This window comes from Strigops habroptila, chromosome 10 (genome assembly GCF_004027225.2).
Source record: "Strigops habroptila isolate Jane chromosome 10, bStrHab1.2.pri, whole genome shotgun sequence".
Taxonomy (NCBI): domain Eukaryota; kingdom Metazoa; phylum Chordata; class Aves; order Psittaciformes; family Psittacidae; genus Strigops; species Strigops habroptila.
Genome location: NC_046359.1, coordinates 29,952,032 through 30,194,017, shown reverse-complemented (window position 1 = coordinate 30,194,017; position 241,986 = coordinate 29,952,032). Strand labels below are relative to the sequence as shown.

At 54.9% G+C, this 241,986-nt stretch overlaps 16 protein-coding genes across 38 annotated transcripts in view; 12 read left to right on the top strand and 4 right to left on the bottom strand.

Annotated features, from left to right (window-relative positions):
• Positions 1–2,431: 2,431 nt before the first annotated feature.
• PPP2R5D (protein phosphatase 2 regulatory subunit B'delta) lies at positions 2,432–27,832 on the top strand. Of its 4 annotated transcripts, none has more exons than XM_030499272.1 (16): positions 2,432–2,595; positions 3,311–3,394; positions 9,974–10,172; positions 11,305–11,504; positions 11,895–12,005; positions 12,873–12,965; positions 13,356–13,486; positions 13,896–13,955; positions 14,838–14,946; positions 16,368–16,421; positions 18,623–18,793; positions 20,594–20,721; positions 22,526–22,627; positions 24,003–24,075; positions 24,531–24,647; positions 25,004–27,832. In XM_030499272.1, the coding sequence occupies exons 1-16, from the start codon at positions 2,569–2,571 to the stop codon at positions 25,139–25,141; spliced, it is 1,797 nt and encodes a 598-aa protein (XP_030355132.1). In that variant the 5' UTR covers positions 2,432–2,568; the 3' UTR covers positions 25,142–27,832. The 4 variants fall into 4 exon arrangements, with proteins under 4 accessions (XP_030355132.1, XP_030355133.1, XP_030355135.1 ...); XM_030499273.1 differs by having other exon boundaries at positions 2,447–2,595; positions 9,980–10,172; XM_030499275.1 differs by having other exon boundaries at positions 2,502–2,595; positions 9,983–10,172.
• MEA1 (male-enhanced antigen 1) lies at positions 27,704–29,038 on the bottom strand. The gene is made up of 3 exons (XM_030499284.1): positions 28,660–29,038; positions 28,455–28,575; positions 27,704–28,388 (listed from the first exon to the last, which is right to left on the bottom strand). Exons 1-3 carry the CDS (start codon positions 28,888–28,890, stop codon positions 28,225–28,227), a joined length of 516 nt encoding a protein of 171 aa, XP_030355144.1. The 5' UTR covers positions 28,891–29,038; the 3' UTR covers positions 27,704–28,224.
• Positions 28,971–48,676, top strand: KLHDC3 (kelch domain containing 3). 2 transcript variants are annotated; one of them, XM_030499279.1, is made up of 11 exons: positions 28,971–29,150; positions 34,471–34,706; positions 36,085–36,261; positions 38,440–38,555; positions 39,902–39,973; positions 40,189–40,402; positions 40,681–40,767; positions 43,583–43,691; positions 47,341–47,414; positions 47,786–47,864; positions 48,039–48,676. In XM_030499279.1, exons 2-11 carry the CDS (start codon positions 34,553–34,555, stop codon positions 48,103–48,105), a joined length of 1,149 nt encoding a protein of 382 aa, XP_030355139.1. In that variant the 5' UTR covers positions 28,971–29,150; positions 34,471–34,552; the 3' UTR covers positions 48,106–48,676. The 2 variants fall into 2 exon arrangements, with proteins under 2 accessions (XP_030355139.1, XP_030355141.1); XM_030499281.1 differs by lacking the exon at positions 28,971–29,150 and adding an exon at positions 29,606–29,979.
• Positions 48,677–49,880: 1,204 nt separating this feature from the next.
• Positions 49,881–51,948, top strand: LOC115613902 (neuronal PAS domain-containing protein 4-like). Its single transcript, XM_030499958.1, has 5 exons — positions 49,881–50,115; positions 50,237–50,456; positions 50,971–51,376; positions 51,492–51,597; positions 51,704–51,948. Exons 2-5 carry the CDS (start codon positions 50,356–50,358, stop codon positions 51,946–51,948), a joined length of 858 nt encoding a protein of 285 aa, XP_030355818.1. The 5' UTR covers positions 49,881–50,115; positions 50,237–50,355.
• A 65-nt stretch (positions 51,949–52,013) lies between these two features.
• Positions 52,014–53,221, top strand: LOC115613610 (neuronal PAS domain-containing protein 4-like). Its single transcript, XM_030499285.1, has 3 exons — positions 52,014–52,290; positions 52,713–52,848; positions 52,924–53,221. The coding sequence occupies exons 1-3, from the start codon at positions 52,218–52,220 to the stop codon at positions 53,204–53,206; spliced, it is 492 nt and encodes a 163-aa protein (XP_030355145.1). The 5' UTR covers positions 52,014–52,217; the 3' UTR covers positions 53,207–53,221.
• A 1,758-nt stretch (positions 53,222–54,979) lies between these two features.
• Positions 54,980–60,143, top strand: RRP36 (ribosomal RNA processing 36). Its single transcript, XM_030499283.1, has 6 exons — positions 54,980–56,076; positions 57,492–57,558; positions 58,392–58,496; positions 58,613–58,687; positions 58,795–58,912; positions 59,144–60,143. Exons 1-6 carry the CDS (start codon positions 55,946–55,948, stop codon positions 59,281–59,283), a joined length of 636 nt encoding a protein of 211 aa, XP_030355143.1. The 5' UTR covers positions 54,980–55,945; the 3' UTR covers positions 59,284–60,143.
• A 1,963-nt stretch (positions 60,144–62,106) lies between these two features.
• On the bottom strand, positions 62,107–65,400 carry LOC115613607 (transmembrane protein 121-like). The gene is made up of 2 exons (XM_030499282.1): positions 65,012–65,400; positions 62,107–63,905 (listed from the first exon to the last, which is right to left on the bottom strand). Exon 2 carries the CDS (start codon positions 63,640–63,642, stop codon positions 62,653–62,655), a length of 990 nt encoding a protein of 329 aa, XP_030355142.1. The 5' UTR covers positions 63,643–63,905; positions 65,012–65,400; the 3' UTR covers positions 62,107–62,652.
• Positions 65,401–66,600: 1,200 nt separating this feature from the next.
• Positions 66,601–109,780, top strand: LOC115613600 (phosphofurin acidic cluster sorting protein 1-like). Of its 3 annotated transcripts, XM_030499268.1 has the most exons (25): positions 66,601–66,934; positions 91,031–91,118; positions 96,834–96,923; positions 97,285–97,410; positions 97,597–97,759; positions 97,864–97,955; positions 98,953–99,033; positions 99,817–99,876; positions 100,269–100,420; positions 104,328–104,421; positions 104,724–104,795; positions 105,091–105,221; positions 105,335–105,467; positions 105,587–105,691; positions 106,165–106,271; positions 106,560–106,714; positions 106,808–106,918; positions 106,997–107,099; positions 107,790–107,832; positions 107,925–107,967; positions 108,067–108,208; positions 108,379–108,602; positions 108,784–108,897; positions 108,981–109,099; positions 109,202–109,769. In XM_030499268.1, the coding sequence occupies exons 1-24, from the start codon at positions 66,714–66,716 to the stop codon at positions 109,094–109,096; spliced, it is 2,766 nt and encodes a 921-aa protein (XP_030355128.1). In that variant the 5' UTR covers positions 66,601–66,713; the 3' UTR covers positions 109,097–109,099; positions 109,202–109,769. The 3 variants fall into 3 exon arrangements, with proteins under 3 accessions (XP_030355128.1, XP_030355126.1, XP_030355129.1); XM_030499266.1 differs by having other exon boundaries at positions 108,981–109,780; XM_030499269.1 differs by lacking the exons at positions 107,790–107,832; positions 107,925–107,967; positions 108,067–108,208; ... (2 more) ...; positions 108,981–109,099; positions 109,202–109,769 and adding an exon at positions 107,426–107,779.
• Positions 109,781–109,980: 200 nt separating this feature from the next.
• LOC115613598 (cullin-9-like) lies at positions 109,981–122,093 on the bottom strand. 4 transcript variants are annotated; one of them, XM_030499263.1, is made up of 30 exons: positions 122,010–122,093; positions 121,019–121,627; positions 120,748–120,902; positions 120,016–120,534; positions 119,742–119,877; positions 119,115–119,305; positions 118,596–118,974; positions 118,198–118,393; positions 117,703–117,910; positions 117,402–117,595; positions 117,084–117,301; positions 116,702–116,933; positions 116,246–116,351; positions 115,749–115,976; positions 115,494–115,584; positions 115,238–115,409; positions 114,920–115,025; positions 114,427–114,522; positions 114,178–114,353; positions 113,876–114,060; positions 113,630–113,806; positions 113,261–113,376; positions 112,601–112,783; positions 112,320–112,468; positions 111,778–111,988; positions 111,529–111,694; positions 111,265–111,410; positions 110,994–111,111; positions 110,439–110,641; positions 109,981–110,358 (listed from the first exon to the last, which is right to left on the bottom strand). In XM_030499263.1, exons 2-30 carry the CDS (start codon positions 121,611–121,613, stop codon positions 110,074–110,076), a joined length of 5,937 nt encoding a protein of 1,978 aa, XP_030355123.1. In that variant the 5' UTR covers positions 121,614–121,627; positions 122,010–122,093; the 3' UTR covers positions 109,981–110,073. The 4 variants fall into 4 exon arrangements, 3 of the variants coding, with proteins under 3 accessions (XP_030355123.1, XP_030355125.1, XP_030355124.1); XM_030499265.1 differs by lacking the exon at positions 122,010–122,093 and having other exon boundaries at positions 121,019–121,297; positions 121,389–121,465; XR_003993449.1 differs by lacking the exon at positions 122,010–122,093 and having other exon boundaries at positions 110,439–110,564; positions 121,019–121,984.
• Positions 122,094–122,477: 384 nt separating this feature from the next.
• Positions 122,478–124,120, bottom strand: MRPL2 (mitochondrial ribosomal protein L2). Its single transcript, XM_030499262.1, has 6 exons — positions 123,848–124,120; positions 123,623–123,764; positions 123,419–123,534; positions 123,219–123,329; positions 122,812–122,885; positions 122,478–122,722 (listed from the first exon to the last, which is right to left on the bottom strand). The coding sequence occupies exons 1-6, from the start codon at positions 124,077–124,079 to the stop codon at positions 122,510–122,512; spliced, it is 888 nt and encodes a 295-aa protein (XP_030355122.1). The 5' UTR covers positions 124,080–124,120; the 3' UTR covers positions 122,478–122,509.
• On the top strand, positions 124,016–149,603 carry KLC4 (kinesin light chain 4). Of its 8 annotated transcripts, none has more exons than XM_030499257.2 (17): positions 124,016–124,298; positions 126,205–126,426; positions 134,942–135,208; positions 135,376–135,606; positions 135,989–136,067; positions 136,156–136,381; positions 136,690–136,777; positions 137,169–137,270; positions 137,591–137,764; positions 137,916–138,015; positions 138,395–138,447; positions 141,015–141,082; positions 141,155–141,263; positions 142,036–142,158; positions 148,520–148,644; positions 148,768–148,825; positions 149,251–149,603. In XM_030499257.2, the coding sequence occupies exons 3-17, from the start codon at positions 134,960–134,962 to the stop codon at positions 149,338–149,340; spliced, it is 1,875 nt and encodes a 624-aa protein (XP_030355117.1). In that variant the 5' UTR covers positions 124,016–124,298; positions 126,205–126,426; positions 134,942–134,959; the 3' UTR covers positions 149,341–149,603. The 8 variants fall into 8 exon arrangements, with proteins under 8 accessions (XP_030355117.1, XP_030355115.1, XP_030355119.1 ...); XM_030499255.2 differs by having other exon boundaries at positions 142,036–142,185; XM_030499256.1 differs by lacking the exon at positions 126,205–126,426 and having other exon boundaries at positions 124,163–124,298.
• Positions 149,604–149,756: 153 nt separating this feature from the next.
• LOC115613595 (heme-binding protein 1-like) lies at positions 149,757–154,353 on the top strand. The gene is made up of 5 exons (XM_030499252.1): positions 149,757–149,913; positions 150,064–150,149; positions 152,726–152,867; positions 152,975–153,158; positions 153,314–154,353. The coding sequence occupies exons 1-5, from the start codon at positions 149,766–149,768 to the stop codon at positions 153,486–153,488; spliced, it is 735 nt and encodes a 244-aa protein (XP_030355112.1). The 5' UTR covers positions 149,757–149,765; the 3' UTR covers positions 153,489–154,353.
• Positions 154,354–155,938: 1,585 nt separating this feature from the next.
• On the top strand, positions 155,939–192,623 carry PTK7 (protein tyrosine kinase 7 (inactive)). Its single transcript, XM_030499251.2, has 20 exons — positions 155,939–156,065; positions 178,924–179,217; positions 179,762–179,864; positions 180,326–180,516; positions 181,170–181,317; positions 182,559–182,689; positions 182,913–183,179; positions 183,401–183,534; positions 183,930–184,065; positions 184,195–184,314; positions 184,466–184,615; positions 184,893–185,043; positions 185,396–185,523; positions 186,162–186,365; positions 190,346–190,501; positions 190,672–190,904; positions 191,029–191,109; positions 191,190–191,341; positions 191,419–191,597; positions 191,777–192,623. Exons 1-20 carry the CDS (start codon positions 156,035–156,037, stop codon positions 191,935–191,937), a joined length of 3,150 nt encoding a protein of 1,049 aa, XP_030355111.1. The 5' UTR covers positions 155,939–156,034; the 3' UTR covers positions 191,938–192,623.
• A 5,027-nt stretch (positions 192,624–197,650) lies between these two features.
• Positions 197,651–214,612, top strand: SRF (serum response factor). Of its 4 annotated transcripts, XM_030499247.1 has the most exons (9): positions 197,651–198,193; positions 199,576–199,842; positions 205,540–205,801; positions 206,135–206,314; positions 207,936–208,055; positions 208,780–208,971; positions 209,487–209,563; positions 212,637–212,798; positions 214,251–214,612. In XM_030499247.1, the coding sequence occupies exons 1-8, from the start codon at positions 197,756–197,758 to the stop codon at positions 212,769–212,771; spliced, it is 1,671 nt and encodes a 556-aa protein (XP_030355107.1). In that variant the 5' UTR covers positions 197,651–197,755; the 3' UTR covers positions 212,772–212,798; positions 214,251–214,612. The 4 variants fall into 4 exon arrangements, with proteins under 4 accessions (XP_030355107.1, XP_030355109.1, XP_030355110.1 ...); XM_030499249.1 differs by lacking the exons at positions 212,637–212,798; positions 214,251–214,612 and adding an exon at positions 209,833–212,635; XM_030499250.1 differs by lacking the exons at positions 206,135–206,314; positions 212,637–212,798; positions 214,251–214,612 and adding an exon at positions 209,833–212,635.
• Positions 214,613–215,535: 923 nt separating this feature from the next.
• LOC115613592 (cullin-9-like) lies at positions 215,536–239,633 on the top strand. 2 transcript variants are annotated; one of them, XM_030499245.1, is made up of 43 exons: positions 215,536–215,622; positions 216,502–216,566; positions 217,202–217,276; positions 217,687–218,295; positions 218,409–218,563; positions 218,777–219,295; positions 219,434–219,569; positions 220,006–220,196; positions 220,337–220,715; positions 220,918–221,113; positions 221,401–221,608; positions 221,716–221,909; positions 222,010–222,227; positions 222,378–222,609; positions 222,960–223,065; positions 223,335–223,562; positions 223,727–223,817; positions 223,902–224,073; positions 224,286–224,391; positions 224,788–224,883; positions 224,957–225,132; positions 225,301–225,434; positions 225,504–225,680; positions 225,934–226,049; positions 226,527–226,709; positions 226,842–226,990; positions 227,326–227,536; positions 227,630–227,795; positions 227,932–228,077; positions 228,230–228,347; positions 228,700–228,902; positions 228,983–229,242; positions 229,320–229,683; positions 229,998–230,138; positions 233,638–233,802; positions 233,892–234,055; positions 235,006–235,099; positions 235,319–235,393; positions 235,890–236,000; positions 237,293–237,410; positions 237,616–237,749; positions 237,934–238,025; positions 238,781–239,633. In XM_030499245.1, the coding sequence occupies exons 4-43, from the start codon at positions 217,701–217,703 to the stop codon at positions 238,968–238,970; spliced, it is 7,509 nt and encodes a 2,502-aa protein (XP_030355105.1). In that variant the 5' UTR covers positions 215,536–215,622; positions 216,502–216,566; positions 217,202–217,276; positions 217,687–217,700; the 3' UTR covers positions 238,971–239,633. The 2 variants fall into 2 exon arrangements, with proteins under 2 accessions (XP_030355105.1, XP_030355106.1); XM_030499246.1 differs by lacking the exon at positions 215,536–215,622 and adding an exon at positions 215,643–215,746.
• Positions 239,634–241,168: 1,535 nt separating this feature from the next.
• The window catches only part of LOC115613588, a 6,825-nt gene continuing 6,007 nt past the window's right edge, over positions 241,169–241,986 (top strand). For all 3 annotated transcript variants that reach the window (XM_030499238.1, XM_030499239.1, XM_030499240.1), the window contains exon 1: positions 241,169–241,986. This exon is cut by the window's right edge. In XM_030499238.1, coding sequence (XP_030355098.1) covers positions 241,807–241,986 — 180 coding nt within the window. In that variant the 5' untranslated portion in view covers positions 241,169–241,806.

Below are 241,986 nucleotides of genomic sequence, written 5' to 3'. Positions count from 1 at the left end.
GCTTTGCCACATCTCTGGAAGCTTCTAATGTTGGAGACCTTTTAGAGCTTTTTCTCTTGAACAGGTTGTAATTGCTAAAATTTTCAGCCAGGCTTTTGGAAAGACTGGTTGTTCTCTTCTGGGTTTTGAACAGCAAAGGAGAGTGTTCTCATCCCTCTGAGTTTGTTTCATTTCCTGCACCTCGTTGGGAAGACTGAATGCTGCAACTGGAGATTGTCAGCCACGTGTGTCAGCTTTGCCTGGTGACATTTCATGAGTGGTGGTCATGCCGAAAGCAGGCTCTGCAAAGGCCGTATGGGGCTCCTTGGGAGTCACAGTGCAGCTCTGTGAAGAGGGAATGGCAAGCAGCCCAACAGCCTTGGATACAAGGAGAATGGACTCGGATGTCATAAATCCTCCGAGATGCCCCTGAAGAATACAGGCTGGGGAGGAGATTGGCAGTGGTGCAGTCCAGCAGGCTGTGTCTTTGCCCCATGGCCTGTCTCCTGGCCTCTTCCAGATCTTTCCAGACATACAGAAACACTATAGATCAGGGCCTTGCCCACAGGGATAGTTTCTACTGTTGCTCTACCATAATCTTTGTTCATGCCTTAAGCTAAACAATCTCAAATTCTTTCCCAACCTTTACTCTGACTGGATTTTCCTGCTTTTCTTGTACATGCTCTCTCCCTAGAAACACATGGAATTCCTGGCTGTGTGTGCTTGCAGCCCAGAAAGGCAGCGCTAGCACACACTGAAACTGTCAGCTCTGTGTCTGCTGTCGGCTAGGGAAACTAGCAGATAGCAGGCAGGGGTTGTGCTGACTAGGGAACATCAGGATCTCCAGCCAGGCGTAAGCACAGGACCCAAGGTCAGGCTCAGCACCGCCTTGCTGGGCAGCCCCGCATGTGGGGACACCCCGAGGTGTCCAGGACGCTCCCCGAGGGGGCAGCTCCGTGAGGAGGTAGGTCTTCATGCCTTGGTGCAGCCTGATGGGGTGCTTGTGGCACAAGTCCTTCCAGACCTGTGGGCAGCAGGGGCTTGATGTGGGACAGGCCTGCCCCCCACTGGCCCCCCTTTGCCTTGCACCCACTGCACCACCATCCCTTTTGCCCATCAATGCTCCCCTAACCTCTGGCAGCTCCCCACAAAGCGCCCAGCACGGCTGCCATCCTACTGGAGCTCCCCCTGTCCCTCTGAATTCCTGCCTATTGACTCCCAGTGACCCTAACCCAAGGCATACCTCAACTATTTCCTGCCCCTTTGACCCCTCCAATGCTCCTGACCTACTGAGCCTTCCAGCAGCACTGCTGCCCATGATGCTCCCCAAAGAGTGCTCCCCCTGCCCCCCATAGCTCCTGATGCCCCAGGTACCCTCCGATGCCCCCCCCTTGCCCCACAGCATTTTATGATGCTCAGGGCCCCTGCTCGCCCTGCCTGCATCCGATAGAGCAGGAGCTTCCCGAGGTCCTTTTCCAGCACCTCCCTCTGTCAGGTTAAAGCCATTCCCCCTTGTCCTGTCCCTACAGGCCCTTGTCAAAAGCCCCTCTCCAGATTTCTTGTCAGCCCCTTTAGGCACTGGAAGCTGCTCTAAGGTCTCCCCTTAAGGAGCCTTCTCTTCTCCAGGCTGAACCAGCCCAGCTCTCTCAGCCTGTCTCCAGAGCAGAGCTGCTCCAGCCCTCGGAGCATCTCTGTGGCCTCCTCTGGGCTCACTCCAACAGCCCCACGTCCCTCTTGTGTTGTTGCCCCAGAGCTGGACACAGGACTGCAGGGGGGGTCTCCCCAGAGCGGAGCAGAGGGGGAGAATCCCCTCCCTCGACCTGCTGGTCACGCTGCTGGGGATGCAGCCCAGCATACGGCCGCTTTCTGGGCACAGGCACACACTGAAGCTGGGTCATGGGAAGTCTCTCGTCACCCAACACCGCCAAGTCCTTCTCAGGGCTGCTCCATCCAGTCTCCCCCAGCCTGTGTCTGTGCTGGGATTGCCCCAACCCAGGGGCAGGACCTTGCACTTGGCTTTGTTGAACTCCGTGATATTCACACGGTCCCACCTCTCCAGCCTGTCCAGGTCCCACTGGATCCCATCCCTTCCCTCCAGCGTGCCGACTTGCTGAGGGTGCCCTCGACCCCACCAAGGTGGGGCACAGCTCCTGCAGCCACCTCACAGGGTCCATGTTCTTCTTTCCAGGGCGCAGGCCGCCACCGCGCAAGGCCTCCAGCCAGGGACCAGGGAGCCCCGGGCAGCTGCCCGGCGCCTCGCCCCGGGGCTCACCGCAGAACTCGGTCCCCGCTCGGCACGGCCCTAAACCCGCTTCCCGGTGAGGGACCCCAAGGCGCCACCGGGGCCGCGCTGCCCCGGAAGAGCGGCTCTCCCGCAGCCCCGCCTCGCACCGCCCCCCGGGGGGCGTTCCGTGCGCGGCTCGGCCAATGAGAAAAATCCGCTGCGCTGCGTCAGCGCCGCACGGCGGCAGCGGCGGCTGTTGATAGGCAGAGCGGCGCGGCTGGCCCAATGGGAGCGGGGCGCTGTGGCCGGGCCCGGGCGCAGGCGGCGGCGGCGGGGCGCGGAGCGGCCGGGGCCCAGCGCTCATCATGCCCTGCAAGCTGAAGAAGGAGAAGGTGCGGCGGGGCGGGATGGGCAGGGCAGGGCAGGGCTGGGCTGGGCTGGGCTGGGCGGCGGGGGTGTCCCCCCCCCGGCTCTCCCGTCGGGCGTTGACCCGGTGCCCGCTCGCCCGCGCCCGCTGCCCTCGCTGCCCGCGGCCTGTATCCCTCAGCGCGGACCCTCGGGCGGGGGCGCGCGCGCGCGCGGGGCTGCGGCCGGCAGGGGGCGGGGGCGCGCGGGGCGGGCGGGGCGGGTGGTGCAGGAGGGCGGCGGGGGCGCGCGTCGGTACCGGTGGCACCCGGGCCACCATCACCCCCCCCTCCGCTTTCCGTGCTCCCGGCGGGCGCGGCGCGGCTCGGCGCGGCGCGGCGATGCCCCCTGTGCGGGAGGTACGGCCACACCCGCGCCCCGGCCCCGCGCATCTACCTCAGCCGCCGCTCCGCGCGGGCCGGGCCACGCTCACCCGCTGCGGCCCTGGGGGTGTCCGCGCACCTTGTAGCTGCGGTGGGCAGCCCCGGGGAAGGGCTGGGCGGGCGCGGCGCCCTGCCGCCCGGAGGGGATCGGGACGGGCAGGGGTTCGGTCATCACCGTTCTGAGGGGAGAAGGGCCGGGAGCGAGGGCCCGGAGCTGCGGTGGGGTGGGCCTGTGGCAGCGCGCCGCTGAACTCCGCAAAGAGATGCCGTGATTCTGCACAAGGTGAAATGTTCTCTGAACGTCTTCTCATCGTTTCAGGAGTCCCCGAAGTCCACCAAAAGCACCACAAAGGCTGGCAGCAGCGGTGGCGGGAAGGATGGCGGGGCAGAGAATTCAGAAGAGGTAAGGCTTTCTCCTCGGATGCAGCAGTGTGCGTGAGGAGGAATAACGTCTTTAGTTCTAGCTGCTCCACGCTGCTCTGCCAGATAACGTGTGTCACTGGGATTGTAAGGAAGCAGAGAAAACGGTAGCCAAGACTAAAGTTAAGATGAAGTTAGTTCCCCTGGGAACTTGTCCCAGAGGGAATGATGGCTATGGAAGACGAGTCTCATGCCCTACAGCCTTGCACAAAGAAGTTCGGCATGGAGCTGATGGTGAGCGCTGCTCACAGAGGTGTGCACAGGGTGACAGAGGTGGCTGCAGAGAGGAAAGAGCCACAGTTATCAAGAAGGAAGAAGCCTGACAGACGGGAGCATCTTCCTTGCTCCTGTCAGAGCAAAGCACAATAAACTCTGTTGACACCTTGTGTCAGAGTGGGAGTTTGTGAGGAGCAATAGGAAAGGAACATGTTCTTCTGAGGTGTTTTCTGGGGGAGTGATACTAGGAAGGAATGGGTAGGACACGTGAAAGTATAGAGGTAAACTGCTGGAGATGAAATGGCTCTTCGATAGAACAGCCTTGTTGCTGAGCACATTACTCACAAGAAGGCACAGTCGGTATTCCCAGCTGTGCAGAGTCTTTTTCACTCCCGGTTTGATGTTGCCCAGCTGGATGTGTTAGAATGGCCTCAGCAGAACGTGGTAACATGATAAGCTGTGCTTATCAAAATTTTGCTTAGCAAAATTCAGGTAAACTAGAACTTTTCTGGTAGATGTGAGTATGTCCAGTGCTCAAAACCAGCATGGCTGTGGATTTTGAGACTGGGCTCTGAAGAGTGTTGTATGTGTGTCCAAGGGAGCATGCATGTGGGGGGTGGGTCATTTATTTATTAATACTACAATTTGGCAAGCGAGCTGTGCCACTTCTGTGCCCATAGAAGTCTCTGTGCTCCAGTCTTGTCTGGAACACATTGCACTTGTAGTGTGGAAGACTGGGGATAGGAGACATGGAAGGCTAATGAAGAAGAAGATATCTGTAGTTCAGTGGGGTGGTTGTTGTCAAGAAAAGGTCATTTTAGAGTCTCCTTCAAAGCACAGACCTGTGTTGCAGAGCCTCAGAAAACATCTCTGTTACCAGCCACTGGGTTTCAGGGTCCAAGCTGTGCTTGTGCCCAACCTGCCACATGGCCAGCAAGAAATGAGAAGCTGAGTTTGCTCGCCTTGGAGCAGGTAGCAGTTTTGCAGATGATCCTGGTTTTACATTCCACCCTGATATTGGCCTCTGCCCATCTCATTTCGTGTGTACAGCTGAAAACCGCTTGCTGGGTGAGCTGTCTGCCAGCTCTGAGGAAGTGCGAGGACTCCTGCACTGGCATCATGGGGTCAGGCTTACCTTTTATTTATTTGGCACTCTCTGGCTGCTGAGCTCACAGCTCTGGGGAGAGGAAGGGAAGCCTAGGGCTTGCAATGCAAGGGTGACGGATGGATAGCCACCAGAGCAGAGCACTGATGTCCCCATCCACATCAGCACTGTGCTGCTGCTCTCCTGGTTACAAATGGTGCAGTAAGAAAGGAAGAGTAGTGCAAGCTACGAGCTTCCTTCTGCGACCTGAGATGGCACGTAACGTCTGGTCATGCCTGGGCGCAGGAGAGACTTAGAAGTGATGCGTCTAACCTTCCCTCCCACAAAACATATGCAGCCACTTCCTCATACTCCAAAGAAAATCCAGCCCTTCTTGAAGATGGACAGCTGGGTCTCCTTTGATCATAGGAACAGAGAGCAGAGCAGAAAGGAGCCACCTCTGCAGTGCACACTGCCACTGGTCTCCCTTTCCCTGTTGAGCTTGCAGTGAAGTTTGTTTCCTCTGGGTGCTTTCCTGTCTCTGGACTACTCTGTGCAGAATGGAAGAGAGCTCTTTGCTTGATAAGAAGAAATGTATGCCAGTTTGAATGCGATTTTCCTGCTCTTCAGGAAGAACAGAAAGGTATTTTGACTTTCACATTGGGGGACTGTGAAGAATTAGGTAATGTGTGCTGAGAGAGAGACTCCTTGTGTCAGAAGCAGGAGGTGGTTTGACTCATGAAGCACCGGGAGTGGTGTTGCCTGGTGGGGTTGATGGGCTGAGCCTGGGTGCCTCTAATGCCATTGTGAGACTTTTGTGCCCTGTAAATTCCTCCATGGAGTTACGGTTGCTTGGTTGCCTTTTTTAGGGTGAAAGTTGCGTGCACCAAAGAGAATTGTCTTTTTTCTTCAGATCACAATAGGTACTTAATGGGCTTGCAGCAGGAGAACAGCATTTGGGTAGCCCTTTTCCAGTATGCACTTTCCTCTCTGCTCCTTGGAGCCCTAATTTATCCTGGTCCAGAAAGCTGTGACTTGTTTTGCAGGCAAGTCGTCTGGCTGGTGGAATGAGTAGTTTGTTGAAGAGCAGCTCTGGTTTGACACACCTGAGCAAGTGCAGCAGACAAGGACCTCCTATGGGGATCTCCCTATGGCTGAGGGAGATGAAGAGGCTCGGAGCCAGTCCAGAAACCCTTAAGCAGAGTGCTTTGTTCTCTGCACTGAAGGAGCTTTTAGTGGAGCTGATCTGGAAGGACAGATATGTTCAAAAGCAGACGCATCCCCACGAGGGAAGACAAGTGTTTGAGTTCCCTCCTAAGTACAGGGGTAGTGCATTGCTCTTTTAGATGCCCATCTTAGAGTGAAGCCGTCTGAGGTGAAGAGCCAGCAGAGCTAGGCCACCCCTGGCTTTGGAGGGGAAGGTGGGGGGGCAGTATACTCAGGAAGAGACAGGAGCAGAGGAGGAAATCATGAGAGCAGGGAATGGGAGATAAAAAGGTTTGTTTAGTTCATTCCCTCTGGAAAATGATGAAAATATGAATGGAGAGAATTTCTGAGTGGCTGTTTATGGCAAAAAAAGAAAGAAATAATATCAGAGACCAGGGCAGATTGAATGAGAGGATGAGAAAGAGTTACTCCTCCTGACCAAAAAGCTTGGGAGAGGCAGCTGGGTGGGGAGGAGAGTTAATGACCTGGAAGTGGGAGCAGGGATTAGCAGCAGCAGTAAAGAGGAGTTGCTCTGCAGCCTGGAGGGCAGCTTGGAGCCTCGCTGATGAGATCTGCAGCTCTGGGAGAGGGTGCTCCTTTTCGCTGAGCCGCTGTATTACGTGTTTTGCAGATATCTCCATGGGGCTTGTTACTGCGGTACCTGAAATTCATTATTCAGAGACAGGCGTTACAGTGTGTTGATGTTACTTGTGAGGCGGAGAGCTGGCTTTTAATAGGGAGCTGTGTAACAGCAGACAAAGAGAGCAGGTACTGACTTGAGGGATGGGAAGGGAAGAGTCATCTGAGGAGGAGGAGGAGCTGAGAGCAGATCTGGGCTGAGGAGCTTAGCAAGCGGGGGATGCTCAAGGGACCAGTGAGGCAGAAGGGCTTTCCCAGTGGCGATGCACCCAGCTGTGGGAGGAGAGCCTGCAGAGGTGAGGTCATACGCGGGCAGGAGAGCAGAGGAGAGGCTGGCACAGCTCCGGGTGGCTGGGGGGGAAGAGGGTCTCTGTCCTTGGGAGCCCAGGGTGAAGAGAAATGGCACAGAGCAAGCCCAGGGCCTGGGGCTCATTGACATGTGCCAGCAAGTTCCTAGCAAGGGGAGGAGAGATGGTGGGAACCGGTGGGGAGGAAGCACTGTGGAGCCAGGGAGCCGGTGCTTGGGGGTGTTTGAACGTGGTTGCAACTGGGGCTGTTGGCAGGAGTAGCTGCTCCACTGCAGCAGGTGAGGTGGGGCTGCTGCTCTGTTCTCTGGGCAGCTCCACACAGGCAAACCGTGTTCTCCCAAGCCTTGCTGTGGTGGGGTGAGCCTGAGCCCTGCCTGTCAAGGGCACTGAGCCTCGTCAAGTAGGTATGCTGCAGCCGTGGAGTGGTCACCTGGTGCTGGTGTCAGGGATGCAGTCTGTGAGGTTGATAGCTGTGCATTAAGAGAAAAGCTTTCCACTTTAGAAGTCTGCTGTGTTTTCAGGGGTGGAAACTTCAGAGAAGAAAGTGTTGGGAAACTTAAACCTCTTTGGATTCCTGAGGCCAAGGTAGGAGGTGTTGAAGGCAGAAGGAGAGCAGGCCTGCCACAGGAAGCACTTCCTGAAAGCAAGTATTAAGCTTGATGCTGGAAAGTCCATATAGAAGCAACCTATCCTGAAACCTATTCTAAATGCCTCTGAGCACTGCAGCTCTTCTCCCATCATTGGATTTTCTCTACCAAACTCAGTTGTGTGATTTTTGCATGTGTATTTCTGTTTCTTAAATAGTTCTGTAGCAGCTAAACCTGAAGCTGTGCTTTGTCTCTCTTCATGCCTTCAGCTGTTGAAGGCTGTGGAAGCTGGTGGCAAGGACTTTTCTAGAGCCCTGATGAAGGCAGTGTGGCCACAGCCTGTTAGCCCGGGGTACACACACCATGCTCAGAACTCTACCTGTGGCGCTTCTGGGCAGGTGGGGAGTGCACAGGCGTGTCCTGGCAGCTCAGAGCACCCAGGTGTCCTGGTTCCATCAGTGTTCCCCATGAGGAGGCTGCTGCTGCTTTTGTTTCCCTCTGTACCACCTTTTCTCATCATTCAGATTTTGCCTTTATTCCCTGTGGAAGCAGACTGATCTGGAGGACTAGCTTTCCAAAAAGCATCTGGGCAATATTTGAGTGTCTAATGCAGCCCTGGTTCCCAAATATTCAGGGCGAGGAATGAACAAGTCACTCTTGTAAGGTTGTCAACAAGGATTCAGCCTGACTTAACTGAGTTGAGACCACTGTTCAGGATATGTTGCCTCCAGTTTGTAGTCTGGGCCTGCTTTGTCTGACAGACACAGCTGTTTTCATCACAACCTCATCTTGCTCCCTCCTCATTGTGGAACAGTGCTGCTCCATGAAAAGAATCAGATCAAACCTAAACTGAAGAGAGTTCAAATCTTCTTGTCTTTCCCAGTGTTGGCTTGGAGTTGAGCATGAATCAGAACCCCTTAAGATTTCCTCCAAGCAGAGCCAGACCAGAACAAAATATTTCTAATTTGTGGTTCAAAGTAAGGGCTTGACAAAACACTTGGTGTTTTGTGGTAGGCACTGTTTTGCACAGGGAGTCTTTGCACTCTACGGATCAGGATCTGTAGAGCAGTGTCTCCTTGTAGGCAGCTTTCCCTATTCCCACCTTGCTGTCTCCCTGTGTGCTGTGGGTACAGTAACTCTTGCACTGTGGTGCTGTGCTTCACCTCTTTGGAAACCATCAGGCCTCAGCTCAGGGTAAGGACTGTGCAGGGTAAGCTGCAGCTCAGCTGCTGCTCACGGGAGGAGACTGGCCATATCTCATTTGGAGGAGAGCTCTAATGAGCTTCTGCACTGCTGGTGCTCTCCCTCAGAATTGGTGTTCTCGAGGGGTGTGTTTGTCTTGCTGTGCTGTATGTGGCAGCTGGGAGTTCATGGGGGAAGAGGGAGGTGATGTCCAAGGATTTCACCCACTTCTGCTCCCCATCCATTGCACTATCCCTGTTGTGTTCTAAACAGGTTCACTCTGCAACTCCTTGGCTTTGTGCACCAGTGGGAAGGATGGGGCAGAGCTGAGGAAGGGAACACTGCTGGGCTCACACAGCAGGGCCAGGGTACGCTGTGTGCTGTCTGCAGCTGAGCCCTCTGCTATAGGCTTCCTGCTGGGTCATTGCCCTCTTCCACGTTAAGTTTTCCATGAGTTGGGTCGGTGTTGTGTTAAAGGGTCAGTTACTGAGCCCTTATGGCCCAAGTGGGACTGGAACCAACAGAGCTTCAGCGAGGTAAGAACAGAGCTGAGCTGAGCCAACATTAGCTTGAGTTTCTTGTCACCTGCTGGAAATAATAAAATGTCTCTGTAAGTGAGAGAGGAGAAAGCAGGTAAGAAGTTTGTGTGGCTAAAAGGCCTGATGTGGAAAAGGCAGATGAAGCCCAGACAGCAGCAGGGCTGAGACAAGGTGGAGATGGAGGGAGCAGCCAGGGCGGGTTGGGAAAGCCTAAGGTTTGGGTATGGCCTGTGTGGCTCGTAGGCTCCTCGTCTGTGAGTGCAGCAGTGATCTTAGTGGCATTCACTGTTGCCTTCCCAGGGCCATCATGTCTGCTCTCTACTACCTGCTGCTTTGCTTTACCCAGGTGGTTCCCTGCACAAGGATAAGGAGCAACTTGCTAGTTTTCAGAACTTGTTTGCTGTGTGCTGTACAGTGCTGTGATCGGGGGCAATGACACACTCAGATTTCTGTTTGGGCCACAGAAAGTTCTTATTTCTGCTTTTTTTTGTGACAACAAGCTCCTCTAACTTGTTGCAAGGCATGGATTTGCTGTCCATATCCCTAGCAGCCACTGTGCCATGAAGCTCTGGTGCCTTTGTGGTGCCTCACAGCCATGAGTAAAACTGATGCTCACTTTGCAGGTACGGTACAAATGCAACCAGCGGGGCTGGAGCCCTGCAGGAGCAGGTGAGATGCACCAAACTGCAAGTGCATCAGTGAAAAACATGCCTGGTTTCTTCAGTGCAAGATGCTGACGGTGTCTGATGGCTCATGAGGCTCGTAGCTGAAAGCTTACGGGTTGTTTTATTCTCTTCTCAGGAACAGCAGCAGCAGCAGCAGCAGCAGCAGCCGCCAACTTCGAATAAGCGGCCCAGTAACAGTGCTCCCCCCCCCACCCAGCTGAATAAGATCAAGTACTCAGGGGGACCCCAGATTGTGAAGAAGGAGCGCAGGCACAGCTCTTCCCGCTTCAATCTGAGCAAAAACCGGGAACTCCAAAAGCTCCCAGCCCTTAAAGGTAAGGAAACTGCCCAGTGGGGTTGACCTGCATGACAAGCAATGCCTGCTGCAGGCAGACTTTGGTGGTGTAACAGCTCTTCCCAAAGTGACCCTGGCAGCATCCTGCCAGCAGTGCAGCCACGATGGTTCTGGGAAAGGTGCTTGGCTTGGTGGTGGGTTGAGGATCAATGATGGATAGCCTCAAAGGAAAAGAGCATGCTCAATGTGAATTCACTACTTCCCACTTGAACTGATTTAAACCCTTGTGTTTATATGTGCTTAGGATTGCCTCAGATTCTTCAGCAGGTTGTGCAGGAAGGTGGTGAAGTGCAGAGACCCTTGCACAGTCTCTTGTTTCTACATCCACCCATTCCCTGGAGAGGACCAGACCTCCTCCTCCTCCTCCTCCTCCTTGTGTTTCCATTGCAGATTGTGGTAGTGCTATTGAACTTGTCCACCTTCGGGCAATTACTCAGCATTAGCAGTTAGTCTACATAATGGTGCAATTAAACATGACTTAAGTGTGAACAAGGAGAAAGCATTTTCAGCAGTCACTCAGACAGACCCTTTGCTGACATTGCCCACAGAAACAGGCAGTTTCTGTGGGCAGTGGTAAGCAACTGCCTTGCAGCTCAGCAGCCACTCTGCAAGCAAGAGGTTAAGTTTGCCTGATTGGCCTTTGCAGTCCATAGTTGCATAGTGGCAACATATAAAAAAGAGAATGCTGTTAATGCAGGGCCTCTGCCAGCTTGACCCCTCTCTTCTGGGCTGCTCTCTGGGAAGAGGGTTAGCCTGCTCCCTTTGTGACTGTGGGGTGCAGGGCATGGCTGTCACTGGTCTGTGGTGGGAGTTAGTTCTTTCTCTAGTGTACCTTGTACTGGGAAGGGATCAATGCTTGTCAGATCAGAAACAGTTACCATGTTTGATATTGCCTTACAGGGTAGTTGCTCCAGAGGCCTTGCAATCCCCCTGCCTCCACTGTCCCATCTCCATAGCAGGGTTAACGCTGCCTCTCCCTCTTCCTCCACCAGCTCAAGGGGGACTGTGGCAGGGGAGGGGAAATGCAGGACAGGGAGCAAACCACACCGATTCCTGGGCAAGCCAGGAAGATGTTCTTCCTATCTCCAAGGCGTTCCTGCTCTCTCTGACAGATGCTCCTCCACATGAACGAGAAGAGCTTTTCATCCAGAAGCTGCGGCAGTGCTGCGTGCTTTTTGACTTCATTTCTGACCCCCTCAGTGACCTGAAGTTCAAGGAGGTGAAGCGAGCAGGTCTCAACGAGATGGTGGAATACATCACACACAACCGTGATGTTGTCACTGAGGCCATCTATCCTGAAGCTGTTATCATGGTAGGGCATAGGGCTACTACGTGTGTGTGTCTAAGAAATAGGGACTGTTCAGAAACTGAGGGGGGAGGAATGGATAGGGATTTGTCAGAGAGGAGTGTGATCCCAGTCCTACCCATTCTTTATTATCTGCCCAGCCACAGAAGGAGAAGAAGCAGAGGGAGAAGGTGACACTGCCTGGTGTTAGGGGAGGTGGAAGCTCTTGTCTCTGGCACAGACTACACTTGCAGAGTTCATATGCAGACTGTAACTCTACAGCCTCTAGAGAGGGATCTGTTTGTGGGCACAGCTATGGCAGATCACAGTCTGTTGCTCTGCAGTGAGGGGTTAGCTATGGGGAACACCATCATGAGGTGCAGGGCTGTTACTCACACACCTTTTCACTCACCTCAGTTTTCAGTGAACCTCTTCCGGACGCTCCCGCCATCATCCAATCCCACAGGCGCGGAGTTTGACCCTGAGGAAGATGAGCCTACACTAGAGGCTGCCTGGCCACACCTGCAGGTGAGGAGGAGGGGGGATACAGATCTGGTGAAGGCATCTTCAGGGAGTCAGGAGTCCATGTAGTGCTGCTGCCTGCAAGGGGTCCTGGTGTGGGGACCAGGAGAGGCCAGGCCTGACACCCGTGGGTCAGAGGTGGCTTGTAGGCAATGCAGGCAGCAGGGGTGTCCTGGAAACAGGCTCATGGCTGTGTGCCACGTTCACCTGCAGATGGCTGTAGTTCCACATGGCCCTGAGGTAGGCTGGGAGTGAACACTTGACCGAGAGGGAGGGAGTTGTGCTGTATTGCCTGTGTAAGAAGCAATCCCAGCAGCGGTAATGTCCCTCCCGAAGGCTCAAGAGTCTTCCTCTGGACTTCAGTAGCTTTGGAGACAGCACCCCTGTCTGCTTCAGTGGTCCTCTCCTTGCCCAACTCCATGGGAGGTACATGGAGGAAGAGGACTGCTTGGTGCCAAAGCAAAGCCTGTGCTTGCACCTGCTGACATCTCCTGTATGTGTGTATAATTCAGTTGCATTAACTGGGGGCAAACATTTGACCAGAAAGACACGGAATCATAGAATCCTGGAATGGTTTGGGTTGGAAGGGACCTTAAAGCTCATCCAGTTCCAACCCCCTGCCATGGGCAGGGACACCTTCCACTAGAGCAGGTTGCTCCAAGCCTCTGGAGCAGTTATGAGCCACCATCAGAGCAAGGGCAGCCGAGCTGATCCTACTGAGTGGGGAAATGGGTTCCTGTGTTTTCTGTGCTCCCATTCAGGCTTCCCAGCCCTTTCCCACATCCTAAAGGAGAAGGAAAATATTTAAAACCTGAAGTAAACACTGGTGAGAGGACAGGGGGATTTCTGAGTGATCTTTCCTTCTCCCCATAGCTGGTGTATGAGTTCTTCCTCCGGTTCCTGGAATCGCCTGATTTTCAACCAAACGTAGCCAAGAAATACATCGACCAGAAGTTTGTACTGTCTGTAAGTAGTCCTTGCCCCGGCCACTGTGCACCACCTTTATGAAGGACATGCAGCAGCTTTTGGTCAAGGTGTTGTTCATGAACAACAGTCCAGCTTCAGCAGCAGGTGCTTGGTGATGTGGGTTTTCTTTTTCCCTTTGCTAGTCTTAAAGGAGCAGCCAGAATTCTCTGTGCAGGGCAAGAGTATGGGTGAGCTGTAGTCCCTGGAGCTCATCACTGATAGTCCAGGTGGAGAGGGGCACTGAGGCCTTGCAGGGGAAAGCTGGTGGGGAACACGGGTTTGTAGAGCGTGCAGGCCATCACGGTGCTTCTGCTGGTTCCAGCTTGTGTTGCTGTTAGCTTTGTCCCGGCAGGCAGCATGCAGACACTGACTGAATTTCTCTCCCCACAGCTGCTGGATCTCTTTGACAGTGAAGACCCCAGAGAACGAGACTTCCTAAAGACTATTCTGCACAGGATCTATGGGAAGTTCTTGGGTCTGCGAGCGTATGTGAGGCGGCAGATCAACAATATATTTTACAGGTGAGATGTTTCTTGGTGTCACTGGCCTAGTGAGTGAGTGGGACAGTCAGTGAGAGAAATTTGGGGCACTAGGCTGTGTGTCACTCTGATCCATGCTGTGATTAGCCAAGTGACTCAGTTATGTCACACTACTCTGGTAGGGACAGCATTCACCGGTGTTTGAGAGCAGCAAGGATGTGATATCACTGTCTTCAGCACATCATAACACATGTTGGGACCTGTGAACTTTAGCTGGTCTGGGGGCCATGAATTTATTTGCTTCTGTCTCCTACATCTTGCCCTGTTGTCTTGGAGTTCTCTTAATTTGCTAGGAAACTCCCCATCTCCAGTGTGTTTTCCTTCCTTTTGCTTATCAAACTGTATGCGGCATTCGGTAATGACCTCTCATTCTCTCTTCTCCTCTCTTTAGGTTCATCTATGAAACAGAGCACCACAATGGGATTGCAGAGCTGCTGGAGATCCTGGGAAGGTAAGGGCACTTCTGGAAGTCCCAGAGGGCCCATGAGTGTGCTGCATGAGCTGGCAGTGCCTTCCTTCAGCAGCCCTCGCAGGAGCCGCCTCTTCCAGGGGATGTCAGTCTGACAAAGCACAGAGTGAAAACACTCTCCAGCCTGTTAGTAAATGTGGTAGCCTCTCCTCAGACGCAGTACTGGGAGCATGGGGGACTGCTCTGCCTCTCACGCACACCAGGAAGAGACAGTTTACAGCTTATATACCTTAATTATAGACATATTCATCATAATTCCATGAAATGCCCACCCATTTTCCTCATTGCATATGTGATTTGGGTAGATAAGGCTGCAGCGCAGGTGCTGGGGATTTGAGGAGTGATCTCTGGGGTTTGTGGTGGTCATTTGGGGAGAAATACCCCCACTCGTTTTATACTTTTATGGAATTCTGTTAGGTAAGGACACTGGAATGTGTGTTCAGTCTTTCCAATTAACTACATGTTCTTGTTTGGGCTAATTTATGACCCTGAGAGGCTTCTCTAGCAGTTTTCTTTCACAGTTATTTATCTATTTCTCAGGTAATAAACCTTATTGACAGGAGGAAGGCCTACATTGGTTTGTGAGAGAAATCTGGTCCTCTTGTTGCGTGCCTTTGAATCCTTGTAGCTTTGTCCAAGTCTCTGTACACAATGAAATACTTGTTTAATTTGGTATCACTGTTCTATAAAGTAGACACTCCTGCTGAGCATGGTGTTCAGGTTGGGCCCCAATGACCATACTTCTGGTGGGTGCTTTCTCCAAGTGACTAGTGAGAGCTAGGGCAAGCCACTGATTCTTTTGAGGTTAAAGATACTGTGTTCTGCTGGGTAAAGATTGTTAATGAGACTCTTGTTTCTTCTCAGTATAATCAATGGGTTTGCTTTGCCTCTGAAGGAAGAGCACAAGATGTTCCTCATCAGAGTCTTGTTACCGCTGCACAAGGTGAAGTCTCTCAGTGTCTACCACCCACAGGTGAGAAGTGCTTCAAGTTCTGTCTTTCAGAAGCTGTTGTTCAGGTTTGCTTATAGCTATTCTCTAACCTTCTACAATAAGGTGACCTGCCTGGTTATGAGGGAGCAGCTGTGGACATTGTGTATTTGGACTTAAGTAAAGCATTCTCCTGGAGAAATTGGCAGCTCACAGCCTGGATAGGTGGATTCTTCAGTTGGCTGGAAACTGGCTGTATGGCCAAGCCCAAAGAGTGGTGGTAAATGGCATCACGTCTAGTAGGCGACCGGTCACTAGTGGTATCCCTCAGGGCTCGGGAAGGCTCAGGGGGGGACCTTGTTGTTCTCTACATCTACCTGAAAGGAGGTTGTAGTGAGGTGGTGGTCAGTCTATTCTCCCAGGGAACAAGGGATAGTATGAGAGGAAGCAGCCTCAAGCTGAGCCAGGGGAGGTTTACACTGGATATTGGGAACAATTCCTTCCCCAAAGGGTGCTCAGGCATTGGAACAGGCTGCCCAGGGCAGTGCTGGAGTCACCGTCCCTGGAAGTGTTCACACACCGTGTAGACGAGGCCCTCAGTGCCATGGGTTAGTGGTGGCCTTGGCAGTACTGGGGAACAGTTGGATCAGGTGAGCTTAAAGGTCTTTTCCAACCTCATTGATTCTAGAATTGTGGATTCACTGGGCTACATGACCATGGTGTACAAAGTGCTTGCTCTGAGATGTTTTGGGCTCTGCACTAGTCCCTGTCTGTGATGGTTGGTCCCAGCCTTCTGGTGCCTGGGCCACACGTGTGCTTTTTGCCACTGGCTGATATGAGGGTATCCTGCCATTTCCTGCTAACAATGCTGTGGCTTGCTTTGCCTTTCTGTGCTGGAATTTTGTGAAATACTGGGGCCCTGCTGAAACGAGAGGTGAAATTCTGAGCTGCAGTCATCAGTGTGTGTGTCAGCTCTTAGTCACCACCGAGATACGAACAAAAATCCGTGTGCTGGGCTGCGAGACTGGTACAGAGATTAATTTATTGCAATCTGGAATACATAATAGAAGAGAAGATCAGGACCCGGGCTAGGAAGTGAAAAGTGTGGGTACTGAGCAGTGATGTCTGTTCTCCCAGCCTTGCTTTATGCAGCAGGTCTTGTGATAGTCAGGTTTGTCCCTTCCTTTGTGTGCAGCTGTGCTGGCATTTGAATGTATTAGCTGGGGGCTGCTCTACGTGGCTTAAGTTTTATTCTTTATGCTGCACAAATGTCCTGAGCTCAGGCCCTGCCTGCTTGGGCTTAGAGCCCTCACTTGCCATCAGAACTGGATTCATTTGGAGCTGCAACTGCACTCATCACGCACACTGCGGAGGGCATAATGTGACTTCCAGCCTAAGGTGGTGGTGGCACTTTAGAGCTTCCCAAGTGTACCTGAGATTAATCTTGCCCTATTTTCTTCCTACAGTTGGCATACTGTGTTGTACAGTTCTTGGAGAAAGACAGCAGCCTGACAGAGCCAGTGAGTAACCTCGCTCAACCTTTGTGTGTCAGTCAAGCCCCAAAAAGCTTCTCTGCTTCTTTAGACTACAGCAAAGGTGAAAAAAGGCTGAAGAAACAGAGAGTCAACTGGGTTGTTTACTGGGTTTGCCTGGTACCCTGTGGGCAGAAGGGGCCATGCTGCTCATGTGCAAGCCTGAAAGCTTCAGGAAGGTGGGCTATAGCCTTCCTTTGTGCTTCAGATCTTGGCGTAGCAGAAGGAACACTCTGCCAAGCTGTCCTTTCAGGGCAGAGCTTTCAGCTAGTGACAAATGCTGCAGAGACAAAACACATGGCCACGTGATGCCTGACGGAACCAGCATGAGCTTGTGTGGACCCTGAAATAGTGATAGTTCACTCCAGACTGCCAGAGTTGGCTGAAGAACTGTGCGGATGAGGTTAGGAACCTGGGACACAAAGGTCTGCTTAGACAAGCCACTGTTCCTTGATGAAAGCATTCTCCTCCCTACTCTGGCATCAGTTTGTTACCTCCACAGTATTAAGTCTCCTTATAGATGCATTGGCCTTCAGGATGCAGTGCTGGGAAACAGACGGTTCCAAAATGTGTGAGTAGTGTCGATGGGGAGCTCACATATTGCAGTTAGCACAGACCTGCAGCCTTAACCAGGCTATGTGGCAGCTTGGCAGAGGGTGCAAGCAGGAGACAAGTGTTCCTCCACCCACTGCAGGCCAGGAAATGTCTTCTACAGCGCTGAGCTTCACAGCCTCAAAACAGCAGATGGCCAAAGAACACATGCTTGTGTCACTGTAGCAGGGAGCACCAGAAAGTGTAAGCGTTCTCATGAGTAACAGTAGCTGAGGTCGTTCTGTTCCCTGGCTGAAATATGCCTGCTGGTGGTGGGCCTGGCTGTGCTGGGTGGAAGCTGGTCAACTGTTGCCAGCTTTCTGGCTCCTCAGCTCTGAGCAGTGCTGAAGCAGAGCTCCCAGCTTTTCCTTTAAATGTGGGTCCTCCATTTCCTGTGTTCCCAGAAGCCTGCTCTGAAATAAACTGCGTACAGTAGCTTCCTGATCATGCTGAGTACTTCCTATGGCTGACATCCAGCCCAAAGCCTCCTGCCAAAGCACTTACTGTAGGGTGAGGGAGAAGAGAGAGAAATCAGTCAATATTTCCAGGATTCATTTTTCATCTTATTCAAACAGTAAAACCCCATAGCTTGTCACTGCTTTCTGGGTAATGGGTTAGTGGCCCCTAAATTGGAGACCCAGATCTGGTTTGGTGCTTGGAAAGCAGTGGGATGACCCAGTTTCAGTGGGTGTTGTGTTGGGTCCCAACCAGACGTGTCAAGGCTGTATTGCCACAGGTCCTGTCCTGTTGAAGCATCCTGTTTGTGAAGGTTTTGAATAGATGGAAGGAGGCCAGATCAACTCACTGGGTCCACACTCGCTTCGAGTGGGCCTCCCAGAAGCTTGCTCAGCAAGGCTTGACGTGGTAGCTCTTGGTTAACAGCAGTCTGAGTGACTGCCAGGTGAGCAAGGCCTCAGATGTGCTCAGTAGTGGCAAAGGCAGACTCGACACACCTCGCACCGCCTTAGCTGTAGGAGAAATTACGTCTGAGTCACTGAAGCTGACTGACTGGCAGACCTGAGTAATGACAAACACTGGGGGTACCGAACTGTTGGCTGAGAAGCCTGGAGTTGATGGAAATGTAAAGCTCAAGATGTGTCTAATCTTGCTGTTGCATTGCCCGTTATTGTCCCTCTACTGCTGTAATCTTCCTCTTGAGTGCTGGCTTCAGGATCAGGTTGCTGAAGTACACAGAGTTTGAAAGAGCAGCTCCTACTCCCCTCTGCAGTGTGTTGAATAAGAATTCTTCAGAGACCTTCTCCATAGTGTTACCAATTTTATTAGTTGCTTTCCACCATCAGCCAGCCCACCCTGGTTTGAGCCTTCCATGTTAAGCTGTGTTTGGGGAAAAAAGTGGTTCTAAGCTTTGTGCTTGCAGTACAGAATCATAGCTGCCTGGGCAGTGCTGCTGTCTTGGTGTAACTTGGCAGAGTTTGGGCTTCTCTCCTTTCTTCCCTGGTAACCCACCCTGACTTCCTGAGAAAGTCTCTTCTGTAATTTGCTCCCCTCTGATGTTGTGACCAGACCCTTAAAAATGTATTTCACAGCTGGTGTGAACTGTCAGCCTCCAACACTGTCTCTATATCCTTCCCGCTCAGGTGATTGTGGGCTTGCTGAAGTTCTGGCCGAAAACTCACAGTCCCAAGGAGGTGATGTTCCTGAATGAGCTGGAGGAGATCCTGGATGTGATTGAGCCATCTGAGTTTGTGAAAGTCATGGAGCCCTTGTTCAGGCAGTTGGCCAAGTGTGTCTCCAGCCCACACTTCCAGGTGAGTCTCAGCTCAGGGAGGGGACAGGCCACTGGCTTGTAACCCACTTGGCATGCGAGGGTGACACCACAGCTTTTGGGCTTGTCTTTGTGGATCAGTGACACATGGAGGTGTGAGCAGGGTGAGTACTGTGGTGACAAGTGGTGGGAAGCAGTGAGAATCCTCACCGCAACCACACAGCAAGCTCCTCCAAAGAGAAAACGAAGTGGATCAGTGGCGCCCCCCCGCTGCTCTCTGCTGTTCAGCACCATGTATTGCAGCAGGCTGGAGGTGGAGTAGAGGTGGTCTGCCTCCTGTTTTGGCTAGCAAAAGATGGAGGAGATCCACCCAGTGTCACCCTGTTGCAGTAAAACCAAACTGGCTGCAATTTTGGAAGGAGGCCAACCAAAGAGCCCGTGTAGAGACGGTATTTTGTGTTATTCTGGTGCTGGTTGTAAGGGGTGAGGTGGATTGAAGAAGTGCTGGAGTCTGCTTCTTCCTTGTTCGCACTGAAGGGGACTGGCTGCAGTACCAGGCTAAAACAATCTCTGTGGCTGGTAGTCATAAGGTTTAAAATGTCAAGGGTGGTAGGACCAGCAGTAGCTCCTAGCAGGTGTTCTTGGCTCACTGTTTTAGGTTGCCATGAAGAGTGTCCAGGAAGAAGATAGCTTGCTGGTGAAACACAGGGCTGGCCCAGGTATGGCTGGGGTGTTAAATAGTGACATAGCCCTCTCCTGGAGTGCGTGTGACTGCACAGTGAGGCAGACTGGCTTCAGCCTGTCTTTTGGTACAGAGAGAGGTACAGAATCATGTGTTTACAAGCCAAAAATGAGGTCAGTCTAGTGTATGTAAAAGATCACTGTTTCCTGGAAAGGACTGGGGGAGCCTGACGGAAACCAGCTGGACATGGATTACTGGTGTGATGATGGGAACCAAAGGACTAATGTGACCTTTGGGTGTGGAAGGATTTACAGTGGGGAACTAAGGAGCTTGAATAATGCAGGGTAAAGGCTGGAGGAGAGGCATCCTGTACTTGATAGCAGCCCTCAGCTGCTGCCAACTCTTTAAAAAACATGACTGAAAAACCCAGAGAAGGTGCAAACACTTCACAGCCTAAGAAAATTAACCCCAAAGATGCCCCATATGGTCAGGCTGAACTGTCTCTGTGTCTGCAGCTTCTCTGAGAACAGAAATAGGAATTGGCTTCTTGGGAAGCCTGAACATCTTGGTGGGGAGAGTTTTCTCTGACCTGATTGTGTGTTAATCTAGCAGACAAAGGCTTAACAAGATCTAAAAGCTGAAGCCTCTTTCTAGGTTTTTAAGCCATTCTCAAGCTAGTGCTAAATGCAGGAAATTAGCCTGGTGATCTGCGTTGCCCAGATTTGTGGTTAAATATGAAGGATTGTGGTTGAATCTATCACTATGTGGAAACTTGTTAGGCTTGTTTGTCTTGTAAGAGCAGGGTGGCTGCCCCAAGATTTTCCATGGTTTCACCCTTACAATCAGGGAGATGAATTGTGGGCCTGGTGACTGAAGCATGCTCCAGAGGCTAGAGAGACTGTTATGGGGAAGGGCAGAGAGGAATAGAAGGAATGGAGCTTTACAGAGGACAGCCCAAGGAAACGAAGGAGAGCTAATCTGAGCTGGAACATGGGGTGGGTGATGTTACTGTCCTCAAGTGTTGTGTAAAGGGTGTTGGGAGTCATTGGTGCTCCTCAGCTGGGTGGTGGCAAGCTCTGGTCTCAGCACTGCAGTCTCCCTGTGCACCATGGGTGTTACTAGAAGGAGCCTCTCCAAGTTTGGCTTTCTCTCCCACTGCAGGTGGCAGAGCGAGCACTGTACTACTGGAACAACGAATATATCATGAGCCTAATCAGCGATAACGCAGCCAAAATCCTCCCGATCATGTTTCCAGCACTCTACAAGAACTCCAAGAGTCATTGGAACAAGTAGGTCTTTCCACATCCCCTGGCACTTGCTGCCATGCATACAGGATCTCTTGACCTACTACCAAGGGGTCAGTAGTATCAGCATGGAAAAGTGCCACCGCAGACCTCAGTGACCTGTTTCTGCAAGGAGTCGGGACCTGCAGTGATCCACCTCGGGGCCGTTAAGTCTAACCAGAGTTTGATGCCTGCATGTTACTAACGCTGCCAGTCTCTTGGAGGTGTGCAGTAGGTTTTCCAGCTGGCTTCTGGCTGCTTGTTAACTAAGGATCACCCATATGTTCTCCATGACCAGTGACCTTGGCTAATGTAGTGTCTGACTTCTTGAGTACAGGAGGAATGGAGAAAGCAGAACTAACCAGGCACATGTCCCGTGTCAAATTATTGCCCTCTGTGTCTGATTCCTCAACACGGGTCTGTTTTGTGGTTCTCCCATCAACTACTTGTCTTCTAGCTGCTTCTTCAGTTGATTCCTTACCTGGCTAATTCAAGTTGTAAAACTCACTTCCTTTTAGTGAATTAACTAAGAATACTCAATCCACAGCTGAGATCCTAAAATCTTCCAGCAAAAACTACAACAAGAAAAAAACAAAGTCATCCTCCCCTATTCTAGAGGATGGAAAAAATAAACAACAGTAAATTCTAGGGAGACTGGGTGACTCCAGAGCTTAGGAGGATAGTGTGGTAGCAAAGACAGGGTTGCAGACAGGCACATGCATGCAGACTCACGTGGTGTGTGCACACATACACACGTGTGCGTGCACAGAGACACACTCTCACTCAGTGTTATGTCCCTTCTGATCAGAGTTCAGAAAAGGACTTTTATGTTCTTGTCTGAAACCCTTCTCCAGTTCTGTTTCCTTCTTGCCCCAGTCAAGATTCATGATTCTGCTGTTTCTGTCTTTCCTTCGTGTCTCATTCCCGGTGATATGGCAGAAGTCCTGAAGGTGTTTTCCTCTTATTTCTGCTTGTTTTAGCCCTAGTCACATCTTTTGGGGCAGATTGAGTACTTCAGATTGTCCTCTTCTTTCTCATGGCTCCTCTACTCCAACACTTGGTCAGACAGCCTGCATAAATCCAGCAGGGCTGTAGCTCTCTTTCTTATTCCATCTGTAGAGCTGGCGAGGCACAGAGCTCCATCCACTGAGTCTCTAAATCTGTTGCCTCTGGGTCAGGTGTTTCAGAGACAGCTTCGATACTTGTCTTTATTCCCCATGAGACTCCTTGTCCCTGAGAGCTCACGCACAGTGGGACCTATCTATAAATTGCTGACAAAAGTCAGCTTTTCTTCTCTGGTATTCTTTGTGCTGGTTCCCACCTCTACAGGGGCTGCTGAATGTTTGTGTTTTGGGCAGCTCAGTGACAAAGCTCATGACTGAATACTGGGCACCCCAAAAAAGTCATTGTGTATATGCAAAGTAAACTGTGGGAGGCACTAAAACTAGGTTGGGGTAAAGCCTGTTGGAGAACAGCCCTGAGCAGGTCTCTAGCATCTTTTCCAGTTTCTAAAGACAAGAAATAAATGTGTATTTTTGCGCTCATTAGTTTGACCACAGTAGAGCAGACCTGCCCCAGTGGTATTCTCTTTATTCTGTGTCTCTTTCCCGTTGCCATAATCTCTTCCGTGTTTGTGGAGGGGGTTTTCCCATGCTAAGAGCTGGGAATGTGTGAAAACCTTTTGTCACATTGCTGTAGTATATGACTTGCTGCTGCCGTTAGCTCTTGTCTGCACTACTGCTGCTATCTCAGGGCTGAGAACCTGGAGGATCCCACCGTGACTTGTTCTGCTTTCCTCATTTCTTTGCAGGACAATCCATGGGCTGATATACAATGCACTGAAGCTGTTCATGGAGATGAACCAAAAGCTTTTTGATGATTGCACACAGCAATACAAGGCAGAGAAGCAAAAGTGAGTAAGAGGTTCTTGCCAAGTAACTTGAGCTCGTGCGGGAGTCTCCTTGGTGTACAGTAACAGATGGTAGATGCCAGTAGGCAGAGGGGAAAGGGAAGGGTGGTGCAAATCATGCTGTCAAAAAGTAGGATTCCTCAGCAATAACTGTGTGGAAGGATGAGAAAAGTAAAATGTGGGCCCTGATAACAGCTCCCTCAGTTCTGCCAGAGCAGGTAGTTTGGAAAAGAGTGACAGAGTTTGCTGGGTCATGAGGAAATAAATTGCAGTGTAGAGGATACTCAGCTTTGAAGAGATGTTTATGCTCTTGCCAGTGGAATCCTGCTGCTTTAGAAGCACTTTTCTGAAGAGCTTTGCTGCAGTGGGCATATTGCATCTTTCAATTTTCCAGTCATAAAGGTGAGAAAATACCTGGAATTTCAAAGAGCAGATGATGGGGATAAAAATCTGAGCTCAGCAAGTACCTGTACCATGATGCTGCAAAGAGGGAAAAAACTCCACTTTTTCTTCTTCCTTGTGCTGGCTTTGGTGCCTTGCTGAGCTGAGGCAGTTCAGTAAGCAAGAAGGAAACTTTTTTCTTTCCCTGGGTCTGTTTTCTGCTGACTTAGTGACATAAAGCAGTGCTGCTCATTCCTGGATGAGCCAAGGCTGTCACAGGGCTGGCACTGGGCAGGGCTAACCCTTCCTGGCAGTGGGGAGCTCTGGGATATGATCAGTTGTTCTGTGAAATACTAATAAATAAGAAAGGTGGGATATGAATCAGAGCTTGGGAATGGGTAGCCTGCATATGGAGAAATTCAGGTTTTGTTAACATCTGAATTGAGAGTAAGCAAGATTTCTATTTTTTTCCTCTTATTCCAGGGCATTTGGGAAGCCCAGAAATGTCTGCACATCTATTTTAAGCTGCAGTGACAGCACATTTACTGTGAAATCTACCTGGTGTTTCCACTGGGAGTTTTTTCTACCTGTTTAGCTTCTACCCATGCTGACCTGCTGTGGGTGACTGTTCCCAGCACTGGTGTGTGTCTCGTGGAGAATTGTTCTGGAAAAGGTCAACAAAGCAGCTCAGAGCTGTCTAAGAAATAGATGGGTAGAGCTGCACTATTTTCTGCTCGTGTTATGATTTTTTTTCTCTCTAGTGCCTTTCTGCCTAATTATGCTTCAGAAAACCTTGTTTTTATCAAGGATATACATTGTGCTCTCCTAGATAACCAAATTTGGTGAGATGTCAATTGTAGACAGAATTAGGAGTCTCCGAAGGACAGAGCAGCTCTTCCCCTTGCCTGCACTTTCCTGCTGTCTCTTGCTTTTCCTGTGAGTGAAAGCTGCACTTTCCCCAGGAGTTCACACTTGTGCTTTCTCTCTCTCTCTGCAGGGGAAGGTTCAGGATGAAGGAACGAGAAGAAATGTGGCAGAAAATAGAGGAGCTGGCCCGGCTGAACCCCCAGGTGGGTAACAGCAGGGCCTAAGATGAATGAGACAAGAATGGGGGGGGGGTCTTGACCTACTTCCTCACCTCCTGAAAGCAGGCTCTAGCAGCTGATCTCAGTCCTGTGCACACAACTGCAATGGTGGTCCCTCCCTCCCTCCCAAAGCCCAGGGTTTTGGGCGTGCTGGTTGTGTTTTACCAGCCTGGCCCTCTGCAGCACTGACCTCTAAGTAATGCCTTATAGGGAGCAGGTACCTGCTTAGATGTTGATGGAGTCCTCTCTCAGCTGTGGCTGTACACACATTGTGCCATGGCTCCTGCACTGGGTAGGAGAAGATGCTCCTTTCCTGTCTGTGTACCTACTGCTACCTTTGTGAGTGCCAAAGCAGTGTGCTGTGCTGTGTTAAGATGCTGAGGGAGAAGGCTCAGTGTTGGGTGGTGTGCTGATTCTCCAGCTGTCTGTGTTGTCTGCAGTACCCCATGTATTACGCACCTCCCCCATTGCCTCCTGTCTGCTGTATGGAAACGGAGACCCCGACTGCAGAGGACATACAGCTACTGAAGAAAACGGTGGAGACAGAAGCTGTGCAGGTGTGTAGGTGACATGGGGCCTTCTACAGCTACTCTCAGACCAGCCAATGCACCAGCGTAGTCAATCCAGGGTCCAGTTTCCAAGTGTTCTGAGGGGAAATGCCCCAACTCTCATCCCTGATCTTTAGAGATCAACCTGTAGTCTGAAGAGTGGGGTTTATCCAACCTTCCAACTCTGGAAGAAGTGCAAGTGGGATGTTTCCATGTCCTTTTGGTCTGTGTTTGGCTCTGAGCGTGTTCCACAGCATGCTGTGGTGGCACCCAGCATATGCCAGACAGCTGGGGGTGGAGAATGGGGAGGCTGGCGGTGTGGAGGAGTTTGCTGCTGATCCCTGACTCCTTTGGTTTGTCTGCAGATGCTGAAAGACATTAAGAAGGATAAAGTTTTGCTGCGCCGGAAATCTGAGCTTCCTCAGGACGTCTACACTATAAAAGCCCTGGAGGCCCACAAGAGAGCAGAAGAGTTCCTCACCTCAAGCCAGGAGGCAATCTGACAGGCTCAGGAGCTGGCTCGGGAAGCTCTGCCCCATCCCTTTCCCCCAGGGGTCACGGAAACACACTCAGTTCTCATGTATAACTAAGGAATGAACATGGTGAGCTGTGCCTGTCCTCCACTCCATCCGCATCCCTCCAGGGTAGAGCTGGGTTTACGTTATAACTTGTATCTTCCCACTGTCATGTCCTTCTGCTTTTCCTCCTTCCTTCTGCTTTTCCACCTTGGGTGTGTGTGCGTGAAGGGAGCCTGCCTGCCCTGCCGGTGTGCCAGCCTGGGTAGGAGCTGCTTCATTCCCAGCTGCCACCTGATCCTTACTCTGCCTGGGAGCCAGACGCTGCTGCCCTGGCTCTGCGTTGGCCAGAGGTGACCGCGTGCGGCTCAGCGCGCTGCTGCGATCCCCACATGCCAAGGCTCTGCCGTGCCTGCCCCATGCTGCCCGTGCAGCCAAGCCCTGCCGTGCTCAGGGGTCGAGCTGAGCATGGGGCGGAGTTTGGGGGGGCTCTGCTGCCTCTCTGCCCTGCCTTGGGGTGCAGCCCTGCAGCTGGAGGGTCTTACATACATCAGAGATGTTTGCTTCCACCTTTCTTTTGCTTCAAGTCCCTTGTTCTGTTCCCCTGTCAGTGGAGTGGGGGTTCAGTGCTTCGCCACCCCCAGTAAAGCTGGGTGCAAGCACTACGCACTATTGCAGCCCTCCCTTTAGAGCATCCTTAGAAGCTCTCCTGTGGGAAAGTGAATTCCTTCAGCTGTTTGTGTTGGTCCGTACTGACTTGTCTCCATCACGGTGTCTTGGGTTAATTGTGGGCCCAGAATTAGCTTCCTGCTTTGTAGCAGATGTCAGCCACTGACTTTGCTTTCTTCCTCTACCTGCTCAATTAAAATACTCCTGTAGCTCTCCCTTTATTGCTATAACCCATCCTTTGCTCTGCAGTGGCCAGGGTTTCTAGGAAGCTTGTGCTGCTAAAATAATGTTCTGCAAACTAGTGGAAGCAATGGATACACATCATGGGGCCAGGCTGAGTTTCTGAGTGTTCAGTTGTCTCCTCTTTGTGATCAATGGCTTGGTGCTACTGCTGAACTGCTTCCATGGGTGCTCTGAGAGAAGTCCACCTTGCTCTGTCACTCTGGCACCTGCTGTGGCAAGAGGCCCTTGTTAGTTATCATATGGTGCATCAGGGACTTGTGCTAAGTTAGCCTTTAGAGCACACTTGGGTGCTACTGTGATCCAGCTTTCTCCCTACCTTTTTTGGTGCAGATTCAGTGCCAGGCCAAGGTGCCACCTCAAAGGGGCCAGCTTGTGATAGCAAAGGGAGTCTTCCTCGCTTCTAACCTGCTGCGCCTGCTTTCTTGACACATCAGCTTAAGTGGGCTTGCAGTAGCTTACGGGGTCAGTGCTGGTCTGATGCTGCTCTGAAGCATCATGGGATGTTGCAGAAGGTCCTGGTGTATCTTCTTGTCCTCACCAGTAAACCATTCCCAGGTCAGAGGTTCATCCCCTCTAATCTCACTGCTGGTGTGCAGCACATCTTTCCTCCAGCCCAACCAAAGCTGGTTTTCCCGCGTGCATCCTGCACCCCCTGCCCTGTTTGGCTCTCAGTTCCCCACAGTAAACATGCCACCACCTCTTGGGAGCAGCTGGCGAGCACAAGGACATGCGAGATCACCCTCAGCCACGCAGGGCCCCACCTCCCCTCCGCTTTGTGCAACGGGCCAGTTCATCAGGAGACTTACCAAACACCTCAGGGAGGTTATTACTTATTTTGAACATTAGTTCAAGCTCATGGTCAGCTGCCAATCAATTACCTCATGCCTGGCACAGCATGTAGACGTGCTCTGGGTGATGCTGGACGGCGCACAGGAGCGGCAGGCATCGCGGGGCGCAGCAGGGACGGGGACTGCTGGGAGTCCCCTGCAGCAGGGCTCGGGCTGGGCAGGTTTCCTCCCGGTGCAGTACAGGCTTTCCAAATCTGTGCTTTGCCTTGCGTTACAAGCCACCACCTCCTTTCCTGTGGAGCCTGCGCGCTACTAGGCAGCAGCTGCTCTTCCCTGCCTGCAGAAGGAGCAGAGTTGTGGTGCACAGAGGCTGTCGCTGTCCTACTGATGCTCTGTCTCTGCTGGCAGCCCTTGAGTGTGGCCAGAGGAATGGGCCGTGGCAGGAGTGGAACGTGTCCCGGCTACATGCTGTACAGCTTCGATGTTCTCATAGCTTTGTGTCTTGTTCTGGGTCAGGGAACTTCTGCTTATCACCATTAGTTTCCTGCCTATTCATTCCAGTGTCCTGGACACCTAAGAAGGGGACCATGTGAGAAGGGGTGGAGCGTGTTCGCCCTCCCCACCACGTGTACTGCTCTGCGCAGACCTGTGTCTGCCACGCTGCGGCTGCCCCGTGCTCAACCGTTGGGTTCTAGCATTAGTGCTGCTCATCTCTGCCTCTGCCTCTCCCCACGTCAGTCAAATGGACAGAACTGGAGCTGCCTCTTCCACTTCACCTGGCTCCCTCCTCCCAAGGGAACAAGCAAAACTAACTACTGCATCCACCCCCTGGACACAAGTATTAAGCTGCTTACAGTTCATATGTACATATGGTGTACTTTATTTTCAGTAGAGCATTACATAGTATGAAAGTGTTGGATTTTGTACAGATGTCCCTGTATGTACAGAACTAAATAAAACTGATCTCTTGGAAAGACAACATTGGACTCCACCTCCGGTATTCCAACACACAGCCCCCGGCCTGGGGGGAGAGGCCCTAAGTGTGGAGAGGGACTTCCAAATCCAGTGTTTGTCCCGAGGAACTCTCGGCAAAGCCAGCCAAGCCCCCTCCCTCCTCACACACACACAAAGGTACAGAAACCTATGGCCAGGCTCCTCCGAGGCAAAGGAAGCCAACACAAGGACATCACAGCAACTTACGTGCCAGCCAGAACCAGGAAAGAGGAGCAGGAAGGGAAGTTGGACGTTGTCAGTGGGACAACCTGGGAGGTGGATGCTGGCCAGTCCTGTTGCCACCCAGCTCCAGGGCAGCGGGTGCTGTGTGGCAGAGGGAGGGCCGGGGCTGGCAGCCCCTGCGCCGCAGCTTGCCCATCACTTCCACTCGGGCCTGGGTGCGCCGAGGCCGTGCCGGGCCTGCAGCGTGCGCCGCACCACGTCCTTCCACTGGTCCTCCGAGATCTGGCTGGCCCAGGGCGGGATGCCCAGGCTCGGGAGCTTCACGCCGGCCATCGTCCTCTTCACCAGCTCCACGTGCTCTGGGAACAGAGAGGGCGTGAGGCCGCGGCACGGCGCCGGGCGGGCGCGGCCGGAGCCGCCGTTACCTGCGTCCATGGGGATGGAGCTGCGGCTGCTCTGAGCCGCGCCGCCTGCCGCCGCCGCCGCCTCCTCTTCCTCCTCCTCCTCGCTGTCCGCCGGCGGGTCGGGCAGGTGCAGCCTCAGCATCTGCAGCGGGAGGCGGGCAGCGGGGGTCAGGCGCGCTCCCCCGCCGCCGGCTCCCCTCAGCCCCGGCCCGGCGCTGCTCGGTACCTGCAGCCGCTCCTGCAGGCCGGGGCCCGCCTCAGCAGCGGGGGGAGGCCCGTCGGCGGGGCCCTGCTCCGGCTCCTGGCTCAGCGGCTGGTACAAGTACCCGCCGCCTCCTTCCTCTTCCTCCTCCTCCTCCTCGTCTCCGCTCCATCCCGCCGCGCCGTCAGGGGCCTCCGGCGGCCCCGGCTCCTCGGGACACACCCGCTCCGGTCCCATACTCCGCGGCCCCGCCATGCACCGGGGGAGGCCCCGGCCCCTCCCGCCGCCGCCGCCGCCGCCGCCGCCCGGAAGCGTCGCCGCGGGGCACTGTGGGTGCCGTAGTCCCGGGCCGGGAGGCCCCTCCGCCGCCGCGCCGGGCTCCGCGGGCTCCGAGGGGCTGGGCCGAGCCGAGCCGGGCGGGGCGGCGCCGCCGGACTACGAGTCCCAGGGAGCGGCGGGCAGCGGCTGTCGGAGCGGGGCTGCCCGGCCGGACCGGGCCGCCTTCCCGCCGCCAGGTACGGGGCTGAGGAGAGCGGGAGCCGCCGGGGCTGCGCTGGGGCTGGGGGGGGTTGGAGCTACCGCTGCGCCCCGCTGTGAGGCCCTGGGGCGGCGGCTGGAGGCGCGGGGCGGCCCCGAGGGGTGCGGGGTCGGGCTCGGCCTCCCGCCGCCGGGCCTTCGCTCTCCATCCCCGCCGGCTTGGTCAGCTTCAGCGCGGGTCGGGCTGGGGCCATGTTGCCTGGTCCTGCCCGGCCCTGTGTGCCCCGCAGCGGTGAGCGCTGTGCCCGGCGGACACTGCGTGGAGGGTCCCGGTGTGACACAGAAAGGAAACACACGGCTGCATGTAAAGCACAAACGGCCACATCAGCGGCTGCCCTTGGCATGGCACAGGCACTCGGGAGCGGCCAGAGGAGGGGAGGGGGTCAAGGAATGTCTCCGAAGCTCAGCTGCGCTCCGTAGGGAAGCAGCAGTGGGGCTGGGGAGGAAGGGGAGAAGCCAGCTCAGTAGGTGCGGGGTCTGAGCTGGGCTTTGGGCAAAAGGAAGTCAGCGGTGAGCAAAATATTTGGGCAAAAATGAGGAGGTGGAGCTGCGGTCTGCACGGAGGGACACGGGAATGAATGTGTGGTCCGTGATTCCCATGTCTGACGTGAGCTTCCAGATCGGTCCGAGTTAAGCTCAGGGGCTGTTCTAGCACCGTCTAGTTCACTGGTGCTGGAATTGCAAGCATCCGAGCTGCTGAATGTGCAAGCTTGCAGTTTCACACTGCCTTAGCATAAATAGTCAAAGCATCAGATAAATGTCAAGCACGAGTGAAGAAAGCGGCTTGTTCTTGTGCTATCTCTGACAGTAAGTTGGATGTGCTTGAAATAGAACTGTCTGCATGGGCTGCTGCGAGCTGGCTGGGCTATTTTAAGTGGTACTAACCCTTGTGGCTGGCATCTTTGGGGAGACGGGACCGAGGCAGCCACACGGTAGGATTTGCTCTTGCAGGGGCAGGAGGCTGCTCTGCTTGGGGGGTGGGTGGGGGGGGGCTGTAATTTTGGGGTGACAGAGTGAAAATCCAGGCCACTTTCTGCTGGGTTTCTCTCCCTTGCTGTGGGAATGGGCTGCAGCAAAGCTGATCTGAGCAGCTTTCAGGAATGGCTCTAGGTTTCTGTGTGGTGTGCAGAGGAACACACTCTTTGTGCAAAGGAGTGGATCCAAGGATATATGTTTTTGCTCTAAGATTGTAATCTGGCTGCTGTAGTTGGAGGCGGTCAGTAGCTTTGTATCTCAAATGAAATGTTTTCATAATTGGAGACGAGAAGGCTCTGGGGAGACCTGATAAGTCTTCCAATATCTAAAAGGGCCAACAAGAGATCTGGAGAGGGGCTTTTGACAAGGGCCTGTAGGGACAGGACAAGGGGGAATGGCTTTAAACTGACAGAGGGGAGATTTAAATGAGACATTAGGAAGAGGTTCTTCCCTGGGAGGGTGCTGAGGCGCTGGCACAGGTTGCCCAGAGAAGCTGTGGCTGCCCCATCCCTGGCAGTGTTCAAGGCCGGGTTGGACACAGGGGCTTGGAGCAACCTGCTCTAGTGGAAGGTGTCCCTGCCTGTGGCAGGCGGTTGGAACTGGATGAGCTTTAAGGTCCCTTCCAACCCAAATCAGTCTGGGATTCTATGATCTTGAGTGCTGCAGAGGAGGGGAAGAGCAGAGGGTGTCACTGTAACAGTTTTGGAAGGTTTGCTAGTGAGAAATTGAGTGATTTTTCTGGTGATCTCAGATGTAAGATGGGGAATATGGATGATGATTGTTTCATGCATTATGTGCATTTTCAGACTGCAGCACAGCCAGAGATTTGGACCTGTTGTCTGTAGGTGCTGTATTTGAAGACCACGGAGCTGAAAAGCCCCAGGTCCCTGGTTGCCGCTGCTGGCAAAGAACAAGGGTGCTGTTGAAGGGTGTCCAGAGCTAATTCTCTGCCCTGTGAGCTTCCTCTCGTGACTGCACGCCTGACACCAGTGACAGAGCTGCTCTGCAGTCACCCCATGGCAGCTGTTGCACCACTTACTCTGAAGCGTGTACCTTGTGTTGCTGTGCCCAGCCATTGAGGGCTTCAGGTGGTGACCACAGCAGGTTATTTTGAGCACTTCTTAATTTTAGCTTCCCTGTGCTTGGTGGCACAGGAACAACTCGTTGCTTTGGTCACTTAATTGCCAGCATCATCAGCATCAGGTACTTCAGCATTAGGTGAAGTGTCACCTGGCTTTGAGATATGTTCTTGTTCCTGGCAGTTAATGACAGGACCTACCCAGGGTTTCAACCCAAGTTTCTCTGCATTCTCTGTGCTTGACTGTAACTCTAAATGGATAATGCCAGCAATGGGCTGAATGAGGAGCTGGTGCTTGTTTTGGTGGAGCAGCTCTGGGGAGGAGAAGGGTGGTTCAGCAGGGTCCAGCAAGGGGCACACACTGAGCTCCGTGTCTGCACAGATCCATATAGAAGACAATAGCTCCTAGTGGCAATAGCCTCTGTGATCTGAACAGTTCCAGCTTAATTTTGCAGTGCAGAGTGAAAAAGCACCTGGTTTGCCTGAACTGGGAAGTGCACCACCTCCTGCAGCCAGTGCCCTCCTGATTCTCTGGCACGATTTACCTCCATGTAATCAGTATTTCTGTGTTTTGTAGCCTACATCCCTGCTGCTGGTGTCCTAAATGAGAAATCACAGAGTGTATTTTGCATAACAGTTGGGGGAGATTGTTAGTAAACTGTTTCGTATTGATTTGGTTGCTCCCCTTCCCCCCCAGCTGTGCCCTGTGTAATCTTTAAAGAAACCTAAGGCATCCTGCCTAATGTCAAGTGTATTAATGCCTCATAGGAATGAGGTTGGAAGGTGGTGTATTTATGTCCTCATCTATATCATATGAATTATCATTGGCTGTCAAAACCTGAAATGGAATATAACAGTGTGCATAGGCTGTAGGACAGAAAATAATGTTTTTTTTCCTCAAAAGATGTGTTTAACTCATGTTTGTAGATAGTGCAGAGAGAGGAATTACAGGAGGAAAAATAGCTTTGGGACAGAAGAGTGGTCCGATGAAAGGATTTCAAAAGAAGGCAGGAGAAGAGACAGGCTGGAGCTGGATGGGGGGAATGGGGAGTCCTCAGGAGATGGGGCTTATCCTGTGTGTGGCTGAAAAGGGGAGAACAAGCGCTTGGCAAAGGCGGGAAGACGTTGGGATGGTTTCGGAGTTGTGGGCAGTGGCAGAAGCAGAAGATGGAGCCTGGCTGGATGTTTTTACTACAGTGTAGAGAAAAGCATTTGGGTTTGGAAAAACCTTGGCAGCTTGTTAAATCCTGTGTTTTCCTTTACCTTTTAATACATGATCCTGTAAGGATCACTTCACGCTTCTGATTCATTAATTTTATGAAGAGAAAACAGCATTCCTGCATGCCCTGGGTCCGAGGAATGGCAGCGAGAGGCTGTGCTGGTAAAGCTTCGTGTTGTGTTTGCTCTGAAGGGGTATCCCCATCCCAAGCTAAGGCAAAGCGTGGCCAACTTCAACCCCATCACCCCCACCACTGCCCCGGGGAATGGTTATCTCTGGGAAAATCTTTCCCTGTAACCCTGGTTGTAGAAACGACAGCACAAAACTGTTGCTACAACATCAACATCGTTTCCTACAGTGTTGTAACCAGCTGGCCCTTGGGCTGCTGCCTCTCAGTTGACTGGATTAACTTCTTAGGATGTGTAGTCTTTGTTTCCTATGTTCCTGTGACTCACTTTAATTGTGAAACTGTTCGGGCTCCTGTTGGGTGGAAGGGCCGGTGTCCTGCTCTGGCAGCAGCGTGCTCCCCGGCACATGGATCAAGTGAACTCCCAAGTGCGAAGGAGAGTTTTCCCAGCCTTTCTGGCCAAAAAGGCTTGGCAGGAAGCCTGCCTGCCATGCCAGGCTGCTGTGCTCCTCTACCCCAGAAGGAACCGAGTGGAGAACTTGGAAGCAAGATTAATCCTCTTAATCTTCCAGGATCAGGTTCAGCCTGAAGGGTGTTGAAAATGTTGACACTGGTGGTAAAGTCCAGCTGAGCTCCTTGGAGCTTTCACAGAATCACTTAACCAAGAAGTGATTTAGAGGAAAATATTGGTTAGATTTTCAGTGGTAACTCATGACTAGGCAGGAAACAGATTTAGATATGTGAAGTCTTCAACAGAGTCCGAGAGGTGACTTTGGTGGTCTCCATGGAAACTCATCTCTTCTGTAGCTTTGCGGAGGACTTGTACAGGAGCTGCTGCCTGGCTTTAAGAATGTTATAGTAATTTAAGAAACAGAATCCAAAGCTGCTAGATCTGAATTTGGGATAGTCCCAGACACACAGTGAAACATGGCCTGTAGCGGGGGCGCCTGCTCCTGCGCCCTTCTGGAGCCACTCTGCTGGAGAAAAGCTTGATGTGACTTTCTGGGTTGCTGGCTGCACTTCAGGTTACAGGGGTTGCCGCAGGGAGAAGCAGCTTTGCAGGAGGGACTCCTTAGTCTGCGCTCATCTGTTACAAGTGAGGCTGCAGGATGGAAAATGTCTTCCTCAAAGGGCAGTCAGGCATTGGAACAGGCTGCCCAGGGCAGTGCTGGAGTCACCGTCCCTGGAAGTGTTCACAAACCGTGTAGGCGAGTCCCTCAGTCATGGGTTAGTGGTGGCCTTGGCAGTGCTGGGGAGCAGTTGGACTGGATGATCTTGAAGGTCTTTTCCAACCTGGCTGATTCTGTGATCCTGAGAAAATTTTCATAGGTATGTCTGGAGAAAGAGGCCTTATTCTGATCATTAGCACAGATCAGTGAGTCCAAATGCTAGTGCTGTAGCCCACCCCTGTATCAGGGAGGCAGTTGCTTTATGTGGGAGTCGTTCTTTGGGTTTCTTTTGGTTTTGGGATTTTAATGTTTTCCTCTGCTGTTCCTCACCACTGATCCCAAGGGCATGCTGTCTTCCCTCTGGCTCTGTTCTTTTCACCTTCAGAATTGGCTCTCACGGTGTGTTTTCATTCATGTGGACAAATTGTTCTGGCATGCCCATGGTGTGTACATGAGCAAGGCACAGCTGGGCACACAGCACTGCTGCCGTCACCAAAGGTGCTTGCCTTGGGCCTCTTGTACAGCACCCTGAGGGAGTTTTGTATGTGAGGGCATCTCTGCTTGCTCAGTTACAGTACCTGCCTCGTGCCTCCTTCCCAAGGGGACAGTAAAACCGTCTCCAGTCAGGAGGCAGATGAGTGAGGGTACAGCGCTGTGACCTTTGTAGTTGTCATTCAAGGGAGACCTGCAAGATGGGTCGGGTTATTTTAGCGTTCTGTCTGTGTTACAGAGCCAGGTGGCAGCGCGGTGGCCGAGGAAGCATGTGGCTGTGGCACTGGGGGCCCTGAAGACCGCCTGGCTCGCGGGGAGGAATGCTACGGTGGGCAGTGCACTTGGAAGGTGGGCCGCGGAGGGTGAACCACGCTGCCGTGGCCGTCGGGCACAAGGTCTACTCCTTTGGTGGATATTGTTCTGGAGAAGACTATGAGACGCTGCGGCAGATTGACGTCCATGTCTTTAACGCAGGTAAGCACGTCCCTGTGGTACATGGAGGAGAAGTGTCTTGCTGGATTCGGTTATTAGTTGTCTTACCCACTGCTCCTTGACATGTTCCACTCTGTAACAGGCTGCCTGACTGATTGCCACAAAAGTTAGTAGCATACATGGGAGCCTCTTCCCTCGTGCAGTCCTGTATTTGCAGCCTCAGGGGCAGGGCACAGAGGGCTGTAGTTCAGCAGACTGCTAGGACCAGGACTCACTGGTAGGATAAGGACTTGCTAGAGTAACCACATAGCCCATGGCTTGTTTTGTCCTTGTTCTCTGTGAATGTTAACCCAACTAGGTGCAAAGAGGTGATGTTTAGCTGGCTCAGGTCCCCATGCAGTTTGCAGCATGACCCTGGTGTGGAAGGGGTAGGGTAGGAGCCAAACACTCAGTTAAGTCTCCAGGTTTAGACTCATTTTAAGATGCCTGACCCTTTCTCCCTCCCTATGATAGCATTTCAGGTGAACTGCAGACTGTTTTCTGCTATGTTTTGTGTTATCTCAGTGTTGAAAACAAAACTGGAGGCTGTATGTGTAGTAAAGGCAGGGTGTATTTGCCATGTAATACTTACTGTGACTCTTGCCCAGTCATTAAACCCTCTAATACCTGTTAATTGCTCTGGCTAATGCTGAACGTGACATACAGGCTGCCAGGAAGGAGAACCTGTAATCACAAGGTTAGCAGGGAGAACTCCAGTACAGAGGGGGATAAAGGAGACAGGCAGCTGTCTCATTTAGAGCTTAAAAAACAAAGCAAAAACAAATAAACCCTCTTCCTACAAGGCTGCTGAGTTGTTTTACTGAAACTGCACCACTTCAAGTCCAAATGATGCCTTCAGGCGTTCCCTCACACAGTGAATTATTCCTGTGCTGCCCATTCTTCCAGCTTTGAGTCTCTTCACAAATGTCACGAGCCTGAAGTCATGTCTGCATTCATTGTCACCTCTGCACTTCTTCTTTTTCCTTTTCCTGGTTATTGTGTTTGGGGTTGGGGTTTTTTTTTGGGGGGGTGGATTTGTGTTTTTCTCTGTGTGTGGGTGTGTGTTGTACCTTCACTTACAGTCTAGAATGAGCCAGACTGGAAACCTCCTCAGTGTAATTGATGCAGAATGAAGCCTGATTCTGTCCTTGGGTCCTCCAGTGCTTCCTCTAGTCTCGTGTGTGACAGGGGCCTGTGGAAAACTGTGCTTCCATATTCCTGAACTAGCTACTACTCATCGTCAGACACAGCTTTGTCTTGGTTACTAGACTGTTTCTACACCTTGCCATAGGGGACAAAAGCGCCATGCAGGGTGGGCTGTGATCTGTGAGCACCTGTAGTGGGCTCAGCATTTGACGTGGGCTCAAACTTGTGCTTTCAGTGTCTCTGCGTTGGATCAAGCTGCCTCCAGTGTGGACAAACAGCCGAGATCAAGTGAGAGAGGTGCCCTACATGAGGTATGGGCACTCAGCAGTGCTCATAGACGACACCGTCTACATATGGGGTGGTCGCAACGACACTGAGGGAGCCTGCAACGTGCTCTATGCCTTTGATGTCAGTAAGTTCCAGCTTCTCACTCTTCCTTGCTGCAACTGCTCTTGATGATACCCCCTCTCTGCCCCACCACACTGCTTCCAGACTTGTTCTCCCATCCCTCAGTCTCTCTACAAGTGACAGTCGGAGGAGATGGTGCACATGGGGAATTGGTGTGGCTGGCTGTTTCAGCAGGTTTAGAAGGGGAGCAGGGTGGCTGGTGTGTCTGCACAGTTGACTTGCTGTAAAAGCCTTTGAACAGAGACTGCTGAGCTTGTCCAATAGTCAAACTGGTTTGAATTTTTCTATCAGCTTTGTGTGCTCTCTCTGATAGTAACTACTGCTGAATTGTTTGCTCTGTGTCGTGTGTTATTCCTTAACCATGGTTGAAGGTTGCAGCGGGAAGGGGCTAGAGCTCTCAAGGATTGTGGTTCCTCTCAAGGGTGGTCCTTCTTTCTGATAGCATGAAGGAGAGTGAGGAATAAAACAGAGAAGTAGTCAGGGCCAGGATGGCAAAGTGAGGGAAGGCATGAGTCAAGAAAGTAAGCTCCTTGAGCCTTTTGGTTGGCTTCTCCATAGTGCTGCTGGAGCAGCTGGGGAGAACAGGCACCATCAGGAACTGGGTGCACATGAGTGTCAGGAAAGGAAGGGAGTACATCTGGATTCTGGAGGCAAGTCCATCTAAATACCGACCACTAACTGCCTTGCTGGACTTGCAAAGGAACTGCTTACTCTGGTGCTTGGTCATGGGTTCCCGTCATTGCCAGCAGATGTCTCGCAGCTTGGAGCTGCTCCCTGGGCACAGGGTTTCCCCCTTCCCCTGACACAAGCAGCTGGGAAGCCACCAGTGAGCTTCTGTCTACACAGAGGCCTTGTACTGGGAGCTGTCTGCCCTCCCTGCCAGCTCCAGTGCTTTAGCGTTAAGTGACGATTAACAACAGGCCAGACTCGAGTCCTGTCCGAACCCTCTGCAGCTGCCTGTACACGCTGTGCCTGTCCCTTGCCAGTCCTGGAAAGTGAGGCTGGCAGCTGCAGCCCCATATCTGTGGGGCAAGTTCCACTGCAAGAGTGGCATCAGGCTGGTTAAAGTCCTGGTTAAGCGCAGCATTGTCCCCTGGGGCACTGAGCAGATCACAAGTCAAGGTCCTTACCATCTCTAATTTGACATGTTGTGCTTGGGTGAGCTCTTGTTGATACCGTGTGACTGGGCTTGGAAGCAGCCCATGAAGGTAAGGAACTTGATAGCCACTGCAGCTTTCTCACTAGAGGCTGCCCAGGGATTCTTTTGACCTTGCAAGACCCTTTGTGTGGTTCCAGCTGGAGCCTAGTTGCATAGCTGTAGCCATGGGCCAAGTTCAGAGAAGTTATCCTTGTGAAGAATGTTGCTTTGGCTCCAGTATTACCACATCTTGAAATAAGCGCTGCTCTTGGCAGCTCGCAGCAGTTAGCTGCCTCGGGGCTTATCTGTGCCTCTCTGGGCTCTGGGGACAGGTGCCTGTGCTTGGCAGGGAGTGAGGCTTGGCTCCCTGCTGCCCTGGCATGGAGAACAGCTCTGGCTAAAGTCCTCCCCTAAATCAAGCCAAACCCTGGAGCTGAATGTGGCTGTTGCAGGCTCCCAGGAAGCTGTGTGAAGGGTGGAGAGTGAGGAAGGCTCCCCCCTGAAGAGGGGATGAGAATGTAACAAGGGGAGCAGATAAGATAGGGAGAGCTGCACTGCAGAGGTGGGGATGTGCACAGTAGCTCTGTTGACATGGCAAGCTGGTGGTTAAGTGGCTTCTGCCTGGCTTTGAGAGCTGGTTTTCCTCAGCCAGTCAGCATCTCCATGCCGTGAGGTCAGCTTTGCCACATCATTGCTCATTGTAATTGAAACTGCAAATGCAGAGTTGGTAAGTGACTCACAAGTAGGCTTTGCAAGAGATTCAACAAGACTAAAATTGCTCAAGCAGTGCTGTACTACTCACACTTCAGATGTGAGCTGTTTGTCAGGTCAGGCAGAGCCAGAAGCTGAAACCTCTGCCACCATGTCCTTCTGCAGAGGCTCAGGCAGGCAGCTTGGCCTGAAAGAGCCTGCAGCCTCTCCGGAGAAGCAAATGCTGTGTGTGAGAGAAGGATTTCTGCCTAAGACACGAAGAACAGCAGTAAAGAGCTGTCCCATCCCAGCACCTACCCTATTTGCTCAGCGTTCCTGCCTGTTGTGTTTCAGACACGCACAAGTGGTTCACGCCAAAGGTGTCTGGAATGGTCCCGGGAGCGAGGGACGGGCACTCGGCTTGTGTCCTGGCAAAGAGCATGTTCATCTTCGGAGGTTACGAGCAGCTGGTGAGTCCTCTCTGAAACTGTTATTTGGCAATCCCTTGGGTGTTCCTACCCAGGACAGTGGTAGAAGCAGGGTACGGGGGCATATTTGTATCCATAGTTGCTTTCCTTTTATAGCTCAGCCAAGTTATGGCATTAATTACCCAGCTGATGCTCGTTGTTTTGTGGAGCAGATGCTTGGGAAAGTAGGTGTAAAAAAAATGGTGGATTTTTTTTTCTTCCCCGAAACATACAGATAGGTAAAAATCTTTATGTTTTTATATATAATTTTTTTCTGGCTCACTTCTCAGCCAAATTTAGGTAGAGAAATACGTAGCATTTTTAATAGATACATATTGATCCATATTTATTTTAATTTGGCTCAGAAATAACCCAGAAAAATCACTTTCCAATCTCTGCAGTGTTGCAGTGAGGTTTTGTCCTAACCTGGTACATGTTCCTTGTGTTCTGTACCTGCTGTCCCATCTTGCTCATTCCCTCCAGCAAACACTTGCCTTCCCATTAAGAATGTCTTGAGCTGGAGGTCATCCTGCACTATCTGTCAGTGTACCTCCTTTGAGCAAATCCTTTTGCTCCGATCTTAAGAAGTGAGTAAATATCATTTCAGCCTACCGCCAGGCTCCAGAAAAGGTGGCCAAAGTCACATCTGTTTATTATGGAAGAAAGCTGAGGCTCTGTTATGACAGTCCCAGCATGATTCCCTCTCTTCTGAGGGCAACAGCGTGCCAAATCCGTGATCTTGATTACAGCAGCAGGAGCACTTCAAATGTGGCTTGCTTTAACCAGTACCAAACAAGGCTGTTGCTGTCTCCCTGGCATCTCTCCTGCCTGGAGTCTGCACTTTGTCTAAATGCAGGCTTTTCCAGGCAGCTAGCTGTTTGGATCCCAAGTTTTGTGGGATCCTTAGAACCGCTGGTGTATTTGCTGCTGGATGTTTGGCTTCCTAGAAGTGATCTTAGCTTCTACCTCTCATCAGGTGGCCTTAGCAAAGCCAGTTTGACTGCCCCATTAGTGCCCCTTTCTGCTTCCCGTTTCTGCTGCAAGGGGTGGAGGCAGGTTTCTGCTGTTAATGTATGTGTTGTGTCTTTGGGGGAAGGAACTGAGCACCAAATAAATGGGAAAGCTGCAGGGAGAGACAGGATACCTTTGAGGATAAATAGGCTTTGCCTCCCTCTTGCTAAGTGATATGTGTGCTGCCTACCCTGACATTTTGGAGCAAGCACGATGTCTTCTAGGAAGTACTGACTCCAAAGGGATGCTCCAGGTCTGTAGGACAGCCTCCTTCCTGGGGCCAGATGTGACCAGGCTTCTCAGTCCCTTTGTGACCAAGCTGTCCTGCTGTCTTCCAGGCCGACTGCTTTTCAAATGATATCCATAAGTTGGACACCACAAACATGATGTGGACCTTAATCTCTGCCAAGGTCAGTGTCTGCTTTTCATTCTGGTTTGCAGAAGAGATCTCATATCTGCTGTTCCCTGGGGTAGCTGCCCACAGTTCTCTCACAGCTTCTGTCTGGTGTTGCTGGGATCTACAGGAGGGAACATTCTCCAGGAGAAGGCAGCCACCTCAGCTCCTCATCAGCATGGGTCATCTGCATCCTTCCTGTTGTTCTGTCCCTTTATGCTGTCCCTGCAGGGCACGCCAGCTCGCTGGAGAGACTTTCATTCAGCTACCATCATTGGAACAAAGATGTACGTGTTTGGTGGCAGAGCTGATCGTTTTGGGCCATTTCACTCCAACAATGAGATCTACTGTAACCGCATTCAAGTATTTGATACAGAAACAAACTCCTGGCTGGACTCCCCTCCAACTCCAGTGCTCCCTGAGGGCCGGCGGAGCCATTCAGCATGTGAGTGTGGGTCTGCTGAGAGACAAGGACAGTGGAAGGAGATTCCTGCCTGCCTCAGAAGGGGAGTCTGGTCTGCTGCGTGGAGATGGGGGTTAGCAAGGGGTCTGCAGGGCCTGGCTTCAGTGGAAAGCTGCTGCTCTCCAAAAAGCCTTGCACATAAAGGTGATGTAGTGAGGGTGGATAGCCAGGGCCACTTCGCTTTGTGTTTAGTGTTGGGACAGGGACCTGCTGGGCTCTACCTTGGGTGTCACACTGATGTCTGTGCTTACTCCTTGCAGTCAGCTACAATGGGGAGCTATATGTATTTGGTGGCTACAACGCACGCCTGAACAGACACTTCCACGACCTTTGGAAATTCAATCCAGGTATTTATACTTTGAACTTGTTGCAGGGGTAGTGCTCAAGGCCCTTCAGTGTGTGAGTGCTCAGATGAGCATACTCTCCAAGGGCTAGGAGCATGCTTGAGGGGAAGTATCTCTAGGGAGATATTGCTTGAACTCTGGAAAAAAAAGAGAATTTATCACCTGTGGAAGAAGGGACAGTCACCCCATGAGAAGTACAAGGATGTTGTTAGGTTATAAAGAGAGAAAGTTAGAAAGGTGAAGGCACAGATGGAACTAAATCAGGCCACTGCCATGAAAGAGAATAAAAAGTACTTTTACAAATATATTAGCAATAAAAGGAGGGCCAAGGAGAACCTCCACCCTCTACTGCATGCTAGGGGAAATCTAGTGACTGAGGATGAGGAAAAGGCTGAGGTACTTAATGCTGCCTTTGCATGCCCAGTCAGCATGTCTTCATGAAGGGCAGGTCCTGCTTGACCAACCTGATCTCCTTCTACAATAAGGTGACCCACCGAGTTGATGAGGGAAAGGCTGTGGACATTGTCTATTTGGACTTAAGTGAAGCATTTGACACTGTCTCCCAGTGTTCTCCTGGAGAAACTGGCTGCTCATGGCCTGGATAGCTGTGTTCTTCACTGGGTGGAAACTGGCTGGATGGCCAAGCCCAGAGAGTGGTGGTGAATGGTGTCACATCTAGTTGGGGACTGGTCACTAGTGGTGTCCCTCAGGGCTTGGTTAGGGCCAGTGTTGTTTAACATCTTCACTGATGATCTGGGTGAGGGGATTGAGTGCACCCTCAGTAAATTTGCAGATGACACCAAGTTGGGCGGGAGTGTTGGGGGTACCCTGCTGGCGGGTAGGAAGGATCCACAGAGGAATCTGCACAGGCTGGATCGATGGGCTGTGGCCAATGGTGTGAGGTTCAACAAGGCAAAGGTCTGGGTCCTGCCCTTGGGCCACAACAACCCCCTGCAACGCTCCAGGCTTGGGGCAGAGTGGCTGGAAAGCTGCTTGGTGGAAAAGGGCCTGGGGTTGCTGATTGATGGAGCTGAACATGAGCAGCTTGTGTCCAGGCAGCCAAGAAGGCCAACAGCATCCTGGCCTGTATGAGCAATTGTGTGGCCAGCAGGGCCAGGGCAGTGATCATCCCCCTGTGCTTGGACCTGATGATCTGAAGGGTCGTTTCCAACCCAGTTGATTCTATGATTCTGTTCTATGAAATGGCTCTTCTTCAACAGCATTGACAGGAACTTGCTGCCATGTCTTCCTCACACTGTCTCCAAATCCTAGTTAGAAAGTGCAAAAGGAAGTATTGCTGAAAGACACAAACCAAAGGGTAGTTGGCAAAAACCTGTTCTTAAATATGCAGAAGCGTTGGCAGAAAATAACATAAGGGGAAGAGGTGGGGTTAGGGGAGCAACAGACTGTAGCTGGGGGCACCACTCAACTTGAGCTGCAGGATCACAATACCACATTCCTTTGGTACCAGATCAAACTGTGCAGCAGAAGGGGTGGCTCTTCAGCTGGTACCCTGAGTATCAGTCAACTGTGAGTTGTTTTGGTGCCCTTGGACACTTTTCACAGTCCAATAGACTGATTTTGTTTGCTAATTGCTTTGCACAGTGAAGTCACCTCAGAGCAGCCAACTTGCTGCTCCCCAAGCTGATCTATGAGCTAGTGTGAGAGCTCCTGAAGGTTTCAGGGCTCTGCATTAGCGATTAATCACCCCCCTGCATCCTTGTACAGAGAGCAGCAAGGACAAAGGCTGCTGTCGTCTTTTCCACCTGGTTCAATTCCCCCTGCTCCCCTCCCACAACCAAGCTGTCCCAGCAATCTCCACTCTGCGGTGATGCTCTGCACGCAGTGCCTGCCGCCAGATGGAGCTGGTTCGTGGGTCTCCCTCCAGATCTGGACCGCAGCAGGGTGCTGGGGATGGAGGCTGCCTGCCTGCTCCTGGAGCTCTGCCCTGTCCAGCTCCCTGTGGTGGCCAACCTGCTGCTGGGGCAGCCTGTAGGTCCCGGCACTCAGTGATCATCCTCTGTACGGGGCACTGGTGAGGCCACACCTTGAACCCTGTGTTCAGTTCTGGGCCTCTCACTGCAAGAGAGACATTGAGGGGCTGGAGTGGGGCCAGAGAAGGGCAATGGAGCTGGTGCAGGGCCTGGAGCACAAGTGTGATGAGGAGCGGCTGAGGGACCTGGGGGGGTTTAGTCTGGAGAAGAGAAGGCTCAGGGGGGACCTTATCACTCTCTACAGCTGCCTGAAAGGAGGATGGAGCCAGGAGGTGGCTGGTCTCTGCTCCCAAGGAACAAGGGACAGGACAAGAGGGAACGGCCTCAAGCTGCACCAGGGGAGGTTTAGACTGGATATTGGGAACAATTTCTTCCCCAAAGGGCAGTCAGGCATTGGAACAGGCTGCCCAGGGCAGTGGTGGAGTCACCGTCCCTGGAAGTGTTCACACACCGTGTAGACGAGTCCCTCAGTGCCATGGGTTAGTGGTGGCCTTGGCAGTGCTGGGGAACGGTTGGACTGGATGATCTTGAAGGTCTTTTCCAACCTAGATGGTTCTATCATTCTATGACCTCCAACTCCCACTTCAGCAGGCAGAGCTCCAGGGCTGTGCCTGGTCCCGAAGTGACACTTCAGTAAGAACTTCATAGAAGTTCATCATTTTGCCAGTAGTGAGAAGAGGAGGTCAACAGGGCGGGTAGATGTTGGGTAGTTGGTGTCTGTGGGCCTCCAGTTTTGCCGTGATCTGTTTAAATCCATAACCTGCTTATACCCAGTTTTGGCCAGGCTCCTGTGACAAGCTGGTGCATTCTTTTCTGCCCCTTAGTTTCTCTTTCTTGGAGGAAGATTGAGCCCAAGGGGAAAGGCCCATGTCCTCGGCGCCGGCAGTGCTGCTGCAGAGTGGGGGACAAAATCATTCTCTTTGGAGGCACCAGGTGAGTTGTGTGGGTTTGCCATCCCCTGCAGCACAATGTGCCTCCACGCTCTGCCCCGTGCTGTAGGCAGATAGATTCCAGAGGCAACTGTCCATCTACCCTACAAGTGTGAGAAATCGTGTAGGTCAGAGCTCCTCTGGGAAAAGGCCAGTAGAGTGATTGAAGGAAGCTTGTGAATCTCCTGGTGACAAGCCTTCTTGTACAAGTAGAGGCCAGAGTATGTAACATCCTGTTCAGGAGGGGTTGTGCAGTGGTCAAGCTTCCTGTGAAAGAGGCGATGGGGAGGAGGAAGAAGATCCTGCCATCAGAAGGACCAGTATCTTAACCTGCTGTGCTATAGCAGACCTCAGGGTGACTTATCCTCCCCTATATGCTGCCCTGCTTCTCCCACCAGAGTTTTTCTTTCACTGGGAAGTGTGGTGTCTGCCAAGCTGCAGTGGGATGTCAGCTCAGCTTTGTTGTGTGTTTGAGGAGCCCATACACACAACAGGGCAACATTCTCTTCTGGACCAGGGTTTCTTAGCAAAGTTTCCATTCACAAAAGGGACCTGATGTTGGGGATTTAGCTGTCAAGCACTGAAAGTGATACTGTCAGGGTGCAGGACAGCTGAATTTGGCCAAGAGCCTTAACAGCTGCTAAAAGAAAGGAAGTGGCCCATCACCAGGACACACTCTATGCTATCTGTAATGACAAACTGCAGCTCTGGAGCACAGGCCTGTTGCCCAGCATCCACCTTGCAGAGACATCTGAAATGCTTTCAGCCTCCACATGGTTTGAAAAGCTTTGGGGCATTCTTTGGGACCCTGGAAGTGGCTTTTGAGGGGTACTTCTGAAGACAGGTTTGGGCAGAGAACAAGGGAGGGCAGGTTCTGCTGATGGGCTGAGCAGTATATGACAGTGAGGGGCCTTCAGGCTCCAGGGGATCTGGGGGGGTGCTTGGTTGTAGGATGTCCATGTGTGTGTGAGGCAGTGGCTAGTGCAGGAGAGATATGCAGAGGTGCTGAGTTTGTCCAGTCTGCTCAACGGATCCTGGGTGCTGCTAGAAGGCTTGGTAGCGCTTGATGGCAGTCCTGGACGCTCTCAGGTCCTGCAGTGTGGATTTGTTACAACCTCTGATGTTAAACCTAGACACAAACCACAACAAATTTCACATCAGCTTTTTGGACTTCGGTCCACCTCTGCCAGGCAACGCAGCAGCACCTTGTTTTCTCCACTGAACAACTTCAGGATTCAACTTGTTCCTTAATCCACGCTCAACCCAAATGCAGGTCAGTTCATCACTGGGTCCAGAGCAGGGCAATGGAGCTGGTGAAGGGCCTGGAGCACAAGTGTGATGAGGAACGGCTGAGGGACCTGGGGGAGTTTAGTCTGGAGAAGAGAAGGCTCAGGGGGGACCTTATCGCTCTCTACAGCTGTCTGACAGGAGGATGGAGCCAGGAGGTGGCTGGTCTCTGCTCCCAAGGAACAAGGGACAGGACAAGAGGGAACAGCCTCAAGCTGCACCAGGGGAGGTTTACACTGGATATTAGGAACAATTCCTTCCCCAGAGGGCAGTCAGGCATTGGAACAGGCTGCCCAGGGCAGTGCTGGAGTCACTGTACCTAGAAGTGTTCACACACCGTGTAGACGAGCCCCTCAGTGACATGGGTTAGTGGTGGCCTTGGCAGTGCTGGGGAACGGTTGGACTTGATGATCTTGAAGGTCTTTTCCGACCTGGCTGATTCTGTGACTCTGTGATCACTAGTTTGGGATAGGAAGAGCTGCTGGTAGCCAGGAATGCAGCCTGCTTGGACTGGGGGAAGGCTGTGGGGAAGGGGGAATGGCGCTGGGGCCTGCGCTGGCTTCCTGTGGCAGTTATCAGGTGTGTTCTGGAGCTGCCTAGAGAGATAAGTTTTCCAGGAAGTGGGTGTAATGGAGAATTCCCCGTGGTCTGCTCCTGACCTGAGCTCCGGGGAGGGGGAGGGGGATTGGGAGGGCTCCTGGAGGATGAGCCAGGGTCAGCTTTCCAGGCAGCAGCCGCGCTGGAGGATGGGCCGGCACAATCCCTTTGTGTCCTGCCTTCCCCTGCTGGATTCACATACGCTGATCAAGAGGCACTTCCACAGCGTGCCGGCTCCTGTGGCATCCCAATGCTTTGTTCCCTTCGATAGTCCTGCCCAGACCCTGCTCTTTTCCCCAGCTGGGGTCTGTCACTGTGCCCAGCAGCAATCCTGTCCCTCGCATCCCATCTAAGTGACCAGGAAGTCTTGTAGCACTGAGCTCAGTGTTCCTGTTCGCTGTGTCACAAACCCTGGCCTGGTTTCCTCCCAAACCCACCAGCACTTCAGCACACAGAGACTATCCACAGGGAAGAACAAGACAGAGAGGGAATGCTATGAAACAGAGCTTAGCTGCACAGTTGCTGATCCAGGTTTGGCTTGAGGCTGTGTTTTCCCTGACAAGGCTTAGAAATGCCTGGCTCTGGTGAGGGAGTTTGGGTTCTCACTGGGGGCTTCATGCAGAGCTCTAACATGCTGAGCTGCTGTGCAGCTGGAAAGAGCAGTTTTGCCAGGCTTTGGCTGTCTCCTGGTCTTGAACTCCAGGCTTTCCCTAGCTGCTTGCAGTTTGGTGATTAAAACCACAAACGAGGTGCCTGCTGGCTTTCCTTTGAAAGATAAGGGATGGTCTAGGGTTTCCTGTGACGTGGATGCGAGATTAGATTGTGGCCTGGTGAGCACACAGGGGTGGAATTAAAGGGGCTCTTGCCTGTATCCGGGCAGATGGGATCCATCAGCAACAGGTCTTCTGTGTGGGCAGCGAGCTGTGCCCTGCAGCTTGTGCTGGGGTTATAGGAACTGGGGGGGCAGGTTCTGTCTCGTGTCCCGTGAGATGTGAAGCTTAGCGGGTCATAGGTGGGGAAGCAAGTGACGCTGGGGTGAGAAGTCACTGCCTGAGGTCTCAGTAAGCGGTGAGGACACAATAAATTGCCTTGTCACAAACCAAAGCAGGACTTAAACCCCCCTTCCTTTGTTTCAAATTCTCCAAACAACCACCAGCCATGGGAGTGCTTCCCTTGGTCCAAGCAGCTCTGCTCCAGCACAGGCTGGTCTCTGTGCTAAAGGGATGCAGTGCCCGGTCTCTCAGGTGCTTTGGCTGTTCAATTAAGACTGCAAAGGCAGGAAAAAATAGGTGAGGCTGTCTGTTCCCTAGGAATGCCTGGAGTCATAGCTCCTCACTGGCATTCTAGGACCAACATGGCAAATTGGGATTGGTTTTAAATGAATACTGCCCTGATTAGTGCCTGACATGTGCTCAGTTACACTCTGAAATGCTGTCCCCATTTTGGCACAACCAGGGAGCAATGGCTGGAGCCCACAGTGATTCCTGGGGGGCACCAGCGGAAGGAGCAGTGTGGAACCAGCCAGAGGCTGGTTGATGTACCTGTGGGTGAGATGTGCAGCAAAGCAACAGAGACGGGGCAGGCTCGAAGCTGGAGTCGTTGTGCTTGCTGACGAGAAGGAGGCAGCTCCCCCGTTCCCTGCCATGGCTTAGAGGAGATGGTGTGTGTCTCTGCACCCGGCTCTGTGAGGACCTGGGGGAGCCCAAGGGACTGTAAATGATGGACAAGTATTTTGGCATTAACTGACACACTTTTCTTGGCTTCTGCAGCCCGTCTCCAGAGGAGGGAATGGGTGATGAATTCGACCTGATGGATCACTCAGATCTCTACATCCTCGACTTTAGTACGTGAGCACTCCCTGCCCAATTTGTGCCTCTCACCACAAGGTGCCCTGTGAGCAGGCCCTGCTGTGAAGCACCATCCCATGTCCTACATGGCTCCAAGTCCCTGTCTTTTGTTGCCAGGCAGTTGTCTCTGGCTGGTCTACATGGCTTAAGGCAGGCCTGAGCTGGGCTCATGGCTCTTGCTACACACAGACTTCTTGTGGGAGCACAGGAGACTGCTCCAGCCTGTCCCTGGTGTGCATCCTGCCTTGTCCTTCAGGGTGCTCTGCCCTGTTCCTTATGGCCCTGGCTTATTCAATTCCTGGACAATTCCTGCCCCCACCAGAGTGTCCACCAAGGCCCACTGTGCCTAACTGCCTTCTCCTTGCAGGCCCCAGCCTGAAGACGCTGTGTAAGCTAGCAGTGATTCAGTATAGCCTGGACCAGTCCTGCCTTCCCCACGACATCAGGTACTGCATGCCTTGCTCCCTGTCCTTGGGGTGCTCCAGGGCTGCCTGGGGCCCTCCTCAGCACTGTACATCCTCAGGGCAGGCTGGCCTGGAGACCACAGCTGAGGCTGACATGCAGTGCACAGGGCACTGTGCTCGTGCTTTCTCTCACTGTACGCCATCGGTGTGTTACAGATGGGAGCTCTCGGCCATGACGACAAACAGCACCATCAGCCGTCCCATCGTCTCTTCCCAGGGCTGATGTCAGCTCGTCCCTCCACCACCCTGCCCTCGCCCCTCCACACACTGACCTCTTGCTCTACTGCCTGCATGAGTTTTTAGCCCTTTCGATCAAGGAGCCTGTGAGCTCAGTTCGTCCTGCCCCAGCCAGGCCTCCCTCTGCCCTCGTCTTCCTTTGGGCAGCAGAAGTGTGCAGGCAGAGCTGGCCACTGGGGAAGAAATGGGCTTGCCCCAGCAGCACAACTGTGAACTCCCCTCCTTGCTGATGGATCCAGCATCTCCTGCCTTCCTTCACCTTGCCTATGGAGCTGCAGCTGCGCTGGCCTGGTCCCTGGCCACTTTCCAAGGGTCTGAATCAACTCCTACCACCAGCCATGGCCCTGGGGTTGGCTGGGGGCTATGAACTGTTCCTGTGCTGCCTCCAGAGAGCAGGGATCTCCACGCCTGCACCCGCCAGCTTCCTGGCACCAGACGGCAAGGTCCCAGCCCCACGCTGAGCCTGACGTGGGGGCCTGGGCCCAGCTGGACTCTCTGCCCAGCTCCCCTGTGAAACAGCAACCGGGGGGGTTTTATAAATGCTGAGGCAGACTTGGTTTCTGCTGCTCTGTGTGTCCTGGCAGGCAAAGCGGGAGAGAAGGTCTGGGAGGGGAGAGACTGATCCGGATGCTTTCCCCACAGCTGCAGAGGCTGGGGCGGATGTGAGCTGCAGCCCTGCTTTGGGGGGGAGAAAGGGAGCTGGGTCCCACCCAGCATCCTGCCCGGGGCTGTGCTGCCCTGCAAGAGGGCAGCGAGGAAGATGGTGCATGTCTCCTGGGCTGCGCTGCCTGGGAAGGAGGTGGAGGGGTGTCTGGGGCACAGAGGGCTGTGCCTGAGCCCCTTCCCATGACAGTGTCCGGTGTCATGAGGAGCTGTGGCTAAAGCCAGGGAAGTGCTCGGGGTGTTCCCTGCGCTGTCAGGTCATGGTGCAGCTGAGAGGTGGTGGTGGCTGTGCGCCAGGAACCCGTGGCAGAGGGCCCGGGCCATGTCTCCTGCACTGAGGGGTGGCAGGTAGCCACGGCCAGGAGCTGCTCCTCCAGCAGCACAGAGTGGCAGAGGTGCCTGTGCTCCTCAGCCCGTGGCAGGGGGCCAGCGCAGGTGCAATGCAGCAGCCTGGGGTGGCGTGAGAGCAGTGGAAACCCCATGGCAAGAGAACAGATGCACCACAAGTGTGACAAGAGCTTGTTCTTCATGTACTGGCACCACTTTCCTGCAGTGGGTGATGAACAGCAATGGCAGGGCTGGGGCCCTGAGTGGAGCCAGGGTGTGCTGACAGCACACAGGTCACCTGGGGGAGCATCTCCCATGTGTTGTACAGCAGCTCCTGCTCAACTAGCTGCCTCAGCCACAGGCTTGCTCTCAAGCTGTGCATGAAATGGTGCAGGGTTTTTGCCCTTCTCCAGCACTGAAGCACCAAGCTTGCTCTCCTTGTAGGGTGTCAGGCACCAGGAACACTCAGGGACCAGGCAGGCTCGCTGTGCTGGGCAGCATGGTACTGAGGTGGTGCTCCTAGCTCTGTCCATGAATGGCTGTCACTGGGGAAAATCAATCTCTGGGGTGCTGAGTGAAGACAACAGGCTCAGCACCCCATGGCAGCTGTCTCTCGGGAGACTTTTGGTGGGGAGAAGGCTTCTCTGGGAAGAATAGAAGGGGCTCACCAGGGAAAGGGTCCCAGGCACCACTCCGAGGGTTCTCTCAGGTTCAGGAGTGCTGTGGCCCTGACCTCCCTCTGCCAGGACCCTGCTGCAGACCTGGGGATGGGCACTGCTCACTGCTCCAGGTGTCTCTGGTGCGTTTCCTTGTTGTATCAGCTCCCTTTCGCAGCACCAGCTCAGTCATGAGTGATGCTGGAGAGCTGCTGCTGGGCGGCCATGGGCCCTCAGCTTCTCATGGACATTCTGCTGGGCTGGCAACAACTGGGGCAGGAGCTGGGCGGATGTGTGCCCCGCAGGGAGATCCCTGCTACCTTCATCAGCACCCCCTCCTGAGAGGCCAGGTTTGCTTAAAGACCCTGGCTTCCTTTTATTGCTTCCCCTCTCAGATTGCAGTGCCTGCCAGGGCTATTTTTAGCAGGCTGCCTTCTAAAAATAGCCCCGGGCTGTTTGGGGTTGCGTCAGGAGAGGTAACACTGCACACCCCAGGAGGGTACAAAAGGAGGCTGGGAGGGAGCAGCAGGGTCAGCAGGTTCGGAGGCAGCCAGAGGCGAAGGAGAGAGCAGCATCCCAGTGCCAGCAGCATGACCATCTTCTGCAGCCACTGCCACAGGCCGCTGCAGGCAGAGACGAGCTGCCTGCCCAGGAGGGGCAAGCAGGTGCCCAGCGCCTCCAAGCCATTCAGGTGAGCTTCCTCCCTCCCACAGGGCTTCTAGCTGGGACAGCCCCGACCTGCTTGCACAGTGTCCCATGGCCTTTGCAAGGGGCTGGCACCAGCCTGGGAGAGCAGGGTTGCATAGAGAGGCAGCGCAGGAGCTTGGAGTGGCAGGGGGATTCCAGGTGGTTGAGAGTGAAGGCAGATGTGATGGGCTCACATTCTGGCCCTGGATGCAGTTTCCATCTTTGCAGGGATTTGTGGGGAGGTCGCACCACTTGGGCTCTCCCCAAAGCACAGGCCATTGTCCAACCTGGTCCCTAGCAAGAGGGGCACCAGCCAGACCTGCAGCATGTCCCACTGGGTAGCTGTGAGCACCTCTGCCTGCTCCCCTTGGACTGAAACACTCCCAAGAGTTTGCTGTCCCAGAGGCAGCTGCCATGGGCACCAAGCAGCTCCATTCACGTTCCCAAGCTCACAGTTCTCCCCATGCAGCCTGTCAGGGAATGCTGTCCCTCTCCCTTCCCAACGGCTGGCTTTGCAGGTCAACCAAGAGCGCCTCCAAGGCCCGCCGGGACCAGATCAACATGGAGCTGCAGGCGCTGCGCTCCCTGCTGCCCATCTCCGCACGGGAGAAGGAGCGGCTCTCCTACCTCCACACAATGGCCCTGGTGTGCCTCCAGCTGCGGGGGGCTCAGCTCTTCCCTCCAGGTACCCACAGCACCGCTGCACCCCACATAAGCTTGGCTCTGCGTGAGGCACTGCTCCTGCTCCACTGCAACAGCGCTTCACGCTGTGATCCATTCCCTGCAGACCCCCCTCCTCCTGCAGGACCAGCCCTCGGCACAGAGCTGCTCTCCCTGCTCCCAGGGTTCCTGCTGGTGCTCTCAGCCGATGGCAAGCTGGTCTATGTCTCAGAGAACGTGGCTCAGGTCCTGGGCCTCTCCATGGTAAGGCCTGCCCACTGTGGTCACTGTCCCCATGTACCTGTCCTGGTGCCTTTACTGTGTGCCTGTGGCTCCACAGAGCACACACAGACCACAACAGCAGCCCCTCTTTTGTCAGGTGGAGCTGCTTGCCCAGGGGGACACGGTCTTTGACATCCTAGACCAGCAAGCCCATGAGGATGTGCGCAAGAAGCTCCTCCTCGCCCAGGAGGAGCCGGGCAGGGGTAAGGGAGGCCTCAGCTGGCACCTCACAGATGCTGTTGCCCTGCTCCGGCCCTTCAGCACTGCCAGGGCCAGCGAGGGAGCCCTGCCCGGTTTGTTTCCCTGCAGAAGTCACGTTTGTGTGTGAGATGCGCACGTCCAAGGCCTTTCAGCTGCAACACGGGGGGAACCGGGCCGTGGCGGTGCACGGGCGCTTCACAGCCTTGCGCTGGCCGCCCTCCCGCTCCACTGCAGCCTTCCTGGCCCTCTGCACCCCGGTGAGGCGGCTGCCTGCGGACGCTGGCTCCCAGGATGAGCTGTTCCAGAGCACACACAGCCTAGACATGACGTTCATTGATGCCACAGAGAGGTGAGGCTGCTCACGCCACAGCCCCAGCTGCACATCCCAGGCAGCAAGGACCGTCTCCCTTCAGCAGCCCTCTGTGTGTGAGGCTTTCCCAGATACTGCCCAAGCCTCTTCCCTCCCTCGTTTGCACCTCATTCCTGTAGCCCTGTTGTTTTGCTCTCTCCTCCATCTTGCAAGCTGCTCCTTGCTGACATGGTGCAGACCCTGCACTGAGTCCCCCTTCCCCTTGTCTTCCCCAGTGTCACCTACCACCTGGGCTACGACAGGGAGGAGCTGATGGGTCAGTCGTGGTACAGCCTCCTGCACCCCGAGGATGCTGACCTGGCAGCCTCCCAGCACAGGGCTGTGGGTGAGTGTCAGCCTGGGAACACGTGTATTTTCCTGTGGCTACCCCGAAACCTGGCTGTCCAGGACAGCAGAAACAGAGGGACCTTAGTCCTGCCTGCTGTGGCTTCCTGCTCCGAAAAGGATGAAGCAGGGAATCAGTAACACACCCCATACACTGTATAAGGTCACAGGTAGCTTTCATGCTTGGGGACGTGGGCACCCTGCTTTGTGCCTCAGTGCAGAGAGGAGGGACAAGCCTGCCCGAGCCCTAGCTTTTGGGAGGGCAGGGCTGTTACAGACCTGACTCCACCGCCTGTGGCTTCCGTCCCGCTGGGGCCGCAGCAGCGGCTGCCTGCAGCCCCCCCGCGCACCGCGGGGGCCACAGGCAGCACTGCCGCGAGGCCGCCGTGCCCGGCGCAGGCTAACGCAGCCGCTCGCCCGCAGCACTCGGGGCCGGCGCCGCAGCAGACACCGCGGTGCTGCGCGTCCTGCGCAGGGACCGCACCTGGGCCTGGCTCCACGTGTCAGCGCGGCGGGACGGCGGGGGCCGCGCCATCGCTTGCACCGGCCGCTGCCTCAGGTGAGGGCTGGGGCGGGAGGAGGGCAGCGCGGGGCCGCGCCCCCCGGGCCGCCCCTCACCGCGTGTCCGCCGCAGGGAGGAGGAGGCGGCCTATCTGCGCGCCCGGCAGCACCGCCGCACGCCCCGCACCGCGGCCCCGCCGCCTGCCGCCGCCCCGCCGTGCCGGGAGCTCAGCCTGCTGGCCGCTCAGCTCCGCGCCCTGGCTGACAGCCTCTCGCCGCCCGCCGCCGCTGCGGCCTGGCCCGAACCCGAGGCCTACCCGCCGGCCGCGGCGCCGGCCTGTCTCCTAGGCAACGGGCTGGAGGGGGCGTGGCCTGAAGCCGCGCACGCGCGCTACGCGCCCTGCCTCCACCAATAAACGCCTTTCCCCACCTGCGCGGCGCTGAGTTACTCGTGCAGCGCCACTTCCGGTTCCGCGTGTGGTTGCCGCCCGCAGTGGGGATGCGCCGGCGGGGCGCGGTGGGGCGCGGTGGGAGCGGGGCCGGGGCCGGGGCCGGGGCCGGGGCGGAGCAGGAGCAGGAGCTCCTCGCGGGGCTGGAGGCGGCGGACAGCGACAGCGATGGCGGCAGCGACAGCAGCGATGACGGCGGGAGCCCGCCGGGGGAGGAGGCGGCGGGGGCCGGCGGCACAGGTGAGGGCTGCCCAGCTCCGGCAGTGCCCAGCCCCGGGCGTGCTGACCCCCGTTGGGGGCGCTGGGCTCAACGGGGCGGCTGCGGTCCCTAGCGCGACCCGCGTGCAGCGCATCTCCCAGCGCGGTCGGGCTGTCACCACCTCCCGTGCGGTGGGAAGCGGCTTGGTGCCTTCCCTCGTTCCGGCGCTTTCATCCCGGTGGTGGTTAGCGTCTTTTGGCGGATGTTTGGCCTGGGTGGGTGAGGGCACCGATGACACCAAGGTGGCTGGGAGTGGGGGTCTGCTGGAGGGGTCTGCACAGGCTGGATCGATGGGCTGCGGCCAGTGGTGTGAGGTTCAACAAGGCAAAGTGCCGGGTCCTGCCCTTGGGCTACACCAACCCCCTGCAACGCTCCAGGCTTGGGGCAGAGTGGCTGGAAAACTGCTCGGTGGAAAAGGACGCAGGGGTGATGACTGATGGCCGTTTCGTCTTGTCCCATCCTTTGTTCCTTTGGAGAAGAGACCAGCCACCTTCTGGCTCCTTTTCAGGCATTTGTAGAGAGCGATAAGGTCCCCCCTGAGCCTTCTCCAGACTAAACCCCTCCAGGTCCCTCAGCCGTTCCTCATCACACTTGTGCTCCAGGCCCTGCACCAGGTTAGATGTAAGGAAGAAGTTCTTTACAGTGAGGGTGGTGAAGCACTGGAATGGGTTGCCCAAGGAAGTTGTGGATGCTCCATCCCTGGCAGTGTTCAAGACCAGGTTGGACAGAGCCTTGGGCGACATGGTTTAGTGTGAGGTGTCCCTGCCCATGGCAGGGGGGTTGGAACAAAATGATCTTAAGGTCCTTTCCAGCCCAAACCAGCCTGTGATTGCCCTTCTCCAGCCCCGCTCCAGCTCCTCAATGTTTCTGTTGCATGCAGGGCCCAGAACTGAACACAGGGTTCAAGGTGCAGCCTCACCAGTGCCCAGTGCAGGGGGATGATCACTGCCCTGGCCCTGCTGCCATACTGGTGCTGATACAGGCCAGGATGCTGTTGGCTTCTTGGCTGCTGCTTGGCTCATGTTCAGATCCGTCAATCAGCACCCCCAGGTCCTTTTCCAGTGGGCAGCTTTCCAGTCACCCTTCTCCAAGCCTGGAGCATTTCTCTGACATCTTGTAAGCCTTTGCTATTTTAAGGATATTGTTTTGGAACTGCAGCCAATTGGAGTATTGTGGTGAAAGTGACCGTATCTTATCTGTCTCCATGAAATGCCAGAGTAACTTCCACATCATTCTTCCTTCCCTTTAATGCTTTCTTTGCCCCTTTTGACTGTCCTTGCTCAGAGTCTTTCATTTGTCTGTGTGGTGATGCTTTGAGCATCCAGTGATAATTGAATATTGCCCTCTCCAGTGATTAATTGCTCTGTACCCCATCATCTTGTATAATTAGTGTGGATTTTTCTTGTAGTGCAGCAGCCTAAAGCTGTCTGCACTGAATTTGAACAGCACAGTGGCAGATGCTTTTGTTTATGTCCTAGAATTTGTTTGCCAGATACACAGTGTTCCCTTAAGCCTCCCCAGAGGATTAACGGGCTTTGACAGAGCAGGGTTCCTGGGTGCTCAGAGAAAGGAAAAAGAAAACATTTCTTGAGGCAGCACTTGGATATCCTCATTACATTTACTGGGTGATTCGGGTAGATTCTGAAGCAGAAAGTCTTGGTGGTTGCCAGGTTGAGAGTGACTGGGAGGATGAGTCCGTGCTCGGAGCCAGTGCGACTGACCTCGCGTTGCTTCCTGTATTTGGCAGCAGATGTGGGCAGAGCACACAGAAAGCTGTGTCGTAGGGCAGTGCACTGGGTTTGCATGGCAAGGGTTTGGTAGCAGGGGGGCTACAGGGGGGGCTTCTATAAGAAGATGCCAGAAGCTTCCCTCATGTCCCATTAGTTCAGCCTTGGCCAAGGGCTTTATTAGAGATGGTGGTAGCACCCCTGTGATAACATTAGAGGGCAGGAGCACCTCTGTTATGAGACAGGCTGAGAGAGCTGGGCTGGTTCAGCCTGGAGAAGAGAAGGCTCCTTAAGGGGAGACCTTAGAGCAGCTTCCAGTGCCTAAAGGGGCCCACAAGAAATCTGGAGAGGGGCTTCTGACAAGGGCCTGTAGGGACAGGACAAGGGGGAATGGCTTTAATCTGACAGAGGAAGACTTAGATGAGACATTAGGCAGAAGTTCTTCCCTGTGAGGGTGCTGAGGCGCTGGCACAGGGTGCCCAGAGAAGCTGTGGCTGCCCCATCCCTGGCAGTGTTCAAGGCCAGGCTGGACACAGGGGCTTGGAGCAATCTGCTCTAGTGGAAGGTGTCCCTGCCCGTGGCAGGGGGTTGGAACTGGATGGGCTTTAAGGTGCCTTCCAACCCAAACCAGCCTGGGATTCTATGAATTAGGGGGTGGGGAGTGCCTTGGGAATCTGTTCAGTTCAGGTGTCTCCTCACTGTCTTCCAGATCTCTCTCACATGTCTTTTGAGGAACTGCTGCAGGTGCAGAACAACTCAAGAACAAGTGTGTACAAGCAGGTGACCAGAGGGAAGAAAACTGCCAAACCTACCAAAGCTACAGTGAAGCAGCAGCAACAAGGCAAAAAGGGGTAAAGAAGTGGTTCTGTGGTCGGAAAATTGCCTGTGTGTTCTCTGCACTGCAGAAGTTATGCTGGGAGCTCTTTGCTGTGTTGCCATTGCCTTGGAGCCGGTGTAGATCTCCTTTAATGTGCTACACGATAACATGTTTCACTATAGTGTTTCATTTGGGAATGCTCTGTTGCTGTTTCAGAGGTCTTAATATCCTGTCCTGTTCAAATCCCCCACCTGTTACTTGATAGTTAAATCAGCACTCAGTTTCTTTGCACCCTATGTGTTAAGGCTCTTTTAACTGACGCGTGCTATGCTTGAGTTAAAATATATATATCTCTGAAGCTATGTAATAGTGCTTTACTTGTATTCCCTGGGCCCTGCATTGTTACTTGCTGTTTTCTAATCCCCTTCCAGCCTATCATCATTTTCTGCCTGGCTCCTGCTGGCTGGTGAGTTGTAGGGACAGCTACTTGTTCTGGAATTTCATTCCTCCTTCTGTGGCTTGTCTGTGTTGACACCTTCCCACTCCCCCAGCATTCATCATCACAGACTCTTCCCTGTATTCAACACAACACAAACTATCAGATCCAGATCTTTTCATGGTGCTCCACAGGCCCTCACTGGTAACAACTGTTATACCATTACTCTTTGTATGCTCTCCTTAGCTGGTTTTCAGTCCTTAGAGTTGTATCTAAGTGATTTGAACATTTTCCTTGGTTACGCTGGCATTCCCTAACCTATTTCTGAATCTCTGCTGAATACATGTTTCTTTTGCTGTAAACAGTTGATTAGAATAATGGTTCTGCTCTATCTTTTACCCAGGTCTGGGGGCTTTTGAGTAGTGCAGCATCTTCACGCAGTGTCTTTCTTTCTGCCACACAGTTTGTATAATCCTGTTTTTATTTAATTCCCCTAATCCTTTAAGTGGTGCATTGCTGTAAGTCCCACATGCTGTTTGTCTCATGGTTTTGTTCTGGAAGTGAGCTGCTTAGAAAAAGAACTGCAGGGAAATGCCCTGGAATTGAGCTGGCTTCAGCTTTGTCCTGTCTCTGTAACTACCAGATCAGTGCAGAAATTCCCAACTCTGTTCTCACTTTACAGTGTATTAGTCAGGAGTGGATGAGTTGGTAGGCCAGGAATAGAAGAGGGTTGTTGCATCATGAATGAACATATGGAGAGGGAGAGGAATAATCGTGTGGCACATTTACCAATGGGGTGGTGTTATAGATCAGTTAAGATCATTTGGTTGTAGTTGCCTTATCTGGTTCTTGACCAAGACACCTCTCTGTAGGTATGGTGAACATTGAGTGAGAGTCTGCGGTTCTGGCACTGTGCAGTAATGTTCTCCTGAGGGTCCGGCTGACCTCCTGACATGTTACCTGTGCCTCATTCTGTCCTCTGCTGCTCTTAAGTACACTTTTCTCTTTTTCAGGCCGTTGGAGATGTCTGCCAAGAAACCTGTACCTTTCCTGCGCCAGGTCATCTCTGTTAGAAAGAAGGTGAGTGCTCCCCCTGTCCAGGTGGGGAGCTGACTTCCCTCAGTGATGCTGATAGGGCACAGACATGGTAGTGGGGCTGCTGAAGGTGACACAGGCTGTTTCTGGAGAGACAGGGCTTGGACAGCTCTGTGGTGTGTGCAGGCAGTGCTAGTGTTTCTCTGGGTACCAGAGCAGGGCAGGTGCTCTCTGTATAACCTGCTGCCCTGCGGGATGTACAACTAGTGGACACCTAGTTTGGGACCCAAGTGTGTCTAGAAGATGTAAGGGCTGCCACCAGTGACAGTTGCACTGCAAACTATGGTCATTGTTCAGTACTAATCACCCTTGAAGTTCAAATGTCCATCTAGTGTCTAATCTGAATATAACTTGATTTATCATTGCTGGATTATCTTAAATTCCACCATCAGAGGTCTCTTTTTGTGTTTCTCTTTTGTATGACCTGACCCAGGTAATCTGTGAAAACCTAGATAGGTTTGAATTCCCAAATCCATCACCTTGACAACACATGTTCAGCCAGCTCTTGGTCTGGGAGTTGCAGGCGTTTGGAGGCAGCACCCCAGTTGCTGTTCCTTGAATTGGCTGCTCCTGGGTGGTGGAGTTGCACGTGGAAATGCCTTTTGCTTGGCAGGCTGGATGCAGGTGTGGTTGACTTGGTGAGGGACCGCCACCCGATTGCTGGACTCGGTCTTTGCCAACTGCAGATGTTATCAATGGTGGTGCATGATATTGCTCGTACAAGCAAAGGCAAGGTCTGATCCATGGAAGGACAGTGAGCAGGCTGTTAACAGGATAATTCTGGCCACAAGTCTTACTTTTGCCTTCCCTGCCTTCAGGTCCGCAGAGACCCTCGATTTGATGACCTGTCTGGAGAGTATAAGCCTGAAATATTTATGAAGACTTACAGCTTCCTGGACAGCATCAAGAAGCAGGAGAAAGAGGTGATGCTGTGTGCCTGTCCTTGGCCAGAAAAGCCTTGCTTTGGCAGGGGCAGCTTCTGCCTTTCGCAGTGGAGGTGGCAGCAGGCAGTGATCCAGCTTTCTGCTCTTTTCTTCAGATGATTCAGAAGCAGCTGAAAAAATGCCGGAACGTGGAGCAGAAAGAGAAACTCCAGCAGCTCCTGAACCGCATGGTGAGTTCAGTGCAGCCTTTCCTCTCCTGTGAGGCAACGCACTAGAGGAGAGGGTGTGTGACCTGCGGTCTGCCTAGATGCTGACAGAGGCCATCCTTTCTGTGCAGACACAGCAAGAACAGGCACAGCAAAAACAGCAGAAGTTGAGGGAGAGGGAGCTGTCTTGGAAGAGACAACAGAGGGAATTGGCCAAGCAGGGAAAGAAACCCTTCTTCCTAAAGAAATGTAAGTACTCAGTGTGAACATGCTGCAGGAAGACCTAGAGGGAGTACTGCTGACAGGACTTCCAGCACTGGAATTGAGTTGTCCTTAATACTGCACAGAGATGTAGAGGGATTGTTCTAGCACTGGTACTCAAGGGACAAGCTGGGGAGGGAGAAGTGAGGAAGGGCTGGTCTGTAAAGGTGATTCAGGCTTCAGTTTAAAGTCTAAAACCTTGCTCCCTCTTATTTACAGCTGAGATGAAGAAATTGGAGCTAGCCGAGAAGTATGCGGAGCTGAAGAGAAGTGGGAAGCTGGAAAGCTTCCTGAACAAGAAGAGGAAGAGGAATGCCATCAAAGACAAGCGTCGCCTGCCCTCGCAGAAGAACTTGTGACTGCTGGACAGACGTGCTCTTCTCCGGCACTGGGACTCACTCTGCCCAGGCCTGGCCCTCTTCCCAGTACCTGTCTATCACTGCACACTGCTGATGTAAGGCAGCAGAGCGGAGTCTGAGCTAAAGAAAATAGTGCTTTTTGTAGGTGAAATGTCCTCTTCACTGTGGTTTACACCACACCTGGGTGGTGACAAGTCTGTCATGCAGGAGCACTTGTCACTGAGAGCTGTCCCCATCCGTGCACCCATCTCTTCCTGTAGCTGTGAGAGCACAAGCCCCACACTGCGTTGCTGCCTCTACTTCCAGGTTTTATCATTCACCGCCTGAGGTGGGAAAGGCTCTTGGGCAGGAGGGCGCTGGCTCAGAGCAGGGCTGGCACTGACTTCAGGCCAGGTTGCCCAGGGTTTCCTCAGTTGTGTCTGGGAAAATCCAAGGACAGATGCTACCACCTCTCTTGGCCTCTGCTCCACTGCTTCAAGTTCTCAAGATGCAGACTTTGTTTAACCCTTATCTAGGAAACCTGCCTGTTTTTTAGTCCCTAATCATTGTCTTGTTCTCAGGGGAGTGCTTCCATCTTCTCTTGTCATAGGTCTTGGGGGTGAGTGAAAAAGGGATCTGTTAGATCTCCCTAAAGCCCAAGGGTAAATAAACCCTCTTCCCTCAGCCTTTCCTTGCAGTGCTCCTGCCTCTGATAACTTTCACATCCTCAAATGGAGTCAGCCCAGAGCACCAACATCTGTCTTCTGGGGGAGCAGCCAGGATGCAGTGTCTGGATGTAGTCTCACAAGTGCAGTGTAGGAAATAAAACACCTCTCTTTGCCTTTATTCCTGGCAGCAGTGCCAGTGCAGGCAAAAGTGAACCTCTGGGAGTTAATGCCTCTCTCTCCAACTTATATTTGAGCACCAGCTCTCTTGTTTCTCCTCACTCATTGTCCCCATCTCCTGTAGCTGTGCTGACAAGGAGGTGTGGATGTGACCCAGACAAGCTGACAGGTCAGTGCATGTGCTCGGTGAGTGGCTCAGCTCTGCAGGGCAGAGTGCTCCTGGGCACAGCTGTGCTGTGGGGAGCCTGCAAAAAGGCCTTGTGATGAGCAAGAGATGGAATGATGAGCAATTCCATCACACCCACCCAAGGGTGCTGCTGAAGCATCTGCATTTCCTGTGGGTGCGGCAAGATCTGCTCTGGTGACGGGTTTTGGTGTGACTTGGGCAAGGCAGGAGAAATGGGACATACCAGCGTGGCTAGAGACCACATGGGGATCCTCAGCTGCCTGTTACCTGTGTGTGGCTTACTGCTTTGGGCTGTGGCTGGCTGCTCTTTCCTCTTCTTGCCTCATGATGTGGCATGCAGAGCCTGCAGCAGCCTTGTGCTTTCACAGGAGAGTTTGGTGGCGGCACCGAAGCCCAAGGCTATCCTGACCCCTTTGTGGCATTGATCTGCTGTTTTCTGCTCTCATGTTTTAATCCAAAGCTGAACAAACCTCCACCTGTACTTTAATGCAAGAAGGGAAGAAGACGTGGACCTGGACAGGCTGGAGGTGGCTCACCCGTGTGTCACAGCTGCCATGGCCTTGCCGAGAGGCCATGTGGGAGCAGCATTCCTGAGTACATGTGTACTGATCCCTGCTGGTAGGTCCTGCCCAGCTGGGAACAGACCTAGTGTGCCCCCAAAGCAGTCCTGCCTTCCCTTCCTGCTCCTCTGGATCAAATGTCTCTGTCCTGCAAGGACGATCACCCACTTCTGTTCAACACCTCAGTGGTGAGGAGCGAGCCCACTGGCCTGTCTGTGCCTGCCAGCTCCTGGGCCCATAGCCTGCAGCAGGGGAAGCCCTGGGGCAGTGCCCAGCTCAACCAGTGCTGTGGTGGCACTGGGGCAGGTGCAGCGGGTCCAGAGAAGGGCAACGGAGCTGGTGCAGGGCCTGGAGCACAAGTGGGATGAGGAACGGCTGAGGGACCTGGGGGGGTTTAGTCTGGAGAAGAGAAAGCTCAGGGGGGACCTTATCGCTCTCTACAACTGCCTGACAGGAGGATGGAGCCAGGAGGAAGAAGACAGGTCAACAGGAAATGGCCTCAAGCTGCACCAGGGGAGGTTTAGACTGGATATTGAGAACAATTCCTTCCCGAGGGCAGTCAGGCATTGGAACAGGCTGCCCAGGGCAGTGGTGGAGTCACCGTCCCTGGAAGTGTTCACAAACCATGTAGACGAGCCCCTCAGTGACATGGGTTAGTGGTGGCCTTGGCAGTGCTGGGGAACGGTTGGACTGGATGATCTTGAAGGTCTTTTCCAACCCAGCTGATTCTATGGTTCTGTGATTCTATGCTTCAAGCATTTCCAGAGAGATCTCAACTGCCAGGGAAGCTGCTCTTCCCTGCGGCCTCCCATCATAAGGAGTCAGTTGGGTTATCATACTAATTTCTAATGCTGTCCTGGCTGTGTGTACTGACCTACCCTGGTGTCCCCCCAGGTGGAGTGTGGGGACATGCTTTGGTGGTCGCTAGGGAGGGCAGCCATTGGGCATGGCTGGCACCACTTACTGTAACTGCATCTGGGTGCACAGGCAGTGATGGCTGATAAAGCTTCTACCCCTACCCCCCAGTGCCACCCTCAAAGCCCACCAGACTCTCACAAGGACCTCTCTTCTCCCAGCTGCTGGCCAAGACTAATGGCTTCAAACCCAGGTGCCTGGGATGCTCTCCCCGGGTCACTGAATGAGGCTCTGTGCCCCAGATGTGCTCTGCAGCTGGACATGCCATCGCCTGAGACACAGGTACCACAGGAGCCAGGGGACCTGCCCACCAACAGGGACACACATAGGACAAGGCTGCAGGGCTCAGGTCTTTTATTGCAAAGAAGGAGATATGAAAAAGGACAGTCCCCCCTCGGGCCCCCCAGGCCTGGAGCTGGCTGAGAGGGGTGATGGGCAGGGGGAGGCCCAGGCCTTGCTTCCCCAGCACCAGGAGCAGGCTGTCACCAAGCACAGAGCTGGAGCTGGGGACAACCACAACCTGCAGTGCCCCTGTGCAACCCCCAGTCTGAGCCCTGCCTGGCCAGAGGGCATGGGGAGCACTTGGGGGGGAACCCAGCACAGGACAGGGCTGCTTGGCTCCAGCCAGGCACAGCAGGCAGACCTGGCCTCATCCTCCTCTATTCTGCCCATCTCGCTCAGTGGGTGCTGGGGTCCTGAGCTGCTCTGCAGCCGTACGGAGTTGCTGCAGGGGCCCCTCACCATGCGACCCCTGAGGACCAGAGCAGCTTTGCCCAGGGAGGGAGGGAGCAGGGCCACTGCCCTCTGTCCAGGCAGGAAGCTCAGCGGCCCGCCCCAGGCCCGCGGGTATGGCAGTGTCCAGGCTGTGGTCCCTGCTGGCTCGTCACGTGTTGTCCTGGGCCAGCTCTTCGGGGCAGGCCGGCTGGTCCCGCGCCTTGTGCAGCCCCGGGGAGGGCTGGGCCTGGGAGCTGTGCTGCGGGGCCTGCTCCGGCCCGGGGGGCGCGTGGTGCTGGTGCTGCTGGTACTGCACGAACGTGCAGACCTTCAGCCCGATGGCCAGCAAGTTCTTGCCCATGAAGATGCTGGAGACACGGGCGTCCCTGAAGAAAAGCATGTTGCTGCCTCGGATGAAGATGGTGGTAATGTTGACAGTGAGCATGCTCAGCATGGGGTACAGCATCATCCGGTGAGGCATGATGCCAATCCCTTGCATGCTGATTTCGCAGAGGGACACGCAAGGGAGGACCAGGAGCAAGATGTAGCAGTAGAAGAACATAATGCCCTCAGCCCAGAGTGGCAGCCCCTTCTTCTGGGGCTCCCACAGGTTAGCCTGGATGTCCAGCACGTCCAGCATGTCCACAATGACCCAGAAGAGGCGGTTGCGGAGATCTTCCTTCTTCTTGAATGTCCTGACGTACTCCATGTGTTCTGTGGCCACCAACAACATGTAGAGGGCTGGGATGCAGATGGAGAGCAGCAAGGTCAGCGCTTTGCGGGCTATGAGGTCCAGGCTTTTCCGGTCAGCTTTATAGTTCTGGTATACAAAGTAGACTTTGATTTCCAGAACGAAGACATACAGGAACCAGAGGATCATGGCATAGCCTCTCTTGGCTGTCTTTACCTCTGCCCCAACCCAGATGGCCACGTAGCGGAGCACCAGCAGGAAGCACACGTCACCCACTGCCACCATGACACAGATGCTCAGCTTCCTGGAGCCCTGGCTCTGCTCCACTAGGTAGGCATCCATGAGGACGAGGCTGGTCATGATGAGCACCGTGGAGAGGCAGATGTGGGGCTTGCTGACAGGTGGTGGGGGAACCATCCTGCACAGAGGAATAGGCAGGGCCATCAGGGAGTTGTTGGCGTTCCCCATCACCACTCTTGGGACCCCCTCTCCCAAACAGCTGTGGATGGCTGAAAGAAGGTGGGAAGCATCACAGACTCTTCTCCCATGCTATGTGCCTGGTTTGTTCCAAAGCCACGGACTCCCAGCCGAAATGCTCCCATAGCTCCTGACCCAGCCATTCTGGTGGCACACGCTGGCTAAACCCCAGCTCCCAGGCTGCACGTGAAGATACGGTGGGGCAGGCGGGACTGCCTCTTCCAGTAGCTCATCACGCTGTTGAGCCTCTGTCACTGTGAAGGGAACATGCCTTATTTCCCATGGGATTTCCCAGCCAGTGGCACTCCCCCCCTCCCAGGCACACAAGACTGTATCTATGCTTTTAAACCAAGCAGGTCTGTAACTGCTATGAGCCAGGAGCACTCTCTCTACAGTCTTTTATTTTCAGGCACAGCACGAGGCAAAGGATTATTTTTAGCCTGGCTATCCTGTGGGATGAAAGGGAAGAAACTGGTCCAACACCTTCAGTTTCCTTCAGCTCCCCAAGAGCTCTGCTTATAGCTGTTTACCCATGCCCAGACAAACCGAAAGCAAGGAAAAGCAGCTCCAGGCCCAAGCTGCTTTGCAACAGACCCTCAATTTCAGCCAGGATGCTCAGTTTTCCCAGGCTGGGGCAGAGCAAAGCACAGTCCCCAAAAGCACCCTGCCCGCCCTGGGTGGCATCAGCTGCCTCTGATGGTGTTGGCACCGTGCTGAATGATACCTGCCTGTGCAGGGCCACGCAGTAGCCCTGGGGCACCATCGTGGTCACCCAGCATGTGGATGGAGCAAGTGCTGGGGACCAGAATGGTGGCTGCATGGTTGATGGCCACCCCTGTGAACCGACGCTCCTGGTGCTGACACCAGCAGCGCTGGCTGGGCACAAGCGACCTGAGCTCCTGCTCCGTGGCCAAGGCAGCAGGTTCCCTGCACAGCCGTGCATCCCCGGGCCCAGCAGCACCCCCGCATGCTGAGGCAGGCAGAGCAGCCAAAGCCTGCCAGGCACAGGTGCCTCTAACGGGGAAGATCTCCGAGGCTGGCACAGAGGAACCGGTGGATGTGGCACATCTGGAGTGCGCTGCACATCTGGGCGCTCTCCTGCGTTCTACCCCATGGCCTCCCCAAGCCCTACCCGACCAACGGGGCCCGGCGCGGGGCCGCGCTGTGCCCGCCGCAGCGAAGTGCTGCCCACCGCGGGCTGCAGCCCCGGCCCCGCCTGTCCGCAGCCCGCGGCCCGGCCGGGCCTGGCTGGGCCCGGGAGGGGAGGAGCGAGCCGGCGCTGCCCGCCGGCCGTGGGGCCCGGCCCGGGGAGAGGCCCTATTGCGGCCCGCAGCAACCCCCCGCCCCGGGCCGCGCTTACCTCGGGTGGGTCCCCGTGGCTCCGGGCCCGGCGCGGCATCGCTCGGCGCGCCCCGGCGGAGGCTCTTGCTGCGGCGGCGCCCGGCTCCTCCCGGCGAGCGGGCGGGGACTGCGGCGGCCCCCGCCTCACCGGAGCGCCGGCACCGCCCGCTCCGCCCCGGGCCCCTTCTGCCCGCCTCGTTCCACCGCCCCGGCCCCATCGGCTTCCGCAGCGGGGCGCATCCTACACCCCCCAGCACACAGCACCTTCATCCAACGTCCTGCACAGCCCCTCGGCCCTGCCTCGCCCGGAGCCCCCCAGGCCAGGGGAGGTTTACACTGGATATTAGGAACAATTCCTTCCCCAGAGGGCAGTCAGGCATTGGAACAGGCTGCCCAGGGCAGTGGTGGAGACACCGTCCCTGGAAGTGTTCACAAACTGTGTAGACGAGTCCCTCAGTGACATGGGTTAGTGGTGGCCTTGGCAGTGCTGGGGAACAGTTGGACTGGATGATCTTGAAGGTCCCCTTTCAGAGAAGGAATTGTTCCCTATACCCAGTCTAAACCTCCCCTGGTGCAGCTTGAGGCTGTTCCCTTTTGTCATGTCCCTTGTTCCTTGGGAGCAGAGACCAGCCCCCTCCTGGCTCCATCCTCCTGTCAGGCAGTTGTAGAGAGCGATAAGGTCCCCCCTGAGCCTTCTCTTCTCCAGACTAACCCCCCCCCAGGTCGCTCAGCCGTTCCTCTTCACACTTGTGCTCCAGGCCCTGCACCAGCTCCGTTGCCCTTCTCTGGCCCCGCTCCAGCACCTCAATGTCTCTCTTGTAATGAGGGGCCCAGAACTGAACACAGGATTCGAGGTGCAGCCTCACCAGTGCCCAGTACGGGGGGATGATCACTGCCCTGGCCCTGCTGCCACACTGTTGCTGATACAGGCCAGGATGCTGTTGGCTTCTTGGCTGCCTGGGCACAAGCTGCTCATGTTCAGCTCCATCAACCAACACCCCCAGGTCCTTTTCCCATGAGCAGTTTTCCAGCCACTCTTCCCAAGCCTGGAGCACTCCATGGGGTTGGTGCAGCCCAAGCGCAGGGCCCAGCTCTGAGCCTTGTTCAACCTCGCACCATCGCCCCCATCGCACCGACGCGGCCGCCTTGGAACCGGCCGCCCGCGACATCCGTCCGCGAGGGGGCGGTATGGCGCCCTGGCCCCGCCGCTCTGCTCCCCGCTGCCATGGCAACCCGGCGAGCAGGCCGCAGCCCGGGGCGAGCGCGCGCCCGACCGCACCCCTCACCGAGCCCGCGCGGGCCGGGGCCGCTGTGCTTTAAAGGGCTCGCGGCCACGCCCCCTCTTTCCCCCTCCCCCCCGGGGCAGCAGCGCTGTTCCCATTGGCTGGCTCCTCCCCGGCGGACGCGTCCTTTTCCTCCTTCGATTTGCTACTGGCCGCTCGGCCACCCCCTTCTCGGCCCCGATTGGCCGGTTGGCCAAGTCGCTTTCTCCCCGCTCCGATTGGCTCGTTTCCCGCCGCAGGCCGCGCCCTAGCCGTGCTCTGATTGGTCACAGGCATCCCCCCCCGCTGGGCCCTGCCGCGCTCCGGTTGGCAGCCGCGCAGCGCCGCGGGGCCCGTCCCGCCCCGCCGCGCGAGCGAGCGGGCGCGCGCGAGGCGGAGGCCGGCGCTGAGGCGGGGGGTCGGGCCGGCCCCAGCGGCGGCGGCGGCGGCGGCGGCGGGATGGCGGCGGCGGCGGCGGCGGCAGCAGCGGCCGGTGCCTTGGGCTCGGGCCCCGCCGCGGGGCCCCCGGCGGTGAGCGGCGGGGCGGCGGCGGCCGTAGCGACGACGACGACGACGGCGGCGGCGGCGGCAGCGATGGCCGGCCCCGCTCCGGTCCCGGTGCCCATGAACCTCTTCGCGACGTGGGAGATCGACCGCTCGGCGCCGAGCTGTGTGCCCAGGTGAGCCGCGCCGCCCGGGGGCTGCCCCGCTGCGTGGTGGGCGCCGCGGTGAGCCCGGGGCCGGTCGGGGCTGGGGATGGCACGGGCGGGGGAGGAGGCGGTCCCCGGTTGGCCTCCGGGACCGGCGGCGCCTGCAGCATCCCTGCCCCGCCGGGCCGAGCCGCGCCTGGGGCCGCGCCCCCCCGGTGCCGGCTGGGCCTTGCCCCAGCTGCGGGCTGGATGCGCGCCGAGGGGCTGCCGCGGCCGCCGCTTGCCCCGCCGTGCCGCGGGGCGTGCTTCCAGGGCGAGCGGCCGCAGCGCCGTTGACCGGCGGCTCTCGTGTGCCGGCACCGGACCGCCGCTACGCTGGCTCCATGTTGCGGCCTCTGCCGCGATGGCCATGGGAGGTCTCAGCGTGGGGAGTATCTTCGCGGCTTCTCAAAGACGCCTTTTGCCCTGATGGGAACGTTGGCCTTACAGCCAGCCCCCCGAAGGCAGGCAGCGGCCACCGGGCATCCGTGGGGTTGTCACCTGCACTCCAGACCGCAGGTAACAGCGCTGTGCTGCCAGCTGAACTCAGTCCTATCTCTGGCAAAGCGGGAAGACAAGCTGAATGGTGTAAATGTAACTGCTGGCTGTATGGTTAAGGGTCTGTCCAGGCTAGTTGTGCTTATGGGAAGAATGCAAAGACCTGTCTTGAAGCCAGGAGGTGCTGGATGTGTTAATGAGCCAGGAGCCTTTTGTCTCACTCATCATATCAGACATTGATCAGGAGGTTTTCTCATGAGAGATAAGGGGCAGGTTCAGGATGTCACTCTGGATCCACCTATCTCTGGGCTGTGGTATGTTGTCTGCAAGCAATGTGTTCAAGTGCTGCACAAAAACTAGAGGCATGAAATTCAAGAAGGGAAAAAATAATTGTTCCTGTAGGGCAGGAGAGCACCAGTCTCTGTGAAGGGGCTTCAGGAGGTTGATGTGTTTGCAGGGAGAGACTCGGTGATTGAGTGTATCAGAGTGAAAATGTTCCAAAATACTCCACACTAGGAGAAAAAGCCTGTGTGATTGTGGTGCCCAAGGAGGTCCTGGGCTGAGCAGGCAGCAAGTGGGAAGGAGTTTGCAATGTGTCTGTGAAAAGCCAGTGTACCTTTTGATGACACATTCTGAGGCTGTTGTGTGGAGCAGGAAGCAGTGATCATTCCATAGCTTTAAAGTGACTTGAGGTATTGTTTGTTTGTGGATAGGTTACTCTCAAGTTGGAATTTGGAGAGCAGACAGAATTACCAGGTTGACTTCCTGCTGAAAGAAGTTACAGATTCAGAGCACAGAACATAGTGATGGTAAAACGTGTGTGTACGTAGTCTTCATAAATGGAGATGCTACAAGAGCTAGAGAGAAGAGGAACTGCTTTGTGCAAAGCAAAGCCAGAACGGCTGGGAATAGTGAGAGCGAGTTTAGAAGTGGGTTACACGGGTGCGATGCCAGCGGGTGAGCAGAAATGGTATGTGTCAGTTTGAAAGGTGTTTGAAGGGCAGCTCTTTGGTCCGATGAATCCTGTGCCTTTTCCCAAGTACAGTTTCCATGAGCCTGTTCTAATGGACAAGCTGCTTTGTGTGCTGGCAGCCATCTGACACACCAGCTTGGAGGAAACTTCTGTAAAGTTAATCTGAAATTTCACCCCTGGAATGTCTTCCAATGCAATGTTTGTCCGGATGGGAAGAAGCTGATGGAACCTGGTTCTTCCTTTGGAGGCCACAGCTCTAACAGGGCATGCTGCTGCGCCTGCGGAGTCAACACCTGTCTGAGAAGTAGCCACTGTGGGGCTGGTGCTTCTGTGTTTCCTGTCCCCAGCCAGCCCAAGCTTTCCCGAGTGAGCGGGTCACAGGCGGGAATTTGTGTTCGCTGGAGCTAAAGGGAGCTCAAGCCCCAGATCTGAGCTGGGTTAATGGCGTAGCTGTACACTCTGCTTGCTTAGTGCTTGCCCACGTTCTTCACCTGCTGAGCTGCTTGTGTAATGTTTTGAGTCTTGACGTTTTGTTCTTCAAGCTAGAAACTTCGCTGTGCTGTCCCAGTGCCCAGCACAGTTGGCCTCTGGTCTGACTGTGCTTTGGGGGTGGTAGTGGTGGCAAAGTAATAGCCATTAAGGGGCAATAATCCTTCTTCCTTGGGCTTCTCTGTCCTTCATCTGTGTAGTGTCAGTTTTTCTAACCCTGTGCATATCTAGGGAAAGGAGAACTTTGCGCTGATTTTAATGCTATAGAACATACTTGCTTTTTCTAGGCTCTATCACAAGTCTTTGCTGTTCCTGTGCTCCTTCTCAGTGTCTGATTTTCTGAAATGCAGCTCTGGCTGTTGCGGGAGCAGGGCTGGGGTAGGTCAACTTCTGGGGGGTTGCTGTGTGTTTGTCTCTTAGTGCAGGACAGATGAGAGGTTGCGTCCAGGCCCTCAGGATTTCAGAGAGGCACTAAATACAGGTACCAGAAAGCGTAAGCCCCGGTGTACTGAATGGTTCAGTAGTATGAGTGTAGGACTTCTTGTAGGTGCCTTGTAGGAGGATCTTGGCTTTCTAAGATGAACTGGTGCCCACAATAGAAGTCTTTCCTGCTGAATCAGGAATGCACCATTGAACTAAGTCCATGTTTAGTTTTGGAAGTTGCCTTGCTCTCAATGAAGGTATCATCCCTTCTGCTGCAGGCTTTCTCTTTTCAGGACCCAGCTGAAAGAGATCTGTGAACTCTTGGTGCCCTTCCTATGAGCTGAGTTAAGCATAACCCAGCCACAGCTGCCTTTGGCTCTGGTGGCTCTCGGGGGAGGCAGAGCTGGATTTTCTGGGCGGTGAGTTATCATGCAGAGAGGCAGAAGGCAGTAAACACCTGAAACCCAAGCAAAATGTGCTGCTTCTTCATTCATGCTACCCACTGGGATACAGATTATTGGCTTCCCATCCCAATGCCTTGGAAGGAAAACAATCCTGGGTGTGAAGCATGCTTTTGCTAAAACAGTCAATCCATCAGCCTTAACTTCCACTCTGATTGTCTCAGTAAAAATCTTCACAGTGCTGTTCTGAGGCCTGAGAAAGCGTCTTTATTGTGCTACCGTGCAAACAAGTACCCTGCAGGGTTGTAGCAGGTTTTCACTGTACAGAGACTGCAAGGAACGAACTAGAGCTTTGCCAAACTAAAATGTCTGTCTGCATCATAACGTCTTAGTGTGTTCTCAGTGGTTTGTATGCTGATCAGGCAGCACGTCTGGAAAAAATGTGTGAAAGGACTTTGTGCAAACATGCTCGGGGGCTTGCTCTGTGCATGCAGTGGTATTTTTCAACCTCGATTAATAGGGCTGCTTTTCCTTTTTTCCTTTAATAGCTGAGAGCACATAAATGCAAGCTCTTAATTAGGAAACAAGATAAGATTGTGTGATTGTGTTCACTCTTTTTCCATGACACAACTGTTGTGTTCGGTGTTACATGGATGTTGTTTCAGTGATAAGTAATCCCATTTCTAGTAGGGGTGAGAGATATGAGTTGTATTTTGGCAAATGCATCAGTACTGTTGACTCTGATTGCAAAGACAGATTCTACCTGTACAGATTGTGCTCTGAATGGTGCTGCTGGATCCAAATATGCTGCATTTCACCCAGAGTACCTCATATCGTGCTACAATGCAAGAGCTAAAAACCATTCCAGTCCTGCTGCCACCCACAGTGTGCTCGGGGACAGTGTCCTGCTAGTGGGAGTTAGAAATGCATTGACTTAGGGAAGTGCATGAGGTTTGGGCTCACTTGTGGACGAGCACTTTCAGGACATTATGTTTCAGAAAATGCTCTGAATTCTCTATTATTAAAACTTCCAAATGTGTGTTTTGGAAAGTTAGAACCTAATGAATGCCTTCCTGGAAGGAGAGGAGTTATTGCAAGTACAACTGGAAATATCACTTCAGTGCCAGCCACAGTGATCCTTCAAAGTGCCATGGGGTTGATGTTACCATCTCTGTAACCCTGTTGTCCTCTTGGGGCAGACAGTACCTATTACCTGACAGCTCCTGCAGAGTACAGTAAGCTTAATTTGTGCAGCTGGTTCCATGCTCTCCTTTGCCTTGCAGTGAGCAGAACACGTTGTGCAGTGTGGACAAATGCGCTCTTCTCCAGCAGAGCTGCAGTCAACAGGGTCGGCAGCATCTTGCAGCCCCATGGAATGGGCTGTTCTGTCAGCTGTGGGCTTAGGGCTCTGTTTCCTCTCTACGAGGGGTATTGCCTGTCTTTTCTACAATCCCTAACCTGATGTGGTGATGAAAAGCCTCTGAACTGGGTGTTCCTTTAAAAACCCCTTATTCCAGCTGGAATAACACGTATTTATCTGCCTGAGATGTTCTTGAGTGGTTTCCTGGGTAAATCAGGCATTTTCATGGTAAACTTCCAACCTCAGCAAAATATGGTCTGTTTGGGGAAGCTACAGAGTTGCACCTCTAGGAATGTTAAATGATTCCAGATTGCTCTCTCAAAAGCTACCATGATGCCATGACAAACTGGAGTAGCTCCAGACCTGGAGTGCTTGGGAGAGGCCAGTTTCTTGTAAGGAAATGGTCTCTTAGAACTGGCGATGTTTGCCATGTTTGAATTATGATTTCCTTTTAGTCCTATATAGAAAACAAAATGTTCTAAACAGCCATGGCTTATTATTCTTCCTATCATGGGCTTGGCTACAAGCCTGCACATAATACATCCGATGCGTTGTCCATTACCTGTCACTCTCTGTGGCTTGTCCGTCGCAGAGGAGCACATTGGGGATTTCTCCTCTGGCTTAGGATAATTGCATTGGTGTCTTGTTATTTCTTCTTCTGCTCATTAGCGGAACTCGAGACAAGTGTCCCCTGCCAGTATGACTGATGGGGGTGCTCCTTTTGGAATATTCATAGTGACTTTCCTGAAGGGTTGATTGTGTTTGAAGTACCTGCCACACTGCCTCCCAGCCCTGCTCTCCAGTGGCTCATTCACTAGCTCGGCTGTGTTAGCTCAGCTCTCTGATGGCTTATCACAAGTGTCGCATTGTTCTTACTGTGCTGGAATGCTATGAGCACTCATTTAGCTTCCTCCGGCATATCTAGTTACTTGTGACTAACAGTAATGGTTATGTTATGTGGTTACTAACAGTCATGTAGGAATTGTATGTATGTATGTAGTATGCATCCTTTGGGATGAAGATCCCCTGACCTTTATCCTCTCAAAAGAATGGATTGCTGAGCACCAGTGTCTCCCAGGGTTCCTACAGCAGGTCCGTGCTTCAATGAAATCTGTGCTGGTGCTTTTGGGTAATTGTTTGCAACAGGGAATGATTCTTTAGAAGAAGTTATTTACAGAAAAGAGCCAGAGGTGAGATGCATGCTGCATTTTATAGCCTTGCCAGGTGAGCATCTGGGCAAGGCTATTTTCCAAACATCTCGTGTTTTTATCTGGTCCAAGCTTTCAGCATTCCAGCTGCTGGGCCAGAAGCTGTGCTTCTGTTTGGCTTGCTGTGGGTTTGGTTTTGTTTTGTTTGTTTGGGTTGTTTTTTTAACTACATCAAAGCCAGTGGATACTGTTTTGGGAAACAAGAAGTGAGAGTGTCTTACTCCTCTGTGTGGGATGTGGCAGCCGGAACATGTCTCTGCTTCCGGGGAAACAGCTTAAGTGATACTGCTCTTGTAGTTAGAAGTCTCTTAGACCAATGAGACTTTGTTTGGATGCTTCAGTACACTCATTGCAGTGGGCCTGAAGGAGAGATGCAGTATTTCAGGTACCTTAAGATGTTGCAACTGCGGTTATAGAGACTACTTCATGCCCTGCAGTGTGATTCAGCCTCTGTGTGCACAACCCCAAATGACACTGTTTTTCTGCTGCAGGCCTGTTGCAGTGCCATCTCTTAGCATTCAATGCCCACTGGCATCTCTCGTGCTCTTTCTGACTCATGGGGTCTAACCCAGTGAGGGATTCTGTTTGGTAAATAAAACTCCTGTTGCATTTTGGTTTCTCATTATTGTCCTGCTTGCACTGATTTTTATATTTCCACTATAAATCCTTCTCATCATGCTGCTTATTCCTGAGAGCGAGCATATCTTAAGTATCATGGGATCCAAAGCCAGTGACTATCTCCTGGATAAAAATATTCCAGGTTCCATGGCCAGCTGTGTATTTTCAGCCTTCTCTGTGCATATGACAACTAAATTCTCATCAGTATAGGCCATTTGGGGTGATAGTAGAACTCATGTCTTTGGTTCCATTTTCCAAAACATAAAGCACTAGCAATTAGCTGTTGTGCTGTTACAATGGGAGCAGGATTAGAGTAAGAGTAATTCCCTTGCAAAGGGTTCTGCTACTCTTTTCCTGTTCTTTAATACCTTTTCTTTACCAGGGGGAAGATGATGTTCATCCAAAGCCTCTCATTGATTCTTCTGCTGTCTGATTTTCAGTAACAGTTCGAGTAGTGTCTCTGAATCCATATTATTTAGATAAGGTTGGTTTAGATTTTTTAGATTTACATTTATGTGTTTTTAGAAGGAGTCCCTTGTATTTATTCTGTATTTTTCCCTGTTCCTTCAGCCATCTTCTGGTAGTCCATTTATTTTCTATCTCGTCAATACGTCTACTTTCTTTCCCCTTTCTCCTCAATGCTCATTTCCCCCAAAAGCCCTGCACGTACCTGCTGGTAATTTTGGCACTGTTCTCACATTTTCCCCCTTGCTTCTGTCCTGCCTTGCACGCCTGTGAGTGAGTAATCTTTAGTTCCGAATCTGAATTCTTCTCTTTTCAAAGTAGTTTGCTTTTTTTCATTGGAATTAAGAGACGATTCCTTGTGAAGCAGCAATAGTCACGTCTTGTTATTCTGTGGCTTGTATTTTTCAGCTGGACTATGTTTTTGATATGCTTGGGTTATTTTTTAATCTCTTTCAGATTATATCACAGTTAATGAATATCAGCTTTTTCTTTTGTTAGACTTTCTGAATTCTTACATGTGCATCCCCAAAATACAGTCACAGAAGTTGATATTTCTTTCAGTCCTCTCATACCTTATGCTTGAGGTTGCTTGCACCTACTATCCCTTTCTTTCTTCCTGCTCCTTTGTCAGAAGCAGGATGTCCATTTGGATTTCACAGCATACTGTATGTATGAATAATTTACTCATTTTTTTTCCTTGACTGTTGTCAAGTCCCTTGACTCTTCAGGCTTTTTCTCTGCCTATTATGTCCCTTAATCTCCAGTCAGACAAAAGGACAACATTCCCATTACTCTGGGGACAAGTTTATCTGTCGCAATGCTGATTTGTGAAGCATGGACAAGTCACCCTTATTGCAGGGACCTGCTCCGCTCACAGGGAGCTGAGCAGAGAAATGCATTGTGCAGGCTCTGCTTATGAACAGCTTGTGTTGCACGTGGGTGAAAAGCCTACACACACATTTACCCATTTTAGTGAGAATCTTTCTTTTGAGTGAAGAATCTCAACTGTGCAGCCCTTCAGAATTAAACTTTTTTTTTTTATATGTAAATTTTTTCCCTTACAGTTATGGAGAAGCCTCAGTACTGATTGCCCGTGCTGGTTTGACACTGTCTCTTCCCCTGCTGTGGTATCACTTCAGTCCAACCCCTGTGCTCTCTTCCCAGGTCTATCTTCTCATGGTACCGCGCTCCTGAGCCTGCAGGTACTTAGGTCTCAGGTGCTTGCCAGCTCCAGATAACAGAGGAGGAAACAGATGGGATGTTTTGTGGGTTTGCTCCTTCAGAAGCATCAAGCTGTAATGAAACCTTAACTCTGCATTCATTATGAGTAAGAAAGTTGTTAGACTCTGCTGCTGTGTGGCACATGGTTCCTTTTTGTCAGCATGCATGGAGATCTCTAGCAGGACAGTCTGGATGAGGGAGGATGCCCTCCCTGTGCTTTCAGCCACTGCAGCGGGGTTTGCCAGGCTAGTGTCTATTGGCACTTGAACAAATGCCTGCAGCAGAGAGCTGGAGGAAGTTGGTGTGGATCAGTGAGCTGACCTTGACCTCATTTCACTGCTTTTCCCAGCATGGCTGCGTTGGCACATCTCCAGTGGACTTGGAGGTGTACCCCAGCCAGCTCTGTGGGGTGATGAGTGTTAGGATGTAGCCTGTCCTGCATCCCCATTAGCACTCAAACTTGGTTGAAAGGTACTTCTCACTGTGTCTTAAGCACTTGTTCTTTTCCTCCTGTAGACAAAGCTGCAAGTGGTGTTTTTGTAATCACTAGCTGCATTGTGGTGGTTAATTCATTAACACAGTTTATTTTAGCCTGGAGATAGAGTGAAGGAGCTGTTGAGCAGCAGGCAGGGTGGCAGACTGCTGGTGCCGTTGCTCAGTGGAGGTGTGGTGCATTCTCACCTTAACAGACCATTGAGTGCTGCTTTGCCCTAAGCTGTGAGTGCAGCATGCCTTGGGTTTGGGGACAGCTGGTGGCAGCAGTTCTGCTGTGTATGTAGACTTAAAGCTCAGGATGTGTTATGTTTGTGAAGAAAGGTCTGTGACATTAACCATCTGATGCCTAATTCCAGCATGGCTAAAATGAGAGATCAATGTGCTGCTGCAGAATTCCACTTGTTTTCTGTCTGCCTGAGGTTGCTTTTGGGCAGACTCCAAGTGAACATCTGGAAGTTCAGACACAGTGACCTTAAGGAAAGCAATGGCCAGTTAAAGATGTGATATTTCCCAAGTAATGTGCCCTTTCTGTTGCCTACAGCAGCAGCACTGACCTGTGAATTGTTTACTGAGCTCTTTCTAATGTTTCTAGGGAGGCTGTTATGCAGCAGCAATGAATTTAGTCACATGCCTTTTGTTAAACAAGTAACTTGTTTGATAATAAAGCAGAAACATGACCTTGTGGTTTGGACACTGAAGTCAGGCTTAGATTCACATCCAGGATCTGAAGTTACTTGCTCTTCTTCTAGTTCAGATAACCCTTTCGCTGCATGAAACCTCAGCTCTGACTCTCAGAATCACAGAACCATAGAATCAGCTGGGTTGGAAAAAACCTTCAAGATCACCAAGTCCAACAGTTCCCCAGCACTGCCAAGGCCACCACTAACCCATGTCACTGAGGGCCTCGTCTGCACAGTTTGTGAATACTTCCAGGGACGGTGACTCCACCACTGCCCTGTGCAGCCTGTTCCAATGCCTGACTGCCCTCTGGGGAAGAAATTGTTCCTAATATCCAGTCTAAACCTCCCCTGGTGCAGCTTGAGGCTGTTCCCTCTTGTCACGTCCCTTGTTCCTTGGGAGCAGAGACCAGCCACCTCCTGGCTCCATCCTCCTTTCAGGCAGTTGTAGAGAGCAATAAGGTCCCCCCTGAGCCTTCTCTTCTCCAGACTAAACCCCCCCAGTTCCCTCAGCCGTTCCTCATCACACTTGTGCTCCAGGCCCTTCACCAGCTCCGTTGGCCTTCTCTGGCCCTGCTCCAGCACCTCAATGTCTCTCTGTCATGAGGGGCCCAGAACTGAACACAGGATTTGAGGTGTGGCCTCACCACTGCCCAGCACAGGGGGATGGTCGCCTCCTAGCCCTGGAGAACATGTTCCTGTTCTTCCTGCTTCGTTCCTAATTGTTTGTTTCCATGCCATTTCTTTGTGTGCTGGGGTGACTGTGGAGGTCTGTTGTAAAGCAGAAGTGATTTGAGGTGTGGCAGGGTTGCTCCCAAAGCCAGTGTCCTGCAACATTGCGCTGGTACTTACAAAGGAAGAAATTTGTCCTTCCATACACTCTCTGAGCTGGAAGGGCAAAGCTGAAGCTAGAGGAAGTGGCCGGGGGCTCTTCCCTGCCTTCCACAGGCTGGAGAGCTGGGCTGGGAAGCCTGAGGGTGCTCAGAACGGGGCAACTGGAGAGAAACCATCTCAGAGCCAGTTCACCAGCAGCGTTTTCTTTGCTGTCTAATGTGGATGCTGCTGGCTGGGAATCCCCTGAGCAGGCTCAGGGGCACATGGTGGGGCTGGAGGAAGGTTTGGGGAGCAGTATGTGGGAATCAGTTGGGATTTTTTGGACTTTCTGCTGAGGTTTTAAGGGCTCTTTGTGCTGAGGAAAAATGTTGCTCCTGGTAGGAGCAATTAATGCCTGCACAGCTTGCAGTGTAATGGCTGTGTGATGGAGTAGCATGCTGGGCCAGGCTGGCTGAGCAGATCCTAATGCTTCCTCAGGAGATGCTTCTTGACAATGTGCTTATTATCTGGAAATCAGCTTGTGTGACAGGAGGCGCCAGCAGGCGAAGGAAGTCTCATGGCCTGTTGTGGTGGATGCTGCACGATGTGCTGTAATGAAACGCTGCCTGTTCTTTGGGGGTTCTACTCTCTGGTTTGGCTAGGCATGGGTTAGCAGGAAGCAGAGGTGAAGTGATTCATCCAGCAGTTACAAAGTGCCAGAGATGGATTAAATATTGTCTCTCTGCCTGGAACCAGATCTTAGCTCTAAATTGCTTCCCTCTGTAAAAGCAGCGCAGTCTCGCTGCAGCAGAGCCTGGGGGCTGTGGCTGCATCACTTCAACTCTCCTGTGCACATGGTAGGCGGTTGTTTGCTATGGTTTGTCCTCAGTTAAATGTCCTGGGTATTTCCCCCCTCCCCGCCCCCCAAGTGTTTGGGTATTGTGAATAACAAATCTTTTCTCGTAGCCTCACGAAGGAAAATACTAAGACAATGAGGAGTGTCACAATGTCTGTCCAACTCTCCCAAGTTCTGATCTATTTGCCTAATTTTGCCCTTGCTTGTCAAGAGCAACTGCCTCAAAGAACCATGATTCAGAGGAATCGGTGGTCAGAGGGAGGTTGGAGGTCCTATTAGATCCCCTGTGACGGAGAACTCTGCTCTCTTCCAACCCCCTGTTTGCAGGCTGATGTGCCTTGGTCGTTGTGGGGGCAACTCAGCCACCTTCAGGGTTTGCTAGGTAAATGTGCCTTTAACCCAGTGAGGTGAGAAGTGTCAGCCATGAGTAGGTGGCAAAATGAACAACCCTGAACACCCCTCTTCAGCAATGGGAGGAGGAAATTTTGAACAGCCACCCCCCTGCCTTACGACTTCTGCCTACTCAGAACCTAGCCAAGAGGAGGGAAAGGAAATCTCTTAACCTTATTATGGTAGTTTGTGACTGCAGTAAGCAATCCAGTTACTGCCATCCTTTAATCCTGACCCCAGTTAGAACAGAGAAATCCTGGTTTCATACCCTTGCAGGCAGGGATGTGGTGTCTGTAAAGGAAATCACCCATCCTCTCTGTGCCTTGACCATTACCTGATGAAACTGTGATGAGGCTTCATACTGACCACTTGGAGTTTGTCCAAGGAGCATGGGAACAGTTGGCCCCAAAATTTGAGTCCTGTCTGTATGTCCAGGTGAGGAATGAATGCCTGACATCTCTTTTTAAGTGACCTGGACACTGCCTTCATAGATCTAAGTGTCTTTTGGGGGAATTTCAAAGCTTTTAGCAGATTCTGAGAGTTTCTTCTCTTCTTGAGAAGAGGAATATTGAAAACATGTTCCAGAGACCACTCCTACCACTGCGGCCATGGTTATCTTTCCTTTCCTTTCCTAGCAGAGCTGTGAGACAGGCAAGAACCTGGGCCATAGACTGTGGTGGCTTGTGCCCATGCCAGTGGAATGGTGTTCTTTGGGCAAGATGCAGCAAAGCAGAACAGTTGGTGATGGGCTAGCAGAAGCAGTCAGCATCCCAGGTAAACCCTGCTGGGCACAGGAGCCAGAGCAGTCTGTTGTTAGCCCCCAGAGATCTTATATTCTTGTCCAAAAAATGAGGAGGCACCAGTGTTGTGTCCAGTCCCAACCACAGTGGCAAATGCTCCTGTTGACATGAATAGGAATAGGTTTCAGGTCCCAAGTGACAAAAGATTAATAACTCTGCTTAATTACAAGCTATTTTGTTCCTAATACTCTGAGAGTAAATGACTTTTCAAGGAGATGTGCTGGCTGTGAGACATGCAGGATGTTGGAACTCTCTTTGGGAAGAAGCTAAAGCAAAGTAGATCAAGGTTTAAAATCCAGGGTAGCTTTGTGTGAGAAAAGCTCCATGGTCTCTGCCTTCAGAATAGATGTGGTTTCAATCCAGACAAGCCTCTTGTTGAGGTTAGAGGTGTTCAGTGTAGATATCTTCTAGGGTGCTTGCACCCTCAGCTGTCCAGATGGAGGCAGGTCTGCTACAGAGCATCTTCCTGGTGACGCCTGACAGCACCCTGGAAGAGGTTATGGAAAGGAAGAGTGAGGTTATGTGCTGTTCTGCCAGCACTCCTTATATTTGATTGTATAAGTAAAGCGTGTGAAGCTTCAGAATTCTATTCCTGTTGTCCAGAACAAACATTTGCTGCTAACAGCCCTCTAGAAGGATCCCTGAGTTGTCAGCAGTGCAGGTGAATTGCTATCTGGTATGGTTTCTCTGTTTAAGCAGTAGAGCAGAGAGCAAGAGGAGGTACTTGCTCAGCAACAGGAGGTAGAACAACAATGGCGAAAAAAAGGGAATCTTCTTAAAAAAGAAAGAAAGAAAAAAAGAGAAGTTGGTGCCAATGTGAGGATTTCTAGAAGTACCTTTTGAGTCCTGGCTCTCGGTTCTTGACTAACTGTGGGAAGTGAAGCCAGTAGGAACACAAGGCTGTGGTGGTTGCATAGGATCCCTCTGGTTCCCACAGTCCTCAAGCTTTTCTCTGTTTCCTACAACATGGAGATTACATAAAGGCCAGGTGAAGCTGGCTGAGAGCCAGCCAGGTTTTGCACTTGCTAATTTTCTTCTCTTTCTATTTTCAAGCTATGATACAAATATTTTGAAGGACTAAGCCTTGATGCTTGGGATTAGATGAAAGGGTTGTTGAGGGAATGAGGCTGTTTTCTGCCTGGTAACCTGTGCACAGACAGCCTGTGGTGTTTGGGAGGAGGACCAGCCCTTGTCCAAACTGTTGGGTGAGTAGGTCTGCTGATGACAGATGGTGTGACAGTGCAACTGCTAGTGACCTGGTAGTAAAATGACCAGGCCAGTGAAACAGGGTAGCAGAGGGATTTTCAGGCTGCAGCCACTGCCGAATTTAGCTTTCCCAACTGTGGTTTTGACATGCTGTCTTAAGATTTACAACCTGAAACACAAGGATTTATTGCTCGTGCCAAGTTTCACCACACTCTTTCACTAATACTGAATGGTCCCCCTGAGGACAAACTTGGAGCAAATTCACCCACGCTGAATGCTGCCTTTCCTCTGACTTGCACCGGCTGTGCTTTGGGGAGTGACCCTCACAAGGTCTCTTACGGTATGGATGCAGGTCCACTGCAAGTACCCCCAAAATATGATTTATTTCCTCACCCTCCCAATGGAAGGCCTTGACATCAGGGACTAGGAAAATATCTTACTCCTCCATATGGACACACCTGAACACACACCTAAGTGTTTTGAGTTGCCCGGGGCCCACAGAGGTATTTCTTTCTTGCTCATCTCTCTTCCCCACCCTCACAGAATTTGTCATGTACTTTCTGTTGCAGTGCCAGCAGGAGGTATCCTGTAAAGCTTTGTAATTCCTGTGGCAAGATTCAGTTTCTTTTTACTTTGCCTGCTGAGGTTCTGCTTTTGGTGACTATCATCTCGGAATATCAAGGGTAGCAGCTTTTCTTAAGAGTGAAAATCTGATTTTGGAGGTGTATGCAGATTTTGCTCTGCAGAAAGGTGCCTAATAAAAGGAGGAATTTTCCATCATGATAACTGTGTTTCTTGGTGGCTGCAGCTTCTACATGAAATGGGTGAGATGCTCCTAAAGCGTTTGGTTTAGAATCAGATCTGTCTCTGTACTGTGAATCACTGGGCTACATCCAGTTACAAAACTGGATGTAAAATCCTGCTTCTGACTGTAGACAGCTCCTGGGGCCACCGCTCCAGAGTGTGACCAACATGTTGAGTGTTGGGTTGTTCTTCAGGCACCTACTTCATGGCAGATCTGAGAAAGCCGAGCTGCGAGGTATGTGGTTGAGTTCTTCCCCTGTCCTTTGGGATGCTTTTCAAGCTGTTTCTCAATGGCTGTTGGCAGACTTCCAGGCTCTTGCTGCATTACTAAATCACCTGTAGTGTGAGCAGTTCAGTAAGACATGAGAACTACAGCAAGCATAAGGTGATGTGGCTGCAGTGTGTGAAATACGCTCTTGTACCCTGGGAGCACAGATGGAAAAGTCTTCCTGAAAGTGATGTTTGTGGTGATGGGTTAGTATGAACTGGAATGCAAATCCAACTGACACACCTCTCTGGGGATAAGCTGGTAGGAGTTTTCTTTCTTCTGAGTTAGTTTTCTCCCCAACCCAAAAAGCATGGAGTAATGTGGCAAGGATGCTGAGAAGCTGCTCCTTCATAGGAGAGCATTGCTTGGTGAGACTCCCTGGAGCTAGCACCAGCTCTGCTGGGAGGCAAAAAGAGGGTTTGATGGAAATCCATACCATGGCTGCTGGAAGGATACTGTGGTTTTGATTTCTTCATCCATGGTAGCTGCCTTCCATCTTCTCTTGCGTGGACCTGGGTGGGATCAGTCAGCATGGTACTTTCCAGTTTTGTAAGGATGTTTGCCACTCTGGCTGAGGGGAGCAGTGCCAGCTTTCCAGGCAGTGGTGCTGCTGGGGATTAACACCTTGCCTTCCTCCTGCCGAGGAATTTCCTCTTCCGATGCACCTGAAACCCTGCCCTCCCTCTTCTTGTCCAGAAGAGATGGGAAGGGGCATGCAAACTCCCCATGAAGTACCTACCAGAGGTACTGATCTCCCACTCGTTGCTCTGCAGAGTCCCACCATTTCCTCTCAGTTGCTTCTCCCTGGGCATGTGGAGAAAAGCAAAGCTGTGCAAAGCCCTTCTGGAAGTTGCCCGAAAGCCTGGCTGACCGTGGTGTGAAGCAAATCCTACAGCTGCTCCGGTGCCCTTTGTAGGGCTGTTGGTTCACATGCTTCAGGTGTTAGGGGAATGTGTTCAGATAGAAGAGGTATTTACAATTCAGATAGCATAGAATCTCCTGAGTTGGAAGGGATCCATGAGGATCATTGAGTCTAACTCCTGACTCCATACAGGGCAACATAAAAGTCTCACACTTTATCTGGAAATGTGTGCTTCCACATAGAATCATACAGTCAGCTCGGATGGAAAAGACCTTCAAGATTATCAAGTCCAACCATTCCCCAGCACTGCCAAGGCCACCACTAACCCATGTCACTAAAGGCTTTATCTATATCTTGCAGCAGGTCACACAGTACGAAGTCCGTGGGTTCAGGTAAGGCGGTGGTGAGGCCTGTGCCAGGGAGGAGAAGCTAGGGAATGGTAAAGCTCACTGGATGACCAACCAGCTGAGCACTCTACATGGGAAGTGCCTGTGGGCAGGTTGTGCAGCTGCTTGTGTGCAGGGAAGCGCTGCTATCTGCTTGAGATGCAGCAGAACAGATAGGTCACAGTGTGCTGTACTCTGGGGGCTTGAGAGTGTGCCCTGCTTTGGTTGTGAGGATGGGTGATGGTGATTGTCCCCATTTCTGAAGAAACATCTTGTAGCTCCCTGGCTATATGTTGGAGACTGTCAGGCCAGGAGTGCATGGTGGGGAAGGGAGGCTTTCTCCTACTGTTTGGTATTTTGCCTTGAGATAGGAAATGATTTCTAGGGAACAACTTGAGGAGCCATCTTTGGATCCAGGGAGAGCTGTTCAGGATGGGAATTGGAGCTCTTCAAAAAGCTGCATCTTTGCTTCTAAGAGTAAAGATTCAGGTGCTGTTTAATGCAACAGTAACTTTGAAGTTGTTGAGTTTGAGCTTTGCAAATGTTAAAATCAGCTCCTGTGAATGAATATCGGACACTGTTGCTGGAGGAGCTACTCCTGGAATGAGGCTGCTGCTTTGTCTGTCTTTTGGAAGGAGTTGCACCCAGTAGGTGGTGGGGCGGCACTTTTTTAACTGAGTAGCCTTTTATTCTCTTGACATACCTCACAAAAAGGGTAATACATTTCAGAGATGGCTCGACACCGGGTGATTTTGTTACTCACTGATGAAGGATGGACCATTTTTCCCAGGGTTTTTGGTGGATTGCCATTTTCTGTTTGCTCAGCAAATACAGTGTCTGTGTATTGCTCTCCAGGAGCTCAGGCCAGACAGACCTTTAAGCCTAATATCCCTCCTAATCTTAAAAAACATGGAAAAACCCCCAGTGGGAAGCCTTACATTGTGAGCCTTAGGAGGTGACGTTAGATCCCAACACTGAATGGTTTTCTAATAAATATCTTCTGAAATATGAGCTTTTTATTTTTTTCTCCCAAAGAACATGTGTTGTTTGGCATCTTTCATCTCCTGCAGTGCAAACAGCACATGACCCAAAGCTGTTGTGTGAGCTCCCAGCACAGCACAGCACAGCCAGCGCTGTCAACACGAATCTCTGTGGCAGGCTGCAGGACTCAGTACAGGACAGACCAGGGGAAATGAAAGTACTCAAATAAAGCAAATAACAGTGTCTTGCTGAAGCTGTTAGCACTGTGGCATGCTGAAGGAGAGAAAGGTGAGAGGCACTCGAAGTGTCTAATTGCTGTTGTCTCACCTTAACTGGAAGCTCTGCTGAGTTGCATGCCTCTCTGCTGGGGTGCTGGGTTGGCAATGAAAGTGCTTCCTGTGGGTGACTCAGGCATTGGGTTGTTTCAAAAGAGGGTGAGAGAGCTTTATTCCTTTCTCAGGCCAAATGCCAAATCCAATGTACCTACTCAGCATGATAGCTTGGATGGCATGAATTGACAGCTTTGCACTGGCACCCCTTCCCTGGCACTGCTTCCAGCACATGCCTATGTGGCAAGCCATCTCAGTGCTGGCCTGGAAGGAAACAACTCATTATAATTTAAGTTCATTTTTTGCTGGATTTGCAGATTGAGTCAGTTTATCATGTGCTTGCAGCCCAGAAACCAGCCATGTGCTGGGCTGCATCCCCAGCAGCGTGACCAGCAGGTCGAGGGAGGGGATTCTCCCCCTCTGCTCCGCTCTGGTGAGACCCCCCCTGCAGTCCTGTGTCCAGCTCTGGGGCAACAACACAAGAGGGACGTGGGGCTGTTGGAGTGAGCCCAGAGGAGATGCTCCAAGGGCTGGAGCAGCTCTGCTCTGGAGACAGGCTGAGAGAGCTGGGCTGGTTCAGCCTGGAGAAGGGTCCTTAAGGGGAGACCTTAGAGCAGCTCCCAGTGCCTAAAGAGGCCAACAAGAGATCTGGAGAGGAGCTTTTGACAAGGGCCTGTAGGGACAGGACAAGGGGGAATGGCTTTAACCTGACAGAGGGGAGACTTAGATGAGACATTAGGAAGAAGTTCTTCCTTGTGAGGGTGGTGAGGCCCTGGCACAGGGTGCCCAGAGAAGCTGTGGCTGCCCCATCCCTGGCAGTGTTCAAGGCCAGGTTGGACACAGGGGCTTGGAGCAACCTGCTCTAGTGGAAGGTGTCCCTGCCTGTGGCAGGGGGTTGGAACTGGATGGGCTTTAAGGTCCCTTCCAACCCAAACCAGCCTGGGATTCTATGATTATATAGCTACCAAACCTAAGAGCAGAGGTGGCTGTAACTGGTGCAAGAGCTTTCCATAGTCCTGTGCCTGATCTCTGTCCTAACAGCTTTGTTGTCACCTGAATCTTCTGGATTTTTCTTCATATTTCATAGCTGTTCACATTGCTGGCTTAAATCTCTGTTCTTGCAGGCAGCTCTAAGGCACGTATCCTGTGTTTCCTCTGCCAGTGGAACGCGTGCACGCGGGGGGTTTATTATGCTTTGCAAGTGTTCAATTGCAGAGCTTTTGCATCCCGCGGCATCACCAAAAGTGACAGTCAAATTGGGGTATTGCAGAGGGAGGCAGAAGTAGTGCTGACAGAAATGCAAATGGCAGATGAGTCTCATGTTCCAGGTTATCTCTGGAATAATTTGTGCTTTCTACACGGCAGTTCCAATCAGTCGGAGGGACTGACAGGAGCAATTGCATTAAGCCTACTCACATGCTAATGCTGTGAGCCCGCGCGATTGCTGAGGCTTAAGCCAGGTGTTGAACATCAGGTATTGAAGCTCGAGCTTTGAGAGATGAGCCAAGCTAAGAGGAAGGGAAAATACCCAGTTTCATTTCTGGGATTTTTGGGAACTGCTGAAGACTGCTGTGCTCTGAATTAGTGGCAGCCCTTATGGAGTGGTTCTGAGGACTACTCACTGCAGTAGGTCTGGTTTTATGTTTTCACTGCCTGTTGTGCCGAAGCAGCTCAGGCTACTTTCTAATGGAGAACAAGCTTTATTGCACATTGGCACACGTGCTGTTCTGAAATCCCTGTGTGTAGTCCTCAAAGATCTCCAATGTCTCATTCCCTCAAATGGACAAACCTGGGGAATCACAGTCCAGGTATCTGCCTTATGGTACCTCCACAGCCTGGCTTCACGCTGTGTGACCCAGCTGCTCCGGCGTCCCTTGGAGATACTCCGTGCACAAGGCTGGGCTGGCTTGATCTTACTTAGGCTTGCAAGCCAGAAAGCAGAATAACTGGTTGTCATCCAGGCTGCTAGAAGCGCTTTGATGTCTGGATTTTCTGGGCATGGTGGTCTCCAGTGGCATGGATTTGCGGAGTCACTGTGGCAACGTGCATGGGTTCCCTCAAGCCTCAGCCTGATTCCTGGCTTCCCAATCAGCTAATTGTGAGAGGGAAGTGGGAGCTGGGCCTTGGGGCAGCTTAGTGCTGGGCAAGCAGAGCAGCCTCTGCAGGGGTAGGGGCAGGAAGCACCCCCTTCCCACAGAGCATGTACACCCTGTCTTCCCTCTCTCCAGCTGAGCACATCAGCAAGAGCTGCTGCCTCTCCACAGCCTCCCTCCTGTCTTTGCTTGCTCGTTCCTGCTGTAGCTCAAGTTGTTTTCTCCCAGGCCTAATGCATTTAAGTCAGAGTAACCTAAGCCACAACTTAAATCAAGCTTATTGGAAGTAATTTGAAAACAGGCTGTTTTCATTTTAGGCGGAGAAAATATGGCTCTTGAAACCCTTGCTGCAAGGGAGCTCATTCCTCTCAAGTTGGTTTTAGCGGAGTGTAGTTCAAACAGGTAAGCCCTTGAGGGTGGAATCTTTAAAGCTCCCAAGCTAATTTAGGACCTGATGCTTCTTAGCTGAGGTCCTCCCTGGAACACACAGCCTGTGCAGCACCATCCCCTCACTCCTGTGGATCCAGCATGCAGCTCTGTTGGCTCCACATATCCCTAAAGCTTCTGAAGATCAGACGCCTTCTCATGAGGATGCTCACAAGGCCCGGGGTGGAGATCTCTTTGAGCATGACAGTGTGAATCACTAGGGAGAAAATGAAACTTCCCATTTTATGTGGATGTTTTCTAACAGATAAGAAGCTGATTAATTAAATGGTAGACACAGCTGTAATACAGGGAAATTAAGGGTTGGAGAGAGATAAGAGTATCTTTTTGTTTCTTTTAAATTGAATTTTAAACACGTCCTTATTATTATGCATCATGGGGTATTATATGCATATCTGAATTGAAATTTTCTCGCCTTCTCTTCAGGATCTGATCACCCACCCCATAACAGTCTTGTTTTCATGTTTCTTGTCAGGTGCCCAGCACTACTGTGTACTTCATGTTCAGAACAAGCTACACATGCATCCAAAGCTGTTCCTGTACAACTGCATCACTGATGTCTTTTTATGAATCTTGATTCAAGTGTAAAGCACACAGTTGTCTCCTGTTTCTGTGAAGTTTAACAGCAATTGTGGAGAAAAAACTAAGCTTAGTGAAATGCTGTTTGGAGTTCCAAGACAGCAAGAGTTGCTTATGTTCTGGGCTTTATATGCAGGGGTCTGGTCAAGCTGGATCAATGGGCTGTGGCCAGTGGTGTGAGGTTCAACAAGGCAAAGTGCCAGGTCCTGCACTTGGGCCACACCAACCCCATGGAGTGCTCCAGGCTTGGGAAGAGTGCCTGGAAAGCTGCTCGGCGGAAAAGGACCTGGGGGTGTTGGTTGATGGAGCTGAATATGAGCAGCAGGTGGAATCACTGTCCCTGGAAGTGTTCACACACCGTGTAGATGAGGCCCTCAGTGCCATGGGTTAGTGGTGGCCTTGGCAGTGCTGGGGAATGGTTGGGCTTGATGATCTTGAAGGTCTCTTCCAACTCAGTTGATCCTATGATTCTATGATTTGCAGTCCAGGCTTGGAAGCATGTGGGAGCTCCCAGTCCACAGCAGGGCTCAGTCAGGAGGTGGCATTTTTCAAGAGGAAGCAGTCCTCAGGTCAGGAGGTGGCACTCAGGTTATATGTTGGCTTTAGCTGTCTCTTTGTCTGCTGTGTACAGCATCCCACATGGAGCCATCCTGGAATTGAGCAGAGCAGCAAGTGCTTGGAGAGATGCTGCATACACTTGCCCATTGCCAGGCACATGCAGGCTGCAGAGGACAGCTCAGCAGCCTGGAGGTGGAGAGCACACGTGCTTGGGAGCACTGGCTGCAGGCTGGAGCAGTGGGAATCCTGGCATCTTTGCTTGGTTAGAGTGTCACTGCTGCCTGTGCTTAGTGGGGATGCTGAAGAACAGGGAATGCTCCTCATGTGGTGTATGGCCTTGGCCAAGTATTCCTTAGAGCTGTTTTTCCATTGCAGCTAGGCCTGCTCTGACCTGATTTGGGATGCCATGACCTCTGCAGTGGCACTGGAGAAGCCGTGTACCCTCATGCCAATGCTTCATGGCTCTCCTGCTTGGAACAGCCCACCCTTCCTGCCTATGCCGGGGGCAGCAACCAACCAGAGGGATCTCAGTGGTAGCTGTTATCCTGAGCAGCCATTCTGTCAGGAGAAATGCAGTGTTACAAGTAGTTCTGCACGTTAGGAGTTCACATGCGGGCAGTTCAGCTTTGCACTGCCTGCATGGTGATGTTTTGGCAGCACAGAAGCAGCTGAAAGCCTGGAGTAGATGTAGCTTTTTGGAAAGACAAGTCCTACACCCCCTGAGCACAGCAGTGCTGCGGGGCTGTCCGTCTGCCTCTCCTCACATGGCTCCCTGTGTCTGGTGTGCTCTCAGTAACACATCTCAGCTGATCTCTTTCAATGAGGATGTTCCAAAAGCATAACTGGTTAAAACCCTGTGAAGGAAACAGTGGCTGGTCCAAGAGCAGCTTTAGCTACAAATGGGCTGCAGCTCTCAGCTGTCAGTTCTGAAAGCCCTGGGGAAGGGAATGATTTTGCACATCATATTAGGTATTTAGAAAGAGTTTTATGTTCTCCCAGAAAATCCAACAGATCTCTTCTGTCACGCAAAGTGAATTTTATGTCTTCAAAACAAAAATCAGTGAACCATTCCCTGGCTGTGCTCGGTCCTCCCTCGTGCCTGGCTGCTTTCACCTCTGATGATCACTGGTAGCTACTGCTGCCGGCTGAGACACGCACATGGTCTGTGGATGTTCTCGTCCCTTCTCTGAGCCTCCTCATCTTGCAGGTGCATTTGATCCATCCTGGGGGTCTGCTGTGCCTTGTCCTAACTGTTGTGTCTCTGGGGCATCACCTGCTCTGTCCTGTGCACCTTCAGTGGGTGGCAGTGCTGCCCCAGCGGTATCGCGATGCTATCAAATACATATCTGAAGACAGGAGCGCTAAGAGCTGGCAGTGGGAGAGCCGGCTCTGCGCGGGAGGCCTCTGGGTGGCAGTCAGAGCTCCTGGACAGACCTGTGTGAGGTCCCTGCCGTGGGAAAGCTGCTTCTGAGTGTGTTCAGTAGAGCAGCTGGGTGCTGCAAGCTCAGAGACAAGCCACTGCCCAAACCACTACTGTTCTGAGATCATCTGCCCAGAGATTAAAGAGTTGTTAGGCACTCTTCCAAGGGCTGATTGGAGCAGAACATGCCTGGTAAATGCGGACAGTGAGATGGTGATGTTTGGTGCAGGTAAGAATGGACTGCTCAGTCAGATGAGGACAGCAGGGGCTGTTGGAGGGGGGGCTTTCTCTCCTGTGAGGATAGAAAAAATGATGTGCTCTAATTCAATATAATGGTGCTGAGGTCCCATTTAATGTGCTGCACTGGCCTCTTTGAAAAGAGGCTATAGTCTGACTTGAATGGCCACCCTGGGGACATGGGCTCCCCAGGACACGAGCCTGGGAGCAGGGCTCTGGGCAGCCGTGAGCAGCCAGCCATGAAGGCAAGGAAAGGTGGATGTATCTGCTTGCAGGATGCTGTTTTCTTCCCTTTGTCCTGACTCAGGATGCTGCCTTGCTCGTGGTGATGTGTGCCCTGCTGGCACCGGCATCCTTTGCTGTTTGCAGCACGCCTTTGCCCTCTGTCCTCCTCCTGCCCTTTGCTGTTGTAACCCTCAGAGACAAAAGGAAGAAGAGTGTCAGCTGCTCTTCCGGAATGTCTGAGCCTTGGCCTTGGTTTGGTCTGTCTAGAGGCACTTGGAAGGAGGTGGGATGATGGAGAGGACCAGGAATAGTCCTATGGGAAAATAGGGTGGGTTTTCTAAGGCAGGCAGAGCCGTAAACTGTGAAATGCTTTACAGGAAACAAAGGGATGTAGCGACCTGGTCAGTTTTGTCTTCTTGTCTCTTACACTTTGGGATTTGCTTTGGAAAGGTTACATGGGAATTAGGATGAGCCAAACCTACTGCAGTTTGCAGTGATAGAAGCCTGCTCTGGATCCAGCAGCAGAGCAGATGTGTGCTATTGGTAGCCAGGATACTGGAGAGCCAAAATGTTTCTCTCATGGCAAGGAGAGGATTGCTGGTCAGCACCAGGGCTGCTGTGCTGCACACCGCTGTGCACAGCTCAACTGGGGCACCTGATCTACAGCAAGCCTTTGGTGGCCCTGGCCCTAGGTCTCTCCATGGGGACTCCAGGAGGGTGCTGTCATGGCCTTTGGCTCTGCATCCTGCTGTGTTGCAGCAGTGCAGCTTGCTTTACTTGCCCTTCCCAGGCTGCAGCAGTTGAAGTTGCTGGAGGCAGAGAGGCAGAGTGTGCTGGCAAGTGCTCTGTCACACTTCCCCTTGGGAGGCTCTCAAAGCAGTCACTTCTCATCCCAGTTTATCTCACAGCATGTGATTGGCCTGATCATCCTGGTGCCAGAGCTGCAGGGCCTGATGAAGAACCTGCTGCTGTCCCAGTTCATTGCTCCTGTTTGCTGGCAACAGGGACTTGCTTTCTGAAAGTGGAGTAGGTCTCTCCTCCCCTCCGCACGCAGCAGTGGTGTCTTATGCATACAACCACTGACAGCTTCAGAAAAAGCTCCCAGGGACAGCGATTCCGCCACTGCCCTCAGGTTGCAGCTTCAACCTGTGCCAGGGGAGGTTTAGGCTGGATATTAGGAACAATTTCTTCCCCAAAGGGCAGTCAGGCGTTGGAACAGGCTGCCCAGGGCAGTGGTGGAGTCACCGTCCCTGGAAGTGTTCACAAACTGTGTAGACGAGTCCCTCAGTGACATGGGTTAGTGGTGGCCTTGGCAGTGCTGGGGAACAGTTGGACTGGATGATCTTGAGCATCTTTTCCAGCCTGGCTGATGCTATGGTAGGTCTTCCCAAGCAGTCTCCATGGGAGCCTTGCTTTAGGCTCCTGGGCAGGAGCTGGCGGTAGCTGCCATCTCACAGGCACTGACTAATCCTCCGAGCAGCACCAGCAGCTCTTCTCACTCGGCCTCAGGCTCCTTCGTGGGTTTTTCCTGGAAGGGTTCGGGTCTGTCAGGGTGGCTCTGCTGCAGGAGGCTTCCCGTGTGAAGCTTCCCAGGGCAGCTCTGCGCAGCGCTGTGCGAGAGGCAGCCGAGTTGCGATGTCTGCATGGGAACATTTGCCTTAACTAAGTCCAGGATAAGAGTGGATTTAAGTGCTTTGGTTTATAAATAAACAGCACTGTCGCCAAGGTAGGTTTAAGCAGAGCTGGCAATAGCCCTGCTTGGGAAGGGATCTCTCTACCACATGGCCTGCTGTTGGACTTCCTGTTGCATGCTAATCCTTTAAGCCTGCTTTAGCTCTGTTAATTTTCCTTCTTTCCCTTTTTCCCCAATGGGTTGCCTCGGTGGCTCATGAATGCCAGTGCTCCTCAGCCAAGCTTGTGCCTGTGGCTGGGCCGAGCACCAGGTACCATGTGGCAGGGCCCCAGGGATGGTGGTGCCTGAATGTGTCCCATTCTCTCTGTCTTACAGGCTCTGCAGTCTGCGCCTCAAGAAACTCACAGTCCTCAAAGAGCTGGACAAAGAGCTGAGCTCTGTGCTTATCGCTGTGAAGATCCAGGTAGGCTCCTCTCCTTGCCTGATGGCAGCAAGCCCGTCCCTGTGCCCTCTGTGAAGTGCTGACCTGCATGTCCCTTGCCTTGTGCCAACCCCTTGCTTCTGTCTTGGTTAGCATCCTCGGGGAGGTTTTGGCTCTCAGGCAGGTGGGAATGATGCTGCAGGGACAGCAGCAAGATGCTTGGCGCTGGTTTGTGTCAGGGATGAATTTGGTTAGGCCCCTGCACTGGGACAGAGTGTGTCTTGCTTGCCTGCCTGCCTGCCTCAGGTAAGGCCCTCCCCTGGAGCTGCTGTTTGGAGTTTGGAATCCCCTACCCCACCATTCCCAACCAGCGCTGGGTGGTTTCTGGCAGCGCCCTCCATCCAGATCTCCTCCCTCCCTGGAGAGTGATGGGTGGGAAGGAGAGGGCACAAGGGATCAGCAGCTTGGCTCCTGCTGACATTTGCACCCTGTGATCTCACTGCTGCCTCTGCTGTTCCCTCCCTTTCTCTGTGCTTTCTCTCCACGCAGCCTGGTGCCTCTGCTCTGAACCAGGCAGAGGGGACAGGGGGTTTGTCACCAAAGGGAGAGGGAATTTGCTGTCCTCCTGATACGAGCAGTCCTCCCCCTTCCCTCTCTGCAGCTGGTGGCGAGGAGATGGGTCCCTGTGGGTGCAGGCGTATCCTTTCTGCCTGCCAAAGGACAGTGTGGAAGCAAGATACCTCTTGGGTATGCTGTCCTGGCCACAGCTCCCCTAACCCAGCTGGGATGCAGTGTCCTTCCTTCGTACTTGTCAGCTGGCAGAGAAGCTGCTGGTCCCATGGACAGCACCGTGGGGTGGGAGCTCAGCAGCTTTGCACTCCCACATTGCTCTTTGTGCCGTACATATTAGGATCTAAATCCTGGATTAGTGCTCGAAGCTGCAGTATTAGCAGAACGCTGGGAGCCAGGGTTTGCTTCATGGCAGACCTGATTCACTGGCACAGGAGGAGCTGAAAGCTAAGAGGGAGGACAGTAGGAGGATGCTGTGTTCCACACTATTGGTCAGTATCCCACTTTGCTGGCCTTTCCATCACTCTGTATGATGCTATTCAGGAGAGCTGAGACCTGTGTCCCTTTGGTGCAAGGGAACAACCTGGACAGGAGAAAGCTATCTGGCTTCCCCTGGAAATGCAGGAGCAAGCCAGGCTGGGCCACAGATAGATCCAGGGGCTGGGAGCCAGCTGGGGCTATGGCTGGGAGGGCTGGGCTTCGCCCTCACTCCTTTCCATCTCCTGCACTGTCAGCCCAAGCTGGCTGTTTCTCTGGACTGGGAACCTCTGGCTTCCGTGCAGCCCTCCTTCCATCCTCAGCTGCCTCTTCTCTCATGCACTGCAAACGTGAGGCTGGAATAGGCTGCGCTGTGGGACTCCATCTCTTGCATTCAGGGTCTTAATTTAAATATGGTCACCTTCCCTCTGTGTGGCCACGTACCTGTGGCCACGTGCTGGTGTAGGCTCCCTGCAGAGCTGCAGGAAGCAGGAGGAGAATGCTTCTGCCCACATGACCCTGTGGCTCCATACCCACTGTGGGAGCGGGTGGGTTCGTGTCCCTCCCCAGGCTGCTTCCACCTGCCTGACCAGCCACCAGGCAGGGCCGAGGACTGCTGAGCCTTCCTGGGAGACAGATGGAAGCTGTAGGCAGCTCCAGCGCAGCCTGCCTACGGAATGGCCTCGGATGGATCCATCCCTCCTGCTCCTCTCCTAGGTAACAGATGAGTCATGCTAGCAAGAAGCTGTTTGAAGGCTGCTCAGCAAGCATTGCCATCTCCATCTTTTGGATGGAAACAGCTGAGGTATGGGATTTGTGGAGGACCTGCAAGTTCCCAAAGGGGGCAGCTGGGGACTAGCGGAAAGGGAGCTAGATTTTCTCTCACTTTAGTAGTAGCTGCGTTGGGTTAAGGAAGTTACCCGTCAGGAAGTTGCTGCTCTGAAAGGCAGATTGCATGCAAACAAAGCTCTCACCCTGCCTGAGAGGGGCTGGCACCAGGACAACAGCCCCAGCTCTGGAGACAGTCTGTTCCGTGAATGTATGTGACCCAAAGGGCAGTGTAAGCCTGTCTAGAATATCTGATCTCCTTCTCACAGTGATCGTGCCCTTCTGGTCTTAAAAGACAAATGGCATGTGCTGTTATCTGCTCCTTCATCTGGAAAGACTGCTGTCAAAGGACTAAGGGAGCGATCCATGGCTACAAATCATACCCATTTCCCAGAGGTGATTCGAATAGTTGATATTCAGTGGCTTCCAGTCTGAACTACTGTGAAAAAGGGGACTTACTCTGCTGTCACTTGAGTGGTTTTTAAACCTTTATCTCTTATGATTTGGTTAGAGATGTCAGAGCGTTTCCTTTTTGTTCAGCATGGCATTAAGAGATTCAGGTGTGCCTGGCTCAGCTCCATGCGAATGCAAATCTCTGTCTTGGCATTGTAACTGATTACGGTGTGAAGGGAAACGTGGTGCTCCCTCTTGGCACAGACACACACTGTAATTCAGAAACGCCCAGTCCTGAGCCGTGAATTGAGGAAACAATCCAAGAAAGAAGAAAACAAGCCCCAGCACTCCCAGCACTTGCAGCTCCAGTGGCAGGGGCTCTGGGAGGGATGCAGATCCTCCAGCAGCTGCTTGCAGGATGTGGCTGGTGACTCAGGTTCAACCTTGGTGCTGCTGTAGACGGATGACGGACAGAATCCCTGCGGGTCCTACACAGTGGACCAGCATGTGTGCTACAGAATAGGCCAGGCTAAGGAGTTTCTTGTCTCTGCCTGCTGCCCTGGCCCTACTTGCTGGAACTGGGATTTTTTTGTTCCTCCTTGCTATGCATGGAAGGTACATGCAGACTTTTCTGTCTACACCTCACTCACACTTTGTTTCTAGTCTTTTTGCAGCCACTTGTAGGAGTTTCCACTTGTTCCTGACCAATCCCACCTGCCCCCTAACTGCATTTCTTGATCATACTCTAATAGGCTATTCTCTCCCAAAGTGCACCTGTAGCTCAGATTCTGGGTGGTGCTTTGCTGCCTGCATTGCCCTGCTCTCCCATACTGTGTTAGTTCTCCTTTTCCAAGTTTGGTGTGCTCTTCCAGCCTCAATCCCGTGCTTTGAACAAGACCCACAGATTTATCCCTGAAATTGGGGATTGTCTGTTGCAAGCCAAAGCTGGGCACCATGCACTTGTGCATAGGATAGAAAGCTCCTGTAGGTTTTTGGTCTATTGGGTAGTGAAGATCTAACCATTCTATGACTTTATGTACATGTGTGTATTGATGAAAGAGGGATCTTTGATGAGCAGCCTCTCTGCAGCAAACAGCAAATAGTAAATGTGCTGAAGTACATGGTCACAGTGACCACCTATCACCTCTTATTAAAGGCACGTTCAGGAAGGAAGTGCATTCTTGGCCAGGAGAACTCACAGATGATGAAGGGGATGAGCTCCATCTCCTCCAGTTTAGGAAAACCTTTCACTCCTGGCATGGTTGCTGGGAACAGTGCTGCAGGAATCTTAGACCGGGCCTCTTCAAAACCAAAAAGGGTTTCCTAGAGCTTGTCTTTGCTTGAATATCACTGAGAACTGTAATGCTGCATCATTGCAAAATGTGAAGGCCTTTCTTACCTCACCTCTATAGGTGGTTTGGTTTTTTTTTTCCTTGTAGCATGGGTAACACGAGCAATAGGGGTGCAAGAAAGACCTGTTATCAGCACCACCCAGGCCTGCTGGATCCTGCTTCCCATCAGCAAGCGGCCTTGGTGCTCGCTGAGTGCTGAAACGTGCCTGTGTCATTGCCATTCTCTTTGATTGCAGAGGGGATGTAACTGTGGTCTCCTTCACAGTGCCACCTGCATGCTCCTGTCATGTCTTCTGGGGCTGCTGTCCTATTTGTGTTGGAGATCATAAAATCCCAGACTGGTTTGGGTTGGAAGAGACCTTAAAGCTCATCCAGTTCCAACCCCCTGCCACAGGCAGGGACACCTTCCACTAGAGCATCTTGCTCCAAGCCCCTGTGTCCAACCTGGCCTTGAACACTGCCAGGGATGGGGCAGCCACAGCTTCTCTGGGCACCCTGTGCCAGCGCCTCGCCACCCTCACAGGGAAGAATTTCTTCCTAATATCTAAACCTCCCCTCTGTCAGGTTAAAGCCATTCCCCCTTGTCCTGTCCCTACAGGCCCTTGTCAAAAGTTCCTCTCCAGGTTTCTTGTAGCCCCTTTAGGCACTGGAAGCTGCTCTAAGGTCTCCCCTTAAGGAGCCTTCTCTTCTCCAGGCTGAACCAGCCCAGCTCTCTCAGCCTGTCTCCAGAGCAGAGCTGCTCCAGCCCTCGGAGCATCTCCGTGGTCTCCTCTGGACTCGTTCGAGCAGCTCCACGTCCCTGTTGTTGGGTTGTGTTTAGATGAAGAGCTTGGGGCTCTAACCTCACCTAACCTTAGCCAAATCTAGGATTTGTCTGAGTTGCTGAAGGGTCTCTGCCCATGGTTAACTTAGGATCCTGCTGGCCTCAGCATCTGTCAGGATGAAGCTGGGAAAGGGATGGGGAGGTTCTGGGAAGGACCCGATTCCTTTGTGCTGCTGTGCCTGTTTGTTTAGCTTTGACTCATCTGCTCACGAGGCCACAGTGTAAATTAAGGAGTGCTCACAAACAGCCATGATAACTGATTCTCAACAGCAGCTGTGCTGGCCCAGCCTGTTGCCTCCCTAAATCAATGTCTCAGCTTGCTGGCCCATTCCCAAGGAGGCAGGAGAGAGTGAGGAACCACCACGAGCTATTTTATACTTGGAGCTGGTCCCACAGCCCTGGAGTGACACAGCTAGTAAGTACAGGCCTTCTGGGAAGTCTGTGAATTGTGCCACCCTGCAACTAAGAGAGCCTGGTGCATGCAGACAGCGTTTTTCATCCCCAAATCATTCAGTGTCTCTGTCAGCAGCCAAGCTGTACAGATAGTAAAGACAGAACAGAGTCATAGAGCCACAGAATCAACCAGGTTGTAAAAGACCTTCAAGATCATCAGGTCCAACCGTTCCCCAGCACTGCCAAGGCCACCACTAACCCATGGCACTGAGGGGCTTGTCTACGCGGTTTGTGAACACTTCCAGGGATGGTGACTCCACCACTGCCCTGGGCAGCCTGTTCCAATGCCTGACTGCCCTCTGGGGAAGAAATTGTTCCTAATCTCCATCTAAACCTCCCCTGGTGCAGCTTGAGGCCGTTTCCTCTTGTCCTGTCCCTTGTTCCTTGGGAGCAGAGACCAGCCCCCTCCTGGCTCCATCCTCCTTTCAGGCAGTTGTAGAGACGATAAGGTCCCCCCTGAGCCTTCTCTTCTCCAGACTAAACCCCCCCAGTTCCCTCAGCCGTTCCTCATCACACTTGTGCTCCAGGTCCTTCACCAGCTCTGTTGCCTTTCTCTGGCCCCACTCCAGAGAAGTAAAAGAGGGTTAGAGTGGGCATGTGGTTTGAGAGCCTCTCTTACTGCTGTCCTGGGGCAAAGAACTGTGTGTGTACATGGATCGTTTGTATTCCTTCTTGCCCAAGGAAAAGACTAGGAAGAGTTTTCTGAAGCACAAGCTGGGCAAGTGGGGTGGAACAGAAGAGTCAAGGCACTGGCTCTTTCCTGGTGGGCTGCGAACACCATTGACTTGTGTGCGTGGTGCACTGGAGTCTGTGGCCAAGATGCTCCAGCTTAGCTGTGTGCATCTGCCAATCTTCTTGTAGGGTTCAAAGCGAGTCTTGAGATCAAATGAATACGTCCTCCCACCTGGCGGCCTGATGGAGACCGAGCTGGAGCTGACCTTCTCATTGCAGGTACCTTGTGTTGCCTGGTCACCTGGGCCTCTCCTGCTCCCCTCACCTGGCATTCCTCAGCAAGCACGGCTTTGGGGGCTCAGTGTGCAGGGGCAGCCTCTGAGGAGGGGCCTCCTGTGGTTGCCCATGCTCAGATCATAACAGCACAGATTCCTGCTCCTGGCCAGCTGGTCTGTCGCTTCAGGGGTGGTTGTGCTGGGCATGGGGATATAGAGAATGATGTGGAGTGGAGGTGGCCTTTGAGGGCAATCTTGAAGTTCAGCAGGTCAGATCCTGCTGTACATCAGCACTAAGGAGGTTTTTACCTTTGTGTCACACTGAGTCCTGCCCTCATGCTGCCATCCTCTCTGTGCTTCTCCAGTACCCACACTTCCTCAAGAGAGATGGCAACAAGCTACAGATCATGCTGCAGCGGAGGAAGAGGTACAAGAACCGCACAATCCTGGGCTACAAGACCCTTGCAGTGGGCATCATTAACATGGCCGAGGTAGGGGGTGCTGGGAGCAGAGGGGGGTGGGATGTAGCTTCCCTTTGCCAGCACCAGGAAGGGAGCTGGGCCAGGGGCAGGCGATCGGAGCCGGGAGTGCTCTGGCTTGTTGGGTAGCTGTAAGACAGGGGTGGGCTACCAGCTGCTATCGTGTCACCCTGGCAGGGGGCTTGTCTGTCTGTCTAGGTGATGCAGCACCCAACGGATGGCGGGCAGCTGCTGGGCCTCCACAGCAACATGAAGGACGTGAACATCCGCGTGGCTGAAATCAGCATCTACTCTTTGTCCAGTCAGCCCATTGATCATGAGGATGGGAACGTTCCCTCAGGTCCTAAAATCAAAGCTTCAGGTGTGTTAGTGCTCATCACAGACCCGAAGGCAACTACCAGTCATTTCACTGGAGCTGTGGCAGGCGTCATGCTTAGCTGTGGCATCTGCACTGTCTGCTTTCAGATCGCTCCCCAGACATTGATAACTACTCTGAAGAAGAGGACGACAGCTTCTCCTCAGAACAAGAAGCCAGCGATGATGCTGTGCAGGGACAGGTAAGGGAGAACTTGGCAAGGTGGCTCATGTCCTGCTCCCGTTTCTGCAGCAGGAGTCAGGGGCTGAGGGTCTTGATCACCCTGAGCCCTCTCAGCTCCCTTGTAAACAGTTGTCATGGTTTCAGAGGGCAAAGAGCCACAATACCTAACAGCAGGAAGAACTGTGGCTGCTGGCAAGTCCATGGTGGGGCAAGGGACTTTGGAGAGCCATAGGTCTCACCCATGTGTTCTTGGAGCTGTCTGGTCTGCAGCATAAAACCCTTGCTGAGTCCCCTCCATCTCATACCACGGTTCTCTCTTGTGTCCCTGTGATAACAGGCCAGAGGCTGCCTTCTCTCAGTGAGAGAGCAAAGATTTTAGGAAGTACAGTCTGTGTCAGAGGTGGCAGACTTATCCCAGCCCTGTGATAAGCTATGCTACTGCTGTTTGCTGTCCTTCTGTTGTGGTGTCTACACTCAAGGCCAAAATAGACTTGTGGTAATATGCTGGTCAAGCACAGGGACAAACCTTGTTTAGGGTCCTCTACATTACTTGTCCCATCCTGCTGGGTTAACACATCAGGGCCGTGTCCCTGGGAGTTCTGTGTGTTGTTGAGACTGATCCCTGGAAGGACACTTTTTGGGAACCCTGAGCTAACCCTGGAGAGGGGAGAGCAGGACAACACATGGGTCACGGGGAGGCTGCTGAGTGCAGAGAGAAGAGGTTTAGGTTGTAACAAGGACTGCTGCAGAGAGCTGCTGTATCTCTTCTGCATACTGCTGGTACATGTCCCTCTGGAGGGACCTGGGGGCAAAGGAAGAAGGTCTGTTGGGGGCCAGTGCTAAGGAGGGAGAAGGAGCTGCGTTGAGAGAGGTGGGAGAACTGAGAAACAAGACTGGGAGCAGAATGGACAAAAGCTTTTCAAAATGGGGAGCAAGCATGGGGCAGAGGAACTTGTAGGAGATGCTGTTCCCTGCACTCTGCGTTGCTCTGATGTGCTGTGATCTTTTGCCTGCAGGATCTGTTTGATGAAGAGGATGACTTGAGGAAAACCAAGAAGGCTAGGAGGAAAATGATCCGAACCACATCAATGACCAGAGTAACATCAGCATTTACTGAGTGATCAAAGAGATGGAAGGGATTCACTTCCTCCCCTCCCTGCAGGGAGTGAGAGGGCTTTGGGGGGGATGCTGGCACTGGTGTAGAGCAGGGGAGAGAGCCCTTGGCTCTGAAAAGGGGCAAACTTCTTCCCATTAATGAGTTAGCTTGCTGCTCAGAGCTGTACCCCAGCTCATGATCTGTACTGGGTTTAGCCTGGCTTCATATCAAGGATGGTCTGTGTGCAACACAGTCTTGACTGGCTGCTGTGACATGGTCTCTTCTCTTTCCCTCCCTGAGGAAGGGGAAGGCTGGCTCAAGAAAGGGTGAACCATCAGCAGCTCCTCTGCCTGTCAGCAGCGGCGGGGAGCTACCCTGCTCTCCAGGCATCTCCTCGTCCCCATCTGCTTCAGCCCTGCAGGTCCCTGGGCACCTTCTTCCTGAGTTTGTTCCCCATCTTTTCTTGCTTGAAGGCAACATTCCTTAACCAGACGGTCTGGGGAGAAAGGGGATTTAAATGGCAAGAAAGTGCTATTCCAGGCTGGAGCAGACAGAGTCTGAGTCCTTGCACCCTCTCATGCCCAGATACTGCAGATTTTTGCAGAGTCCAGATTTAGTTCAAATCTTACAGCAGATTTAAAGAGCGAGGGAAATCATAGCTGACCTTGGGCCGTGGACCTAGAAAGGAGCTGATGGCATGTTAAAGAGAGCAGCAGTGGCCTGTATGTTAGTTATCTTGGAAGTGATTTGACAGGGGTTTGTTTTCCCCTTTGTTTTGTTTTAGCAACCAAACTTCAAGCAGAAATTTGTGGCTTTGCTGAAGAGGTTCAAAGTGACAGAGGAGGTAAGAAGGGGGAAGGCTGCCCCACCTGTAGATGTCAGAGGGCTGGTTCCCACTCACTGGGAGCACAAGGCACGAGGTGCATGGTGTTCGGGGTGTTACCAAAGGTGGTGTAGGGGACAGCTCAGACTGGGTCTTGGGTTTTCCAAAGCCACCTTGCCTCAAAAAGGCAGCTCTGAGCCTCATGCTCAAGTCAAACCCACCCTCCTGGTGGGGAGAGGGGCCAGGGGAGGAAGGGTGCTGTCATCTCATGCTTCTGCAGCCTGGATTTGTCTCCCTGAGGTGGGAACGGTGCTGTGGTGTGTGCCTCATGGCTGGGAGGGAGCTTGTACGTGTCTGGCCTGGGATTCAGGTGACTCCATATCTCTCACTGCTCTCTGGGCTTGTTCCCACAGGTCCTGGACTCTGACCCTGTAGACCAGACCCAAGAGGTGGAGGAGGACTTGGGCTTGCTCTATGACAGCCTGGAAGAGTGCAACAACAGTGACAGTGGCCCAGAGATTGAGGACAATGAGAGTGTGCACAGCACACCCAAGCCCACCCTGAGGTAAGGGTTGCAGGGAGTCACAGGCTGACAGGTCTATGGGGCCTGGAGAAATGCTCTCTGACATTTCTCTGTTGCTTGGGCTAACGTAGGCATTGCCTTGTCTCTACTGCCATCACCATCTTCTGTTGGCACCATTGAGCTCCTCACTTGCCTATCCTGTTTAACAAACTCAAACCTGCCCATTAAAACTGGCTTCCTTCACATTTAGTCTCATCTAATTTCCTACCAGCCCATCATCTGACATTTACTGACCTGCTGGATGCGCACCCACTTGATCTGAGCCCCCGCTCTTTCCAGCTCTCATATCTTTCATCTGACAGTCTTGGCTTTCTCAAGGCCCTCCCCACTGAAGCATGCCTGTCTTTTGAGCACTTCGTGACTGCTTGGGCCAGTCCTTGTGTCCCTGTGAGATCTGCATGCTGCATTCCCACCCTTTGTGGCGACCATCAACCACCAGCGATGTTCCTGACCCCATTCCGCAGGCAGCCGGTGGCTTGACTTGCTCTGCAAGAGCTGCTGGCTTGGCACAGAGGTCTCCAGTGGGCCATGCAGTGAAAGCAGGCTTCTCTCCCATGTGCTCTGTGTTCACCTGGCCTGTCTGCTCGTGCCTGTTCTGTTTCCCTGCTGACCTCTTGTCAGAAAGTTGCCTTTTATTGTCTTTATACTCAGCTGCCTCACAGTGCGCTGGGTCTCTTCTAGCTAAGTGAAGCTTACTTGTCATTAGTGCCTCTATAGTTCTCTATTTAAATATCATTTGGATTAGTTGGAATCCCTGCTGAAGGTACTTAGGTAGGGGGAGCAGACTTGGTCTGCCACAGGCAAATTGGTGCTAAATCTGGTGGATTTAGGAAGCATGGGGCAGTGAGGAGGAAACAGGAACACCACAGAAGTCATGTTTTCCACAAACCCACAAGTGGTTGTGAAGGGGGCAGCAGGCATGTGGGCAAGGTGGTCTGCTGGAGCTCGAAAAGCAGTTTCACAGGGTCTCTTGTCAAAGGAAATGAAGGTGATGTGGGAGAAAAAGGAAAGTCTTTGTGTAGTCAGATGATGGTTTGTGCATATAAACTGTGTAAAAACTATGTAGGCTGTAAGAAAAGTCTATTGAGAGGATTTAAACGTAAGACCCAGCCCTGGTTCTGCAAGTGCCTGCTTGCAAGCATCTGGTCACTGAGAGGGCATCCCAGAGTTAGTGCTGGTTTGTGCGTGTACCTTCCTCAGGTGTTTGCTGCTGGCTCTGGTGGGACAGCCTCTTGGACTCTGGGCTGTTTCTCAGCCTGTTCACTAAGCATCTCTCTAGCTTGGTTTGCTCTGGAGTGCCTCGGTTTCTGGCAGTGCCGAGTGTGTATCACTGACTCTGTACTCTTCTGAAGGAGATGTGGGAGCTGACTGCCAAGGTGGTTAGTGTAGACTGCATGGTTCCAAGCTCTGCATAGCCACCTCAGCTGGTGATGACCTTCCAGCCCAGCCTGTAAATTCAAGATGTGATCCTCATGTTGGATTGATTTATTCTCTTAGACAGCCTTGCTAGACACTGTGAACGTCTGTGGAGCAAGGTAGTCCTTAAGGGTGAGCAGTGGCCAGTGCCTTGGGTTGGGCCTGTGGTGCTGGGAGCAGATAGCCAGGGAGGCTACCCTGCACTGGGGTGAAATTGGAGCTAGAACTGAAGCTGCTAGGTCAGTTAGAGCCTTTGATTGAAGATCAGAGGGGAAAGAGCAAATGTCTCCATAGGTGACTGCAAGAATGGGTGGGGGATAAGGGGCTGATATATCGCAAACAGGAGGAGGCTGTTCAGAAGGGCTGGGATTTACCTAAATCTCAACCTGCAGAGACTCAGACTCAATCATGCATATAGGAGAGCCTTTAAAGTGCAAGACAGGCAGAGCTGAGAACTACAGAAGACCTCTATGGTCAGTGTGACGCAGCCTCTAGGGATGAAAGCTTCTGAATTGCAAGTTAAATAGACCAGAAACAGACACAGGGGAATGGAGAGACAGCCCCATTTAAATGGAGTGTTGAAAGCCAGTCCAAGTGTGTACAACTCTAATGTCTAGGAAAAAGGAGAGGGTGACAATACCTTTGTGAGGTGCCAGTGGCACCAGGGGTGTGTCTCGTTCCGGTGGGATTACTGGGGTGGAGTAGTGGACTGTGGGAGAGATGCTGATTGAGGGGTGAATTATTAGAAAACGTACGTATTTCCCTGGTTTGACTCTTAAGACATTAGCACAGTCTGTATGGGTTGAAATTGGTGGCTGAGAAAAGGCAAGTGTAGACTGTACAGGGTGTGACAGTGCCTGAGATCCTGGAGCAGCAACTGGGAGGGGTGGAGAGAGCTGAAATCTGTTCGTAACAAACAGGGGACATCATTTATCCCTGTGTGACTTGGAGAACATGTCCCACCAGGGCACGATTCTGACTGTAAACCTGGAGCTTTGGTAAATAATGTGTCATGAAGCAGCTGGTCATGGAGCCAGTGAGAGGAAAATCAAGCCTTGGCTTCTCCTAGCCAGTGCCCAAACACTGCTGCTGAAGAGCTGCTCTGGGGTGGGGACCATCATTTACTGAGGTGAAATGTCCTTGTAGGAGCAGTGAAAGCAAAGGAACTCTTGTGCCTGGCAGCACAGTGCTGTACACAGGTGAGGAAACATGTTAAAAGGGAAGTAAAAGAAGCAGCCAGGATGTTCAGAGGTCTGTAGGTATCCTGCAGAAAGCTGCAGATAGATCCAGATGAGTGCAATAGAAAACAATGGAAACTCTTGCAGAGTCCTAACAGGAGAACTGCTGTATGTCCTACACCTCTGCGGCCATCCCTGGAAACCTGCAACCTGGTATCCCCATCTGCACACCAGGCAAATCAAGAGGAACTTTTCCTGGGAGTTAGTGAGTAAATACATACTTAGCTTAGGGGGAGCTAGCTCAGATCTCCTTCAGGGAGGTCACACGTTGCAGGTGGGCTGCAGTTGCTGCAAGGGTCCTGGGAAAGCTGGCAGGTGAGATCCAGTGATGGAGCCTGCTTCTTTCTTAAAGACTGGTCTTTGAGCAGCCCACAGGATGTGGAGGCAGTCCTTGGCAAATAAATAACAGGTGGAAAAAGGGGAAACAAAGGTGGAAGCTCACACCGTGGTGGCAGAGACAGTCCTGTTCCCCTAAGAGAGTTCCTGCGTTGATCGTTGTGATTTGGGAACAGGACCTTGGAGTTGCACTGTTTAGCTCTACCAAGACATCAGCTCAGAGACCTAAAAAAAGGCAAATTTAAGTGCTATGGAACAAACCAGGTCATTGCTGTGCTGCTGTGCTACTGAGGTGTGGTTCTGTATGCAGGTTCTGTATGCTGTGGTCTTCAGAGCCTCGGGAAAGGGGAAAGCAGAAAGGGAAGGTGCTCACGTGTGCAGCAGCAGCAGCAGTCGGAGGCAAGGAGCCCTCCCTGGAAAAGGGAGAGCAGAAAGCAAGGCAACATGTATCTGTGGAAGCTGTGGTGGTGCCTCTACAGAGGTTCAGCAGCACGATGGAGCTGTGGTGTTGACAGACACTGTATGCCAGTGTGATGGGCAAGGTGGTGGCTCCTAACCCTGCACTGTAGAGGTGGGGGATCACCGAGAGAGGAGTCACTGCTGGCTGTGAGGCAGGGACCCCAGCTCCCTGGGCTCTGGGGTGGCCCTGGCCTGTCCCTGCACCCAGCATCACTGCAGCAGACTGTGGTGTGTGGGGCTGGCAGGTCCACTCCTAGGCTGCACATCGCTTGGACCCTTGGCTGTCTGGCCCACCAGGGACCTCTCCACAGTGCTCTGTGGTTGGGACAGGCCAGCGGGGATGTGCTGGGATCATGGTGACTTTGTTCCTCTCTTATTCCTGCCTTTTTCTCTCCCATCTGTCTGTCTGTCCGTCCGTCCGTCTGTCTGTTTCTCTGCAGGCGTTTCTTTGAGGGAGTCTCTCATTCTGGTTCCCAGACTGAGATCGGCAGTCTGCACAGCCAGAAAGGGCAGGATCAAGAGGCGGGCAGCCCTGTGAGTTACACCACCACCACCAGCACCTCTTGCCCCCTTCCTTCCCCAGCCAGCCCCACATCCCCGCAGTGCCTGCAGCTCCCTCCGAGACCACAGCTCCTGGCAGCACCTGCCTGGGGCTGCTTCTTCCCTTCCTTCCTCTTCTTTTTCCCAGTGCAGGCAGACAGGTAGTGATGGGGGGCATCCTCTGGGGCTGGTCCCAGGGGACACTGGGCTCCCCTGTGGGAGCCAGGCATGGGTCACTGTCCGCTGCCCTACTTGGGATGCTTCATCCTTCCCTGACTCCAGTCCCTGTCCCCCAGGGTGAGCCAGACAAGCGGAAGCCAGGAGCACTGCGGCCACAGGAAGAGCCAGGAGTGGAAGTCCCTGTGGTGGTGAGTCCAAGCTTTGGGGTATGGAGTTCCCTCAGGCCCCACCTTGCTTTCAGGGGTACCAGGGGTGCCCACCAGCCTGGGACCAGGGCTGGGGGGGGACGGGTAGGTTGAGCTGTAGAGCATCAAGAGTGGAAGGAGGGTTAGGGTCTGCAGGAGATGCAGCCCAGCCCCCTCAAGCCCTTCAGCCTTGGCTCTCCACAGGGCCACCAGGCCTATCCTTGATAGGGGCACCCATGGGTGCAGGAAGTGGGGCAGGGAGAGCAGTTTGTGTGACATGACTGTGCGTGGCCCTCAGGAGCTGGCCACAGAGGAGCCGTGTTCCCGGCTGGCCCCCGCAGAGGCTGCCACGAGGGAGAGCAGTGTGGACAGGCTGGCCCAGCTGGGCCCTGGCACCAAAGCTGAGCTCCCCAGTGCTGTGTCCCCCAGGTAAGGCACATCCATCCCCCGTGCCAGGGCTCACACTGGCTCCCTGAAGCGAGTAGGGGTTGGTGGAGGTGGGATTTCCTTACCGGTGTTCCTCTCATGCTCCTCTCTCACAGCAAGGCCGAGAGCAAGCAGCTGTGGCGTCCCCGCAGCACCTCCGTGAAGGACCGGCAGAGCTCGAAGGGGCAGGGTGGCCGCACCAGCAGCCTGGACAGTGAGAGCTCTCCAGACTCATGGCACAGCACCCAGGTGAGCCCAAGGGAGCCATCTCACCTGCAGGCTTCTCAAGAGCCCTGCTGGTCCTTCAGCCACGGGCAGAGCAGCCCAGGCAGCAGCTGCGGTTGAGCTTTGTGGTGACGCTGTTGTAGGTGCCCCGAAAGTCAGTTTACGATCAGCTGAACCAGATCCTTGTCTCCGATGAGCAGCTTCCCGAGAGCATTGTGCTGGTGAATGTTGCCGAGTGGCAGGGCCAGGTGAGTAGTGTGGTGGGAGCTGGGTGCTGCAACCAGGGTCGCAGCTGAATGCAGACACCTGAAGAGGCACAGAAGGATTTTGGAGTGCCACAGTGGGAAACAGCAAGAGAAGGGAATGAGCAGAGTGGGGCTGAGCCTAGAGCTGGACCCTGCTGTGGAATGGCAGGATTTAAATCAGAGGGTCCCTGCACCAAACCCTTTATCGCAGGGAGCAGAGCCTGGGACAGTTTTGCTATTGCAGGGTGGTGACTACTGTGCTCAAAGTGGGGCTTGGGCAGCTACCCCTTGGAACAGAGCCGGGAGGAGCAGCGATGCTCGAGCATGCAGCCAGAGGTGGCTGGGTGGTTTCAGCCTCTCTGCATGGGGACAGGGGCTGCAGATCTATCTCAGGGGACACAGGGGCCAGGGCAGGCATGGGCTGGTGGTGGCCAACCACACCCCGGGTGCCTTAACCCGAGCTCTTCGCATTGCAGTACGTGAGTGAGCAGCTCCAGGCGCACAAGCAGTTGGTCGTGTCCACCTGCTCCGTGGCAGACATCCAGGCAGCCTTCAACACCACTGTCTCCCGCATCCAGCGATAGTGAGTACAGCTCGGGCTCAGCCTGGTGGCTTCCTGTGACTGCAGAGAAGGGCTGGGAGGGGCCCCGGCTTGCCTTGGGCTTGTTATGATCCTTTGGGATTGTGGACACAATATAGGAGCAGGTGTAGGCCCTGGGGAAAGAGCGGGACCCCAGTGCTGGTTGTGCCCGTGGCAGTGCTCAGCGAACTGAAAATTGTCAGCAAGGAGTTTCTGGTGCTGGGTTAGGGCTGACCCTTCTGCTGAGCCACTGCTTGTCCCTCACTGTGTCCGTTCCTCTCCCTTTGGCAGCTGTAACTGTAACTCCCACATGCCTCCCCCAGTGAAGGTGGTGGTGGCAGGCGACCAGAGCTACCTGAGCGTTGTCTTGCGTTTCTTTGTGGAGCAGCTGGCCAGCAAGACACCCGACTGGCTCAACTATCTTCGCTTCCTTCTGGTGCCACTGGGTGAGAGCCCCTGTGAGCCCGGCCTCGGGGTTGTCCTCTCTCACCACCCTGGGCTTTCCTGCCTGGAGCTAACCTTGCCCTTCTCGCCCACAGGCTCTCACCCTCTGGCCAAGTACCTGGCCTCGGTGGATAACAAGTACAGCACTCTCTTCCTGGACACAGCGTGGCGGGAGCTGTTCAGCAGGGCTGAGCCACCCATCGCAGGTGAGGAGCTGGGCTCAGCAGTGCTCCGAAGGGGACCCCAGCTGCCACCAAGGCTCTCATGGCTCTTTGCTCCCACAGACACTGTGGACATCGCGGGCCGTGTTGCCCAGTTCATCGCTGGAGCCAGCCTCTCTCACCAGCTCCCCATCTCGGAGGCTATGCTGACCTACAAGCAGAAAAGGTGAGCGTTGCCCCAGAACGTCCATCCTGCCTCACGTGGCCCCGGTCTGGGGATAGGGCAATGGGAGATGGGGGACAAGTGAGTGAGGCCCTGCGCTCTCCTCCGTGCTGAAGGGAGTGGGGTTCACAGTGACAGGCCTGCAGTGCTACCCCCTGCCACCCCCCAGTGCGCTCGGCCCTGTGACAGCCCCAGCAGTGGGGACCGGCTGCCAGGGCTGGGCTGGGCTGGGCTGGGGGCCGCGAGCTGGCACTGTGCTGCCCGGGGGTTGATGCTCGTGTTCCAGCTGCACTCTCACCTCTCCCTTCTCTTGGTTTCTGGCACCCAAGGAAGAGAAGTCTCTATTTTGATTTTTATATCAGGTATTGGCTTGTGCTTGCTGTGCCGCTGCCTGGTTCCCCCCCCTTCTCCCCATGTGCGTCCATCCCTCTTGCCGTGCAGAGGAGCTGTGACCCCCGAAACGGGGCAGAGCTGCCCTCCCGCATGCAAGCCCTCCCCCAGCACTGGAGGGGACGATTCCTTGCCTCCTTGTGTAGTGTGCCCTGTGCTGCCATGTTGGGGACAGGGGTCCCATGGGAGGGAAGGCAGAGGAGATGGTCCTGGTGGCTGTGAGCCAGTGTGGGGGTCCCTGGGCCACAATGCACTCGGTGCTCAGCGCACCCAGACCCTGACCAGCCTCTCTTCCTTGCGCAGCCCCGACGAGGACTCTTGCCAGAAGTTTGTACCCTTTGTGGGGGTGAGTGTGTCATGGGGCCAGTGGGCAATTGGGGCTGGGGGAGAGGGGCAGTGCACTGCCTTACTGATGCTGGGGTTCATCTGCCCTTGCAGGTGGTGAAGGTGGGCCTGGTGGAGCAGTCCTTCAGCGCCTCTGGTGAGTCCCTGCGAGCCCACAGTCCCTGAGTCCCTTCTCCTTCACCTTTGTTGGTGTCCCCCAGCCTTTTCCCCTCCAACTCCCACTTTTCCTCCCCAGTGGACTCGGATGATGCCACAGTCTGCACTCCGTCCCTGCTGAGCTCAACACCAACTGCCAGTGGATCAGTCCCCTATGGCAAAGAGACTGTGAGCACCCCGCCACCCTCCCCATCTGTCAGCAGTGGCCTCTCTGGCGCTGGGTAAGGAAGCCCCACTCAGTCTGAGGTGCTGGGGTGGGAGGGTTTGAGGTGCTTATGGCAAGGCTGCCACATCCTGGGGTTATGGGGCCAGGGTGTTCCCAGAGCTGCGGGGAGGGAGAGGAGCAAGGACAGCCACCTGCGTGCTGCATGGTGCTGCCTGTCTTGCCCAGGTCTCTGAGCCCTGGTGTGGAGGTGATGGGCCTGCAGGTGGACTACTGGACAACACAAGGGCCGGACAGAAAGAAGGAGGGCGAGAAGCGGGAGACGGGTATCAAGAACACACTCAAGAGCAACTTCCGCTCACTCCAGGTCAGCCGCATCCCCGGCACGGGGGAGCTGGTGCCCCCTAGCACCATGGCCATGACCGTGGTCACCAAGGAGAAGAACAAGAAAGGTAACCAAGCCCACCCAGGGGTGCTTTCCTGCTGCAGGGCCACAGTCTGTTCCTGTGAAAGGGCAGGGGGGGAGCCGGCAGGAGGGCAGGGCTGAGACCCAGCCAGCCCTGGGGTGAGGGCTCCCACCCAGGGCCAGGTGGAAACATCCTGACGTTGGTCCTGTCTGTCCTCGGCCCCCAGTGATGTTCCTGAGCAAGAAACCAAAAGAGAAGGACCTGGAGCCCAAAAGCCAAGTCATCGAAGGGATCACACGCCTCATCTGCACAGCCAAGCACCAGAACACCATGTTGCGAGGTGAGGGGGCTGCAGCGGGGGCAGAGCAAGCGGCATGGGCTGGCTGTGGTGGGGCTGCACCTCACCGCACCCTCTCATCTCAGTCTCCATAGATGGGGTGGAGTGGAACGATGTGAAGTTTTTCCAGCTGGCAGCACAGTGGCCAACACATGTCAAGTACCTCCCCGTGGGCATCTTTGGCTACTCGAAGAGCGTATGAGAGGTGGGGCAGCCCTGGGATGGAGCTGCGGAGGGTCGCAGAAGGAGACAGGGAGATGGACTTGCTCTTGTCCCTCTCTTCTGCGGCCTGCCCGCTCTGCAACAGGAGATCCCAAACCTGCACTGCTCCCTGTGAGCCAAGACCCGCGAAGGTGAGGCCAGTGAGACTGGGGCCATGCACCCTCCAACACCAGCCAGGGCACCATGCCATCTGCCTCCCGTGACCCACAACAGCAGCCTGGGACAAAGGATCCAGGAAGGGCTGTGGGCCCCGCTCTGCCCAGGTCCACTCCTGGCACGCCAGGACCCCAGCTGGGCTGGGCCCAGGCAGGTTCCTGGTGCTGGAACCAGCAGGATTGCTCATGGGAGAAGAGGTGCTGAGCAGGGCCCCCCAGCACCACACTGCCCCTTGCCAGCCCCACGCTGCCGGCCCTGGTCCTGCCCTACAGGTCTGAGCTGCAGCAGCTTTTCTAGTCCCGGGCAGCCCCACTGCTGCGGCCGGCACGGTGCTGCTGCGGCTGCTGCACCCCAATCCCCCAGCGCTGCCCCGCGGTGCTCCCAGCTGCAGGTGGGGCACAAGGGCACCTCTTTTGTTTTGGTTTTTTTTTTTTACAAGATTCTATTTTTTTTAAATTTATTGTACGGTTCCTTTTCGGGATTAATTTTAATAAATTAATGCTGGTACCATTATGACAGGGTACATGTGTGTCCATCAATGCCTGAGGACGTGGCCGGGCAGAGCTGGGAGAGAGCTTGTGGACAGGGTGCAAATGCCACTGCAGCAAGCACAGACGTCAGGGTTGTTGGGCACAGCAGCCAGTGTGTGACCTGGCCACGCTCCAGCCACGGGCCAGCTGAGCTCCCCGACACAATAATGAACTGAGAACGGGTGGAACTGGGCTTGTTTATTGACAATAAAATCCACAAGTGTTTGGGAAGAGACAGACCGGACCCAGCCCGTGTCCGTCGGATCCTCCTCTACCTGAAGGTGGAAAAAGTCTGTCTCCTTTTGGCAGAGGCTGGTCTTGCAGCTGTCTTGATCTCAACAGTCTGGAAGGTGACCTGGGGCTGGACCTGAGAGGTAGGTGGTGTCGTGGGTTCAGCAGAGATGTATTCCAAGATATGAGGCTTCTCCTCCTGGCGCCGCAGATAGCCCTGGTTCAGCAGGTGCAGCACACAGGACAGCACGTCCACGCTGTGGCAGCAGAAGCTCAGGAACTGCAGCCCTGGCCCCAGCTCGCCCTTCTGACAGGCATCAATCACCTACAGCAGCAAGGGAGCCCCACACTGCAGTGCGGCGCAGCACCCGGGCAGCCCCGCTCTGCCCCTCGAGCCCTTCATACCCTGAACACCAGGTTGCCGATGTGGAGCTGCTTCTCCACCTTGAGGATGCGGGTGATGAGGCAGCAGAGGATGTTCCTCTTCCTTTCCAGGGCGCTGACCTCAGCCCTCTCCACCCGCAGGTACCTCTGCTGGGGCAGCAGCCTCAGGTGGCGGCCAGAGGCATGGGCCAGGGCTGCCTGGTTCAGCCGCAGCGTGCCTGGAGCTACACCCGGCCCAGGGTCAGCCAAGCCCCGAGCTGGGCCCCGAAGGAGCCCCACGACACGTGTGTGGCTGTGGGACCAAACCCTCCCGATGCTGCATCACAGCTCTTGGCCCCATTCCTGCCCCCCATACGTGGCCCCAAGCATCGCCCCTGGCCCCAACCCCAGGATGACACCCAACCACCCAGCTGACCCACACCCCACACATGGCCTTAGGCCCCAACCTGACACACAGTCCTGCACCCTGAGCACCCACAGACAGGCTCACCCCAGCCCACCCCCTTCCCCTCTACCCCAGCACCCGCTCGCGGCTCAGAGCAGCACCTCCCAGAGCTGTCCCAGCCCCACACTCACCTCGCGCTGGGCGGCTCCACACCAGGACGCCCTCGCCGTGAGTCAGCGGTGCCAGTGCGTGGTGCACCAGGTCAGCAGGGAGCCCTGTGACCTGCAGCAGGGCCTCCACAGCCACCTCCTGCCAGAGGCCAAGACTCACCAGCCACAGCCCAGTGAACAGGGGGCAGCCTGTGCCCCAAACACCGCTGGAGACCCCACCAGAAGGGAGGACACGGCCCAGCTGTGCTCCGGCATCTGCTGCCTCATCACCCCACAGGACCCCAGCTCCTACCTCAGCACTGTTGAAGCACAGCAGGATGTACATCTGCAGCGTGGACACGTGGAGGACGCAGTCTCCAAACTGCAGCTCGGCATGGCCCAGCCATGTCCACTGCAACCGCCAGGGCTTTGTGCACTCCCAGCCCAGCCGGCTCTGGCCTGCCAGGGACAGCATCAGCGCAAGAGACAGCCCTGCCCGACCCCCCGGGCACACTCCAGCCCTCCTGCTGCTCCTGGCAGAGCTGCTGTACAGGGCCTGGGGGCTCCCCACACTCACTGCGCCTGCAGAAGTCGGTGAACTCGTCCAGGGGACAGCTCAGCGCCGCCGAGAACAACCTCCAGGGCTGGTCCATGTGGCAGAGCGGCGAAACAGGCCAGCAGCGCGGGGACAGGGCCAGCACCGTCACCTCCGGCACATCCGCCACCGAGGCCGTCCCCAGTGCCTGGCACGGGGGCAGCAGCGCGGCTCAGGACAAGCCTCTGAGGAACGGGGCAGCCCCGGCCTCCCCCCCAGCAGCACACTCACCTCGTCCAGGCCCATGTCCAGCTCCAGCAGCCGCTTGTCCTCCTCCTGCAGCTGGTAGAGGCGAAACTGCCGCTGCAGCTCCTCCGACTCGGCCAGGTTGCTCAGCATGTCTTGGGGGAAGCGGCTGGGGAAGCACAGCCCGATCTGCTCCACGACGGCTCCTTCCAGCCACGATGGCCCTTGCACCAGGAGCCGGTCGCCCAGGTAGTGCCTGCCACAGGCGCCAGCGTCAGGCCAGGGGCCGGCCCGCGGGGAGCCTCGCACTGGGAGACAGCCATGGCCCCGGCTCTGGCCTCCCCCACGGCACATGGGCCCGGCAGCGCCCGTCTCCCCTCTCCATTGCCAGCAGGGAATGTGCCTCCACAGACTGGCAGCGCCTGTGACCACTCACAACCCTTCCCTCCGGATACCAGAGCTGGGAAAAGCAAAGCGGGAGCACCACGGCCACACAAAGGCGGGCTCAGCACCGCCTGCACCTCCCCTGTCATGCCACAGCATTGACCCCAGGCCCTCTGGTCCCATGAAGAGATGGCCCCCCTCACCGGTAGAAGTGCTCGAAGGTGTGGGCGAGCTCCAGGCCACTGAAGACAACAAAGGGCTCCAGGATCTGCTGCAGTGGCCCTGTGCTGCCCACAGCCCCGCGGAGCTCCTGGATCTGCCTGTCCAGGTAGCGGGCAAACTGCTCACTGACCTGCAGAGGGACAGGGCTGGCTGCGGAGGGGGCTCACCCCTGCGAGGGGGCTGCAGGGCTGGGCTGGGGGAACATCCCTGGGGGGAGCAGCGGGGAAAGCCCCGGTGCTGGTGCCGCACTCCCTCGACTCACGTGCAGGGCAGTAAGGAAGGAGAGCTGCAGCAAAGCCCCTGCGAAGCCCTGGCCCAGGGCCAGCGCAAAGGCAGCCTGCTGCCCAAAGAGCTCCTCCGTGGCGCCGCGCAGGCGCTGGTACAGCCCGCAGTATCGCTCCACGAGGTCAGGCGCCTGCCCGGCTGCCTCCAGGAACCGCTGCACCTGCGGGACACGACAGGAGACGGGTAAGCCCCCCAGCGGGGTGTGCTACGAGAGGGGTGAGCCCCACAGCAGGATGTGCATGTGGCCTGTAGATATGTCCACAGCCCCAGCCCCACTGTCGACACCAACTGTCCAGATCCCGGCCAGCAGTCAGCTACCAAGAGCTTGTGGAGAGACAGAAGCACAGCCTAAAGGCTGGGCAGGGGCAAGACACAAGTGCAGCAGCAGCCCAGCACTGGAGTAAGTAGCCCAAACCTGTACCTGTCTCTCAGCCTGCGGCACCAGGCTGATGCCTGAATCCTGCCAGGGTGGCAAGAGCAGCAGGGCTGCCCCACACCACTCCAGAGGCCAGGTACAGCCCCGCACCCTCTCCACACAGTGCCCAGGGCGCTGTCAAGCCTCATGTGCCACTATACATGCCCAATGTGAGGTCCCACGTGCCCTCTCTGGCCCCAGAGCCAGCCCTCCAAGCACTACCTGCTGCTGCACCACGCCACGCCAGCACTGCGAGATGCCCCACAGGCTGCTTGACTTCTCCACCACCACCTTCGCAGGCCTGGCCGGTGCCTCCTTGTTCTTCCCCTCCTTCCCACCTGCCAAGGGACAACACCAGGCTCAGCGCAGCTCCACGGGCAGGCCCTGCACAGTCACCGCCAGCAGCCTCCCCCCTCCCTGGGGGCTCAGCGCAGATTCCGGGCAGGCACAGCCACTGCAGGGGCACGGCCACAAGCCCTTCCCGGCTCAGGAGCCCCCCGGTGCCACAGGGCCCTCCCCCGACCCCTCCAGCAGATCCCCACGGCCACAGCCTGGCACTCCGGGCCAGCGCCGTTCCAGCCCCATGCTCACCAGCTGCTCTCGCCTCCTCCGGCTCCCAGCCACCGGGGTCCACGTGCACCAGGAGCTGGGTGAGGCGCCGCACACGGGAACCAAAGGCAGCACCAGGGCTCCTGGTGCGGCAGGGCGGCTCCACGCTCTCCAGGTACTGGCTCAGCAGCCAGGCCAGGGGGCTGACGCCGTCAGGGTCTGTGAGGAAACCAGGCTCAGAGCGGGCTGCCTCAGCCTGGGGCACGGGCCCGCGAGAGCGCAGGGTACCTGGGCTGGTGATGCTCTGCACCAACGGGGTCACCAGGGCCTCCCAGCACGTCCTGCCCAAGGCCCGCGCCGCCTCATTGTCAGGGAGGAAGCGGTCGGCGAAGCTCTGCTCGTGCCGCAGCGCCCGGTTCAGCCTGCAACAGCGACCGGGCAGCACATGGTGCTGCCGATGCCCGGGGCGACTCCTGGGACAGCAGCGCAGCCCCTTGCCAGGCACATCGGCTCAGAAGCCCCACTCGCGCCCTGCACCCGGGGCCCCTCAGAGACCAGGGATGTGATGGCACAGCGAGAAGACAACTCACCTGCCAAAGAGCTGCAGCAGTCGCCCCCGGTCCCGACAGATCTCCTGGCACCAGGCATGAGTCCGAGCAGTGCAGGAGAGGAACGTCCGCTGGCACAGCTTCTCCTTGAAGATGGGCCAGAAAGTGGGCTTTGGACCCAGCACCTCGATGCCACGCACACGGGTGTCAATGCCGCCCTGTGGGACAAAGCAACCCTCAGCCCCATAGCCCCACAGTGTGGCTCCCTGTCCCAGGCTCCTGCTCCCCTACCTGCTGGCACCGCTTCACCCGGATCTGGATGACGGGCCAGAAGCGGCTCATGTTCTCCAGCAGGATCACTCTGCTGTCTGAGGGCAGGATGGTCACCTGCAGGCAGGCAGAGAGCCCTCAGCAAGCCAAGAGACAGGCACCAGCCACGCTGCGTGCTCCCCTGACCACCCTGTTAAAGCCATGACCTCTGTCCCTTGCCAACAGCCCCTATGCAGCCCCGAGGCACCCCCTGCCAGAGCCCCACTTCTGGCTGACAGCCCCAGCACACCAGGCTGCTGTAGCCCGGGCTGCACCATTGCCCATGCCCGAGTCTCCAGCACCCGCTGCCTACAGCCAGGAGGAGGCTTCCGCAGCACAGCTCCTGCCATCCCCACCTCCCCATGGGGCATCCCCCAGGGCCCTGCACCGGGACAGGACCTTCCTGGGGCACAGCAAGGACCAGCCCACCGCTCCCGTGGGGCCCCATGGCCTGAGCAGCCCTCGAGAGACTCACCGCATTGAGCTCGGTTCTGACGGTGGCAGGGCTGTCTCCCCCCAGCACCACAACACGGGCCGGCATGTAGCTGGAGTCCTCGCTGGCCACCAGCATGCTCATCTCCCTGTAGCACAGCGGACGTGGTGCTGCCCAGCAGCCCCCACCTCCCTACCCAGGCCCCTGCCAGCCGCACACACCACTGCCCCCATCCAGCAACCCCCAGGACAGGGACCACTGGGGCAGGGCTTGCACAAGGGCCCAAAGCCCTCTCCTCCCAGCAGAGCTGCCTGCCCTCCGGGACCCAAGGCCCCCCCAGCCCTCCCAGCCCAGCCCCACCTGACCACCACACCACACTGCATGTGCACAGTGATGAAGTGGGAGCCGGTGCTGCCGTTTGACTCCCAGTAGGTCATGGGATTCCTGTCCATGAGCTTGCTGGCCCATCGGGAGTTGGAAGAGACCTCCACCTTCTCCCAGCACCTCTCCTCTTTCACCTCCATGCTGGAGCCTGAGGGAGAGAAGCACATGGAGCCTCCAGCAGCCGGGCCAGCACGTGCCAGGCACGGGTTCAGCTCCCGCTCACAACACTCACCCTGGCACAGGTTGTGCAGAAAGACATCGAACAAGGGGATGCTGATGGGATGGTGGCTCCGGCGATGCTCCTCAATCTGCCCCAGCACCAGCTATGGGATGGGGCGAGGCTTTGACCAGGGGCTCTGGGTCCTCCTCCCCTCGCCCACCACAGTGCTGCGGCAAGCAGAGAGCAGGAGGCTGCCCCTCGGTGCCAGGGGCAGCTGGACGGCCCCGAGACCCAGAGTCCAGCACCGCAGGGCCCCCCCAGGCCCACCTGGATGCAGCCAGCCAAGATGCTGGTCATCAGCTTCTTGGAGATGTCAGCGTGCTTCTCGCAGTCACCCACCAGGGCGAGCAGGGCTGGCGCCAGCGGCGGGGCCGTGCTGTGCTTGTTCAGGGCTTTGGACAGAGCCTCGTGGGTGCCCACACAGCACATCACCACGGCGCAGTCCTTGCTGGTGGTGGCCAGGCGGTGCAGGAAGCCAATGACCTCCTGCAGCACCTGCGAAGCAGCAGCTGTGAGCAGCCAGGACCTGCCAGGCCCCAGCAGCAGCAGCAGGAGGTGCTGCCGTGCCCCATCCCCTCCACCCCAACACCGCAGCAGCACTGCCAGAGCCTGGCGAGGCACGGCCCGGGCAATACCAGCAGCCAGGACACAGCCACGGCCACCACTCCCCGCCTCTCCTGCCGCACTGGCCACAACAGGCCTGGCTGGTGGCCGTGGCTCAGCCAGCACGGCACCGAGCACATCACTGCCACGAGCGCCCTCACCTCCCGGTCGCTGCTGTGGGCACTCAGGGAGGACACACAGGGCTCCACACACTCGTGCCAGGGCAGCACATCCTCCTGGTAACCATCCAGGATCTTGTTCAGGATCCTGAGTGACACAGGAGGCCCACTCAGGCCACGGCGCACAGGCAGTGGGTGGTGTCAGAGGCAGCCCTGCTTCCCTGCCCCACTGGAACACCAGCACCCCACAGGGACAAGGAGCCAAGACTCCCCAGGCACCTCAGACACCGCACCAGCACCCAGGAACATGCTGCTCCATGCCCATACGGCCCTGCGTCCTGGGACACCCCAATCAGCACCTATGTATGTGCTGGGCTGCAGCCGCCCCTGGTGAAGAACAGCCCCACCAGGACCCACAAACATGCACCGTGTGCCCCCAGCATCACCACCAGCACCCGCACACCCGCTGTGCAGCCCAACCAAACCCCCTGCACCCACCTGAGGATGCTCAGGCTCACGCCCTTCTCTGCCCCCAGCAGCTCGAAGCTGCGCAGCAGCGGCCGGAAGCATCGGTGGTCCTGCAGCAGCCGGGCCGCCGCGCCAGAGGGGACGGGGCCTTCGCCGCAGAGCTGCCGCTCCAGGGCCACCACCACGTCCTTGGACAAGACGCCGTCCCCCAGCCCGCTCAGAAGCCTCCGCACGTCCCCCAGGTCCAGCGGTGCCTCTCTGCCTGCCACGACAAGGACACGCGGGCCCGGCCCAGGCCCCTGCTCGCGAGGCGGCAGCGGGTGGCTCTGCCCTGCCCTGCCCTGCCCGGGGAGGCAGCCCTGCCCGCGGCACCCGGCACGGCCACGGCGCAGCGGGGCCGGGCAGCTGCTACCTGCGGTCTGCGGGCCCAGGGGCAGCCCGTGCTCCGCCAGGCGGTTGATGGCGCCCAGGGCCAGCGTCGCGTGAGGGCAGCCGGGGCTCTGCCCGTCCCTCCAGCAGCTCTGCAGCACCGCGGGGAGATCGCAGCTCGCCAGCTGCTCCGCCAGGCCCCGGTGGCCGTCGATCAGCATGTTCACCACCAGCAAGCCGTTCTGCACACCCGAGGAGCCCCTGCGGGAACAGAGCGATGCGGGCACCTTCCTCCCTCTGGCACCCACCGACCCGCCTGCCTGCCCATCCCGCCCCTGCCGCCGTCCTCACTCTGCCCTACCCGGGGACGCTCTGCATGGTGCTCAGGGCAGCAGGGATGGCACTCAGCAGGCTCGCCGAGCCCTTGCTGGAGGCAGAGCCGATGCTGGCAAAGATCTCCCGAATCAGCTGCGCGTCAGCCTGCTTCAGGGGCAAGAGTTTCCCACCAGCACCTCCTGGCTCGCCGGCCACAGCTCCCACCAGCACCTTCAGGGCCTGCAAGGACAACAGCAGTCAGGAGGGCAGCGGGCACCCCCGGCACACCAGGGTGAGCCTGCAGCCTGCCCAGCACCCCTGGGCAGCACCCCCTCTGCCACACTCACTGCCAGGCCAGCCTGCTGCACCAGAGCGGAGGAGGCGTGCTGCTGCATGCAGGCCAGCACGGCCCGCACGCCGCCCTCCATGGCGAACGTCACGCGCCAGTCGTGCTTGGCCATGAGCATGGCCAGCAGACGCAGCGTCACCACCACCACGGCCTTCTCTGCCGCCTCCGTGCCCAGCAGCTCCACTGCCACCTTCACCAACTTCTCCCTGCACGGGAAAGGACACCTCGGCAGGAGCCTCCTGGCACCGCCGCTGGCACGCCAACACCTCGGGCCCTGCCAACACCTTCTCCCTGCCCACATGGCTCTGCCACGGCTGCATCAGCCCCGGGAATGAGCCTGCCTGGGACAAAGGGACACAAGATCCAGCTTTCTTCTTGCTGAGCACGCAGGGGCATACCGGCCTTCCCACTTCCACCGCCAGCACTGTCCCCCACCCTGCCGACACGGCCCTCCCCACCAGGCAGGAGAGGTGCACAGCACCCCACAGCTCACCCAACACTCCTGGTCCCCAGTCCGCTCTGGGCTTTGCTGCCTTGCTGCTCGGGCTCCTCCTCCAGGATCTTCAGGATGTGCTTAAGCCCTGCCAAGCGCAGCCCCAGCTCGGAGCTGCTGCTCTGGATCACATCCACCGTGGCTGCAATCTTGGCCAGCGAGCCCCTCTCGCTCAGCCCCTCGGAGCTGCCCAGCGCTGGTGGGAGGGAGGGATGGACGCAGGCGTCAGGGCAGCAGTAACACCCTCAGCAACCCTCAGGGCTCCATGCACCCACAGACCAGACCCACAGGCTCTCCCCTCCCCAGGCAACCTGCAGGTGCCAGGGCTGCCATGCCCTGCCCACACCTTTCCTCCTCAGAGGCAATGGAGGTGCCTCCAGCACGTAGCAGGCCATCACCTTCGCTCTGCTCCTCCGTCACCTCTGGGAGGGACACTCCTTCCCTCTCCAGGAGCTCGCTGTACAGCTGAGAATCCGACTTCACTGCCACAGCAGGGGCTTGGGGCAGCACTGGAGCTGTGGACAGGTCTTCCTTTGGTGCCTCGGCCACCGTGGCTTCAGGGCTCCTGCAGCCAGCACCCTCCGAGGACACCGCAGTGCTCCGGTCGCCATCCTGCTCGGCCTCCCTGCTGAGGGAGTACTTGGCGTAGACGTGGGAGCCGCGCAGGTCACGCTGAGCGCTGCCCTGGCAACGCCTCTCCAAGACCTGCAGCACCTTTTGGGCCAGCTCCACAGGTACCGACAGCTGGATCAGGGCTTCTTCATCCCCCTCCGGCAGCTGCACAGATGCCGTCACGTCAACCCTCGCAGGCTCACCACAGAGCCCGCGCTCCTGGCGGTGGCCAGACCCAGAATGGACAGAAAGGCTGCACCACCAGAGGCCCCCAGCCGTTCCCCACTGCAGGCTCTTGCCCATACCTGCTCTCCCTGCTCCTGCTGGATGATACACATGACCTCCTTCTGCTCCTGCGCCTCCAGCTTCTTCACGAAGAAAAGCAGCTCCCACCACTCGGCCCGGCTCAGGGCCTCTGCAGCCTTGGCTGACTGCTCCCCCAGGTAAGGCAGGGAGTACAGCCCCCCAGAGGGCTTGCAGAAAAACGGCTGTGCAACTGCAGGAGAGCAGAGCAAGGCAGGGCACTGCCAGCTCTGCCCATTCCACCATCCTCTGCCACACAACCCACACAACCCAGGGAAAGAGCTCATGTGGACCATCTGGGCAGAAGGGGCCCCTGTTGTCCCACAGCCTGCTGTGGGAAAGGCAGGTGACAAGAGGGCAGCCAGAGAAGGGGAACATGCTGGGAGGAGACCCTAGAAGCTGTAGAGACGGAGATTACCATCATCACTTGAACCTCTTTAGGATGTAGAACAGAAAATGCTCAAAATGGGCACCTCTAGCTCACTGCTCCCCCAGCCTGTTCCCCCAGCGCATGGACCAGCCCGGGCAAAGCACTCTGTCACCCAGCACCAGCAGAACCTGCAGTGCCAGTGTGCAGCTGCAGAAGGGCTGGGGAGGAAGGCTGCGTGCCCAGCTGATGGACCGCTCACCTGCTGCTGGTTTGCAGTTGTGTGCCAGGGCGGACACCTTCTCCTGGCCCTCATGCTCCTCTTGCCTTGAAGGACCAATGATCTCCACCATGTGCCAGTGAACCCAGTACGTACAGCCCAGGGCTTGCCAGTACACCTGAGGAGGAGAGCGCAACGCGCACCCGGCTGAGGGAAGGCAGGTCCCACCCCACTGCTCCCGCACACGGCTGCACGTTCCCTGCACGCAGCACAGCAGCAGAGCCCCGACAGCCCGTGCCGGCCCTGCAGCGGGTACCTGCACGGGCGGCGTGCCGTCGTTGCTCTGGCGGAAGTCGCCCTCGTCGCCCGCGCTGACCTGCTCGTAGTCCTCCAGCATGCGCACCCGCATGCCCCGCACCAGCCGCGCCTGCACGTACTCCACATAGCTGCTGCGGCTCGGGAAGGCCGAGCGCGTCTTGAAGACGACGGGCTCCTTTGGTGCGGGAGCGGGGGCTGCTTGAGCGGCAGTGCAGGATGTGGCCCTGTGCTGGAAGATGGAGCGGGTGGTGCGAGGCTGCGGCTCCTGCCGGGGCGGTGGCTCTGGCTTGTGGCTGTGGCCCCAGCCCATCACGTGCACCAGCTCCGAGATGAGGTTTGCCATGGCCATGCTGAACTCAAACTCCTGCTTCACACGGCTCTTGTCCTCAGGGAGCGGGCTGGGCACAGTGCAGGCCTGCTGCTCCCCTCCCTGCTCCACGCCACTGCTGAGCTTGTCCAGGAGAGAAGTGACGCACAGGTAGCGCTTCACCAGGATAAACAGCAGCTTCCCAGGGATCTGCAACAAGCACGGCTGTCAGACTCTAACCGTGACAGCTCCGGACCAGCAGGCAGCAACAGAGACCTCTCAGCCCACCCACATGCCCCTGCTCAGAGACAAGGCTCTCCATGGGCCTCTCCACCACCCCCAAGCCAGGCTCAGATCCTGGGCCAGCTCTCTCAATACCCAGTCCTGCTCAGCAGCCCCAGGGCTGGCAGGGCCTGCTCCTACCTGGGGAAGGTGAATCCCCTCAAAGGGCATGCAGTGCTCTTCAGAGGACATCGTTTCAGCAAACAGCTCCAGCAAGGTGTAGCGACTGTCAGAGTCCATGTGGTGCTCAATGCCATCCTGCTGGCTCAGGGACAGCAGGACATAGGCCCAGCTCCCTGCAACAACAACAGAAGCTTTTTAGGCTCCCTGTAGGTAACCCCTAAAAAGGGCTGGCACCTCTCAGCTGCCCAGCAGCACCTCCTCAGGGGCACTGAGCAGCAGCAGCCCCTACCCGCATCATGCGAAGCCAGGGCCCTCAGCATCTTGCCGGCACTGCGGCGGATTTGCTTGTCCTTGTGGCACAGCATCTTCATCAGCAAGTCGAGGGCTCCCGTCTCCTTGAAGGCACCCACCAGCGAGCCAATGCTGGCGTATGCGCTCAGCACGTGGATGATGTTGAGGATGGAGGACTCGGGGGCCCTGGACTCAGCCATCTGCCGGCCAGCTCGCTGCACCAGGCTCCTGACATCAGCCTTCATCTCCAGCAGCGAGGCTTCATCCCCCAGGACATCTGCAGCAGACGGGCCGGCTGCCTTCTCCCCTGTCACACACTGCCCTTCCAGCTTCCTCTGGCCCAGCAGCGCCGGGCAGCTGGCACAGACCTCTTCTGCAGACATCCACATGGAGATGTTCTCCGGCTTGGTCTCTGCAGAGGAGGCGCTGCTGCCGCCCGCTGCTCTCTCCTCCAGGCTGATGATTCTCCACTGGATCAGGTACTCGGGCTGCCCATCGTGGCCTCGCCGCTGCCGCAGCAGCTGCTCTGGGCAGGCCTGCAGTTTGGGTCCCAGAGGCACAAGCAGGTTGCCATTACACCTCTCATTCACCATGATGGGAAGTGTACCTGCAGAGACAGAGGGGGAGCAGGAGCTGGGGGAGCTGGCTGAGGCACGGGCTTTGCTGCCGCTGCAATCTGCGATCCTCTGGGTCAGTGCTTGTAACGTGGCCGGTTAACAACCGAAACGTGCTGTTGGACGGGCCGTTGTTGTAAGCCCCTAACATAGCACCGGCCGAGCGAGAGCCCGCAGGGCAGCCTGGCCCTGCCCGGTTTGATCTGACTGCCGCAGCCCCCACTGGGCTTCTCCAGCCGGGCTGCCGGGGCTCCGGTAACGAGGCCTCTTGCAGAGGAAGACCCAGGATCGCCACAGGATAACCAGGCGAAGCCGGGCCCGGCCCCAGCCCCGGCCCGCCACCCTCCACCGCAGGGCCGCGCCGGGACGCGTTACCTCCAACACCGCTCCCACGGCGCTTCCGGGTCGGCGGGCGCGCATGCGGGACGGGAGCCGCGCGGAGCCCAGGTCCCTCCCCGCGCCGGGGCGGGCGGTGCCGGGACCGGGGCTGGCGCCTCGGGCTGGGTCGGTGCGCGGCGGGGAGAGCGTTGCCGGGACCGCGAGGTGCCGGCGGCTGCGCTTCCCCAGCGGGTCGCGCTGGGTGGCAGCCACCGCGCTGCCGCTACCACTTAGCTGCCCGCTTGGCTTCGCTGCTCTGCAAGCTGAGGGAGGGGAAAGAGCCTAGCTGCCCCGCAGCCAGGTTTGGCAGGGTTGTGCAGAGCTCTGATCCCACCACCACTCCAGGCTCAAGCTAAGGCAGCCCACAGCCCCGCATTCATCTCCTGGCAGGGGCTGAACACGTCCCATGGGGAAAGCACCCCCCTGAGGCCCTGTGCCGAAAAGGCAGCAGTAAGGCAACAGCAGTGGTGTTGAGAATGCTTTATTGGCCACCGGCATCACTCCTGTGCCACGACCCGTGGCAGGTTGACGTAGCTCTTCATGGGCGGGAGAGGTTTGATCTTGCGCCCAGCCCAGCCACTCTTGCGATGCCATAAGCCTGTGTGCGGGCGCTTGCCCAGCCAGCGGTTCCGTCCCGCCTTCCCGATCACTCGCTTGTTGTGGTCGACATTGGACACACGGCCCACTGTGGCCACGCAGGTCTCCAGTACCTAGAGGACAGGGAAGAGCTGCAGGCCTTCCTGGGGATGCACATCTTTGTGCCCAGGCAGTCAGGTCAGGGACAGCATGGCTCTTCTACCTGCATGTGCCTCTTGGAAGGCAGCTGCACGATGGCGGTCCCATTCACTTTCCTCAGCAGCACCCCACAAGTCCCTGCAGCAGGCAAGAGGAGAGTAGGCAGCTGCCCCAAGCAGCAGGACAAAGTATCCCACCCTATGGTGAGCGCATCCCTGTGCTGGGAACTCCCCAAAGCCCCTGCTGTTGCCCTTCAGGGAGCACTTCTTGCTGAAGACATGCTGTCCAGGCATCACCAGCCAGCAATGGGGCAGAGCTGCCTCTGCCTCTCAGGAGGGCTTGTTTTGCACTGTAACACAGGGAGGACAGAGGACAGCAACACCCTGTCACCGGCCAGGCAGAGCAGTGCCCCCTTGCCATCCTCTCCATCCGCCCTAAGCCAAGATGGGCTAGCCTTGCCCAGAGACGCACCGGCTGCCCGGATGTACTGCGCTCCCTTCCCAGGATGGCTCTCCAGGTTGCAGATCAGCGTGCCGACAGGCAGAGCCCCCAGCGGGTAGGCGTCCCCTTCTTTGGCTGACACTGGAAGACAGAAGCAGATGCGTTGGTTGAGGAGCAGCCAACAAGCCCCTGGCAGGGCTGGGCTGGCCCCCCCTTGCCCTGGCGTGCACCTGCCATCCTGCCGATGTGAGAGGAGTTATTGATGAAGTCCCCTGGCTGCATGTTCTCCGTGGCGATGATCCAGCGCTTTCTGTTGCCGCCGGCCACCAGGGCGATGTCTGCCGACCTGCATGGGGACCCACGGTGGGTGGGTTGGGGGGGGGGCTCACCACGGGCACCCGCGCCAGGGGGCTGACCCCTCATCCCGCACTCGCCTGCAAGGGTCGTATCGGACGGTGATGACCTTCTCGGTGAAGGGCTGTGCCGGGGCACCCTCCTCGTAGCGCAGCCGCTGGAAGTCGATCATCCGGTACCGCCGCTTGTGTCCCCCGCCGATGCCCCGCACACGGATGCGGCCTGCGGGGACAGGGGAAGCGGCTGCAGGCGGGAACACCCCGGTACCGCCCCGGCGGGGCCCTGCCTGGCCCCCGGCCGCCCACCTGTGTGGTCGCGCCCGCCCGTCTTCTTCATGCCCACGGGGCGCACTGTGTACTTGACCCGGCACTTCCACATCGGGTCGGTGGTGCAGCGCGGCGCGGAGCCGCTCAGCGCTCGGCAGGCAGCCGCCAGCGCGACCCCCGCCAGCCGGGGCGCGGGGCCGGGCGGGGGGGGGCGGGGCCGGGCGGCCGAGAGCAGCAGCGCCCCGAACGCGCGACACAGCCCCGCCGCCATCGCCGCCACCGCCGCGCCTGCGCCGAGCCGGGGGCCGGGGGCCGGGCGCCGGGCGGGGCGGCACCGGGGGAGGCCGGCGGGGCGGAGACGGCGGCCATGTTCGAGTTAAAGGGGCTGCGCCGCTGAGGAGCGGGTGCTGCTGGGCTGGGCTTCCGTCCCGCCCCGGGACTGCGACCGGCACAGCGACCGCCACCGCCATCGACACCGAGCGCCGAGCAGGTTGGCCGGGCGGGGTTGTGGCGCTCGGGACTCGGTCGTTCTCCCGGCCGTGGCGGGTCGTGCGGCCGGTCTCCCTGACCAGCGGGCCCGGGCGGCCGACTGACGGGCCCCGCGCAGCCGCGGGGAGGGTGGTCGCCCGCTTCGGTGCGGGTCCGGGCAGCCCCCGCGCAGGACGCGGACCTGGCCCGGGGAAGCGGAGCGGGGCGTGTCGCGGGGCCGGGATTCGCGGGGCCGGGATCCGCAGCGCCGGGGGAGCGGGGCCGTCGAGCCGGGGGCCGCGCTAACGCCGCCTTGTCGGGGTGAGCCCCGCGGACAGCGGGACCCGGGCGAGCCCCTGGCTGCGGCGGCACCGCCGTGTCCTGTTCTCCTTGTGCAGCGCTGGGCCTGTGCTCTGCCCTGCCACGCAGCGACGGCTGGCAGGGGCCGGCATCCCCGAGGGAGGCGTGTGTTTATGGCAAGGGTGGGACAGCCTGACTCATAGAAACATACCATCAGCCAGGTTAGAAAAGGTCTTTAAGATAATCCAGTCCAACCGTTCCCCAGCACTGCCAAGGCCACCACTAACCCATGGCACTGAGGGACTCGTCTACACAGTTTGTGAACACTTCCAGGGACGGTGACTCCACCACTGCCCTGGGCAGCCTGTTCCAATGCCTGACTGCCCTTTGGGGAAGAAATTGTTCCTAATATCCAGTCTAAACCTCCCCTGGCGCAGCTTGAGGCCGTTTCCTCTTGTCCTGTCCCTTGTTCCTTGGGAGCAGAGACCAGCCACCTCCTGGCTCCATCCTCCTTTCAGGCAGTTGTAGAGAGCGATAAGGTCCCCCCTGAGCCTTCTCTTCTCCAGACTAAACCCCCCCAGGTCCCTCAGCCGTTCCTCATCACACTTGTGCTCCAGGCCCTTCTCTGGCCCTGCTCCAGCACCTCAACATCTCTCTTGAGGGGCCTAGAACTGAACACAGTATTTGAGGTATGGCTGTTTCCAGGGTGCTGTGGACACAGAGTGAGGGATTCACTGCTCTAAAATTAGGTTGTGTCTTCACTGCCAGGAATGGCTGTCTGTGTAAGATAAATAATGTGTGTTTGCGCTCCTATGTAACTGGTGTGAGTTCTTCTTTAACCCCACTGTAGCTATGTGTACCCCATAGCCAGCTGCGTTTGCCCTCCAGAACTACAGAAGAGAAGGGAGAACAGTAAGATGCTTTAGTGAAGAAATGTGTGTTGTGAGATGAGGCAAGAGAGGGCCTACGTGTCACCATAGCTGGGTTCCCTCCTGGGACACTTGGAGCTCTTCCCTCTCTGGGAGTGCCTGTGGAGAGGGTCAGGGTTCCCAGTGGAGCATTGGCTCAGACAGATGTAGGTAGCTGGGGACAGCACACCTCCAGAGGCTCACCAAACGTTGTGGATTGCAGTGTGAAGGGTTTGTGTTGCTCTGGTGGGGTGGTTATAGCAACAATTGACTGGCTACATTGGATGCTGCAATGCTGTGGCATCTATGCTCTCTGCGTAAAGCACCTAGAGGTAGAACGGACGCTTCCAGGCAGTACTGGCCCAGCTCTGCACCCTGCAGCGCTAACACTGGGATCTTGTCCTGGATCTGCCCCCTTCTGCAGGCACAGCGGTAGCAATCACACAGCTTGACTTGAGCTTGGGATGGGGTCAGCAGTGGGGACATGGGTGAAGGTGATACCAAGCAGGATGTAAAACCCGTTTGAGTGTTGGATGGCGCAGATATGGCTGGTGCAGAGCAGGGGTGACTGTGGCCGTCTCAACTCCTGCTGATGGTGGGGTAGAGTTTGGGCAGTGTGCAGCAGCAGCTAGGGGGCTCTGCCCCATTCCTTGGGGCTCCCGTGGATCCCTGAGGAGGGAGCCCTGGTCTTGGTGTGCATGATGCTTTCTGCGCTTCCAGGAGAGCATCCCATCATCCTGTTTCTGGAGCCTGGATCTCCTCCTCCCCCCTTCCCCCCCCGCCCGCTGCAGTGTGGTTGGCTGCCGAGCGCCTGGTGCCTGCGCCTCTGCTAGAGCCGGAGTGCAGCGCGGTGGGAGCCGCGCATCGCCGCAGCCTGCGCTTCCCCGCAGCGCCGGGGCCTCCGGGACTGCCAGCGCTGGACAAGCTGCTGCAGGCAGCCAGGTACCGTTCCTCGGTGGGGTGGGGTGGGCAGGATTCCCATCTGGTGACTGAGGCAGCAGGCAGGGTGCCCAGCCGGCCTGTAACAAAGGACCGCTTTGATGTGCCATTTCGAGTAGAGCTGATGAAAACTTTTCTCCTTGGGAGCCTTACGTTTAGCTGGGTGGGCGCAGGGTTTCTCTGTGGTGATACTGAGGAGGGATGGAGGGGTTTCTCTGGCTTGCTTGTCCCAAGGATAAGCAGCGGGCGTGCCTCCTGCTGCCAGACAAAGCCCGAGAAGCAATGACGGAGGCAGCTCCTGGCGTACAACGATGGCTCTCAAACTTCCCGAACCTTGTTTCCCCCCAAACCTTCCTTCCATTAATAAACTGCTTACTAAGCTGCTTGCAGTGGAGGTGCACCCTACCGAAGGTGGGAGTGGGGGGGGAGCAATTGCCAGTGAGCTGCTGGGAGGGAGAAGATGCGGCTGGGAGGAGGTGTCTGAGGACGGGCTGGGGGATGGTGCTGCAGCAGAACGCTGTGGCCAGGCAGCGGGGAGAACAAGCACAATGGTGGGAGGCAGCGGCGCGTTACCAGCAGCCGCAGGCTCCCCTGCGTCCTGCAGGGCTGGCATCTGGCGCGCTCCTGTGGTGCCACACCAGGGTCTCCTCTAGTGCCCTTGGTCTCCAATGCCACCTTGGAGACGTGGAGAGCCCCCGCCTCTGCGTGAGGGGAGGCAGGGTGCTGTTCAGCATGCATCGGGTCAAAGATCTGGCCAGCTCAGACAGAGGGTAAATAAACATGGCTGAGCACTGCTGTATTTGGCAGAAGGAGCAGGAAGTGCATGCTCGCTCATCTACTTTTTTGGAGGAATGTTCAGGTAGGAACAACAGCATTAACCCCCAAATACCAAAATGGCTCGTGGGACACAAAGGGCATGTGGTGAGATTTTGACCTTGGCAGAATTGCTGAATAAGGGCTTGATTTGGTAGGAAAGAGCAATTTATTTCCTCAAAGAATTCCTGTTGTTCGGGGCAGCCAGAGGTAAAACAGATCCTTTGCTGGTTGTGCGGGTAGGGCTTTGTCTCTCTGGATTTGGCTGCCTTGTTATAGTTTACAAGTCCTGTTTGCTTCTGGAAATAATAGCTCAGCCCTGCAGTCAGCTGGTCGCTGGAGCTGCCCCAGGTACACCATGGAGGGAGTGCGGGCGCTCCAGAGCTCTTTGGGGTACACGGCGTGGCTCCAGCACACTTGCTGGTCCCAGCTGCGTCCTGACCATCTCCTGTACTTGTGAGGCACATCCAGTGCACAGCCCTCACGTTAGACAGATGCCTGCAGAGGCATGGGCTCCTGGGAATTATTCTGCCTGCTTTAATACTGCTTCATGCTGTGAGGGCAAGGTAATGGCTCTCCCTCTGTCTTGCATAGAGCGAGACTCCCAATCAGATCCTGAAGCTAGGAAGAGATGCTTGTCCTGGCTTCGTTCCAGCTGCTTAGCTCTTGTCTCTGCCAGCCTGGAAACAGCTTTTAATGCTGTTCCACTGTAGTCCTGGGCACGGGGGATGCTTATGTCTGCAGCAGCTCACCAAATCCATTCTGCAAGTGTTTAAAAACAAGGTCTCATCAGCTGATCTGGAGGTGCTAACATGAGCTTGTTGGTGGGGATGGCAAAGGCTGCTGTTCTGGTTGCAATGGCCTGATGAGAGGTGCATGTTTCCCTGGCCAGCTGGGGTTGTGGACAACATGAACTGCAGTATGGAGCAAAATGGCTTTCTGCTAATGGCACGTGTTGGTGCTAGTTTGGTTTCTTTTTTGTTTGGTTGTTTTGTTGTGGGTTTTTTTTTTAACCCCTGTTGCCTCCAATATCTGTATTTTTTGACCACTAATGAATCGGAGGAGTAAGACCTTTTCTGGTCTTGGAAGGAATGTGTGATCTGATACAAAGCCAAACAGACTATCTCCTCTGTCTTCCTCAGAACACATGTTTATTGGAATTGGATCGTGCTTTGGTAACTCATGAATTGCTTGCTCTGGTCAATCAGAACAAACCCTAGTAGCTTTTGACTTGCCATTTCTACGTGTGGGCTGGAAAGTGGGAAGGGGATGGGAAGCTCCCAGGTCCTTTCTGTAGTGATATGAAACTGAGTCGCTGTGGCCAAGTTACTGTACATCCAGCTTACCACCAGCTCACCCTAGGTTTCAGGAAGGTTATGCTATGGTGTGTTTTCTGTTAAGAATTGAAGGTGGTGGGGAGCTGAAGCTTCTGGGACAGAGGAGCCTTCAGTGCTGAAGGGAAAGCATGAAGGGAGCCTCAGATCTCCTTGTGGAGAGCTGCAAATCTAGTTCCACAGTCCTGGTTCAAAGTCCCAGGGCTCCTGCAGCCTGCTGGTTAGCACAGACTTTCCCAACACAGGCCTTCCAGTGTCTGGAGAAGCTGGTGGAGCTTCACGCTCAGCTGGAGCTGGTATGTGTCAGCTGCTGGTGAAAGGAGCAATCCTGGCCTTGAGCCCTGTCCAGGGGATGGGGAGGGCTGTGCTGTTTCCAACACCACAGTCAATTTGTGTTGAGTTACACATGACTCCCAAGCCTGGGGAAGCCTTTCTGGGCTTGGGGATGAGCTTTAAAACCATGCAACGGGGTGTCTTTATGCAGAGTCCTGTTTCTTGGGCATGGGAGAATGCAGGCGGGACAGCTCCTTGCCTCCAGTCCCTACTCTGCTGCTGGAGGTGGATCCTGTTGCCTCTCATGCTCTGGGACAGAGGGACCCTGTCACCATGGGACCCTGCTGAAAGGAGGCATTTGCTGCATTCCCTTCCTCTGAGCCAAGGGTCAGTTTCTAGTGCTGTGGTGCCTGGTCCCTTTGTCCTGAAGTGGTGTTCAGCAAAGGCAAATGAAATAAGGAGTTTATCTAAGGAATTCGGATGAAGATTTGCTTTTTTTTTTAAACCATGAGGATGGTTAAGTCATGGAACAGGGGTCTGAAGGGCTTTGGGGATCTCCTTTTTGGGAGATATTCAACCCTTGACTAGGCACAGATATCTGATCAGATGCCTGCTTTGAGTGAAGAAACCTCTAGGCATCCCATCCAAGTAATACAATAGCCAGACTCTTTTATTGGGGAGGAAATTGCAACACAGCAGTTTCTATATGGTACTTGAAGTTATCTGTCGGTTGGTTTGACTGTCTAGATTGTCTGTAGTGCAATAAACATCTAGGCTGGGGTTGGGAAAGAACTTTGGGCAGATCTTTTGGCTTTGGGATTGCAGCTCAGAGATATGCTGGCTGTGAACTCCCAGGGTGCTGACCCCTGACTGATCTCCTCTTTGTGTGTTCTTAGTGGCTCTAAGGGAGCATGAGATATACCAGGCATTTCTGGCAGGGGTAACAAGCATCACATAACGCCATTCCCGCTCTGCCTCGTATGAACCACAGCAGGCACGTATTCCAGGATGGAGGCAAATACTGCAATTATTCCACCTGTTCTTGGGCACCATAAGAGCTGATTGTATCTCTTGTTTTATCCATACTGGAGCATCTCTGGAAATGCTGACTGCTGGAAGTGCAGCTCAGCAGCACCAGTTTATCCCTTGTCTGTGGCCTGAGGTGGTGACACTGAGCGCAGTGGCTCTTCTGGCAGTGGTGTGGCAGTGTCCAAGTCTCCTGTCAGGGTCAGAATGCCCTGGCTGTGCAGTGGGAGCCTCAGAGGCTCTGCACCGCTGACTGCAGTCTCCTACAGCCTCTGCTTTCTGACACTGCGGTGACAAAACAAAGGGAAAGCCTGTGCTCATGACACAGCTTCTGGGATGGCTGCAACCTTGGCACTCTGTTTGCTCTTTCCTGTTTTATTTTACTTTTCAGTGTCCAAGGCGTTAGGTGTAGGTTTTGTCGCAGTATCCCTTAGGGGTGGAGGCTCAGCTGTGTGTTGGTGATCTCACAGCTTCGTTGGAGGTCAGTCAGTCTTTCCAGAAACTCTTTATTCTGTTGTTTAACACTAATGAGCTGGCAGAGGCCCAAAGGGGGGGAAAGACCTCTCCCTGCTTTTATCAAGTGGTTTGATTCACAAAGACATGACTTTGCTGTTTCTCCAGGTAGCAAAAGTATGAGACTGGAATAATTATTGTGGAAATAAGACTTTAACCCTTGTATTTCCATTTCTAAATGCTGCCATTGCTGTCTGTCTCCCAAATATGCTCCCTCATTCTTGCTATGGGTCAGATTTGCTTTTTTCCACAGGAAGCTTTTTTTCCCAGAACCCAGCTCTTTTTCTGCAGCTTCTGTATCCTAACATCACCTTCTACAGTAGAGTTTGCTGCTAAAGATATGCCTGTTTCTATACGGAGAGTGCTGACAGGCCATACGCAGTTTGAAGGAAGCTGCAATTATTGTCTTGACAGTATCACTTGTGTGAGTTGTGGTGGTACCCTGTGTCTCACCTACACTTGGTCTAGGGACATGTGGGGAGACAGTGAACTGAATTTATTGAGGCATGTGTAGACCTGAAGTCTCTGTCCTACTGTAGTTGACTTCTTTTTCGCCCTTTGGTGCTTATTTTCTTTGCCCTCTGTATTTTTCTAGCATTAGGCATCACGATCTAAGGTTTAAGATTCACTTGGACCCATTTAGGCTGGCGCCCTTGCTTCTGTTGTGGGTTTAAGATAGAAGCAGTGAAGCTTCCAGCCCTTTCCTCTTAAAGCTCTTGCATGTGGGAGCAGTTTTCAGAGGCAGAGAAGTGGGCTGCTGAAATTGCTAATGCTCAGTGATTTCCCAATTATGCACTTGAATACAGGAGGAACGTTTCTGCCTGGCAGGATGTGCTAGCTGATGGATTCCCAGCTGATTGCTGCAACTGCAGCACTCCTCCAAATGGGAGCAGGGTGCAGGGGTGAGATGGGTGTTGCCGGAAAGCCAGGCTGTTCCAGCAGCTCCCTGTAAATAGGGAAGACATGCCAACTGGAGCAGAAACCTGCTGGTGGAGACCTGGACTGTGGCATCTGCAGAGCCATGAGGAATGCACCAGCATAAACTAGGAACTGTGAACCCCAGCTCGTGAGGAACTTGTTGGAAAAGCATTCTTTCTTCCTATTCCAGGGTGGACCTCCCCTTGCCAAAGGTGAAGGATGGTGTGTGTCCCTCTCTCTGCAGGAACCTCAGAGTGTGTTTTCTGCCTGGATAAAGGACACTCAGTGCCCTTTACTAGCTGTGTGGGAGCAGTAAGAGTGCTTATACAGCAGCCTCAGCCTGCCCGACCTTGGCATCAGTTGCCATAGAGCATGGTTCCTTTTTGGAGGGCTGGGCACTGAGCATAGACCTGCCAGCAGTGGGAAGAGCTAGAAATAAGGCTCTGATGGGAAGAACTGTTGGAGGGCTGAGTCAGCTCCCATCAGTGTTTTGTTGGTCTCCTTTGCTGTACGAGAGGTAGCAGTGTTGAAATGACTTCTCTGCAGTCGTCAATGTTTTCTTGCTGGTACTTGGGAAGGAACAGCTTGCATGTTGTTTCCAGGTTGTGTGCCCTTCGTTCAGCCTGGATAATCCCCTGTCCGCCCTTGAATGCTGGAAGCATGTTGGTACCTAACAGAGCTGTGCTTCTAGGATGTCACCCTAAGGAGGGAAGACCAGGGTTGTGTAGAGGTGTTTGTACAGACAGTGAGAGAAGAGGAGCCTGTGTTAGTATGTCCTGATGATGTGGTTGTAGGGTAGGATAAATCTGTGCTGTGGGTCAGGATGTTTTGATTATTTTCCCTTCTCAGTCTGAAATCTGAAAAACAAGTTGATTGTGGGGACTGTGAAATGCTTGGAGCTTTTTTTCTGCTGGAAGGGCTGAGGAAAGACAGGATGTCATTGCAGCAAAGGCACTGGTGGTTTAATATCCAGCTCGGCAATTTCTCAGTTACTTTGTGCACAGTGGAATGAATGAGGCAGATTTTTCTATGGCTCTGGATCTTGTCTGACTCTGTTATCTAGCAAGGTTCAAGCTCCGGAGGCTTTTTATCATGATTTCTAACATATTCTTCTTCCCAATGCATTTGTATTGTGCTTTTTGAAGATGGCAGCAAGATCTCTCTATGGACATCACTAATGCTTCCATGAAAGCTGTCAGCATGTCACAGCTGACCTAGGACACAGAGGATGGATGAAGAGGCACTTGTGCTACTCAGCTGTGTGAGCCTTAGGGCAGAGCTCTTGTTTTGTTGTGCGCTGTGTTTGGGGCTGCTCCTGGGGCTCTCCTTGTGTCCCAAGCATTGTGGGCGCTCCAGAGGGCTCTCACTGGTGTCCCTGTTTCTGAGTCTGGGGCTGTGTTTCCATATGAACTGAAGCCAGTGGTGGAGCCATTTCACTCTTTAGCAGTTGTTACCTTGGCTTCTTTGGAAGCAGGTGAGTGCCTGTTGAACCCTCCTGGGAAGCTGTCTGGATGCATTTTGGAGCAGGACAACAGTGCTTTGCCAGATGTGCCAGCACTAGCATCAATACACATCTCTTTCTGACTCATGTTCATCCACAGAAGCCTGCTTTAGGCAGGGCTTCCCTTGCTGTTCTAGCACTCGATTGCTCCCCAGATGTGTTTATGAAGGTGGGAAAAAGATTAACCAAGGGAAGTAGGGAGCAGGATGCTTAGCTGCCAGTTCCTGCAGAATCAGTTTGGAAGGCAGGATATGAGTGGCAGCCAACTCTCAACAGACCCATTCTTTTCTTTGAAATGGTCCTCTATGGCCCCTACCTTGATCTCGGGGAGGTTCTTCATGCCATTCTTGTCATACGGTCTTTAAAGCAAGCTGGGAAATGTCACAGTCCAGATGAGACTTTTCAGTGTGAAATGCACAATGCACAGGGTAACTGACTGCACATGGAGCACGGCAGATACCCAGAAGTGAAGGTTACAGTGAAGTATGGCTCAGGGTTGGTGCTGATGATCATGAAGTGAAAGTCAAGTCAGCATTGTGACTCTGGAGTGGGTGGGAGAGCGCTTGGCTCTTGCTCAAAGTTATGAACAGGAACCGAGTCTTCAGGAGACATGCGGTGTCTCAACACTTCCTGAGGGATGGATGTGCATCTCTGGAACAGAAACCAAAGAGGAGCCGAGAGCTCAGGCCTTTAAAACAACTCAAAGGGCTTCTGGAAGAGTGAGGCTGAAGAGGAGGAAATATATGTACTTTTAGCAACTGCCCCAGCACAGTTTGCCATCTTAGCTTTACAGTGGCACACTGAGGAAGGAACTGGATGCCATTATTGCTTAGGGCCCACTCCAGGGCAGGGGTGTGCTGGGGGATTGCCCTGTGTCCCCCGGGGCAGAGTGCAGGGCGGGCAGGAGAGGGGCTCTGCTCTGCCCTGTACCTGGGCAGCATGCTCAGCAAGGCTGCTGCTGCACGAAGAGCTTGAGCCACGCGGAGGTGGGTCCTGCAGGAGGACAAAGACAAATCTGTTGGCAGCTCTTCCTGCTTCTGTGTAGGGCCTGGGCAGTTTGCCAGCCTCCTGCCAGCAGGGCCCTGGGTGCCCAGGTTTGGTGCCTCCTGACAGCTCCAGGCAGTGTGGAGGTGCTGCCTGCACAGGGCACGGCAGCGGCTGCCGTCAGCCCTGCAGGAGCCTGCCCTTGGGGTGACCCACAGCGTGCTGCCTGCTGCTCATGTCTCCTGCCCTCTGGCCTGCTGTCTTTCCTTAGCCCCTGGATTTCACCTTGCAGAGGTCTCACAGCCACACTAATGTAGTGGGTTGTAGTACTTGGAGTCCCTATGCAAAGGTAGTAGCTTGGTACTCCTGTTGTTTATCTGGGGGCATGGGACAGGGAAGGAGTATGGAGTTCTTATGGCATCCTGAGGAGCCCTTGGCCTGGCAGCAGGGAAAGCTGGAAAAGCTGTTAGTGTTTCAGGTTGACACCCACACAGAGGTTGCACTAGTGTGGCTGTAGCTCTTGCGGTATGTAATCTTTCGCACCCAGGCATGATTCAGTTCATGCTGGTGGTAGTCATGTCGCTTTTGGCCACAATGACCATCCTGTGCCGAGGCTGGGGGTATGAGGGTGTGCTCTTCTAGGCAGGGAAGGCTTTATTTGGCCAGTAAGGTGCCTCCCTGTCTGAGATGCTCTTGCAGGAGATTTTGCACCAAGGAACTGGAAAGCTTTGAGCTGGCATCCCTCCACTTTCTATTCCCTCTCCTCTGCAGTCAGAAGAGGTGTTGAGCTCTGACAGCCTCCTTGCATCTGTGGTCTGTGGGCAGGAGGTGCATGCATTGCATCCCCAGCTGCCAACTACAAATCTGTGCTCTTAAATGGAAGCTAAATCAGCTTTCCTTGCTGGTGGGAGGTCAGCACTGATTGTAGCCTTTTGTCTCCCATCCACGTGTGCCACCTGCATTGGTTGCAACATTCCGTGTCACAGAAGTGGAAACACATGCCCTGACAGCTGCCAAAGGGACAGGGGAAGGGCTTAGAGCAGACAAGCAGTTGAATGCTGTCTCTGGCTGCTTGAAGGAAGCTGTGACACTTGTGTCTGGTTGTGGCTCTCTGAAGCAGTACTGAGGCATTCAGGTTTTGTCTCTCTCCCTGCAGGGCTGCAGAAGCAGGACTATGTCCACCATGGTGTACCCTAGGGAGGAGAAACTGGACAAGTTGAGCCAAGAGGAGATAATTTCCAACACCAAGCTAGTGATGCAGGGGCTGGAGGCACTCAAGAATGAACACAACTCCATCCTGCACAGCTTGCTGGAAACCATAAAGTGCCTGAAGAAAGATGAAGAAGCCAATCTTGTGCATGAAAAATCCAACCTGCTCCGCAAGTCAGTGGAGATGATTGAGCTGGGGCTTGGAGAGGCTCAGGTGAGAGCAGTGTTACCCAGCACTGACAGGGGAAGGCAGGCATGTGGCCATTCCCTGTAAGCTGCAAAGGCAGCAAGGGGCTGAGTGTGACCCTGAGGGTGGGCCCTGAGTGTGCATGTGAGGGAGATACCAGATTGTGGTAGTTACTGACTGTGACTCTTGACAAGGTGATGATGGCATTGTCCAACCATCTGAATGCTGTGGAGTCAGAGAAGCAGAAGCTGCGTGCTCAGGTCCGGAGGCTATGCCAGGAGAACCAGTGGCTGCGTGATGAGCTTGCCAACACCCAGCAGAAGCTGCAGCGCAGTGAGCAAACCGTGGCTCAGCTGGAGGAGGAGAAGAAACACCTTGAGTTCATGAACCAGCTGAAGAAGTATGATGAGGATGTCTCACCTTCGGTATGCCCTAGTCTTTGTTAGGCAGCACCTTTGGGGGTGGGGAGGTTGGACCAGTGGGATTACCTAGCTTGTGATAGCATCACCCTGGATTTTGCCCCTTCCTTTAGTTATAGCAGTGCCTACAACTAAAGGGAGCTTCCAAAGGCTCGGCCCTATAACTAAAAGGGCAGAGTCTCTGGAAGAACATGGAGTAGCATGCCAGGATGTACTGGGGGAAATTTGGCTTCATTAGTTTGTTGTGTGTGGAGAAGATTGTGGCGGAGACAATGGGTGAAGCCAAGGGCGTTGGTAGGCTGCAGCAGGGAGGAGAGTTTGGCAGCTGACTCAGCCCAGGCTGCTGTCTTCTCTGAGAGCACACAGTACCGTGATTCCTTCCTCTCAGGAGGAGAAGGAGGGTGACTCCGGCAAGGACTCTCTGGATGATCTGTTCCCGAATGAGGAGGAGGAGCATGGTCCTGGACGTAAGTGCTTCCTCATGCATGGTCGCTGCTGTCTCTGTCCAAGTCTGCTGTGCCAACTGTGCCCCTGTTTATTCTTCTGTGCCCGCAGTGCCCCACCAGCACAGTAGTGCAGTGGCAGCTGCCCAGCAGGGAGGCTATGAGATTCCTGCACGCCTGCGCACGCTCCACAACCTTGTCATCCAGTACGCCTCACAGGGACGCTACGAGGTAGCTGTGCCGCTATGCAAGCAGGCACTGGAGGACCTGGAGAAGACATCAGGCCACGATCACCCCGATGTGGCCACCATGCTCAACATCCTGGCACTAGTGTACAGGTGAGCATGCTGGGGAGGGCACGGCTGGGCCAAGAGAGCCTTCTGTCTCTCCCATATACGAGGACAGCACATGCTGGTGATGGGGAACTTCCCCTGCTTCCAGAGGTTTGCCCTTCAAAAAGGTCTTGGCACAGATGAGGTATTTGTACCACCAAGCTCCCTAATATAACTAGGGGCTGGCAGGGAGGAATGGAGAAATGAAAGGGCTGTGAGGGCTGGATCTGTGTGGAAGGATTGTTGTTAGTAGTTCTGCTTGTGATGGGCTGTGGTGTCCAAATCCAGAATAAATGGTTGACTTTGCACTGCAGGGATCAGAATAAATACAAAGAGGCAGCACACCTCTTGAATGACGCTCTCTCCATCCGTGAGAAGACTCTGGGCAAAGACCACCCAGCGGTGAGTGTCTTCATGTTCATTCAGTCAATTCTGTTGCCCCGTGGGCACTGCTGGGGCTAGAACAGTGCTCCTGTGGTGTGTCTGCAGCTGGACTATGAAGGTCAGTAGTGAGCTCTGTAGTGTGGGGAGTACTGTTCACACTGTGTAGGGCTGTGTTTCGCTGCTTCAGTACTTGTTGCTGTCTTGTTCAGAATGGCCTAACAGAGGTTGGGTTCTCCTGGATCATGCAGTGTAGGTAGGGTAGCCTTCTGCCTCTAGACCTTTTTGTCTTCAAAAGCAGCTGTCCTGCAGGCATGAAGGAAATGGGACTGCCATGTTACTGCTGCTTGCACCCCTTGTTTGATCCTGCTGGATTCTGCTCTGTTTCATGGAGAAGCTTATGTCTCTGCAGGTGGCAGCAACTTTGAACAACCTGGCTGTTCTCTATGGCAAGAGAGGAAAGTACAAAGAAGCAGAGCCACTGTGTAAGCGAGCCCTGGAGATCCGTGAGAAGGTAGGTACTGGTCTTCCATGCTCTTTTTCCTTTCTTCCAGCTCTCCTTGTGGGTTTTCCCCCATTGCCTCATTGCGCCTTGGAGATCCAGGACCTTACTAGTCTCTTTATCTGCTGATTTTGCCACCACCTTTCCTATCTCTCCAGTGTTTGCAGCGTTAGAGAGGCCTGCCAGGAGGTGGAAGCTGGAATTTCTCCCCTTTACCTGCCTAGTCTGACATGGGCATGTGATGGGGAGACTACAAGGCCTATTAACTCCAGGAGTCCACTGCAGTTTTTAAGTGTTGACTTTTTGTGGCTTCTCTTATTTTCTTTACTCAGGTCCTAGGCAAAGACCATCCTGATGTGGCCAAGCAGCTGAACAATCTAGCCCTGTTGTGCCAGAACCAGGGCAAGTATGATGAGGTGGAATACTATTACTGCAGGGCTCTGGAGATCTATGAGAGCTGCCTGGGTCCTGATGACCCCAACGTGGCCAAAACCAAGAACAACCTGGTGAGACCCCTGGGAGAAGCCAGGTGGGGATGAGGAGTGTTGCCTGGGGAAGGAGAGCATGTCCTGGTGCTTGGAAGATGCAGAGCTGCAAGAGGGGGGCAGAGTTAATCTGTGTTGCCCAGTGGGGCTGGAGCTGTTTTCTTGGTTGCAGGCCTCCTGTTACCTGAAGCAAGGCAAATACAAAGATGCGGAGGTGCTGTATAAGGAGATCCTCACCCGTGCTCACGTGAAGGAGTTTGGCTCTGTGGATGGTTTGTATAGCAGAAGCTGTTGGGGCTGGGGAAGGGTGAGCAGTTTAGGCTTCTGGCTCTCGGCATCCTCCTGGCAGAGGAATGGGATGCCTTGCAGGTCCTCTGCTTTGGGCAGCCCTTGAGACGCTGCCATTCTAGTGTTATGCTGCTCTTCAGCCCTGTGGGAGGACTAGTTTGTTCCGTTCCCTGTCCTGCCCTTGCAATGTTGGTTGCCTTTCTTGGGGCCTGGGGGATCTGGAAGCCTTGTCACTTCCCTCTGGTGAGCTGCTGGCTCTGGGGACAGAGTGCTATGCTGTGCAGGAGGCAGAGCCCCAGTGGAAGTGGCAGAGGAACAGGGTGAGGTGGTGAGCAGAGCTGTCTTGCGTTCTTCCCCACACAGATGAACACAAACCAATCTGGATGCACGCAGAAGAGAGAGAGGAGATGAGCAAGGTGAGTGATGCTGTTGATAGCAGCAAGAGCCCTGGGAGGGGAAGGAGACCCAGGGGCTGCGATCCTCTCGTTACAGCCACAGCCTCCTTCCTGCAGTCTGAAGAGCTGCCATGGCCACTGACAAAGGCCAGGAGGAGTCTGGAGAGTGGAGAGAGAGAGCATGGCTGCTCCTTGGGGCAGCAGGGAGGGAAGGCCCATTGGAGTGCTCGATGCTTTTCCGTGGGCAGGGGGTTGTTCAGCCTCTCAAACCGTGGCTCTCTTTTTGCTTCAGTGATCCCTCTGGGGCATGCAGATGATGGAAGATGGCAGATGGCAGAGGGTTGTGCTGCAGAGCCTTGGCACTCTGTTCCAAAGAGCTGCTAGTACCCAGAGCACAACCTACTTCTGAAGCAGCAGCCCTAAGGCTGCCTGGGGAAAAGTGAAGGTCAAGAAGAAACTGCTGCCATCAACTTGCTTAGGAAACAGAGCCAAACCTTCTGAAAAAGATCTTTGCACAGGGTGGGCCCTAGGTGCGCTGTATCCTAGCTGGCGGCTGAAAGAGGATAGACATGGGTTGTGCTTGCCTTGGACTGAGCTTAGAGGCAAAGACACTTACTCCTGTTGCCCAGGCCCTGCTTTGTGCTCAGCCGATAATGCAGCGGAGTCCTGTCTCTGCATTTCCCAAGCGTAAAACCTTGCCTGCTCTTTGGCAGGTGGGTGAAGCAGCAGAATGAAGGGCTCTGGCATAGCTGCAGGGCTCTCTTTTTCCTTTGCCCTCAGAGCAGGCACCATCCCTGTGTGGGCTCAGACAGCAGGCTCTAGGCTTGGCTTAGTGACTTACCAGTCCCATCCTGCAAGTACTTAAGAGCAGGGCTCTAGTAGCTGCCTCCCAGCAGCATGCTGTGTCTTACCACTGAACTCTGTGCAGTCCCCAGGGCAGTGCTCAGCTCCACCTTGCACTGCTCCTGCTGCTGCCCCATGAAGGCTCTGCTGTAAAGAAATTGTGCTTGCTGCCACATCCCATGCAGGTGAAATCAAAGTTGGCACAGAGACCAGGCTTCCCTTGCCCTCTCTGGGACTGAGATGCTCCTGGTGGGACCTTTGGAGAATTAAAGTCAAAAGCGGATAATTACAGTGTGGAGCTATGCTCTGGATAATGTGGGTTTTGCTATGGGGCAAGAGAACAGGCTCAGGGACTGAGATTTGTTTTACAACCTGAGGCAAGGGCTGAGCTGCTTTGCCTGTCCCTAGTGCGACTGTGCCCATGTCCCATGGCATGACGCGGTTGGCATGGCCTTCCTGGCCAGGCAGCAGTGACCACAGACCTGCTTGTACTGCTGGCCCAGGGGCTGGGGCTGTTGCGCTCTGCTTTGTGCTGTGATTCCACATCTCCTATTAAAAAAGTCATCAAACCCCTCTTGCAGAGCTTCACTTTTGTTTTTTTCCCCTCACCCCTCTTTGGCTCTGTTCTCAGTGGCATCAGGGGGAGACAAGCTTGTGCCAGCAGCGGGGCCTTGGGCACAGCAGGCAGCCCTGGCCTGTGGCACTGCTTCTCCCCAGGGGATTTGACACCTTTCCCCTTGGGTTCAGCCACTTTCTTGGGGCTGCCTCTACAGCTTCAGAGATGTTTTGAATCCTGATCTCTCCTGTCCCTGGGGCCTGCCTAGGCTGTGTAGGCTCTGGTGCAAGGAAACTCATGTGTGCCTGTGGCTCAGGGAAGCTCCACCTTGTGGGCTAAAGATCCGAGAAGCATGTGGGACTGAGAAAGAAGAATAGTCCCTGTGAAGACCATTCTGGGCTAGAGCCGTCGCCAGAGGGAAGCTCCTGCTGTGGAGCCAGTGCTCACCACACACCAGGGGGCACAGGGGGTGTGCAGGAGCCCTGCTCCTGCAGTAGAGGCATTTCCTGCCTGCAGCTGCCATGGTGGCTACTGACCCAGGGCAATGCTGGCTGGCAGCTGGTGTCCCGCAGAGTAGGTTCTCCTTGGGGATCTTTTGCCTTGGCCATCAAGCTTGCCCGCTCTCCTGTTGCTCTGTCCAGCAGCCTCTGTGCCTGGCTGCAGTAGGGCTAGCCAGCTTTGAGGTGCAATGACCTCCTGGAGAGGAGACAACAGCTCACCGGCTGAGCTGCTGTGGGGCGGGCCTGACCTTGGATGTGGCTGGCTGATTCCTTTGCTAGCTGTGTCTGAGGGGGTTAGTGCCCTTGCTGCCTGGCACGCATATGGGTTGGTTTTGTTGGTTGGGGTGGCTTTTTCTTGTTCTCTATTTTGCATGCTGGGTAGGGCGTCATGTCCTCCAGAGCACCATGTGGATGGGCTGTGTTGTCCCTTTGATACTATAGAAGGGGCAAGGAGATGGGATTATGCTCCTTGCTGGGTTGAGGACATCACTTCTACTTGTGGCCCAAATCTGTTGCAGCAAATGGGCTTTCAGCTTTCCCTGCAGGAACCTCCTGGGCTTCATCATTGCATTTGCACATTGTGTTTCCAAAGGCTGTGCTGGTGTGGAGGTGCAGCCGAGGGTCTGACCCTGGCAAAGGCATGGCAGTAGGCATGGGGCTGACAGCTGTGTTTTCTCCTCACCCTGTAGAGCAAGCACAGAGACAGCGCCCCCTATGCTGAGTATGGTGGCTGGTACAAGGCCTGTAAGGTCAGCAGGTAAGAGGTGGCTCGTGGGCAGCTGTGGGCTCTGGAGAGAGCAGGACTCCCGCTCACCTTCTGTCACTGCAGCCCGACGGTGAACACCACGCTGAGGAACCTGGGTGCGCTGTACCGGCGCCAGGGCAAGCTGGAGGCGGCAGAGACCTTGGAGGAGTGCGCGGTTCGCTCCCGGCGGCAGGTAACCCTGGAGGGATCCTCCCTGGGGCAGGGGGTGTTGTGGGATGGGAACATCAGCATGGCAAATGCATGGCACGGCCTGTGGCTTGGGCTGTGCTGTGAGGGCCTCTCTGGGCCTTGCAGCCTCTGACACCCTTGGTTTATGTTCCCGCATCTTGGTGGTTGGGGTTGCATTTGTGCATGTGTGGGGTTGTGCAAACACACATAGATGGAGCAGGTGGTCAGTGTGTGTCCGTGTTGGGAAGAAGGTCTGGCTCTTGGAGTGCAGAAGTGCTACAGCCAGGTTAGTGCAGGTTACTGGGCTTTTTCAGCTACTGAGGAGATCTGTGCTCAATGGCGTATTTTATTCTCACTGTTTTGTTTTTTTTTTTATCTAGGGAAACACACTAGGGATTTCTTAGAGTACCTCTCACCCTAAGCTCTTCCCAATCCTCAAATAATAAAGCAGGAGCTGTAAGCAAAGACTGAAGGACAGCAGAAACCTTTGCACATCGAAATGTAAAGGAAAAAAAGCTGCTGGCTTTGGGGTAGTAACTTGTCTCCCACGACAGTTATGGTTTGGTGAGGCTTGCTGAGCTGAAAAACATGACAGGGGCTGCTAAGTTCAGGGTGGCATTTGGGTCCATCCTGCTTATGCTGGGGAGTTTTGGCTGTGATGGAGCAATGGCCAAAAGAGGGGATAGGACCAAGCAAGTGATGGCACAGCAGATCACTAGAGGGAAAGAACACAGAAGGGTAAACCGTGGTGCTTCCTTATCCCTTTCTCCTTGCAGGGCATTGACCCAATCAACCAGACAAAGGTGGTGGAGATCCTGAAGGAGGGAGATGGCACAGAGAGACGTCGGAGCCTGGGAGGCAGCGTCAAGTATGAGAATGCCACAGACGGTAGCGAGGAAGTGAGTATGGGCGTGGAATGGAGCGGGGTAAGTACAAGACACCATCAAGAATGGCCTCAGCTGGCTGCCAGAGGGAAGGGACTGCCTGCCTCAGGGCTGTCCCCATGTGGCCTGTCGTGGCATCCTTGTCTGCCTCCATTTGTTCCCTGCACACTTCCTTCCCCTCTTTCTTGGCATGAGCCAGCCAGCCTGCAAAGGTTTGTGGCTGGGCCTGGCTTTTGGTGTACAGGCCAGATACCCCCAACTAGGGCTCCTGCTTCCAGGGGGCTGTTAGGCTCTGGCAGTGCACAGCATGAGCTGGTCCTGGTCTGCCCTTAATCTTAGCCTTGCAACCTTATTAACATCTCTCTCTGCTGCTCCCCTCTTGAGGCCCTGGCTGAGAGCATTGTATCCACCTCAGGCGCACACAGCCTCTGTGGGCAGTGTGGCTGGCTGTCCTGCGCTGCTCCGAGGCGATGCTGAGCCTGGGGAGGGTTCTGGGGGTGTGTGCTTGGTGTGTGCGACTGAGTGTCTGTAGGGCATGGTCATAGTCTGCAGCCAGCGTCTTTGCCATCCCCCTCTCCGGGTCTCATGCCCTCTGTAGGCTCTGGCCAAGCAGAGGTGGTAAAAGGCAGGTCTTTGGGATGCCAGGCTGGGCTGACTAGTTGTGGCAAAAGAAGCCGGTGTTAGCTGAGGCACAGACCAAGCAGTCTGAGCCTGCCTAGGCTTGCTCTGAGACTGAGTGGCACTTTGATCACTAGTGCTGATGTTGGAGGGTGATAGTGGTCCAGATCTGTGACAGGTGCCTTTTGTCCTTTGCAATGGGGAGGATGGAGAAGAGGTGGAAAGTGAGCATGGTGCTGGTGGGTGCTTGGCTCAATGCTAGTTAATGCTTAAAATTCCTCCTGCAAACTTTAGCAGAGAGCATAGTGTAGCTGGGTGTACCCAGGGGTGGTTGTGGCCTGGCACAGGTGACACACTGAGCACATGGAGTCCTTTGCTCCCCCCTCACATCTGCTGTCACTAACCCTTCCCCACCTGGCTCCGCTCTATCCCCACTGCATGAGCTCCCTTTCTTCCTTCTTCCTCTTCCCTGTTGCCATGACAGCCTCTCAACGTCCAAGCCTGAAGCCTGCTGGCTCTCTTGATTGTGGATTGTACCCTGGAGGTGACTAAAGGGGATCTGGGGAGCAGAGCTTCGAGAGGCCCCAGCAGCTCTGCCAGATGCAGGGCTGTCCTCTGCCCCAGCTCTTGGTATCAGGAGTGAAGAGGGTCATAAACCTGCGAAGGCACCAACCCTGGGCCCTTGCACTCCCTGGTTCATATAGGGGCTAGACAAGCACAGGGGGAGGGCTACAGATTTGGGTTAGGGTCAGCTGGTCCCTGCCCTGGCCTGTTACGTCTCCACGGTTCCTCCTGGCTGTGGTTGGTGTGGGGTGATCACTCTGCGCTAGTGATGGTCTGGGAAACCTTCCAGTCTCTGAGCTGATCACCACAAGGCAAGCAGGCAATGCCTGACCCAGCCAACGGGATAGTTTTTGCTCATATGGCCCTTCCCCATGGCCCAGCCAGCTGTAGGTAGAGGGTTGGAGGACTGGCCCAGCACCCTGGGGGACACAGTTGCTGCCACATGGTGCTGCACACACAGCCAGCCTCCTCTCCCAAGCCAGCAGCCCTGCTCTGGGCTGCAGCTCCCCGAGAAATGAAGGCTGAGGCAGCTCCCGCTGCTGTTGTCTGTCATGGCCAGTTGCTCCCTGTAGCGGTCTAGAGCCCTTGGACATGCTGCCTCCAGGCAGGCTCTGCTCCCACCCTTTAGCTGCTGCAGGAAGGGCCATGGGAGTCCCTGTGGTGCCATCAACCTCTGTGCTCTGCTGCCAAAGGGAGCCATGGAGCACCTCAGGGCCTGGACCAGCCGCGTGCTGCCCAGGTATCTGGGAGAGCCAGGATGGCACCAGCTCAGCAGTCCATGCCTGCAGCCCAGGAGCAGGGACCCATCTGAGCAGGAGGCCCAGGCTGTTCCTCCTGAAGCTAGCTGTTCTGCCAGCCTGCTCGAGCTCGCTGGCAAAAAGATGTGGCTCTGCTGAGCGAGCCTCACAGGGCTCCCACCCTGCCCAGACACGGCCCCGTCTCTGCATGCAGCCTGGGCCCTGCTCCCCACCTGCACCTACAACCTCACGGCCTTGTAAATTGTGTCTTTCTCCTCTCTGTGCACTAGGCTTAAATGCCTCCCGAGACTCCCTCTTTCCCCTCCACCGCAATCACCTGGATGTTTGTGTTGTATCTTCCGACTTTTCCTCCACACCATCCCTCCTTCCTCGGCAAGAACTCCACGCCAGCCCCCCAACCCTCCCGGCGCGCGAGGGCACCGCCACGCCTGCAGAGGAGTGAGGTCCTGGCCAGCGCCAGCCCCATGGCCAGCAAGAGCAGGAAGAAGCTGCGAGGAGCTGCCTGCTCTCCTAGGCCAGGGCGACAGGCCACCATCCCCTCGTGTGCCCCCACCCCCGCCTGCCCTTGCGCACCGCTGGGGACCAGGCCTGCAGGGGATTGTCTTCACTCCAGGCGTACCGACTCCACCATCATTAGCCATCCTCAGCCCTCCTAGCTTGTTCCCTCCATGTCTGCAGAAGCCAGGAGAGAGGCATGAAGATGGGGAGCTGTTCTGGGACAGGGAGGCCTGGCCTTGGCAGGGCTGTCATGTGCCCAGTTGCTTTCTTCCCTGTAGGCTTAGCTGGTGTTAGTGTCCTGTAGCAAACCTGCACTGGCCACTGGTGAGCTGGGCTCTCCCCACTTGGAGACCCCCCTGCAGCACAGGGCAGTCTTGCTATCCTCCTCCCTGCTGAGCTCTATGCGACCCAGTGGCAGCATGTGGGCCTCTGTAGCGGCATGGGAATGTAGGGTGGCCCATAGCTACTGTACATCCAAGACAAGGTGAGGGGGTGACAGCTAAGGGCCATGCATGAAGCAGGGACCTGCTAGACAGGTATGTTTGGTGGCAATCTCCTGACCTGGTGCTGTCACCTAATTCCTGATGGCATTAAGGGGTGAATCAGCTCCCCCTTGCTCCAGGGTCCCCAGGTGTGGCTGCTGGGAGAGGCGGGGTGAAGCTGTTTGCTGTTCCTTGCAAGCAGAGGAAGGGTAGGAGGAAAGCAGAGCTTTTATGCAGGGGCCAGGCGCCATGCCATTCGTAGTGGCTGATAAGGGGGAATGGGCTGGTTTGGAGCAGAGTGGTTGGGAGAAAAATGTGGAAAGAAGGATATGAGGAAAGGAAGAGTTGAGGCTTGGAGTGCTCTGAAGATGTGGGGGCAGATGGGATGGTTTGAGGGAGGTTTCCATAGGAGGAGAAGGGGCTAGGTTGATTGTGGAAGGGGGGAAATTCTTGAACACAGGACCTGGCTCAGCAGGCTGGTCCTGGGCTGTGAGTTCCTGCCTGGCTGTCCCTTGCCAAGCAGGTGGGAAACCTGTAACTCTGTCACTGCTGGGAAGACAGTGCTGACCCTGGGCATGCGTGGAGGTGGCTCAGTGCCTCTCATGGGGCTCCAGACGTGCACAGGGTCTGGTGCTGTCAGTCATTAATGGGAAAGGGGAAAGTTTCCCAAGGCCTTGAGCCTCACAGCCTTGGGTGCACACCCTCATCCCGCTTCCTATGGGATATGAACCCTGGTCCTCCTACCTGTGAAGGAAGCCGGGGAGGCTGCAGCCAGCAGGTTAGAGCCCAGTGGCCAGCGCAGGAACCCTCTTATTTATTTAGCTAGCTAGTTTCTCTCATGCTAGTCATCTGGCAGGTTGTGATTCTAAATGTGCTTGTGTCTGCCTGGGCCTGGCTTTCCTGTCGTGGTGCAGAGGCCTTGGGGCATGTGCATCCTGCTGCCCTGGAAGCTTGTGCTTGCTGACAGGAGCTTTGTCCCCGGGACCATGGGGTGTGGAGCGCAGGGCTGAGTGCTGCAGGGCTGTGCCTCCCCTGTCTCTCTCCCAGTGCTGCTCCATGCTCTGGGGAGCGGCGAGTCCCCAGCACAGAGTGTGTTGAGGTCTCTGTATGCTTTGCCCTGTGCTGGACCCGGTGCTGTAACAACCGTACCTCTGATTAAAGGCAGACAGACCCGAACCGCTGCCCTGTGCTTCTTTCCATGCTGTGTAGGCCAGCGCCGGCCAGCCCAGGGGTGGCGGGTGCAAGTGCTGCTGGAGCTGGTGTGGGGGTGCTTGGTGCCTGTGTGTCTGCAGGGGCTGTGCTGCCCCCAGGGCACCTCTCCAAGGAATGAGGGACCCAACTTTATTGTGCCTCTCCCTAACCTCCAAACTGGGGTTGCTACTAACCTCGGCTCGGTAGCTGTGTGTGACAGGGCTGCCCTGGAGCATTGAGCTTGGGCCTTCCCCAACCAGTGTTTCCATTAGTCAGAGCAGTTCCCCGGTGCTGAGCTCCACATGCTGCCAAACCCTGCCCAAATCCTCTGCCTCTGTGCAGCAGTCAGGGTGGGAGCACGCACCGGAGAGTGGCTCCGTGATGGAGTTGCTTCTTTGAGTGCTCTCATCCTGGTGGTTGCATTGGGGTAGAGGCTCTGCAGTAAACCAAGCCCCATAAATGTTCTGGCTTAAAAATAACCCTGCAGCAAAGGGAGTAGGGAGAGGAGGGAGGCTATTTTTAACCCAGCATGCACCAGCATTTGGTTCTGGTGTTGGTCTGCAGTCAGTCTGCATTGCTGCAGCTGGGGAAATGCCCTGACCCCAAAGCATACTTTCTGGCTGGATCCTGCTGCCCTTCTACCATGGTCCCACTCCCCTGCCCCAGCTGTGTTCCCTTCTCCATCCCTCGCTTATGTGCTCTGGCAAGAACAATGCCTGGTATGGCAGTACCTTGGTGACCTGGTGTAAGTGTGATGGGGAAGCAAAAGACATCCCACCCCTGTCTCTGCTGGTGCCACATACCAGGATGCCTGGAGTTGAGTTCTTTTCCTTGCTCATGCTTTGGTGCTCTCTGCATTCCTGGTGCGTGGGTCCCTTGCAGCAGCAGCACATGGCTCTCAGTTTGGAAACCCCTCATCGTAATGAGAAAGTGAAGAGTTTCAGTGCTCTTGGTTTAGCCAAGAAGGGATGAGATGCATACCTGGAGAAAGGGTTGTTGGTAGGAAAAGTCCTATTCAGCTGTTGGAGCAGGGTCTAGGGCTGGATGGGCTTTGGGTAGTCAGAGCAGGGAAGTGTTGGAAAAGCCTTCCCCGGGGCCACAATCTGCAGGGCTCGGGAGAAGGGGATGACTGGCCTAAGGCAGACACTGCGCTTACCTGCAGAGCTGCATGGACAGTCCTGATGCAATTGCTGATGCCAGTCTGGGCCACAGGGCATTTTGGTCATTTGGAGCGGTACAGAGGGGCTCCCACACATGCTTGTAAGGAGCAAAGGGCTTTTGTGGTTGCTTTATCTCTGTTTTTTCTGCCCTGATGTGCCAGGAGCCATTGGGATCAGGAGCAGGGAGCACAGCTGTTACTGAGCCATCAGAGCAAAAGTAACCACAGCAGCAGTGGTGCCCTAGCCTTGTGTAATGAGCATGCCTGGCCACAGGGGAAGAGCTTGGTGCCATGGGCACAGTGGCATGAGGTGGTGTCATCCTGGCAGCCTGTGCTATGCATGCATGTGGACTTAAACGGTGGGAGATGGGCTAGAGCCTGTCAGGGGCGGAGAGTGCCTTTCTCTGTAGTGGGGGGATTGGGGGGGCATGTGGGAGGAAACAGGCTGGGGAACAAAATTAGGGCTGGTTTTGGTCTTTTGAAAAAGCAGGGAGCCATAAAGACTCCCCTGCAAAATGCCACCCCAGGGCAGCCAGCAGGGCCAGGCACAGCTGAAGTTGGGGTGCTGAGGAGAGTGGTACCCGCTTGGCAACACAGTGTTGGTGCAGGCACATGAATGCATCCCAGATGGAGCTGCCTGAATTGCTCAGCAGGCTCAAAGTGAATCATCTCGGGGGTGTTAGAAGTGGGACAAGGCTATGTGTGCATGGGTCTTGTCTGACATGAGTGGGCCTGCAGGCCTGGCACATGGTAAAGCTATGCCATGTTCAAGCCAGGCCCTGGGGCTGCCAGACCCATTTGTGCTGGTGCCTGGTGCAGGTCAGCAGCTTGGTTGGGTGTTAAGCTTGCACCAGGCAGGAGGGAGGCTCAGTCTGGATGAGCCCCAGGCCATAGGAGGGGTGTGTGTCCGTAACAGTCATGTCCTGTGGAGAACTAGGGTGAGGGGAGGCACATAGTGAGCATTAAGCCTGCTCTGGGCCAGGGCTAAATCCTCAGTGCAAGAGGGTGTTTGGAGCCAAGCCCAGTTCCTGGCCACTCATCTGCAGCATGCCGGAGCCTGATCAGTGCCACTCAGCCATCACCATGGCTTGTGTCTCTGTGTCCAGGATGGCAGTGGCACCCTCCAGCGCAGCAGCTCCCTGGGGAAAATCCGGGATGTGATCCGGAGGAGCAGTGAGATGTTGGTTAAGAAACTGCAGGGCAATGGTCCCCTGGAGCCCAGGAACACTAGGTAAGGATCAGTGCTACGAGGGCCAGGCTGGATGCAGGGCAGATGGGGAGGCCCTGCCCCTTTGGGGTTGGGGTCTGGGCAGGGACCGCAAGAACACACCTGCTCTCCTCTGCTTTCTTGTAGCATGAAGCGAGCTGCATCACTAAATTACCTGCATAAGTCTAGCGATGCTTCATTTGAGGTAAGCACCCTCTGCGGGGCGGGGCTGGACCAGGAAGGGGGGTGGGCTGGAACCATGGCCAGTGACACAGGCACACCACACGTGTAGTGGCCGGGACCCCTCTGCAGGCGTTCATCCCTGCGGCTGTACTCTGCTGCTGCGTGGGGCTGGAGCCTCTCTGCTTTCCCAGGGGGAGCTTGGGCCCACGCTGCAGCCCTTGGGCAGCTGCTGCAGCTCCATAGCGAGGTGTTGCCCGCACGGACCCCCCTCCCTGCCTACTGAGCTCGGCCAGCCCTCCAGCCCCGGAGTGGCAGCAGGGAGGGCAGAGGTGGCTCCTAGTGTGGCTGGTAGTGGCGCGGGGGAGCCCTGCCCCGCAAGGCGCAGCGGTGCGGGCCGCGGGCTGGCAGCTTTGGGGCGCGGGTGCTCACAGACGCTGTGTTTTGCAGGGCACTCCGGGGCTCCGTGCAGAGAGCAGGGGCCTGAGCGCCAGCAGCACGGACCTGTCCTCCCACAGCTCCCTGCTCTCCTCCAACTGAGCGCCGCGCCCGGCTCTCCCCGCTCCACCCTGCTCCGCGCCCCGGCCCGCACGCATGCTCTGTGCGGCACCGCCCGCAGGGGGCGCCCGCGCTTGCGGCTACGGCAGAAGCGCCGCGGGCCCCGGTGGTACCAGGGAGGGGGGTATGTGGACGCGGGCGGGGTGCGGGAGCGGCGCGGTGCGGCGGGGCCATGCTGTGCGGCGGTCACCGCGGGGGGCCATGCTGTGCGGGAGCTGATCAAATAAAACCGACCCCACAACCGACCGCGGCTCCGACACTGCGGGGAGGGGGCGGGCACTGGGGCGGGAGGGCGCTCCCTGCCCGCAGAACAGCGGCAGGGTGGGAGGGGCGGGGTGTGCTTGTGACGACAGCTGTAACACCGCCCGGGGGCGCGGCGCTGGCGGGCGCGGGGAGGGTGCGGGGTCATGGCGCGTATCACGCTGGAGGACCTGGAAGGGCTGGGCGAGGAGGCCGGGGACGGGGACAGCGACGGGGACGACGAGGAGGAGCGGGAGCGGCTGTTCGCGCACTGGGAGGCCGTAGCCAGCACGCACCGAGTGACCCTGCCCCGAGGTGAGCGCGGGCCCTGCCGCGGGTGACAGCGCCCGGCGAGGCAGCCTCGGGGCCGGCGGTACGCCCCGGGCCCGGCGCGGTGCGGCGCGGGGCTCTCCCCCCGCTCTCCAGCCCGGGCGAGCCGCGGCCCCTCTGTGCTTTGCCTTGCAGACATGGCGGGGCCGATCGCGCAGATGACCCGGCACGGCCAGGCTCGCGAGCCCGTGCCCTACGTTACCCTGCCGCGGCGGGAGGAGGTGAGGCCCGCTCCTGCCCGGCCCGCGAGGAGGCCGGTGCCGGTGCTGCCGCCAGCCCGGGCAGCAGAAGGAGCTGGAAGTGCCCAAGGCCAGGTTGGACGCAGGGGCTTGGAGCAACCTGCTCTAGTGGAAGGTGTCCCTGCCCATAGCAGGGGGTTGGAACTGGATGAGCTTTAAGGTCCCTTCCAACCCAAACCAGTCTGTGGTTCTATGAACTTTACAACCTTTATTTTAGAATTGGACTAGTCTTGCTGCTTTCTCTGGTCTCCTGGCTTCCAGCTGTCTCATTTACCAACTTATTCTCTGCCGGGGTGGACGCTTCCAAGACAGTGAATTTTCAGTTCGGAGTCTGCTCCCTGCCTTGCTCAAAACACCTTGTTGCATGGCTCCAAGTCTTGCTGGGTTTCTGTTTGTGCTAGCTATGTGGCTACTGGTTTAGCTGGAGGGTGCTCCTGTTGGGAGCTGTCACACCTGAGCACGTGGTGGTGGTGTCACAGCTGCCAAACCAAACACGGTAGCTTCTGCTTGAAGACCTCCTGTTCTTGCTGGCCAAGTTGCACGCCTCCCGTTATCCCTTGCACAAAAGGGTGCTTCTGAGCTTTGAGCAATAGCTGTGAAGAAGTGCTTGTCAGACTGGTTCCTGTGTCTCTGGAGGCTTCCTTGGGCTAGCTACCAAGAAGACATCTGTCAACTGTCCTGTATATGAGGAGAGCTTAACCAGTTTCTTCTGGGCTGAGGTCCAGCACTCCTGCCTGTAAAACACGCCTGAGCATGTGGGTTGTACAGCTCTGAACTGAAGCTCCACCATACTCCCTCTTCCTCTGTTCTTCTGGGTCTCGGGGGCTTAGTCTGAGCTCTTCTCTACCTATGCAAGTCCCAGGCAAGAGTGAGGCCCCAAGACTTTATGAGGCCTGAAGATCTTTCATTGCTGTTGGCATCCTCTCTGTGCCTGAGGAGGATTCTTGGAGTTTGACTGTGGGGCTGGGTGAGGAGATGGGAGACACTTCCAGGCGTTAGTGCTGAGGGGACTCTGGAGTTGGGGCCCTTAAGGACATGTTCCCCAGGCTCAGGCAGGTCGGTTTTATGTGGTTGCTGTTCCCGAGCTGTCACTGCAACAAGCCCTCATCCTCCTGGAGGCAAGTGAATGATGCCACCTTATGCCTTACTCTGTCAGTACTCAGCCAAATTCCCCAGTTCACATTGCAGGGACCCGTTGCCACTGGGTCTGTGTGAAGCATCTTTCTCTTGGTTAAGTCTCATCTTGTGGTGTGATGGTGTTTAATGTAAGGATCAGTCTGTGGAAGGACTGGGCTTCCTTGCTGGGCTGATGGGTTTATTCGCAGATGGTGTGGCAGGTGAGAGTCACAAAGAGTCTAGAGGGGCTGGTGGTTTCCTTGCTTTGGAAATGCTCTCGCTCTGCTTTGCTTGGTGTGACAATAGCAAGCATGGCTCCATCTATGGGGCGAAGACTGGCTTGTCTGCAGTAGTTTGGGGCACTCCTCTTGGCATCCCACTGATGCATGTGAGCAGCCCAGGTGTCTTCCTTTTGCCTCTGGTTTGGCTTTCTGAGCAGAGACCTGATTTGGGTGGAAGCACAGGGAGGCTGCACTCAGTGTTGAGAATGGTCACAACTTCCTGGCTCTGTCTCTCCTTGCACAGCTGTGGAGCACAGAGGTTTGGACAGGAGCCCTGAGCTCTGTGGAAGAAGATTGTCTCATGACCGCTTTAATCTCGCTGAAGAACAAGCTGAGAGCAGGAAGATGGGTGCTGGCTACACCTTCCCAGCCCCTCTTCATGTGGTACTGTGGTTATAATCATGCCATGAGCTGGGCTATGGCAGATCCAAGTGCAATTTCCCCACTCCTCCTGCCCCGCTTCTGTGTTGGATTTGTCCAGAAGACTGGGTGTCTGTGCTGGATGTAGAGATTCTGACCCACCCCACAAAGCTGTCCCCTCTGCACCAGCTGGGTTCATGCCTCTTCTTCCTCCTGTCGCTTCCTGGTATGGGAGGAGGATCTGAGACAAGTTTTGTTCCAACCTTCATAGTTCTTCTGGGTGCTAGAGCTCTTCTGCCAGACTTTCCCTGCCACTGGACAGGAGGCTTTATGCTTGTTATTGTCTGTCCACACCATGCTCCAGGAAAACGGTGCTGCACCTGAGGATAATGTCAGCCTTACTGGAGGCCTTTGAGTGCCTGGAATCAGGAACATCCTTGTGAGTAGGCAGGACAGTGACTGGAGAGGAGCAGAAAGTCCTGTGCCCCCTGCTGAAGATGTGCCTCGTTCCTTGTGCATGCCAGGGGCCTCCAAGCCTCCCTGCACCCTGTCCCCTCTCTGTGCTTTTCCTTTCACTGACTTTTGCCTCATGCTGTCGAGTGTCCTTGTCTGAGGTGTATGTGGTGCCAGTTCCCCTCACCTTCTCCAGCCTCCCCTGCCAATCACTGACTAGCAGGGCGCTCATTTTGGCAGGGTCCTGTCTCCTCACTTTCTGCCTGTCAGTGTTGGTTCTTGCTCCCACGTGCTGCAGTGTTGTCAGTGCACTTAACTCTGACTTGGCTTGTTTGTGGCCTGTTTCAGTGCGAGGAGGCAGCCTACGAGGAGCGGCGGTACCCAGCTGGGAAGTGGGCCTGTGTCACCAAGGGAGAGCCCTTGTATGAGCAGAGCATCTCCATGAGCTTCATGAAGCTCATGCGCTACATCTGCAAGGAGAACTCTGTAGGTGTGTGTAGGCAGTGGCTGGAGGGGGCTGGCAGGCTGCACAGAGGAGGGCTGCCGCTGTTGACACAGCTGTCTCACTGTGCCCACTGATTTCCTGCCTCCTTCCAGGCTGCTATCTGGGCATGACAGTCCCAGTGCTCAACGAAATCCACCTGACCAAGGAAGGGACCAAGCTGGAGCGTGAGGTTGTAACTGCCTATTATATCCCGGGAGAGTTCCAGCAAAACCCCCCTGTTCCCATGGACCCTGAAATCCACATCATCGAGAGGGCTCCACTCCGGGTTATAACCAGGTGACCCCACAACAGAGGTGCTTTCTCAGCTCAGCAGAGGTGTATGAACTCCCTATGTGGCTACTGTGGTTCCTTGGGCAGAGGGATGGGGAGCCCTGACGGAGGGAAGGGGGAATGTGCTGGCTCTGTTGCTTACATCGCTCCCTTTGCTGCAGGGTTTTCTATGGGATGACCACTGAGGAGACGATTCTGCGAGAGATCAGCCTTTTCTGGGAGCTCTTGGGCTCCACAGACACTGTGCTCCAGGAAAGCTACATCGTGGCCACTTATGAAAATCCCAGTGTCCCTCAGCGCCGCAACGAGATCTGGTTCATGTGCCGAGCAGAGTGAGTCCCATCTGTGACCGCAAACCATCCTGCAACCAGACCTGGTGTAGATGGCAGTTCTGACCCAAAGGAGGCGAATGCACATCCTGACCCACTGTTCACCCACAAAATGACAGACTGCAGGCTGGCTTTGCACTCTGCCCTGCAAGGGCCCAGCCAGGAGAAATCTTGCCTGGTCTGCACTTCTTCTGCCCCACAGGGGCCAGCTGAGGTTGGAGCTGGCACCGGGGAGAGCCTCTGCAGCAGGCTCCTGGTGGGAAGAGTGTGGTGAGGGCTCACGTGAGGCAGTAACCGTGTGGGCTTGTGCAATGTGCTAGCCTGACCTGGGCTTCTCTCAGCTCTGAGCTGTGCTTGCAGAGCTGTGCCAGGCACGCCAGTGGGGCTTGTGGTTGGCAAAGTCGCAAGCTGGTGGTGTCTAGAAGGCAAATGACTGTACGAGGTGTGGGCTCTGTCTGGGCTCTGGCCTGCTTCCTGTGAGAATGGCTGCCTGTCCTGGACAGAGCCACTGAAATGTTGCTCAGGGACTGTGGGGTTTAAAGGGGTAAAAGACTTGCCACAAGCGAGATGTGGATCCTGAATGTTTCCTGCTGTGGTGGCTCTCTGTGTGCTGTTGGGTGCCTCTCTGGCTGTCGCTCACCATCCTGCAGCCAGGACTGGGGCGCTGGCAGCCTTTGTCCATCAGTTGTGGGTGCTGTTTTGCGGACATGCTGCAAGCTGAGGGACGGGCCCTGACAGCAGCAGCGGCGGCACCACCGTGTGTTGTGTGTTGTGTTGTGCATTGATCAGCGAGTGCCACATCCACAAACACTGTTGTGCTCTCCTGGGGGAAGCTGGCAGTGCCAACAGTAAATAAACCCAGCTAAAACCACTGCAGTTGTAGATCACTGATGGTGCGGGCTGGGGGTGCCCAGATTGGCTTGGAAAGAGCTTTGCTCTCTCCCTCCTCAAGATGCTCCAGGCTGAAAAGCTGTGGCTAATTAGAAGCCAGCTAATTAGCTGTGGCTCTAATGTTTGCCCTGGTTATGGTCTTGTGTTCAGCCAGGCACAGCCGCTGTGTTGATGCATAGGCTGCTTTCAAGGCTGCTACAAACAACTGAGGCCACATTCCCCTGCAGGTAAGGTGGTTTTCTGTTGGATGGGGTCTGCTCTAGCCTCATTTTTCCTGTGTGCGAAAAGTTGGCTCCTTTGTACTGCACATGGGCACACTATCTTGGGGCTGAGAATTCAAATGTGTCTGCAGATCGTGCTGGTTGGCTGCAGGAATTAGTGTACTTCTTCACGAGGGTGCTTAACTGGCTTGGTGTGGAGGGACTTCTGGCTGCTCCTGACCAGTTCCCAAGGAGTTTCCTTCTGCTCTAGGTGTGCTCTGTGCCTTGCCTCCTGCTGCTGCTCAAACTCTGGCTCCAGCCCTTTGGTCCTAAAATGCAGCCAGAGTGGGAGAAGAGGGAGATGTCAAAGTAGTCTTTGTGCTCTGTGGTCTCATTGCCCAAGCAGTAGCTTCTGCCACTTCATTCTCTGCTCAGAATTCTTCCATCAGCTGCTTAGCCTGCTTGCCCCGAGCTCGCAGGTGGAAGTAAAACTTACTTTCTAGAGCTTGCTGAGCAGGCTACCACTTCCTTTGGGGCTGCTTGGTCCCCAACCACAACCAGAAAAGCTTTCGGTGACAGGAAGTGGTGGCTTCCCTATGAGAGGGGACTGGTCTGTGGCTACTGGCAAAGCCGCACGGCCATGCGCACTGCTGGGGCAGCTCTGTGGTCCCCCGGGCCTTGCTGGAGGTGGGAATGGGCTCCTGGCTGGCACTGCCACGCTATGCTTTGATCCTGTGCCAGGGGCTGTGCTGAGCAAAGGCTTCAGCATCCTTTGCAATGGGTCCAGCAGCACTCCTGGGGACGCTGCAGGGTGTGTGATGGTCAGTCTTCCACACAGCACCAAAAGCAGCCAGTGTTTTAGAGGCTCAACAAACCGGCTGGAAAGCTGCTGTTTGGAGCTGCGACTGCTGGAGCCGGTGGCCTCGGCCTGCCGCAGGCATTTGGCGGGGCAGGAGGGCCTCCAGCCTGCACCCCGGCTTTGGGCGGTGCGGAGGAGCAGCACGCAATGCAGTTGGGGCTGTGCATCCAGCCTTCTGCCCGCAGCAGGACGCAAAGCTCCTGCCTCCCATCTGCCCCTGGGCTTCCATAGGGGCTCTGGAGAGACGGGGGAGCTTCAACCACCGGTTTAAGGGGCAGCCTGGCTGTGAGGAGCCCCTCGGCGAGAGCTCTGTTGCCTGCTCGCTGCTCTGGATACCCCATTTGGGTCTGGCTGCGGGCCAGGAGCATCCGGTGCCCTCCGAGCCCAGGTCTCAGCCGGTCACTTCGGGGGCTCCCGGCGCGACCCTCACGCCCCGGGCTGCCGAGGCGAGGCGGGCACCGACCGAGGGGCCCGGCCTGGCTTCCGGTGCCCGCCCCACCCCCGGAAGCCCCTCCCGGCGGCGGCAGGCGGGGCGGCGGCGGCGGCGGCATGGCCAGGGGCCGGTGCGCGCACTGACCGGCGCGGCGGGGAGCTGCGCGGAGGATGGCGGGGGTGCGGGCGCTGCTGCTGCTGGGTGAGTGCGGGCCGGGCCGGGCGGCGCAGCCTCCCCCGACCTGAGGTTGCGGGTCCTAGTGCCCGCCCCTTCCTCACAACAACGGGCCCGCGGTGGGGCTCCGCGGCCGCCGCGATACCCCCGGTGGTCCGGTCTCCTTCTCCACCACCACCACCACCTCCCCCCCACCCCCGCCCCGCCGCGTTCCCGTGCTCCTGGCGGTGCTGGGGCACGGCGTCCCGGGAGGGTGATCCGTGATCCCGGCGGTGCGGGGCAGGCGCGGTGCGGGCCCCGCCACTGCGACCCCCGAGGGGAAGGGCGGCCCTGCCGAACCCCGCCGTGCTGGGAGCCTCTGGAGCGCCTCGCCCCGGGTCCTCCTTCCTTCCCCGGCGTGCGCCGGCTCGTCCTGCCCGCCCGGCGTGCTCGGAGGAGCTGGATGCAAATGCGCCAGACATCGGCTGTCTGGGAGACGGCGAACGGGCGCTGGCGGAGCCCCGGGGAGGAGGCTTCAGGAGCCCCCTCGCTGGGCTCGGCCCCGGGCAGTGGGGGCTGGCCCCAGGAGGGCCGGTTGTGCACAGCAGCGGGTGGGTTTTCCCCATGAGCAGGTCAAAGCTCCGAGATAAACCAGCGGGTCCCAGCCGCTGAGGGGTTTTGTCCCTTGCTGGGTGCATCCGGAGGAGCCACCACCCTCCTCCATGCAGGGTGCCACCCGGCCTCCCCGCTTGTCCCCAGCTTCTCGTTGCTGGCACGTTTGAGGTACCCAGTTGATCTTTCATGGCTGCTGCTTTTCATGGTATTCAGCTCCAGCCATACAGCCCAAACCCGCCTGCCCTTGCACTGCTCCGTGGTGTTTCTCCCTGCTGACCTCCATTTTCCCTGCCTGAGGAGCCTGGGCTTTGGCTGTGAGCTGGTTTCCAGCCTGGCTTTGAAGGCTCCCGCAGCAGCCCCATGCCACATCGCCTTGTTTCTCACCCTCTTGGTTAGAAACCCTGCAGACGGGGCCCTGCATGTTGCCAGTACCCACTTGTGGTCACTTCTGTGTCCCCATGCGCAACTGTGCAGTTTGCTTTGCAGTTTCTGTTACAAAATGAAGAGTAACCTTAGCCTAGCACCCAGGGAGGGCACTGCTTCTGAGGAAAGGTCCCCGGGGAGACCTTATTGTAGGCTTTCAGTACATAAAAGGGGCCTGTAAAAAAGATGGGGAGGGACTTCTTAGCAGGGCCTGTTGTGATAGTATGAGGGGTGATGGTTTTAAACTAAAAGAGGGGAGATTCAGGCTGGATGTGGAGAAGAAAGTTTTTACAGTGAGGGTGGTAAAACATTGGCACACGTTGCCAAGAGAGGTGGTGGATACACCATCCCTGGAGGCGTTCAAGGGCAGGCTGGATGTGGTTCTGGGCAACCTGATCTAGTTGAAGATGTCCCTGCTCATTGCAGGGGTTTGGACTAAGTGACCTTTGAAGGTCCCTTCCCAAACTATTCTATGATTCTATTAAAGGTATTTGTAATACTGCCGCTCTTAGTGCGTCTGGAGCCGTGGCTGAGCTGCTAGGCTGCAAGTAATGTCCAGTTTACAACTGATTAGCACGGAAAGCAGCACTTATTTAGATTAGCACTGTAACTGCTGATTGCCTTGGCAGCCTTCTGGGAAGGCTGTTTGTGGAGGGGGAGTGCATGCTTTGATTTAGCTCTCATTTGGAGCCCTGTGGACCTGCTACAGCCTTCTCCTACCTGCCAGCGTGCTGCCACCAGCAGTGGGGATGTGCCAGCCTGCCTGTGAGGGCCATACGCTGCCTGTCCTGCCTGCGTGCTCCCTTCTGCAGCTCCCGGAGTGTCTGTGCTGCCCCATGCGCATTCTCCCCCATTCATTTCTCTTGCTCAGCAGGAGTACATCCTATAGCACCAGGAGGAATGTGCTGCCATCCAGCTCGTGGACACTGTGAAACGTCTTGGATGCCAGCAACGTGGCCCAAATGTGCAGTTTGGTGTCAAGGTTTTATGGGCTAGCAGTAGGTTTTGTGAGTTTCAGGGCAGCGTCTCCCTTTGCCTGTGGTTGCTGTTTAGAGCAAGGGCTGGGGAAAGGCCTGTGAAGTGTGGGGTGTCCGTGGTTCTCTGTGATCCTCCTTTGCCACGTATGTGCTCCAGGAGTGCACAGTTCCTGGACTGCTGGTCCCTGTTCCTCCATTTCCTTTGCTCAGTGAAGCTGTGATCTTTCTGCAATGACACTGCAGTGTGCCAGATGTGTGCTGGCTTCTGCTGGAACATGTGGTTGAAACACTAGCGGAGGAAATATTTGCTGAGTCAACTTTTCTTTAAAGCTAAAAAAAAAAAAGCCCCAAAAGGTCTGTTTTGTTCTGGAAGTTCCTCCGTGTCCTGTGTGGAGCTGTGTGTTTCTGCATGGCAGTGCTTTTCTTGTGCTCTCTAGCAAGCCTGTTCCTAAAGAAGAAAATCTCTGAAAACAGGAATGATCAGATAGGATCTGAGGATTTCTCTTGGGGTTAAAGGGTCTGAAATAAATTTCCAATGGTACAACGTGGGTGACTTTCGTTCTTTGAGCTGAAGCTGCCATCTGTTTTCAGTGGCTCTAAGTCCTCTGTAGCCAGACCAAGTACTGTGATAGCTGATCTGAGTAAGCATCCCTCAGCAGCAGCAAAGCTGTGCTGCTCAGCACGTTTCTGGACTGTTTGGGGGCAAAGTGGTGACAAGCCAATACCATCCTTTTCTTACAAAGCATGTGATCTCCCTTGGACTTGGCTGTGCTCAGGCAGTACTCCAGGCAGGCTGTAACCCCAACGTGGCATGAGCTTCAAAGGCATGGTGACTCCATAGTCAGGGCATTAGGCACTTTTTTGTCTGCACAGTGGGTCCTGGACCACTGAGAGCTGGCACCCACCAGAGGGTTGTCACGTTCTGCGTCCTTTGAAGATGTCCTCTGATCTCCTAATTGATCTAGAGTGAGTCCATTTTCTAAAGACAGATGGGCAGATGTTTAAACTGCGGCAAGCACCGTATTTAGTAGCATGCCGGGTGATGAATGCTCTTGCTGATGGGAGTGTGTTTCCTCCCCATCTGCTCAAGTTTTACTCAGGAGAGCTGGGTGGATGGTGCCACATGTTACGTATTGCTCAGATGGACAGATCTCACCCTGTCTGACCAAAGGCTGGTCCGTGTTGCACACAAGCAGATAGGCATACGTGTCCTAGGGTGCAGGCTGCGCTTTCTCCAAAGGCCATGGAACCCAAGGAGAACAGAGGGAAGAAGGTGGGAAAAGAGTGGGAAGAGCCTGGCTTTGGGGCAGTGGGCAAGAGTGCAAGGGCCAGTTGGGCCATAAGCAGTAGGGCACTTGAAAAAGCTGTGACGGCCTGGTTACAGGTATTTACTAAGGGAACTTTACACCAATATTTTTCTTCCCTTCATTGCCATTCATCTGCTATTTGAGCTGCAAAGATCAAAGCTGTCTTCCAGCAAGCACACATGGACTTAAGTAAATAGCTGGACCCACACCTCTCTCCCAGTGAATAAACACTCTTTCCTCTCTGAACATTTCCAAGCGTACCTCTCAGGCCTGGAATGCAAAATATTTCATGTTAGCGGTGGGTGTTTCCACAGCTTTCGATATTTGGGAACTTGGAACAAATGCTTATTTAGCAGCGGACAGACCCGGGTACAAACGTGCTCTTTGTGAAGGCAGTTGCTGCTGCAGGGTTTGCAGGGAAATTCCCCTGAGATTGGAGGACATGCAATTGTTTGTCCAGACCCCAAGGAAACAGGTCCCCTTCTCCTGACGTGAGTCCCATGGGCTGGGACAGGGAGCTCTTTGGAAGCCTGGAGGGCAGCGATGCTGACAAGGAGCTTGGCGGATGCACGGGAACATTCTCCTTTATAAGGATTTAAGTTGCACGGACTGTTGACATTGGGTTTGGGAGGGGGAGGTGTACAAAAGCTGTGAACTAGCAGAATGGGTTTTGCTGTGTGAGTGAGAGAGGCAGCTGTACCAATTCATCTGCACCTTTGGTATGGCAGTACCTCCTGGAGAAGGCGGGTCATGCCCAAGGTGGGAGAAGGGCAAGTGTAGTGTCTTTTAGCTTTATAAGAAATCAACTACATCTTGGGGGAGAGGAGGAAGAGAGATGAAGAGATGATTTGATAATTGGTAACGTGTTGGTTCTTGGGCATCCGTGTGCATTTCAGCGTGGCAGAGGTGCGACGCTGCGTGGTCTGTTTCCATGTCCTGCTCCTTGCCTGGATGATGTTGGGAGTTGGCATCTCAGAGCTGCTTGTAAATGCCTCTAGTCTGTTAGAAAAGCAGATGTTATGTTGCACAGTGGGGTTAAAGGGCTGTGCTGTGAACACAGCATACCTTCTGTGCCAGCTTGCCTGGAAGAAGCAATCGCACTGCTAGGCATGGAAAGATTTGTTCTCTGAGAGAGACCTGACAGGGAGCAGGTAGGCATGATGCAGGTTTTGGGGCTTTTCATGTGGCTGCCTGCTGGAGCAGGGGCTGTTGCTTGGGCTTTGTTGTGGTTGGGAGGCTTTGCATGTGGTTCACACCATGTTTCTGATGTCTTCGTGAGCTTTCAGCAGTCCAGGTACGTTGTGCATCTCTTGCCTTTTAGGGAGGTTGTTCAGAGGGACTACAGGTAAGGTGGGGGACCCCGGGGTCCTTTAGAAACTGTTTACTCACTTCCTAATGCCAAAGCTATTGAACCACAGCATAAGAAAGCAAGCATGTGCTGCTTTGGTTCTGGAGGATGTGGCCTGGGCAGGGTTCTGCACTTCCACCTTCCATCCTACCCAACCCTGTCAGGATCTGCTGTGCTGGTTGTGTTGATGACCTGTCAGCTCTCCGTTTGTGTCTCTCTCATCCGTAGCTGGGGGATCTGGTCCAGGGGCTGCTTTCCTGCATTGCTTTTGGGTGCTATGTGGGGGAGCAGTGTCCCATCACCTCTCAAGTCACACAGTACCAGCAAATCCACCTCTCGTTGCTGCTTGGTTTAGACTGGACAGCTGGTGTCCCTAAACAAAAACGCCCCAAACTGACGTATCATCTACTTTTCACTCTTCCTGTACATTCTGAACGCACCACTATGCAGGCACTAGGAAGAGAGTCTTGCAAGACATGTCTTAATACAGATGTAAGTTGGTTTGGGAAGTAGACAGGCATGCAACTGAAGCTTTGCAGGAGGCTCATGAGTATCTGCGGTCTCAAGGGGTGGAGCACTGGGAGAACAGTTGTCTGGGGTTTCTTTTGGATGTTCTCCTCCATGGGAGATGGGCACAGGCTACTTGTAGTCATGTTTGAGGTTCAGGAACAGGTTGCCCAGAGAAGCTGTGGCTGCCCCATCCCTGGCAGTGTTCAAGGCCAGGTTGGACACAGGGGCTTGGAGCAACCTGCTCTAGTGGAAGGTGTCCCTGCCCGTGGCAGCAGGTTGGAACTGGATGAGCTTTAAGGTTCCTTCTGACCAAACCAGTCTGTGATTCCATGGGCTCTTGAAGTTGCAGGCTCATTCAGTGCCTTAAGCAGCTGCAGCTCTCTGGGTCAGGGAAGGTGTGTCTGTGAGTCTGGTGCTGCTTGAATTCAACTTGAATGAATTCAACTTGAATGAAGTCCTGTCCAGAGCTTTGTCCAATGTTTCCTCTTGGTTCTGCCTGCTTTGGCACGCTGCAGCACGGTGAGGATGAACCCATGCCATCCCATCAAGGCAGGGACTCCATTTCAGGTCATTCCTTTGTTCTGGGGAAATACTTGGCAGCAAGCAGTGTTTTCCTGTGTTTACGTGTGTCTCCTTTTAATCTGTGCAGCCCCTGCCGAGTAGCTGTGGAAGATCTTCAAGCCAAACACAAGTCGTCTTTGTTTCAAAGCATCAATTTGTGTTGGCAGCCAGGTTTGCAGCGCATGTGCTTTTCATTGACTGCTGCTCCAGCTCCGCTCCCCGCTCTTGCCAGCTTTTTTTTTCTTTTTCTTGTTTTTCCTTTTTCCCCCCCCCCCTTTTTTTTTTAATTTAATACAAAAATGTTTTTTCTGAGCTTAAAAGGCTGAGCCGTACAGTACTTCTAGTCTTAATTTAAGCCTTGCTTTTTTGGGGCAGCGGTCTCTGTCTGTGCGCAGAGCAGGCTGCTTTTTTCTCCTCTGAGAGGTAACTAATACGTGCTGTCTGATCAGTACAGAGAGAGGCAAGGGGACTTCGGAGTGGTTTGCAAGCTTCTGAAGGCCTGCTCTGTGTGCCTGGCATGAGGACTCTTAGTGTGTTGGCTCGAGCCTGCTTGTCTTAGATAAGCACTTTGGGAAAGGTTGATGGGTGGGTGCTTTAGTTGATACTCTTTGCGGACTGTTACTGCCAGGGGCAGCACCAATCACCTTTGATTTGGTGAGCTTCCAAAAATCTATCCATCCCCTGTTCTGGTTTTGATCCTTGGAAGTTGTGAGCGAGGAGTTCTCTTCTTGAAAATGCATTTTAATCTTTAAATAGCAGTTGACATCCAGGCAAGGCCCAGGTCACTGCTTATAACACTCCTGTTGAGAGTGGACAGATGGATGCTGAGGTGTCCAGGTGCCCCAGGGAGCAGAAATGAAAACCAGCCAGATCCAACCATAGGAGAATCCAGACTGGGGCTTGCTAGGGTGGAACATGGCAGGGATGAGTGCTCGTGAGCTCCCCTTGCACAGTGGGTGCACACAAATTGTGTGTCTGGGGAGGAGGCATGGCTGATTTTATCTGGTGATTCCTTGTGTGAGATGGAGCTTGCCTGTGGGATACCGATGGCATGTTTTCTCCCTGTCAAATTAAGCTCTGGTTTGAATGGCGCAGGCAGGAAGTTTGGCTGTTGTGGGACTAGGGTGTGCACGAGGCCGCTGAATGTGTGTGAGTTGAATCTATCACTGTCAGATGGTCTGGACCTCTGTGAGGTTGGGATGGCTTGTATCATCGGTGCTCGTATTTTGCAGGATGATGAATGAGGAAAACCGATGTGGACAGACTCCTGTTTGGAATGTGGGGTGGCACATTTGATGCTGCAGGCTGGGAGAAAGTGATGACACATGTGGGGTTGCTTTGGGCACTGGGAGCTGGTGCAGGAAGGGTTAGTAAGTGAGTATTACAAGTCTACTTGTATTTCAGCCCCTGTTTGACATCCGTTCAGTTCCTAGGTGATCCCTGTCCTGACACCTGGGTGTCCATGCATGCTCTGCACTCAGACCTTGGTGCTAACGACAGGTATTTGTGTTCAGGGTAGGTCTGAGGTGACAGGCTTTATAACTTTTCCTCTCCTGCAGTGCTCTTATGAGATGAGGTTTGTCCCAGCATCAGGGGTTTACACTGGGTGCAGCTCGGGTCACCCTGAGAAGTAGCCAAGACAGCACCCTATCGCTGTTGGTACGGGCACGCAAGCGAAGTGGCTCCATCCTCTGTCCCTAGAGACATGGCATGGGGAGGCCAAGCCCCATTCTGGCTGCAGAGGGGCTTCTGGGCAGCTCTGTGCAGGGTTGTCCTTGCTGTTGAATGTGATGCTGGCTCAAGATAGCCACAGTATTGCTTAAGACTAACTATAAATGCTCTCTGCATTACAGTTGCTCATTGGCCTTTTTAGGAGCACAAAGGAGGCCTTTGATTCCAAAACGTACAGTGACTCTCCGAATGGTTAAAGGCAGGACAAGCCGTGGCTTGTGAGTTCCTTTATTACTCTCCACACAGCCCGCTTTGGTGTGTCCTGGCTCTCCTGGGGAGGCCCATCACTTGTATGGCATGGAGCTGCTCCATGGTGCACTCCTGGCAGTGCCTATGTCAGTGAGAAGCTTTCATGGGAGGAAGGGTTATGGTTTTTGTCTTCTCCAACTAAGACAAGATCAGAGAAGATAAAACCAGGCAGTCTTGTAGGGCGCCACACAGGGCAGTGCATCCAGCTTTACCTAACCATCCATCGGAGTGTGGATGGCTTTATGCTGCTGAGGCTGAGTGGTTCAGTTGCCTCTGTAGCTGCCCTGGAGACGGGCCAAGACTGAAAGTCTCCAGCAGCTGAAGGATTGTGCAAATTGTCTCAGATATCTCAGCACAGCTTCTTACTCTCCAGGACCTGATTGTTGGGTGTCTGTTGCCATTGTTTGAGTGCTGCTTTGGCACTTGGTTTTTTAGGATGTCCTGATGCTCTTCCCACTGTTGGATTAATGACTGCCATAAGAATTCTTTGTTCTCCAGATACCAGGAGTTGGCTGTCCTGCTGCTATGGAGAAAAGCACTTGTTTTTCAAGATTTGGTTAGTGTGGATTTCTCTCTCTCCAAGTCTCTCATATCTAAGCTTTTCTTTAATGCTCTCTGGGATTTGCACTAGATCTATCTGTAGGAAGCATTCTGCCTAGTTATCGATTTGTAAAAGCATTCCAGAAAGTGCCCTGCTTGCGTATTCTTCCCGCTCAGTGACTCTTCTCCATTTTTAGCCAAGAGGTAATGCAGCTATGTCTCATAGAGAAGCTACCTTTTAATTAATATTGCATGAGCAGAGGAAATATTAGCTTTTCTGTCTACTCTCCTATTTTTGTGGCTTTTAATATAGATTCATAAATGGCTCAAATGAAAATAAACAAGGAACTGTTCCTTGCTGTGCCCTTTTAGAGGTGATACTGCGGATCCAATCCCCCCAGCGATTGTCTCCTTCAGGAAGCAGGTCCTGGCCTGTAGCTGGGCAGCATTGCTAGGGATTGGGAAATGGGACTGGTTTTCAGTTTTCCAGCAATGAAAAAAGAAGGAGCTGGATGAAATCTGCAGACCTGTAAGTCACAGTGTCAGACAGATACGGGAAGTTGTGGATGATGCTTTGTAGCCAGGACGAGGGCAGTGCCACATAGACTGAAAATGGATGTGCAGTGCACAGCAGGCAGTATGAAATAGTGTCCCAGAAATGCTCATGAGGGGTGACACAGAAATGATACGAACCCAGAGGGAAGCCCTGGGCAACCAGTCACTCCTCTGCAAACTTCAGATCCAGGCAGAAGTCAAAACCCGACAGTGTAGAGCCCATATGAATGGGAGAGGCACCAATGCAGTGAGTGGGGTGAGGCCTGTTTTGGGTGTCTCCTCAATGCCTTTTGGCAGCTCCACTTGTCTCTGGCACTGCTGGATGCACAGGGCAATTTTTAGCTTGCAGCAGCAAGGTGGCTGCCGGGAAAAGCTGGTGTCTGTTGTTGGGAGCGCCATTCCTGGGAGCTGCTTCCCTTCCAATGGGAGGGGAGCAAACAGGTCGAACCTGCAAGTAAACCAAGTTGCAAAGCAGGATGCTCCAGAGACTCACTCACCTCGAGCTGGACCCACGGAGCAGCCTTGCTCCATGGGGAGTGCAGCTGCAGGATTGATGCAGTGCTGTATGTGGCATGCTCAGCCTCTGTGCCAGCACCTTGCTCATGGGAAGGCAGAGTGGCTGGATGCATGTGGAGGCAGCTGTAGGCAGGGGTGCACAACTCAATCCCTGCTGCAGTTCCTGTGGCATTGGTGTAATTTTCAAGACTATGGTACTGGACAGACTATTCCTCCCGTGAGCTGTAAGCTGTCTGGAGAGCTTGGCCAGCTGGATCTTCCTTGCTTTGTGGCAAATCCATCCGAGTCTCGACAGGCAGATAACTAAGGGAGTCTCATCTGTAAATACACCGCCATGACCTGGAGAGAGGTTTAAAATATTTATCCCAGAGCAGGGCTTGGGAGATAAATAAGCTCCCCGCTGTCTGCTTCCCTGCAGGCAAGGCTCAGGGGTGCAGCTGCCCCTTTGTCCCGAGCTCACGGAGTCTTCAGGGCTGGGAGGTTGCTTATGGGTGGGCTTGAAGTCCCTGTAGGTTGTGGAAAGATACAGCTGTTAGCAAAATGGAGAGGGGCAGCACCAAGGGTACTTGCGCTGGTATGAGTTCTTGTCTACACCCCTTCCCCGCATTGCTCCCCCTGCTCTGTTGCTCTCAGGGTGTTTGTGGGTCTTGCTGGTGAGCTGTTGGGTCTATTGGGTAAGGTTCTAACCTTCCCACTTGGAACTCAGAAACCAAGGTCTGCAAGATATACTGACCAAGCACATCCAAAGGCCAGTGCTGGTTTGGGTGGTAATGGGGAGGTTTTCCTCCTTCAGGTGGGTTCACGTGATACTCAGCCAAAGCAGAGCAGCAGCTCTGTTGGAGAGGGACTTTTCACAAGGGTATATTGTGATAGGACAAGGGAGGATTAAACTGAAAGAGAGTAGATTTATACTAGATCTTAGGAAGAAGTTCTTCCCTGTGAGGGTGCTGAGGCGCTGGCACAGGGTGCCCAGAGAAGCTGTGGCTGCCCCATCCCTGGCAGTGTTCAAGGCCAGGTTGGACACAGGGGCTTGGAGCAACCTGCTCTAGTGGAAAGTGTCCCTGCCCGTGGCAGGGGTTGGAGCTGGATGAGCTTAAAAGTCCCTTCCAACCCAAACCAGTCTGGGATTCTATGAAGTCTGCTTCGCTCTCTACCAAACAGTGCTGTAAGAGCAAGAGGCTTGCAGGTAGCAGTGTGCCGTGCCCTTGGCTCAGGTGCTGACCCGACTGCCTCGCTGCATGCCACCTTCACTGTGTGTTGGAGTGACTGGCTCTGCGTGGAGCCTTGTGTGTGCTGCTTGTCTTCGCACTGCTTCCCTTGTCCTGGCCTCCTCCCCCCCGCCCCCCACCCTCCTCTTTTGTCTCTGCAGCCTGAGTTTCCATTCTCTGGGCTGGCTGAGGCTCCTGTTTGCTGAAGGGAAGAACCATGCAGCTTTATGGAGCTTGTTCTGGTTTTTCCCATCATCTCTTGGAACAGCATTTCAGCTGGAACAGGAAAAACATGAAGCCCTGGCCAGAGGCTCCCTCTGCACACACTGTTGTGGAGGAATCCCTCTTGGCTGAGCTTGGGATGGCAGGAGCAATGTGAGCCTCCAGCCCTCAGTTCGAGTGAAGGGATGTGAGGACGCAGTGGCAAGCACAAGTGTGATACCTAGAGGTGCTGATCCCGGGTACTATGGGGTGAGTTCTCAACCACATGGGCCTTATGGGAGAAGCAGTGCAGCCTCATTGCCTGCGGGGTCTTGCCTTCAGCCCTGGGGCAAGGAGCACTGAGCCAGCTCTGTCACAGCTCCTCCTGCCTGCTGGCAGGACCTACCTGGCTGTTCAACACTGTCTGGGCCCTTGACTGCCAGTGCGGTTTTGCTTGGTAAAGACCTTTGACTGCCCCTTCCTTGAATTGTGGGGGAAACATTACAATAGAATCACAGACTGGTTTGGGTTGGAAGGGACCTTAAAGATCATCTAGTTCCAACCCCCTGCCACAGGCAGGGACGCCAAAGGCCACTGCGCAGGGAGCACATGGCTCATCCTGGCTTCACTTGGCGTCTGTTTGCTGTGTTTCCTTTTGTGGGAGAGAAGTGCAATACCTTTGCTGTGCTGGCCAGGGCGCTTGGCCTTCCCATCAGCTGTGTCTCCAGCCTGCCGCGCGCTGCCAGTAGCACATGTCAGCTATAAATCAGTGTTTCTGGGGAAGCCAGGGGATCGCTCAAGGGCTCTTAGCAAGCCTGGGAGAGTTGGTTGGCAGGACTGGTGGGTGCAGCAAGCCTGGTGCCGGTGCTGAGTCACTATTGAAGCATTTGTGTTTCTCACTGGGGCTTGGCAACGGAGCTGGCGATGTCTGCTCAGCTGGCAACATCTGCTTGGGAGCCTTTGGTTGACGCACCATTGAAGATGGTTTAATTGAGCCAGCAGGATTCCCAGCTCCTGTGCTGGGCCTGTGGCCTTCCTGTCTCATTTGTTCCTCTGTCTCTGTTTATCTGCCACAAAGGTACTGTCCTGGCCTTCGCGGGGGTCCTGTGCCCACCACTGCCTGTGCCACTTTGCAAGCAGGTATGGCCCTGCCTGCCTGACCAAAGCCAGTTTTCTTCCCCACAAGCCAGAGGCTGCCAACACGTGCCTGTGCCCCAAGTGTTTGAGCATGACAAGCTCTGGTCTGGCTGGTAACTCTTCCCTATTCTCCTCCAGCACTGCACTCATGGCTTTGGCTGGTTCTTTGGGGTGGGTGCTCAGGAGGTATTGGGAGAGGTGGTAAAGGTGCAGCTAGCAGTTCAGCCCAGACACAATCTCCGTACCCTAAAGACCACTAGCAAATCACTCAGCCTTGGAGACAAACTGCGCGGTATGGTGGCTCTCCCGCCAGCCCAGGTAAGCCTTCAGTGGGGTATTGGTTGGCATTCCCTCTGCTTGGGAATGAGGAAGAACCTCCTGTAACATTCCCATTGCTCCGTGGCTGCAGGGCAGCACCCTTGTTGCTGTTCTTACTCATTGCCAGAGCAGCAGCTTGGGTAGTGGGAAATGCCCAGACCTCACTCCTCACCACTGCCCTGTCCCTGACTGCAGGGTTATCGTGTCATGTTGCTTTGGGGTAGCTCTTCTCTTAACCTGCTGCCTGGCTTTGAGCACACAGGAAATCAGGGTCACTGCTTGCTGCTGGTGCAAGGATGAAGGCACACAGCTGTGGAGGATAGAGGTTGCAGAGCTCCAAAGGCAGAGTTATGAAACTGAGCTTGGGATGGTGTTGGAGGAAGCAAGCCTGGGGGGAGAGGGCTGGGATTCACAGGGTCTGTGCTGGGGAAGCAGGATGGGCAGCATGAGGATCAGAGGTGTGGAAGCCCCAGCTTGCTGGATAAGGTCAGTGCCAGGGTAGCCTGGCTGTCCCGGCATGTGCCAGCAGCGCCGGGGGTCTGCAGGCAAGTACCTGGGCTCACTGTCCTTGTGGTGAGCTGCCTTCTCAGTTACACTGGTCTTTTCTGCTGCAGCACATATGTGAGCAGCTCCTGCCTGCTTTGGGACCAGGGCTGCGTGCAGCGCAGGCACCTCCCCGCTGTGAGCTCTTCCCATGGCCGGCTGTACCCTGGCGCGTTACTGCGAGTGCTGCCTGTGTGTTTGCTCCAGCAGTGGATTTACAGTGTTCAAACCCCAGTGGTTTTGTTCTGGTTTCTTGTGATAACTGCTCAGAAATTGGGCTTAGCCATTCCCAAGTACAGGATCCTGGGCCTGAAAGAGGAGGGAGAGTTGCTAACCACAGGGGAGAAGATCCCTTACAGCTTCCAGCCTCTCTGAGCAGTTTGGGGGGGACTAATGGGAATTGTGCTTTTTGCACAACTTTATTTTTTTTTATTTCTGAAGCTTGGTTTGAAGGGCAGAGTTGGCTTCTCGGTGTTTGCTTGGAGCCTGTGTTTCAAAGCACCCCTCCATGCAGAGGGCAGTGAAAGGAGGTGCTGTGGGCCACGAGGGGCGAGCTCAGGCTGTGGTCCCATTGCAGAGCAGTTGTCACCTACTGGTAGGCCAGCAGCCAAGATGTTTCCAAACAAGGGCTTGCATCTGCCCTATGACAGGGGTCCATGAGAGTGGCCAGGGTCTGGGCAGATGTAATCTTGCATTGGCACACAGGGATGGAGGTGAGGAAAGAGTGGACCAGCTCTGCAGTTTCTGTTTGGGACCCAAGAGAAACAGCCGAGTACTGTGAGATGAGCAAATGCCCCCAGCTGTTAGAGAATGGGGATGCCTGTGTGCCTGCTTTCATCCTGGGTTGCTTCTTCTCTGGATCAGTAAATCCCACCTGAAAGGTTGCTTTGCAATTGAAACGCTGCTCATGGATGCAAATGGCTGTGCTACCAGCTGGTGCGATGTGGCTCTCCATGAAGCACGTGGAGAAGAACTAGATGCATGGCCTTTGTGGTGGCATACAGGCATTGCATCTCCAGTAAGTCCACAGCAAACCACCATGAAACAGAGGGTCAGTGTCCATCCAAGCAGACCCATGTTCTCAGAGTTGGGTTGTTTGCTCTGGGCGTGTGGTACAACTGTAGGGGTAAGTAGATGGTGTTCCCCCAAATTCCTCATCGTCTTGATCCACCCCAGTATGACCATGCTGTGTTTACCCCAGCATGCAGCTCTGAGGTTCTCGTGCAGTTCCTCCCAGGTGATGAAGCTAAAGCCACTCAAGGTGAGCTTTTCTTGGGAATGCTGGTTTGAACCCATCCAGTTGTGCTGGGGACTCAAATAGGAGTTTTTCCTGGGTGCAGAGTGAGGTTTTGTTTTTACTTTAACTGGAATGGGAAATGACGTAGTCTTAAGAGGCTTTTATGATGAGTGCCCAAAGGCTTTCCAGATGTTGGGCTTGATCAGACAGAGCCTGTCATGTTCAGAGCTCGTTGCCTGCATCAAACCATTTCCATCTGGCCTGGTGGGAGCATGTGGTTTATTGCAACTCTACCCGTCTGAGAGGCTTTCTCAACTGGAACCTCTTGCACAGAGGAACATTCTGGCTGAAAAACATTTGGAGATGCAAATCTCTCTGGGTGTTTGGCTTGGCTGCTGTTTCCACAGTATCTGCTGAGCAGTGGAATAGGTTGTGTGTGGAGCAAGCGTGCTCTGAGCAGCTGCTTTATGTGGCTGTAGGGGCTGACCCGTGAGGCAGAAGGGTTGCTTGTGTTATTAAGCATTCATGATTTCTTTCTTGCCTGTTTCTATAGCTTCAGCTGGTGCAGATGAGCACGCTGGCTCTGTGTGTGTAACCAGGAGAGGAGGAAAAGCTGACCCATGTGTTGTTCCCAGTCCTAGCATGCCAGAAATCTTGGTTTTATGGGAGCGTGTTCATAATGAACTGTGCCAGGAAACACATGGCTTGCTCAAGCCATGAATGGGAGGTTCTGTATGGGGCCCTGTGCTCACTGAGAGCCTTGCGAGGAGAAAGAGCAGATGCTGGCATGCATTACTTGCTCTATGACAGCCTGCATCCTCTGAGCTGCAGCGGATGGGGAGCAGGAGGTGGGATCAAGGTACTGTTTCGCTGGTCCAGTGACGGCAGGGAAGGCAGGAGTGGTTTTACTGCCTGCTGCTCTTTGTGGCTCCCCTGGCCTGGGGAGGGCTCGCTTGCTTCTCTGCAGATGTGGTTGTTCACAGTGGAGGCTGGGTTGGAAGGAGCCTGGGTGCTGCAGGCAAGCAAAGAAGTGCTGCTGACAGCTTGGGATGATGATAGTGGATGGGGAAGAGAGAGAAAATGAGGGAGTCTGTTGGGGGCCCATGTGTCATAGGGACACTGGGGCTGTGCGTGCTGTGCCTGGCTGCAGCAGGAAGGAAAGGCTGTCAGGTGAGAGCAGCAGCACTTCCATGGCTGGAATGTTGCTCTGTTGTAGGAGCTGCTGCCAAGCTGCATGGGCACGTGAGGAGTTAAACCTGCCTGCAGTGATTGGAGCCTTGTTCTCAGTGGGGGCTCAGTGCTTCTTCTGGACCAGCAAGCTGGAGATGCTCCAGCCCAGTGATTTGATTGCCCAGCCTTCATAAGCAAGCAGGGGCTTGAACCCAGAGTCTGCTGTTCTTTGACCCAAGAGTGGCTAAAAGCAAATGGAGCCATTCCCAGGGACCTGGCAACAAAAGGAATTGCTGCCTGCAGACAGTGATGTTTAATAAATTGCTCCTAAAGGCAAGACCTGTTTGATAATGGTTTCTGCAAATGTGCTCTTGAAACCTGTGAGAGTCCAGGACCCCAAACCCTAACGTGATCCCTGCTGTGCCTTTTGTTGCCTTGGGATGGAGCACATATCCATGATCTTTTCTGAAAACACACCTTGGACACCAGGCTTCTGCTGTGGCCTGATGTCTTTCCCAAAGACCATGGCAATAAATCAGTCCCATGATTGTGGCTGTGTCCATCCCATGTTGAGCTCTTTTGGGACATGAGACCTGAGTGTGAGCTTCTCAGTCCCTTCTGCTGAGGTTTGATGTTCTTTTCCTTCAAAGACTGTCTTATGGCCCTTAGCTCTGCCCCTGGGCTTGCAGTGAGCCAGGTTCTCTCTGTAGCTGTGCCCTGGGTTGTTGGTTTTCTTGGGATTAGTAGCACCTAAGCATGCTGCTGAGGGATGCAATGGCAGCTTCAGAGCAATGATTTGCCTGCATCTCCTTGCCTTGTTACAGGTCTACAGAGCTGAGAGCAAGTGCCGCAGAGTGGTGAGTGCATTAGCTCATCCAAACCTTCCTTTTCCATCAGTGATTCCTCATCGAAAAGAAATATCCTGTGTGGCTGCTGGGTTGATTGCAGAGGCTTTGCTTCCTCAATGGTCTGAGCAATGGCAGTTGCAGAAGCTTTAAAGGTCATAGTGTGGGTATGTCGGGGTCGTGATAGATCAGCAGTGGATTCCTTGGTGGCAAAAAGCTATCACTGCCACCTTGCTTTGCTGAGGTTTGTTAATCCGCTGACACATCCGGAGCTGGTCACTGGGTCAGAAGGGGTGAAAGTGTCTCTTGATCCTTTTCTTTCAGCCTGAAGTTGAAGGGTGCAGCCTGAGGATAGACTTGGGCTACTCCTGCTGCCCACTTCCAGTTAGAGGAGGGGACTAGGGCATCTCTGGCCAGGTCACCCTCCTCTCTTCTAACTGTACCACCAGCCTCCACTCTGCAGGAAGCTCACTGTGTGCTTGCTGCAAGGTACCCAGGGCCTTCCCCAGGGGAGCTGCTGTGCTCCTTGCCCCTTGGGTGTTGCAAAGATTAGAGGAGCTACAGGTCTGGGGAGCTGGGGAGAGCAGGCTCCCTGCCTGTGAGCTGCAGCGGTGCCTTCCTAGGGAACAGAGCATCTCTGCTCTGGCATGGGAGCGTTTGAGGTCCTCTCGGCTTTGAGAGGACAGAACAGACACTGGCCAACCATGTCCTCTGCCCAAAGCACTCCGTGGGGAGCTGGCTGTGCCCGTTTTTGTGGGTCTATGTTTTATTTGTGTTTTGTAAGCCATCTGTCCTCCTCCACAGGTGAGGCAAATCCGAGGCCTGTTGCTGGCAGGGGAGGATTGTAGGAGGGGAGGAAGGATGTACTTTGGGTGCTCTGGGCTTTGCTGTGCCGGGCACTGCAGATGAGTTGCAGCTCCTCTAATCTGCTGTTCCAGATGCAGAGCATTAAAAGAGCTGGCTTGCACATCTGGCTAGGCTGACCCAGGGTGAACTTCACTGGAGTGTCTTTGGAACGAGTCTGTGTAATAATGCTCCTTGGGCCTGGCTGCAGTGTGGCTGGGCTACAACCTGCAGAAGCCCTACAGTGCTGGGCTTGTGTTCCAAACCAGAAAAGCTTAAACTTCCAACAGAGCCCTATCCCAAATCCCATTCCCATGCTTCTAATTCCTCGTTTGGTTGCAAGCAGCTTTGGGATTACTCATATCCTTGCATCAGCTGTAGTGTCTCAAAGAGGTTGGTAACTTATGCTCTCCAGAGGCACCCAGCTCGAACAGGGCATGCCTGGGGATGAGTGGCTCAGGATAGAGGGGAATGTGGACCTCCCACGGGGCTGAGGATGTGGAGTGGTACAAGTGCCCCAGGCAGGCAGGATCCTGCCTTGCTACGGCACACGCCACCACCAGCCAACTTGCCTGTTGCTTCCCCAGTATGGCTGTAGGTGAGACAGACATCAGGGAATATGAGCTGTGCAGCAGCTGAATGCTTTGTGGTTGGGACTGCATTCTCAAGTGATGTTGTTAGGCAAAGAGACAATGATTTTTGGATTGCTTCAAGATGTAGGCAACTCGGTCTGTCAGGCAGGGCAGGAGATGTGCTGCCTGGTCTTCCCTAGCTTGCACAGTTGCTCTGCAGCACTCGGATGGGTTTGGGCTACTGGAGCATCCCCAGGCAAGTCTTGCCTGGGGCTGGCATGGGTTTTACATCAAGTGACAGATGGAAAACCCGGCTCAGGTTGAGGCCTGGCTTCTAATGCTGCCCCATGCCCCTGCAGCCTGAAGGTTTGGGCTTACTGCCATGGCCAGGACTCCCCAGGCAGTGTCCGTGGTGCCCTCGGGCCTCTTGGTATGGTGCAGAAGGTGGGCTGGGTTCTTTCACTGCCAGACGTTGGCCAGACTCCCCCAGGGCCACAGACTCTCTCATTAGCTGCATCCTTAAATACAGCCTTAGAACTTGACGGTGTCTCTGTGCCTGGAACATACCAAAACTGGTGCTGCCCAGTTGGGAACAGGGATGTGGGATCCCCCAAAACTTTAGCCCCAGCTTTCCAGTGCTAGCCTCCAGCTCTGCCATGGCTCCTTCAGATCCTTACTACTGGCTTGGTGCATTTTCTTACAGCTCTGGCTGATGAAAACAGCAACGCTGGTGTCTCTCACTGTTCTAGCTCTGGAGAACGGCTCAGACCAAAGCCATTCCCAGGCTGTGCTGCAGTCTGCTGCCAAATCGCTTCAGTAATGCTGTGGCAGCACTTGAGGGGTTTGGCTACCATGGGGCTGGGTCTCCTTTGCCAGACTTGCGGAGAGCCCTTTGCTCCCTGTGGCAAAGCTCACAGGATTGAGAACTTGCTCTGCAGACAGCAATGACTAACTTCATAGGGCTGCTCACACAGTCTGTCCTGGATGTGGCTTTGCTGGCTTTATTTGTCACCCTGAAGTGCTCTGCGCATGCTCAGCCTACTGTGGCCTTTGGAGGAGGCTGCAACAGCTGAGTCCTGGGTGTATCCCAAGCCCCCAAAGCTAATTGAGATAGACTTGGTAGAGATTCAGACTGCCAATGCAGGTGTTATTGAGTGGTTTTTTCCTGGGAAGCTGCTATTTGCCTCCTTAAAGAAATGAAATTAATTTTGAGCATGATCCTCTGCATGAAGGATGCTGTGTTCCTGCATACAGATCTTTCCCATAAGTATGCTTTCGGAGCTGGGATGTGATCTGGCCTCCTCTTCTCCCCATCCTTGTGTGTCCTGCTGGTGCCCGTCCCCTCCCTATACAGAGTTTGCTCCTTGGTGTGTGAGTGATACCCGGGGGACCTATCTACCAGTGTGACTTCTCTACAGAATTCACTTAACCTTCATCTATTACCTTTGCATTTCAACTAGATATCCTATGAGTAAAACACCACTCGTTTTCAAGCAGGCTGCATTTCAGATGTGTTTATCTAATCTGGCTGCAGCTTTTCTGAAAAGCTTTCTGTAGCCACAGTTGAAATGGTTTTAGGCCAGAAACATGTGTTGAGGGCTTCTTTTTCTCCCAGCCAGGGGTGGCTTGTGTCACATACATATATGCAGGGAGTGGGTCTTTGCCAGCACACACATTTGGGACTGCTGCTTGGCACTGGCATTGCGGGACTGTGGCTGGCCCAGCTGTGTTACATGGGGAGAACTCTGCGCTAGCTCAGGCTTGCTAAATTGACTTCCAACAAAATTAGTGTTGCTGGGTGTTTTTGGGGATGGCTTTTGCTAAGGGAAGAGAGTGTCCTTTTGCTTCTTCCAGCAGCTCCTAGCAATGCAGCCCAGCCCAGATTAGCTCATGAAGCCACAGCAGGAACACGCTGTTGTGAAGGTATTCACTCAGACTGAGCAGGGATCCACTTTGCTTTCCACTAAGCGCTGCAAGAGCTCTCATCTGCCAGCTCAGGCAGTTCTGGAAATGTCTAAGCCGTGCCCGACCATGGCTCTGAGAGGTCCTCTAGCCAGGTGAGTGGAACAAGCACAGGTATTTTGTTATTCATTCAGCACAGGTGGTGATGTCTGATGACATACAGATTTTCCCAAATTCTGGCATAAATGGCATCCCACACAGATAGCTCTCTGCTTGGACAGAATTCTTGAGCCTCTGTCCCAAAAGCCCAGATGAGGTGGAGGGGATGGAGAGGATGTGTGAATCCTGCCAACTGCAGTCATTGCCTGGATCAGGGCTGTACAGCTTTTATGGGCAAGTGCAGCACTTCCCATCTCTGAACACTGGGCCCTGGTGCTCTGGATTTAGAGGACTGTGGAAAGCTGTGTCCAGCCCTGGGTTTCTCATGTCTTCCACCCCAAAATGTCTGGATCATATTTGACTGCTACTGGTCTTTCCTTGCAGGCCAAATCTGTTATATGGTTGGGACCATGATTTCCAGCCATGTGCAGCCAGTCCATCCATGGCACCTTAATGCTATTGTCAAAACACAAGACTTGTGGCTCTTATTGCACTTTAGCACTTATTTATCCCAGTTTGCTTTGGCACTTGTGCTCATGAGGCATTCATCACAGGGATCTCACTTGAGCCGAAATGTCCATTTTACCCAGGATGGAAGATAAGGACATAAATACTTTCTTCTGTCTCACCAAGGAGCTAGGTCCCAATGTTTTCTGACACCTGCTTCCCATGTGGAGCTTGTGCCAAGCCTTCATCACATCCCCTGTCCACAGATCCACGTCCTCCTGCCTGCACATGGGGGATGCTGGAGCAGCAGAACACATGCGACGAGACTGCTGAAGCTCTTGGCTGACCAGCGCCAAGAGAAATGCCGTTGTGCTGGCAGTGATGCACAAAAGCAGTTCTGCTGCTGGTTAGTGTTACACTGCTAATGCTGACAGTTTAATGCTAGAAGCACATCTAATTAAAAATACCACGTCTTAATACCCTAATGGTCTGTGCCTTCAGAGAGAGGTGCCTCATCACTAACTCCAGCACTAGCATGACTAGTAGACTGTGAAGAGTTTTGGGATGCTGAGATCCCAAGAGCAGAACTGATCTGCTCCTTCATGAGCTCTCCTAAGGCACGCTGCCGCCTTTCACATGTTTTGTACTATACAGGTATGGTTTGATGGACACATGCCTGGTGCCCTGCAGAATACCTGTGGAAGAGAATAGACCCAGCTCCTTTAGGTTCAAACCTGAGTGGATTTGACTCTCCTGTTCCCTTTTGTTCTTGTCTATCTGTCTGTCCCAGCAGCCTGTTTTGGGATGAGTTCAGCTCCTGATGCTCTGGAGCTCTTGTGCTATTGAGCATGTAGCTGTGTTTGTGTGGGGTTGGGTGGTTGGTACCTTGCTGAGTGCTTTTGGTGAGACAGACGTGATGTGTGGGGAACAAGGTGTATGTACCTATGTAAGAATATACATTCCTGTACATTGTCACCTTGGGGCATGTGTTTATCTTGTGGTGTTTATGAGCAACTGTCACAGACCAATGGATGGTGGCCGTCTGGGGAGGTGCATGGTAGCTGATGATGGAAACTTCACTGGTCATGCTGACCCTTAGAGCACAGCGTGCTGGTGGGGCTTAGCTCAATATGGGATCCAAGAGATAGGACTTCAGGCATCATCTGCAGCTCTGTCATTCAGGCCACAGAGGTCAGTCTGTGGCTACTCCCAGTGGCCTTAAATACTTTGAGTGCAATTGACAAGTGCCGTCAAGAGCTGTGGGATTTAAACTGGCTGGGGCCAGGCCCCTGGGGATGATGCCTGCACACCACAGTCAATGGCACAATGGGATGCTGAAGGTAGAAAGCCAGGCTCTCGTGGCTTTGTTGCTCGCTCTCGTCTGGAGTATGGGGAAAGTGTGTTAACAGACACAGGCTGAGGTGCCCCTGCTCCTCACTGGAGCCTCATCCTGGGGAGCAGCAGTGCTGGATGAGCACCTCTGTTTATGCCTCACTATTGCTGTGAGGAGGAGAGCACAGGCTGGCTGTGCTGGAAGTGTGTGGCTGGCACTGGGGTGCCCACAAGCACTGCAGGCAGGAGAGGCTTTGCTTGGCGCTTGTGCTACACGGTTAGCTCCAAAGGCTTTCCAGCCTTTGGAGAGGGCTCTTGAGGCTTCCTGGAATGTGGTGATCTAGATACCCCCGTCAAAACATTCCCTTCAGAACAGGATCCCTTAGCCTTGGCTCTGGGTGACTGAGATGTCCTGTCAAATTGTGTTCCTTTACCAGGCTTTTAGACAAACACCACTCAGGAGGATGTAGCTGAGCCTCCAAAGAGGAACCGCCCTTCAGGTGGGCTCAGATCTCCTGCTCACATAACTTATCCAGGCAACCACTTTCTGAAGCCATTTTCCTTGCAGTGGTGTGAACACACCATTTTGACCACTTGTTCACCCTCATGAGAGATTGCTTCTAAGATGCTCCTTGGCCCCTTTCCTTACAGAACATGGTGCTGGGAACAGAGTCCAACAACAGTCATCGTCTGCTGAACTGCCTTTTGTCTGCTTTCCTTTCTGCAGCCAGCTGGTAACCGGAGCAGAGTGCCTGCATGGCCAGGCAGCAGCCAGATTTGGGAATGTGCTGATGTGGTCTCCCTGCAGCTATGTCAGGCAGCGCCGAGGGAAGCGCTGGCTGCTGTGTCCCCAGGACCCTGAGCTCTTGGGTGGGGGTTAGTGTGTGGAGGAGGATTCTTCAGCTTTTCCACCACTGCAGAGAGATGCTCCCAGTCCTCCAGAGCCACCACACAGCCGCTATCAGACCCTGAGGTCAACCACCACAATTTCTTGTTGCTGCTCCTACTCGCAAGTGGGCTGAGTCCCCAGCACGAGCTTGGGGTGTCACCGCTGCATCGTCTTGTGCTGTGTTTATTCCCATTGGCAATCCTTGTTCCAGACCAGGCTTTTCTGGGTAATTTCTGAGGATGTGGAGGTGAGATGGAGACATGATCCCAAGGAGAGAAGCTTTGAGGAAAGCCGAGAAGCAGTTCGTGGGTGTTTCTGATCTGGGGTAATCTTGATGCATGGCTGGGACTTAGGAGATGTCCCAGAAAACAGGACAAGAGGAGCTCAAAGAAACATCTGAACTGCCCAGGAAGCTGCTTGCTCTTTAATGTTTTGATGACTGATTCCCTGGGTCATACACTGCAGGACACCTCTCTGCTTAGGCTGGAAGTGCAGCACTCAGTAGTGGGTCAGGGGAGCTCCCTCCTGATGCCCCTGTCCCAGGGAGGAGGGCTCTCCAGTGATAGCTGGAGACACAGCCTTAAAGCAGCTTTGCTGGAATCTGTCTAAACTCCCACACTGGGGATTGTTTTTCTCAGACGTGCTTTGGGGTACATGTCTCCTAAGACAGTGGGTTTGGCTGTCTAGAGACCCTTGCGAACAGCACATGCTTACCTAGTCCCTTCTCCTGTGCCCGTGCTCTAACCGTGCTCTCCTGTTTGTGTCCCGCAGCTGTGGGGGCTCGGGCAGCGATCCTTTTCACCAAGGAGCCGTACTCGCAGGATGCCCTGCACGGCCGCAGCGCCATCCTCCGCTGCGAGGTGGAGGAGCCAGCGCACGTGGAGTTCGAGTGGCTGCAGAATGGTCTCCCCGTTCAGGACACGGAGCAGCGCTTCAAGGAAGGCAGCAACCTCCAGTTTGCTGCTGTCGATCGGCACAGGGATGCTGGGGACTTCCAGTGTGTAGCCAGGAACTTGCTCACTGGGGAGGAGGCCCGCACAGTCAATGTATCTTTCAATATCAAGTGTGAGTGTGGGAAGAGGGCAGCCAAGCACATGCCACAGCCTGCTGCTGCCCACTGTGGACAGGGCAAAGCTCTCTTGAAAGGGCTTGAGACTGGAAACAGCTTTGCCTGCTAATGGGTGTGGGAGTGGTGGTCGGACAGGGATCAGGGGCATGACCTGTGCAAGTAGGATTCCTCTCCAGCTACCATGTCCTTCATGCACTCTAGGCTGCTTGTATCTTTTGGTATCCCCAAGGCTGTCAGAGATGATTTCTCCTGCCGCCTTCCCCATTTGTGTATAAGAAATGGGGATGTTACTGCACCAAGCGTGTCATGAGCACTGCAGGTCCTTTCAGAGCCCTTCTTATCCCTCAGAGAACAGCCACACAGGGCAAAGTGGGACATTTGCATGGTGGGTGTCCCCTTACTCCATGCTGGCTTGAGGGCTCATGTGTCTCTAAGCGTGCTCGTGCCTTTGTTGCCTGCTCTGGTTATTACAGAGTCGGCATCCACCTGGGCTCTATGGGTTTAGGGAGCCAGCTGTGTTGTTATTCTTTGATCCCACAGGGATTGAGACAGGCAGTGTGGTGCTGAAGCAGCCGGCCAGCATAGCTGAGATCCAGCCCTCCTCCACCGTGGTGCTGCGGTGTTACATTGACGGCCACCCGCGGTAAGGGTTGCCTCCCGAGGAGCGGACCCTGCCAGGGGTCCTCCCGCACCTTCGCTCCGTGCTCTTCCCCCCTCTCTCTGTCTTTCTCTCCTTTCTCCTGCGAGGACTCAGTAGAGTCTAGGGAAGGCGAAAGGCAGGATTGATTGAGCCTGTGGCTGAGCACCGGGGGAGAAGGCAAACGGCCTCCTCGGAACCGCGTAGCGAGGAGCACAGTAAGGACGGGCTGTCACAGTCCAGTCGCTGAGCTGCTTGGTGTGCTGCGGTCACTCTCCGTTGCTTTACAGTCATGTCCCGTCCACTTGGCTGCATGTCTCATGGCTTAGTGTCTGTGTCGGGGCCAGCCGTGGGGACGGAGAGCCAGGGAAACGGGCCATCTCTGGGCTGTCTCCTCTGCACACATGCTCTCTGGGGAGCCCTGTCAGTGCCCAGCACTTGGTCACCCTCTTGCCCCTGTCTTGCAGCCCCACGTGGCAGTGGTTTCGGGATGGTGCCCCGATTCCCGACGGCCACAGCACCTATTCTGTCAGCAACAAGGAGCGAACACTGACCCTGCAGAGCGCCAGCCCTGACGACAACGGTCTCTATTACTGCTGTGCCCGCAGTGCCGTTGGCTTCGTCTGCAGCCATAACAACTTCACGATTAATATCATCGGTGAGTTGTATTATGACTGCTCAGGGCTGGGGGCTTGGCTGTTCTTCTGCTCTTTGCTAGTAGGAGGGAGCCAGGCTGCACATGTCAAGCTGGTGTGACTTTACCTGTGCAAAGCCTCTGGCCGAGACAGGCCTGGCTGGGTTTGGACCCTACCCTGTCTACAGGTGTTAATTTGCCCCTTTCTGGAGCAGGTCTGTGCTCTTGTCTCTGCTACTGGAGCACAATGGTCCTCCTTCCTTCAACAGGGTTTGGACCCTGGAGGCTGTAGATGCTGCTGGCTAGGCCAATACTGGTATTATGATGGTGCCACATGGGTGAGATGCCCCGTTGGCTTTTGGAGGCAAGACGCAGGGAGGGCAGGAGATGTTGAGCTTAGAGGGGTATCTGGAATTGGACAAGGGGGTTTTCAGTCCAGCAGCAGGTTTAATGTGTTCGCGAGGAGCCCAATGTGCTCAGGGCCTTCCTGGAGGCAGAAGGGGCTTTCCCCAGAGCAACTGCTCCCCTAGGCTCTGGCTGCATAATTGCAGCCATGCTGGTACATCTGCCTCCATGGGGCTCACAGAGTGCACCCAGCTCTTTTTTGAGAGCACTGTTGAAGGGACACCATAGGCAGTTCTGCTCTTCTCACCCTCCTGTGGTCTCTGCTATTGTAGATGAGAGCTTTCCCCAGGCGGTGATCGTCCCGCAGGACCTCATTGTGACCAAGAACGAAGAGGCCATGTTTGACTGCCAGTTTGCAGCCGTGCCGCCCCCCACGCAGGAGTGGCTCTTTGAAGACAGCCCCATCACCAACAAATCCAAGTAACAGGGACCGCGGTGATGTGGGCAGGGCTGGGAGGAGAGGGGCCACCGTGTTCCAGAAGCAACAGAGAAAGGCCAAACCCTGGCTGTGCCTGAGGGCGAGCGTTCAACATCAGGCTGGCCATTTGGCTTGGTTTCTCAGCTTGCCTGGCTTGGGTTTAGCCAGGCCTTGCACTTCTGCATGGTCTTTATCTCCATAGGACTCAGCAAGCAGTTTGTCCTCCAATGGGTCTGTGGAGCTGTCAGTCCTAAATGCCCATGTATGATGATCCCCAGAGTTGGGGATGTCTCCTGGCCCCAAATGTCCATGTGTGGCAATTTAATGGAGCCACGGTCAGCTCAAGCCCCACATACCCACTTAGGACAATTCCCAGAGTCAGGGACATGTCTCTACCAGATGCTCACAGGTGGTAATCCCCAGTGATCACTGGGCCCATGGCTGTCTAGTACCTCTAGATACAAGTGCATGGTGATCCTCAGCACCAGCGATATTTCTGAGCCTCAGACACCTATGTGTGGAGCAATCCCCAGAGCTGGGGACATCTCCCAGACCCGGCTGCCTGTGGATGGTGATCCTGGTGCCTGGGATGTCTCAGCCAGACCGTGGATGTCAAGTGCCAGGTGCCAGATGCCCAGTGACCTGGCAGCTCGCAGGCGCCACCTTGTGCCCCTTCCTCCCTTTCCTGGCTGTCCCAGCATTCAGAGATGCCCTGTTTGATGATGCACCCACCAGACTTGGGACATCTTTTGGTGGGAGCCAGCTCTTCTGAGAGGAAACGGCCTCGAGTTGCACCAGGGGAGGTTTAGACTGGATATTCAGAACAATGTCTTCCTCAGAAGGGTTTTCAAGCATTGGAACAGGCTGCCCAGGGCAGTGGTCAAGTCACCATCCCTGGAGGTATTTCAAAGATGTGTAGATGAGGCACTTAGGGACATGGTTTAGTGGTGGACTTGGCAGTGTTTGGTTAACGGTTGGACTCAGTGATCTTAAAGGTATTTTCCAACATAAATGATTCTGTGATTCTCCAAGAAATAGACTTCTATTTGCTCATTTCCTCCGTGAAGCATGTGTCCCACTATCTCCTTGTTTGCCTGCTGTCCCTCACACACTGGGAAGCTTTGACTTGGCACAAAGTCTCCCTCTTGGTTCCACGGGCTCATGTAAGACACCACAGGGCTGTGGCTCTGGCCCATGTCCTGCAGAGGTGCCCACTGAGTCCTGCCTCTCCCCATGTGCCCAGGACCACTGTGTTCGCCAACGGCTCCCTGCTGATCACCCAGGTGAGGGCTCGCAGCACCGGTGTCTATAAGTGCGTTGGCCATGGGCAGAGGGGGAAAACTCTTGTGCTGAAGGCGAATCTGCGGCTAGCAGGTGAGGTGCTGGGGCTGCTGGCAGGGCGGGCAGTGGGTTCCAGAGTTGCAGTGTCACTCTGGAGCTATGTGACAATATGGTGATGGGTCAGTGCTGCCTGGATGAGAGGAGCAAACATAGCTTGTGCGCTCTCTTCCTCAGTTGGTGCCTCCAGTGGTGATGCTGGTGGATTGGTTACATGTTCTTGCCCTCTTTGAGCCCTGCTCTCTCTTGCTCCTCTCAGAGATCGACGAAATGGCACCCTTCTCCCCGAAGGTGTTGACGGTGAACCAGGGGCACCGCGTGGCCTGCACAGCCCCACGAGGCATACCCACACCCCAGGTCTGGTGGGAGAGGAACCATGAGCGGGTTCCCACCACTGGCAGGGTGCACCAAGAAGCGGAGCAGCTTGTTTTCACAAGTATCACTGAGATGGATGCAGGGACCTATACGTGCCATGCTGCCAACAAGGCTGGAGAGAAGAAACAGGAGCTGAGCATCACTGTGGCTAGTAGGCAGCATTCCAAGAAGGGCTGGGAGCAGAGAATGGGGGTGGTTAGGGTTTTGGGATGAGCTGGGGTGGGATGGCACATCACTGATACAGAGAGACATCTCTCTCATGGCTGGGCTGTGGGGCCCTATGGCTGGCTGCTCACTGCCTGTCTGGTCTGTGCTGGTGCTGGCCAGAGGGCTGGTGAGTGGCCCTGTGTAACCCCTCTCCTCTGTGCCCAGCGGTACCCAAGTGGGTGGAGATGCCCAAGGACAGCCAGCTGGAGGAGAGCAAGCCGGGATACCTGCACTGCCTCAGCAAGGCCTCCCTGAAACCCACGGTCACCTGGTACCGCAATGGTGTCTCCATCTCTGAGGTGAGGCCATGGGGCAAGCCCTTGCCACTCATGGGCCCTTTTGCTGGGCACCCGCTCAGCTCCTTCCTCCGCTGCTGCTGTTTCTTGCCTTACTTCTAGGCCCAGCATCCTTTTCACCCCCACTCTGGCCATGTTCCTGGCACCATCTCCATCATACTGGTGTATGAGTGTACAACTGGCTGTTTCTAGCCACTTGGTTGGCACCTGGCCCTGTGCTTTTGAGGCAGTGACAACAGAGATGTCACTATAACTTGTCTCAGTTCTCGGCATGGGTCTAGCAGGGCTGTGTTTGTCTGAGGCACAGTGCGGGCACATGGAGGGTCAGCTTCCACAAGCAAGGTCTGAGCCCAGGGCTGGTGACATTTCTATACTGCTCTTTCCCTCCCTCTGGGCAGGACTCACGGTTTGAGATCTCTGAGAATGGGACACTGCGCATCAACAACGTGGAGGTGTATGACGGGACCATGTACAAGTGTGTGAGCAGCACGCCGGCAGGCAGCATTGAGGGATATGCACGGGTGCACGTGCTGGGTAGGCTGATGAGTACTCCATATCCTCCCCTCGTGGGCAGCTCTTTTGCCTGGCGGGATGCAGGCATGATACTCCCAGCTCCAATGCCTTCTGCAGCTGCAGGGTTAACAGCACTTCTGTCTCTTGCAGAGAAGCTGAAGTTCACCCCGCCGCCCCAGCCACTGCAGTGCATGGAGTTTGATAAGGAGGTTACAGTGTCCTGCTCAGCCACTGGCCGGGAAAAACCCACTATCCAGTGGACTAAAACAGGTAAGGGGGATCTGGATGCGATATGTCTGTTCTTGACCTAAGGTCCCAGGAACTTTGTATTGGCCCAATTCCAACATTATTGAAGTAGCAGTTCTGCTGCTGCCTGGTGCTTCATGCATGACTGCTGCATCCCTCTTCTTGTGCCCTGCAGATGGGAGCAGCCTGCCATCCCACGTCAGCCACAATGCTGGCATCTTGTCCTTCCACAAGGTGAGCAGGAGTGACTCAGGAAATTACACATGCATCGCTTCCAACAGCCCACAGGGCGAGATCCGTGCCACCGTGCAGCTCGTGGTAGCAGGTGAGAGCTCGACGGTAGGCAGGTGGGTATCCTGCTGTGCTGGCCTTGCAGTGGATTTGCCCGAGTGGCACGCAACTGGCATGTCCCTGCAGAGAGAGAAATGTCTGGCCTGACCCCAAGCTCTGCCCCATGGCACTTGAGTGTCTGGCTTGTCAGTGCTTTGCGTACAGCCCGAGAAGGCATGTGTTCCTGTGTCAGTGCTGGCCCCACTCCCTTGCGGAAGGTCAGCAACATTCCCAGGAGCTGACAGCATTCGTGTCCACCTCTCTGCCTTCAGTTTACGTCACCTTCAAGCTAGAGCCAGAGCCCACGACAGTGTACCAGGGGCACACAGCCATGTTCCAGTGCCAGGCAGAGGGGGACCCCGTACCACACATCCAGTGGAAAGGGAAGGACAAGATTTTGGATCCCGGCAAGCTCCTGCCCAGGTACACAGCCTCCATTCCAATCAGAAATGTGTCACACCAGGGCACTCCCCATGCCTACCCAGCATGCAGGTGCCAATGGTGTGGTCTTGGGTTCCCAGCTTGGGGGACTCGCAGTCAGTTGTCTCCATGTCCCAGGGCCTGGACTCTTCTGGCCCCGGGGTTGCCCTTTCTGCCACAGCTTGTTGGGCTGCAGTTGAGCTGCAACCATTTGTTCTTGAGCATTGCACAGCCTGAGATTCAGGATGGTTGCACTGGGGACATGGGGCTGAGGCACCTGGGGAGCTGGGGCTGTGTGTGCCCCAAGCCTGCCTCTGCCCTCTGGGGCTTGCAAAGGGCTCTGTGTGGTTGGCAGGATTCAGATCATGCCCAATGGCTCCCTTGTGATTTACGACGTCACCACCGAGGACTCAGGGAAATACACGTGTATCGCTGGCAATAGCTGCAACATCAAGCACCGCGAGGCCTTCCTCTACGTTGTAGGTAAGGGGGTGCCTCACGTTGGGATGTTGCCTCTCTGGCAGCTTTAGGCTCTGATTCTCCCTGAGCCTTCTCTTCTCTCCAACAGAAGAGAAGGCTCTGGACAGACCTTATAACAGTCTTGCAATACTTAAAGGGGACCTACAATGAATCTGGAGAGGGGCTTTTGACAAGGGCCTGTAGGGACAGGACAAGGGGGAATGGCTTTAAACTGACAGAGGGGAGATTTAGATGAGACATTAGGAAGAAGTTCTTCCCTGTGAGGGTGCTGAGGCGCTGGCACAGGGTGCCCAGAGAAGCTGTGGCTGCCCCATCCCTGGCAGTGTTCAAGGCCAGGTTGGACACAGGGGCTTGGAGCAACCTGCTCTAGTGGAAGGTGTCCCTGCCCGTGGCAGGGGCTTGGAACTGGGTGAGCTTTAAGGTCTCTTCCAACCCAAACAATTCTGTGGTTCTGGCCCCACCAGTGGGTGCTGCAGGCGAGGTCATGCCTGCTAGGGCATCAAAGCAGCATCCATGTCAGGATGAAGTGCAGTCTGGAGGAGGAGGTGGCCACAGCAGCGGAGGGAGCTTTTCTCATTCTTCCAGCACATTCCTGGGAAATACTCCGCACCCTCATGGGTTTGGTGCTCTCTGCCCCACAGATAAGCCAGCAGCAGAAGAGGATGAGGGACCTGGCAGCCACACACCCTACAAGATGATCCAGACCATTGGGCTTTCCGTGGGGGCAGCTGTTGCCTACATCATTATCGTGCTGGGGCTGATGTTCTACTGCAAGAAGCGGAGAAAAGCCAAGAGGCTGAAGAAGCACCCAGAGGGCGAGGAGCCCGAAATGGAGTGTCTGAATGGTGAGGCTGGCACCCCTGGGGGCAGGGGCTTTGCTGCCAGCCACTGGGCTGGAAGGGCTGAGGGTCAGGGAGCTCTTGGGAAAAGGGGACTCCTTACCCTTGGAGTCTCTTGCTCTTGGTTTTGGCTATGGCTGGCGGCAGAGACCTGCTGCCAGGTGAGAAATGGGCAAGTTGGTGTGAAACCTCCATCCCAGCGTCACGTGGGCCATCTCTGCTGAGTTATTTATTGCTCCTGCTTCCCAGCACCCTTACGAGGCATCACATACACCCTTTGCCAAGGGGAGGAGAGTATCCCTATAGCAATATAATAAAATAGTGGTACCCTGCTGGCCTGTTCAGATCACACTTCAGCAGCTCTGGTGCCAGAGGGAAGACTTTTCACTGAACAGCCCTGAATTCTGCTGTAAACTCATGCTGTTATCTCTGAAGCCCATATAAGCTTTGAGCATCTACAGCATTATCCGACAAGAACTTCTGGAGCATAAGCGGTTATCTAAATACTATCTCCTTGCTTTTCAAGCTTGTCACCTGTTAGCTCTGCGCTAGAGCACACAGCTCTTCTCTATGTCTGATTGTTCCTGCAAGTGCCTTTTCTGGTTGCACTGTCACCTTTCGGAAATGGGGAGCCCCAGGTGGGATTTGGTGCATCCAGCTTTGCAGTGACACAGCTGTGCCATGTCCTGTTCCCAGCTGTGCCACTGGCTTCAGTTCCCTGTCCACAGAGCTCTCTCTGGAGAAAGCAAGCAGGCAGCTCAGGGCTGAGCCCCCACTGTCAGTGGGACATGAGGGTTGCTTTCCCCACGCCTCATGTTGTATCTCTGGCTGCTTCTCCCAGTGCTCAGCATCCCTTTGCAGCTGGCCACAGCTGGCCTCTACTTTTGCACTAGCTAAATAGGCAGCTTTGGCAAACAGCTGCCAGAAGCACCCTTTCCATGTTGGCAGCATGTTGTACTACCCTGGTTCCTACCTTCTGTGTGTCCATTGGAGGATGTTCCCTCCTGTCCTGTGGCAGCTGAGCTGCTTTTTAACAGCTGTCTCCATGAGACCCTGCAAACAGATTAAACTGGTCCCCATTGTTCATGAGCTACGTGACTCCTCCAATGAACCCAAGAGATCTCTGGGGCATCATTTTCATTTCCAAAAGCTGTTTCATCTCTTTCTCGTGTCATCATTGTTGTCCTTGCATCACTGATACCAATGAGGACTTGGACGTGATGGGGTGCAGTTGGGTTTTCTGCCCTTATAATTCCCTGTATCTCCTTCTACGATTTGGAGAGCTGGGGGAGATACAGACATTGTGCTTCCCCCTCCAGTTCTCCAGCACACAGCCATATCCTGATTGTTGGGGGGGTTGTTGTGAGGTCCTCGCAAATCATCACCACTGGGTTTGTCTCCTGTTTTATTTCTCTTTTATTGGTACTTTGAACAGAGCCAAAGGTCTGGCTGTGGGGAACCTCCTGGGAGCAGGGATGCAGGAGCATCTCTGCGGCTTTGTGCTCTGCTGCTGTCACCACTGTGAGCTCTTCCTGTTGGACAGGTTGGCAGCTCAGTTGTGCCAACAGGCTCTGGTCAGCATCCTCTTCCTGTGAAAGGATTTGTTTGAATCTTTTTTGAGGTGGTTTCAGATTTTTATTTTGGCCTATCTTTATTATGTTTTTCTTTTTATTCTGCCAGAGTTTGCCTCTTCTTATCCCCTTCATTTGGAAACAGTTTAGCTGTCAGAGAGATGCATCCTCACTGCTACAAGCAGACGCAGCTGTTCAGATGTCTACACTCCTTTTTGGTACTTCCATAGCCTCTCTGGAGAAGTGATTTGTTTGCTGTCAGCTCCAGTGGAGTCACCCCCTTCACCATGGTCTTCAAAGATGTGTCTCTCTTCCTCCTTTTGATTTGGTGCCTCTTTAGCTGGGTGATGTGAAGTATCTCAGCACCTACCTGATAAGTACTCCCTGGCTGGCCACCAGCTGACTTTTCCTGAGGATCCAGACAGATTTGACCTTCCTGTGGATTTTCAGTGGATCCTTCCTATGGATTTCCTATGGATCAATGCACTCCTAACAAGCCAGTCATCTTCCAAGGTCACGTCCTTGGTGTGCCACATCCTTTGTAACAAGGGTGCTTGCTCTCAGCGTCCCTCTGACTGTTCTGCTTTTTTGGGGTGAATACAGATAGGGCATTTGGGGAGGTTAAGGGTTGTGGGGATTGATGGGAGCATTTTATTTCTGTGTTGGCACGTGCTAATTTCTCCAGGGTAGCATGGCGGTGTCTCTTTCTCCAGAAGATGCTAAGGTGTGGCAGGCAGGTGGGCAAAGCAGGCAGCTCCTCTGCACTTGGTTCCCCTCTAATTCATGTATCCCCCAGCCTAAACTTCCTGATCATTTTTGCAGTCCCTTTGTTATCAACTATCTTGTCAAGCCTCTGTGAAACACAGGGATGTTTGTTCTCAGAAGTGTCTGTTGTTGCTGCTCGCTGGTGCTGTCTCTCAGTGGCAGCATGCTCACTCTGCAGCCTCTTGTGTTTTCTTGGCACAGTTGCAGCAGTTCTCTTGTATTATCGTCTTGGCTTCAAGCTGTAGTCTTGAAACGCTATCAGTCATGAGTGCAGACAGCACCAGGGTCAAACAGTCTTGCTAATAATTAGCGTAAAACCAGAGAGAGTGTAAGTAGTGTTGAGCTTTGATTTATAGGGTAGATGGTGTTTTTTCACTATGGTCTTCTGCGAATGTTATTCCAGCGTGTGAGAGATGACAGCTGTCAGTAGCCATGGCTCTTAAGTCAACTTGTATCAGCCTTCACAGCTCCAAGCCTACCTGTGACAAAGCCCCTGTCACTGTGGCCAGACCTGCTCAGGGTGGGCTGGTACCTCTCCTGTATGCATGCATTGTAAGCATGCATGTACGCACGCTGCTGTACAATACCCCTTGATGGAAATTATAGGGAGTGAGATTCCTGTTGGAGTTACCTCATGCTGAGTCAACACTTAATTTGTGATTAAATCGTTTTGTTTGGCAGGGGTTTTCTTAATGCTCACCCTGGACTAGCTGAAATGGAGTGTGCGCAGTAATGCAGGGTGATGCTGCACATGTGTCAGGCACCTTAGCTTGGTGCTGTGCCCTGCGTTACATTCAGACTCCCGCCTTATGGAAGTACTTCTTCCTGGTGCAAAGTCTGATACAAGCAGTAAATGCATTCAAAATCAAGGTTTGCTATCTCTACAGCTATCTCTACAGTCTTTCCCCTACAAGCTGCCTGTAAACTGCAGGGTTCTCTACTTCCTTAAGGTAATAATGTTTTGTCCTGTTCACTGGCTTCTATTTGTGCCAGGAAAATTTCTAGCTGAGTTGCTGAGCAGAAAGCTTGCAGGAGTTGATTGCAAGGACACTGCTTCCTAGCACTGCTCTAACCCAGACAGTAAAGGAAACTACAGGCTGATCTGGTCTGAAAGGCTCAAGATTATCAAGGCCGTGAGCATTGCTAGAATGCTGGGAAGCGAGCAAGGAGCAGGGGTCAGGCTGCAGCAGCCGATGCCAGATCGACTTGAGAGTCTCTCGGGCATCAAGAGACTCTGGCTATAGTGAGCAGGGTCCTCTTTGCTCTGTCTCTGCCTCACACATCCAATCTCTTGCTGCTGTTCTGCAGAGTTTTGTCAATGGCAGTTTGGATGTAGCCCCCCCTTTGGGATGACTGAGTGCCATGGGATGGACAAGGCCAGATGGGGCTGGTTTGCTCTGGGACCAAAGCCATTGCTCAGCATCTGATTTCAAGGGTGGCTGCAGGGCTGCCAGAGATGGGGCCAGACCTGAGACCAGAAGGAACAACTGTGTGGAGGCCACGCTGTTGCCTGGGGCTAGACATCAGGCTGGGGTACTTGGAGTCAGTTGTGGGTGCTTGGAGTGTCAGCCTCAGAAGGGGCTGATCCCCAGCTTGACATTCTCTGTGCATCCTGGCAGGATGCTGAAGCCATTTGTGCTTTGCTTGCAGGTGGTGCTTTGCTGCAGAATGGGCAGATGACAGCAGAGATCCAGGAAGAAGTGGCCTTGACCAACCTGGGCAGCAGCTCTGGGGCCAGCAAGCGGCACAGTGCTGCTGACAAGATGCACTTTCCACGTTCCAACCTGCAGACAATCACAACCCTGGGTATGCTGGGCCACTCTGGCCCTGACCCCACTCCAGCAGGAAGCCTGTGGCTGAAACCCCAGCATGTACTAGCCAGAAAACTGGATGTGCTGGGATACAGGGGGCCCTGCAGCTGCACATACGCTGTGCTAACGCATGCTGTCTTCTCATGTGCTGCTCTGCACTTCCAGGCAGGGGGGAGTTTGGTGAAGTGTTCCTGGCCAAGGCAAAAGGTGCTGAGGATGGTGAGGGTGAAGCACTGGTGCTGGTGAAGAGCCTGCAGACAAGGGATGAGCAGCTGCAGCTGGACTTCCGGCGAGAGGCAGAGATGTTTGGCAAGCTGAACCATTCCAACGTGGTGCGGTTGCTGGGGCTGTGCCGTGAGGCAGAGCCACACTATATGGTCCTGGAGTATGTGGACTTGGTAAGGCCCCTACCAGCAGTGCTGCATTGAGGAGGAGGAGGAGGAGGAGGGGTGGACAATGCAGGGACAGATGTGGCTGGCAGCAGGGAGAGGTGCTGCCTCTAAGTTTCTGTCTGTCTCCCAGGGGGACCTGAAGCAGTTCCTGAGGATCGCCAAGAGCAAAGATGAGTCTCTAAAGCCACAGCCCCTCACCACCAAACATAAGGTGATAGTGCAGTTCTGGAAGTGCTGTGGGGCTGGGGACCCTGAGGAGGGCAGCCAGCGCTCACATCTCTCTGGGGTCAGGTGTCTCTCTGCACGCAGGTAGCCCTGGGCATGGAGCATCTCTCCAACAGCAGGTTTGTGCACCGGGACTTGGCAGCCAGGAACTGCCTGGTCAGTGCCCAGCGGCAGGTCAAGGTCTCATCCCTGAGCCTCAGCAAGGATGTGTACAACAGGTCAGCACGGGAGCGTGGCAGGGGAATGGGAGGGGTGGGATGGCACCAGTCTCAGTGTCTGCCTGTTGTCCCCACAGTGAGTATTACCACTTCCGCCAGGCCTGGATCCCGCTGCGCTGGATGCCCCCTGAAGCTGTGCTGGAAGATGAGTTCTCCACCAAGTCAGACGTGTGGTCCTTTGGGGTGCTCATGTGGGAGGTCTTCATGCATGGGGAGATGCCCTATGCCCCGCTGGCAGATGATGAAGTCCTAGCAGGTATGTGGAGTACCTTGTGCTGTCCCTGGCATTGCAGTCTATTGTAGCAAGGCTGCGTGATGTCCCCCGTCTTGACATGGTGCCGGTCTGGCTGGGGAGGCTGTTCCAGCCCTCCTTCCGTGCTGTGGAGAGGATCATGCCTCTTCCCAACAGCCCTTTGGACTTTGCTTTCATGCCAGGTCTGCAGTCAGGAAAGACAAAGCTCCCACACCCCGAGGGCTGCCCTTCCCGCCTCGCCAAGCTGATGCAGCGCTGCTGGGCCCCCAGCCCAAAGGATCGACCCTCCTTCAGCGAGCTTGCCACTGCCCTGGGGGACAGCCCAGCTGACAGCAAAGCCTGAGCATCCCGGCCCTCGCTGGGGAAGGACGCGGTGGGGTGGACGGGGGTCTGTAGGTGCCTGGGGAGCCCCTGGCACTCCTGCGGCCCCTCGCTGAGCCTGACCCCAATGCGCCAGTGAACAGCTCGGCACCAGCAGCTGCTGGACTCAAAGCACAAGCCAGTGTACCCCAGTCCCGCCACCCCTCTCCTCCACTGGTCCCAAAAGACAGCTCTTGCTGCCTCTTGCTCTCTGCCTGCCCAGCCCAGCGCCCTTGGGCTGCTGGCATGGATGGAGCATGGCTCCTCCTCACCTGGTGAGAGCTGGGCTCCAGCACCAGGCTCTGCGTCCCTGCTCACCACCGGCATACCTGCTGGCCTGGTCCCTCCATGTCTCCATCCAGGCATCCCTGCCTCCCCTGCGCCCTGTGGGTACAGGCCAGCCAGCAGGAACACGAAGTGCCTGGCATATGAAGGAGCTCACTACCTTCCCCAACTACCCTGTGCCTTTTTTTTGTACAAAGACTCTGGGCAGCGTCCCCTCTCTCCCTCTTCCAGAGCACCGACTCCTCCCTTCCATAGTATTTCTGTTACTGGAATGCAGCCTAGAGTGGGTTAGTTTGCTTGAGCGAAGTGTACCACAGACACGAAGGGTTGGGTTTTGTTGGGTTTTTATGTGCTGCTCTCAATAAAGAAGGCTTTTTTTTTTGTTTTGTTGTGTTTCTTTGGTCTTTGTAAGACACTGCTGTCAGATGGCTGTTTGACTGTTTTCCTCCATGTAGTTCCTGGGAAGGGCTGGGGGCCATTCCTCAGGCATCTGTCTCCTGTGTTTAACCCTTTTGTCCCCTTCCCAGCTGGATGTGAGATGCCTTTCCCAGCCTCTTGTGGCCGGAGGGAGCACTTTGCCTCAGTGCTTGTCTCTCTGGGTAGTCATGAGTTACTTTCCAAGAGGGACATGTGTTTCAAGAGCAAATGTACCTCTCAGGCTCCCTGAAAGCGACTACTCATGGACATGTTGAGAGGCTCCCCTCAGTTCAGGTAGCCAAGCTTCCATAGCGACTCTTCTTTGTAATTGGTTTGTGTACCATGGCTGTGGCCTGGGACAGCTTTGCAGCCAGCACTGGGTTGTTTTCACACAGGAGAGTTCAGCTGCTGCTTCTTACAGGACTGAGAAGCTAACAGGCTCCCCCCCCACCAAGGATGGTAAAGGTCTGAGACAGTCCCAGAGGAACTTTGGGATCTCCATCATCAGAGATACTCAAACCTACATCAGGTAAGTCCTGAACAACCCAGTCTAGTTGGCTCTGCTTTAAGCAGGGATGGACCAGAAATGTCCAGGATCCCCTTCCCACTTCTGCTGCTCAGAGAGGCTATGGAGATGCTGGAGCATAAAGTAGGCTCATTGCTTGCAATGTGTGTGTCCCTTTACCTCTAGAGCACATCTTGCCCCAGAAATACTCCCAGATGCTTCTGCAACTGCTTCCTTGAGTGCGTGTGGATAGATCGTATCAGAGCCTTTTGGTAAGAATCAGTTGATCCTTCTAGCTGGAGTAGCATTGCTATGTGGCAGCATCTCATGTCATCCCTCAGCAGGGGTCACCTACTCCATCCTGGACATTGGTACTTTTCCCCAGGGACTGTCTGGGAGATGAGGGGCCAGTAAGGGCAGTTGTGCAGCATTAGCCACCAAACAGCAAGTGACCCTGAGAGTGTGCTGCAGGCGAAGGCCACCTGCATATTGGACACCATGAAAGGTCCCTTGACCTCCCACCTTCCTGCCCCACATTGGACATGACAGGCAGAGTAGCAGGGATATTGCTGTGCTCACTTAAAATGCTCCTGGGTGGGCTGGAGATGCAGCCAGGCACCATCGCTTGTGGTGGCCTAGCCAAGCAGCACCTCAGTGATGCCACAACTAGAGAACAGAGATGCCAAGGACTTCTGGAGTAATATCCTTGCTCTAGCACCTTCATGCATGCAGATATCTCTGCGTACTGGAAGGGAATGACACGGCTGCAGTGGGTTGGTTCTGTGAGCAGTGTTGGGATGGGGTGCTCCACTTTATACCAATACATCCTGGGGACTTGAGTGCCTGTTTACCATGCAGTCCAGACCTGGTGACCACAAGGAAGCACCCGAATGCAAAGGCACCAAAGCTAGGACAAACTCCAGAACCCAGAGGGTGCAGAACAACAGGAGTTGGGATTGTGTATTTTTGGGAGTGATGTCATGAAAAAGTTCTGTATCCTTGGGGATGGGACAGATGTTGGCCAGACTAACTGGAAGCAAGCTGAGCAAATACAGCCCCAGCTAAATGTGGTGGAGGACAGCAGGAAATCAGAGCCCCTGCAGGAAAGTAAGATGACTTGGGCAGCTGACCGAGGTGGGATCCAATTGCCTCAGCCCAAATTGAAGGAACAGCTGAAAAAAACAACCAACCAACCAACCCTGGGAAAAGAAGACAACCTGTGCTATCCAGGGCCAGCAAGAACAGCACAGCTCTGTCCAAAATTGAACATTCACTGAGCAGTGTAAGAGGACAGCAAGCAGGTATGCACTGTCCCAGCCAACAAATTACTAATGCATAAGGACCTCCAAACCAGGTGTTTTCAGCAGTCCCTGATGTTTTCCTTGCCAGAAAGTTATCCAGGTACCTCTTACACCTATGCACGCTCTGAGCACCCCAGCAGTGAGTGCACGGAGCCACCGTACAGCTTGAAGCAGTTCTTGATTTGCTCTGCTTCCACCTACTGCCCCGAGGCTCTTAGACAGCTGTGTTAGGCACCTGTGAGGATGCTAATGAGCCTTAATTGTCCTAAATAGCCTCACCTGGGACCTCCCACCCTCTTGAGCTGCATTTAAACTCAAGCCGAGGGCTTCAGTTTGGTTTTGAGCAACCTTGTGGGTGTTTCTGGTTTGGCTTTATCTTTAGCCCTACCTTCTAGGCATATATTGCAATTTTGCTCTCCAGTCCTGCTTTTTGGCTCTATCTCCTGACCAAGTGGATGCTGGACTTTGTTCATTGCCTATCCTGTGGATGGACCCTGTTACCAAGACCTGTCTCTGCTCTGCTCAGGTACCGTGGAACTATATCTGTTAATGAGAGCATAGGGTGACCAGCCAGAGTCTAAGGGTGATCTCTCATGGAGCAGCCCCACTCCTGGTTTCATGTATGCAGGGTAGAAACACCCCTCTCTGCTGACTTAAAAAAAGGGCATGTTAAGAATGGCTCTACCCTCATTTTACATGTGCAATACCTCCAGTCTAGTTGTTACTGCTCATAGGAGAGCTCTGGCTGTTAAGAAAAAGAGCATCTACCTGTATTCAGCAGCAGTCAAAAAGCAGCTGAAATATTGCTAGTAAGAAGATCAGTAGCAGGATGGAAAACATCACAACCCCAGAGCTGCGTGTAGAGGGTGTTTAATAGTTCTTCAGTTAAAATATGGATGAAGAGCTGGAAAAGGATAAGAAAGGGCTTGTAATGGCCTGGAGAAGGATTGCAAAGGAGATATGGAGGGTTGGGGGTGATGATGAGGGCAGCGAAGCCCATGCAACAGTGGAGCTGGCACAGGCAGCAGCTTGTCTGGGGAGATGTATGGGGTTAATTGGGTAAGAAGCTTTTATGGCACAGTGCTGAGCGCTGTACCCACAGCTGTGTGAGAAGAGGGTTATAAATGTGAATTTTATGACTGGTGGGGGTGTAAATGAAAACAGCTCTGAAGATGAAATAGGAGTCTCAAGTAGCCCAAATCCTGTTTTAAGCTGCTTTCAACTGCCACTGGGTGCTGGTTTAGCTAGTGAGGTCTAATGTTGCTGGTAACTTGTCCTGGGCTGTGATGGTGGCCTGAGGACAGGGCTTGGCTCTACAGTGTGCGTCTGACTGCTTTGGTGAGAGATTAGCATCCTAGGAAGCTCAGATATTTCTGGTGCCAATCAGAGCACAAGTGGGAAAAGTGCCTTGGAAAGCATCCTCAGGATGACACTAGGTAGGGAGAGGATGGCAACATAAGGGATGAGCCAGCTCTCACCTCTTGCCTGCACAGACTCTGCTGCAGCCTGGGGAGCAAAAGGCCTCCATGTGGCCCTGCAGTCCAGAGGCCCAAGGGGAGGGGAAGGAGGGAGCATGTAGCAGCCCCATGAGCAAGAAGAACAATGATCCTGGTACCTGCGGTGGTTGCACACTCATGCTGAGCAGGCAGACTGGCCTGGTTCTGGCTGTCTGATCTACGTGCTGGTTGTTCTCAGCCTAACTGGTGCCTCCAGTCATGCAGAGGGTCTCGCTGCCCCTTCCTCAGCCTGGTGAGGCATGGCCAGACCTCTGTCTTACCTGTGCCAGGTGTAATTTGTGCTCAGCACGAAGGGAGGGTGGCAGGGCATGTGATGGGAGGCACGTGTGCCCCAGCAGCCCTGCTGGGAGCTATAAATGGCATGTGTGCTCACTGGAGGAGCATGGCTGGCGGGGAGGAGGGGGAGGCGGCGGCAAGGGGGGTGTTTCGTTTTGCAGTTACTCCTTTGGTCTGTAGGACATTGGCCCCAGAGAGTGGGAGACAGCTGTGAAGGCTGGTGGCAAACGTGCGTGTCCCCGAGCGATGAGGTGGATATGGAAAGGGCTTGTGCAAGTTGCAGAACCCTCCACAGGGATGTAAAATGGGTCTGTGGCAGGGCTGGTGCTGGCAGAGATGAGGTCTTGCCCTGGGTTGTAGTTCTTGTTTGTAGGATGGGGTGTGGGAGAGCCCTTTTAGCCAAGGATGCTGCTGTCTGTGCTCACAGCTTCGAGCTCTGTGGTCCCTCCTGCACCCATGCTGCCTGCCTTGCTCCCAGTTTTTCTGCCTTTGTGGGCTGTCCCTCTTCTGGGGAGGTCCTGGCTCACACGTGAGCAGATGACATGGCCTGTACCACCCGCCAGGAACCCTCTGAGCTGTAGAGTGGGGTGGATATGGACCTCTGTCTGCATGCCCATATCCCCAGGGACCAGTGTACAGGCAGTTTGTCCTATCCACAAGACTCAACTCTCTCCAGGTCTCCCCAGGGAGCTGTGACCCTGTTACAGACACCCTCTTCCTTCTGAGCAGTGGTCAACTTGTGCATGAGCAATGTGTATTCTGGTTGTATCTGCCCAGTCCTGTGCCCTCCACACCCCACAGCAACCATGCAGCCCCCAGACCGGCCCAGTGCAGCCTCTCCTCCAGACCGTGGACAGCCTTTGCCACCAGAGATGAGCGGGCAGCTCAGTTGTCCCCTGCAGAGTATGGGAACCGTGGAGTTTGCCTGGAGCAGCGCCTGGTGGCATCACCAAGAGCCAGCCAGGGTGCGGAGGTGCGGGGTACCGCTCTGACTGCATGCGGAGGGGCGCAAGGCAGGGAGCCTCAGCTACGTAGTGTGTCCCCTGTGAGACTAGGGGTGCCCGGAGCCGGCAGCAGGGACGGGGGAAGCGAGGGCTGGCAGCGCGGGTGCCTCAGCCCTCTCCGCTCCGGCCGGGTGCGAAGCGCCCGGTGCTCGCCGCCGGCCGCTGTCTCTTTAAGACCCTCCCTGCGTGTTTCAATCTGGGGGTGACGCGAGCGCAGCAGGAACGTATGCAAATCAAACGCCAGCCGCTGGCCAATGGCTGCCGGCACTTGGCAGCCGCCAGCCAATAGGGTGGCGCCTCCCGGCGGGGCGACGGCTCGCCCCGTATAAGGAGCGCCTTCGCCAAAAAAGGCAATATTGTATCGCTTTATATGGGGGCGGCGCGGCGCGGCGGGGGCGGCGGCGGAGCGGGGCCGTGAGCGCGGAGCGGGCGGCGGGGCCATGGCGGGGCCGGCCTGACCCGGCCCGACCCGACCCGACCCGCGCTCGCTGCCGCGATGTTGCCGAGCCAGGCCGGGGCCGGGAACGGCGCCGCCGCCGCGCTGGCCCGCGGCTCGGGACTGGGCCGGGCGCCGGTGCCGCGTGGGGCGAACGGCGGCGGGGCGGCGGCGGGGCCGCCCGGGGGTCGCCTGGAGCGGGAGGCGCTGTACAGCGGCAGCGAGGGCGACTCGGAGTCGGCCGAGGAGGAGGAGCTGGGCGGCGAGCGGCGCGGCGTGAAGCGGGGCCTGGCCGAGGCGGCGGCGGCGGCGGGGCCCGCGGCGGGAGCGGCGGCGGCCGCCTACAGCGGCGGCGGCGGCGGGGGCGGTGGGGCCGTGAGCGGCGCCAAGCCCGGGAAGAAGACGCGGGGCCGGGTGAAGATCAAGATGGAGTTCATCGACAACAAGCTGCGGCGCTACACCACCTTCAGCAAGAGGAAGACCGGCATCATGAAGAAGGTGCGGCCCCGGGGCTCCGGCCGGCGCGGGGCGGGCGGGGGGCTGCCGGCACCCACCTGTCCCTTGCCGGCGCCCTGGCGGAAGCGCTGGCCCCGTGGGCGGTGCGCGCCCGGGTCGAGCGGGGAGCCGGCCGGCGGGGCCGTGCCCGGAAACAGCGGCGGCTTCCCGGCCCCGCGGAGGGGGGCGGCCCGGCACAGGCTCCTTCCGGGGGGCTGCGCGGGAGCCTCAGGTTGTCTCCTGCGGTCGGTTCCTGGCTGTCCGCGGGGCTCCGGCCAGGTACCCAGCAGCTGGAAGGGCGGCGGGGGAAGGCTCGGTTCAGTGCAGCCTCCGGCTCTCGGGGTCCCTCTCTGTGAACCGTAGCTGGGTGCTGCACCGGTCCTGGGGCCCTGCCGAGCTGCCCTGCCTGGGGCCCAGCGGGGCTGCTGACTCCTTCGGCTGTGGACAGGGCCAGACCCATGTCTCCATTGGGCCAGAGCGCTCTCCGTGGTTCCTGGTGGCTGGAGCCGTTGTGTAAAGGCAAATTAGAAACTTGAGGGATTTTGTGTGCAGTTGAGTGCTGTTGGCTCATCTGCGCACAAAATGTGTGCAGGTGAGCCTGGTGCTGCTGGAAGGCCTACGAGCTCTCCACACTGACCGGCACCCAAAACCCTTGGTGCTCACTGCATCTTCTGAATGACTGAGCAGTGCTGCATCCCAGCTGAGCTGGGCTTCACATACCCTGGGAAGGTGGGAATGGTTGTGGGGTACCAATGGGTGCATCCTGGTAGCACAGGATCCCGAATGAGGCCATCCTGGCTGTGGTATCTTGTGTGAGACCACGGAGTGTGCCATGATGGCATATGATGAGTGTTCTTCCTAGCCTACCAGTCAATCGTAGGGCATTATTGCTGGGGTGTTTGGGTGCAGCTGTGCTCAGGACTGTGAAGATGAAGAGGGGACTCCAGGCCCTGGCCCTGCTGGGGTGTTGGTGATGTAAAGAGGTAGCAGGGACACATGGGCTGAGTAGCGTCCTCTCACGCCTCAGCGGGAGGGCATCCAGACATGTCCGGAGAAGCTGGTGGGATTTCCAGAATGGAAACAGTCTAGTGTCCCCATGACCTCAAGCTGCTGTCTTGAAGGGACCACTTTTCCCATGGCCTTTTGGCATGCACATCACCTGAGGGCATGCTGAAGGAGATGGGAACACACCATGGGGCACTTCAACCTGTAGGGAACAAATCTTGACTTGGTTTTAGAAGCCATAGCTCCTCTGGAGTGACAGGGAGCTGGAGCTGATGTGGGCAAAAGGAGGGCCATGCTGGGAGTGCAGGGATGTGCCAGGGCCTCTTGTCCTGTGCTGTATGTGTCCGTGACTCCCTGTCCTTCCCTTGTGCTGCTGGCAGGCCTATGAACTCTCCACGCTGACCGGCACCCAAGTCCTACTGCTGGTGGCCAGCGAGACAGGCCATGTGTACACATTTGCCACACGGAAGCTGCAGCCCATGATCACCAGTGAGACGGGGAAGGCGTTGATCCAAACGTGCCTCAACTCCCCAGACTCACCGCCACGCTCGGACCCGACCACTGACCAGCGCATGAGTGCCACGGGCTTCGAGGAGACGGACCTCACCTACCAGGTGTCCGAGTCGGACAGCAGTGGGGAGACCAAGGTAACGCTCAGCCACGCGCCTGGGCACCCTGGGGAGCACGGGCTGTGCCAGGATCAATGCCAGGCTCCTTGAATAGCAGCTTGGGAAGCTGAGGACGGGTCCTGCTTTGCTGCGACTCCAGTGGGTTCATGCCCACTGAGAGGTCTCTCTGGGCTTACTCACTTGTCTGGTGATAGTGGTGATCTAGAGAGGGAGGGCAGTGAGTGGCAGGTGTCCTGGCCCCTGTCTCTGCAGTGGGGCTCCCCGCCGGCCCGGCCCGCCCCCCCAGGCAGCTCTCGGCACTGTTATCTCTCCCCAGGCGTCTCCATGCTCTTGCACTCATTGATAAAAATTTGATTCTGCCTCCATGGCCTTATAAGGCCTGGTTTCCCTCGCCAGAGTCCCTGGCAGGGCCCCTCACATTCCTTATAAGCTGCAGCTGTCTCTTGCTTTGGTGCTGTTTTGGAAGGGGGCAGGGAGGACATGCGGAATGGAAACACTTGGCTGGATGGACCATTTCTGTTCCCTGCCTCGTGTCCCTGCAGGCACTAGCCCTTGCCCGTCTTGCCTGTGGCCTCTCACGCAGGGTGCTGCAGAGGACTGCCCATGAGTGTGGAGTTGGGCAATGAACCTTTCCTGCTGGGAGGACTCTGTCTTGTCCCTGCATCCCTGGTGCTGGTCCTCAGAGTTGTTGCAAGAAAGCTGGCTCCCTTGTAGAGTTACAGACTGGTTTGGGTTGGAAGGGACCTTAAAGCCCATCCAGTTCCAACTCCCTGCCACGGGCAGGGACACCTTCCACTAGAGCAGGTTGCTCCAAGCCCCTGTGTCCAACCTGGCCTTGAACACTGCCAGGGATGGGGCAGCCACAGCTTCTCTGGGCACCCTGTGCCAGGGCCTCACCACCGTTACAGTAAAGAATTTATTTCTAATGTCTCATCTGTTCAATAACTTTAATTTACATCACTTATATAAATTACATTTTTCCATATCCCTGCTGCTGCTTTGCAGGCTGGTGCTGGGATCCACAGGCATGTGGAGGTGGGAGGCAGGGGAGTTTGTGGAGCAAGGCTGGGGTGACATGCTGAACTGGGGGTTGTGCCACAGCTTCCTGCGCCTGCGTGGGGTGCCACTGGGTGCTGCGAGTTGCTGCAGCTCTGCTGTAGCTGTGTTCATGGTGTGGGACCTGGGTTTGCTGCAAAAGCATCCTTCCAGATGATCCATGGCCTTGCTCTAGGAGACCTCTAGCCAACTGTACACAAACCACAGCAGCATCCTAATCCAGCTACTGTACACAAACCACAGTAGCCACTAAACATTAAGCAGACAGAACATGGAGAAGGGCATTTGAAGTCTCTGCGCTGTAATCCCAAAGGCAGCAAGTGCAACAACATGCCCAATGTGGTGTCTGGGGCTGCAGGGGTGTTCAGCTGTGTGTTTGCATCCTGTGGCAGTGCAACAGCTCTGGTCACAATGCTGCTGGGTACCTGACAGCCACAGTTCCTCCATGCCCTCTTCCCCACATGCGTGTAGTGCTGCACCAAGCAAAAGCTTATCACTGCTGAGCCCTGAAAAATACCAGCAGTCCCAGAGATCCCTGCAGCCAGAGCAGCTGTGGTGAGCCAAGGTGTTGCTGGCTGGAGAGCTGTGTGCTGGAGCCCAGAAGAGTCCCTGGGAAGGCTTCCCATTGGTGGGAGCCCAACAACAGCTCTGGCTGTCCCAGTCTGGCATGACTTACTTCCCTGGATGCTCTGATTCCTAGTGTGAGCTGTGCCTGTCCTTTCCAGTAGCCAAAGGAGTCCACTGTCACCAGCAGTTTCTCCCTTCTGCAGCCTATGTTTGTAAAGACTTGTCTCTTGTGCTTCTGCTGAATGAAAAGCATGTCCTCTGGGCATTTTGTAATGAGACAAATTACCTATGCCTGGAGTAATTGGAGGTGCACAAAGTGCTGTGCATGGCAGATGACCTGTTCCTGCCATGGGCCTTGTCCGCATTGTGTCCCTTAAGATTGTCCCTGAAAACACTGCTAAGTGGCCCCAAAGGAAGTGTGCTGTTGGGGTGCAGTTACTATATAGAAGAGATCTTAACGCAACTTCTCTCTGCCCGCTTTCTGATGCAACCTTGCAAGCTCCATCCCTGTACTTAAGAGTGGTAATACTTAGAGTAGGGTGCCTTCTGGCTATGGCCAGCTTTTATTATGGGGCTGGAGGAGCCCTGTCTCCTGCTTAAATCCACCCCTGGCCTGCTGAAGGTTCTTGTCATGACAAGCCCTGAGGCTGGGGACTGTCCCACCCTTACCTTCCCCAGTCCTGCTGTGCCTTGTGCAGGGCTGGAAGCCTGGGTTTGTGCTCTGGTAGAGATCAGCCCAATTCCAATAGACCAAGAAGCCCTCTGAGGATGAAGGGAGCCTTTGGGTGGGCTGTGCTAGGTGGCTGGCATCCTTGCTGAGGGGCGGGTGGTACACAGGGCTGGGTTACAGGTATGTCAGTGGAGGAGGTGGCAGGAGATCAAGTGCTTGGGCTGTCAGGTCCAGCCACATAGGATGCTCTGAGAGGACTGGGCAGTTGCTCCCTGGCCTTCCTGTGAATTCTGCTTCCTGGCTCTCTGTAGGGACAAAACCTGCTTGTGTTCAGCTGCTGCAGCAGAGGCAGGGAGCAATACAGCTAGGCTGTTACCTGCAGTCAGCAGCCCACTGGTCTTCATTTGAGCTACAACCAGCAGCAACCATGGGATTCTCCTACTATGCCAAATCCAAGCTGCCTGCCATGGAGCTGAGCTTGGATTGCAGCTGGGATTGGGGCGTGCTGTACTTTTAAAACAGTATGTGTATCTTCACAACGATACTGTTGTGCACTGACCTGCCTGATCTCTTGTGCTCCCCAAAAGACCCTCATGTAATCTCTTGGGTGTGGTTATGTGGGAGAGGGGATTTTTGAGGGAGTTCAAAGGCAATAGATTGGGGTAGGAGGATGTGAAGAGCCTTGATCTGGTTATCCCTCTTTGAGGTGGGGGAAGGGAGGGATTTTCTTCCCCATCTAGAATGTAGATTAGGTGTTGGAGACCAGATTGGGATTTCCCATGTACTTCCCAGGCCAGTTGTCCTCCAACATCTGCATAATAATGCTGGCTGCAGGGTCTGGGCCGTGCTGAACAGCATTGTTTCAGGTAGTCCCCAGAAGCTGTGGAGTGGGATCGTTTCTGTCCCCAGGATCTTTCTATGGTCCAGGGTGGGCATCAGTTGGCCTTGGCCATGCCTTATGGTCCACACATGCTGTATAGCATTTATGAAGCATGCACAGTGGTGTGGATCTGTGCAGGCATCTCTTGACGCTATGCTGCACCTCTCTGCTGCACATCTCTGCTGCATGTTGATTTCCCCAGGTACTGCTCTGCAAACTGAAGTTTTGAGTGAGCTGTGGTGGGGATTGAATGTGCAGCTGGATCGGGAAGGGAATGGCCTTCAGGGCTGCTGGGGTGCATCAGAGTTTGTCCATGGCCCTTTGGTTGAGCTCTGCTGAAGGTGACCCATGGCTTGGCTCCTGTTGAAAGCTGGCCTTGTGCATGTACTTTAGGCTTCACAGGTGCTGGGGGGAGCCAAGGTACCCAGGGGCTCTGAGGCATCCCCAACAGTCATGGGGATAAGGCAACAGATGTCCAATCCCAAGGTCTCTTTCAGCTCTCTTTCTGTACTGGGAGCTATTGCTCCTAAGCAATAGCTATTGCAGCCTAAGAGACACACAACAAAGATGGGAGGAATGAGTCTCATCTGTGGCAGAGATGGGGTGTGCATGGTTCAAGCCTGCTGGTACAGCATCCCTCCCAAGCATCTTTGCTGTTCTGATCATGCTGAGGTTTGCCCTTGTACTTTTAGGGAGTCCTGGGAATCCCCCTGAGTTAGAGTGCTGTGAATCTTTTGGGATGCCTCCACCAGCCCTGGGAGTGTGGAGTGTTGGGGGATGCTGAATGCCCTGGCTGCCTGAGGGCTGTATCTCAGGGGTGTGTGGCTTCAGGGCTGTGCCTGGGGATGAGGGAGCCTGGCTTTTCCAGCTGGGAACAAGACCCACCCTGCTCTGCTGTGGCTTCCATGGCTTAGTGGGCTGGGGGGAACTCTGCCCTGTCACCCACGTGGGGAGAGCACCCGCAGCCTCCTTGTCGCATGTAGGATGGCAAGAGTTTGTGGTTGAGCTAATGGAAAGTGCCTATGCTGGGCTCCACTCTGTTATCACGTGCTTCTTCTAATTTGGACTTCAGGGACAGTGGTGCCAAGCCTGAGGGGTGTTACTCTCCTCCCTCCCTGGGCCCTGGGGCACGGCTGAGTGCCCGGGATTGGCTCCTCCTGTCCAAAATGGGCTGCCTTCCCTTTTTTAGCTGTTGGTTGAGCTGTGAATTCCTCGTTCCTGGCAGCTTGACAAGCTGGGAACAAGGCTGAGCACGTGGGAGAGCTGGGCCCACCAGCCTGCAGCGGGAGGGGTGGGAGTGTGGCAGCCTTAACTCTTCCTGAGTGTGCCGGCAGCCATGGCAGGGCATGGGGACAGCAGGTCCCTTTGGCCTGTGGTGTGGTCTCCTGCGGAGCAGTGTATGTGCAGTCTGCTCTTGGCCAGATGAACAGGACAGGTAGAAGAGCTACAGAGACCCTAGGTATCTAAAAGGGGATTTGGGGGAAGGAGGCATGTTAGGTGAAGTGTGACTGCCAGGGGCAGCAGGGATCGTGCTGGGCTTGGTTCCTGCAGGTCCAAGCCACTTGCTTCGTGGCTGCGGAAACTGAGGTGTTACACGCCCTGCAGCCTGGCATGCGCTTTCCTCCCTTGTTCCCAGACCCAGGAGGCTGGCCTCAGGCTAGTGTTGGCCTGGTGCAAGGCCTTTTCCCTCCTGGTGCTCAGCTTCCCTGGCATTGATGTCCTCAGGCATAGAGCTCTGCTCCTTGCAGGACCATGGTGTGTGCTGGCTGTAGCTAACATGCAGAGTCGCTTGGAAGCATTTGCCTCCTGCCCGTCTCCTGCTAGTGGGAGGCAATCCCACTAGCAATCCCACTTCATCCCACTCCTGCAAATGGGATAGCAAATGGGGTGCTTCCCTTGGCCACGTTCTTCCCTTTGCTCCAGGAGATTTGTGGAGGCATTCCCCAGGGCCTGCCAAAGCAGCTGTGAGGGCTGGGTTTGGGCATCCCTGGTGTCCAGGGTTGGCCTTACTCACCTCTCCCTTGCTGCTTTTGGTGTACAGCTACCTTTAAGAGCCAGTTCTCAGCTTGTTCTTGGCCATGTGTTTCCTGCCATAAGGGAAGTGGTGTGTATTCCTGACAGGAGACAGTGTGTTTGCCTTTATGTCTGTCCCTGCAAGCACTGCTTTTGCCTGTTGTGTGCCAGAAAGAGGTTTTCTCCTCTTAGAGGCTTTGGGGACTCCTGGGGAGGGGAAGGGTTGCTTTGTCCCCTCGCATCTCACAGGGAAGTCTCTCAGGGGACCTGTGTGGCCCTGGGCTTGTATCCAAGGTATACGCTGAGCTCTCTCCAGCTTTCCTCATGCTGCGTTATTGGGCACAGTCTTCTCATGTTTGTACAAGCAACTTCTCTCTGCTACACTGGCTGTGCTCCATGTGCTGGCAGCAAGCTATGGGGGTATGGTTTAGCACCAGCATGCAACCAGTGGAGCCTGCTTTGATCTTAGGGGCAGATGTTGGCCAGATCCAAGGGCTGGTCTGAGTTGTCACAATCTCTCCTTCCCCAGGACGCACTGAAACCAGCGTTCACTGTCACCAACCTGCCGGGGACAACATCCACCATCCAGACAGCCCCCACCACCTCAACCTCTATGCAGGTCAGCAGTGGCCCATCATTCCCCATCACTAATTACCTGGCGCCAGTGTCTGCCAGCATCAGCCCCAATGCCGTCACCAGTGCCAACGGGACAGTGCTGAAGACTACTGGAGCCAGTGCAGTGACATCTGGGGGCCTCATGCCGATACCCACCAGCTTCACCCTCATGTCAGGTCAGTGCTTTTAGGGGCTAAGGACCGCAACATCCAACAAAAGTGTGTTGCTGCCCTCTCCAGAAGAGGGAAGACTAGTGGCAGGAGAAAGCAGAGTGGTTGCTGCAGTAGGGTGAACCTGGCTGGGATTCCTTGCTTGATCCCAGCCAGGCCAGTGGCTGGAGAAGTGTCATGTAGTGGCTGTTTCCTTAGAGTGCTGCTAGCTGGCCCTGCTGCTGGGAAGGGCATGGTGGCAGGGAGCTGAGTTGGGACCCCAGGGCAGCACCAAGAAGCCTGGAGGGAGTGAAAAGAGCTGATGGTGACAAAGCCTTTCTTTATCCCTCCTTTTGGCAGGTGCTTCCCTTTCTCCGGGGACCCCTACCATTCCTCTCACTCAGTTACAGCCGCACTCCCTGGCTCTTTCCAGCCAGCAGGGCCAGGTGGTCACGGGTACGGCTGGACCGCTGCAGCAGGCACAACAGACAGTCTTCCGCTTCCCTGCCAGAGCTGGAGGGCAGATCGTGTCGCTGACAGGTCAGCACTCGCTTCTCCTCCGCTTGCTTGACGTGGGGGGGATGGAGGCGTCTGTGGGGTCCTGGTCCTGGCCAGAGAACTGACCCCCAACTGAGGTGGGAGCACGGAGGAGGCAGAGCACAGGGCACCCTGGCTGTGGCTGCAGAGGAGAGATGGGAAGGCAGGGCAGAGAGTGCTTGGCGTAGGCAGGAGCGGCATCCTGGGGGATGTAGACCCAGGGAAGCAGTGGGTTGTCAGTCCCCTGCCCCAGGGTTTTCCCTCTGACTAGCAAATGCAGAGGAGACAGGTCCTGGTACAGCTGTGCTGAGGCTGAACTGTGCTGCTAGGAGGACTGATGGAAGGAGACTGCAGGGGTTCAGATGCCCAATGGATGTTTTTTGAGTGCTGGCATTTGGCTCTGAGCAGCTGCTTTTGTATTTGGATCTGCAGTCACTGAACCACAGTGTAGAGGATAGATTCTGAGAGACCTGGAGCAGAGGAGAGAGCAGTGCTGGTGTGCTGCCTTATGCATGTTGTCCTTGGTAGGGATTTATTGTGCTGAGTCAAGGCTCCCCAGGTGTTTACTGGGGCTGGATGTGCTTCTCACTGGAGGTTCAGAGCGGGGCTAAAGTCCCCTTTGTGGAGACAGCCGTCATCTGAGGACTAGCACTGAGACGGTATTTCTTGTGTCCTGCCTGTTTGTGCCCAAGTCAATGAGTCTTGTAGCCTTCATGCTTTCTTGGAGCCCTTATGGCTCCAGTGAGCCCTGGCAGACAGAATGATCGTATGCAAAGGGACTGGATTTCCCTTGTGACCTGCAGGAGCTAAGAGAATAACGGATATATATCTCTGTGGTGTGGTGCATGGAGAAATTCCCCATCTGAGTGAGGTGATGGGTGATTCCTGCATTCTGGCATCCCTTGCTCTTCCCTCTGGCGACAGGACCTGAGCCTGAGGGGAGCTTTCTCTGTCAAGCTCTGTCTCTGTGGGCTGGGCTGGAGGCTGCGTGGCCATGGCCCATGTACAAAGTCTACATCTAGGATGTACGCCTTGTGGCCCAGTGGTCTTTAATCCTGGTATAGGGCACTGTGATTGTCTTTGGGATCACCAGATGGGTGAGATAGCTGTTCCCCAAGTGCCCTTTGGAGCTGGGCTCCAGAAGGTGAAGGCAGCAGGGGCCCAGCTGGCCTGGGCATTTGCGCTCTTGCAGTTCTACTTGGTGCAGTGAGATGATCCTTGATGGACAGTGCTGGGGGCATGTGCTGGGCCCTTTCCTCCCAGCACCTTCTGTGCTGTGTCTTGGTGGAGCCGGGAGTGGTGAGGAGTGCCCCAGACATGCTTGAACCATGTCTGGGAGCTGGACAAAAGCTGCTGTGGCCTTTTCTTTTCTCTCTAGAGCCCTGTAGCTCAGCTAACCCCTCCTTGGTCCCTGTGTGCCAGGACAGAGCAGGTTTTGGCCTGCTGTTTGGGACAGGGCCTGGTTTCTGCCACGTGCTGCTTTTGGCCAGCCTTCCACAGCACAGTGCAGAGCCACGCTGTGGAGCAGTTTGTGGCCAGAGAAAGACTGGGGGGCTTTTCCACATGGCCCAGAGTGCCTGTATCCCTGCTGAGCGCAGGCTCACGGGCTCCTCTCTCTCCCAAGGTGGTACCATGGCTCAGCAGGTCCCAGTCCAGGCGATCCAGGTGCACCAGGCACCGCAGCAAACGTCTCCCTCTAGTGACAGCAGCACTGACCTTACCCAGACCTCTTCCAGCGGAACAGGTAATTGGGACACTACGGTAAACCATGTTATGTCTTTGTAATCACTGCTGCTAACAACCCACACCAGCAGGCCTTATGCCTGTTCTCTGCCCAGGATCCTTCTTCAGACCAACTCTATCCCAGCCTTTCTGACAGTTTCCCAGGTGTATATTTCCTTGTTGGCAGCCCCTGTCCTACGCTATATCTAGGTAGATGTTTCTGTGTGTACGGCACATCACAAGGGATGTCAGAGCCTCTCCAGCCACATCATCTGCTCTTAATTTGCAGCATGGAGCTGAGAGCAGGTTGCCAGTTCTCAGATGGTTTGTCAGTGAGCCAGCATTGCCCCTAGCACAGGCATTGGCTCACATCTACTTGAGATTTTTACTGTATGTGCAGAGGACATCTCTTGTCAGAAGAATGTGAGTTCAGATGCCTGGATGCAGGCTGAATCCAATTCAACATTCTTATTAAAGCTTGTATCTCAAGTTGAATTCGGTCTTTGGATATTTGGCTGCTGTTCTTTTTTGCCCTCTCATATTTACGAAAGGAGAGGTTTGAGCTCTGCTGCCTGTTCCCTGGGGCTTTTCCCCACGAGCTTGGGAGAACAGGTTGGGCATCTCCATGCCCGTGCTGCTTCAGGACATCGCGCCAAGGGCATGCGGCGGAGGGAAGGGTTCTGGGCAGGTGTGTGAGTGTAGCAGATTCCTTTCGTGTGACAGACTGTCATCTGTTCTGGTGCCAGTGACCCTCCCGGCGACCATCATGACGTCGTCTGTGCCAACCACTGTGGGTGGCCACATGATGTACCCCAGCCCACACGCGGTGATGTACGCGCCCACATCTGGCCTTGCGGACGGCGGGCTTGCAGTCCTCAACGCGTTCTCACAGGCGCCCTCAGCGATGCAGGTGTCCCACGGCCAGGTCCAGGATCAGGGTAAGACAGCTTTCTGGGTCAGTGTTCCCCTGAGTGCTCTGACACCCTCATTTTTCTCTCACGTGTATTTATGCTGTATATTGATTTTAGAAAAAGCCGCTTCTGAGCAGTCCTAGCGGCTGTAGAAAGGCCTGGCAAGGGACATGCTTGATGCATGCTTTTAGATCCCTCTGTTCTCCTATGCAATGGATTGCTGGGGAAGAAGGGTGAGGGTTGCTGGGATGGGTGGCATATGGGGCAGGCCAGTGGAGGAGTTAGGAGAGACTCTAGACAATGTGTAGTTGCAGGAGGGGGGAAAAGCAGCATGGAAAACCGTGCAGGCATGACTCGGATTGAGGGCTAATGCCTGCTTCTCCCATCATTTTGAAAACTAGCACATGTGGCTTTCTTCTGGGATGCTGCCATGCATGCAAACAGGCTCCTTCATCCTTGTGAAGCTCCATGGAGCTCAGAGAAATGACCCATTGGGGAGCACTGTTTAAGGGATGGTATCATTTGTGCTCTCTCTGTGGCAGGTGGCGTCCCCCAAGTGTTCCTGACAGCCCCATCAGGCACCGTTCAGATCCCAGTCTCAGCTGTCCAGCTTCACCAGGTAGGAGCAGAGTGGTATTCGCAGGTGTTCAGGGGGTATCCTTGCTCTGCCCCTGCTTGCACATTCTTTGTGGGTCTGGGCAGACCCAGGTCCTCGGGTATGGCTAGTCCTCAGGTGTGGGAAAGCTGTCAGTGCCACCTACCTGTGGGTGAGGAAGTCTTACCCTCCTTGGACAGGTGTCCAGAAAGGACAGTGCCACCCTGGCTGCTGGCACACGTGGTCTCAGGGCATGCTGTCCCCCAGTGCTTCCTCCTCCCTTTTCTCTCTAGATGGCGGTCATCGGGCAGCAGAGCAGCAGTGGCAGCAGCCTGACGGAGCTGCAGGTAGTCAACTTGGACACCTCACACGGCGCCAAGAGTGACTGAGAGGCCTCTGCTGCCGGCCTTGTGCTGTTCCCTGGCTTGTCATGCCAGTGCCAGGGCTGGTGGCAATTCCTTCTCGTACAGACTGCACCAGTTATTTATTGTTGCCTTTTCACGTTTCCTTCATCCACACGTGCACACACACACAAACACACACACATGCACCCACACACACACACATAGGGCACGCGCGTGGGGCTGCAGGACCCACCTGGGGTGGAGCTATGCTGGGGCCATGCAGGGCTTGGGGGCATTTGGATGCTGCGATAGCTGTGCTTGTCTCATGCCAGCCAAAGAAACTTGTCTCTCGAGGGGAGGATTGCTCTGTGCTGCAAATAAATACTGCGGGCCATTCCCAGCTGGAGGCTTTGGCTCCTTCTGGGCACTCCGAAGACACCTTGCCCATGAGCGTTTGCTCTGCATGGGGCTCAGCTCAAACCCGGAGCTGTCCTGCAGGTGTAGTTCGGAGCAGAGCGGGCCAAGGCTGTGCTGCTGGCCTCAGCAATGTGCCTTTGTGGGGGTGATGGGTCCTGGCTGCAGCAACTTGCCCTGGGCTCTGGACAGGGGAGAGTGGCCAGCTTGCATGTGCATCTCTGGTTGGGCCTGCAGCACATGGCCCCATCCTCCTTGTATGCACTACGGTGAGCCCTCTGCCCTCAGTGCCTCCTCGCTGGGCTGCCTGGCAGACTTGCAGCCTGACTGGCTCTGCCCCGGTGGCTGCCCTCGCACAGCTGAGGTGGTCGGTGGACACCCAGGAGCACAGCGATGCCCAAGAGAGCTCCTGGGGGGCTCTGTGGCCAGCCCAGTCCCACACTCTCCTCTCAGCCCTCACACTGCTTGCGGACTCCGTACACCCAGGGGAATGTGGTCAGGTCTTTCCCACATCCCTCTGCAGCTCCAGCCAGCGCTTTCTAAATTCATCTGATGCAAGGTGGAGAAACAACTCAAGTGTCAAAGGGAAGAGCCCATGGGGCACTGAGCTGCTGGGCACATGGCAGGCTCTTCCCCTGAGCCCCAGGGTGACCTGCAGGCCGTCCTGGGCTGCGGAGGAGCGGCTGCGATGCCTGCACAGGCTCAGCAAGGCTGGGGGAGAAGGGCTGGAGCATGCTTGGTCCTGCATGGGAGTTGCTGTGAATGGCTCTGCTACCTAGCCCTGTCCCTGGAGGGAAAGTGAGCAAGTGAGAGAAGCTGCTGAACCCTTAAGGGGAAGAAGCAGCTACTGTAACTTTTTTTTTTTTTTTTTTTAAGTTAAAGACAAAAGAAGCCTTGGAGAAAAAAAAAAAAAGAAAAAAAAAAGAAAATTACTTTATTTTTCTAAGTGTTAAACTCAGTATTTATGTAATTCTTTGAGGAATAAAAGTTTGGCTCCTGTACAGTTTTCATGGGGTTTGTACCAGGGGATGGGAGAGGGGTGGGGGGGCATGGAGGCAGGAAAGGGGCCTTGCTTTTGAGTTTGTATTGTAACCTTGGACATGTTCCCTCAGCATTAGCGTTTAAGCTGTGCTCTTCACCCACCAGCATGTGCCAGGGATCAAGCTTCACCCCGTGGGATGCTTGTTTCCCACTTAGCTGTACTGAGGACTCCATACCCATCATTTTGGGCTTAACGGGCAGAAGGCAAGTGAAGAAGTGGCTGGTCTCAAAGTGGGAAACCCATCCCTTGGGAGCAAGGGGCTTGCAGTGTGCCCAGGAGCCAGAGTTGGACTGGGTTTTCTTATGGCTGTCCTGTTCACCTCTAGTCCTGGGACCTGCAGCTGTTCTGACATTGCTCTTGGTGTGGAGCGGTGCTACCTGTGACTGCCTAAGGGATATCGGCATCCCCACTCCTCCCTAGGAGGTGAGTGGCCAGCAGTGGCTGATCCCTGCTCTGCCTGCTCACTGTGCAGGTAGCAACACCTAGCTGACGATCTGGGCTGTAGTTCCTCCTATATAGCTGTTCCTTGGTGCACAGATGTGGACAGGTCCCACCTAAACCCTCTGTGCAAAGAGCCCTTGGTCTGTTAGGCAGCCTGGAAAGGGCTCTAGGGAATGGGGTGGCCCCTCTGGTGAGAGTTACATTTTGTGCTGCCTCCCCTTGGTATCCTTGCTCTAAGAGTGATTTATACCCTGCAGCTCAGAGCATGTGGGAGTGCTGTGCCATACCCCATTGCTAGGTCTATGAAAGTTGCTTTGTGATGCTTCCAAAACAAGGCTGGGTAGCTAGGAGTTCATCCAGGGAGGAGGATGGCGTTGGGGTTTGCATTGTCCTTTGCCCCAGCACATCACTGTGGCCTGGCTTTACTCCGCTTTGCTTGTGCTAGCGCTGCGGAGCAGAGCGGTTGGGCTGGGATGGCAGGAGTGCCCCTGCTGCTGCAGGGTGTCTGGCTGCATCCCCTCCCTGGCTCCCCAAAGGCAACTGCTGGTTAAACGCTAATGGTGTATTTTATTTAAGTACAGACTTGTAAGAACACTTGTGTATCAGGGATGAAATGGCATTTATTGTGTGTTGACATTTTAGTTCATTTTACTGGTTTGAGGGTTGTGTGTGTGCGTGTGTGTGTGTGCGCGTGTGTACGCATAAGTGTGTGTGGGATTTTTTTTTTCCCCTCCAGTTTCCAGGGTTGTGTTTCTGGAAGGATGTGGAAGTAATCACAGTACTATGTACAGAGCTTTCTTTTGTATTAAAAAAAAAAAAAATACTCTTTCAATAAATGTTATCATTTTGTGCACAGATTTGGGATCTTGGCCATGCTTTTGAGGGAGGACAACGTACACCTGAGGGCATCAGAGGCAGATTCCTGCACCTGTTTGTGGAGGGCGGGGGGCTCTCTGGGCATGGTGTGACAAAGAGGGGCTCTTTGCAATAGTCTCCATCCCCACTACCTCCTGCACAGGTGAGACCTGAGCAGTTGGATGTTGACTCTGGGAGTCACAGAGCCAGTGGTGGGCAGCAGGCCTGTGAGTGCTGCCCTTTCTAAAAGCTCAAGAACAGTGCTGGTGAGCAGGGCATGGTGTGGAGCCAAGAGGAATAAAAAACAGGAATGAGGAGGAAGGGGAACTTCTGAAAAAGAATTATTCTAATTCATGGGTCTTAACAGGGACCTCAAGCAAGAGGTAAACCAGGAAGGACAAACAGCCCATGTCACTTATAGAGTAGTTAGGCAATAACTAAAGCCTAGGAAGAAGAATTTTTACCATTGTAACATCAAAGAAAGCAGGATCCCTAGACCTGGTCTCAGGTGGATTATCTGTTTATGTGTTGATAAACTAATGCAAACCAAAGGAGGATGGAGATATTTTTTTCTAGAGGTGTTTCCAAGATAGATAAAAGTTTTGTATGAAGATGCTGCTGTTAAGGTAGCGTTTACCTGATGGGACTCAACAGGTAAGTGATGCTGGCCAAGGCCCTGTCTGTCATCATGGGAGATGTCATGCAGCTGGCATCCCAGCACATCCAGATGCAGTGGTTGGTGTGTGCAGTACCATCATCAGGCCTCTGGACAACGAGAAAGAACAAACTGGGCTTTAAATTAGACCAGTTGAAAGGCTGCAGGCAGAACAACATCCTCTGACACTGACAGGCATCTGATCAGGGTCTTAAATGAAAATGAAGTTGTTTCCCCTTCTGTTTTCCAAGTCCATTACTGGTGGACACCTGATACCTTTAAGGATGGAGCTTAAGTGTTGAGGGCCAACACCAAGACTTAAATTCCCTGCAGAAAACCACTTTAAGAAGGTACAGCGGCAGTATCTTTAAACACAAAGTCCAAACTGGAGGGACATTACTTAAAGTCAGGTCAAAGGCGGATGCCTGTAGGCCCCTATAGGCCAGGTCAAGGGCACATCAGGGCTCAGTAAAGTGCCTAAAGGTTGGAAAGAAACCAAAGACAGACAATCATCAGTGCTGCTGGGTCAACAGTATGCCAGCTGAAGATGAAACTACTAGCATCAGGTCCTGGAGCAGATACCAGTATAATGTAAAGAAAGCTTAGCACTGATAAAAAAGTCTGTGTGGTGCAGGGGCTGCACTATTCTTCACACCCTAATTTGGAGAAAATACCTCTCAGTGCAGCAGGAGAGGAGAATATTGTAAAGAAGGTGCTTAGGAGCAAAACACAGCAGAAATGGCTCCTTCCCCATCAGGAGGGGAGATGCTTCACTCTTACGGGTTACACCACAGCCAGCCCCCTGTTCAGCGTGCCTACATAGGTGTGTCTCATGGTTCAGGACCAGAAAACCTGTACCAGCACAAGAAACCCCATATTACTTGTGCACAGGGGCTGGTGCATGTCATATAAAACTGCTAACATGGAGCAAGATACCACTGACATGCTCTTTATTTTTAGGATAAATGACTAAGCGTGGTATCAAGACCATCAGAGCCAAGACATAAGAAGGGCACATGAATACTACAGAAAACCTTTCAGTGTCACAAGATGCTTGTGTCCTATCCGGCTGCTGCCATTTATTGTTGGTGACAATTTTGGCTATGGGATGTTGCCAGCTGATGGTACCAGAAAGGCTGCGTATCCTGCTGCAGAGCATTATCACCACCTTGTGTCTGTGACATTAAACACAGCAGTGTTGCACGTGCTGTACATGCACAAAATAACAGCTGCCGAGAACAGAGGAAAACAGCAGCAGTTGTGTGAGTGGTACCAACTCACACCAATGTAGTTGTGTGGCATTTAGGAAGCGATTTTCCTTTTCATTAGTGCAAATATACTGTGTTTATCTCCACAGGAGATGAAGGGACTTGTAAAGGCAAAGCATGATGTAACTAAATGCCAGTTCAATCCTCTGATTTTAACAACGCGTTGGGAGTTATTGGGAAAGGAAAATGACATGTTAATGGAAAGCACAGAGATTTCAAATGCATCCATGGGATTCTAGGAAAAGAGCACCGATAACATCAACAAAGGTTACATGTACTAATGGAGAAATCAAGAGGCTGGCTTGGAAATGCGAACATTTACAGTCCGCTGTTGGTGTCACGACTTTAGAGGATGGTCCCCACAGGCTGAGGCAGCTCTGCGCCGATTGAGCAGTGAGTGCAGCTTTCAGTGAAGGAAGCCAAACAAGGTGGATAGAGCATGGGCTGCCCGAAGAAGTTGCTGCTCCGTGATTTTCGGTTATCTCTTGCAATTCTGTTTGTGCTGACATTACATGCTTTTTGCCTTCTTTTCACCCACCCTACAGCAGCCCTTAAACAAGCACCAGAGAAATGACCCCAAGCACGCAGTGCAACACAAGCACCTTGAGCTCTTGCAGGTGCATCCTTCAGCTCCCGAAGTCCTTTCTTCCCTCATCTCTAACATTAGCTAGGAGAACCGGGAAACACCCTGATTTTTCGCATTTCCCTCTCACACCCCGCGGAGGCAGCAGACCAGGGCAGAGGCGCACGGCTGCAATGAGCCACCACCAACAGCCCCCCTCACCTCCCTCAGCGGCCAGCCCGGGCTGCGGGCCGCCCCCGGTGCGGCTCCCCTCGGCAGCGGGCTGCGGCTCGGCGCCGGTCCCGGGGGGCGGCGCCGCACCGGCGGCGCCCGCAGAGCCCCAGCGTCGCGCTCGGGCCGGCGGCACGGCGGGAAGCTCCCGCGGCTGCAGAGCGCAGGCGCCGACCATGCGACGGCCTCGCCCGCCCCTCGCCTCCTGCGAGCTCCCGCAGTCCTGGTGCGCGGCGGGGACCCGGAAGTGCGGCGCGGTCGCGAACTACCGGTGGGTGCGGGCCGCGGTGCCCGTTCTGGTGCCCCGCCTCCGCGGCGGCAGGGGAAGCGGGGGGGCCGGGACCGCTTCACGCCGCCCTTGGCGGAGGCCGCGTCGCCGCCACGGGCTGTTATCGGTGCGGGAGGAGAACGGGAACGGCGCCGGGTGGGGACGCGACTTCCCGCGTGTGGAGGCGGATCTGCGGGACGAGCCGCCTCCCCGTGCGCCGGGGCCGGGCCCCGTTGCCCCGCTGCGGCTCTGGGGTGGGCGCGGTGGGACAGCGGTGAGGGAGGAGGCCGGGAGGTGGCGCGGGGGGGTGTAGGTGTGCGGAACGGGCCGGACCGGTCTCTCCCGCGGCGGCCATTGCTGGGGAAAATCGTTCCTGGGGCATCCGGCGGCGCCGTCCCGGCGTGCGGTGGGGTGATCCCGGTACCCTGGTGCTTTATGGACATCGTGGCTGGCACGTTCATTTGCCACGACTGTGAAACTTACTCTAGAAAGTTTCATGTATTGAAGCAGGCTAACAACTTCGCTGTGGGTTGTCACAGGCTGTAGCGTGCCTCATTCGTCATACGCATTGCAGGTGCTTCTTCAGGTGCCCTTAATCCAAATCCCTCCCTATCTAGCTACAATTTGTTTGGGCCCCTTCTGGTAGCTCTTCCCTAAAGAGTTTTTTTCATGCTAAATGTCATGATGTGGGGACAGTGTGAAGTTATCAAACAAACTAATGCTTTACAGAGACTTGTGGTTTACTATGATTTTTTTATTGTATGTGAACTTCTTGGGGTAGGGTTTTTTGTGCACTGCATAAGCACAACATTTGTTTGGCTTATGATCTGGCATCTAAATACTTAAAAAGCACAGGAGAGTAACTTGGTTCTTTTATTACAGAGAAACTGCCAGACAGTTCCTAGCTGGCTTGCTGCAGGCTCCAAGGAACGCTTAATTGAAGGCAGGTATGAATTTCTTGGGAGTTCAGGCTTCTCTTGGCACTTGAGAAACATTTATAATGTGCCTATCATCATCTTTGACAGTGTCTTCTTGGTTTGTATGTGGATTGCCTTATTTCCTATGTATGTTAACTCCTCTTTTAAGAATGGGTTGTGTTACCATCAGCTGAACAGCATGCTGCTTCGCTGCTTCACTGCTTCTCTTGCTAGAATGTGTAAATGACAAAAGGGCCTCTTCATGTGCTTCCACTGCCAGCTGCCTGAGCGCCTCTAAGCATCTTGTCAGACTCTGATCTGGCATCCTGTGTAGCAGTGAAGTCAGTCTATTGTGTGTGGTATTGTCTACAGTCTTGATTGCTGGCACTCAGTCTTTGACTGCAAATTATTTCATGCTCCTCTTTGCACAGATGAAAGCAGAGAAGTATAATGGCTTCTTCTTTGTAGTCCTAAGATACGCGGAGCAACCTGACAGCAGGGAGTAACAATCTTTAATTTTGTTGAATTTGCCCATTGACTGAACATTGTAAAGGCAAAGAATAACCAAGCAGAGGCCAGGGAGGAAATACTGAGTGGCTTCTAGATAGTGACCTGATTTGATGTATATGAACTTGACCTGAGAAATTGCTGCTTATTTTTTTCAGTGCCTAGTGATTCAAGCTCCACGGTGAGAGAGCCTTGAGCTCTAGGTGAACCTACAGTCTAAACAGGTATAAATGGTAAGTAACAAGAGGTAAGACAGAAGTGCAAAAGTAGCAACTTGTGCACAGTCATTTTGTGGACAGTGGCAGAGACGAGAACAGGTCTCCTGTTATTTGCTGTCTTATGAGAGGATTTAAATGGGTCCATTTTGCCTTGATTTTTTAGGGAAGAACTTCTTTCTATGTGTAGCGCTAATGCTGAGAACAGGGTTTTTATATGAAACACTGGCTCGTTTTCTTGGAGGGGGGATGTGAGCTTCTGCAAAATGGGGTCTTCCTCAGGGTTTTATCCTGCGTGCAGGATTTTGGGATCAAAAGCTCTGCCTCAGCCACTTTTACTGTCAAGTGACTTAGGTGCTTGCTCAGGCTTTCTCTGGCATGCAGCTCAGAAATAAAAGATTGAGTCTGCTCCCCCTCTGTCTCTGCAGGCACGCTTCCCATCATGGTGAATGAGAGGTGTAATGGCAACCTGCTCGTGTCCCTGGGACCCAAACTGCAGGCCTACCCAGAGCAGCTGCTGCGGCAGCGGCGAGGCCACGATGGGCAGCCCGAGTACCTGATCCAGTGGAGAATCATCAGCCTGGAGGAGAGAGCAGCGGGCGGCAGCAGCGCCTCCTCTGCAGAGACCAAGCCGGAGAACATCTCCATGTGGATGTCTGCAGAAGAGGTCTGTGCCAGCTGCCTGGCGCTGCTGGGCCAGAGGAAGCTGGAAGGGCAGTGTGTGACAGGGGAGAAGGCAGCCGGCCCGTCTGCTGCAGATGTCCTGGGGGATGAAGCCTCGCTGCTGGAGATGAAGGCTGATGTCAGGAGCCTGGTGCAGCGAGCTGGCCGGCAGATGGCTGAGTCCAGGGCCCCCGAGTCCTCCATCCTCAACATCATCCACGTGCTGAGCGCGTACGCCAGCATTGGCTCGCTGGTGGGTGCCTTCAAGGAGACGGGAGCCCTCGACTTGCTGATGAAGATGCTGTGCCACAAGGACAAGCAAATCCGCCGCAGTGCCGGCAAGATGCTGAGGGCCCTGGCTTCGCATGATGCGGGTAGGGGCTGCTGCTGCTCAGTGCCCCTGAGGAGGTGCTGCTGGGCAGCTGAGAGGTGCCAGCCCTTTTTAGGGGTTACCTACAGGGAGCCTAAAAAGCTTCTGTTGTTGCAGGGAGCCGGGCCTATGTCCTGCTGTCCCTGAGCCAGCAGGATGGCATTGAGCACCACATGGACTTTGATAGTCGCTACACCTTGCTGGAGCTGTTTGCTGAAACGATGTCCTCTGAAGAGCACTGCATGTCCTTTGAGGGGATTCACCTTCCCCAGGTAGGAGCAGGCCCTGCCAGCCCTGGGGCTGCTGAGCAGGACTGGGTATTGAGAGAGCTGGCCCAGGATCTGAGCCTGGCTTGGGGGTGGTGGAGAGGCCCATGGAGAGCCTTGTCTCTGAGCAGGGGCATGTGGGTGGGCTGAGAGGTCTCTGTTGCTGCCTGCTGGTCCGGAGCTGTCACGGTTAGAGTCTGACAGCCGTGCTTGTTGCAGATCCCTGGGAAGCTGCTGTTTATCCTGGTGAAGCGCTACCTGTGCGTCACTTCTCTCCTGGACAAGCTCAGCAGTGGCGTGGAGCAGGGAGGGGAGCAGCAGGCCTGCACTGTGCCCAGCCCGCTCCCTGAGGACAAGAGCCGTGTGAAGCAGGAGTTTGAGTTCAGCATGGCCATGGCAAACCTCATCTCGGAGCTGGTGCACGTGATGGGCTGGGGCCACAGCCACAAGCCAGAGCCACCGCCCCGGCAGGAGCCGCAGCCTCGCACCACCCGCTCCATCTTCCAGCACAGGGCCACATCCTGCACTGCCGCTCAAGCAGCCCCCGCTCCCGCACCAAAGGAGCCCGTCGTCTTCAAGACGCGCTCGGCCTTCCCGAGCCGCAGCAGCTATGTGGAGTACGTGCAGGCGCGGCTGGTGCGGGGCATGCGGGTGCGCATGCTGGAGGACTACGAGCAGGTCAGCGCGGGCGACGAGGGCGACTTCCGCCAGAGCAACGACGGCACGCCGCCCGTGCAGGTACCCGCTGCAGGGCCGGCACGGGCTGTCGGGGCTCTGCTGCTGTGCTGCGTGCAGGGAACGTGCAGCCGTGTGCGGGAGCAGTGGGGTGGGACCTGCCTTCCCTCAGCCGGGTGCGCGTTGCGCTCTCCTCCTCAGGTGTACTGGCAAGCCCTGGGCTGTACGTACTGGGTTCACTGGCACATGGTGGAGATCATTGGTCCTTCAAGGCAAGAGGAGCATGAGGGCCAGGAGAAGGTGTCCGCCCTGGCACACAACTGCAAACCAGCAGCAGGTGAGCGGTCCATCAGCTGGGCACGCAGCCTTCCTCCCCAGCCCTTCTGCAGCTGCACACTGGCACTGCAGGTTCTGCTGGTGCTGGGTGACAGAGTGCTTTGCCCGGGCTGGTCCATGCGCTGGGGGAACAGGCTGGGGGAGCAGTGAGCTAGAGGTGCCCATTTTGAGCATTTTCTGTTCTACATCCTAAAGAGGTTCAAGTGATGATGGTAATCTCCATCTCTACAGCTTCTAGGGTCTCCTCCCAGCATGTTCCCCTTCTCTGGCTGCCCTCTTGTCACCTGCCTTTCCCACAGCAGGCTGTGGGACAACAGGGGCCCCTTCTGCCCAGATGGTCCACATGAGCTCTTTCCCTGGGTTGTGTGGGTTGTGTGGCAGAGGATGGTGGAATGGGCAGAGCTGGCAGTGCCCTGCCTTGCTCTGCTCTCCTGCAGTTGCACAGCCGTTTTTCTGCAAGCCCTCTGGGGGGCTGTACTCCCTGCCTTACCTGGGGGAGCAGTCAGCCAAGGCTGCAGAGGCCCTGAGCCGGGCCGAGTGGTGGGAGCTGCTTTTCTTCGTGAAGAAGCTGGAGGCGCAGGAGCAGAAGGAGGTCATGTGTATCATCCAGCAGGAGCAGGGAGAGCAGGTATGGGCAAGAGCCTGCAGTGGGGAACGGCTGGGGGCCTCTGGTGGTGCAGCCTTTCTGTCCATTCTGGGTCTGGCCACCGCCAGGAGCGCGGGCTCTGTGGTGAGCCTGCGAGGGTTGACGTGACGGCATCTGTGCAGCTGCCGGAGGGGGATGAAGAAGCCCTGATCCAGCTGTCGGTACCTGTGGAGCTGGCCCAAAAGGTGCTGCACGTCTTGGAGAGGCGTTGCCAGGGCAGCGCTCAGCGTGACCTGCGCGGCTCCCACGTCTACGCCAAGTACTCCCTCAGCAGGGAGGCCGAGCAGGATGGCGACCGGAGCACTGCGGTGTCCTCGGAGGGTGCTGGCTGCAGGAGCCCTGAAGCCACGGTGGCCGAGGCACCAAAGGAAGACCTGTCCACAGCTCCAGTGCTGCCCCAAGCCCCTGCTGTGGCAGTGAAGTCGGATTCTCAGCTGTACAGCGAGCTCCTGGAGAGGGAAGGAGTGTCCCTCCCAGAGGTGACGGAGGAGCAGAGCGAAGGTGATGGCCTGCTACGTGCTGGAGGCACCTCCATTGCCTCTGAGGAGGAAAGGTGTGGGCAGGGCATGGCAGCCCTGGCACCTGCAGGTTGCCTGGGGAGGGGAGAGCCTGTGGGTCTGGTCTGTGGGTGCATGGAGCCCTGAGGGTTGCTGAGGGTGTTACTGCTGCCCTGACGCCTGCGTCCATCCCTCCCTCCCACCAGCGCTGGGCAGCTCCGAGGGGCTGAGCGAGAGGGGCTCGCTGGCCAAGATTGCAGCCACGGTGGATGTGATCCAGAGCAGCAGCTCCGAGCTGGGGCTGCGCTTGGCAGGGCTTAAGCACATCCTGAAGATCCTGGAGGAGGAGCCCGAGCAGCAAGGCAGCAAAGCCCAGAGCGGACTGGGGACCAGGAGTGTTGGGTGAGCTGTGGGGTGCTGTGCACCTCTCCTGCCTGGTGGGGAGGGCCGTGTCGGCAGGGTGGGGGACAGTGCTGGCGGTGGAAGTGGGAAGGCCGGTATGCCCCTGCGTGCTCAGCAAGAAGAAAGCTGGATCTTGTGTCCCTTTGTCCCAGGCAGGCTCATTCCCGGGGCTGATGCAGCCGTGGCAGAGCCATGTGGGCAGGGAGAAGGTGTTGGCAGGGCCCGAGGTGTTGGCGTGCCAGCGGCGGTGCCAGGAGGCTCCTGCCGAGGTGTCCTTTCCCGTGCAGGGAGAAGTTGGTGAAGGTGGCAGTGGAGCTGCTGGGCACGGAGGCGGCAGAGAAGGCCGTGGTGGTGGTGACGCTGCGTCTGCTGGCCGTGCTCATGGCCAAGCACGACTGGCGCGTGACGTTCGCCATGGAGGGCGGCGTGCGGGCCGTGCTGGCCTGCATGCAGCAGCACGCCTCCTCCGCTCTGGTGCAGCAGGCTGGCCTGGCAGTGAGTGTGGCAGAGGGGGTGCGGCCCAGGGGTGCTGGGCAGGCTGCAGGCTCACCCTGGTGTGCCGGGGGTGCCCGCTGCCCTCCTGACTGCTGTTGTCCTTGCAGGCCCTGAAGGTGCTGGTGGGAGCTGTGGCCGGCGAGCCAGGAGGTGCTGGTGGGAAACTCTTGCCCCTGAAGCAGGCTGACGCGCAGCTGATTCGGGAGATCTTTGCCAGCATCGGCTCTGCCTCCAGCAAGGGCTCGGCGAGCCTGCTGAGTGCCATCCCTGCTGCCCTGAGCACCATGCAGAGCGTCCCCGGGTAGGGCAGAGTGAGGACGGCGGCAGGGGCGGGATGGGCAGGCAGGCGGGTCGGTGGGTGCCAGAGGGAGGAAGGCGCCCGCATCGCTCTGTTCCCGCAGGGGCTCCTCGGGTGTGCAGAACGGCTTGCTGGTGGTGAACATGCTGATCGACGGCCACCGGGGCCTGGCGGAGCAGCTGGCGAGCTGCGATCTCCCCGCGGTGCTGCAGAGCTGCTGGAGGGACGGGCAGAGCCCCGGCTGCCCTCACGCGACGCTGGCCCTGGGCGCCATCAACCGCCTGGCGGAGCACGGGCTGCCCCTGGGCCCGCAGACCGCAGGTAGCAGCTGCCCGGCCCCGCTGCGCCGTGGCCGTGCCGGGTGCCGCGGGCAGGGCTGCCTCCCCGGGCAGGGCAGGGCAGGGCAGAGCCACCCGCTGCCGCCTCGCGAGCAGGGGCCTGGGCCGGGCCCGCGTGTCCTTGTCATGGCAGGCAGAGAGGCACCGCTGGACCTGGGGGACGTGCGGAGGCTTCTGAGCGGGCTGGGGGACGGCGTCTTGTCCAAGGACGTGGTGGTGGCCCTGGAGCGGCAGCTCTGCGGCGAAGGCCCCGTCCCCTCTGGCGCGGCGGCCTGGCTGCTGCAGGACCACCGATGCTTCCGGCCGCTGCTGCGCAGCTTCGAGCTGCTGGGGGCAGAGAAGGGCGTGAGCCTGAGCATCCTCAGGTGGGTGCAGGGGGTTTGGTTGGGCTGCACAGCGGGTGTGCGGGTGCTGGTGGTGATGCTGGGGGCACACGGTGCATGTTTGTGAGTCCTGGTGGGGCTGTTCTTCACCAGGGGAGGCTGCAGCCCAGCACATACATAGGTGCTGATTGAGGTGTCCCAGGACGCAGGGCCGTATGGGCATGGAGCAGCATGTTCCTGGGTGCTGGTGCGGTGTCTGAGGTGCCTGGGGAGTCTTGGCTCCTTGTCCCTGTGGGGTGCTGGTGTTCCAGTGGGGCAGGGAAGCAGGGCTGCCTCTGACACCACCCACTGCCTGTGCGCCGTGGCCTGAGTGGGCCTCCTCTGTCACTCAGGATCCTGAACAAGATCCTGGATGGTTACCAGGAGGATGTGCTGCCCTGGCACGAGTGTGTGGAGCCCTGTGTGTCCTCCCTGAGTGCCCACAGCAGCGACCGGGAGGTGAGGGCGCTCGTGGCAGTGATGTGCTCGGTGCCGTGCTGGCTGAGCCACGGCCACCAGCCAGGCCTGTTGTGGCCAGTGCGGCAGGAGAGGTGGGGAGTGGTGGCCGTGGCTGTGTCCTGGCTGCTAGCATTGCCCGGGCCGTGCCTCGCCAGGCTCTGGCAGTGCTGCTGCGGTGTTGGGGTGGAGGGGATGGGGCACGGCAGCACCTCCTGCTGCTGCTGCTGGGGCCTGGCAGGTCCTGGCTGCTCACAGCTGCTGCTTCACAGGTGCTGCAGGAGGTCGTTGGCTTCCTGCACCGCCTGGCCACCACCAGCAAGGACTGCGCCGTGGTGATGTGCTGTGTGGGCACCCACGAGGCTCTGTCCAAAGCCCTGAACAAGCACAGCACGGCCCCGCCGCTGGCGCCAGCCCTGCTCGCCCTGGTGGGTGACTGCGAGAAGCACGCTGACATCTCCAAGAAGCTGATGACCAGCATCTTGGCTGGCTGCATCCAGGTGGGCCTGGGGGGGCCCTGCGGTGCTGGACTCTGGGTCTCGGGGCCGTCCAGCTGCCCCTGGCACCGAGGGGCAGCCTCCTGCTCTCTGCTTGCCGCAGCACTGTGGTGGGCGAGGGGAGGAGGACCCAGAGCCCCTGGTCAAAGCCTCGCCCCATCCCATAGCTGGTGCTGGGGCAGATTGAGGAGCATCGCCGGAGCCACCATCCCATCAGCATCCCCTTGTTCGATGTCTTTCTGCACAACCTGTGCCGGGGTGAGTGTTGTGAGCGGGAGCTGAACCCATGCCTGGCACGTGCTGGCCCAGCTGCTGGAGGCTCCATGTGCTTCTCCCCCTCAGGCTCCAGCATGGAGGTGAAGGAGGAGAGGTGCTGGGAGAAGGTGGAGGTCTCTTCCAACCCCCACAGGGCCAGCAAGCTTACAGACAGGAACCCCAAGACCTATTGGCAGTCGAACTCCAGCAGTGGTTCCCACTTCATCACTGTGCACATGCAGTGTGGTGTGGTGGTCAGGTGGGGCTGGGCTGGGAGGGCTGGGGGGGCCTTGGGTCCCGGAGGGCAGGCAGCTCTGCTGGGAGGAGAGGGCTTTGGGCCCTTGTGCAAGCCCTGCCCCAGTGGTCCCTGTCCTGGGGGTTGCTGGATGGGGGCAGTGGTGTGTGGGGCTGGCAGGGGCCTGGGTAGGGAGGTGGGGGCTGCTGGGCAGCACCACGTCCGCTGTGCTACAGGGAGATGAGCATGCTGGTGGCCAGCGAGGACTCCAGCTACATGCCGGCCCGTGTTGTGGTGCTGGGGGGAGACAGCCCTGCCACCGTCAGAACCGAGCTCAATGCGGTGAGTCTCTCGAGGGCTGCTCAGGCCATGGGGCCCCACGGGAGCGTGGGCTGGTCCTTGCTGTGCCCTAGGAAGGTCCTGTCCCGGTGCAGGGCCCTGGGGGATGCCCCATGGGGAGGTGGGGATGGCAGGAGCTGTGCTGCGGGAGCCTCCTCCTGGCTGTAGGCAGCGGGTGCTGGAGACTCGGGCATGGGCAATGGTGCAGCCCGGGCTACAGCAGCCTGGTGTGCTGGGGCTGTCAGCCAGAAGTGGGGCTCTGGCAGGGGGTGCCTCGGGGCTGCATAGGGGCTGTTGGCAAGGGACAGAGGTCATGGCTTTAACAGGGTGGTCAGGGGAGCACGCAGCGTGGCTGGTGCCTGTCTCTTGGCTTGCTGAGGGCTCTCTGCCTGCCTGCAGGTGACCATCCTGCCCTCAGACAGCAGAGTGATCCTGCTGGAGAACATGAGCCGCTTCTGGCCCGTCATCCAGATCCGGGTGAAGCGGTGCCAGCAGGTAGGGGAGCAGGAGCCTGGGACAAGGAGCCACAGTGTGGGGCTATGGGGCTGAGGGTTGCTTTGTCCCACAGGGCGGCATTGACACCCGTGTGCGTGGCATCGAGGTGCTGGGTCCAAAGCCCACTTTCTGGCCCATCTTCAAGGAGAAGCTGTGCCAGCGGACGTTCCTCTCCTGCACTGCTCGGACTCATGCCTGGTGCCAGGAGATCTGTCGGGACCGGGGGCGACTGCTGCAGCTCTTTGGCAGGTGAGTTGTCTTCTCGCTGTGCCATCACATCCCTGGTCTCTGAGGGGCCCCGGGTGCGGGGCGCGAGTGGGGCTTCTGAGCCGATGTGCCTGGCAAGGGGCTGCGCTGCTGTCCCAGGAGTCGCCCCGGGCATCGGCAGCACCATGTGCTGCCCGGTCGCTGTTGCAGGCTGAACCGGGCGCTGCGGCACGAGCAGAGCTTCGCCAACCGCTTCCTCCCTGACAATGAGGCGGCGCGGGCCTTGGGCAGGACGTGCTGGGAGGCCCTGGTGACCCCGTTGGTGCAGAGCATCACCAGCCCAGGTACCCTGCGCTCTCGCGGGCCCGTGCCCCAGGCTGAGGCAGCCCGCTCTGAGCCTGGTTTCCTCACAGACCCTGACGGCGTCAGCCCCCTGGCCTGGCTGCTGAGCCAGTACCTGGAGAGCGTGGAGCCGCCCTGCTGCACCAGGAGCCCTGGTGCTGCCTTTGGTTCCCGTGTGCGGCGCCTGACCCAGCTCCTGGTGCACGTGGACCCCGGTGGCTGGGAGCCGGAGGAGGCGAGAGCAGCTGGTGAGCATGGGGCTGGAACGGCGCTGGCCCGGAGTGCCAGGCTGTGGCCGTGGGGATCTGCTGGAGGGGTCGGGGGAGGGCCCTGTGGCACCGGGGGGCTCCCGAGCCGGGAAGGGCTTGTGGCCGTGCCCCTGCAGTGGCTGTGCCTGCCCGGAATCTGCGCTGAGCCCCCAGGGAGGGGGGAGGCTGCTGGCGGTGACTGTGCAGGGTCTGCCCGTGGAGCTGCGCTGAGCCTGGTGTTGTCCCTTGGCAGGTGGGAAGGAGGGGAAGAACAAGGAGGCACCGGCCAGGCCTGCGAAGGTGGTGGTGGAGAAGTCAAGCAGCCTGTGGGGCATCTCGCAGTGCTGGCGTGGCGTGGTGCAGCAGCAGGTAGTGCTTGGAGGGCTGGCTCTGGGGCCAGAGAGGGTGCATGGGACCTCACACCGGGCTTGTATAGTGGCACACGGGGCTTGACAGTGCCCTGGGCAATGTGTGGGGAGGGTGTGGGGCTGTACCTGGCCTCTGGAGTGGTGTGGGGCAGCCCTGCTGCACTTGCCACCCTGGCAGGATTCAGGCATCAGCCTGGTGCCGCAGGCTGAGAGACAGGTACAGGTCTGGGCTACTTACTCCAGTGCTGGGCTGCTGCTGCACTTGTGTCTTGCCCCTGCCCAGCCTTTAGGCTGTGCTTCTGTCTCTCCACAAGCTCTTGGTAGCTGACTGCTGGCCGGGATCTGGACAGTTGGTGTCAACAGTGGGGCTGGGGCTGTGGACATATCTACAGGCCACATGCACATCCTGCTGTGGGGCTCACCCCTCTCGTAGCACACCCCGCTGGGGGGCTCACCCGTCTCCTGTCGTGTCCCGCAGGTGCAGCGGTTCCTGGAGGCAGCCGGGCAGGCGCCTGACCTCGTGGAGCGATACTGCGGGCTGTACCAGCGCCTGCGCGGCGCCACGGAGGAGCTCTTTGGGCAGCAGGCTGCCTTTGCGCTGGCCCTGGGCCAGGGCTTCGCAGGGGCTTTGCTGCAGCTCTCCTTCCTTACTGCCCTGCACGTGAGTCGAGGGAGTGCGGCACCAGCACCGGGGCTTTCCCCGCTGCTCCCCCCAGGGATGTTCCCCCAGCCCAGCCCTGCAGCCCCCCCGCAGGGGTGAGCCCCCTCCGCAGCCAGCCCTGTCCCTCTGCAGGTCAGTGAGCAGTTTGCCCGCTACCTGGACAGGCAGATCCAGGAGCTCCGCGGGGCTGTGGGCAGCACAGGGCCGCTGCAGCAGATCCTGGAGCCCTTTGTTGTCTTCAGTGGCCTGGAGCTCGCCCACTCCTTCGAGCACTTCTACCGGTGAGGGGGGCCATCTCTTCATGGGACCAGAGGGCCTGGGGTCCATGCTGTGGCATGACAGGGGAGGTGCAGGCAGTGCTGAGCCCGCCTTTGTGTGGCCGTGGTGCTCCCGCTTTGCTTTTCCCAGCTCTGGTATCCGGAGGGAAGGGTTGTGAGTGGTCACAGGCGCTGCCAGTCTGTGGAGGCACATTCCCTGCTGGCAATGGAGAGGGGAGACGGGCGCTGCCGGGCCCATGTGCTGTGGGGGAGGCCAGAGCCGGGGCCATCATTGTCTCCCAGTGCGAGGCTGATGGGGCTTGGGCCGGCCCCTGGCCTGACGCTGGCGCCTGTGGCAGGCACTACCTGGGCGACCGGCTCCTGGTGCAAGGGCCATCGTGGCTGGAAGGAGCCGTCGTGGAGCAGATCGGGCTGTGCTTCCCCAGCCGCTTCCCCCAAGACATGCTGAGCAACCTGGCCGAGTCGGAGGAGCTGCAGCGGCAGTTTCGCCTCTACCAGCTGCAGGAGCAGGACAAGCGGCTGCTGGAGCTGGACATGGGCCTGGACGAGGTGAGTGTGCTGCTGGGGGGGAGGCCGGGGCTGCCCCGTTCCTCACCGCGCTCCTGAGGCTTGTCCTGAGCCGCGCTGCTGCCCCCGTGCCAGGCACTGGGGACGGCCTCGGTGGCGGATGTGCCGGAGGTGACGGTGCTGGCCCTGTCCCCGCGCTGCTGGCCTGTTTCGCCGCTCTGCCACATGGACCGGCCCCGGCGGTTGTTCTCGGCGGCGCTGAGCTGTCCCCTGGACGAGTTTGCCGACTTCTGCAGGCGCAGTGAGTGTGGGGAGCCCCCAGGCCCTGCACAGCAGCTCAGCCAGGAGCAGCAGGAGGGCTGGGGTGTGCCGGGGTGGCCGGGCAGGGCTGTCTCTTGCGCTGGTGCTGTCTCTTGTGCTGATGCTGTCCCTGGCAGGCCAGAGCCGGCTGGGCTGGGAGTGCACAAAGCCCTGGCGGTTGCAGTGGACATGGCTGGGCCACGCCGAGCTGCAGTTTGGAGACTGCGTCCTCCACGTATCCACGCTGCAGATGTACATCCTGCTGTGCTTCAACAGTGCTGAGGTAGGAGCTGGGTCATGTGGGGTGATGAGGCAGCAGATGCCAGAGCACGGCTGGGCCGTGTCCTCCCTTCTGGTGGGGTCTCCAGCGGTGTTTGGGGCACAGGCTGCCCCCTGTTCACTGGGCTGTGGCTGGTGAGTCTTGGCCTCTGGCAGGAGGTGGCTGTGGAGGCCTTGCTGCAGGTCACAGGGCTCCCTGCTGACCTGGTGCACCACGCCCTGGCACCGCTGACCCACGGCGAGGGCGTCCTGGTGTGGAGCCGCCCAGCGGGAGGTGAGTGTGGGGCTGGGACAGCTCTGGGAGGTGCTGCTCTGAGCCACGAGCAGGTGCTGGGGTAGAGGGGAAGGGGGTGGGCTGGGGTGAGCCTGTCTGTGGGTGCTCAGGGTGCAGGACTGTGTGTCAGGTTGGGGCCTAAGGCCATGTGTGGGGTGTGGGTCAGCTGGGTGGTTGGGTGTCATCCTGGGGTTGGGGCCAGGGGCGATGCTTGGGGCCACGTATGGGGGGCAGGAATGGGGCCAAGAGCTGTGATGCAGCATCGGGAGGGTTTGGTCCCACAGCCACACACGTGTCGTGGGGCTCCTTCGGGGCCCAGCTCGGGGCTTGGCTGACCCTGGGCCGGGTGTAGCTCCAGGCACGCTGCGGCTGAACCAGGCAGCCCTGGCCCATGCCTCTGGCCGCCACCTGAGGCTGCTGCCCCAGCAGAGGTACCTGCGGGTGGAGAGGGCTGAGGTCAGCGCCCTGGAAAGGAAGAGGAACATCCTCTGCTGCCTCATCACCCGCATCCTCAAGGTGGAGAAGCAGCTCCACATCGACAACCTGGTGTTCAGGGTATGAAGGGCTCGAGAGGCAGAGCGGGGCTGCCCGGGTGCTGCGCCGCACTGCAGTGTGGGGCTCCCTTGCTGCTGTAGGTGATTGATGCCTGTCAGAAGGGCGAGCTGGGGCCAGGGCTGCAGTTCCTGAGCTTCTGCTGCCACAGCGTGGACGTGCTGTCCTGTGTGCTGCACCTGCTGAACCAGGGCTATCTGCGGCGCCAGGAGGAGAGGCCTCATGTCTTGGAATACATCTCTGCTGAACCTGTAACCCCTCCTGGGGGCCAGGCACAGATGGCTTTCCAGAGCAGGCCACCGGAGGCATCTTCAGATGAGGACAGCTTAGACTGCCTGTCTCGGTAGGGATGCGTGTCACCAGGTGTGGAGGGATGTGCATCTCTGCCCTGGATGGTTGTGACACATTTCTCCATGTCAGGTTGAACCCTAGCATTGGCAGTTCGGAGGAGTTTCTCATGGCAGTGCTGCAGGTGCCAAGGGGGCACACGCTTAGTCCAGAGGAGGCAAAGCTGCTCATGAACCAGACAGTACAACAGGTTCAGGATGTTCTGAGCATCCCAGATGATGTTGCACGGCACCTCCTCATGCACTGCAGGTGGAATGTGGATTTCCTGATCCAGTGCTATATGGAGAACCGTGAGACCCTCCTTATCTCCTCGGGGCTGCAAGTGCAGGATGCCCAGCCCCCTCCAAGCCCAGGGACCCACTGCCCAGTCTGTGTGAACCAGCTGTGTCCCACTGAAAAGCCACCAACCCTCTGCTGCATGCACTACTGTTGCAAGGTGAAGATCCTGGAGTCTTTGGCTCCTGTAACTTGGTGGGGAATTGCTGCTGCCTAGTTCGAGCAGCTGTCCTTTGTCTGAAGCTGTTACCAGGTGGCTTTCACAGAGCTCATAGTTTCTCTTTTCTCAGCTCCCTTTAGTGGTGATCCTTCAACTCTGAGTTAGTCTGTTCCCAGTCTTGTGCTTTGGGGTACTTATCCATGGTTTGTGGTGGTTTTGTGCACTGTCTGCTGAGTTTTGTGGGCTTCAGAGTCACATGGCCCAGGCGATGCAGCTCCTCTTTAGCTTTGATTTCTTCTCTTCTGCCTTTACAGCCCTGTTGGAGTGAGTATCTCACAACTCGCATTGAGCAGAATATGGTTGTCAACTGCACCTGTCCCATATCTGATTGCCATGCACAGCCGACTACAGCTTTCATTTGTTCCATTGTTTCCTCGGAGGAGATTATAGCCAAGGTGAAGTAGGTTACTGGGTGTCGATGCTGTTTTGTTTTTGTGAGCGCAAACAGATAATCTTGCTGCTGCTTTTCCCCTTCCTGTTGCTAAGATTGGCAGTGTGATAGTTGAGGCAGACCAGATTTCTGCCCAGTAGTGTCTCTGATCATGGTCATTACCAACTATTCAAGAAAGCATAACATCAGCAAAAGAGCCCAGTGGTATTTCCTCTAAACGTATCTCCAGCAAAAAACATTTCCGTGCATCATTAGTTAAGGACCAGGTGAGAGCTATGGTAGCAGTTCATGTCAAGTATCCTCTGCTGGTGTGCTAGAAGCAGTTGTTAAATCTAGGAAAAATGAAGAGAAAACGTTTGAGCAATTTCATTTTATTGCTGCAACAATGGCCCCAATGTCCTTTCTGTTCCAACAGTCCTGGCTTTGAGCACCTCAGGTTTTTGTGAAGATGACAGGAGTTACCACATCAGACTTAATCTCCAGTCTAAGTCTGGGTGGGTTTACAGGCGGCTGTAAACCGGGCTTCCTGAGCTCTCCTTACCTTAGTCCTCAGTCAGCATGGGGCAGCAGGAGCTACTTGGCCTGAGGCAGAAGCTACTTTTTCTCCATATTCTTTCAGTTTTTAGTTATTTAGAGTTATTTAGAGCTGAATGCCCTCCCCATCTAATGACAGAGGTGTGGCTGTTGCATGACAGACTATTTTTGTTAATTGCTGGACAGAATGGGTGTCTCATCTGTTTTCCATTGCTCTGTTGTTTGACAGGTCTATACCAGCAATTGCTTCTCCAAAAATATTCCCCTCCTCTTCCAGCTCGTTACTGTCATTATGATCCTGTATGAGCAGTCATATAGAGCAGTGAGCAGTAGTCATAAAGACTGCTCTATCTTATAATTTTTCTTTAAGCTTGCAAACTGGCAACCAAAATGATCAAGGCTACAGAAGAGCATTTCCCTCCATGTGTCTTATATATCTTGTTTTTTTATAAGAAGTGCTTGGAAAATTAAGTGTATAGAGAATGTATCTGGGCAGCTAGTTCTAACTGGCTTTGCAAATCCTGTAGTCACACCCATCTGAGAGCAGGACTTAATATCCTGTTGCTGTGGCTATTTTATAAAAAATATATTATTGCAGATGATTTTAACAAGTTGCTCTGATGCTCTCACTGAAATGTTATCAGTTTCCCTTTTTGCTCAGTAAGTGGTATTGCTGGAGTGTTAATGTCTCCTGCAGAGTCACACATACAGTCATAGAGTAATTTAGGTTGCCATAATCTCTGGAAATCTCTGGTCCAACCCTGTGGTCAACATAGCCAGATTATTGCTGATATTAAAACATATTGCTTGAGATTCAGTCTTCTCTGCATCTTACAATTTGGGTAACTCTTGGCAGTGGTAAGATCCCCCTTCTCCCCATGCTGAACAAAGCCAGCTCTCTCAACTTCCCCATATACATCCTGTGCTCCAGCCCCTGACTGTCTTGGTGGCCTGTGGACGACATTTTCTCTAATCTGTTAATGTCTGTCTTGTACATGGGAGCCTAAACTGTTCCCAGTATTCAGTGGTGTCAGCAGTGCCAAACAGCTGTGAGAAATCCCTTCCTTTGCCTGCTGGCTGCAGTCTTCCTAATACAAGAGTATTTGAGTTTAAACTTTTAATGTTTACATTTCTACAAAACATAAACCCTCCCACGTTTCTGAAAGAGGTTTTCTCTCTACCTGGTTTTCCTGAAGTTTCTTGAGAGTCTGTTCTTCAGAGGTAGTCTTCCATTCTGCCACCATGGATTCTTTGCTGGGAATGCATAGGCTCCATACCTGGATCTGGGGCCTCGCACACCAGCGGGTGCAAAGATCTCTAAGATCTGTTGGTTAGTGTCATGTGGCACTTGGCAACGTCTTGATTGTACCTGGCTAGTTTTCTTCCCAGACCTTCACTGGACACTTGTTCCCTCTCCCTTTAGGGTTCCTGAGAGCAGCTCTTCCTCTTATTGTTTCAGTAGGAATTCTAAGTCTGCTTCAGCAGTTGCATCTCTCTCTCCTCCTCACCAGGAAAATAGGATAGCACAGAACTCCAGAGATTGTGAAATTCACCTTCTGTGAAAGCTGTGATTTGGTGCTGTCTGCTGACTCAAGTACCTGTGAATCACTCTGGGTACCTGTGTCTCGGCAGAAATGATAACATTGCCTGTCAGCAGAGTTACAGACACAGATTATTGACTCAGAGAAGAATTGACTTTATTGAGACTTTGCCTCCTCCGGTCATTTTGCCATGACAGTGGCTAAAATCCTTGCAACCTGAATCTCTGGTTCAGGTTGCCTGAGAGAGAGCATGAACAACAGAGAATAAATGAGAGAGAAGAATGAATGAGAGGCCTTTCTGAGCCCTTCAGTGCTTGGGGCTTGCACATGTTCTCTCTAGTGCTTGTTTTGACCTGTATTGTCCTTTCTGTGCCTGGTAGCTTTAGAGCAGCTCTCTGAGTATGCAAAAATATCTGCAGGAGAGCTGTGAAGACTACAGGATTTCTTCTGAACTACTTCTAGCTTTGTGTATGTTTGCACAGTCCTTACACTACAGCAACTGAGTACAGAAAACTAAGCAACTATGTGCAGTATGGTTGCATCCCTGGGTCCCTACATGAATGGTCCTTTGTTGATAACCAGTTTGCCTTGTCCTCTGCAGTAACGTCTAGAGGTTGTGGGCAAAGCAAGTCTCCTTCCCGTTTGCACGTCATGTAACTAAGCAAAAGTCTGCTGAGGAACTGAAAGTCAGAAAAAAATAAAAAGAGCAGGTAGAGGAAGGTGATCCGTACCCTCCACTCTCTACCCAGAGATCACATCTGGAGTACTGTGTCCATTTCTGGGCTCACCGGTACAAGACAGACGTAGTGGGGAGAATCCAGCAAAAGACCACAAAGACGATTTAATTTTTGGAATACCTCTAAGAAAAGCTGAGAGAGCTGGGTTTGTTTAGCCTGGAGAAGACTTAGGGGTGGCTCTTGTTGACGTGTGTAAATACACAGATGGGATTAAGGAACCAGATTCTTCTTGGTGATATCAAATGAAAGGATAAGAGGCATTGGGCACTGATTTAAATACAAGGAATTCCTTCTAAACATAAGAAAACTTTTTCTTCTCAGTAGTGAAGGTAATGGGATGTTGGAAAAGGTTGGGCAGAGAGGCCTGTAGTCTCTATCCTTGGGTATGTTCAAAACCCAACTGGACATGGTCCTGAGCAACCCTGCTTTGAGTTGGGGAAGTTGGACTAGTTTTTTATCTCCAGAAGTGCCTTCCAACCTCAGCTGTTCTGTGGCATGAAACAGCCTCCAGTTATGACATGAGGGGTGGGGAATTTACACAAAGGGAATGAAAGAGTAAACTAACTTAGTGCTGTTTTGTTGTGAGCAGTTTTTCAGTCAGCTGTAGATCCCAGAGGCACCAGACTCCAGTTTTAAGGCCTAACCGTGCAGCTTCTCTGCCTTAAATCTCCTTCCTGGCTTCTTATTACAGTATGAAAAAGCCCTCCTCAGAGGCTATGTTGAGTGTTGCTCCAACCTGACATGGTGCACCAACCCTCAGGGCTGTGATCAGATCCTCCTTAAGGATGGATTTGGCTATGGGGCAGCCTGTTCCAAGTGTTCCTGGATATCCTGCTTTAACTGCAACTTCCCAGAGGTGAGGCTAAGCTGAGTCAAGGGCAATACTGTCTTGGGTTTGGCACACACCATTCTGCTTCTGTGTGGTTGACTGTCTTTCTCTTTCAGGCCCATTATCCTGCGAGCTGCAGCCACATGTCTCAGTGGGTGGATGATGATGGGTACTACGAGGGAATGACAAGTGAAGCCCAAAGCAAACATCTGGCTAAGCTCATTTCAAAGCACTGCCCAAGCTGCCAGGCTCAGATAGAGAAAAATGAGGGGTGCCTGCAGTGAGTATCAATTTTTGTTTGCTAATGGAGACAGGAGAGGACAGAGACATACAGTTAGGTCCATTGTGCTTTTTTCTTTTTTTTTTTTTTTCCTGGGTTGAGGAGTAAGAGTTGTAGCGGGTCTTTTTTATAGCTTTAGAAGAATGAGTGATTGCTTTTAATTCCTATGAAAAGCAAAATGTTCCCCAGCATTCAGATTTAAATCCATTGGTAGCCCTGGAGTAGAACCAAAACTCGTTTTGCAGTAACTTTTTTATAGCACACACTTGTCTGCTCTCAGAAGCTGCTATAGACATACAGAGGTGCAGGTCAGATGAGTGGATAGCTCAGCACCATGTTTTTTCTTTCACATACTCAAGTATTCCCATAATCTTAAGCACTTTTCTTTTGATGCCTCTCTTGAATTGGCTTGTATCTCTGGCACCTTTTTACATGACAGAGGAGTGACATCCAGCTTTGAAGCCAGTGCTTAGGAGTTGCCATTTGTTCATTTCTTGCACTGGCACAGCACTTAGTACCCAGTTGTGATTTGTCCTCACGTGTTTTGTGTAGCCCTAGGGCTGTGCAGTGCCTTTCTGCACTGTGGAGTGCTGCATTACTGAGGGAAGAGGTGAGGTGCTCATGTGCATCTTGCTTCAAACTGTGGAATGCTTAGTTCACCCTTCAACCCTTAGTTCACCCTGGTAAGTTTGTAGTGTGAGATCATGCTGCCAGTTTACCCAGCTCATTTTTGAACAGAAAAAGACTAGTTTTAAATATCACCTGCTTCCAAAAAAGGCTTTAAAAAATGTATGCAAGGAAATGAATTAGTAAGTGAAATGAGTACTAAGTGAATGGGAATGAGTAGGTTGTGCACTCCAACACTGTGATGTAGGGGAGCACTGGGAGAAGCTGTCTGCAGGTGGCTGTTAGGACTGAGTGATTCCCATTGTTCTTCTCCTACCATGCAGTATGACATGTGCAAAGTGTAATCATGGCTTTTGTTGGCGTTGCCTCAAGCCCTGGAGACCGACTCATAAGGATTATTACAACTGCTCTGCTATGGTGAGTGGTTTGCTGTATCCCATTGGTTCATGCTTGTGTTCAGACGCACCAGGCCTCTCAGAGAGAGGGTGAGGATCTCCACTTGTTCCCTTTACTCTGGATTTTGTGGACTTGCCAGTAATATTGATAGTATTGTCAAAGTCTGTATGCATGGTAGCCATTTCCCCTTGAGGGTACTTGAGGGAAATTGCTACAGGTTACTTGTACCTTTCCTTTCAGGTGAGTAAAGCAGCTTGGCAGGAGAAGCGTTTCCAGGATTACAATGAGAGATGCACTTTTCATCATCATGCAAGGGTAAGGCCTCCTCCTTCCTTTGCAGACACTGACTCTTTTTCCTTAGCCCTGGTGAGCAGGACAGTTTCTGTTGTGTCTCAATATATGTCACCTGAAGCTGAGAAGCAGGCTTTAGATGCAGGTGGGAATACCTAGTCATTTCACCCTGGCTCTGACGTAAGGGGTGGTTCTTGGCCTACTTTCTTCTGCCAAGTCTGTTGTGGAAACTGAACTCTAACTTGTGGTGGTGATGTGTTCAAACTGAAGCAGTACTTGGAAGCAATGGCAACCAAAGGACTGAGGGCTGAATTCTGTCCAGAGCTGAGATACTGTGAAAGGCTGAAGTGACAGCACAGTAGAGATGTCATAGATGGAGGCAGTAAATGCTGTTCTGCTGCCTGCATCTTCTGGGATGGCACTTCAGGATGGTTGGCAATCACCTGTGTGGAAGGTGCTATTTTTTCAGTCTCGTAGAGCTGGACACTGACTTTTTTTTCCCCTTCTTTGGTTATTGCAGGAATTTGCCATGAATCTGAGGAACAGCATTTTTTCCATCAGGGAGATGCCAAAAATTAGGACTTTGACCTTTGTTCTTGATGCCTGCAAAGTGCTAGAACAGGCACGGAAGGTAAGGCTGGATAACAGGGTTTCTGAGGCTTGAGTCTAACTCTAAGGTGTATTTTATGCCTTTTTTAAAGTGAGAAGAGGCCAACCTTGCTCTACTCAACAAGGGGAGACAAAAAGCTTGAGGGGAGGAATAGCATCATGACAGGGAAGAGCTCATGTCTTCCTTTCCCTTTTCTCTGAGTTGGGCTCTCTCTGCACTGTTTGTCACAGTAAGGTCATAGGATTTGGAGCTTAGCTCAAGTTGACACCATGGAATTGGCAAAAGAGTCTATATTTAGGTTTTTCATATACTGGCTTTGGACCATTCCAATTTGAAATGCCCCAGTGGTGGTACTTCATGCTGTGTTGCTGTTAGGAAGTCCCTCTTGATGCTCGTGTTATTATTTTCCTTTCTTAACTTAATTTCATGAGCTGTAGGTGTTTTGGGAGCACTGAGTCATCTATTGCATGCCCTGATAGTGACATTATGAAGGATTTGCAGTGCAGCCACTGGATGTGTGCAGTAAGCCTGTGACAGCATAGGCCTGCACTGTCTTCTATGCCCTGAAAAATAGGAAGGAGGTGGGAATTACCTTTGTGATATTGCCTTTGCAATATATACCTCGTTTGTGCAGGCAAACTTGATTTTGAGATGCATGTGTAACAAGGGTGTCTGACCATGTTTTGTCTTTTCTGTATGGTAGTCCCTGTGTTTGCCAGGATACATATCAATGTTGCTTGCTGCTGCTGGCTTTTCTGGCCCGTTTCTTTAAATGGAAACAGTGGTCTTGTTTCCTGCTGGGTGCCTGGATGGTTTTAGAGGTCATTCATTCCTAATAGGAGTTTGCCACATGTTGAAATGAACCTTTGTGCTCTTGGTGCTTGCACCATGCCTGCTTTCCTTTGGCCTCAGTTTTCTCAGTTCAATGTCACTTGAGTTCAACCTGTGCTGCCCAGCAATGTGTAGATTCTGCGTGCTGGTTGTTTTGACTCTGTCTTCTGGTCAGTCACACTTGTTAGGCATTTACAGTCTGTGTTCTCGTGATGGTTTGCAGGTGGGAACAATCAGTTATTTCAGACTTCAGTACAAAATAATTACACATTCATTTCCAATCCTGCCAGTAGCTCTAGGTAGCCTGGCATTGCTGTTACTTGGCATAACAGTTCATTGGGCTATTGCCACAGACCAGAAGTGCTGCCAGGCTTCTATCAGCCGCTGATATGTAATGAAGTCTGGGAAGGTTTGATGTGACTTTCTTGTTGCCTTCTCTGAAGCTGATCATCAAGCTTACAGCATGATCTGTACTGCTCCAGGTGCTGGCCTACTCGTGTGTGTACAGCTACTACAACCAGGACACTGAGAGCATGGATATTGTGAAAGAGCAGACCGAGAGCTTAGAGCTGCACACTAATGCTCTGCAGATCCTTCTGGGTAAGTCCCACAGTCTCTCAGAAGTACAGGCTAGCATTCCCAGCTGCATGGTTCAAATTGTGGCAGCTCTGTGTTAGTGATAGCACACACTGTATGTGTACAGGATTCCTAAGAGGCTGTGACTGGCTTATAATCAGAGCCAAGGGACTCTGTCTCTGCTGAAGAGTATGGGAAGCAGCATGACTTTGTTGGCCTTGAATTGCAGAGGAAACCTTGCTGCAGTACCAGGACCTGGCCTCTTCTCTTCAGCTCCTGAAAGCAGAGCATTTCAAGGCTGGTTTGGAGTTGGTACACCAGATCAAGGAGCGTCTCTTTGCAATTCTCTGGCACTCCACACAGGTGAAGTCCACATGCCCTTTAGTGGCTTGTGCTCTGGTCTAGTTGGATCTTGGGCAAACATAGAAAGGGGCTTGGTGAGCTGAGGGCATGGACTGTCAGTGCTGTGTCTATGTAGGAAGGGCTTTGCAAAATACACCCGAAATTGCATATTGTCTCTCTTGTGTCTGTTGTTCTGTGCTAGCAGGATTTCCATGTTGGGCTCCAGACTTCGTCAGATCCTGATCAGAGAAAGGTGAAACTCTCAAATGTGCCTGCTTCAGGCCCTGCCTGTGTAGGGTGAGTTTTCTTAGCAGGGTAACAAGGAAAGGTGTAAAGTAGCTCTCTCTGGACTCTCTTGGGTTTCTGTGGAGAGTCACACTTTTTCTTCAGGAGTGTATCAGAGATCTAGGAAGTGTCTAGATGAGAAAACCAAGAATAAGAACATACATGGGGGCAGATGTAAGGGTCTGACAATATTTTTTAGGAAGGGAACGGAGAAGTGACACAGCTGTAAAATAGTGTGTTGAGAGGTGAAATGGGTGGTTGTTTCCCTGTCCTAGAGTACTGAGCTGGCAGGTGTTAAGATTGGAAGGTGATGAGTTTGAAACAAAGTCCGTTCCTGTACGATATGCTGTTTAAACCAAGAAATACAACTGGCATCTGCCGTCCCAGTGTGACCAGTCCCCTCTGACAGCTGCTGTCTTTTCGGGAGGTGAACAGGGTTTCAAGAAAGAATGTGTGACAACTGAGTCAAGAGACGCTCTGTGTCAGAGCAGGGTTTCTGGTCTAATTGGGCTGAGGCACCAGAGCTGGTGGCAGACTGCAGCTTGTTTGCCCAGTCACAGGTGGCTCTCTGGCACAGCCCTGTTTTGCATGCATGGATAAGGTCATTTAATCACCACCTTATAGGTGCCCCTGTGTGGCTGCTGTGTGCCTGAGGCAAGGCTTTGGATGGGGATGCTGAGGTGTAGGGAGGATGAGGGTGGTGTGGGTCTGGATTGTGGTTGCTGCTCACAGCTGGGGCTCTGGTCTGATGCTGTTCTCCTCAACAGGCCAAAATGTACCATCTTATGTGATGACTCCAACAAAGATGAAGGTGACAAAGAGGTTGAATATGAGGAGTATGAAGATGAGGAAGACTATGATGATGATGATGACCTTGATGAAGACAACTTTCTGTTCGGTGATGAATCGGATAACCTTGATTGTGACTCCTACTTTGATGATGATGCCTATGACTAGAAGCCACCCAGGCTGGACCTCTGCCTCTACCCTGACTCAACCTGTTTGTATTAGTGTCTTTCCTCAAGGACAGGAACTCTCAGGTGGAACCAAGAAACATTTCCTCTGAGGGCTACTTGTTTGGTGATGTGCAGAAACATTGCTCTGGACAGACAGGCTGTTACTGTGGCCACCTCTCAGAAAGATGTCTCCTTGCCTTTCTCCCTTGTCTCAATTTCTGCCCATAGGTATCTAATTGAGTTAGAAGGTCACAGTCCAGCTGCATCGTGAGGACTACTTGCTTCCTGCTAAAGGACTGTTTCGTGTCCTGGGGAGTGCTTTCCCCAAGGACTAGGCACAGGTGAGTGTGGCATGTTGTCCTAGTATCACACTGTCTAATCCAGCCACTGTCTAGAAATACTGTAAAGCAATGTGTTTACACTCAAGTCAAAGCCTCCCATCTGGAGCTGGTGGGATTCCCTCCAGAGCCGCAATGGATGAGGTTCAGTGCATTCCTCTTGGTGATGAGGACAGCTTTTTTGCCGTTTATGGAAGGAGTTGCCCTCCCTGCTGTGAAGCAGGATGGGCTGCTACGAGTGGCACAAGTTTGCAGGACTGCTTTTAAGTGTATAAATATACGCACGCACACATATATCAAATATATATATGCAGAGGTTGTTCAGATAATACTTTATCTTTGTAAAAAAGAAAACCCTGAGGAACAAGGGTTGAAAAAAGTTCAGTTTAAAAAAAGAAACCATTTTCTTCTAAGAAAAGCCTGCTTGTTGTCTGTGGGGAACATGAGTGTGAGGGGAGAGCAGCATATTCACAGAGTGAGGAGGATGTGACCTGAATGTGCTTATCCCAGGAGTTAATGTGAAATTGGTGTGGGTTTGGGATCCTTGCCCAGGCCATGCAGTCTGCCCTGCACAGTGGCTTTTCCTTCCTGGGCAGTTCAGGGAACAGTAAGAGGTATGAGGAACAATGGGAAAGAGGGCTGTTAGCCTTGCCCTGTGTCTAGGCTGCAGAGCTTGCAGACTCTGCACGGGACACAAGCAGCCTGGAGAGTTTAAGCCAAGGCAGGACCAGAACAGCCACGGGCCTGGTTTTTGGTATAGAGGCAACGACTGGTGGAGCCGGGACTGCGCGTGGGAAGAGCGCAGAGGAGCGTCAGCCCTGTCCCCGGTAAGTAGTGGCTGTCCCTAGGGGAGTGTAAATTGCGCTGGGGAGCGGCGGCTCCTCACCCGCCGCCTTTTCGGTACAGAATAAAGTGCTGCCATCCCGTGGCCAATGTTAGGTACTGGAGGTGTGGGGGCTCTGTGCACGTGTGGCTGCTGCCATCGTGTGGCCAATGTTCGGTACGGCAGGTGGGGGGGCGCTCTGCGCCTCTCTCTGCTGCCATCCTGTGGCCAATATTGGGTACTGCAGGTAGGGGGCGCTCTGAGCCTCTTTCTGCTGCCATCCTGTGGCCAATACTCGGTACTGCAGGTGGGGGGGCCGCTGTGCACGTCTGGCTGCTGCCATCCTGTGGCCAATGTTCGGTACTGCGGGTGGGGGGCGCTCTGCGCCTCTTTCTGCTGCCATTCTGTGGCCGCTATTCGGTACTGCAGCCCGGGATCCGCGCATGCGCCTTGGCGCTCCTGTACTCACCGTTGATGTTCGCGGTTAGTAGCAGCGCGGTCCTGCGGTGCCTGCGGGCCGGTGCTGCGTGCTCGCCGCTGTCTACAGCTAAGGAAACGTCGCCGCCGCTGCTGCTGCTGCTGCTGCACCACGTTCGCGGTATCAGCGGTCGCGCCGGGCGCTCGCGGGCGTTGCTGTCCCTTGGCCGCAGCCCGGCTTTCGCGCGCTGCTTTTGTCCCTCGCGGCGCGCCGTCCGTACTCCGCGTATGCACAGTGCCCGGGGGCAACATGGCGGCGCGCAGGGCCGGGTCCCGGCGGCAGCGGCAGGTGAAGGCCGAGCCCCTCGGAGAGGCGGGGCGGGGCGAGCCCCCTGGGCGGGCGCAGGGGTGACTCCTGCCCCCTGGCACCCGGGGGTGCGGCAGCTCCCGGTCATCCGGAGGCGAGCCCCGGGGAGTTCCCTGAGAGCTGACGGGAGGGACGCGGGGCAGGAGGCGGCAGCCCCCGGGGCGCAGCACCGGCTGTTTCCCTGGCTCGCCAGAGGAACCCGGCGCCTGCCCTGGCCCTGCTCATCCCATGTAGCAGGTCCCAGCTCCAGCGTTCCCCTGGAAGCCTTTCCCATTGCCCGTGGGTTCCTCCAACCCTGCGGTGACGGGCAGCCGGACCTCAAACGTGCTGTGTCAGACGCTCCAGGGGGAGGGGGGTCTCCGGCCACGGGTGATCTACGGTCACAACGGTCACTGCTGCTTCTATCACTCTGGCAGAGGCCACCCTGAGCTCAGGGCTGTCCGCTCCGCCCGTGGGGATGCCGCTGCCTGCGCCTGCCTCGGGCTTGAGTGGGGCCACCTCTGCCCGGCCTCGCGCTGCTTGCGGTGTGGAGGGACCACTGAGCAGCTCTGGATGGGAGTGTCTGGGCTGAAGCTGGAGAAGCCAAAGAAAGGTAAAAAAGAAGATATTGAAGGCCGTCAATCTGGCAGTACCTTACTGCTGCAGGCAAGAGACAACCTGCGTCTCCAGGTGCAGAAGGCTCTCTCTTCATAGTCCGCAGCAGGCCAGAGCACAGAAGTGCACCAAGGGGTGTGTGCATGTTACCTGCAGCATGGTACAGCCATGCAGGACATGAGTGAGCAAGGCTACATGTCTAGGAAGCCTCATCTCATAAGAGCTGTGAGACACTCATGTAGCTGGAGGGCAGCCCAGCGACCCGAACTATAGATGAGGAAGGGAGACAAGGAGAAAGATGCAACTGAACTGTCAAATTCCTCCAGCAGTGGCAAGAGCTGTGGTGAGTCCCAACCCATCACTTGCCAGTCTTTCCCTTTGTTCTGCCTCCAGTCTTTGTTATCTCCATCTCTGTTCTTTTCCCTCTACTTTTTTCTCTCTGCTCATCAGCCTTTCTCCATCATCTGATTTTTTTCTC

Coding starts and splice junctions, on each gene's coding strand:
- PPP2R5D (XM_030499272.1), top strand. CDS start 2,569: ATGCCCTGCAAGCTGAAGAAGGAGAAG. Junction 2,596..3,310: donor GCAAGCTGAAGAAGGAGAAG/GTGCGGCGGGGC, acceptor TCATCGTTTCAG/GAGTCCCCGAAGTCCACCAA. Junction 22,628..24,002: donor TACAAGGCAGAGAAGCAAAA/GTGAGTAAGAGG, acceptor CTCTCTCTGCAG/GGGAAGGTTCAGGATGAAGG.
- MEA1 (XM_030499284.1), bottom strand. CDS start 28,890: ATGGCGGGGCCGCGGAGTATGGGACCGGAGCGGGTGTGTCCCGAGGAG. Junction 28,576..28,659: donor GCCTGCAGGAGCGGCTGCAG/GTACCGAGCAGC, acceptor CTCCCGCTGCAG/ATGCTGAGGCTGCACCTGCC. Junction 28,389..28,454: donor CTCCATCCCCATGGACGCAG/GTAACGGCGGCT, acceptor CTCTGTTCCCAG/AGCACGTGGAGCTGGTGAAG.
- KLHDC3 (XM_030499279.1), top strand. CDS start 34,553: ATGCTACGGTGGGCAGTGCACTTGGAAGGTGGGCCGCGGAGGGTGAAC. Junction 36,262..38,439: donor GCTCTATGCCTTTGATGTCA/GTAAGTTCCAGC, acceptor GTTGTGTTTCAG/ACACGCACAAGTGGTTCACG. Junction 38,556..39,901: donor TCGGAGGTTACGAGCAGCTG/GTGAGTCCTCTC, acceptor GCTGTCTTCCAG/GCCGACTGCTTTTCAAATGA.
- LOC115613902 (XM_030499958.1), top strand. CDS start 50,356: ATGACCATCTTCTGCAGCCACTGCCACAGGCCGCTGCAGGCAGAGACG. Junction 50,457..50,970: donor AGCGCCTCCAAGCCATTCAG/GTGAGCTTCCTC, acceptor CTGGCTTTGCAG/GTCAACCAAGAGCGCCTCCA. Junction 51,598..51,703: donor CCAGGAGGAGCCGGGCAGGG/GTAAGGGAGGCC, acceptor GTTTCCCTGCAG/AAGTCACGTTTGTGTGTGAG.
- LOC115613610 (XM_030499285.1), top strand. CDS start 52,218: ATGGGTCAGTCGTGGTACAGCCTCCTGCACCCCGAGGATGCTGACCTG. Junction 52,291..52,712: donor CTCCCAGCACAGGGCTGTGG/GTGAGTGTCAGC, acceptor GCTCGCCCGCAG/CACTCGGGGCCGGCGCCGCA. Junction 52,849..52,923: donor TGCACCGGCCGCTGCCTCAG/GTGAGGGCTGGG, acceptor TGTCCGCCGCAG/GGAGGAGGAGGCGGCCTATC.
- RRP36 (XM_030499283.1), top strand. CDS start 55,946: ATGTCTTTTGAGGAACTGCTGCAGGTGCAGAACAACTCAAGAACAAGT. Junction 56,077..57,491: donor CAGCAACAAGGCAAAAAGGG/GTAAAGAAGTGG, acceptor TCTCTTTTTCAG/GCCGTTGGAGATGTCTGCCA. Junction 58,913..59,143: donor ACCCTTCTTCCTAAAGAAAT/GTAAGTACTCAG, acceptor TCTTATTTACAG/CTGAGATGAAGAAATTGGAG.
- LOC115613607 (XM_030499282.1), bottom strand. CDS start 63,642: ATGGGGAACGCCAACAACTCCCTGATGGCCCTGCCTATTCCTCTGTGC.
- LOC115613600 (XM_030499266.1), top strand. CDS start 66,714: ATGGCGGCGGCGGCGGCGGCGGCAGCAGCGGCCGGTGCCTTGGGCTCG. Junction 97,411..97,596: donor GCATCATTAACATGGCCGAG/GTAGGGGGTGCT, acceptor CTGTCTGTCTAG/GTGATGCAGCACCCAACGGA. Junction 106,919..106,996: donor GGCTGAGCCACCCATCGCAG/GTGAGGAGCTGG, acceptor TTGCTCCCACAG/ACACTGTGGACATCGCGGGC.
- LOC115613598 (XM_030499263.1), bottom strand. CDS start 121,613: ATGGTGAATGAGAGGTGTAATGGCAACCTGCTTGTGCCTCTGGGACCC. Junction 117,596..117,702: donor TGCAGCAGGCTGGCCTGGCA/GTGAGTGTGGCA, acceptor TTGTCCTTGCAG/GCCCTGAAGGTGCTGGTGGG. Junction 114,354..114,426: donor GGGTGAAGCGGTGCCAGCAG/GTAGGGGAGCAG, acceptor TTTGTCCCACAG/GGCGGCATTGACACCCGTGT.
- MRPL2 (XM_030499262.1), bottom strand. CDS start 124,079: ATGGCGGCGGGGCTGTGTCGCGCGTTCGGGGCGCTGCTGCTCTCGGCC. Junction 123,330..123,418: donor TCACATCGGCAGGATGGCAG/GTGCACGCCAGG, acceptor TCTGTCTTCCAG/TGTCAGCCAAAGAAGGGGAC. Junction 122,886..123,218: donor GCAGTACATCCGGGCAGCCG/GTGCGTCTCTGG, acceptor TGCCTGCTGCAG/GGACTTGTGGGGTGCTGCTG.
- KLC4 (XM_030499255.2), top strand. CDS start 134,960: ATGTCCACCATGGTGTACCCTAGGGAGGAGAAACTGGACAAGTTGAGC. Junction 136,382..136,689: donor ATCCTGGCACTAGTGTACAG/GTGAGCATGCTG, acceptor TTTGCACTGCAG/GGATCAGAATAAATACAAAG. Junction 136,778..137,168: donor TGGGCAAAGACCACCCAGCG/GTGAGTGTCTTC, acceptor ATGTCTCTGCAG/GTGGCAGCAACTTTGAACAA.
- LOC115613595 (XM_030499252.1), top strand. CDS start 149,766: ATGGCGCGTATCACGCTGGAGGACCTGGAAGGGCTGGGCGAGGAGGCC. Junction 150,150..152,725: donor CCCTGCCGCGGCGGGAGGAG/GTGAGGCCCGCT, acceptor GGCCTGTTTCAG/TGCGAGGAGGCAGCCTACGA. Junction 152,868..152,974: donor CTGCAAGGAGAACTCTGTAG/GTGTGTGTAGGC, acceptor GCCTCCTTCCAG/GCTGCTATCTGGGCATGACA.
- PTK7 (XM_030499251.2), top strand. CDS start 156,035: ATGGCGGGGGTGCGGGCGCTGCTGCTGCTGG. Junction 179,218..179,761: donor TGTATCTTTCAATATCAAGT/GTGAGTGTGGGA, acceptor TTGATCCCACAG/GGATTGAGACAGGCAGTGTG. Junction 179,865..180,325: donor TACATTGACGGCCACCCGCG/GTAAGGGTTGCC, acceptor CCTGTCTTGCAG/CCCCACGTGGCAGTGGTTTC.
- SRF (XM_030499247.1), top strand. CDS start 197,756: ATGTTGCCGAGCCAGGCCGGGGCCGGGAACGGCGCCGCCGCCGCGCTG. Junction 198,194..199,575: donor AGACCGGCATCATGAAGAAG/GTGCGGCCCCGG, acceptor TGCTGCTGGCAG/GCCTATGAACTCTCCACGCT. Junction 208,972..209,486: donor CGGCCAGGTCCAGGATCAGG/GTAAGACAGCTT, acceptor TCTCTGTGGCAG/GTGGCGTCCCCCAAGTGTTC.
- LOC115613592 (XM_030499245.1), top strand. CDS start 217,701: ATGGTGAATGAGAGGTGTAATGGCAACCTGCTCGTGTCCCTGGGACCC. Junction 223,563..223,726: donor TCTTGGCTGGCTGCATCCAG/GTGGGCCTGGGG, acceptor CCCATCCCATAG/CTGGTGCTGGGGCAGATTGA. Junction 227,796..227,931: donor TGCCGACTTCTGCAGGCGCA/GTGAGTGTGGGG, acceptor TGTCCCTGGCAG/GCCAGAGCCGGCTGGGCTGG.